Consider the following 288,358-nt stretch of genomic DNA (forward strand, 5'->3'; position numbering starts at 1 on the left):
TTCACAGAATTATTTATCGTTTGCTTTAACATCTATTCCCACAGATCACACTTTGTTGAAGCTTAGTTTTCAATCACATAACAAACTGCATTTATTTATTTGTCACATCATCTGCCAGCTGAAAAATTTCCCAACGCCGCTCATTTCCACCTTTTGTAGCAATCATTAGATAAACATAAACAGGGGACCTTTGTTGCATCTGCCTCTGGATGATGCAAATGCCCGCAAACGAACGAACTGAACATTTTCCAACAGACAGACCTCCAGGGAGGCGATTCCTCGAACTGGGATGCATCAGCGGGGATAATGGATGAGGAAAGTACCAAGACAGAGTGATCCAAAGTTTAATTAGCGCCATGCATCAACCTCACTAAAAGAGATACTCTGTTGTCTTCCTTCCAGCTCTCTGGGTTCACGATCTCGAGTGTCAACAGCAGAGAAGGGTGTCCGTAATTATCAACAATAGGGTGGACGTAGTGTAAACTGGTGTATTCTCTTTTCGAATGTGTCTGTTGGAGAATTAGAATTGATTTAAGGTGAGAATGAGGTCTCCGATTGCATTTCAGGTCGCGCAGATGTTTTAAGAATCGCTCAAGCACTGAAACCAAGAATAGCTCTCAGATGCAGACATCGTTTCAGCGACTGGCGTAGAGAGGCGTATAAACGAAAAGACACATAATCAAAATGTTGATGAATAACTTTGGTTATAACACATTTAATGCCACTAGAATAAAATTTCTTAAAGGTTGGAGTTTTACATTGTCTGTATTTAATTCAGACGCGTCCAGTTTTTCAATCTTTGGATTTGAATTTTATTTTTTTAAATATTTCTTTTATTAAATTTGTAACTTGTTTATAGAATTTCTTAATATTGAAAATTTATTCTTTTCATTGAGGATATTAATTCTAGTTTTTCTGAAAAACTTAATTTCTTGCGGTTTTGGGATCCAGAGGGGTCAATTCTGGAACCAAGTCTGGTTTGAATGCCTGCCAGAAACTGACCCCTTGATAAAGTCTTCAGACCGGCATTCTTTTTTCTCTATTTTATTCCATTTTGATTCCTATTTATTAATTCACAAGAATCTTTAGCCTAGGTTGATGTTTTTCTGTTCTGAATAATTATATTTTAGATGTAACTGCATTTGTACAATATAACTGCCCTAATTTTTCAAAAATATCTTTTTTTCTAAAAAAAATTATTTGCTTAATGAGTGAATTTCATAAATTTCATTTTATTTGTTTTTGGGTACTCCACAAATATAAATTCATTTTAAAGAAATAATTTTACGATTTTTAAAGATAAAAATCAGTTGCTACATACTGAAAACAATAATTAAACTTTAAAATTAGAAAAATTTTTCTAAACGAGACGTGATATGCTTTTATTACCTAATTATACAGTTCTTATATAATCGTATTATGTGCATAAGCGAAAATTTTGAACTAAAAATATTTTTTATTATCGTCTGATATGCTAATTTTTAGTGAGTATTAAATGCAGTATTATGAATCAAATTATGTTCGCTGAAGGTGTTTTCACTTGTGTTTTGTCAAACAAAACATGATCGAACTTTTTAGTGTCCATTGTATCGTTAAAGAAAGGTGAAATAACTCGTTCACAATCTTTTTGATCACCTCTTAAATTAATCCAGACAATTTATTTTCTATTAATTCATGAACAGTGAATGGTCACTTATAATCATTTGCTGAGTAAGTGTATATCAGTTCTTTTAGATATTTTTGTATAACTATTTTAAATTAATATTAATAAAATCCAGAAAATATCACACAGAAATTTGAAAAAAATATGGCATAGTAGATCAGAGTTAACTGTTACCGTATTTTAAAATCACTTGTGCTAAATTTTAAAAGAATTATTAACAATGAACAATTTTTAAATGGTATTAAAATATTACTTGTAAAATAATTTGCTCCAAAGTTACTACAAAAAAATGACAAAATTGCAATTAATTTCACAATTGAAAATTTTGAAAATTGACAGAATTTTTTCTCTTGTTTAAAATAATAAACATTCAAAGGTTGGTTAAAATCGGCTTTATTGCTTAATAGGAGATGTGGAACCTACATATATAGCCACTATGACTTTTATTGATATTAAAATGAAGCAACTTTACAAATTAATTATTCTTTAATGATATATTTATTGCACAAGTGTTTTACATTGTTAGAATCAAGAATCATTTCATACTTCCAGTTTAACGCATTAAAGTTAAAAGAATTGAACATAATTTTTTATAGTCAAATTTAAAAATTAAAAAAAATGAAATTAAAATCTAATCAACGCACTATAGTTGATAATTTGATATCAAATTAATGCCCCAAGTCAAACGAAAGACAAATAAACATGTTAATTTTTAATTCAAAAGCTATACAAATGACCTTACTAAAATGATCAAATATCTTGGTTCATTAGAGATTGTATCAAATTTTGTCTTTTCCCCCAGAATTGAAAAAATATCGAAAATTTAAGTTGATTGTTCTTGATTTTACTAATTAGTAAACAACATATTAAAAAATCGAATTAGTTCAATTAAAAGATTAATAAAAATTCTTTCCAAAATTTTGTTTTATATAGCCCAAGAGGCCAGGATCAGCCGAGATTTTCTTGATTTTCCACATTTTGTCTCCTAGAAAAATAATTTTGAACTGGAAATAATGGTCTATATTTCAACTAAATTTCATGGCATGTGTTTAAATTTTTTTTAATAAATACAGTGCATATAAAATATTAAAAATGAACCAACTCAAAGGTCAAGGATTAGCTAATATTTCCCTGATTTTCCACATTTTGCCTCTTAAAAAAATAATTCTGAACTAAAAATAATGATCCATATTTGAATTAAATTTCTTAGCATGCTTTTCTTTATATTTATGAGCAAATACAGCACATATAATAGTATTAAATGCAAACTAATATTTAAAAAATATTTTGAAAAAATAGCTTTTAAAAATTTATATATAGAACAGGTCTTTTTTTATACGTTAAAGTGCAATTCAATCAGCAAAAAAATATTAAAAATAATAAACGAGCAAGAAAGATTTTATTTATACTACTTTAAATCCTTACTTATTTATTCATTTACATTTTTATGATTAACTGTTTTATCGTCACAGATTCTTAATTTCACCCAAAAAGAAAATACTTTAATCTTCAAAAATTCAACTTCGAGATTGATTTTTCTTCACGTTTCAAACTTTCCGAGTCCAAAAAAATCATTTTGAGAATTACATCTGTCTATGTGTTAATGAATACATTACCTCTAAATGCTTTGAGCTAGACGAATGAAATTTGATTTGAGGTCTTTACACCAAATTTGGTAATTTCTGTCAGTTTTGGAATTAAATCCATTTTCAGAAATTGTTTTGCTGAGTGCAAGCGTAAACACGATAATTACAAACCATAGATAAATATTTCTTACAACGCTTAAGCATCGAAAATTTAGATTTGAATGAAGCGAAATCTGTTTATAAATTCACCGTCCGTGGGCTTATACGTTCGCATTTATGTAAACGCTATGACTCTACACAAGCCACGATTTAGAGCCCAACTTTTTTTTTTTAAATCTATGTCAATTTTTATCTTAATCAGTGGATAAAAAGCTTGCCATAATACGCATTCGATTTCCTTCATTATTTTAAGAAGCACTAAACTCTCATATGTAGATCTCTAAAAATAAAAATTTTAGGATTCTTGACTTTCATAACCTTACCCAAGGTGACCAATTTTTATGCCGAGGCAGAGGATTGGTTTAGTTATATTAACGTCCCGTTTTTAAGGCAACACTAAGGCTATTTTGGGGCGGACCTCGTAATTTTCAACCGCGGTCAGATGACGAGGTCGACACCTGAGCTGGCATCCCCCTCTCCACATTACGCCGCACCAGCGGGAGGACGTTTGGCCAGGACGTTTAACGTGCACCAGACCCGCTTACACGACGGTTCTTGACGGAATCGGGTCTCGAACCTGAAACCCTCCAGTTCCACACTTTTGAAAAGTATGCGAGAAGGTTTCGGGGAGATCACTCGTTAGTTTGAAGGGATTATAATGTATTTATCTTCAGTTATTTACATTTCATTGGAAACCTCCTTTTTAACCCGTTCACGGCCATGATCCATGCCTTTGATTCGGATAAGTATCTAATAAGATGCTTCGTTCTCAGCCACCTCCTATTTGTAATGAAGAGAATATCTAATGATAGGCGCGAGTCACATGCGATTCACATGGTGAATAAAGCATTACAATAAGAAGATGTATACAAAACATAGGCGTGTTTTATTTACTGTAAATTCTATATTGAATGAGAACTTTTGCCGTCACTCGAAAGTTGGTGACACGGCAGTCAACGTGTTAAATCAGAGTTCCAGTTTCAAATTCAGAAAATCTTATCTCTTTATTTTAACTTGAAAGTAGAATGAATTCAGTCATGGCAGATTTCCCACCAAACAGAATAGACAGTGATGCAAGGTTGTGAAGGTCCCACAAACATGGTGATTAAAAAAATGATATTTCTGGTTACCAAATAAATAAGTTTGTAAAAAATACAAATTCTGTTAATGATAAAATATCAGTATTTTATTAACAAAAAAATATTATTAATATGATACCTATGTTTTTTATTACACTTATTTAAACATTTAAATATTAATAAACATCTGACGATTGCTTCAATAATTGTGTGTAAACTTAGAAGCTGGGTAGTTTAGAATCATAATAAAGACAAATATATATATTTTTTAAAGTTGATAAATTAAAAAATATTAATCTAAACTAAATCATTAATATGCTAAAAATGTGCGGAAATATTAAACTAAATTGATAATTTTATTGAATGTGGAACCTCATAATGTGCCCTTCAGAGAGCAACAAAATATCTGAATCCATGATTGGAAATCCATTTATCAATTGAATTTCATAAATTACCCAATTACTTATTTCAGTATAAATATTAGAAAATAGATAAGTTGTGAATATTTATATTTACATATTATTGCCATAACTGAAAAGAAGATATTGTATTATATTGGATAAAAATAAGAATTCATAATTGATCTTCGGATATTATTTCGCCTTAACTTTGTCCTATTTTTTTCTAAGAATACCAGACGATTTTATACTTCAGTTACAATTCGTTTTCGGTAATGTTTAAAATATGTTCTTCTCATATTTCATTTAAAACATCAAAGATTCATGATATATAAACTAAATTATTTTAATAGGCCTTATTTTAAATATTACTTACCAAAATGGCACTAATGTTTATCCAGTCTTCTTTAACATATGACTATTTATTTCATTACATTAGAATAATGCAATAGAAATTTGATGACCTAAGCCATTTATAAATTAGGCATTCATTCAGTGACTAATTCTATTTTCATTCCTTAAACATGCAACGATTACTCGTTGTGCAACTACACTCGGCAATTTGCGATTAGCGAATAAATAAATGGAAATTTTTAAAAATATAAAACGATGCCAAACAGTTATTTAAAACTTAAGTTAGCTTGTTGTTGTCGCTGAAGTAACGAATTTTAAAATCGTCTGTTGTTATTAAAGCCTCTTTTACAATTGATTTATCCTCATGTGAGTGCATTTTATTGCACATAAAATATTGTTAAATTTAAATCTACCCCATTATTTATTTAACAATTTTGAAATTCCAGGGGTTCGAAATTTATAAAATACAGACGTAGTGTGACTCAAGCTAGATCACAGGTGAATTAGTTTTCCCTGAAATTACAAAAGAAATCGGAAACAAATAAGCTGCTGGCAAATAAAAAAATAACTTTAAAAAAAGAGACTCTAAAAACTTTCAAGAAAATTTAAGAATTTGAAATAATAATAGTTCTTGGGAAATTGTTGTCAGTTGTCGCATTTAATTACTAGTACAATCAAGCAATTAAAACTTTAAAAAAATCGTTTACAAAATTTACTATAACAAGTTTACAAAGATCAAAAATGGTGTTTGTTTGAACCAATAGATGGCAGTGCATAAACACACAGCTCCAAGAAGATGTTTTAAATTGAAAAGCTTATTTCTTTCGGCATTTCAATAGTAGCTTCTTGCATTGTGTTTTATAATTAAAATTACATTAATTCATCTCTTAAATTTAATTATTTAATTTTTTTTTAATTGGTAACAAGATTCTATGACACAAATTTCGCCAAATTCAATAATACTTCCTCAATTTATTTATTACAATCTTCTAAAAAGAACTAATATGTTAGATTGGATCTTAAAAAAAAAAGTTTAAAGATTCGCATGTGTGAAATTTGAGTATACGTATTACATTCAAATTTTTTGAAAAATTGAATAAACAATCATAGAGTTTTTCAAGAAATTACAAATACCTTTTTAACTGGGATTATGTAAATAGAAGAGATTAATTACTCAAAGATTTAAAAAATTCAGTTAATCCATATAACAAGTGTTTCTTAATTTACAACTTCGAATTATATTTATTTTTTAAACAATTTTTTTTCTAAATTATTTTTTGAAAAACTTGAACTCAGATAACCGATTTAATGGATTTCATTGAATTATCAAGGGTTGTTTTGATGTTTGTTGCATTTCTGATTCTTTATAGCTTGTGACATCGATTGAAATGGTGATATAGAACAAATGGAAAAAAACAACAACAATACTTTTGTCAAGGAGAGGGATAAATAAATATGGATAAAATATTTAATTTATTATATTATATTAGCATTATTGAATAAGGATGATGTTTTGTATAACATAATTATTCTTGACTTGTGGTCTCGAAGGTAAAGTTTTTAATTTTTTTTGTCAAAGAATCCTCATTGACTATAGCTTTTACTGATTAAGTAATTCTATTTTTAATATTATTATTTTCTTTTTAAAAAAATAATAACCCGTATATACACTTGCAATGCTTTCAGTAAGTTAAAGCCGCATAACATCTTGCATTTGTTACTTATAATTATTATTATTTAAATAAATGATTTTCATTTATTAATTTATTGTTTTTGCTTATAATAGTGCTAGCAGTCTAACAGTTGTACATAATTAAATCATCTTTTAATACAGACGTGAAACGGTTCTTAATATTTTCCTCGTGTCATTCAAGTAAGCCATGTCACTGACTCTCCGACCCGCCCGAAGGCACACGGGTAAAGAAAACTGAATGACCGGACCGATGCAATAGCAACACTGGCGGAAAATGTGGTTGAGTCCTGAGAGTCATCACCGGCCGCGGCTCAACCCTTCTCGAAGGAATGAGAGAAGCCAGATCCTCCACCTTTTCACCTTTTTGTGTACCCTCCAGGGTGGCGAGATCTAACCACCATACCGGAAGCATCTCATCCTCTTTCGAGGTGCACTCCCGGTGTTTCGTGTCGTCAAGTATTATGTAATCAAAACCAGAGAGTGTTCGTTTATTTTCCAATAAATTTGGTTTATTCTCCAATAAATTTCTTATCTCCCTCCCTCCGTAATTTATAGATTTTGAGTGAGACCTCAAATGTTTTGCATGGTATTAGTGAACAGTAATTTTGAAATATAGATCTTTGGCGTGAATCTAGCATTTTTCTGAATTTATTGTAGAATATATACTTTGGGCACTTTTTTTACCGGAAAGTTGACACCAAAATTTTACACCAAACTACTGTTGTAATCATGAAATCATATACAAAAATCTTTTTATTTAAATCACTGTGTTTATAAATTTTTTGCTTTTAAATACATTTAAAAATACAGGCCGACAAACCAAATCCTTAACATATTTAGTTCAAACAGCCAGCCAGTCAGAGTTCCAGCGAATGAATTTCGTTTAAAATTTGAGGAAATCTACAAATTTGGTCGCAAGTCCATGTGTTAAATTTCATCCACTTAGCTCAAAGCATTATTGTGTTATCATGTTCATAGATAGGCAAAGGAATATAATGCCAACAATGTGGAGGTCTGGAACTTGGAGATATCTGAAAATATTTTTTCGATTACAATATGTCGTATACGTGAAAATAAAAATGCATTGCGTTAAATCAACCTTTCAAAATTTCATGAGACTTCCTGGAAATTAGAATTCTTAGTATTTAAAAAATAAGAATACGAAATTAGTCTTTTTAAAAGTTTAACTTCCTTGCAAGAAAGACTTAAAGGAGCTTCCATGATCAGGAAGTATATTGTGATATTTGCTATAAATGTGTCTCTTAGGCGAAATTTTTTCTTTAAAAATGCAAAGACAATGTTTATTATTAATCTCATAATAAACATTAAATTCAAATGTTTTAATTTTTAAAAAATACATTGAAATATCATATTGTTTTGGAGAAAAAAAAAGTTTGCAGCTGAGCTAACAAATTTGATGAGTTAATGAAGTAAATGTGCTTCCAAATTTGGTAAAATCTATATTATTGAAGATGGGAATATGCATCTTGAGCGGGGTTTTTTTTTAACATTTTAATTACAATTTTAACTCATTAGATATTAATAGAGATTTTATCTTTTTCCAATTCCAAAATTTCATTACACAAAATTAGTTTTTACAATATTTTGAAATTTAATTGACTGTGTGGAAATGTACATAAGCACAATGAAGAAAAAAGTTGGAAAGTTATTAAAATAACACGGTTTTAGATGAAAAAATATTTATATTTTTAAAATATAAATAAAACCATATGAAAATATTTTATTGAAGGAATCATAACATGCAAGTTATACAGAAGAAAAATTAAATATAAATAAATACAACCAATAATCCCGGCGAATCAACTGATCCAAAGATTCAACTAGTCTATCTATATCTATACTTATAATAAAGCTCAATGTGTGTGTGTGTGTGTGTGTTGGCGCTCTACAGGCCAGGTCATTTTACATACAGCTATCAAATTTGGTACATGTATACCTTAGAGGTCGGGAATGTGCACCTGGAGTCCCTTTTTTTGAAATTTTAATTGGAATTTTAATTATTAATTAAAAACTAACTTTCCCGCCAAAAAAATCTTCCATTTTCCCTACCGCCAACTTTTCCGCCAAAAAAATCTTCCATTTTCCCCACCGCCAAATGAGTAAGGCTTCAGTTTTTTTTCTCCCAACAGTAATGAGGCTAGGGTTAACGTTTTTCGGCCGATTATTTCAAATGATTCTGTTTATTTTCTTAATGTTTTATGCATTTAAAATGAAACATTGTTAATTAATCCATGTTTCAGATTCATTCTGCAGTACTTTTGAATTAAAATAACACAGAATAAAGGAAATTAAAGATGTCTAATCTGCATAGCGTTACCCCAACTGGCGTAGAAAAATTCACGCATGCGCATTCTGATTGTTGTCATGGCAACCGTTATCAACGGATGATTTAAATTATTTTCAGGTTAGTTGCATGCTTTTGTAAGTAAATTGTATTTATGTTAGTTAAATATGCTTATAGTTTTAAGTATATCGTTTTTTAAGTAGTTTTTTTAACCTGTTTTCAATGATTCAAATTATTTTTAGGTTAGTTGCATGCTTTTGTAATTAAATTGTATTTAAGTTAGTTATATATTTTTTTGTATATGCTTATAGTTTTAAGTACATCGTTTTTTAAGTAGTTTTTTTAAACCTGTTTTCGACCGATTATTTTAAACGATTCATTTTATTTTTTTAGTGTTTGATGCATTTAAAATGAATCATTGTTAATTAATAGATCTGTTCATGATGAATCTGAGAAAATTTTGTTGACAAATTCTTGAGATATTACATAAATTAAGAAAGATATTCTTTAGTGCCCATAAAGTTTAAACGCTCAGTGACTCTATTATCAGTAATTATATTATTAAAAAAAATGCTTTGTTTCAGTAAAAAATATTATTATACTAATTGCAGATTAATCATTTACACTTTAATTTAAAGCATAAATTCTACGAGGGGTAACAGAAAATTAGAGAGATACATATCACTTTATGACTGAAGGCCTTTATAATATTATGAATGAGTTATATGACTATCAAAATTTGAAGTTTTAAAATATTTTGCTGAAGAATCAATTAAAGTTGGAATTGCGTAAAATATTTAATGGTACGACCGGAGTTTAACCCCCTGCTTGGCAAAATTTTTAAAAATCGCCAACAACGGCCTTGGAAATGTTCAAAAGCAAAGGAGCAGATGTTCAATCATAGTGCCTAATAAAGATTGCCAGCTTTGGCGCGTTATCATAACTTGGCGAAGAAGGGGGTAAACTCCGGTTAAAACTATTTAATTATTAAAATTTAAACGAACATTAAGATTGGTGAACCGGCTGGTCGCCAAAGGCGGCTAGTTTATTAATAAAGATGTCTAAATAGAAACAACCGAAAAAGGACATTTCATTTAAATCTGGAATACTTTTTCAATCTCAGACGATTTTTCTTGGGAGGAAAAAGAAGACAAAATAGGATTCTGTCAGTCAATATCACGTGAACACCAAAGTATAAAATAAAAGTTCGAAAGAAGAGTTCGGTCAATTTTTATTTAAAATTACCTGATAAACTCAGCGTTTGCTAAGATGGCATTTTTATTTAAAACAAGCTGGTATACTCAGCATTTACTGAGATGGCAATTTCGCGTTTTTTATTAATGAAAGATTAAGATTTTAATTAGTTTCTACAAAAAAACTTCATTAAAACTTTATTTATGCTTCGAAATTTCTGAGAAAAATTTGTAGAGTTTCATACATAAAAAGTGAAAAAAATCTTTTTAATATCAGCATCGTGTGAAACCCTAACGCATCTATAAACAAAAGTTTTTAAAGTGACGTATTTTCAATGCAATTTTTTACATAAAATGTTAAAATGCACAAAATCTTCCAATCGTCTGCATCTTTATTTTTAATTAACATAAGAAAATCTGTTTTACAAAAAAGTTTTAAAAACTCATAGTTTTCAAAAAAAAAAAAAAAAAAAAAATCTTAAAACATTTTTTTTAAAAAAAACTCATGAATTATTAATAATTTTATAAGAATGATGCAAACTTTGGCTAAATTTTTAGAGAAGAAAAATGGAATGTGGATTAGCAACATGAAATATAAAAGTACTTTCTACTTTCTCGTATAGAAAGGGAAAATAATGAAATTATCAAATGATTTAATCTGGAGATTTTGTCGTATCACATATTTTCAGACTTCCCGGCATCCAAAAAATAGATTTTTAAAATTCTGTCTATCAGCGAACAATGATTCAAAAATTCTTTGAACTGTAACTATAGTTTCATTTTCTGGTACTTTTGTATTAATTGCATGCCAAGAATTAATCGCAAAGGAAGAAAATCGTTAATGATCACACGTTAAATTCAGAAAAAAGAAAAAAATCGCTCAAGATCACACGATAAATTCAATAAAAAGAAAAAAATCGCTAAAGATTACACGATAGATTCAGTAAAAAGAAGAAAAAAATCGCTAAAGCTCACAAGATAAATTCAGTAAAAACTCTAGTTTCATGTTGAAATTTTTATCATATTTCGTTACTATTATATGATAAGCAACATTTTCGAGCCCTTACGAAAAGAACAAAATTGTAAGATGGACCATCATAAAATGAAAAATAAAGCCTGACCACAACCACTGTTTTATATGAACTATTTGCCGATAATTAAAGTCCTGGAAAAAATTCATTTAAGGGCAAATCCAAGACAATATTTTTAACTGTCACAAACAATCGAAATATGGGATTACGTCACTTAATCCTGAATGTTAAATCTTTTTATTTTCGAATATTGATACATTTTAAAATTTATCTGGCTCGTGATATTTTTATAAAAAATTAGCTAACTTTGATAATTAACTATCTAACTATAAATAGTATTAATTTAGTCTTGCTAACCATCTTTGATTAATTATATATTATCACAGCAAAAATATAATTTTAAATTATAGCTAAGCAATAAAGCAAAAGCATGTGTAATAATTGCAAAATGGCTAACTTATCGAAAGCGATCCAGTTTTTAACACTGGCGGCTCGGTAAATGTTTTATATTGAAATTTCTATATTAAATGGAGGGCAGAGAGAGGGCAGGTAATGATTGCTGGCATGACTCCTATTGGAAACAGGACTTTTCATAGGAAATAAATAATGGCGAAATCAGAACAGTGGTTATGGCTGTGGTACTCTTTCAAGGTTTATCTCCATAAATAATATAGAGTGAAATAGTGTTTTTGAAAATTCACTCAAAAATGGAATGGCAGATGATACTGATGATGCATTTGAACGTCATAAAACTTCATATATGAAAACTGGAGAGATCATCGAGTAGTTGGGGTGTTAGATTCTGTCGTGGTTTCCTTCCATTGAGTATAGAGTGAAATTTTTTAGACTTTTCTTGAAAATGGGAAAAAGATGGACAACTAATTGATCATCATTCTAAGAAATATGAGTTTCAAAAGGGTGTCCCAATATTAACGCGAAATTTGAATTTGCCACCATTCAGACAATAAAGAGTTGGCAGCCCTATTAAAAATGCCATTTGATAGCTGATAGTTTAGGGTTAGTAAAAATGAAGCGTTACACGATAGAACGTCGCGTTTTCTTTGTTGAACAATATTTCAAAAATAATGAAAGTTTGGCGGCCACAGTTCGAAAATTTGAGAATCGGTCCCTCTGATCGTGTGATTGGATTTCACCAGTGGATTTCTTTTTATGGGGTTATTTAAAGACAAAAGTTTATGCCAACAAGTTCCCAAGCATTCGTGCATCGAAGGAGGAAATTCAACGCTGTATAAACGAAATTCAGCCACATTTATGCAAAATGGTCATGGAAAATTTCAACAAAAGAGTGCGTATGTGCCAGTAAAGCCGTGGAGGCCGTTGGCCCTATGTGTTATTTCATACATAACCCTATCATGTGTATTTTGCGATTCAATAAAATTATAATAATTTAAGGAAAAAAACTGAGTTTTTTTATTTAATTCAAATTCTGCGTTAACATGTTGTTCTATCTTGTAACGCTCCATTTTTACTATGACTAAACTATCAGCTGCCAAATGTTTTTTAATAGGGTTGACAACTGCACGAATGGCGGCAAATTCAAATTTTGCGTTAATTTTGGGACACCCTTTATTAGAAATAAAACTAATGGGTTAGACTACAGGATTCGTTCTTTATTTTTTTTTCCTAATAATTTCAAATATATAAATGAATAATAATTTATCATTATGAAAAATTTAAATAATTTTGATTGTTTTGTTGCAATTGTCGAAACAACTTGTTTCTTATTTATACATATTTAAAACAGAAGCATACTTTTACTCATTCGAAAGCTCAGCAGCAGCTGACCACTTCAAGAGCTCTCATAACCACTCGATAAGTAACCTTAACTGAAAACGATCCAGAGTCCGACATCTTCATCGAACAATTACAAGAATATTTCTCACTCAGAACACCAGAAAACTAATGAATGCCATCAACGAGATTCCACAACCACACCCACCATTCAAACATGGAAGGTTAAAAAATATCGCGCAGTATCAACACGACCTGCGGACCTCTAGTGCATCCCCTCTATACTCTTCAATCGAAACGGGGGTGTTAACGTGTGGAATTCAAACGCCACAATACGCCACTTATCCATACATGACGAGCACGTTAAAAGCTGCACCCCCACTGAGCTTTAACATTAGAAGGACTGATTCCTTTGCTGTTTTTTTTCTTAATATACCCTGCTCTCTTGTCAATCAAGAGAGAATTCTGACGTTCTTTTTGATGAAGAGGAAATGGTGAGGAGGTTTGTTCAAATAGTTTGGTTTTTTAACACCTCTGCGTGCTCATGGAGAGGAATATCTTAGATGGATTATTGTTGAAAGTTTTTGTTTCGCTTTAATAGATTTTCCAGTGAAAAGAATTCAAGAACGCCAAGCAAAGAATATTTAAAGAATTATATAGCATTCATTTCACTTTTAAATGAATTAATTCGTTTAAAATTAAAATAAGTTAGTTATTTGTACGTCTCATTTTTTTGCAATACAAAATCTATTTTGGAATTTACCTAATACTTTTGAATTATCAGAAGCATGTGGGGAAAAAGTTTTTTTAGAGGGGAAATCCGACTCAGGTATTATTTCGTTGTCTGATCACAGTTCAAAATGACGAGGTGTATCCCAAAATAAATCGTGTGATGCTCGGAAAAGGGATGTTAATATAACTGATGCAAATCAGGACCCACCAGATGGAGGACATTGGATGTAATGTATACCAGATCCGCTTACACGCAGATTTTTTTGGTTCACTTAGTCATATCTATACCAGATCCACTTACACACAGAGTTTTTGATTCAGTTGGGTCTTATATCGATATCAGATCCGCTTACACACCGATTTTTTGGTTCAGTTAGGAATTTGTTTGATAGGGTTTTTACACGTAGATTTTTTGGCTCAATTAGGTCTTATATCTTTAAAAAAAGACTTTAAGTCTTGATACGTTATCAATGTTCACCTATTCCTCTCCATGCTTCATTTTCTAAATATATTGAAAATAATACATAGACACATCTTCATAGGTTGTGACCGATAGTAAATTTTGAGTTATAGCTTGAAAAACTATATCTTGGCGATCATGATGTAGTACATATTTATTAGATATTGCGCTTTATTAAAAGTTAAATTTCAGTAAATTAAAGAGAACGCCCTCTCATATATATGCTCGAAATTTCATACCAGACTAAAATAAAGATTTTTACTTTTGATTTTATTTAATGTGCAAAAATAAAAAAAAAAACTTCGATACAATCGATGGCAATAGAATATGCTTAAAATGATCATTAAGGTTCTTTTTTTTTAATTATTCATTGACAACCATTAACTATTCTTCTAGATATGACTTCCATTATCAGGTGTTTAAATTGAAAAAATTATTTCATAAGTGTTAAAATGATTCTAGGCATTGACATAAAAGCAATTTATCTTTGCCATTGATAAAAAGAAACATTCGATTGTAATTTATTAATTCGATTTTTTTTTCAATTTTGATAAAGGAAATTCATTTTTATTTTATGGCAAATTTTACAATGAAATTTAATCTTCTTTTTAATGGTGTTAAGAAAAAAAAGTGTAACAAGTTAATCGTCTGTGATAGAATAATCACTTCTTCAATGGGATATCTGTTACCCAATAATGAAGTGATATCTTTCAATATCACGCAATCAGTCACGCAATTATTTCAGTTTTAATATATTTTCTAGCATTCGATGACCGATGAACAATTTAAGCTTACATTTAAGTAGCAAAATAAGGCCTTCATTTATTTCCTTTCAGATGTTATATTCTCATGATGAATAAGGTGATTATTCTAATTTTGGTATATTTTCATGAATTTGATGATTAGTGAGTATTATCAGTCGGGAAGTCATTTGTCCATTTGATTTTTTTGTAGATGTCATATCCTAATTATTAATCATTATTTTTTTTAATCAAAATGCTTTATGAGCATAAATGTAAATTTACCTGCCAAAAAGAACTTTCATGATATTGAGCATCTGTTGCATTTCATATATTCAATTGTGTTGTGACTAGCCTGATTTTGCTTAGTCATTTTGATCGCTTTGATCAAAGGTTCATAATAAAGAGAAAATGTGGCATTAGTTGTTGGCAAAAGCGACCGTGAGCAGTAAGGTAATAAAACCTGGCGTAGAAGTCTGATTTGCTTTTAGACAGAGATATATAATAAATCGATACTTTGTTTAAAACACAAAAGGAACGAACGCACTGGGAAAAATTCCGAATCGATCAAGACAGCAAGTAGCGTGGAGATTAAGAAAAATGCTACTACCTGTTGGTGGATTTGAAAAAAATATTGTCATAAAAATAAGTTCTAATGAAAACGTAATCCTAAATAAATCAACAAGTAAAATGAAGTCCGAAAGTCAGTTCTTTATTTTAGCGTTAATCAAATGGAGTTTAGCATCTCTTGGAATAGTTTTTAAGGCCAAAAAAAGATGGATTTACTCATCTCTCGTTTACTTTCATTTTATACGTTTTCTACACATTTCAACAATAATAGCGTCCCAACCTAACAGCGAAGAAAAGACTCAATTCCATGCCAGAATGTATATTGAAAAACCTACTATTTTTGCACTGTGGTGGATTTTGTTTTATAAAAAGACCGAACTGATAAGCTTTGTCGAATCTTTGCTCAATAAATTGGATGTAAAACAACGGAAAAAAGTGACTTTATTCTCAATTGGGGGCTTATGTCTTTATCCTTTATGGATAATAATGATATACATTATATGGTACACATGTGTGACTGAGATATCGCAACGGCCTCCGTATAAGCGTTACTGGATACCTAGTGATATTCCGTTTGTTTCAGTGTTAGTTTTTATAATGGAAATCATAACCAAACATACATTTTGTGGTGTAGGTTTTATTATAGTCCTATTGTACTGCATTATTTCTGGTCTCATTTTACAACTGTTATGCGAATTTAGAAAAGAAATTTCGGCATCTGAATTCTCGACAGCATGGAAGAAATGCCGCATTGTATTAGATGCCATAAAAAGTCTTGAAGACAAAATGTCATTCCCAATATTTCTTGTTCTTTGCAATTCTGCATTGCTGACTTTTTTATGTGCTTTAGTATTTAAACTATTGGCAAGATATCCTGTCAGATATGTAATACTTCTTGCAGTAATGATACAAGCAGCAATTACATTCATTTTGATAGTGTTTTTGGCAGATTTGGTACAAACTCGATTCTCCAATATTTTGGATATTCTTTTCTGTCGTAAAGGAAGGCCATATTTGCCGGAAATACTGATTTTTATTATAATAAAATGGTTAGAGACAGCAAACTCACCGCTTGGAAAATCTGTACCATAAATCGCAATCTTATATTTACTTATGCAGCAACTCTTCTGACGTATTGCGTCATAATATTAGATCAAGTCAAACGTGGTTAAAACCAATGAAGCTTGCACATTTTTACTAGCATGTTATACGTTGTTTCAAATAATACTGTATGTGTTTAAAAAATAAAAACATATATCTACGAGGAGTGCTTGAATTTTTTTAGATTCCTAGAATACCTATTCTTGACCAGAAGTACATTTTATGGGAACTTGCAAATTACTATTAAAAGTAACTGGAGAAGTATTGTGCGTTGGTATATGTAAATTATATGGCATTTAATTGTTGCTGCCAGCAATACTAGGAACACAAGAAAATAATTGACTCAGCAGTATGAAATAAAGGAAAAATGCCAAGAATTCGTAAAGCATATAATATATAATAGATCGTGTATTATATAAACGCTCATAGTTAAAAGTGAAAAAAAAAAAAAAAAAAAGGAAACCAGTCAGTGAGAGTCATCACTCCGAAATTTTCTCACTTACTCCTGGTACGATTGTTAGCTCTATTCCTACACATAAAAATTATGGACCTTAAGCAAAGCCGTATATACCACGAGAGCTCATATTTTTATTGTCAGAGATTTTTATACTTCGTAGTATATCGAAGAACGAGCGAAAGTGGTCTCCCCAAAACTTTCTTGCATACTCTCTAATAAAGGTGTTATCCCCCAATCCCCTCAAAATATTGTAAATCATAGGTAAGTTAGAGAACGCCTTGCTTGGTATTGACATACAACAAATACGAAATATTAACCTTTGGCGTGAATTTAGCATTTTTACTGAAGCCCTCATGTTATCCTTGGCGAGTTTCTTGGCGATTATTCTCTGACGCGAGATTAATAGAATCCGAAATTCAAATTTGTGTTTCAGGCGCGTTTTACCGTACCAACGGAAATCAAAATTTGACATAGCATTACAATTGTACTCACAAAATCACATGCTAAATTTGATATAATATGTAAGCCATTGTATTTTGTCAGTTATAGCATTTACAGCTTCTGAAACTACAGACAGACAGACGATCCATCCCTTTTTGAATTTGGCTCAACATTTTATAGGTGTCTATACTATAAATATTACATGTGTGTACCGAATGTTTATCCATCTGTCTCTCTCAGTTTTGTAGTTGTTGTATTAATTTATATTCGAATAGTTGGACAGATTGAATACATTTTGCACAAAATTTGATAGAATATATAAATCTGACTGGAAGATCATATACCAAATTTTATCCCTCTAGTTTAATTCGAATTAGCTTTTGAGTTATCTTTGTCAGAGACAAACAGACTGACATAAGGCAAAAATGTGTTTCGAACTCTGGGAAGTTTAAAATTGGAGATTAATCCACTTAAGTAGTTAAAATCTATTGCCTGAGGGCTCTGTGAATTTAAGTCCCCTGGGCATCATTTTTGAGAATATTAAAAAGATAATTTAGTTTAATTCTTCATTTCATTTCTACAATTCCTGTACTCAAGCTAATTCGAATTAAAATCAGAATTTCCAATCAATGTTGTCCAATACTTTCCCCTGATTGATGATGATGATGCCGTGTCCGCGTTACCACGGAAAGGGGCCGCAGTAGCTTCTGAGGGTAAAGACCCCTGAGCACCCGAGGGCAGAAGTCTGACTTCTAGCTCATATGAAGATGAAACTGACACTTTCGCTTGCACAACCCCTTTTTACAAGGGGGCACATTCACATACCTCACAGATGAAGAACAACCATGCCCGAACCGGGATTCGAACCCTGAACGCCCAGATCACGGGGAAGATGGGCTAACCTATGCAAGGACGCCGGCATTTTCCCCTGATTGTCTGACCATAAGTTCGCAACGTTGGCGAACTTTATATTAGAATGTTTATATTGTTAAAAAAATTCTACAAATTTTTTTTACCATTTTTAAAGTACTTTTTAATTTATTCTTTTGTTAGTTACTTGATCCAATTCTCTTGAGAGTGATCCGTGACAGTAAATGTTTTGTTATTCCAGGTAATTACACTATTTGCTACTTAAAAACTGCTTTTATAGAAATTAAATTGAGATTAATAAAAAGCAACTGGAAAGGTCACCCAAAACTTTCTCCCATAGTTTACAATAAAGGCATTATCTCATTTTCTCCAGCAAAAAAATTGTAGACGTTCGGCAAGGCCGTGAAAACCGCAGGGCTCAGATTTTTATTTGCACACATGAGAGTTTTATGCTTCATAATTTACTAAATAAAACATATACTTGTGTATTAATATTCAATGGCATTAGCGAACAATAACTAAGAAATATCGATGTTTGGAATGAGTTTATCATTTCTTACCTAAACCAGCATGCGATCTTTGGCGATTTATCGCTACCAAACAAAAATCAAAACACAGATACAAAAAAAAAAAAAAAATATATATTGTTACAAATCTGTAATTTTGCTCCCACCACGGATAGTGTCATCGTAAGAAAAACCTTTGTAAGATCTGTCCTGTGCATGTTGAGTGGGTGCCGCGTCAATAACCTCGGAGCTTGGCGACAAATTTGGCGAACATTTGGCGGCTTGGCGATGAATTTGGCGAGGTTGGCGACTAAATGAATTACACTGGAAAGTTCGAGAAGCTTCACGATCCATCCAGTAGGAACTAAGATACACCTAGGTACGCCCTGATTGGTCTGAAGATTCTAGCCCCGCCTCCCGGAGCTATAAAAGACGGCGGGCACTCTGAAGTTGGGTGGATAGTGAAGAAGTCGTGTGGATCGTAAAAAGAGGCGGTGTGTGGTGAGAGTCGGAGTCGCCGACACGTAGAGCTCTTGGAGGATTAGCAAGCAAGAAAGCTGCTGAACTATAGCAATTAAATGTGCTGCGCTATTACGATTAATTGACGGTATTTATAGTAGAAGAAAAATTTTGTAACAATATTTTAAACGCATTTTTTGTCTACCGACTGTAATAAAGATTTGCCACTGAACTACAATTGTCAAAATATCACATACAAAATTTCATTTATTTAATTTAAATCACTGCGTATTTGGGTTATTGAAAATAAATGCATGCGAAAGTAAACATCGCCAAATGGTGGACCCTTCGACAGATTTGGTTTAAAATCTGACACTGATCTATACTTTAAATACTAAACTATGCACTAAATTTTATCTGTATAATTTTTTATATTTTGTAGTTATCTATATTTTATTGTTATATCTTCGTTTAAAATTAATTTTTAAAAATTTGTTGTAAAGACCACACATTAAATTTCACCCGTGTAAGTAACTCAAAGAATTTTTGAGTTTTCCTGTTCGCAGACAGATATAATTCGAAAAATGTATTTTTTAGACGAGGGGAAGTCTGAATCGAGGAAATTCAATAAAATCTCAAGGTTAAATCGTTTGATGATTATTCCTTTCTTCTTTGTATACGAGTAAGTAAAAAAATATATATATCTAGATTTGGATGTTTAAGAGAAAAATGTTGCTTAACTGCTCTACACAATATATGAAATATTGATTTCAGGAAATTATTGATGGCATTCTTATGGGCAATTAGCTTAACTTATTTATTCTTGGTAATTTCTTTTTGTTTTTAAATGAAATGTATTATGCATTAATCAGCTAAAAATCAGTGTTTTCATTGCCACCACATTTCATTCAATTCTCTCCATTGGCAAAGCGAAGGAATAAGAATCGGTGGCACAAAGTTAAAATGTCTTAAAAGGCTATTGCTTATTGAGTTATGCTGGTTAAAATTATAGCAAGAGGATAAAACTCATCTTGCTATAATTTTAACCAGCATTATTCAATAATTGACAGACTGATGCCTACAATAGCAAAGAATATCTCATTACTAATTTCCCACGTATCAAGACACAAATGTGGACCAGTTTCTTCTAAAGGTCTTCCAGGATGAAAGAAAATTAAGGGTTCTATCCTCTGGCTATACTTTTAATCATTATTATTCATTAAGTGGAAGATTGAAGTATACTTTAGCAACGAAATTCTCGTTGTTCGTTTCCCTTCCAATTTAAACACAAATGTGGACCATCTTCTCCTAAAAGTGCTTCAGGTAAGAAATATATTTTCATTTCTAAAACCATCTAAATCAGTTTTTAAGTCAAATGTCGCTGCAAGCTACGCATGTACTGTTTAAATTTATCATTTCTCCTCATTAAGAATGATTCTGTACCCATTATGACTACCGGAAACTGCACAGAAAGTAAGAAATGATTGCGAGGTTGCGTAAGAGTGAAAACAAAGTTCTGGTTAAAAAAAATAGATTTTTATCTTGTATTAGAAAGATCATCTATTGCTAAACATTTTAGAATTATGCTGTTCAGGATAAGACATTAAATCCATCTACATTCATAAAAAAATGTTGGATCTGAAAAGGATTTTAGATAATCACGCATGGTTTTCACAAAGCTTCTCAAGATTGTAATACAGATTGTTATAATCTGATTCCACAAATATGGATTAAAACAGTTCACCGAACTATAATATTTGAATTACTTAAAATCCTTCAAAACATTAAATGCAGGTTAACAAATTCTTAGATTTTAAATAATTCCAATTTAATAGTGGTTCCAAAAAGGGGGAAAAGATTAAAAATACGGGAAAATTAATTTTGGAAATCAAAATAAATAGTCCAATATCACAAGTTGTCTAAAGTGAAGTAGAAATCATATACGTTGATGGGTAGCACCATGTATGCATTTGTTTATTGATTAGATATATGATATCGGTTATAGTTCAACTTAATATCCATGGTTCTGCCAAGCTTTTAGAGATTAAAGCCGTGTTGTTTTAATTGCGTTACTTACTTCAATTGTCACTTTGTATGTTCTGTTCATTGTGTACATGAACTTCTCTATCGAAAACTAGTCATATGGCATCTTAATGCTATTAAAATCATAACTTTTCTTTTATCTCCTAAATTTCACAACATTGTAATTTCACGTTTTAATCGTCTTGCAAACTATGCAGATATTATACAATCCTTTTTCTTTAACTTTCAGCAACGGAAGAAGTTCATGTCAATAATTACTTGATGAAACAAGGTAAAAGGTTTACACTACAGAGCAACAATGGAATCTGTTGTTGCGAATGAGACTAAAAAAAAAAAAAAAATTTTTTTTAATTGCCAAGATACAGGAAAAATATGAATTACTATTCGATTGGTATCTTTAAAAAAGACAAATTATTAAATTTTCTGATAGAAAAAATGTATTTTTGTGCAATAATATTTCCTTAAGACATCACGGAAAAACAGAAAACTTCAGCTTAATTTTTAATTAATTAACATTTGAGAAATATCGATGCAAAGTGCATATTCCCAACCTTTGAGGTATATATGTGCCAAATTTAATAGCTGTAAGCAGAGCCGGCCTTCTTTATGGAGGGGCTCGAGTGCAAGAAACAATTTAGGATTCTAAATTTTTTGCAAAGTAAAAGAAAAAAATATACAAACACTAACACATATTATTATTGCATGTTTATTTAATCCTTGATTTTGTTTTTGCTATTAATTACTACAGGAAAATTACAATTTTTTGCAGTTTCTTTTTCGATACTTGTATGATCGATACTTAGATCTTAATCATGTTGGGGGACCCCTCAATTGCGGGACTTCCGACGCACCCTCCAAAGGGCCGGCCCTGGCTGTAAGTCAAATAATTTGGTTTGCAGAGTGCAGATACAAACAGACGAGCGCGTGCACACACACTCACAGAGATAGGTACACTTTCATCTTTATTATCAATAGAGATGGTTTGATGGGATTGCTGGTGTACTTTTGCATGGAAATGGTGGTAACTTTCCTTTTTTTTCTTTTTTTTTACCAAAAATATATTTACATAGATTAACGAAAAAAAAAAACAGACACACACACAAAAAAAAGACAAAAAATTCTTGAAAGTTAATTTTGGTAATCAACCTAGAAGTAGTGATTTTTGTCAACAGGTTACCCCAGATGACGTAGGAAACGCGTCTCACTTATTCCACATGAACTGTTGAGAAACACTTGCACACAATGATTGCACACAAATTAATTTTTTTTTCAAATTCATTCACTCCAATTTAGATAGAAAATGTAGATATGATAATAAACGGTAGAATGAAAAAAAAATTGTTATTGCTTAAAATAAAAAGATTTTAATTCCGAAGCCTTTTGATTGCTTTAAAATCAAAAAGGCTTCGGAACTGAAGTGTAGCAAAAACTAATGAAAAAGAATCTTGATTAAACTTTATGAATTATTCAAGTTCCATATACTGAAAAGCTGAAATCTCTCCGTTTCAAAAGTTGGAACTAAATCACTTAATTGTAAATCATCTAATATTTCAAAAATAGGATATATTTTTTTCTCACTAAAAGAATTTAGAAACATATGCAACTTTTATATTGCCATAGGCAAATAATGTTTCAAGAAACATATTGTTTTTAAACATTCATTGTTGCGTAAATCTTCCTGTTCCTGAAACTCTTCTAATGCAAGAAAGCCCTGAGATATCCTCCTTACGATGAAGAATACTAAAAATACTCTAATTAAGTTGAAGCCCTCAGCCCAGGTGCGGGAGAACGACGGCCTGAATAAGTTACGCCCGTGCCCATAAAGTTAAGGCCTGTTGGGCAACAGCAGCTGGGGAAAGGAGAAAAAATTCGGTCTTGGGATTAAAAAAGGGTAGGAAAAAAAGGAGGGGGGACTTTAATTTTATGACCCTTGTTGGAGTCTCTTGAAGAGCTAGCTACTTGGTTTTCTTTTTTTTTTTTTCCAGGGTCTCTGTCTGTGCAAAGAAAAAAATGAGGGCTTCAGGAGTTGCTACCAGGAGTTTCAGGGCTTTATTTTGTTCTCCAGTGATATGTCTATGAAGACAGTTTTATGTGGGACTCGTATTGCGAGGTATTTGATGAACAAGTTGGGTATTTTTTCCTCCACATTCTTTCCTTTCGAATTTCCGGTTAAATGAAGAGATGCTGCTATTTGGAGATGTATCCTGCGGCTGTCTGAATAGAAATAATGAATGACATTTTTGAAGGATTTGGATTTCTGCTGCCTGGTAAGAACAGATCAAGACTCGAGTCCTTCTTTGGTAAGGTTAATTCACCATCCTGTCAGAATTGAGGGAGACAAACTTGCATTTTGAAAGTGGGGTTTTGGAGGTACAGACGGGGTTTTGGATAGAGAAAGCGTTTTGAATTTCTTCTGGAGGGAATTTCAATACCTTATTTGTTGAATTTCACTTACCAGAAAATTGTTCATAATATTAAAACTAGATTAATTAGATTTAATTCGTCAAAAAGCTGACTTCTGAACTTTCTTTTCATGCCCCCCCCCTTTTTTTGCTATGCAGTAGATACACACATTGTTAATATAATTAATGTTAATGAATTTGGTGAGAGAAAAAAAAAACTACAATGGGATTGGTCTTCCCAAAATTTTCTCGCATGCGCTCTAATTATAGTCTGTATTTTCTGTAGGCGGTTCAAGGTCACATTTTCTACCTCGTTATTGCTTGTCTGGTACCAGCAACGTGGTAGAAAATGTGACCTTGAACCGCCTACAGAAAATACACAGACTATAAGATATTTCTTGGGCTTACAATAATTACGAAGTTTTAACCTTTGATTTGAATATAGCATTATTACTCAAGAGCATCTATCGCATAATCTTCGCCAAGAATTATGCGATAGATTGAGTAATAAATACTCAATCTATCAATAAATGCTCAATACTCAATCAATTGAGTAATAAATACTCAATCTATCGCATAATTCTTGGCGAAGATTATGCGATAGATGCTCTTGAGTAATAATGCTATATTCAAATCAAAGGTTAAAACTTCGTAATTATTGTAAGCCCAAGAAATATCTTATAGTCTGTGTATTTTCTGTAGGCGGTTCAAGGTCACATTTTCTACCTCGTTATTGCTTGTCTGGTACCAGCAACGTGGTAGAAAATGTGACCTTGTTTACGAAGTTTTAACCTTTGATTTGAATATAGCATTATTACTCAATCTATCGCATAATTCTTGGCGAATCATTTGGCGATTAACAGCTGACATGTAATCCGCAAATCGAATTTGTGTTTTAGAGGTGTTTTCCCCAAACGATTAAAGCAAAAAATGGACACAGAACTACCATTGAAGTCACAAAATCCCATAAAAAATTTGCTATATTTAAATCATTGTGCCTTTGAGTTATAACATTTATATACTTCTAAAAGTACAGACCGACAGACGGTCAATCCCTGATTGGGTTTGGCTCAAAATTTAAAAGGTATAGTAGCATAACTATAGACTTTAATTATGTGTATCGAATTTTTATCTGTCTATCTCTCCGTTTTGTAGTTATCGTGTTAAATTATATTCGAACTGCCGGACAGACGAACTTCCTCTGAGTGGATTTCACTCAGAATTTGATAGAAACCTCTAAATTTTGCATAAAGACCGCATACCAAATTTCATTAGTTTAGATCAAATGGTTTTTGAGTTATCTTTGTCACAGGCAGACAAATGGACATTTTCCAAAAATGTATTTTTCCAGCTCAGGGAGATCTAAAATGTAGACATTCGTCAAAATCTCGAGTCCGAATTTTTTGACGATTACTCTACTTCGTATACGGGAAAGTAAAAAATGTTTAACTAGATTTGATTCGTTAAAAAGTAGATTTCTATAGCTTCTTCTACTCATTTTTACGATACATAATATACATCATGATACATGAAATACATACGATACATGAGATACATCATGTACATGAAATACATACGATACATGAGATACATCATGATACATGAAATACATACGATACATGAGATACATCATGATACATGAAATACATACGATACATGAGATACATCATGATACATGAAATACATACGATACATGAGATACATCATGATACATGAAATACATACGATACATGAGATACATCATGATACATGAAATACATACGATACATGAGATACATCATGATACATGAAATACATACGATACATGAGATACATCATGATACATGAAATACATACGATACATGAGATACATCATGATACATGAAATACATACGATACATGAGATACATCATATAATATGGCTAATGTGAATAAATTTGATTATATATAAAAAAAATCATAAAAATAATATTAAAATGTATTATTTACAATTACATATTTTTCCTTCTTTTTTTTTAATAAATTTTTAGTAATCTTTGCAGTTCAAATATTTAAAAATTATTTTTAATGTTATTTTTTTATTATTATTATTTTAGGACTTTGACTTAAACTCACTCCAGCAAGCCTAATGTCACTTCATTGTGGAACCAAATTTAAGCTTGAATGACTTGAGATTGGGGCAGCCGATCTTGGAGCTTAGAATATTTTGATTTTTGATGAAACTCTAAGCACTGAAAGTAATTAGAAACTTGAGTTCAATTATAAATATAAAATGTAATAAAAATTGCTGTTTGCCTCTGTTATATTGCTATAATAAAAATTGTATACGTATATAATAAAGACATTACTTTTTTGGAATGTGTTTCTATCCAAGTGGAAAATCGAGACATTTTTTTATAAATATTTTAATCATTTTAATCTTAACTTAAATTATTATCACAGAAGGAAATTAGATGACGCTATTTTTCCAATTATTATTGAAATATTTTGAAAAAAATTTTGTATGAAATAATTACGCCTCTCTACCATTATTGAAAATTGTAAACAAATCCTAATGAATTTTAATTTTTTTTTTTCATTATTTAATCCTTTTTGTGAGAAATTTGAAAACAAAACCCATTAATACATAAAGTACATTTTTTATTATATCTAATAGACTCAAAGATTGTGATTGCTAATTCGTTTAATTGTCATGTTATAATTCAGCATCAGATTTCAGGAGCCTAACATTTCTGGTTCCCTATGCAATTACTTATTTTGTGGAGGCCAAAACTGATAGTACCTAATACATATAGCAGCTACTTCTTTACATATTTCTTTTTCTTTTTTTCCATTAAGTCATTTGATAATCAAGATGGTGTACAATTTATGAATCTTATTATTTGATTCACAGTCAGTAGGCAAATAATAAGGATGCTTGTTGTAATAAACAAAATAATAAACGAATACACCAGTTTTCATTGCACCACTATTGCCATGTTAATGCCTCGTCTATATATAAAATGTAAAGTGTTTTAATATATGCATATAACATTATAAAAATTTTCTACATATTTTTTCTTTCTTGATTAATTTGATTCATCATCCGAATGGCATATAACTTCTGAATCTTATTGATTTGATTCACAGTCAGTGGAAAAATAATGAGGAGGTCTGTTGTATAGAAGCAATACACCATCCTTATTTCGTACATATTGTTGTATTACCTTCCTGATATTGTAGTATTTTGCCTGATTATATCACTGTAAAGTGTTTAGCACCTATATGAAACATTGAATAGTAAATATATATAAAAGTGTATTAATTTTCTGCATATTTTTTCCTTCTCTTTTAATTTAGTTCATCATCCTAATGGTATATAACTACTGAATCTTATTGATTTGATTCACAGTCAGTGGAAAAATAATGAGGATGTCTGTTCTATAGAAGCAATACACCATCCTTATTTCGTACATACTGTATTACTATCCTGATATTGTAGTACTTTGCCCGATTATAGCACTGTAAAGTGTTTAGTAACTATATAAAACATTGAATAGTAAATATATATAAGAGTATATTAATTTTCTGCATATTTTTTCCTTCTCTTTTAATTTAGTTCATCATCCTAATGGCATATAACTACTCAATCTTATTGATTTGATTCATAGTCAGTGTAAAAATAATGAGGATGTCTGTTGTATAGAAGCAATACACCATCCTTATTTCGTACATACTGTATTACCATCCTGATATTGTAGTACTTTGCCTGATTATAACACTGTAAAGTGTTTAGTAACTATATATAACATTGAATAGTAAATATATATAAAAGTGTATTAATTTTCTGCATATTTTTTCCTTCTGTATTAATTTAGTTCATCATCCGAATGGCATATAACTACTGAATCTTATTGATTTGATTCACAGTCAGTGGAAAAATAATGAGGATGTCTGTTCTATAGAAGCAGTACACCATCCTTATTTCGTACATACTGTATTACTATCCTGATATTGTAGTACTTTGCCTGATTGTAACTGTAAAGTGTTTAGTAACTATATATAACATTGAATAGTAAATATATATAAGAGTATATTAATTTTCTGCATATTTTTTCCTTCTCTTTTAATTTAGTTCATCATCCTAATGGCATATAACTACTCAATCTTATTGATTTGATTCATAGTCAGTGTAAAAATAATGAGGATGTCTGTTGTATAGAAGCAATACACCATCCTTATTTCGTACATACTGTATTACTATCCTGATATTGTAGTACTTTGCCTGATTGTAACTGTAAAGTGTTTAGTAACTATATATAACATTGAATAGTAAATATATATAAGAGTATATTAATTTTCTGCATATTTTTTCCTTCTCTTTTAATTTAGTTCATCATCCTAATGGCATATAACTACTCAATCTTATTGATTTGATTCATAGTCAGTGTAAAAATAATGAGGATGTCTGTTCTATAGAAGCAATACACCATCCTTATTTCGTACATACTGTATTACTATCCTGATATTGTAGTACTTTGCCTGATTGTAACTGTAAAGTGTTTAGTAACTATATATAACATTGAATAGTAAATATATATAAGAGTATATTAATTTTCTGCATATTTTTTCCTTCTCTTTTAATTTAGTTCATCATCCTAATGGCATATAACTACTCAATCTTATTGATTTGATTCATAGTCAGTGTAAAAATAATGAGGATGTCTGTTGTATAGAAGCAATACACCATCCTTATTTCGTACATACTGTATTACTATCCTGATATTGTAGTACTTTGCCTGATTGTAACTGTAAAGTGTTTAGTAACTATATATAACATTGAATAGTAAATATATATAAGAGTATATTAATTTTCTGCATATTTTTTCCTTCTCTTTTAATTTAGTTCATCATCCTAATGGCATATAACTACTCAATCTTATTGATTTGATTCATAGTCAGTGTAAAAATAATGAGGATGTCTGTTCTATAGAAGCAATACACCATCCTTATTTCGTACATACTGTATTACTATCCTGATATTGTAGTACTTTGCCTGATTGTAACTGTAAAGTGTTTAGTAACTATATATAACATTGAATAGTAAATATATATAAGAGTATATTAATTTTCTGCATATTTTTTCCTTCTCTTTTAATTTAGTTCATCATCCTAATGGCATATAACTACTCAATCTTATTGATTTGATTCATAGTCAGTGTAAAAATAATGAGGATGTCTGTTGTATAGAAGCAATACACCATCCTTATTTCGTACATACTGTATTACCATCCTGATATTGTAGTACTTTGCCTGATTATAACACTGTAAAGTGTTTAGTAACTATATATAACATTGAATAGTAAATATATATAAAAGTGTATTAATTTTCTGCATATTTTTTCCTTCTGTATTAATTTAGTTCATCATCCGAATGGCATATAACTACTGAATCTTATTGATTTGATTCACAGTCAGTGGAAAAATAATGAGGATGTCTGTTCTATAGAAGCAGTACACCATCCTTATTTCGTACATACTGTATTACTATCCTGATATTGTAGTACTTTGCCTGATTGTAACTGTAAAGTGTTTAGTAACTATATATAACATTGAATAGTAAATATATATAAGAGTATATTAATTTTCTGCATATTTTTTTTTGTCTCCATCAATTTACTTCATCATCCGAATGGTATATAACTTCTAAATCTTGTTGGTTTGATTCGCAGTCAGTGGATAAAAAAAAATGAGGATATCTATAATAACAAAGAAACAACAGAATAAACCAGGACACCAGCTGATATTGCCAAACCTAATGCAATGCTGATTCTTCGTCTGCCTATAACACTGCAAAGTGTGTCTCCGTCGACAAAAATACAGCGGAAGTTTCCCGTTAACGGTCCATAGAAAGTGGTACTTTTTTGAGCTTCCCACGAAGTTGGAGCAATTGCGTTTGACGAATGGGCTGCGTTCCATGCTGTCGGAAAGATTGTTAGTGATAATCAGAGAGTTCTTGTGTACCTCTCCCTCCCAGTGTAACTGTAACCACAGTCCATTTAGTGTCTTCTCCGCATTCTCAGAGTTTTTGAATCCCTTCCAAACACTTCCTCTTACTCTTCTTATTTTTAATGTCTTTCGTTCGCTCGCTCGCTTTTGACTCAGTCACGGTTTCGAGCAGTAGCAGCTTCTGTTGTCTCGGAACTAATTCAGTTTGCTCATCGTACTGGTGGCCTTGTCAATAGCGAACAATATGTAGATCAGGGCTTTTTTTAAGTAGTTCTACTCCTGACTCTTGCAGAATTTTTGCAACCTCATATCCTTTGAAACAAATTCTGCCATGGTTGGAAAACTGAAGCATCAATGAAAATTAAGCTAATATTCAATAGGAAGGTATGATTAAACCTTCAGCTGCATATTCTATGGTTTCCAGATGAGAGTTGCTGTTTTTAGCTAGTTTTCGGTGGTTAACCTCTTACTTTTACAATGTCGTACTACATTGGTATATGTAACATTTCTTTAGAAAAACATTTAAAGAAGTGTTATAAAAAGTAAATATACTAATTTGCTATATATATTAAATGCTCCCTTAGCAAATATATTAATTTGTTAAGAGGGAATTTGTAGCTTTAAAAAATATATGTATTTCCAATTCGGACTCATAAAAAAGGGGATATTTAACTGATTACAGAAGCGAAAAAAAAGGTTGAGAAATCGAAATCTCTGGAATTAATTTTGCAAAAAAGCAACTAACAAAAATTTCTATGAAAAAAAATCAATTTTCTTTGTCTGTTTTCTAATTATTTATTGTTTAAAGTAAAAAATAAACAAATTATTTTTCCCTTTCAAATTTTTGTACACATGGAACAAATTTTATTTATTCTAATCGAAGAAATTGTATACAAAAATATTTACAATCATCAGGCATCTATTAAGAATTATTTTATTTAATTTTTGAGAGAGAGCATAATTTCAAGAGGCAAATTTATGGTTACAAATTTGAAGATTATTGCATCAGAATATATATATATATATATATATATATTCGATTAGACTTTAAAGTTAGACAAAAAAAATTAGACGATTAGACTTCGGTTATTAAACAAATATTTTAAGAAACAAATATATATATATATATATATATATATATATATATATATATATATATATATATATATATATATATATATATATATATTATTTTCTTATATTTAAAACTAACTTATGGGCGTGGTCTCTCAAAACTCTCTGGCATACTCTCTAATAAGCTTGTCATGTCAGACAATGTCTTACATGGCACTGGATTACAATAGTAACGAAAGATTGCTTTGGCGTGAATTTAACATTTTTACTGGCATCTGACGTGTCATCCTTGGCGAATTATTTGGCGATTATTCTCTGACTTGTGTTAATAGTATCCAAAAATCAAATTTGTTTTTTAGACAAGTTTTTCTCAACCGATTAAAATAAAGATATGTTTCAAAACTGCACTTGCAGCCACAAATTCCAGTACCAAATTTGGGACATTTAAGTCACTGTGTTTCTGAAGTATCGAGTTTACATGTTTTTAAAAGTACATACCAACAGACGGTCAATCTTTTATTGGATTTGGCTCCAAATTTGACAGGCGTCCAGATTATAGATATTAATTCTGTGCACCGAATTTTATCTATCTAGCTTCCTTTGTTTTGTAGTTAACGTGTTAAATTATAATCGAACAGCCATACAGACAGACTTCATCTGAGCTGATTTTTATAGAAATCTACGAATTTGGTATTAAGACCTGTATACCAAATTTTATCTGTCTAGCTCAAATAGTTTTGTATTGACTTTGCCACAGACATATTGACGGAAATTTTCCATAAATGTGTTTTTCGAATTCAGGATAGTCTAAACCGTGGAGATTCGTCAAAATCTTGAGTTCGATTTATTTGACGATTACTATACTTTCTCTATACTACGTATACCAGAAAGTAATGACTTATTTGATCTAAATATTACACCAGATATAAAAGTTGCTTGAAAAACTCCCCTTCATTTATGAATGAAATTCCGATGCTTTTCGTTGTCTAGAACTTGCCAATTCTCTTTAAAGAATTCGGACCTCTCTATAAGTGTTGCATCTTAAAAAAAATGCATTGAATGATTGAAAAAATGCAAGACTTGATGACTGAAAACAGTTATATGATATATTTAATAAGATATTTTTAGTCAATATCACTTTTTAAACATTAGTTTTTCTGATAAATGTAGAAGGATTTGAAACTTAAGGATTCCACGGTATTTTCGCTGCATTTTTTTGCACGGCTTCATTTGTAACAGCAGTCTTCAATTTAATTCATTGATGCATAATGTTTAATTGCTAAATTAAAAAAAAAACATGAAAAAAGTAAATACGTAAAGCTAGTTGTATTAGTTATAGGTAGCTAAGCTAGTCATAGATATGCTATAGGTAATGTTAGTAACCATTATTTAGCTTTATGTTTACTGGCATCTGTAATTATTCCAAAAAACGATATCTTTTGTTAAATATTTAAAATATTATTATATACTATAAATCGAGTAAGTTTTTAGCGATTTCTGTGACTTTGCAGCGATTTGTTTTGTGGCTACTTTGTAGTCAGCATATTTGTGCATTCATCCCCCCCTCCTTCGGGGACAGCACCTCACATATGGGATTAAGAAACTTCCGGCATGATTTTCAACGCACTTTTAGGTACAGTAATGATGTCTGTCTACCTTTACTGATTACAGAGCGTTCCTCCTACGGGAGGGGTTGTACCGTGATCGGGAATAGTCTTTAGAACTCGCCCACATTTAAGTCAATGTTTTTGAGATATTCCGGTCGTTCAGATTTCTCCGTGTACTTTAAAGCGGGCAGTGATTGTGATTATTTATGCCTTCAGTTTAAGAATAAATGTATAGAGTTATGTGATTTTCGGTCACTTTAAACTTTTTTCAAAAAATATGTCTATGCCTAGTATATATATATATATATATATATATATATATATATATATATATATATATATATACAAAAAAATATGTCTATGCCTAGTATATATACTGAAGCTGTGCATTAGCTGTATCATGCTTGAAATCCTTCAAAGTGCTGGGTACTTAATACTATCAAATTTCATGCATTTCTTTCTTGGGTAGAAAGTGATCACTAAGAAAGACTTTTTTAAAGTTAAATTAGATTTTTAATTCAAAATGAATCAGAAGACTGATATTTTTCTTTAATAACAATAAACCATAATGTTGCACAATATGCATTTTTTCACTACTTTAAAAGAAAATTAATTTTTCACTTCTTTTTATCGCATTTCAGAACAACTTTTTCTTTGATTTGTATAAATTTTACAGAATTAATTTTAAACGCAATTTTGTATTAATACTTTCCAACGTTTTAAATATTATATCATACCATACCTCACGTGTTGCGACATAATTATGGATATACGTGTGCTGCTATGATATTAAATTAATTTCTCTGTGTGTGGACGTAATTGATTCTGTAATTAAAATTATATTTTTGAAAATTGAACAGACTGGTGAATCACGCCTAAAATATCATCTCGTTTCAATGTTTCGTAAAAAAAAACAACCTCGAATCTCTTTAAACTTTTCTTTCCCGTCTAAACGAAGACTGTTATTTAAAGATAATTATAAAGTTTTATAATTACCATTAATATAAATAAGCATGTAAATGTATTTATTTATTTCCAAATGTAGAGTCATTATCCCTTTTAAATTTTAAAATAAAGAACTACCTAATTCTGATTCAAAAATAAAATCCTATGTTTAAAGATTGTTTATGTTGGATTTGCTTGCATCTAATGTATTAAAATTTAATTTATAAACCGTAAACACTTTTGCCTTGATTATGGAAACTAAGCATTCTCTTCATTTTTAGAGATATGACTCTTCATTAAATTTCCACAAGTGCTTTGGTTGGGAAAAAAATGAATGAAATTATAAAAATGTAAAATCAATCTCTGAATAGTAATTGATGAAATAGAACACTTGAAGTCTGGCATTCCCTTCAAAATTTAATTTAAATCATCGCTTCCATGACGGTAATTATATCTAAATTAAATTAAAATTAAAAACCTACTCGTTCAACTATTTCATTTTTAAAAAAATCGAATATTATTATAAATATCTTGACACAAATTCGAATGCATGCAACACTAGAACCACGAAAAAAGCTGCAGAAGCGAAAATTCTCTCCTATTTTAATTTATCTTCTAAAAGCGATGTTAAAACTTGGAGATCCCGACTTTAAATCTGCTCCGCACTTCATCGCATATTATGCACCTCTTAAAGCTTACGTCGTTTAATTATTTGTTTACCGAAGTTGAAGTAAGTATTTTTTATTATTATTTCTATCACCTGCTCCCTTTTAAATGGCAAAAGGACGCTCTGCGAAAAAAAACCTCACCTCTCATACTTTTAATTAGGTGTCTAGAGGAGTATTTAACTCTCTTATAGGCATTCTGGCCACGGTTATTAAGACTTTTAATGAAAGCTCTGTTTATACAAGCTCAATTAGTGACAGACTTTGTATAAAACTTCGCCATCACCATGGAAACGGATTTCGTCCTCGCGAGGGTTACTGAAAAGTACGATTGGCGTCGGTTCGTAAAATATCGCCAACTCTTAAAATAGAAAATACGCTTTAAGCACTTAAATGAAGATCTGTCTGTATTATATTTTGATGAAGATGAAACAGATTTTGAAGAAATGACGTTTGGAGCTGAATTGTCATTCATTTTCAAGATGATAGATGATAATTACGGCATATTTTCATTGGTGAATGATAAAATAATTGATAAGAGAAAACTTAATTCAAATTATTGCAATAACCGATATTTTTTTAATATATTAATATTGAAAAATTTCACTTAAGAGATAATAATGATTTTTTACGTTTTAGACTTCATTGAGCCCGAAAACACATTTTTGGTACTCGTAACATCATTTAAACATAAATAAACAATAATAAAATAGATAAAACATCTTTTATATACTCGATAACATAATCATATAAGAAGTTATACAAATGAAATTTGGCAAGCAGTCTTTACATCAAAATTCTATTTTCAGTCAAATTTGATACAAAATTCTTAGAGAGAAGTTTTGTCCGTCTGTCTTTTAGCATCTGAATACGATAAGTAAAACTGTAATGTGTTGGTCAGATGGAATTGGTCACATGATTTTATTATTAAAATCGTAGATTTCTTACAGATTTTAACTAATTCCGATAATAGGTTGACTAATGGTTCGATATTCCTGCACGAGCATATGTAAACGAAATAATTGAAAAAAGAGGAAACTATACGCCGAGATTTCAATATCAAAATTGTTGGTTTATATTTATTTTTGGTAAGAATCCAACAAGACTATCTGTCTATTTCTATTCTATTGTACATATAAGCCCAATAAATCCAAAACACAACAAATTAAATTAATGAAATTTAGTCTCTAGTCTTAAACCGATATTTCAGGTGTTCGAGAAAAAATATAAAATAAAAAAAAATGTTGAAAAAGAACTAAAAAAATCTAACAAAATAGTTGTCACAACTGAAATATTGGAAGTTACGTTTTATTAATACCGAATGTCATATCGCAAATCAAGCAAGGTTTGTTGATTGATTCATTTTTATAATGCAGGAATCGATTTATTTATGTTTTTGTAACACAAAGTAAGCAAGCCACAGAACAGGCACCTCATAATTATTTTTAAAAATCAAATGAACATCTTACTCTATTCTACCCTCAATTATTTTCAAAGGAATGTGACAATAATTGAAATTGAAACTTATTTCACTTTCTAAATGTAAAATAATTGTTTTTCTTCTAGAAAAGTTGTTAAATGTGGCGTTACAATATTAGCATTAGGTTAAGTTTATTATTATTATTTTTTTTTTCTCGTTTTAACAGTGGCACAGGAGAAATTAATTTTTTTTATAAAACAAAATTGATCAGCTCTTAAAAAACTCATTAAAATGTGACAGAATTTCAGAGTCCAACTTTTAAATCGTTTAGAATCGCTTTTCCTTGTTTTAACTTCACATCGCATTTATAAATTAATAATCGTAATTATGATAGCCATGAGATGAAGTGATATCCTGCCCTTTTTGGATATATTACAAAATTATGTATGCGCAAACTAGGAAATATGAAACAAATCATCGTTTCTAATAAGAGTACTGTAATTAAGAAATCAGGATGCCAAAGCCTTCGGTTAAATGTAGTATACGTGATATGAAAGCACGCTGTACATTTGCAAGCATTTGAGGAGTTATAGATGCAAATAATAACGGTGATGAAATGTTGAACTCCAACAAATTATTACAAGACATCTAATGCATGCAATGTTTCATATAACCTCAAAGGAAAACTAGCGGGAGTGGTCTCTCCCAAACTTTCTCGCATAATCTCAAATAAAGACGTTATCCAAGAGAATGCCATACATGGTATTGACGTGCAATAGTTACGAAATATCAACCTGTGGCGTGAAATTGACGTTTTTATTGAATATTTCGTGCCATCTTTAAGGAGTTTTTTGGGGGGATTAATCCTTAGCATGCGGTTAATGGTATCCAAAAATCGAAATTTTGTTTTAGACTTGTTTTTTCAACCGATTAAAATAAAAATCTGACATAACACTACATTTGTAGTCACAAAATGTCATACCAAATGTGATAAATTTAAGTAATGAGTGCTGAATTTTATCTGTCTATCTAGCTCTCTTCGTTTTGTAGTTATTGTGCTAAATTATATTCGAGTAGCCGGATAGAAGAATTTCTTCTGAACAGATTTTGCTTAACATTTTATAGAAATCTGCACATTGGTGTATTGAACTTATATCAAATTTTATCTATCTAACTCAAAACGTTTTTGAGTTATCTTTGTCACAGACAAACTACCGGACGGACATTTTCCAAGATGTTTTTCGAATTTGGGGAGGTCTGATTCGTCGAAATCTCGATTTTGAATTTGTTGAGGATTACAATAATTTCTCTACGCTGCGCATATGAAAAAGTAAAAAAATTCCCAAGGGACTTTAATCTGAAAATGGCATGATACGACCAATATTTACACATTCAATCATTACAGTCACATCTAGCGCCATCTACTGATTCTGGGAATTGATATTCTGAAATAAAAAATTTTAAGCAGTGTTAGCAATATATAGTATCAAAACAAATTCTATTGTACCTATACTTTAATTAACGAACTTTTGTAATACTTCCTTCTTAAATAACCTGTATAATAATAATAATAATTTTCGATTTTTTTTTTTTTGCATTTTTTTTGTAAAATGTTCAAATTTTGTCAGACTTCCTGTTTAATCATAAATTATAATTGAAATAATTTCGAATTTTTTTTATGTATATTCAAGTAAATGAGTAAGAAACTTTTTATTCTAATAGGATCAAGCTCTAGATATCAGATCACCCTGTGTAGTTGTTCGGAATTAGTGAATATCAATATCTAACGGGTCAAACTATGCAAAAACCGTGGTAATAGATAACAATGCTTATATTGTAGGACATGCAAAAAATTCAAAACTCGCCCTTTATTGAACAGGCAACTATCATAAGAAATAGATATAGGGAATTATCATTATCAGTGTAAAAATAATATCCGAACCACGAAATATCCTGCATATTAGCGTCAAAAGTAATGGAATTTTTTTACTATACTTATCTCCATATTTATTTTAAAAAATAATAAAATCATTGAAAAGAATACTATCACTTACACACACACACATGTAACAGACTCATCAGAATGTAAAATTCTTTCTTGAAATATAAAGGGAATAGTCGCATTTGTTATGGGGGGCTAAGGACTTTGTAAGCGTTATCAAATCGTATCGTTATCATTATAACTTTTCAAAATAGCACCTTAGTAGAGGAATCTTAATCTTAGGGAAATGACTTCAAGTACCAGTAGGTCATAAAAAAAAATAGCCACATGTTTTGTTTTTTTATCATAATGTGAGAACATGATGTTGTTTTGGTCAGGGGTTTTTAAAGCTCTAAATCGCGTAGGCAATGAATGTTGAAGCTCGAAATAGCGTAGGCAATGAATAAAACATAAATGGGCATTTTCATCATCATCTTTTAATCGCATATATTTTTTTACTTGCTTTCACCAGTATTGCATTATTATTACGTATGCTTCTTTGAAAGCAGATGCGTTTATAAAAGGTTGACCTGCCTTTACCAGTATTGCTTTATTATTATGTATGCTTCTTTGACAGCAGATGCGTTTTTAAAAGGTTCACGTAGAACTATGAAATCATAGCTGTTATTTCATCTTAAAATCGGTCGAACTCCAAAACTTTGTTTGCCAGCTAGAAAAATTTAAAAGGAAAGTTAAAAAAATTATATATATATATATATATATATATATATATATATATATATATATATATAGCGAGAGAGAGAGACAGAGAGGGATATATATATAGCGAGAGAGAGAGACAGAGAGGGATATATATATAGCGAGAGAGAGAGAGAGAGAGCGACTGATACAGAAGTCTCGTGATTGTTTCAAACCGGTTTAAACTGGTTAATGACTTAAAAAATAATAATATTCTCCCATGATAACTTGAAATTTGCGATCGTAGATATAATCTTAATTTTTTTATCTTGATTATAAGCAAAAATTGGTGAGTAAATGGTCTTGATTAAACAGATCTTACAGAATTTGTTATTGTTTCAATTGAATCTTCTTTAATATAATCATCTTTACTCTTTTACGTATTATCACCATCAAAGAGGGAGAAGTTTTTAATGTTTTAAAAGCTTGAGAATTCCTGTCTAAAGACGAAACTTAACAATCTGACATACTGTTTGCATAAATGAAAATCCTTATTTATATCTACGTTGTTTTTTTTTTGTTTTTTTTAATCTATCAAGCATGAGCTTAAAACAAAATCTAACACGTCTTTAGTAAGAACATTACAAATCATTTGTAGAAATATAGATTGACGAAATGCCAGGGATTCATGCTGCTATGGTGTTTCGACGTACAATTACACAGGCAAATAAGCATTGGCACTGCCAATCCCACCAGGATTGAAAAATGGGCTCTACCCATATTATCTGGGGTCTCATATTGTTTTGTTATACAGCCAGCAGAGTCATTCGTTTAACTAAGAACTATAGAGGGCACAAAATTTGCCATCACAAAACATGTCTCCAGATACTATTTAAAGTTATTTTTAACTTCGGTTGCCAATCAAATAAACCATTAATACTTCAACTGACACGATCTCAGGAAAGACTGCCACAAGTCGGTCTTTGTTAAGGTTCCTCCCGGGCGGAACTGGGGAAGCTGTAAGACTAATCATTTCCCGAAAGACAAAGTTCCCTCAGTTCTCGCATCACACCACGTGTGATGGAAAAGGGTGTCCTGGCATTCGAAAAGAGAGAGGGGAACGCCGTTTTGGGGGTGCTGACAGCGGCATGTCATGCGTTATGCGATCAGGTTTCGAGATTTCTACTTGCAGGTGTCCATGCATAACACAGTGTTCCAGCCAGGCAGCTGTAAAAGCGGCTTGCTGTTGTTGTTGAAAGGGAATGCACCAATTCTGTTTTAATTTATTGAAGTTTCCTTCTGGCCGAATGATTGGTCATCATATGTCCGTTACTCATGTTTTTAAACGTGATAACTAAAAAACGCATTTACTTATAGAAATGAAATTTGGTGCGCAGGTTTAGGCCTAAATTGAGGATATCTGCAAGATTCTGCTCTAAATCTGTCAGAGAATTTAGGTTTTTATTCGCACTTCGCATGCATATAAACGTGATTATTCAAAAAAAGCCAAGAAATTCGGCAAGTGACCTTGTTATTAAAATTGCTGCTATGTATCAAATTTTAATTTCAATTGGTCGGAAGGAATTCATCCAAAATGCATATTTATTTTTATTCCATACAAAGTAGCACTAAACTGTCTTGTGAGGGGCTCTGAAGACTCTAAATTTAGGCACTCATAGTCTTGTCCAAGGTCCATAATTTTAATGTTGGAGGGGGACAGGTCACACCTTTATTTGGAAGTATGAGCAAAAGTTACGGTGAGATCATTCATTCTGACCTGATTTTAGTATAGTGGGAATACATTTTTTAATACTTTTTAACGTTCATTTTATCGTTTTAACGTTATATTTTAATCGTTAAGAGTTACTTAATTATAGTAGCTGTGGGTAGTTCAATCAATACTGACACATTTAAGGAAAGTTTCTGAAAAATAGTGTGCCCGATGCGTAAAAATTAAGATAAAACTTTGAAATAAATAAAAAATGTTAAACCTGTTTAAAAGTTAATTCTTTTGAAAGATTTAAGCACGTTTCCACATCCAGGAAATGCATTGGGCAGTCCGTTATAAATGTATCCACAATGTTAAATAATAATAATAAAAAACACACAGAGAGATGATGGTTATTATTTATAAGACAATGTCTCATCAAATATTTTTAAACTTTTTAAAAAATATATTTGAATTCATAATTTATTCGCATTAAATTGTAAATAACTAATATGAATTATTCTTGTAAAAGAAAAAGTTGACCTGCACTGTTTGACAATCTGTTTGACAACCATATTGATTTTATTAAATTAATCATGTCGATTAACTTTGATGACTGTTTTAATTACGTTCACATCATAAACATTTTAACTAATTACCTACGTTTGCAAAGTGACGAACTTAATTGATGAATAAAATTTTTGTGATCGGTGCGGTTGTTAAATCTAGAACGCACTGTCACACAATGTTGTTGTTCACTCTGTTGCTTGCACAATGTAACAATGCATCTTCATAATGTATAATCACCTGACAAGTAATGTCAGTACCAGAATCATCTATTATGTCCGGAGGTTAAGAACTTCGAATTCAAAAACTCCGAGACCATTCGTCAAATTGGCAGTCAAGGTTTTATTTTATATCTTAAATGCTGGATTTAAGAGCAGGCCATGATTGACGACGTTTCTAGGTGGCCATGAGCTATCCTATCAAACAAAAACAACAACAAAAAAAAAAAAAAAATGGTGAAATCGGTGCAATGTCTGTGACTGATCGGATTCTGTCGAAGTGTTTCTCGATTGGAAATATACAATAAAATAGTATTTTTTCTTCTGTGTAGGAAATGGAAGCTGGTAAGACATATCTAGGAGTCGCGAGTTTTCATATGAAATAAAACTTTCCGAAATTGTCATAGTAGTTTTAGAATTCAATCGTGGCTTCTCCACAAAGAAAATCTACCACGAAATAGCTTTTTATATTCTTTTTGGAAATGAAGAGTGCGGTAGAGTACACGACGCATTTTGATGTATTTAATAATCATATATGACAAAAATTGGAGAAAGTGGACCAGTAGCTGGAATTGAGAGAATGATTCATTAATTTTCCGACAACTTTAAATATATAAATGTCAAATCTAAAAAAAAGAATTATTTAATATTAATGTAATGAATGGAAGTTTTTTGCATTTCTAAATGTTACATTTTGCTATAAATAGAGCTATAAAAACTTCGCTATACTATTATTTTAAAATCTGTTCCGGTCGAGATAAAACTTTTAATTGACTTTAATCGACCCATAATTATTGTCAACAAATAAGACGTTCATCACATTGACAATATAAATTTTTATGAATTTTGAATTAAACAAAAATTTCACTTTTAAGTCCACTAATAAAAGAGTGTTTTTTAAAAACATCTTTAAGCCATTGATTTTCTACTTTTTCAACTAGCTTTAATCGACCCACAATTATTGTCAACAAATAGGACGTTTATCACATTGACAATATAAATTTTTATTAATCTTGAATTAAACAAAAATTTCACTTTTAAGTTCACTAATTAAAGAGTGTTTTTAAAAGCATCTTTAAGTTCTCGATTTTCTACTTTTTCATCATTAATAAACTTTGAGTTAAACATTGCAATTCGGAATCTTGCCGTTAATTTTTTTAGAAATTCACTACCCGATGGTACCGAACACATTAAATCTAAACTAAATTAAAATCAAGCTACCAAAGGATAACCCACAAAAATAAAAACATTGCCATGCCATCAGAAATTCACATTTATTCAGAATTCCATGCCTCTAGCACATAAGGGAATGAGTGAAAAATCTATCACAAAATTACATTTCACCAAATATGAAACAAGTCATAAAAGAGAATAAAAAAAAGAGATCAAATTCGGATGTTTACATATTCTTTTATTTCAATATACAACGTGTGTGGTATTACATTTATTAACATCATAAATTAATACAGCACAAGACCCTGTTTAATTCCGGTGAATCATTAAAAACAAATATTTACAAAGCGCTTGTATGATAACATATTTTTTTCTGACATTTATTACATTGAACAGAAACTGAAAAAAAAAAAAATAATAATATGCGGTGCATTCTATCGCAAATGGTATAAGACAAGCCAACCGAAACTCTAGTGCCAATTTCTGCTACAAAATTCTTCATGTGTCCTATACGAAGCAATGTGAACTATTTTCTAAGAAATTCACCAGAAAATCGAGTTCAACATTTGGATGTTAAAGATACCGATTTTATAATTTTACAAGTAGCTAAAAACATAAAAATTAGTTACCATTTAAAAATTACGTTATAAAAAATATTAAAATTTATAGAGAATAATTAAATATTGGGGAAAAACTGTTTTTAAATTTCAAAATCGACTAGCTAAAATTTATTTACTCCCAATTTCTTCTCTTTCAATTTTTTCTCCAATTAAATACCTTATCTTTAAAAGCATACCTATTGTAATTTTTTTTAAATTAAGATTTTTTTAGAAAAGGTTTAAAAAAATATTAAATGAAAAGCTGGATATCAAATATTAATGCCATATTATGGACTAATTTTCATTAAAGTAATGATACACTTTTAAAAGAAATGAATATTTCGTTCATATTATCGTTGCAAAAATTTACTAACATTTTATGCCCTTAATACAAAATAATTACAAAAATTTTAAAGCTTCCGTTTAAAAAATGTTTTTAAATAATAAATATATGATTTATAATTTATTAGTTTTATTGACCCGATATTAAAAAATGAAATAAGATTTGTATTCAATTTACACAGTTTTTAGATCATTTCTTTCATTTTAACAAATGATATCTAAATTTTATAGCAATCATAATTTTTGATTAAGTATATTTTAAAATGCGAACAACAACTTTTTAAACATTTGGCACATTTCCCAGTCAACTTTCATACTTTTTGAGAGAAAAATTTTTGAAGATAAAACATTCGTGGGTTTTTCTTCTTTTCTTAGTCTTATATTCTTGGCATGATGTTAGATGAGATTATGATTTCCTCCAAATTGGCACAGATCTGAAAAGAAAAAGAAATAATGTTGAATAAATACACACGTATACAGAAACAATAGATGCATGCACAAAATACACACACTTTACAGATGAAGAAAAAAGTAAAAAAAGTCTTTTCAATTCTGTGAGCAGTAAAATTCTTTGATGTTGTAGTTGAAATATGTAGATATATTGAAAAATACTGGAACTACATCTGCAGAATAGTACCTACTAAATCACACAACAATGGTATTAGTGGCGACTTGGCGACTGATATTGACTACCTTTATAAAGAAGAGAGACAAGTAGTATCGCCAAGTTAACAGATTTTCTTTTCGCCAATATCGCCATGTCCAGATTTTCTTTTTTACGATTCAATAAGAGAGTTAATCTGTGATTATATAGCAGTTTCAAGAAGCTTCAAATTACAGAATAGATCTATAAAGTGCCAGCAAATGGCAACACGGGGCAGTGTTATCTGAGTTAACATCTTTTTTTTTTTTTTCGTTATCTTATTTTTTTTTCTTTGCCATCAATTAGATCATATGGAATGCAAATTACATTATCATCTTAAGTAATCTATTTTAAATAATGTAATTCCTCTAACCCAATAAATGAATTCCTTGTAAATTTTGAAACAGCGCCTGTCACAATGCATAACAAGACTGTAGTTAAAATACAACCATAACTTCCATTTGATTACCTTGTACAGAGAGTGTACAGAAACTGTTTGATTTATTCAAATATGCATTAAAACATATTATTTCTGAATGCACTACGAAACAAATAAGCAATGGAATATGACAATCAATAGCTGATTGTTCTTAACATTGCACATTGTATTCTAACACTACTGTAATCATGAAAAAAAAAATCTAATACACTTCCATACTGAATTTTAAAAAAATCCATAATAATAAGCTTCTAGCTGATATACCCGGCTTTTCCCAGGGTCTATATTATCGAAAATGTAATTTTTTTAATACACATAATCTTTTATCTTTTTTATCAAAATGAGAATATTGACTTAAAATTCCATGATATCTGATTCAATGAAATAAGAACAAATAATAAGAGATCACAATCAATTATCAGATATCAATTATCAACAATCAGATTATCAATTATCAGATAAAAAATAATAAAAATATTTTTTTAACAGAAAGAGATTCGACAGCAAAAGCATCGCACTTAATATTGAACATTAAGAAACTTCATAAAATTCAACATTCTCGCAAGAATGTTACTTGAAAATAAATTTTTATTTCTTCGCCTTTTGCCATGGGAAATTACCTCGGGTGTAAAAAAATGGAAGTTTTTTCTTTTCTTTTCTTTTTTTAAAAAGTTAATTCAGAAGTATATCAGAATAAATATGAAACATCGATTACTTAACGATGTTTAGTTTCCATTACATAAAGCAATAAAAAATATTTTTTTTTCTCTTTGAAACAATAAGCGAAATACTTTTTAAGCCTTGTCTCATAGGTATGGGGACCTCCCCCCCCCAAAAAAAATGGGCAGTCAATAAAATTCTATAGGCGAGAAAAATAGCTGGACACACTGCGCATGCGCGAATGATTTTCAAGCGAATTCAGATGCTGTGCCTCTTTGGCGTGCTAAAAGAATCAGCAACTTTTCTCCATCGGCGTATTGAAATCGTTCGGTTAATTATCACGTTTTAGAATTTCAGAATCAAGCAATTTTTTAAATGTACCAATTTTTAAAAACTATTACTCTTTTCTGTTAATCACGGATGTGCAAAGATATATGTAGAAATTTAGAAAAATAGAGAGCACAATGAACAAAACGATATAAGGCTTTTGTGTCTAAATGTCTATCAAAATTTGAAGTTTATTTTCCTCAACAAGCGATTAATGCCAAGTTACACAAAACAGTTAATTGAAATTTTGATAAACCATTAATCCCTGATAAAACAACTAGCCGCCAGACTTTGTTTTGTCAGGATATAATTATGAATTTTAAAAATTAAACTAATAATTTTTATTAAAAATGAAGTTATATTAGTTGGTTACAAAATACTCGTTTGTTAGATATCAAGATAAACAATTCTCTACCGAGCTCATCTCAATCGAATACCAATTATTAATTATCAAGATTACAAAGAAAAAGACAATTACTAAAACCTTAAGTAGCACTGGGGATTTCTGACTTCTCGTTAAGACATGGTTGTCAGAGGGCGAAACCTATTTTATTCCTTCTAAAAATGCTTTCTGGGGGAAGAGGAGAATGCAGAAAACGGAGTAAGAGGAGGGAAGCGCTTCTTCGGTATCATGTGGCCCTCCCCCTATTTCTCATTTTCACACAGGCCTGTCACCACAGGTGGCCCTGCAGTACATGGGGAAGGAACATCCTGGCAATGGCGAGAATTGCTTTAGTAGCCCGCTCTGTATTTGCAATTAGAAGTGAAAGAAGACATCGGGGAACGTCAAAATGGTGGAACAGTGTTTTGAAGAATTGTTTTTATTTATTTATTTTCCTGAAGAAAACGATGTGATCTTAACTTATTTCATAAGATCTAGTTAAAAAGCGATTTCACTTTTATGACAGTATTTTAAAATTCTACAAGTATTGGCAAAACAACGTCTCCCAGAAACTTTCTCATATACACTCCAATTAAGTCCAATTCACCACCACCCGTAAAATTACTGACCATCGTTAAAGCCGCAAATGCCTTGTATGACATTAACGAATGAAATATAGATTTTTGGCGCGAATCGAACATTTTCACAGAATCTATCGAGAGAATATGTACTTTGAAAGTCTTTTTGGCAATCGAAAGAAACCAAAATTTGACATAGAATTGTAGTTATAGTCACAAGATAACACACTGGATTTCATTGATTTAATCACTCCGTTTATGAGTTACTGCGTTAACATGCATTCAAAGTCATGCATCTGACCTCCGACCCGCCACGAAGGCACACGGAAAATTTACTGAATGACCGGACCGCTGCAACAGCAACACTTGCGGGAACTGTGGTTGAGTCTTAAGGGCCATCACCGGCCACGGTACAACCCTCCTCGAAGGAAGTACGTTCCATTATCGATGGGAGGAGCCAGATCCCCCACCTATTTGTGTACCCTCCAGAGTGGCGAGATCCAACAACCATGTCGGAAACATCTCATCCTCATTTCGAGGTGCCCCACCCCGGGGGTTAACATGCATACAAAAGTAGAGACCAACAGATGAGCAGCTCCTTGATAAATTTGATAAGAGTCTGTATTTTAGATGCTAAACCTTTGCATGAAATGTTATGCACCAAACTTTTTACGTTTTAGAGTCATCAAATTCCCTTGTAATCGAACAGTCATACAGACAGACTTCCTTGAACGGATTTCTTTCAAAATTTGTTAGGAATCTAAAACTCTGGTCGTAAATCCATATAACAAATTTCATACGTTTGGCTCAAAGTGTTTTTAAGTTATTGTAAGTTAAGTCTGTTCATAAACAGACGGACAAAACGCTAGCTGTAGAGAGATTTGAAATGTGAAGATTCCTCACAATCTCGAGTTCGAATTTTTTGATGACAGCAATACTTCTTCCATACTTCGTATACGAGAAACTAAAAATTTCGGATAAATAAATCGTCTGATAAATTCAGAATTCATTTCTAAATTAAAGTGCTTGAATCCGCAAAGTCATGGCATCTTGTACTGAAAGTAGGAGTGTTTTCATAGCAAAAATTTATAGCACACATATGCGAAATTACAAACATAGGCAAGTAATCTATCATTTAAATATATCATTTTTTAAATGCAGTAATTGTGGTTTCCTTTTTAAGAATTCTTTGCCTATCCCATTGATTATCCATCCCAATTGCTGTCTCTTTAATTAAAATCTGGATATTATTTGTTCATCTGTACAGCAACATTTTCCAAATAACTTGTTCTATATAAGACAGCTGGCGCAGCTTATTATGATTGATTATTTCGGGTCCAAAAAAAAGTGTTCACTACATCAGAATGATCAATATATCCAAACGCTTTAAATGAATATGATTCTATAAGTATACACAGACAGCAGAAACAAAAAAACCCACACAAAATCATTCGCATTTTTCATTTGTTTTAATTAGAAGCAGAAAAATTAATTCAATGTACAGGGCTGAAAAAATATTTATACATATTCAATTTTTAATACTTTTTTATAAAGTTATCAAGACTATTGTATTATCAAGCATTCATAGGATAAACTTTTAATGTAAATAACATTCATCAAATGATTCTGAATGAAATGAAATGAAGAGAAATTCATTCACTTCTAATCTAGAAACAAAAACATGATAATTTGGATGATAGAAGAATGAAAAGGATGAAAATTACTGCGATATAATTGATTTTTCTTTAAATTTGCAATTGCTATATATTTAAAACATTTTTCCTGGGGAGCAAAGTACAGCTCGCCATGCCATTTGCTCTATAGACATGTAGACCAGTAAATGCCCAATAATCAATCATCATCTATTAATGAAAACGTCATCACCATAATTTCTATCCTCTTTATAAACATAAAAAATGTAGAGAGAGAGCTAATCTTTTTCTTTACAAAAAAAAAAAAAAAATATCTGTAGACATTTTTTATTATCAAAATAAAGGAAAAATATCAGGAAAATTACTATTTACAAGCCGCCGTTGATGTTACGCCTGTGATGCTAACAGCATTAATTTAATAATGTAAACCAACTATGATGAATTATATCTTATCATGCCAAATGAAAGTATTATTTTGAATTATTTTTTCTTATTAAGCAAAAAGCATTCTGGTTTATTAGTTATGTACAAGAATTAACGAAATTGATTCTTGAAGTTGGGAAATATATCAAGGCTTTTATTTTGTACTATCTCCAGAAAGTGGTGAATGGAAAGGGGTGAGGGACAAGGGATCATTGATGAAGTGTGTAGGGTAATGACCTTTTAAATAAAATAAAAACTAGTGAAATCGCTGCGTTAGGTTTCGACAACCCTGACGCTGCTTTTTTATTTATGGAAATATACAATGAAAAGAGTTTTTGGAGTTCCCTCAAAACTGAAACGTACAAGACGAGTGACCATTATGACACATCCAGGGTCACGAGATTTTATAATCGAAAAAGCAGGCCAAATGGTTGAAGAACTGGTTCTTTTGTTTTCTCAACTATTTTAAGTATATAGATTTTGAAAAACACATTACATTAAATTTATGTTGTAATATCACTTTCTTTAGTAAAAAACAAACAAACACCCAAAGATCCTAATTTTCTAATTCAGTCTATTCATTCTCTAGCAACTAATTGCTTTACCCATGATAAAAACAATTATTAATAATATAAAACAAGGGAAGTCGCAATACCTACACGAGATTGCATTATTTATGTTTAACAAAATTGCACGAACTTCCAAAATGTAGTAATGGTTACAACCTTTCCAATACGCATAGAAAATACATAAACATAAGCAACTACTTCATTCAATCAGCAACTTCCATTTTTCCAATATTATCTGTTTCGATATCCTACAATATAATAAATACTTATTTTTATTCATTTTAAATGATAAAAGAATACACCGCATATATAAATCGATTCATTGATTTTATTCCATGATGTCAGCTATATTTAGAGTAGACTGCACTTCCACATTTAAATTAAATACCTCATTGATTCTATTAAAAAAATCCCTTAAAAGTATTCGAAATGCGGAACAGGAAAGTAAAAATAAAAATAATAATAAAAAAAAAAGTGAAGTAGCTCTAAAAAAGAAGGAGCCGATAGTGTGAAGCTCGAACGCAGTCAACAGCTGACACCTCGTATAGTTTCCAAGCTATCTGCAAGAAAACCGGAGGCGATTTTATTTTTAAATTCTCGCCTCTCGGTGACAAAGAAGAGGTTTTAACCATGGATTTCGGAGCAGACGATATCGGGCCGTCGAAGGTCTGTTCGCGAACACCTGACGCGAACAGTTGTTCCAGAAAATAATCCTCTGAGCTTCATTGTTTGTTGATAGGGATGCAACATTTTCTGCCGTTTTTTAACGTAATCCAGTGCAGGCGTTAAACATTTTTTTGTTGTTGTTCATGTTTTTAGATGAATAATCCATTATATAAAACGAATAATCCAATGTCAAAGTATGAACAAAAAAAAAAAAATTCTGAAAGGAGTTATTGAAATTAATTTGGCGTAGTTTAAATTAATTTGAGGTGGATTTTCGGAAAGACAGTATATGTAAAGCATGTTCAGAATATGCATTAAAATTAGATGAATATAAAATGCAAGCAATAACATTATTTTAAGCTTATAAAAAGCAACAAAATTCATTTAAGATAAAGAGTATAACAATTTCAAATAAACAAAAGTCGATTACCAAATTGAATCCTGATTCCTAAAATATTAATAAGACGGAATCAATCGTATGCCTAATTTGTTTTTAAATCTTGAAAGTAAAAATGTTTTTGAATATTAAAAATTTTAAAAAAATCTTGGGGATGGTTTGACAAGTTTATTTAAAGGTAAGAAAATAAACGTGCCCTAGTAGGAAATCTCATAATTTCACACAGTCCAAACAAAGATAATTAAAACTATGTTGATGTTGTACAATTATACTATGATGTTGAAATACTATTGCTTTAAAATTTTATATGAAATAATCAAAATATTTCGTTGTCAATTAATTTTAAATTTCCTTAAAATGCATACGTGTTTCTCTTTTTTTTACCATCACATAATTAACTTATGTTTCAACACGATATCAGATAGGGGTTTTTTCCACTACTCTCTCGTATATAAAGTACAGAGAAAGTATTGAAATCGTAAAAAATTGCGAATTCGAGATTTTGTTGAATTTCTACGTTTTACATCTCTCTAAGTTAGAAAAGTACATTTTCAGTATTATGTCTGTCTGTAAACACATAATTCAAACACCTTTGAACTATTTCTTGTTTCTACTTTAAATGAAAATAATTTCCCACGCTGAATGTTTTTTTAATCGGACGTATATTTATTTAAAGAAAGTTTTGAAGCTAATCGACATTCTTTTCTTCTGATTTTTAAATAATAATAATATTTTTTTGCTTAATAATTTATTCGAAAAAAATATCTTACTTATTCATTCTAAATATTTTTATACATTTTTTTTATTATTTTTTGAACACAAGCAAATGTCCTAGATTAGTTAAAATAGGCACGAGTTTGCATTATCCGTTTTGGCTAAGCGAAATTTCCCGATAATTCTCTTCGAACTAAGACTTAAATTGCATTCGGTCAACCTATTTCAGTGAAAAAATGCCCCTCTTATCCTATAGACTGCCTCATGGTGGCGAGGGGGTGTCACTGGATGGAATGGGTGAAGTACATCGGGAGTTTAAATCTTGTTAGGGCTACCCATGGCGTGAAATCATTCCATTATGTCCAGATAAGGTCTACAGGAACTGGAGCTAAGTCAAACTTCTACCTTTGGTGCTCCAATCTTAGGACACACAGGGTGTCCATTTTCCCCATATATGAATAACTTCACTAACTTCCAAACTTCTACCTTTGGTGCTCCAATCTAGGACACACAGGGTGTCCATTTTCCCCATATATGAATAACTTCACTAACTTCCTAACTTCTACCTTTGGTGCTTCAATCTTAGGACACACAGGGTGTCCATTTTCCCCATATATGAATAACTTCACTAACTTCCAAACTTCTACCTTTGGTGCTCCAATCTTAGGACACAGAGGCTCTCCATTTTCCCCATATATGAATAACTTCATAGATTTGATATAGCTCTGTTGTTCTTGAAGATGTGCAACAACAGTGGGAAAAAAATGCATTCCAGTTACACAATTCTTTTGAATATTGTTATCGGATATGGCTATCATGGATGTTGATAAGAAAGTTGTGCAGTAAAATCTCTACACATACTGATGAAGAGATAAAATTATCAATGGGACAAATACAAAATAACAAAAACTTTAGGTGATAATGTTAGTAATAATAGTTAAGAATTAAAATATCGTAGATTAACGGAATAAATAAGAATCCTACTTGCCTCAGAATAATTCCAGTTCAAAAGTTTTTATTAAAAAAAAAAGGAAATTTTAATTTTACAATATAAGCTTTTTTTTCAATTAAGACTTTCTTTCCAAAACAAAGAATATGATTTATATTTCAAGATTTTCCGATTGATTTAAACAATAATTAATATAATAGTTCTGTTGGCAATTCTTATTTAAGTCACGAGTCAGAAAGCTATTAAAAAGGATTTTTTCACTTGAATTAACTAGTTAGTGAGCCAGTTCCCATAATGGCCCATTTTACTCGATTTACAATCTAAAACTGACACAATCTCAATTTTGATGTTTTTTGATCAATTTTATTTGTTCTATTTATCGTTCAAGTACATAGCATAAGTAAATTTTTGGTTTATTATCCAGAAGTAAATTTTTTCTTTCTTCAGAACATTTAGTGATTAATAATGCCTTATGATAAAGCTAATTAATTCTCAGCATCTTACACGATTAATAATGTTTTTGCTGAAAATAAATGAAAATTTTACTTCTATTTTTATCGGCAGCCTCTGCTGGGGGCAAATTTTTCGAATCCATCTAATTCGATGCAGTCGCGCAAGAGCAAATATCTAGTATGATATGATAATAAGATGACTCTAATTAGCATATCATTGAAGAAGATGCAGTTCTTTGTGTATCGCCGCACATATACAAGACGGTAATGTTGGATTTGCAGATTGGGATGTTGTTGTCGTTGTGTGTATACAAGCTTATGTGCATCTTCGATAAGTATGTTTTTCTTTTCTTTTCTTTCTCTTTCATTCTGGTTAAGAGATGTTAAACGAGTTTTAATATATATTCTAGTCATCCTGTAATCGTCATTGTGAGGATCTCTTTCTGGTAGATAAATGCAATTTATTAATTTAGGCCAAATTTTTCTTAAGAGTTGAAAAAAAAAAAGATCATTAATTTACGATATAGATATACATTTTTTAAATCAAAATTTATAAATTCATTATATGAAATTGATATGATTTATATTAACACTTAAAAATAAATGCGAAGAATATCAATATACATCATTTGTTAATCACGAGTTTGCATGTCTGTTCAGTTTTTCTTTGCCCATTAAATTGAATTTAAGATAAATAATATTTAATATATATTTATGAAAACTCCAATCAATAAATTAAACTCCCTGTCCCATTCATTAATCGATACAGAAATTATTCCATAAGTCAATGCCATACTATAACTCATATTGACAATGGTTCTTATTATTGAAACAAAATGCAAGTCCAGAGCACAAATCAATTCGCTTTATATGCCATATATTCTTTATTTATCTAAAAATATTAGTAAATAATATAGAATATATATATTAACGCAACTTTCAATCAATAAATTTAGCTTCCTACTCCATTTCTTAATCATCCCAGAAATATCCCACAAGTGTTAGTCACTGTAATATTATAAATCATTCTGACAATGGAACTAACTCTTGTACAAGAATATATAAAGCTGGTTGGAGTACAGGAATTTTCAATTAATAGTTTGATGATGGACATAAATTAGCCCTAAGGGGTCCACGTCCCCCTATCTCCAGACGACACTCCTGCTCCTCATTACAAGACACGGGATGCTGCTTAACCCTTTGAACCCGGCGGGCTGGGAGAGAGAGGAAATGGTCCCGTGCCAGAGACTCGCTTTATTTTTAGCCTGCATCGGGACAGATTTATGGGGCGAAATGAACGGCCCCATAAATTGCGTTTGTTGAGAGGAAAAGAAACACAGCGGGAAGAAAAAAGAAGATCAGATAGGGAATATTAACAGGAGGGTGAAAAATGAGGTTTGGGGTGCTTCTTGCGATCCACCAGCCTTCTCTTGGAACAGCAGCCACACTGTTGCTTAACTTCGCTTTTTCCCTCAAATTTATAGTCGAACGCAGGTTAGATCCATTCTGGGTAGAATAAGTCTGAAAATATCCCCTTTTGAAATATTTATTAAAAAATATAAAAGTAAATCTAAAAAAGCAAAGAAAGATTTGCGGAAGAATATAGATTATAAAAGAATCTCAAATTTATAATCGAACTCAGATTAGATCCATTCTGGGTAGCATAAGTATGAAAATATTCTCATTTTGTAATATTCATTTAAAATATGTAAAAGTAATCTAATTTAACTTAAATTTCGTTGTGTATATTATAAAAAGGATTCTAAAGAAAGATTTACAGAAGAATATAGATTATAAAAAAATTCGATCTCAAATTTATAGTCGAACGTAGGTTAGATCCATTCTGGGTAGAATAAGTATGAATATATTCTCCTTTTACAATATTCATTAAAAATAGATAAGTAACCTAATTCTAACTTAAATTTCATTGCTTATATTATAAAAAGAATTCTAAAGAAAAAAAAGTTTTACAGAAGAATATAGATTCTAAAAGAATTCAATCTCGAATTTAAAGTTGAGCGCAAGTTAGATCCATTCTGGATAAAATAAGTCTAAAAATATCCCCGTTTGGAATATTCCTTAAAAAATATAAGTAATCTAATTTAACTTAAATTTCATTGCTTGCATTAAAAAAAGAATTCTAAAGAGAGGAAGAAAAAATTCCAGAAAAATGTAGATTATAAAAGAATTTAGTCTCAAAATTATAGTCGAAAATAGGTTAGATCCATTAGGGATAAAGTAAGTCTGAAAATATCTTTCTTTTTAAATATTCATTAAAAAATATAAGGTATCTAATTTAACTTAAATTCTAATTAACTTAATTTCATTTCTTATATTATAAAAAAATTCTAAAGAAGCAAATGAAGAATTACAGAAGAACATTGATTGCAAAAGAACTCAATCTCAAATTTATAATCGAAAGCATGTTCGATCCATTCTCGGTAGGATAAGTCTAAAAATATCCCTTTTACAATATTCATTAAAAAATATAAAAGTAAATCGATAAAAAGCAAAGAAAGAATTTCAGAAGAATATAGCTTATAAAAGAATTCAATCAGATTTATAATCGAACACAGATTAGATCCCTTCTGGGTAGAATAAGTATGAAAATATTCTTCTTTTGCAATATTCATTTAAATATATAAAAGTAGTCTAATCCTAACTTAAATTTCATTGCTTATACTATAAAAAGAAATCTAAAGAAACAAAGGAAGTATTTCAGAAGAACATAGAATACAAAAGAATTCAATCTAAGAAAAAACAAATCAATCTAAAATATTCGAAATGTTCTTCATACATTCATTTTGGTCAAGATCAATGTATTCTATTTATATTGAAAAATTGTTTCCTCATTTACAAAGAAAGAAAGAAAAAATTAATTCTGATTAGTGTATTTCCTAACTGCTTCCCATTTTTTAAATAACATTACAATTTATAAGTAAGTAATATCGCCATATTTAAAAGCAAATAACAACAAAAGAAAAAGGAAGGGGCGATTCATTCTGGAGGAAATATTTCTGAACGCGAAATGCTTTTCATTCTTTTTATTATTATTATTATTACTATTATTATTTATTCCAGTAAATCTGGAAGTATTCTGAATATTCTCAAAAACGAAAAAGAAAAAGATTCATTCAGGAAAAAATATTTTCGATAAGTTTGCTCTTTTTATTTATTTTTTCCAATTTATCTGAAAGTAATCTCATTGCACTTAAAAGTAATTTTCTAAATCACAAAAGAATTAAATACATTCTGAGAAAAATATTGTCGAAATTTTAACATTTCTTATATTTATTCTAACGAATTTGAATCTAAGTGAAATATGATCATACTGAAAAGTATTTCTCTGAATTTTGAGAGAATTTATTTTAAAAATATCCATATTTTTATTTTTAAAAAAAGTGCATATTTTTGATGAGAATTTAAAAATTCTTGTGTTTTTTGATGTAAAAAGTTCAAAATTTTCCTCTATAATAATACCTGACTAAAATTTTTTATCAGATTTAATTTTAAAATGCGAAAAGTTCTAAATACTAATACAATTCGTTTTAAACACATTTGTTATATTTTTAAGTTAATATCTATATTGCTTTGCTTTTGCTTTATTTAAAAAAAATATATATATAAATTTAAATAGCTGCCCCCTTTGCCTCTTCTTTTCAAAAATTTATTTCATGTCTAATCTTAAAACAAAATTTTAATAATATGTAAACAAAAACATCTGGAAATTCTAAAATCAGAATACTTTTTAAATTCTCACTGAACATATTTTTTAGTCATTTATTAAGAATTTAATTAAATTTCATTTTCATTAAATTTAATTACTGTTTTATATATTAAGGTAACATGGTTTTAAATATTTAAGAATAATTTAAGCAAAGTACAAGAAGCATTTTACTAAAAATACTCCAAAAGAAATAACGATATGGTTGACTTATCATTTTTCATCAAATCCAAACATTTCTAATTAACAAGGCAATACTCGACATGTAAAGATCCAAACCTCACATAGTTTCATATCCATTTATTGTGATAAATAGATTTCAGCTCTTTTTTTTTTTTTTTCCCTAAATAGTTAAAAATTTCATTTCAAAAAAGTTCATTTCATTAATAGTGTTTACAAATCTTGAGCAATATGTTTTGTTTTCATCCCACTACTAGGAAATGCTATTTGAATGTCTTTTCATTTCTGACAGATCAATGACTTCTCAATTATCTAACGAATATAGTAACTGGAAAGAACTTGCTTTCCGTCAATATTGCGCAAGAATTCAGAAATATCTATTCATCACAAAAAAAAAATACATTTATAGAATATTAAACAATAAAAATAACACTGAAATAATTACCGATGAAAGCCTCAATTGTTTTCTATCCACTTTCACCAACTTTCAAACAAAATTATTCGCTAATCAAGGTGAAAATCTATAAAAAACATTAAAATAATTATCCATGAAAGCCTCAACTATTTTCTATCCACTTTCACCAACTTTCAAACAAAATTATTCGCCAACCAAGGTGAAAATCTATAAAAAACGCTGAAATAATTACTCATGAAAGCCTTAACTATTTTCTATCCACTTTCAAACAAAATTATTCGCCAACCAAGGTGAAAATCAATAAAAAACATTGAAATAATTACCCATGAAAGCCTCAACTATTTTCTATCCACTTTTATCAACTTCCAAACAAAATTATTCGCCAACCTAGGGGAATATTTATTAAAAAAAAACATTGAAATAATATACCATGATAACTTCCAACTATTTTTGATTTACTTCTACCATTTTTCAAACCGAAATACTCTCCTATTCGAGCAGCTTTCTAGATGCAAATCTACAAAATGCCTCAACTTTTTCAAACACGGGACTTTCTTCATGCTTCAGGAAATCTTGGCTCTGCTTCAACTTCAAGGTTTTCACATTTTTTTAAGAAAATTAAACTGAAATGTTTATATTTATGTATATACACTGCAGTAAGTAATACACTTGCTTCTCGCATAGTTTTCAAGTAAAAAATGTATCCCGAAAAACATTCACAGATGTGGTTTCCCAACAAATTAAACAACAGAATATGAGCAAGTATTTGAGCTTTCAAAAATCATTCTGGTTTATTGCTAGAAAATAATCAAGTCTGGGAATAATATTTGCATAAAGAAATAAATTGTTTAAAATTAACTAGATGATATAATAACTATTATAGATCAGGACTTAAATACTTTCATATCTAATATTTTTCATGTAAAAAATACTTTTGTTTAAAATACGCACAAAAAAAATTCTTCTTATCGTCTGAAATGCTTTTTAACAAGAGATTCAATTGCACCAGACGATTTTTAAAATCCACGGACAGCTAATATTCGCTATAAATTATTTGCATTTGCAACATGGGTACTTCAAATATAGTTCACTAATGTTGAAGAAATGTTTTAATGGACGCTTTCAGACAATTAAATAAACAGGTATTTTTCATTAATAAAATGCATAAAAATAAATCAAATCAGTGGTTGTTCCTGATGCAAATTATTAATATTCTGTATTCACACCTTTTCTTTTAGAGTTATACCAGAATTCGTCTTGTCAATTTGGGCAATAGTTTTTCGTGTATGTTCTTGTATTCCAGAATAAAAAAATATTTCATTTGCGAATAAAACTTTATTTTCCAGGTTTCGCAAATTCTATAATATAAAATATATAAAAAAAATCAAATCAATAGTAATCCTGATAAAAAAAATTACTAATCATCACATTTTTCTTTTAGAATTATTCCGAAATTTGGCTTGTGTTTTGGCAATAGTTCTTTCTATATATTCTTGTACTTTGGAATTGAAAAAATATTTCATTTCATCGTAAAACCTTCATTTTCTGTTTCATATAAATTTGATAGCTATACCAAATTTCTCACTTACACAAAGTTCTGTAGTTCCTCAGTTAGAATATTATTTATTTATAAATTAGTGCGAAAAAAATGGCAAAATGTTGGATAATTTCGTATTAAAAGAATATTTCATTTCATTTAAACTAGGAAAAGTTGTGAATATTGTTTCCCTCTGATTTAAATAGTAAGAATGAAAAGTTTAGTTGAATTCAAACTAGTTATTTAGGGTTAGATATAGAGTTTATATAATTACAATGACTTTTATTTATATTGTTATCAAAACACCTTTTCAAGCATTTAAAAGAAAATTTTTCTTCAAAATCCTTCATTCACTTTTAAAGAATTATTATAGAGCATTTTACAGAAAATAATATGGGTCTTATTTACGTTTACAGCAATGCCATTCAGAATATGTTGGCTTGATTAAAATTCAAGATCTACTATTTATAATGGCAGTATTAAATTTTTCACATATGAATGAATGATACGCAAAATTTTCATACCTTAAACCAAATCTGTTCGGAATTCCAAGAAATTTATGTTTTAAAACAATAAATATCAGTTTCGGAATTAAAAAGATAAAAAATTTTCATGTATGTACATTTACAATCAATACGGTTAATCGGTCATTATTAATAATAACCGATCAATCATATAAATCATAACATATATTATGCAATATCCAGTAGAAGATAATATTGCCATTTGAAGTAAGAAACTGTCGTTTGGCAAATAAATAAATAATTTTTTTTTGAAATTCTGAACATTTTTAATTATTACGGATATTTATACAGTTATTCTTTATTTAATTTTAATGCAGTTTTTAAAAAAATCACAATTCTTAAAATAAAAAAAATATATACAATTTTAAAAATCTATCTATTTTTTTCTTAGTAATATTAAACTAAAATGAAAATAAATCTTGTTATTCGGAAAAAATATGCACCTGCAAAGAACAAAAAAGCGAGTAGAGGGACGAGACTGTTTATAATTTCATTGTGAAGTAGATGGAAAAAATAGACGAGTTTTTGGAGCAGTTATTTAATTATTTACAAAATTCCACATTTCACAAGACGAACACGAAACGAAACGAAAAATACACTACATTTACTTAGAATACAATCTAATAATGACCCCAAGAAGGATCATGGGAAATATACCTTGACGTTAATAAGGGAACGCCATCTGTTATATCAAAAGAGTTATGTAACCGCTACAACGGTAAATATAACAAGTGATGACATCAGAATTTGCTATTTGTCTATGAACAGTAACAAAGTAAATAATTAACTAATGAAGTTAATAATTAATGTACTGGAGTTTTCTACTATATATGTAGAAAACTCCAAACAAATCTTCTTTTAAATCTAGTATAAAAGCCTTTAAAGCAAATGGTTACATGGCTAAACGGAATGATAATGGAAGGTAAATTCATTTTTTCTTCCCAAGTACGATACTGTTTTACTTACATTCATTTAGCATAGACTTTAAAGCTTTTTAAACAAATAGACTTGATGTATATGTAGCATTTCATTTTCGCCATGATCTCACTCTTTCTCTGCCCGATATCTTATATAAAATTTTCCTCACTTAATTACAGACAGGCCTGTCTTATAATCATACTGTATACGGTTTATCAAACCATATTATGGGAAATCAACATAAAGATATGTTTTTATTGCACGACCATCAACTACATCAACGATCTCCCCAGCCTTCATCATGAAAACACAAATTCCCATTCCCTTCATGTTGTCACTTTTTCAAACTAATGCCTGATCACTCCAGTTTCTTCAGCCATAAATTCCCGCGCGCAAATAAATCACGATGAAGAATCGATAGATTCCACATAAGCTGTGGATCATCGACGTTCGAGGCCACTGGAATCAGTCCATAAAAGACTGACTCCCATCGCAGCGCAGGTTCATTCGTATTGCTGTCGGAGCTCCAGTCAGGTGATGGGCCATGATTTAGTGACGGCAATTTTACACCAAGTAAGCAATTTCTTCCGTAGTGCTGGGGCAATACCTTTTTTTTTAAAGACGCAGTGGGGTGTCGGGAACGTTTGATGCATTACCCGGGGACCACCCACTGAAGCCCACAGTGAGGAAAAGCAGTTTTATTTGGATTATTTTTTCTCCCTCCGACAGTCTAACATGTGCTAAGTCATTCCGATGCCGTTTCATCTTGTCATAGACCATGCCTCATGTTGATATGACGGCACATATACAAGACAGAGAAGGCGCGGTGGATACCAGATGGGTTGCACTCGCTGTGAATTGAATTCGGCAATTGTTTCTGTCTCCCCTTTGCAAAGATGGCTAAAGCCTCGAGTTCCTTTCTCTTTTTGGGGAATGGGTGCTTCTATGGTGATTTCTGGGTTCGAAAGTTAAGCCTGATCTTATCTGGACATAACAGGAATGGGGTTCCTGTAATGGGAATACAAATGGGCTTTGAGAAGTTTGTTAGTTATTCTCTGTCGTTTTAAGCGCTGGTAATGCTGTTTGATGATGCTTCTGACACAGAACTCCCATAAAGACGTTGTTTAAAGGATTTATTTGGATTTCAATGCAGTATATTTCAGGTGACAAAGGTGAACTTTACATTGAAAACTTCCTGAGTCTCGTGAGATGAAATTAGCATATATTTAGGCTTAGTAAGAATGAAACTGCTTCTGGTTTTCATAAACCAGAAGCAGCATAAAAACATAAAAAATATTTCTGGCAGTAACAGATTATCATTGCCAAGACATGCCCAAGTTGCGTTCACCCTTTCAAAAGTGTTGGCATCTTCTATGTGCGCCATTTGTAATCGTCAAAATTAACTATTTTTAAACAGGAACCAAGTCCAAACTCAAGCATTATTTAAATGGAACTTATATCGTAAATTAGAAGATAGTAAAAGATCTGACTTATTTTTCAATGCCAGAAACTGAAAATAATTTTCAAAAATCTTAATTAATACATTTTATCAAGATTCAAAAGGGCAACTGTATTAAATTATTTTTTTCATTTCTTCTTAATTAATACTTAATTTGAGTGCAGTATTTCTAGGCGTGAATGAAAATTTAGAAACGTTAAAACTAAATTAATAAGGAATCTTAAATAGGAAAATTACGCAAGAAATTCAACAGATTTCTTCATATGAAGAAATGAAGTCTGTCTGACAAATATTAGCACAAAGTGAATAAAAAAAAAGCACACAACGAAGTAAATATCGTAAAGAATATGGATTATGATAAACAATCAAATATCGACAAATTTAAGAAATTTTAGACCTGATACTATTTATGTAAAAACCAGTCTGTTAGCTCTTCCCTTTTTCTCATATTCTTTACCAAAGGTGTTATTCTCCTCCCCCTCCCCCCTCGCATAAAATCATAGAACTCAAGCAAGCCCATGAAAGTCACGAGGGTTCCGATTTTTATTTTTGTAGGTTTCGTGTATTTCGTAAAATTCCTATTGTTTCATAATATAATAAAGAAAACGGGTACTAGTATATTAATTGCATCGCAATGGAAAACAATAAATACGTAATATTGATCTTTGACGAGAATTTACCGGGAAATCTTCGGCTATTTTTTTTCTTGTAGCGAATAATCGTAGACATGAGATTGATATAGAAATATCAGAAAATCGAATACCTTTGAATGCTTCCTCTCCCCACCCCTCACTAATTGAAACCAAAATCTGACACTGAACTGTAACTGAATCTCAAGATCGCATATCAATTTTTATTTATTTTATGTTACCTTTTACATGATGAAAAAATACAAACTGAACAGACAGTTAAGCTTTCAACAGATTTAGTTCAAAATTTGATTCGGATTGATTGATCAAAACTGATTGTATCAAATTTTATCAACCTAATGTTTTGCGTTTTATTAATTAACTTATAGAGTTCGCTTGTCCTCGGACAGCCAGATAGATAAACTTTCTGAGTGTCGATTTCGTCCAAAACTTGATAGAAATCTATAAATATGGTTGTAAGTCCATGTACCAAATTTCATCCCTCTAGCTCAAAACATCTTTAAATCATCGTGTTCATAGACAGACAGACATAACTCCAAAAATATGTTTTCGATTCAGGGAAGTCTAAAACATGTAGATTCATCAAAACCACAAGTTACATTTTTTTTTTTAACGAATACAATATTTTTTATAAGAGAAAGTAATAAATTACTGCAAAATTTGAGATGTTTTAAGCTTAATATCAATTTTTTAACGAACAGTCAATAAATCTATGTATTTTTAAATGATAATGATATAAGTGATTGAGTAAGGAGATGCATTTGGGTTTTTAAAGGGTTGTTTCATCTTCACAATTTTAACTAAAGCTTCATTTTTTTAAAAAAAATTCAGCTAAAATATTCAAAATATCATTTAAATATTCAAACTACTGAAACGCACACTTTTAAATAGTTACAGAAGTTATAGACTGGAAGTGCTTAAAAATAGTTGTAATAGTAAAAATAATTTTTTTTAAATGCTTCAAGAAAGGACGAAAAGTAGGTTTATAATTCTATACTCAAACATGGGGGAGGGACTTAATAATAGTATAACAAGCAAATAAAAATATATATTTTAAAAAATAGCTATCTACGTTAAATCTATAAGGAGAAACACACTAAAATTTTCGTTATGGAAAAGAGGTTTAGTGGCTAAAAACAGAGAAAAAAAAGTGACGAATACCAAGAAAGTAGCCACTTAAGAAGGCTTAAAGGAAGTATGATTGATTATTTTGACAAGTTTTAATTTTTTATGGAAAATAATTTTTTTCCAGCGGAATCCAATCATATGATTTCCTTAAAATTGTAAATAAAAATAGAATGTCAATTACATAACCATGTAAATTTATATCCATGTGCTCGATGGCATAAAAGAGATAACAAAATTAATAAAAGTGAGCATATTCACAAAGCGCCGTTTTCAAGTAATAGCTAGTATCAAAAATGTAATTAAAATCAAGAAGCATTGTTGGTACAAGGGATAAACAATTAATGTTTAATTATCTTTATCAGAACGGATAATCTTTTTGACAAAGCAATGATCTCTTTTTGATTAATAACTAAGCCATGTATATGACGTCCATTTGGACCGGAATATTAATATTCAGTGTTCCTTACTGAAATAGGTACAATATTTTTAGCAAAAATCTATTCGCTTTCATGTTTGGATTTCAAAACTGAAGTGAAAAATACAAAAGTACACAAAATTAAATCAAACACAGAAAAGTCTTTTCCAATATAATAATAACTAAACAATATTTAAAACGTTAACTTGGACCGAAATATTAATATTCAGTTTTCTTTAGCGTGAAAAAGGTACAATATTTTTCAGAAAAAATCTATCCAGTTTTATGTTTGGATTTTAAAGCTGAAATGAAAAACGCTACAGTAAACGCAAAATATAAATCAAACGCAGACAAGTTAAAATAGAAATACCCATGAAATAATTATTCATAAAATATAATTGATAATTCTTTTGTTACAAATGCCAATGCAAAATTTGTTTCAAAATGAATTGAGAAAAAAAAATTAGAAACCAACATCAAGTTTTTCTTAATGAGAAATTATTTCACATTCTAACATTTTGTTTTATGAAGTTTATTTTGTTTCCATAAGAATAACGGGAAATAGACATTTATTTGATAATTCTGAATAATCAGATGTGAAATTTCCAGATTGGAAATCTATATAAATTCAGTTTAGACATCAATTCATTACATTAATGTCCCACTTAGAAGCTATTTGAAGACAAATATAGTTACGGATATCGTAATTTTAAGAAAAGTTAAAAATTATAAAGCAGCATTTGAGACACACACTAGATTGTAGAACAACTTAGCGTGAAGAAATTTGATTTTTAATAGCCTTAAAATTAGCCAAACACAACGAATCTTTGGTGAAATAGGTTTCCGAATATAAAATTATAATTCTTTTTATAATCTTTGGTTAAAATTTCCTTTCTTCTTGCATTATTAATATAAAGCAAAGTTTACTAAGCTGAGCAAACTGCTTAATGTCTAATAACATTCTGATCGTAAAAAATTTAATAGCATTTTCTTCCAAAAAATTTTTAATGCTATTTACACGCAAAAACAGTAGATTATCTATACAAGAAAAAGAGTTCTATGCACATTGTTGATTAGTTTCTTAAAGTTGAATTAAATTCGCTATTTAATGCTTTATTTTATTATTTTTCCTAGGCTTAGGGTTATTACTTAATTTTCTTGTGGAAAATTGACTATGATTCCCCTCTCCCCTTTATTCCTTTTGCATGTTCCAAAAAAGATGAATGGCAAAATAATTTAAGAAATTAAACTTCAAAATTTTCGATTTTTTTTTACCTTGAAAAAAATATATGTTAGAGTCCCAGCATTTGTGAACATTTTGGTACCAAAATTTTAACAATAGTATCAAAACTTACAGTTACCGAGAAAAAAGAAAAAAAGCAATAATTTCTTTTTGGAGAGTTTCTTCATTTATTTTACAATTCAGAAATGGCAACATTAAGTATAAAATGATGCTTATATCCGAGATACATTTAACTACAAAAGATTCGAATCGTTATTAACTCCAAAATATCAGAATATTTATAGAACATAGATGTATTCCCTACACAAAATCTCTACCATGTAAAATATTTAATGATGTCAATAGCATTTTATTTGTTAATGAGTATTTTGCTTTTTCTTGGTCACATGAGTTTTTACATTACTTGTTCTCCTGCATTAATTATAATGCTTTTAAAGTTTCGTTACTTTATTTCGTTACTTTTTTTCCAATCTTTTTACACAACTACACATGCAATCGTCTTCCATGTAAATAATTTCAACACCCAAGAATTTATTTCAGAATTCAAAATAAAGATTGAAATTCATCAGCATATATGATCTATAACTTGATTAGATTTGATCATTAATTGAGATTTAAAAATTAAGACTTACTAGCGTTATGCATTTTCACTGAAAGTAATTTAATTTAAATAACGTTCATAAACTATCTTTATATATACTATTAGAATAAAAATTTAGAGTAAAATTAGAATTAAAAAAATTAGAATAAAATATTTTACTATTAGACATAAAAAAGGACTAAAAGATTCTCAATATTTTATGTGTAACCCTGAAATGTGAAGTATGTGATTTTTTTTTTCTCGTCATCTATATAAAAAGAGTTGATGCATTCCGTAATCGTAAAATCAACATCGAATGTTTTCATGTGGATATAAAAATTTCAATTTCTTTTACTCTTTTAAGAAATTAGATGTTCCATTTCATAATATTAAGCACTTCTATTACTCAATTTATAATGAGTATATTATGTAAAATATCTTAATTTAGCGAAAAAGTAACAAAGTTATAGTAAAAAAAAGGAAACAACAGATTTTATTCTTATGACTAAAACTACAAATTTTTTAAATCTATATATTTAACTGGTTCATTTTAAACAGAAATAATTCATTTTTCTCTATTCATCTAATTTAATCCAAAAAATGATTTATTATGAAAATAAAATAAATTTATTATTATTTTCTCAGAATTTTAAAGATATTTTAAAGTATAAATGAGCATTTCATCAAAATTTCCTTAGGATTGATTTTATAATTCTTTTTTTTTTCATTTACATCTCAATTTGAAGTCCGATACAAAATAATTACCATATTAGTTTGTATCGGACATCTTTCAAAATAAAATTGAAATTTTTATATTCGCATAAAAATATCGATATTGATTTTGCGATGTCGGAATGCGTCAATCTTTTTTACATAGATGTTGAAAAAAGTTCACATATTTGTTTGATTTTTATATTTTTCACACCCAGCATTACCTCCTTCATGTTGCACTCTAAGATTAAAAGGAAACGTTTTGTATTTTGAACTAAAAGGTCCAGAAAAAGTAAAGTTCAAGGAAACATTTTAGCTGATAGTTGCCAAGTTCCTTGAGGTTTATCTTCAATTTAAAATTAATTGAATTCTTTTAAGAACAGCTATTTTTAATGTTAGACAATTCATAAATAATGAAATAAATAAATAAATAAAAACTATGCATTCGTGTATACATGCATAAGTTGTCACTTGCATTTTGTCACAAATTTTTGACCGCAAATTTGTAAATAAACCGTCGCAATAAGAGTTGTCTGTTATTCTATTGCTCTTTTTGAATGTCCACTCGCACATTATATACTTTTTATTTTCATGTGAAGCAGTAACGAAATATTGTCGGCAAAAGTGTCAAAAGGACTAGATCGATGACATGATAATACTATAACAGACGAATTAAACCACGGCACTGATCCAAAATTTTGAGCATTATATCCCCAATACTGACGGAAATTCCAATAAATTATTCTTGAAAAAAGACAAGAAATTCAAAGAATCATCTATGAAAGAAACAACGGCCAGAAAAAAAGTTGGAAAATATTTGAAGGAGAAAAGATCTAAAATTAAAATAAATACATATTTGTATAATTTCGATTGAATTAATTGATTTTTTTTTAAAAAAATCGATTAATTTTTGGTAAATTGGAAAGAATTCTTCAAATTTTTAAAAATGCGTTGGAAAATTTTGTTTGCCTTAAGAATTCAAAGATTTTTCAAGAATCATAAAAAGTAATTCACAAAAAAAATCTTCAGGTGTCTTCTAAATACTCAATGCGGCTTTATTTAGTTTGTTTTAATCTTGGAACATAAAAAATATTCTCTTTCTTTCTAATGCTACAAAAAACCAGCACATTAATATAAAATTTAAAACTAAAGATAGGTATTAAACAACATGAAATTAAAGTACAGATAATAGTAAGGTAGATATTAAATAGCATGAAATTAAAATATAGATAATATTAACTAATTTTTTTTATTTCATTCTTTTCACTAAATATTCAACATCTAATTATATATAATATGGATTTCATCAACAAAAACAAAAGTTTTGAATTTTATAAGCATGCAGCAAACTATAAATATTTAGAGCATTCAAAACAAAATATTTCGGTTTACTAAAAATTTCTAACTTAACTGTTGAGGAAAATATTTTTCTTTTGCCATTTTCTATTCCTCTAAAATTAAACACTTCCATTTCGTAAACTAAAATGAAAAACAACATTTGCTTCGCCCTTTCCTTGCAGACGATATTTTTTTAGATTTAAAAAAAAATCGATGCAACTTTGCAATATGAAAATCGTAAAATATTAAAAAGTGTTCACCATGTTTACAATAAAACAGTATAATTATAGAATTATGATGTTTATAAATAACAAAAGAATTATTGCGAAAAACTTTGAATTAAATTATAGATCTACACAGAATTCCTCTTTGTGTTGACTGTGACCGCCTCTCGATCGCTGAACGTCTCTTTTAGTTTACTGAAGAAAATTCAACATTTTCAGGTAAGAATTTTAAGATCAGAAATATGAAAATTAAAGTCTCGCTTCTCTTCCTCTAATTTTCTGTTCCGCAAAATTCAATTATGAATAAAAAATAAAGATATAAAAAATATATTCTATGAACAATGGACGAACTTTTATTTTCAAATCTGATAATCATATAAGAACATTCGTTTCTTTTTCTATTTCCGTATGATTAGTCTCTTTTTATTATACTTGCACATATAATTACTAAATGTTTGTAAAAAAAGAAAAAGGATTATCAATTTCATTGGTAATCCTTTTCTTTTAAGAAACTGCATCTAAGTCAATGAACTTTCGGTAAGATAAAATCACTTCATTCTTTCAGACTTTGCAAGCTTGTAGCTTCGAAAAATAATAATTTTATAATAGTTCTTACTCTTGCTATGTTCTTCTCTTATATTACAGATTCAAATTTCAGATAGAGATGCAAAACTATTGACAACACATATGTAATTGAAATTCTAATAGATTAACAAAGACAAGTAAAATAATAATATAAACTCGGAATTATAACTATCTAAATGACTACATTTAATTAGTTTCTTTGTTAACAGTTATCACTCTATATATGCAGTGGTAAAAATCTTTCTTTCCCTTATATAAACGGAATCGTTATCAGAAACTATAACAAACGGAGACAATGGCAACAAAGTCACATGAAAAACATAACTGCTTATGACATTGAAGTATGCATTATTAACATTTAATGCAGATATGGCTTTTATTATAATCTACCCTTTGTTGTATATATTGCAAAACAATTTTTGTTTTTAAAAAAAATTCAGATGCAGCTGCAATAACGCGACAGAGAAAAATAATTCTCGTACGAAATGTTTCCTTTGAATAATATCCTCGAGTTAAAGTAAATAAATAAAATAAAAATTGAAAATTCGAATATAAAGTTTTTTGAAGTCAACAAATTATACTGTGTTGTTATTAAATTCCAATAGTGTTAAGGATATATACTGGTATGCATATTTATTCTCACATATAAAAAACATAATTATTAATTTTGAAAAATATTAACGAAACGTAATATAACAGAAATGTGTAGCGGTTACATAATTCTACTACCTTCTTTTTTGATTAAACAGATGGCGTTGCTTTATTAACATCCAGGTATATTTCATATGATCCTTCTGGGTTGTCATTTTTAGATTGTATTCTAAATTAGTGTAATGTATTTTTCGAGTTCGTGTTTGTTTTGTCTTGTGAAACTTAAAAAATAATTAAATAACTAATCCTGAAACTCGCCTTTTATTTTCATCTATCTCATAATGAAGCTATATAGAGAGCTATATATGAAGCTATAGAGTCTCGTTCCTCTACAAATGTAGATTAAGATGAATCATGATAATAAAGAAAAGTGATTCCAATGAAAACAGTTAATTATACAACATTCTAAATTTAAAAACTAATAAATTAACCTAAAATCTAATTTAAGTACTAATTTATCGATTAGAAATTATATTAGGGGAGGAAATATGAAATGAGAATGATTTCAATAACCGAAAGTAAATACAAAACCATAAAGTTAAAAAGTAATTTTTAAGAAACTGACTTATTAAGAAAATATTTTCTAAGGTAAAAATGAAATTTATGCGGAAGATACATTGCATTTAGAGTGTGAATATTAATAACTCGAATAATATTTTTACTTTTTGGCAGTGGAAATTACACAATGAGTGGCGGATTTAAATTTTAATTGGCTCTATGACGCCACCATATTAATGTATAAAAAATGCTCATGTTGAATGTTTTTTTTATCATGTTGAATGTCTTATTTATCATGTTTCAATGAAAAGCAAATGATAAAATTTACATTAGATCTTAAGAATTTTTTTTTCGGTATCTTACTAGAAAGAACGAAATGCATGTCATTGGTAAAACTGATGCGTATTTCAATTTGCATTATTAATTATATCCTTTCAATTTTGTAAACAAAATTATCCGTTTTATTAGGATAAATAAAATAAATACTTCATCGTTAAGAAATCCTGCGCTGAAAAGAAAGAAAGAGAGAGAGAGAGAGAAACAGAAAATAAAATTTTTAAAATACTAAAAAAAAAAAAAAAAAAACAGTCTGGGTTTTTTTTGGCTTTCATTAAAAAAATTTAATTGTCTTTATTCTTTTTTTCTGCGATTTCTGTAATTTTAGATATTCTTAAAAAAACTTCAGAATAAGAAATGAAGCTATTGATTTAATTAAGTATATTCTTAAAATATTTATATCATTAAAGAAAGCAGTGACTGACATTTTAATTCAAAAATTCTTTAAAATTTAAATGGAATCTTTCAAAAATACGATGAGAAACTAGATTTTTATAATTTTTTTATCATAAAAAAATCTAAATAAGAAATGACCATAAAAACACTAGTTTTTTAATGTAACTATTTTTAATAAATTTATCCCGATTAGACTGTATAAAAGTGCAATGAGAAACTGGAATTCCATAAAAAAAAATTCTTACAAATTTACTTTGATAAAAATTTCAGATCAAGAAATGAGAGAGTAGCTTTTTCATAAAAAGAAACATTGACAATTATAATTTAAGTAAGTTTTGAAGTTTTAAGATGAAAAATATATATTTCGCAATAGAACAATGAAATGACTTAAATTATGGGAAATATTTTGGCATTCGTGTCATTCGTTAAGCGTAAGTGGGTAATATTAATCAATTTATATTATTTAAAATAATTTTCAGCAGATAATCATAGATATACAAAATTAATTTTAAATATTTAAGTCAGAAAATTCAAATAATGAATCTTTGATCCCTTTTCCTTTGATCTTCGTCATTAAAAGTTTAAAGTTCATGAAGATAATAGCAGATAAATATTGTGATTCGTTTTATAAATGTCTTTCATCAATTTTTTTTTCAAATAAGTTTTAAAAGCTTTAGCACTCTTTTAAAATTCTATAATAATGCACTAGAAATCGCACACTATTGTTTTAAGTACAAAGACATTCAAAGAAACCTATCGCGTCTCAAAATATTTTTCGTCCTTTAAAAATAGTAACTGCTGAAGAATAATAAACAAAAAAAAAGAGAGACTTGAATTTGTAAAATAGAACAAAGAGCTTCTTTTTAAAAACAGAAATTTTAAAAATTTTTACAGAAAAATAAAAAAGTTAAAGAATAAAGAAACACTCGTCTAAAGCGAAAAACTTTCAAAAAATCCTCGAAATGAAAGCAATGACGCAGAACAGAATTTTGGTAACATAGAAGAAGCAGACAAAACAAGTCGTCTGAAAAACAGACAATAACGAAGCAGATGATAAAAAAATACATACACATACGCACACACATATATATATATATGTTGTTGTTGTTTTTTTATTCTAAAAAATAAAGATTTCGAGATAAAAGGATGATACGTACTTTACACGAAAAATAAAATTTCTATTCAGACCAGTCGATATTTTTCGGACAGAAAAATATTAAAATAAACAAGATGGCATCATGTTTCAAATCTTGAGCTGTCGCGTGCATTGACCTTTACATGTTTTCCTAAAGTTTGCGCAAATACCTTCAATGTTTATTACTGCTTCGCTTAATGTTTTAAAATAGAGAGGCAATGTAATCTTTCAAAAACATTTATTTACACATTTTGAACATTATTCAGGTTTTGAAATAATGTAATGCTCGACTAAAAATATTTCAGTGGAAACTTGTATAAATATTCATTGCCTGCATTGCTGCAATTTATTTATCAGTTAATCAATATTTTATCACGTCTCTACAAAATTTGAAGCTTATTGGGATATAGAAAATAATGAAAAGAAAAAGAAATCAACTTTTTTTTATATATCAGAAAAGCAAATTGCACTGAAGTGGTGTACGAGAATTCCAACAAAAAATTAATTTAAAATACAATATAGCATAAGGAATAAAGAAGCTTTTAATTTCAGTTTTGCTATCGAATGTGTCACACGACTATCTTCAGAATAAACAAAAGATATATAATCGGCAAATTGCTTAAAAAACTAAATATGTTTTACCTAACATTACGCCTTAAATTTTGCGCTCTCTCCCCTTTTAAAAAGGTTATACTCCATGAGGGGGCCTCATCAGACATTCAAACGTGTTTATACACAGCAAATTTGTTTCAATCGGAAAGTGCTATCATTCAGTTTGAAATGGAAACAAACACGTACACGCACCTTTTCTTTCGGTACTGCAGAATGCGATTCTTTGTACTCGTATTTCTTAAAAAATATGTTTGGTTTCAGAAAAAAGTTTTTGTATTAATTAATATTTTATCACTTTCGCTTCAATTTCAAGTTCAAATTTTACTGGAGCTGGCAGAACATTATACAGATACATAGAAAAGTTAATAGAATATCATTAAGATTCTAAGATAGTATGGGATACATAACTATCAAAATTTAAAACTTAAAAATATTTTGTTGAAGAAGCTTTTGAGACACCAACTTACATTAAGCGAACATTAATCAGGCGAGCCATTTGATCGCTAAAAACGCTAGTAATAAATATTGTTTTATAAAAAATATTAATTAAGAATTAAAAGTTATATTTTACTAAATCACCTCAGCAAATATTTCACATATTCTTTCAATAAATTACACGAAATAGAATGTGCCATAATTCCCATGACATTGAAATTTGAACTGATAATTAGCCAAACAAAATATTACTATTTTTTTTCATAAACTATAATCGGTTTAAAGGACTTAATAAATGCAATCTCTTGTTAGAATACCCCAAAAATCCCGTAACTTAGTACATAAAGCAGATTAGGTTAGATTAAAATTGGATAATGATTTTAAAACTTTAATTTGTTATTTGCAAAGATGATCAATGAAATCTTTATGAGTGCAAGCGTTATAAATCAAGCATTAGTTGATCTATCACTAAAAGTTTTTCTATTTAATAATAAAAAGATAATAATTCACATATTCCTTTTATAAAAATTGTATAATTAGTATTAATAAAACAATCACGTACATTCAAATTACTTCTTTTCAAATATAGATTATAGTTTATAAGTGAGTTAATTTAATTAGATTAACATCCTATTTGGAAGTAACATAGGCAGATGAACCACCTTTTTTTTCTTTCAAATCTTGATCATATGATTTACAGGCGGAAAATATTAAGAAATTTTTGTAAAACGGGGAAAAAAAATAAATAAAACGGCTTTTTATAATTCAATCATATAGTCGACTAGCTAAAGACGCAGTTATTTTTCCATAAAATTTGCGAAAACTTTTGAAAATGAATAAAAGAATACAGAAAATACAGAAAAGAATGTAATTTTTTTCATTAAAACAGAAATTTTTAAGTCAAGAATGACGTGAATATAACAATTTTAACCACAATTTACAAAAGTATTCAAAATAAAGGAAAAAAGTGAAAAACAGTAGCAAAATAAACATAAAATCATTGTATTTTGTAAAGTTAATAATTTTGCCATAGTAGTGGCAATTGAAAATGTTAAAACAGCAAATAGCAGTTGAAAATGCTAAAAATGATTGTAATACGGTAAAAAAAGGGATAAATTAAAATTTTAGCTATTTGATTCGGAGTAAAACTAGTTATGATATAATATTCATATATAAATTATTTTTTGTTCAATGAAATATTTGTTTATTAATTTCAATGAAATTAAATTATTCACTTATCATTAATAAATAGCAATTTTCTTTTTTTTAAAGTACTACACTTTACCGCATAATTTGCCATTAGAATTATGTTTAATAGAATTAATGTTAAAAAATTCTGGTAAAATTAACATTTTTTTATAAAACAGAATATCGTTCATGACGAATATAAAAGCAAAAAGATCATAAATATTTAAAATGAAAATGTAACAGATTAATAAACCATGTACTTTACTTTTTATTTTTTGTATATTGATAAAGATCATATCTTTCTTCATTGCGAAAAATAAACAAACATTTTTATCTGGGCGCAATTACCTAATACGTTATTTCCAATGTATCAGAAAAAAAAATATTCATGAGGCCGGTGCGGTTGAATTTTTGTTTCCGTTTCTTAAAAGCAATGTTCGTAAAAAGTTTTAATATTCTAATATCTAATTTGTTTTAACTCTACTGCTGGTTACAATACATAAAATGTTCCATAGAAAACGATTTTTAACATTCACCATTTTTTTTCGACTTCACGATGTTTTTCTTCGTCTTCCGATTTTAAAAAAAAATAAATAAAAATAAAAATAAAAAATAAACATTTTTGGAACTTGCGTATTACGGATGAAGTTAACATAAAATTAAATACATAAAAACATATTTAAAATTCTTGAATTTTTTTAAATCTCTAACATTTTAACAACAAAAAAAATAATAATAATATTTCGACTTCTTTTTCAATTTCCATATTTATATGTAAAAATATTTGTCCATTAAGATGATGATGATGCAAATGAAATTTTGAAAAAAAAAATTATACAGAATTAAAGATTTACAGAAAAATTATACAGAAAAAGTTCAGATACGGCGATAGACAATTTTATAATGACCTTTATTGAGTAGAATCTTTTTTCACCCCCACCCTCATTATATTATATTTTGAAATAATTTATTTTAACTTGAATAAACAGTTTCATTTAAAGTTAACAATATCTTACATAGAGAAAATACTTGATTCCGAAGATACTCACTTATATAAACTGGAATTTAAACAGAAAATTAATCGGGTTTTCTTCTTCTTCTTCTTCTTCTTTTTCCCCCTCTATTCAGAATATAAATCGTTTTTTTTTTTTCACTATTTGTGAAAGATAAATTAAATATTTTTTTTTTAATATGTAAGTTTTAATACATACTCTAAACCTGGAAGGTTACGGTCACAATTAATAAAAAAGCTTTCAGTTCATGTTCATCAATACGTAATTTTGATGTAACGATACTTTGTAAAATCAAAGAACATTTTTTTGCAAACCGAGTAGTAACATTACCAGTACAGGTATCATTTAAAACTAATTCAAGACTCATTTAATTCAAAAATGTAATTTTTACACACATATTTTTTTCCAGAGTGGTGCCAACAATTTAGTACAAGTGCAATATGTCAGAATTTCTAGTCACAAAATTTCATAAAGGGCTTGATATATTTTCCTCTAATATTTGTATTCTTTTCTATCAGCTACATAATTATTTTTCATATTTGATTTTTGAAAATATAACTTCAGAAGTACACATATTCGCAAATTATATAAATTCGCAGAACACATACATAAATTATACACATATTCGCAATAAAATACCGATTAATATCTTCATAATTAAAAAGTTCAAGGCAATATAGATAAAATAAAATTTTCATGAGAATAAAAAATTATGCATGCATTTCACGAATTCTATTATTTTGCAAAAATCTCCATAATAGCTACACTAAATAAAAATATGCAAAATTGCTTTAATTTTCATAATAATAATGAAATGGAAAAAACTGAAGATTTTTTTCAATAAAATAAAAAGATTTTATAAACACTAATGGCAATAAATTGGGAATCTGTAAAGAATAATTTTTCACAATGAATAATTTCATTAATGAACGTTCGTTTTTTCTTTCAAACTAGGTTTTATAAAGTAGAAATATCCGGAATAAATATCTACATCAAGTACAATTGAATAAAAATTGAAGCCGAAAAGAAAATTTACACTCGAATTATTTCATTAATAAGAGAAAATAAAATATAAATATGTTCTATTAATTAATAAGAGAGAATAAAATATAAACGTGTTCTACTGATTAATAAGAGAGAATAAAATATAAATATGTTCTACTAATTAATAAGAGAGAATAAAATATAAATATGTTCTACTAATTCATAAGAGAGAATAAAATATAAACATGTTCTACTGATTAATAAGAAAGAATAAAATATAAATATATTCTTCTAATTAGTAAGACAGTAAAATATAAATATGTTCTTTCACTTACTTTAATTTATGTTCTTCCTCTTACTTCAGTCATTTTATGCTTATTGCCATTTATAAAAATAATTTTATTGAAGATATAGATTTAAGAGACAAGGCAAATTATAATGCACAGAATGTAAAAACCAGTAACTTCAAAAAATTATGATTACGAATGTTAAGTTATAAAAATGAATATATTTTATTATACCACTTAATGTATTACATTTAATAAACATACCGCAATAATTAGAAGAAAAGGGGAAAAAATTATCGCGGAATTTTTTAGTTTAGAAAGCATAAATTAAAATATAAATACAACTCAAGTTTGGAGAGTAAAGAAAACGTTACAAAATATTTAATAAACTTAATGATATTTTATTATTATTTTGTCAGATTTCATTAAATTATCTTATATATGATTTAATTTTCCATTTGACAAATTTTTATTTAAAATAAATAATTATCTATTCGATGAAAATAAACGGAAAGTTACATGACTAAAAAAATTAAGAAAACTTCAGTTAATAGTTCGAAACAATTAACGAATTAATTGTTAAAAGAATATAATTTCATTTTGAAACATACTTGTTTGAATAAATACAAATGCATTGCCATGACAACTATCTCTAAAATGATCACGTGAGTAAAATGCTGACCATCGTTTTTTCCTAACACCCTTAATATATATTGTACATGTTAAAGTTTCTGAACGAAGAATTTAACGTTTTTTACTGATTAGTATATGCAAGAATCTACATTAAAATACTTTTTTTTTTAACTAGGCAGTGAATATTACACCTTTTTTACAGACTTAAGTAGATAATAGTTGACTCAAAGATATTCCCGATACATTATTTAATATTAATACAATTTAAAGCCACGATGTCTATCTGTGTAAGTATGTATGCATATACATATGTTCTACATTTTCTCCTAAGTAATTCGAAATTTAACTACATTTTCCACATTTATTATTTAAAACAAGAAAAAAAAATACTGTCAGACTTTTAAAGTATAAAAGTCAATTAAATAATTAAAAACTAACTAAAATTTTGCTGTTTTTTAAAAAGTAATTTCGGAGTAAATTATTCAAAAGAACGATTTTCATATCATTCTAAAATTCAGAACTTTTATCCTTTCAATGATAAAATTCCATTTCCGTGCAATTATTCTTTAAATTTTTATTAACTTTTAAAAATGTAATTAATAATTCAAAAGATGCCGACGATTTTGAATTCAAGTCATTCGTAAATAATCTATTGCTATACAACGGCGGGACTTTGAATTATTCTCCTTCCAATTTTTAATACTTTTCTTAAATGATTTTTTGTAAAATTTTTTTAATTGATTTTTGAAAGACAATTTGTACAATTTTTTGTATTGTAGAAGAACAAAAATGCATTGAAAGAATATTGTTCCTAGAACATTCTAGTAGAATCTTGGAAGAACGCTAAAAGAAAAATTTTAATGCAAACGATTAAACCAGAAGAAACCACTGATTTGATTCATACTATGGAGAATATGTCTAATCAGCACTTTTTAAAAATCGTTTGGTTCGATTGACATTCTCATTTTAATTTAAAAACATTTCAGACGATTAAAAAATTGAATGTATTATAATACTCTTTACAAAAATAGTTTTTACATTAAAAGTATTAGATTTGAAAGTATTTTAATTTATAGAAACCTCGGATATATTAGATAGGATATATAATAATAAGTATATTCCTTATTCAAATAGGATATAAATAATATTAAAATTTCCTAATAAATATTCCTATTCAGATATTCTGCACATGGAATTAAATACTTCAGTTTTATAAATATAGAAATCTTGACCTGGCTACAAACATTTGCTTCAAAAATTCTGCTACATATAATTTGCACAATAATATCCCAATACCACAAAATAAAAATAAAAATACTCGTAAGTACGGAGTTTAATGTTTCGCCTAGATAATTTACACAATAATATCCCAATACCACAAAATAAAAAAAAATACTCGTAAGTACGGAGTTTAATGTTTCGCCTAGATAAATATAGCAATTCTGGCATTTCTAGATAACGTTTTCCTCAAAAAATACTCTCCCTCCCCTACCGCCACCTAACCTTCCCTTCAAAGTAACCCCACAAACAACTCGGTACCTGTGACTGAAACGATCTTAAGGACTACCGTACGCGTAATGTCGAGCATATACCTGTCAACGTGGTACGGATCCACAGTAGCTAGAATCGGCGGTAGCGACAGCTTTACTGGTGCCCCGAGTTGCCCCTAATAGACGCGGCAGGCGTAAGACCCGTTTCTACGGCGCGAGTTACGAGTCAACTCAAGCTTGTGTATTTTGGACGGCACGACATCGGAAAAAAGGAGGCGTCACAACTCACAGCTAGGGGTACTTTGTTGTGAGCTTAAAGCCATTATTTTTAAATACTCACATAATCTTTTAGGGGGTTTCTATTTGTGGGGCTAAAGATAGAGGGGGTGAGAATCTACTTCTTACACTACCCTCCCCCCCCTTCTTTTTCCAGGGTCGGTTCTAATTATTTCTTTAAGAAATGACCTAAGTGTACTTGGCTGGCAAAATTTCCGGTTAGAATTTCAGTGTGAATAAGATTTATATAGTGGGTTGTTTGTGGTGAAGTTTTTTTAAATATTTGATATAGGAAATGTTGGGAAAGTAGAAGTTATTTAAGATACGTTATTTTGAGGATTTGTTAAGAAAACATCGGTTTTTGAGCTGGAGTAAGTAAATCTTGAAAAGTAAGGCTTCACTATTTATTAGATTGAAGGAAAAAAAATTTTGAAAAAGAGGAATAAAGGAGTGAAACAGATTTAGTTGCTTTGTCCCTGTGTTTGGCTTATTTTGGGACTTTTTAATTGTAAACAAGCCATATAACATAAGATTTTTTACTTAGTTCAAATGGTATTTTTTAAAAAATATTTGAAATATTTCGCCGGATTTATCAATATTTACCAAATTTATTACAGCAGATATATACTAAAATTGGTATTATTTTGAATTTTGCAATTATTTTTGAAAAATATATTATTAACATTGAATTTAAATTAAAGGGAAGAAATTTTTGAAAAAAAGGAATAAAAGAATGAACAGATCTAGTTGCTTCGTCATTGTGTTTGGCTTGTTCTTGGACTTTTAATTGTAAATAAGTCATATGACATAAGATTTCTCACTTAGTTCCGATGGTATTTATAGAAAAGATATTGAGAAGTATTCCACAAGATTTATCAATATTCAACAAACTTATTACAATAAACAAATATATAATAAAATTAGTATTATTTTGAATTTTGCAATTATTTTTGAAAATTATCATTTTATTAAGATTAAATTTAGATTGATTTGCGATTTTAAATATTTAATAATAAATTGAAAAGATAAGAATTCCACTTGCAGCAATATTTCAATCAGCGATAATAAATCAAATGAAACATTCCAATTCAAAAATCAAGGAAAAAAGTACTTTGGTACGATATTCATTAATATAATATTTAACAATGCAAGCTTTTTAACAGCGACGTTCCAGATTTTATTTCAGTAAAGTTTTAATGAGTTGAAACTATAAATTATTTTAACAAAAGATGGAATTTTCTGATCCAAATAAATTGTGGAACTTCAAAGATCAGCAAAGATAATAGTAGAGAATTAATTGATAAATAAAGGAGTCGGCCGAAGCCGCCCATTAACTTGCAGTCTTTTCACGATTGAAAGCAGTAATTATTTTATATAAACGATGGCATTTTATGTTAGGTTTTCGAAGTTTTCTAAAAATAATAATCATTAATATCACCAAAAGAAGAAAGACGATTTTAAAGCTTCAATGAGCTATAATAATACATTTTAAAATGCTTCCAAATAGATTTGTTTTCAATCCTTTATTAGTTTTAACTTTTATTAGTCCTTTATTAGTACGTTAGTATCTTCTTAAATACTTAATAGTTTTCAAAAGGCCAGGAGAATTAAACATCAGAGGCGTGGTTATAGAACATTATGTCTAAAATTTTCTATAAATATCCCTTAAAGATTAATCAAACTTTTAATGCACATTAATGAATCAATATTTTTAAAAATTAAAAGATTAACGATCAGTATTAATAAAGATTCAAATGAATCAATGAAAATAACTGAATATAATAATTTTCGTTATATAACATTATTTCGTTATATAAAATATAATAAATTTCGTTACAAAACGATTAATATTTATATTCATATTTAGGTAACTTATTTTAATATGTGTACATTTTGTATTATATATCTGTAATATCTTTCATAATCATCCTGATATATATTTGTAAATTTAATTAAAAGTATTTCTATTAAAAGTGTTAAGCATTTTCTAAAATTCGAAACTACACTATGAATAAAAAATAAAAAAAATGGATTAGCAATATTGGAATGAATATAAAATGTAATAGAATTATTCTGAAAATATTTTTGAAATAAGATTCATAGGATTTGCTTATATAAAACTATGACTTTCTAGAAATGGTATTACAGTAGACTCCCGATTATCCGCGGGCGGGTTATCCGCGCCTGCCGCACAAAGTTTTTTTTTTGACTGATTTCTTCAAAAAGGTGCAGTTTTACAGTTATGCTTTTGTAATTACATAATACATTACAATATTAAAACAGTACATATGTATTAATTTTTCTGTGTATCCTTGACGCCTCTCGCAAGTACAAGTATTCTTTTCTGTTTTCATTAACAAAATGCATTTTAGGTTAATTTTGAGTGATATACTAAAATATTAAGCGTTAGTTAAACATTTCCTGCTGTTTATTTTACGTTTTATTGTACAGAAAACGATTTTTCAAAGTTGGAATGACTGTTTTCTTTTTTGCTATACTCGTTTTTAGCTTTTTTCAGATTATCCGCGATTTTTGTTATCCGCGTCGGCCGCGCCACCCAATTCCGCGGATAATCGGGAGTGTACTGTATTTAATTCTAGCAGAAACTCTACAGTCCTCATACTATTCATATAAATAATGTTTATCATTACCTTTGGTTTTTAATAATAAATATTATTACTTTATAACTTAAGAATGTTCAACATTACAAACAAACAAACTAAAAAACCTGCAATATTTTTCATTTATGATTAGTAACATTTCAAAAGAAAAAAGAAACAATATTCGAATTCAAAAATTGAATTAACTTTGGTTTTTTAATAATAAAAATTATTACTTAATAGTATAAAAATGTTCACCATTACAAACAAACAAGGAAAAAAATGCAATATTTTTCATTTATTATTAGTAACGTTTGAAAAGAAAATGGAAACAGCATTCGAATTCAGAAATTAATAATTTTTCAATCGCTTTCCGGTAAAAGATTCGAAATATACCAAGCACGATATGCTGACTCAAGCATTTCAGCACGTAAATAATTTAAATTATGAGACAGATAAGTATATCCACAATAATGCGTAACGTAAAAAGAAAAAAAAAATGAGTTGCTAAAACTTAAAGTAGGCACATCCCTTAAAATATCAAGCTAGATTATCCATAGTAAAAGAAAAGCAAAACACTATTTCCACATTAGAAGGTCAAAGATTAGAGCGACAATCATAAATTTCCAGTCTTTTGCAGATGCAAATGAATTAATTTCATTCTCCTATGTCGTATAAGTTATCTTCTCTTGTTTTTAGTTGTGATTTATTGGGGAGTGGTCGGAATTCATCAAGACAGAAATAGTAATTTCCATTTTTGAATGTTTCAATTCATAGACGAAACAGACATTACAATTTTTTTTCTTTTTGCATCTGTCAGCTAACTTCATTTATATCAACATCCCGATTCCATGGTTGGAACATTGCTAACGAAAAACCAGCTGCTATAGAATTTTGACAGGTTCCGCGAATTTTGCACCAAATTACAGAGGTTTGGTTGTAGTGTGAATATTTTATGGTTTTCACAGATGTCCGAATTTATTTTTTAATTCAGTTTCAAAGGGAAATATTAGCAAAAAAAAATTAATGAATGAATAAAAATTTTTAAATGTTATTCAGAGGAAAATGTCTAGAATTATATTCCACAGCTCACAATTAATTATTTACAAATGATAAAAAAATTCGAAACAGAACGTTTTTTTTAACTCTGGATCATATAGGCCATGAAATAAATATAAAAATCAACTATCTATATTTAAAATTTTTATCAGAATCCAAAAACAACAATATTAATCAATGAATAAAAAATGGATATCGTAAGGATACAATAAGTTAGAAATTATACAGATTTTTTTTTTTGCTTACAATCCATAGTTAAATTGTAGGTGCAAATAAAAGTAGCAAACATTAGGAAAATGGTTAAATATAAATTGAAGCAATCTCATAAAGCTGATATTTTCTTTTGATGTAAATGATTGATCTGAAAATGAGCAAGAATATTGTAATTTAACAGCTGAAATAATTTAAAAAATTTCATGATATACTATTGACCAAGAAACTTAAAATATAATCGAGTTAATATAATTCGTTCAATAAGTGTGTATTGTTATATCTCATTTTGCATATAATTAACCAAAAAACACTGAATTCTTATAATTTAGTTGAGCGACAAAGCATGGGATTAGTGTTTGGGGATCATGGAACGCTTTATTTTCCACATAAAGTTTTCAATGTAAGCTCTGACAGATTTATGCAATTTGTTGCCCTAGGTAATGCATATTTTAGGGCCCCTCTTATAATATGACGGAAAATTTAGTGTCACATTTCAGCACAGTTTTCACATAGTAATGATTAATTTTCGACTGATTTTTATTTTGTTTTATTAATTTTGAATAAATATTTGTTTTTATTTATCTATTATGACACCAGAATGATCATAGCTCAATTTGTGTGGAATTCTTATTAAAGCAGATATTCGGTTTTATAAATATTTGAATAACATAATGAATGTAATGATATAGGAACCTGGCAAATTACACTTGATTATATTATCCTAATATTGTATCATTCATATAGTTTTCTTGTTTATTGCAAACTTTTTTCATTTGGTAAATAGGAAAATAAAGTTTTTTTTATTAGTTTATATTATGTCAAATATAAACGTAAAGAAAGAATTTTAATTAATTCCTTTCAAATAATTTTAAGCACAAAAATTATTACAAAGTGCGTAGAATAATTTTATTTTTATAAAAAAAAGCATTTTTAAGCACCTTTAGAAAGAAAATAAGAATCAGCTTTAATTTAGTTTTTTTTTCATTATAAAACTACGAGTTTAATAAAATGAATTAACCTGGGGTATAAACTAAGTAACAATTTTATACAAATATGAGCATAAAATACTTACTACCAGGAATTATTGAATAGTTTTCATTAACATTAAGTTATTCTAAAAGTTTTTTATGTTAAGTTTCGCTTAAAATATCTTATTAAAAGACTTCCATTGCATATTTTAAATTATTTAATTATATTGTAATTAGTAGTATAATATAAAAAGACTATACTTCTCATTCATTAAAATTCCAGTCCCAAAAACAAAATAAATAGATCAAGAATATAAAAATCATATTAAAGTTATTAAATATGCAAAGAAAAAAAATTGTTACTTTTCATAGATTTTTTTCCAAACTCTTTCAATTCGTTCAAATTTTTCCTTTACAATTTTTCTCAACTCATTAAATTTTGTTAGTAGTGAAAAGTTTCTTGAAAAACGCAAATGTATTTATTTCCTTTATACTAAATTTAAGCAATTTATTTTTCTAAAAGAAATTTATTTTTTCATAAAGAGATCAAGAAATCAGAGTCTTTCTTTGTGCCATTAGCAGCTGGTTCTTTTGCGAAGTGATATTTTAAATAAACTGTTATTGCTAACATTCTCAACTCTTTAGTATGTTCAGCAAAAGAGAGAATTTCGTAATTTTTAGTAAAAAAGAGCATACTTTCTTGATCTACCAATCGAACCCGAAATTTGTGGCAGAGCTATAATTTCAGATAGAAGATAACTTATCAAATTTCATTTATCTAAGTTGTTGCTTTTTTATTTTGTTATAGTATTTTATACAAATATACAGATGGTCAACTTGCTGACGGATATGATTCAAAATATATCTATTTCTATCTATACTTTATCTAAAATTGACCCAAATATTACAGATGTACTACTTAGCATTTTGAAGTTCTTGCGCTTACTTATACTCGAACAAATAGACAAAAAAAAACCCTCATAGAAATAGATTTTGGTCAAAATCTGCAAATTTAGTGTCAAAATTTTAGTTTCAAAACCTTTTTTAGTTATTGTCTTCACAGTCCAATAATTCCAAAAATGTGTTATGCGGAAGTGTGAATTATGTAGATTGGGCAAAATCAGGAATTCGAAATTCTTAGCGTCGAAATTCTTAGCGATTACAGTCTTTCACTTTTAATAATTCGCATATAAAAAAAGTAAAAAAGGAATTTTATTGGCATTATTATTTTGGTATCTTTTAGCAAGTATAACAAACGGCTTACAAGTAACTTTGAAGCATCATAACCATTTTGCTTTATTTTTATTTTTGGAAGCCTTGAACCATTAAGTGCATTCACTTTTAAAAATCCACAATGAATGAATACAAAATTTTCTGGTACATTGTTAAAGCGTTCTAAGCTTTAGCACAAAAATTACTAGGAAGATTTATTCCTTTTTTTACTTTATTTCAGATAGCTCATTAACGGCAAATCACTAGATGAAGTTGAAATATAAGTAACAATTTCTCTACAAACAAGTAATCACGAGCAACGATGATTTGAAATTACTGTTAAAACTTAACGCACGTGGTTAAAAAATTATCTCTAACGAGAAAGATTTTTCCACCTATTTAAACCAGCAGAAGAAGATAAAGTAAGTCAATAAATGAAAAGGATATTTTCTCCTTTATATAAAAAGGGTGAAAAAAGATTCAAGAAAATGAAAAGGATATATTTCCAACATACTATCAATTTTTCTTTAAATTGCGATAAAACCTTTTCCACACACCTCCGGATTTATCGAGATCCGTTAGGAACTGAAAGATGTGACATTGGCGAAGAAAATACAATCATATAATCGGACAGACTTAGTTTGAAGTTTTTTTAATTAGAAAGAAAAAAAAATGAGCACCTGGATAAAAGGAAGCTCTTTTGATTCTCATAGATAAGAACCATAAAAAATAAGTAGTTATTGAAGACTTTTAATGACGCTACGCACTTAGTATTACGAAAAACTGAAAAATTCCGGATATGAGAACCATCGTAAAATGGAAAAAAAAAAAAAAAAAAAGATTAGATATTATCTGCGTTATACTTTTCAGTAAAACATTAGTAACACTTGGCTTATTAAACAAATTTAATTTTTCATAAACCAATGTGAAATATATACAACAAAATAAACACTTTGGACCATATTTCATACTAACCACTTTGTCGACAATCAGTTCTCCTGGATTAACTCTTATCAATACTAAAAGGCCTCAAACGGCCGTTCAACGAAACTACAGAGGATACCCAAGTCACCCGACAACCATAAATAAATTTCCTTTTTTTCGTTAAATATAATTCATTGAATACCCGTGCCGAATTCTTTATACATTAAAGACGCTAGCCAAAATGAATTTGCGGAACAGAAAGATTTTTTTGAGAACTCTGAAGGATGCTCTAGCATAAATTTAGCCTTTTGGCTAGCCTGGGTCCTTTTCTGTGCATGAATTCTTTAAGATTATACATTGTCATTACAATTTTTGAAAGGATAGGGAATTTTTTCGTACTTTTAAATGAGAAATTCGGCCGTTTCAGTATTTTGAGGTAACTTAACGTGAATACTCTTAGTAATGAGAAGCTTAATGGTTGTTAAAAATTTAAATTAAATATTTTGTGGGACTTGTTGTTAATTGTTTTCCGAGCAAAATATATTTAAACTTCAAATTTTAATAGAAATATAACTGACACTACTATAAAAGCCTTACCCGATCAAATCATTATACGATGCATTTCCCTAAATTTCTGTCTATATCTTTATATATCCAATTATATTACAATAAAAAAAACCAGTGTTTAAAAATGTTTTAATTGCGTCCATGCAATTAAAAGAATCTTCACCTTTACTTGATACAGAAGATAAGCCTCAATTGTACGTATAACAAAATTTTAAGGATTTCATAAAAAAAACTGAAAACTGATTATACTGAAATCAATTCGACATACGAGAAAAAAGAGGGAATCTTTATATTTTAAACATCAATAATGGTTACACTTTCAGGATGAAATATTAATAGCAACAATCGAAACGATTGATATTTCACTTGAAAAATGAAATGCATTGTTTCAAATTAAGTTTAGAATATTTTTAGAAATAATTTATAAAATAAAAAACAAATTTACGATAAAAATGGTATCACTGAAATTTTTTTTTCTTTTTTTAATTTTAAGATAATGTAAAATTATTTTTTATGCTGCAGTGTTTTAGGAGATTCCACGGGGAAATGCCAAGATTTCACTTAATTTTTAATTAATTAAAATTATAACAATTTTCAAAAAAAAATCATTCCGAAATGCACATTTCCGCCTATCTATCTGTAGCACACATATGCCAAGTTTAGTACTTGTAGATGATACAGTTTATCTTGTAGAGCGTCAACACACCACATGCACATATTCACCCTTTTTATTATACTCACTAACACACTGTTAGTGACACTCATACTGTTTGAAAATTAACAAAATCTCACACTGTTTGAAAATTAACAAAATCTCCACAGTTCCTTTCAAAATTTGAAATTTCTTGATATTTATCAAAAACAGGCCTTTGGAGTGATAATTTCTGCAGACAACATTGCCACAGCCATATTTTCAATCAATAATTGACCGCAAGCTAATGTATCCAGAATGGCAATGTGCATATAAAATTAAGAAAATTCAAATATAGATTTTAATTTAGCAATGTTAGTCAAAACCTTTTATTGCGAAAAAAAAATCAATTACTTATTTTAAAAGTTTGTTGAATTATTTCAATCTTACTAATATATTCATGAATCAATCATCAGTCTTGTTTAATTTTGTTCACAAATGCTGAAGTGTAAGAGAGGTTTTAAAGAAAATTTAAAGAGAATTAATTAAATTTCTAATTTCGATTTAAAAAAATCCCTAATAGCAAACAAAATTAATAATTATTCCTGGTACAAATTGTTTAGAATATTTTTTTTTAATTTTCCTTTAGAATTCTAATTAATAGTTAACCTAATTCCAATAGCTCTTCGTAATTATTCGTTCAAATTGTTAATCGCCTGCTTTGAAGTTTTCTTTTAGATTTTGATAATCAATAGATAACCTGCTTTCAACAGCTCTTCGTAATTATTCGCTTAAATTATTAATCGTCTGATTTAAGTTTTCTTTTAGAGTATTGGTAATCAATAGCTATCCTGTTTTCAACAGTCCTTTATAATTACTTGTGTTTTTCAACAATAATAACATATTTCATATGCCTACAAAGTTTGCTTGGTTTCGTATGAGCGATTTTTTTCATGCTTGATTTTAAACGTTATTTAATCACGGCTCTAAAACAAATAAAGACACAGTCAGAAGATATGCATTAAAACAAAAGAGAATTTAAAAACAAACATAGTAGAGTAGTTCGAAGTCCAAATATTCTAAAACAAAAAGATATCTATATATCTATTTATTTCAAAATCGTCTGCTTCATTTTTTTTTAAATTGAAAACAACTGAAGGAAAAATGATTCATAACTGAAACTAGCATCGCTGAAAGGTAAAATTTTGTATTTTAAGATAGTACAAAAATATTTTTTCTGGAATAATTTTCTTCGATGTTACTAAAAATTAAGAAGTGAAATTCTGACTAATTTCTAATTAAGAAAACATTTAATTAACTTTGTAACTTTGAGATTTTGACAGTAGTTTTTCTATTCTCGTAAATTCAAAGTGTGCAAGAGTTTGGCGAAGTTGTTAAAAAGGAGATTTGCAACATATTTGCAGAGTCATAATGGCTTTCGTTTATATTAAGATATATTAATCAGAAGTTCAAGCTATCCAAACAACAGGAAAATAAAATATCAAAAATTTCACAGCAATAAAATATACGGTATAGAAAATGAAACAATAACATAAAATATACCAATATAAAACTATAAGAAACGGAATTATCAGAAAAGAAAAAAAAATGTCCTAAAGGGTAAACATTCTTCCATAAAAAATAGTTTTGCCTACTATTAAATTCATTTCATCAAGAAACCGAAGAATTTATATAAAAATAAAGATATACGAGTCTTTGAAAAAATCAATAACCATCTTCAGACTTGTTCCGATATACACATTGTTTATTTTTTCTCTCTCAAGAATTTCTTTAGAGTATTTCTCCCCCTTTTCAGAATTTCAGGCTGCGAATCCTCAAAGAGATAAACCAGCAATTATCCTGAAAATTTCTTACTCGAGAACTTAATCACTAAAAATGCTTGTCTAATATTTCACATGTATAAACAATGGCTGAAATTCCTTATAAAAACATATATTCACATTCTATCATTATAATGAAATACAATAAAATAAACATTTTACTTTTTATAATGGATCTTTATTTCAGAATTGTATAGTTTCTATTAATAACTAAATAATTCATAAAATCATTAAACACATTGTTAAGCTATTATATCTTCTTTAACTGCGTGTTTTCTTTTAAATTTCCTTTGTAATTTTAAGATGTTTATGAAGTTTCATATCATCCTGTTTCTTTCAAAACCTGTTTATCTTCTTTCACACAAATATTTAGAATTTGAAGGAAATTAATAACTTCATCAGAATTTAGTCGTGTAAGTAAAGATAACTTCGACAGCTTTGTTGAATTTAGATGTTCCATTTACCTCACCATTTATTCATTTATTTTGTTTCCGCTAATATTTGTCTAGCTATTTTGAATCGTTCGTTATTTCACAAATATGCATTAACTTTGGTGCCATAAATTTATTTCACATTTTTGTCCAATTTTAATTATAATAGTGCAGAGAGGGTAGATATCACAGTATTAACAATAACATAATATTAAGTGAGAATGTGTTAAATGTATTCATTAGTCACAAATATGTATTATTTTTTGTGTTTTAAAATACTTCTTAGCTAAAAATTCTACTGTTTACTAGAAAAATTATTCTTTCTGTACCATAATAATAGATGCAAGTAACGTTGATTATTTGCGAATGAAGCCGTAAATTGTGTTGCAGCACAAAAATGCTAAGGATTCATCCAAAATAAATGTTCCTTGACTTCTATCATTTTCTTTGGCGCATCTTTCGATTTTTAGGTTAAACGAATTATAACGATATATAAATATTTTTGTAGTTTAATTCTCTAATCTAAAACGATTATTTTTCAGTTCACTAACAACTCATTATAAAAGTAAAATGAAGTGGTTTCCTCAAAAGACGTACTTCCAAAAATAATTATGAAGGTGAATCTTATGTTAATATTGATTCTTTGGAAAAGCGAAATTGTAGACACAAATGTTTTTTTAAAAAATTGAAAAAACATCTTAGAAAAAGAGGCACCTTAAGCAGTCATACCATTGATTTTCCTAAATCTACATCACTCCGAATTTTGAAAAAAGAGAAATCTAAAAAAAGAGTTTCAGACTCCATCAAATCATCGCTTACGGAAAGTATAAGAAAAGCAAAACTTCGCAATCAAGGAATCCAAGTTCCAATGCAGTAACAAGAATTATTGAAAAGTCAAGAAATTAACTCATTACTTAAAATAAAAATTATCAGAAATATTTTTAATTAATCTAGTTTTTGATATCAAATGCTGCGTTCTGTACTTATTTTCTTTCGTTACAATTATTATTGGACAGTAAGAGTGTCTGTCGATGAAATTACATAGTCCAGAGATGGTACATAAGGTACAGAAGTTAAACTCATGGTTCCCATTTTCTACGAGATCCTATCTTCCCACCCCCTTAAAAAACTGCTACAGCAAGCAAAACTACTATTATTGCAAATAAATATATTATTTAAAGGACATAAAAGATCGCATATCTCAAACAGCATAAAGTCTCCTCAAATCTAATTCCGGCACTGCATGCCAGAGTTAAAACTTGATGATTACATGTAATTGCATTCCAGAGCAAGACTTCATTGACATTTTAAGTTACAAATATTTATGGTTTATTTATTTTTGCGAATTATATTTTTAATTTGAGTAAAGTTTTTAATTAAATAATGTTTCGTCGTGAATTGATATAACAACAATTTACTATAAGTCGAAGGTTTCTACTGCATGTTCTGCTCCTGCTGCATGCTGTACGTTCAATTCTTGCATATGTTTGAATAAGAGTTCCGAAGAATCACGGAAAAAGTTATTGTTTCAGATACATTTTAAAACCGTCAATATCATTCCTTATTTCTTGCACAAACATGACAAAGACTTGGAAAAAAAAAGTATTTCATAAAAAAATGAATTTTACCAAACATAATAATCGAGAAGTAAAATAAATATGATTAATAAAATAAATAAATTTATATTAAATGTGTTTGAAATATTAAAAACATTGTATAGTTACTACATAAAAGAAAATTAATCGATCTCACAAATGCTATTAAAAATATTGAAATCCGCATTTGTAAGGGAATATGTCATATCCATTTATCTCTTTAATAAAAATTAGTATATTCTTTAATAAAAATAGTATTAAACAATATGCTTAATTTACTTCTTATAAAGCATCTTTATTTTAGAACTATATAGCTCGTAATTTTTCTAAAGTTAAGTTCCACATTAAACAAAATTCACAATTTTATTGATAAGTTACAGATCATATTTATTTTCAAGAAAATTAAAGAAACTTGTAAGAAATAAAATATATTACGATTTCTTCTAAAAGTAAAAAAAAAAAAAAAAAAAAAAAAAAAGTAGAATTTATCTTTTTCTAAATCCACACGTCTTAATTTTCCTTCCACCAGTCTGAATCTTCACAGAAATATCTATTTGAACAGCAAGATGGAGGATTAAATATTATTATAAATGAGATTTGACAATTTAAAGTGCTCAGCAAAAACTCCAACTTTATTATTCATTTTTATATTAGATTATATGGACTATCAGCAATGATTCAGCCTATAATTCTTTATAAATGAAATAAATAAAAAATACAAATCAGTTTATGTGAGTAGTGTGCGTATTACATACCGTTAATTGTCAAAGGGTTAAAAAAAATTTTCAGCAGCAATTTTTTCTAAAATATCATCTCACCAATTTCATTTTTGCGATCTCAAAACTCAAAAACTACATTTTTTTTTAATTACAATAATCTCGATTCCGAACAACAATTTTTTCTCTAATTTTAATATTTTTTAAAAATTTAATTTCATACAAAAGTTTATAACGACGTTTTTATTGTTACAATGAAATTCAAAAATAATTTCATTTTTCACCAAACAATTCAATCACATGCTTTTGCAAATGTAAAAAAAAACCACTTGTGTGTGTGTGAGTGTATTTGGACTAATTTCTAGAAGGATCTCCGTCCCGCTTCTATTACGTAATAAATATATTTTTAATTTGTATGCGTTGTAATTTGACAGGTCCCATTAAATTCATATATTATCAAACAAGTTGGTAGCTAAAGGCAGGTAGTAAAATAATAATTTTTAAGAGTAAATTTAATTTTTGCAATTTAAGATTTTCAGTCTTCATTGATGGAAATTTCGGGGAACTTAAACCAGTTAACTCTTTTAACTTCTTCAAAAAACACGTATCTAAATTATCATAAACATAAATATATTATATAAATATAATAAATAATTAATTATAAATATAATAACTAACTGTTTTAAACAATTATTATATAAATTTAATAACTGTCATTGAATAAACTTGTCATAAAGCAAAATGTTGTACTTTTCCCATGACGAGTATACTCGTTAAAAACAATTAACTGGTTAATATGAACTATTACAGTATGGCGAAGTGTCAAAAGTTAAAAAGAGCTACAGGATATTGAAAGAAAAACGATAAATCTTTTAAGTGGATATCATTCTTAGAACCATTTTTTTTAAATTTCATAACCAAATGCGGTTCGTTTTTTTCTTCTTCTTCTTCTTTTTCTTCTTTTTTTAGCTGGTTTTCCCAAGTTTATAATCGTAGTTAAATTTGGCATATAAATTTTATGAAATGGTTCCAAAGAAACCATATCTAAGTCAAAATAAAAAGACAGATGAAACGATATTTTCCATTTCCAGATAGGCTATGAAGCTATTTAACAAATCAAAATACTCTTTGAATTTTTTTTTATATTCAGTTTTTAAATCCATATAGATACGGACGAATTTCAGAACATGTTTTAACAAAGCGGCTTACGAAAAGAATTCTTTTGTGATAAAAGTAAGATACATCTAAAGAAAGATTTGTTATTTCTTAGTTAAAAAGATTTGTCATTTCTATATCTAATTTTGTTAGTTTTTTTCATGATTGTAGGCGAAATTTTAACAAGATGGCGTGTGAAAATAACTATTCCATTCTCAAAGATAATCAGCATTAATACTGTTTTTTAAATGACTTAATTATTAATATTCCCCATATTATTCTAAACATTACTAGAGATCTCCACAACAGGATCTTCAACATGGACTTAACAACTTCCGACTTTTTTTTTTCCACGCGGCCTATTTCTGTAACTTCCACTCACGAACTAGAAGAAGAAAGTGAAAGGGAAATAAAAATGAGGAAATTTTTCTCTGAAGCCGTAAATTAGTCCACGCTCAGATTTACAGTTGCCGTAAATTCCGTCCCTGGGTCCCAACAGTGTCGGATTGTAGCTATAATAAACGGCAGTTTGGGGATGGGATATCCTCCCCTTCCCTCCGATTAACTGCGAGTGGCGCAGAAAAAAGAAGGTCTTGGCGACAAATTTTTCGTGGACTGTTTTTGTGTTGGCATAAATCAAGCTTCCGCTGTAATCTGTATTAGGACGCTGGGGTTTTAAGTAAGATGTTTCCACGGCGAGCTCTTATTTTATTTCTGTGTGCGGTGTTTCCTTACTTTTTTTATAAAAGTGCAGTGATATTTATTTCGCACTCTACGTGGGCTTAAATGTCGCCAACGATGTCTTTCCTCATTAAAACCATCGACAAGGAACATTAAACTCTGTGGCTATCTGTCAGAAAAGCCATGAAACCCCGCCAAGTTGCTCAGTTGGATGCGAACAAGCTTTTCTTCAGTGATAGAAGATACCACAAATTTAATAATTGGTTTCAAGCTATAACATCAAAGATTTTACAGAATAGATAATAATTTATAGATTAAAATCTACATGCAGGGCTATTATTTAAAAAAAGAAAATTAAAAGAAGGCTTTTGACAATTTTCCATAGAATTTTTATGACAGTAATCTGCAAGAATTATAAAAGTTATTTTCAGAAGTAATGCATTGAAACTTTTATCTTACAAAGTAATCACAATTGTGGATGATGACAATGAAGTAGTAAAGAAAGACAGAGCATAATGATGAAATATGAATGATTTTTGTAGACGGATATTGGATTGTTATTAATAACTTATTCGAAAATGCTATTTCACGTAACTCAGTTCTATTTAATAATCCTCATAACTCATCTTAAACAAACAATAAAGCAAAGAAAGTGAAATCAGAACACTAAGAACAAAAGAAGGCTTAAAGGAAAAACCAATTAACAGTATTTCATTTAATTCTATGCATTCTTTTCTGTAGAGTTAAAGCTTGTCTATGTAAAACACAAACTTATTTTAATAAAATTTGCACTCAAGCCCGGTTTCCCTCCCCCCGATTTATAAGTTCAACAATGAATTACTATTTACATTTTGTTTACCCAGTTTCTGTGTAGCAATCTATAAAGTGTAATTAATGAAAATCATCAAAAGGACTTTTAAACATACTAAAACATCTCTATTACATCAAAATCATTTTTCTTGTGTAAAAAAAACTAGAAATGTGTTAATTTTACAATAAGAAAATAAAAATACATATTAAATTACAAATTCATATTTTGTTGATTTTTTTTTTTTTTTTTTTTTTTTTTTTTTTTGCCCTGACAAATCAATATTCTAGATTTTGACCATATTTGAATTCTATATTTTACTTACAGTTTTTGCATTTTATTATGCATATATTCTGCTTAAATTATTATTATTGCATCTCATAAGAGTAGAAGAGCTTTGATAATCGCTAACAAATAGCCAGTTCATCGTTTATATGAAGTGACGTCATCTTCAGATGGCACGATTAATTTATCGTTTGGCTTCGAATTTTTGATGAATTAATCTCGCGTCACAAAGAATCACGAGAAAATTGTTGAGTACTTACGAACTCTTCAGTTTTTAATTATCGCATTCTTGTGATACACAATTTGTGTTTACTCTTTAACAACTTTCATATACTTTATAACCGCAGTCTTATGAATTCTTCCAGAATATTCCAGTAATAGCGAACTTGTGACTTATTCGTTGCTTTCAATTACCGCATCACAAACAACGACACTAGACTAACATCTTTTATATAATTTGAATTCATTAAATAAAAACTCGAATAAGAATTCTGTCATAACATATATAGAGCAAATGATTTTTTTATGCGCTACTTAATAAAAATTCATTGCAAAATAGTTTACAACAAGAAGATTGTTCGTGACGATAAAATTTCTTACCCCAGTAATTAATTTAAGGATATCTCGAACTTTAATGTTTAATCATATTAACATCAGCACAATTAAAAACAAGCATTCAGAATTTTTTGTTTAGCACTGGCTTTCATCAAATTCATTTAGAACCAACGAATAACTATCAATTTTGAATTAATTACATTTTTCACACTTGAATAAAGTAATTACATCGTATATCATACATATATATTGAATTAATTCCATTACTATTGCTAACAAGAAAATACAGTTGAAGAACTGTTAAATGGATTTTTTACACACAGATTCTAATCGGAAATTAAATTATGCATACTAACTGATTAAATCAATTGTTTATTATAATTATAACTACAGCAGCATAAATGCGCTCAACCATCGGAGCTGCCCTTGCAAGTTCTATATGACTTAAAAAATCGAAAAAGAAAACATCTTAAACTTAGTGCACGAACAACAAAATTTAGTACTAATTGATTTAATTAAAAACATATTTTTAATTAAAACTAGAGTTTTAAAAATAGAAATGTTTTTGATCAGTTTATATTTTTTAATACTGAAATATGTTTCAAACTCACTACCAGGTGGCGCCATACGTATAGAATTGATATGTACTGAATATTTAATTTGATAAATGCTTAACTGAATGACTAATTTAATAGTGCATAATATAATGTAAAATATTAATAGCGTACTGAGCATATATGAATCAAAAAAGTATATAGAAATGGCTGCAAAAGTGATAGTAAATTTCCAGTTGCGAATATGAAGCAAATCAAGAATCATTCCAACTAACTAACATAAAACAAATCAAGAACCATTCCAACTAACTAACATGAAACAAATCAAGAATTATTCCAATTAATTAACTAAAACAAATAAAAAATCATTCCATCTAACCAACATGAAACAAATCAAAGAAATAAAAATATTTTATAAAAGTATCATTGAAAATTGGAAGTAGTTCCATTGTATCCATAATTACTTTTTATTCTTTTCTTGGAACAAGTAATGGAAATCATATCCGTTTCTAAGATTTCAAAGTAGATGAATTTCAAGGGCATTTCTTGAAATATTTCAAATAGTTAACAAGATCTCTATTGATCTAGAAATTTCAGTTCCTTATTTTGTAAACTGCATTCGTCATCTTCTGATAAATTCCCTTTCTCTTCTGCATGCCAGTCAAAGAACATTTCAGCAATGATTAAGCCAGCCTTTTATTGTAATAACAAAAGGACAGACAGTTAAGTTATTCTTAGAAGAAGGAAACTAGCACTTAACTTATAAGAATGACTTTGGTTTTGAAAGATATTGAAATAAAGAGAATATTTATTGAAGATTCAAACCAGTACTTCATAAGCCTTATGTCACTATCTCATATGCAGTTTTTTTTTTTTTTTTTGATTTTTTTGAGGAAAATATTGTATCTATAAAAATTTTCGAGTAAGCCTTTTGATAGTCCATCAGTCGAATAGTTTCAAAGTTTGACACAAATCTGCGACTATGATTGATTCCATCAGCCTATTGATTTCAAAATTTGATACAAATCTGCGATTTTGACTGATTCCATTGACCAATTGATTTCAAAATTTGATACAAATCTCCGATTTTGACTGATTTCATTGACCAACTGATTTCAAAATTTGATAATAGTCTACGATTTTGACTGATTCCATCCGCCGATTGGTTTCAAAATTTGATTTAAATATGTGACTTTAGCTCATTCCATCGACATTCAAAATTTGATACAAGTTTGTGACTTTGACTGATTCCATCGACCTATTAATTTCAAAATTTGATACAAGTTTGTGATTGACTGATTCCATCAGCCTATTGACTTCAATATTTGATACAAATCTGCGATTCTAACCGATTCCATCCCCTGATTGGCTTCAAAATTTAATACAAAAAACAGATTTTAGCTGATTTTATTGACCGATTGATTTCAGAGTTTCATGTAAATCGGAGATTCAGAGACAATATATCAAATATTGTCTCTGAATCTCCGATCCGAGTGCTACATATTAAAGAGAAAACTATCAAGTAAGCAGTTTTTGTCCTTTCCTACTATTCGATTGAATTCAAACTTTGACAACTAATTTGGTTTCGAATAAATAAATAAAATATAAATTTTACATATTCCATTTCATCAATATAGCTTTCTATATGTTTTAATTGTTTTGTTCACATACATTTGGATAAACAAACAAACTGTCAAAAAAAAAAAAGATAATGAAATAATACAGATTTAATCCACAATTAGATCATTTTAGTGTTCATATGCAATTTTGCTCTAAAATTTGTCTATTTTTCTAAAGGTATTATCTTATTCACAAGCACATGGACTAGCAGACATAATTCCATAGATGGATTTTCAAAATCTGACCGAAATTCATTCTTGGTATAATAACCACTGACCGAATTTCACTCTCCTAGCTTGTTGCCAACACAAGCAATTTTATTTAAAGAGTAATAATTTTTTTATAAGCGATTTTCAGATTTTCTGCGACATATTATCTTTGTAATTGCGTATCATGTAATTGTATCATGCAATTTTTCTTTTTCTCTGCCACAACTTGATAAAGAAATCTATCATGTAAGAAGCATCGAAAAAACCCCCAAAGCATCATTTAACAATAGAAAGGAGACTTAAATGGTAAAAATCCATTTTATACGGATACAAATTTTTCTTCCTAAACTGCATCTTTATGATAACTTGATTTTTTTTAAAAATCTCTTGACCCATGACAACAATAAAAATATAGTTTTTAAATACCTCCTTACAGCTGAAACATTCGATTAAATAATAACAATACTTAAAAGTTAAAAACCTTCCAGGCAATCTGATTAAACATTCTGCTATTCAACAATCAACAATAAAAAAAAAGTTTTAAAATACCTCCTTACAGCTGAAACATTGGTTAAATAATAACAGTGCTTTTCACTATGTACCAAAAGTTTAAAACCTTTCAGGCAATCTGATTAAGTATTTCACTATCATATGGCAATAATCCAAAAAACTCCATCTACAATTCTTTGAAACACAGAACTTGATCACTCAGATAATTTTTTTATTGCAATACTGCATCTTTGTGACAACAAGAATAACACATGAACTATCAGATGACAACAAAACGGAAAAATAATTTTCAAACGCATCTTCCCAATAGAAGCTGTTTATTGTACCATATGCCGAGTCAATTACTTTTCAGACAATCTGATTAACATTCTACTATCATATGGCAGCAGTCCAAAAAACCAATGTACAATTCTTTGAAACACGGGATTAGATCTCTCAGACACTCAGATAACTTTTTTTTTTACTGTGACATTACATCTTCAGTTCAACAAGATTAACAAATGAACTATCATATAACAACAAATGAAAAAATGATTTTGACATGGATCCTTCCAACAAAAACACCGACTTAAACAGAAGCAGTTCTTTTTCACATATGATGAGTGTTAACTACTTTTCAATCTGATTAAAGAATCTACTATCATATAACAATAATACATCAAGCAGGAATTGTCTCCGCAAAACTTTCTCGCATATTCTCTAATAAACTTGTCAAGCCAGAGAAAGCCTTGCATGGCACTTGCGTACAATAGTTACGAAATTAACTTTTGACAAGAATTGAGCATTTTTACTAAATGTATCCTGTCATCTTTTGCGAGTTTTTTGTTTATTAATCCCTGGTATGCGTATAATAGAATCCGAAAATCTACTTGGTACTTTAGAGACGTTTTTCTCAATCGATTGATTGACACAAAATTTCACTTATAGTCACAAAACTCGAAAAATAATTTGATGTATTTAAGTCACTATGTTTCTGAATTTTCGCATGAATGTACATATCGATAAAACGGTCGATCCTTAGTTAGATTTGGCTCAAAATTTGCGACAGATGTATAAACTGTAGATGTTAAACCTGTGTACCGAATCTTATCTATCTAGCTCTCTTCGTTTTTTAGTTATTGTTATTAACTTTTATTCGAATAGCCAAACTTCTTCCCAACAAATTTTACTCAAAATGTGATAGAAATCTGCAAATCTGGTGTAAAGACTGTATAATTCAAATGCCTAGCTTAAAGCTTTATTGAGTTAATCGTTGTCACAGACAGACAGATGGACATTTCCCAAAAATGTGTTTTTCGAAGTCAGGGAGGTCTAAAACATGGATATTCGTCTAAGTCTCGAGTTCGAACTTTGTGATGATTACTATACTTTCTCTATACTACGTATGCGATAAATTAAAAAGCCCTCAACTCTTTAAAAAAAATTAAGGATAATATTATAAGTTTTTCTGTTGTATTTTATAACTATGATAAAATAATTAAGAAGTCAATATAATAACATTAAGAAATCTGGTAACAACGCTAAAAAAATGATATCGACATTTATCTTTATAAGAGAAACATCGATCTAAACTGTAACAGTTCCTTTTACCTTAAACCGAGAGTCAAATGCCTTTTATTTACTGGTTCACGGATTTAACTCTAAAGTGTGAAAAGAAAAATGAAGAAATCTCTTTCAAAATGAAGGGGGAAAAAAGAGCTGTTGGCAAGTACGAGTTTCAGGTGTCTGATGGATGGTTTAGCGAAGACAATGAACCAGTTGTGCAGAGCAGACGCCCCAAGTAAAAGCGTGGTTCCCAGGCATTTAACACTTTTCCTCAGTCTTAAGACAGAAAGAGCAGTCGCAGTTATTATTTCCGACAAAGGGAAAGTCGAGATCTCTTGAGCAAAAAATTTCATTGTTCTGAAAAGAATTGTTGGAAAAAAAAATTGGAAGTTGACTGGTCTTATTATTTAGGCGGTATGTTACTCTTCTCCAAAGAATAGACTACCAGAAGAATGTCGGTGGACGGAAAGCAAACATCTCAGAAGATGTCAATTAAGAATAGTTTGAAAACAGAACGAAGGAGAGAATAATATATCAGAGGAAGAAGTAAATAACTCTTCAACTCTTAAGTGGTATTAAACAGTTAAAAAGTAAGAAAAGTTGAATTGGATGAATAATCTTACCTTTGACTGGTATAATGGTGACAGAAAATGATGAGAAATTACCTTTTTTATATATATTTAAATATAAATATACGCTTTCAAGAACGCTGCGAAATATTGCGAAGTAATTTGAATCATTAACTATCAGGTCACTGTAACATAATTTTTCTAACTATTCAAAAGACATCCAGTTATAATAAATAATGGTTTTTCTCACTCATTTGATTGCCATAAAATATTTATTAAAAAAAACTACGTCTCAAATTATGACATTAAAAAAACTGCACTTAATTTAAAACGAAAAAAAAAGAAAAAAAAAGCTGATTATATAAACAAGACAAACGATAGGACCATAATGCATTATTCACCGAATGTTAAAATTCCTTTCACATTCAGTTCTTCGGATTGATTCAAATTCTTACAGACGCATGCGCACATGCACTCACAAGGGAAAAAAAGTATGCAGAGTGATTGATCATTAAGATATCCAACTAGGTTAAAAACATGAATTTGGATAAAAATTCACATTTTTTTTTTATTTTACAATTTTAAGAAATAGGTCACGTTTTTGTTTCCAGTAATATATTTATTTTGTCTCTATATCAATTAGAAGCCGAGTTCTAGCTAACTACTGACACGTAAATGATACTTATTTACAAGCATTTAAAAATTTTAAATTCTGAAGAACGAGTTTTTTTCGTAATGCTATTGTACGAGTATCGTCATATCTCAAAAAACAATCAAGATATCTGAATGACATTTATAATCAGTGCTCGTTATGTTATGCAGAATATAATGAAATATGGATTCGATGTTGAATGCTCTAGACGTGGATTTATGATTGTTTAAAATAAATATTGTTGAAAAAAAGCTCCAAAATTTCATAGATAATTTCATATATTACACACAAAGACTTTATTTTTAAATATAATTCTTAGATAATAGTTAGTTACACTCCAACATATGTATTACATGTAAAAACAAATGAAAAACTGTACCAATTTTTTTTCGTTAAACAATTCTTGTTTATGTAAATAAATGCTAAACTTCACATCAAAATATTCTTTTTCTTCGAAAGCTACATATCTATTTATATAATTTCACCTTAATTCGTCATTTTATCCTTATATTAGTAAAAAGCAGACACTATATAAACATTTGGTATATATTTATTTTTTTGAAAACTCCGCTCCGAAATTTGTCGGATAATTTAAATCTTTTCCTGATTATAAAATATTATTACAAAAGAATAATCGATTATAATGTAACATTTTTTATGAAATAATAGGGTTCTTAATTTTAAAAGAAATCCAACAGCTAGCATAACTAATGCAAAAATATTGATTTTACATTCGATTGCTATCAAAACAGCGTCAACATAGAAAGAAATTCAATATGCTCTTGGATTCCATGAATTCAAATCGGCCATTCTTGTTCAAAGACAATTTTTGAATTATATAAAGAGCAGTGCTTGTAACACTGGTTGAAGATATTGATACACTCAACTATATCTGGCGAGAATCGGAGTACTGCTTTTTAACTATCTTTGTACTCTCTATAATGCAGATGGTTGATTACATAAAATTATTACGAAAGAACGAATTGAATATAATATTATAAAATGTTTACCATGGAACATTTAATTCTTAGCAATTGCAAATATAATTTCAATTCTCTTAACCAATTAAACACGAGGAAAATTAACTCATAAACAATTCTTTATTCCTTAAACACAGAAAAATATGCTCGATTTTCAAGAAAGATATCTAAAAATTCAATTCCATTTTTTTCTCTACTTAGTTTTCTCAATGCTTAATGCGTAAAAGTTTTTGAATAACGACAGTATTTAAAATCAGTTTATTTATTTTTTTCATTTTTTTTAATTTTCATTTTCCTTAATGAATACGCTTTATATTCAATGAAACTATTTTGTTTGAGTGTTTCCAATACTTAAAATATCACATGATATTATATTATCTGAAAACAGAAACAAAATCATCGAAGAAATGAATGTAATTTTTTACATAAAACTGTTAAATAACTAAACTTAGAATTTTAAAAAAATTGTAAGATATTACAACATTGTATTTTAATTACTCACCTTAAGAAAATTACTTATTTAATTAAAAAGCAAAACAACTCTTTAATTTATTTTGATGCTTTTACAATGAAATTTATATACCAACAATGAAAATGAGAATGACAATGAAAGTGAATAAAAATCGAAACAATGAAAATGAGTAATAACCATTTGTGCAGTATAAAAATAAAACAAGATCTAAAGAAGATTATTACTGCTTGAAATTTTATGAAATATTATTTGTAATCCAACTAAATTGTAAACTTCATATTTGAAATAAAAAAGCAAATGCTTTCATCTGTATCTTGATGAATAAAAAAAAAAGAAAGAAAGAAAGAAAGTTGTAAAAGCATTTGAGCATATGCATATATAGATAAATATATATAAACAGAATTTCAGATAGCGTTTAAATTTTTCAAATGCAAATATCGAAAAAGATAGTGGAGTTGAACATAAATACAGCGTTTCCAAAAGCAACATGAACATCAACAGAAAAAACTTTATGTAAATAAATTGAAAGGAAGTCATCACAAAACGGTGGTTGACAAGACACAACTTATCAACATACACGTATTACAAAACTATTCCCTGGTTCTCATATATAAGCAAGGAATATTTGGGTAGAAATAAAATTGAAAGAAAAAAAAAACCAACGATTTTTGAAGTTGAATTTAAGCATTACGAATCAAATTCACAAACAGAAATTCTCATGTTTTGTATCAAAAGTAGTTTGCTGGGTTTATGAGCATAAACAATAAACTAAAAAGGAGACAAAGCACTCACTTTTGGGCTAAAAACAATAGTTGTTATTGAAGGGAAACGTATCACAAAACAAAACAAAAAAAAATAGCAGCGTCACAAAATATTCCTAAAATAAACAAATGCTACCGAAGTTCAACCACGAAAGTTAAATTGCTCAATAATGTATTATATTAAACAAAATATTTCTAAATAATAAAGCATTTAATTAGAAAAGAATGGTTACAATAAAGAGAACGGACAAAAATTCTTTGCTTGTTTATTCTATTATTATTATTTTTTTTTTTCGCGCTTGTTTTCTCGCAGATATTCAGTACAGAAGCTTCGAATAAAAAAAAAATAGTTTTAAATCGGCAATTAAGTGGACGTATTATGTAATTTAGAATGGAAAAATTCTTTAAAAATTCCTCTAGGTGTTCAAAACTGGATGTGTTATCTAAGGAGGAAATTAAGCAAATCCGTCGATCAAGATACTGATGTAAAGAATCTTCCAAAATTAACGCAAGATATGATTTTTCCCCCATTCGTGCAGTTAAGTGTTGGCAACATTATTATAACACCCATTTGACAGCTGATAGTTTAGGGTTTGTAAAAATGGAGAGTTACATGATAGAGCATCGCGTTTTCATTGTTGAACAATATTTCAAAAATAATGGAAGTCTGGCAGCCACCCTTTATAAACACAAATAGAACGTAAATTTGAATAATTGAATTTAATAGTAGATCTATAGATATTATTTAATTATAGATTTTGCTCATTGAATATATTAATATTTTTAAAAATATATATGTACATTCTGCTTCAATATATATACAGTATAAGATTTTATAGGAATTTTTTTACGTGTCGATTTAGACAAGGGGAATTTAGATATATTTTAGAAGAATTCATTCAAGTTAACAATTTTTTATCCTTTCACTCGGAGCGTGGGAACCGCTGACCAGGAAATAAGAGGAAATCTATATACTTATAATAAAGCTCAATGTCTGTGTGTGTGTTGGCGCTCTGCAGGCATACAGTTATCAAATTTGGTACATGTATACCTTAAAGGTCGGGAATGTGCACCGGGGGTCCCTTTTTTTGAAATTTTAATTAGAATTTTAATTATTAATTAAAAACTAACTTTCCCGCCAAAACAATCTTCCATTTTCCCCACCTCCAACTTTTCCGCCAAAAAAATCTTCCATTTTCCCCACCGCCAAATGAGTAAGGCTTCATTTTTTTTTTTCTCCCAACAGGGTTAACATTTTTCGGCGGATTATTTCAAACGATTCTGTTTATTTTCTTAACGTTTTATGAATTTAAAATTAAACATTGTTAATTAATCCATGTTTCAGTTTCATTCTGAAGTACTTTTGAATTAAAATAACACAGAATAAAGGAAATTAAAAATGTCTAATCTGCATAGCATTACCCCAACTGGCGAAGAAAATTCACGCATGCGCATTGTGTTCTGATTGTTGACATGACAACCATTATCAACGGATGATTTAAATTATTTTTAGGTTAGTTGCATGCTTTTTTAAGTAAATTGTATTTACGTTAGTTATATATTTTTTGTATATGCTTATAGTTTTAAGTACATCGTTTTTTAAGTAGTTTTTTTTAACCTATTTTCAATGATTTAAATTATTTTTAGGTTAATTGGATGCTCTTGTAATTAAATTGTATTTATGTTAGTTATATACTTTTTTGTATATGCTTATAGTTTTAAGTACATCATTTTTTAAGTAGTTTTTTAAACCTGTTTTCGACCGATTATTTTAAACGATTCATTTTATTTTTTTAGTGTTTGATGCATTTAAAATGAAACATTGTTAATGAATCGATCTGTTCATGATGAATCTGAGAAATTTTTGTTGACAAATTCTTGAGATATTACATAAATTAAGAAAGATATTCTTTAGTGCCCATAAAGTCTAAACGCTCAGTGACTCTATTATCAGTAATCATATTATTAAAAAAATGCTTTGTTTCAGTAAAAAATATTATTATATTAATTGCAGATTAATCATTTACACTTTAATTTAAAGCATAAATTCTACGAGGGGTAACAGAAAATTAGAGAGATACATATCACGTTATGACTGAAGGCCTTTATAATATTATGAGTGAATTATATGACTATCAAAATTTGAAGTTTTAAAATATTTTGCTGAAGAATCTATTAAAGTTGGAATTGCGTAAAATATTTAATGGTACGACCGGAGTTTAACCCCCTGCTTGGCACAATTTTTAAAAATCGCCAACAACGTCCTTGCGAAATGTTCAAAAGCAAAGGAGCAGATGTTCAATTATAGTGCATAATAAAGATTGCCAGCTTTGGCGCGTTATCGCAACTTGGTGAAGAAGGGCGTTAAACTCCGGTTCAACCTATTTAATTATTAAAATTTAAACGAACATTAAGATTGGCGAACCGGCTGGTAGCCAAAGGCGGCTAGTTTTAGAATAAAGTTAATATGGGTTGAATGAAGATAAATCTTTGGAAATTAATGAGGGTTTAATTTAGATTTTAAAATATCATTACACATGCATGCACACACACACACACACATTGCCAAGAATACTGTATGAAAATTATTTGTGCAGTTAATTCCTCCATAGGAATATAATCCTTGCAAATATTATTATTTTTTTACAACACAAAAAAATTATTATTTTTTTTTAGTTTCTTAATAATGAAAATAACTACAGAGATTCTTCAGAGTTTCTACAAAACTTTTTATAAGAGGTCTTCCAAATTTAGCTACTCATCAACAGCGAAATAATCAAAATGGGTACCTCTAAATCTTTTCAAGTTATAATTACGTTTCGTTTGAAAAAAACAAACAACAACCCATAATTCCGTCTGTGTTCAGTGTTTGGTCTTCCCAATGGAGCAATAACACAGCTTATATAAAAGAAATTTTATCAAATATGTTTATTAGTTTAAATGAAATGTTTTGAGTAACCAAAAATGGAGTCGCATAAAGCGAACTAAAAGTTTGACAACTTCTTTTAGGCAATTTATCAGTATCTGTACGAAAAATACGTTCAAAATATATCCTGATTCTTTCATTGTTTTTCTATATGCTATTTTGAATATCTAAAATATTTTGGTTAAGAATGGATAAAAAAAAAAAACTTTTTTCCTCTCCAAATTAAAAGTCAAGAAAGAAAGTAAAAAATTAAAAAGAATGGATTGGAAAATATTTTTCCCTTCGTATTAAAAGTAGAGAAAGAGGAGAAAAATTAAAAAGAAGGGATAGCAAAATTTCCCCCCCTCCAAATTAAAAGTCCAGTAAGAGGGGAAAAAATTAAACTGAATGGAAAGGAAATTTTTTTTCCTTCAAATTAAAAGTCGAGAAAGAGGAGAAAAAATTAAAAAGAAGGGATAGGAAAATTTTTTCCCTCCAAATTAAAAGTCGTATAAGAGGAGAAAAAATTAAACTGAATGGAAAGGAAAATTTTTTCCCTTCAAATTAAAAGACGAGAAAGAGGGAAAACATTTTTTTTAAAAAAATGGATCAGAAAAAATTTTTCCCCTCCAAATTAAAAGTCGAGTAAGAGGGGAAAAAATTAAACTGAATGGAAAGGAAATTTTTTTTCTTCAAATTAAAAGTCGAGAAAGAGGAGAAAAAATTAAAAAGAAGGGATAGGAAAATTTTTTCCCTCCAAATTAAAAGTCGTATAAGAGGAGAAAAAATTAAACTGAATGGAAAGGAAAATTTTTTCCCTTCAAATTAAAAGACGAGAAAGAGGGAAAACATTTTTTTTTTAAAAAATGGATCAGAAAAAATTTTTCCCCTCCAAATTAAAAGTTGAGTAAGAGGGAAAAAATTAAAAGGAATGGATCGGGGGAAAAAAAATTCACTCCAAATTAAAAATCGAGAAATAGGGGGGAAATAAAAGCTCTGCTTCAAAGTTGGAGCAAAGATTCCAATTTCTTACGTTGAAGAACCAGTACAAGAGTTTGCTATCGGTCCATTTATTATATGCTTCGTTTCTTTACAAGTGAACATATTTGAACAGAACGGAATTGTCATATTCGAAGCTCTATATTTTTGATTTGATTTTTATATTATAATGAAATACCGTAATATATATGTAATTTAGATGTTATTGTACTCAATTTTTTGTTTTTTAATTGAAAAATTATTATTGATTATTTTATAACGAAGCCTTTTTTCAATTTGAATATAAATATACTGTTTCACAATTTTTTGTGCATATTATCCAGTCAAAAATTTAAATAAAAAATGGCAGTTAATGAGTTAATATAATGTTAAACGTGCAGATACATATTGCTATATCAGAATAGTTATAAAACAAGAATAACATTGAGATGAAATAACATCTGCAGATTTTTCGAAGTAATGCTACAAAAGAATAGTATACTTCCACAATAATTTCTTTTAAAAAATAATCTAATTAGAACGGAAAAAAAATCTAATTTTATATCTTTTTTACATTCGAAACATTTATATAATTCATTATATTTTGTGATTCTATTTCAGGACTTTTCTGCAATAAAGAAATAAGAATATGGAACTAAAAATATTCTACATTGGTTATTTTAAATTTATTTGCATGATGCTGGCTATCTAAATCATTGTTTTTTTTATCACTTTAAAAACAGATAACTGTTTATTTTATGAAAACAGGTTGAAAATAACAACTTGTTTTACCTATAATGTATGGAACATATGAAAAAAACTCAAGAACAAACGAAAACAAGAACTGCTATTCCATCGTTAAGAAAAATAAATAAAAGGCAAAATTCAATGACTTTTCGAAAATAAAGGAAAACGTGTAATCGATGCGTTAGAGAACTTATAAAAGGTATTTAAATCAAAGTCGTATATTTAAATATAATTATTCAACTGACGTCATAGACACGTGACAAACGAAGCGAGCGACGCATACCGTCTGATTTTTAATTGTACACATCACGAACTGGACTTCCTTTATTTTCTCTCCCCCCCCCCTCTTGCGAAATGGACAATAGATTATAAAATTATGACATAAGAACCATATTATAATTGTAAGATAGAATGACATATAAATTTAATTGCACTTGAAACAAATAACTAATTTAATTTGACAACCAGGCTTCTTCACACAGAATTTCTGAATATTAAATTATTAATAAAGAATCTATATTTAAAAAAGATTACCAATTTATTTGACAAGATTGAAAAATATGAATTTAACGGATTCAGTGTATCACATATTGCTACTAATGCAAATTAAAACTTATATATATCACGAAATAAAAGCAAAAATGCAGAGTAAATTTTTTTTTTAATTTTAATTTCAAAACTGATAAAATTTCGAGATGCAATGATATAGAACAATATAATTATTTTGAATTTCAAAATAAGAGTAAAAGCTTTGTTACAGACTGTGCATCAAACTGAATCTTAAAAAAGGAATTTTAAATCAGAGGAAAAAAAAAAAATACCGAAATAAAATAGGTATCATTCAAAAGAAATGCTTTTTTAATTTTAAAAAATAGTGTAAAAATCATTAAAGTGAGCTAATATTATCAGAAGATGTATTTGCTAAATTTTAATTAATTTCTGAAAAGTTGACAGTGCTCTTTCTTTTGACCTTGAAAGGCTAATGAACCAAATTTCATCAAAGTCAACTGTCATCAAAATCATTCATTATTATGCATATATTATCATCCCCAAACACAAATAAGGGTAGTTCCTATCAAAATTAGAATCACCTTAAAAATGAAAAAAATGCTTCAAAAATAATCTAAGAACAGGTAGTACTTTAAATTTTAAATAACCAACGTATATAAAACACAAACGTACCTAACACAGAAATCGCTTTTATTACTTAATAGTGAAGGGTCACAGTCTAATGTAAATACAAATCGCTAGATGAATGTTCCAGACTGCATCATTTAAAGCTCTTATAACTGATATTTATTTTTTCAACGCTTTCTCATTTAATAGAACTGCAAAATATAATTAGAAATGTTCTGGAGAGTCTCGCCGCGTCACCAAAAACTCCATTCAGGTAGTAGAAAGAATACTTAAAAGAAATTTGAAGTGGAGGTTAACTGAGTACTTGAACACAAAGGTTCTTCATCTCCATATCAAACGATGTTGGAAAAGAATAGCATAACAATTGCAGTTACCCTGTTAAGCAAAAATTACAGTAGTTGAATCGAGTGTAAAAATAGGTTTAAGTGTCGTTAGATAGATAATCGCAATGATTTATCAAAGAAAACTAATGACCATATCTTCCAAAACTTTAATCTCAAGAATATTATGTTAAAATTCAAAGAATTGCCTTTTTAATGATATCGATTTCATTTCTGTACAATTTTTTCTATCTTTTTAAATTTAATTAAATACCTTTAATTAAATTTAAAATGAAGAATACGTAACATTGTTTTTAATGTTATAGTGAAATTCAAACTCATCCATCAGAACATTCAATGGCGTGCTTTTGCTAATGGTAAAATTAAAATTAAAAACAAAATCCTTATTTGGATACTAACTCCAAAATAGGATTTTCACTTTCGATCTCAGTTCGTCATGTACACATTTACATTTGGATCCCTAATACTTTACAGCAGAATTGATTCAATTAAATTCATATTTTTCAATTATTAAATCCCTAGATGAATTTTTTTTAAAAAATGCTTTTTATATTAAAAGTTTAAAAAAATCAATAACCTAGGTGAACACACTACTCGTCAAAGGCGACTAGTGTGAATTTCGAATATCATAGACAATTGGGAAAATGCATATAAATTTTATTTACTAAATGCAAATATATTACTAATATAATTACATTTAGTAAATAAAAAATTTACAATTATTTTAAATTTTGAAGTTAGAAATTGTATTTGTAAAGCATTCAAAATAATTTATTCGTAATTAAAATGTAATAACTTAATAGTATCATGCAAATATATTACTAATATTCTTTATATGTTTTTCATCATTTCTATATGTATTTATGCCTATTTTGCTTTTCCCTTGCATATTAGTCTTGTTCTAATAGGCCTATATCCAAAATGAATACAGCCCTATTCGTACAAATTATTGTATGATTACCCTTGTATCCCTATTAGCCTTGTGCTAATAGGACGCACAAAACAGTGTGCTATATTTTTACGATGTTCTTCGACATTCTTAATACCGACCAATATCATGCAGATACCGTAACAATGATGTTGGATATTTCGTGCTCACAGGGAATACATACTTATGGATATTTTTTCGACAATGTCTCGTGTCAAGCTTTATATCCTTTATCTGAAGCTTTACATGTAGCTTTTTGGATAAGATAGGCAGGCGAGAGAAATAAAGTATTCGATGCCACTCCTAGCAATTTCGCGTTGATTTCCATTTTCTTCTATGTGCTTCTTAGGGCGGTAACTTCTTACGACCCTGCCCTTTATTGGCCAGACAGGAGAATCGAGTACATGGCGGACATTCGCGTCAAGTTGTAACTTTTTGTTGGCGATAAATCGCCAAATGTGACATAAACTTTTATAACTTTCTAATAGCTATAAAACCGAAAAACTAATGCCTCAAAAACGATAAATCGTCAATTTTCTGTCCGTGCATTTTGAAGCTTCAAAAATCCCAAACCAAAACTTGATAACATAAAACATTTTTATCATGTTCCCACATGATAAAAAAAGTTAGGAAAGTTAAATCGAATAAATTTAACTTTTATACATGATTAATTAATAAATATTTGAATGTATGTTTCTTTTTTTATTCAGATGCATATTTGATATCATAAAAACTTATGCAGGATCAGAAATATTTTTTGTTGCTAAAAAAACATCCAGAAAGATTAAATTTTAATCCTCCTATGAATCACGATCAAAGGAATCCAAGAGTTACTATTCTTTGCCACAAGATCTTCAAAATTCGACTTCATTTTCATCATTGTAACCAATCAATCCAACACGAGTAGACAAACCCATAACCCTGAATTAGACTTCCTGTTAGCGCAATTAATTTACAAATTCATCCTACTGCCCTTATATCCATTATTTATGGCAACGAATACTTCCAGTAAAACCCTACGCAACAACATCATACCATCCCTGACCTATTTCTGGACAATCATTTTTTTTTTCTCACAAACTTTCAAACTCACATTGTCATCATCACCCCATAAAACCGTTATGAAATCAAATGACACTGCAGAAATTCAAGCCATCGAGCTGGCCTGAGATAATTCCAGCTGGAAACATCATCCATTTCTGTCCACCGAGACGAAACAAACAAATGCGTAATTCTAACCCTTTTTCCATGTCAAACCTCGGGGCAAAAGTAGCAACTATGTACTATTTCCGCAACTTCATTCATTAAAATATCCTCCGCTGGTTAATTAACTTACTAGCAACATGGGATATACGATCGCCATGTTGAGTGACACGGTCTCCCTTGCATCGGTTTGCGACCATTCAGTCAGCACAGACATCTTATCGACTAAAAGAGAGAAAAAAAAAATGTAAAGAACTAAAAAGAAACGAAGCGAGTTTCAATGTTTATGATTTACGGCGTGATTTCTTTGAAATAAAAAGTTTCCTGGAACGATAGTAAAGACGGGTGTAGCTTTTTCGATAGGGACATTTGGAAGAAACCTTGAGTTTTCAAGCCAGATACGGTCATACTCGAAGTTGGTTTGTTTTGGTAAAAGATGGATATTTTGAATCATTCCACATTGGAATTTACGAATTTTCTTCTTGACATTCTAAACAAAAGTGATAACCAATGTTTGCATACTTATGGAAAAGCTAGTCATCATTCCTTATTTTTTGGTTTACCACTTTCCCCCCCCCTCCCCCCCAAAAAACAGCAAAGATATGCAGTGTAAAATAAGTTATTATAGTACAAATCTATTATAATTACAATCCATAACAATAGGCGAAATTATCGTTTTTACTTTCTCGTATAATTAGTATAAACTAAGTATAGTAATTGATTCGAACTCGAGATTTTGACGAATCTTCCCATTTTAGATCACCCCGAGTTCGAAAAACAAATTTTTCGAAAATGTCCGTCTGTCTGTCTGTGACGAAAATAACTAAAAAACGCCTTGAGCTAGGCGTTAAAATTAGGTATACAGTCTTTATATCAAATTTGCAGATTTCTATCACATTTTGAGTAAAATCCTTTCAGAAGAAGTTTGTCTGTCCGGCTGTTCGAATATACGTTAACACGATAATTACAAAACGAAGTGAGGTAGATAGATTATATTCCGTACATAATTTTAACATCCATCAAAACCTGTCAAAACTTGAGCCAAAACATACTATGGGTTGACTGCCTGTCGGCCTGTATTTTCAAAAAACATATAAACACGATCATTCAAAAACGCACTGACTTAAATATATCAAATTTGGTATTGGATTTTTTTGACTACAACTGCATTTTTGAGTCAAATCTTTATTTCAATCTATTGAGAAAAACATCTCTAAAGCACTAATGCGATATTCGGATACTATTAACTACATGCCATAGATTAATCGCCAAAAAATTAGCCAAACATGACACGATACGTAAATAAGTAAAAATGCCAAATTCAGGCCAAAAATTATTTCGTAATATTGTACGCCTAAGTCATGCAAGGCGTTCCCTGGCATGACAAGATTATTGGGGTATGTGAGAAACTTTTAGGGAAATCACTCCTACTGTTTTTTTTTTTTCCCTTCTAAACCACGGCAAAGATATGCAGGATAATATTTTCAGTTATTATAATAGAAGTCTATTATAACGACAAGCCACAAATGCAGACAAAATTATCAAGCACATATAGAGTTTTTAGAACATGTGAATTATAACCGAATAAACAATGATAAAAATAAAATGGATGTGCTCACTTCTTTTTCCTTTTTATTGAATGCATGTCATATATTTATGATGTATTTTGCCTACAAATTATCGATTGGATAATCTAACTATGCCCATTATGAATGATGTATTTTGCCTACAAATTATCGATTGGATAATCTAACTATGCCCATTATGAATGATGCATTTTGCCTACAAATTATCGATTGGATAATCTAACTATGCCCATTATGAATGATGCATTTTGCCTACAAATTATCGATTGGATAATCTAACTATGCCCATTATGAATGATGCATTTTGCCTCCAAATTATCGATTGGATAATCTAACTATGCCCATTATGAATGATGCATTTTGCCTACAAATTATCGATTGAATAATCTAACTATGCCCATTATGAATGATGCATTTTGCCTACAAATTATCGATTGGATAATCTAACTATGCCCATTATGAATGATGTATTTTGCCTACAAATTATCGATTGGATAATCTAACTATGCCCATTATGAATGATGTATTTTGCCTACAAATTATCGATTGGATAATCTAACTATGCCCATTATGAATGATGTATTTTGCCTCCAAATTATCGATTGGATAATCTATGCCCATTATGAATGCAGCAATTTCTGGATTTGTTTGGAGAATGTTTGAAGAACTGGGAAACATTTGAATTTGGAAAACAATAAAGAACTATAAAAGATATCCATCGTCCACTTTTTGCAAATAAGTTAGTTCACTGATGGACCATTGCAAAGCAAAAACTTTTGTTATAACTGTAGTCTCTACAAAAACATTGAAAAAAATAGCTTACGTCTTTCAAAAAAATAAAAACCTCGTTAAAATAATATTTACATTCGCAATATGCACGTAATTCATGCATTAACTTTTAGCTCTTTATACACTTACCTCACTTCAAAAATGAAATCAGGCGCTGCATTCGAAACAAATTAAAATTATTGAGGCATTTTATCGGAAAAAAAAAATACTGAAGACTTCGAAGTATCAAATGTTGTCAAGGTTTAAGATTTTTCAATTTCGGATGGCAAAATAGGCCCAAATATGTTTCACCTCTCATTTTTTATTGTAATATTAGATCATCCATTTAAAAAAAAATTAGAAAACAAATTGGTTTAGTTTAATCAAAACTACTTTATTAGAACCATTCTTTTTAATAATTTTTAGTACACATAGAATATATTATTTAACTTGTTCTAAAAAAAAAAAAAAGATCCTACAACCAAACGGTAATTCTTTACAATTTCGTCCTTTAAGAACTTTCTCGTATTCTCCCTATAAAAAGCATTATCCACCAGCACCCCATAATAAAAATTGCTATTTTTATATTATTTTTAACCATTTGAAATGTTTCCCCGGTATTTTTTTTTCTTTTTACATACTTTCTATTAAAGGAGCTTATTTAAAATTGTGCTCCCCCAGGGACGCTCCTCAGATTTCAGGATGAGAAGTTTCCGGCATAGTGTTTGGTGGGTACAGAAATGGTAAGGGGTCTATTACCCCTCCCCCCTATCGATGACGGAACGCACTTCCTAAGGGAAGTGTTGTACCGTGACCGGTGATGGCCCTTTTAGGACTTAAACTCGGTTCCAACCAATGCAATCGCGGCAGTCCAATCATTCAGATTTATTCGTGTGCTTCAGGGTTGGTTGGAATAGTCACAATCGGAGTAGTTTTAATATTGTTGACTTTTGACCTGGTTATAAACATCACGAATGCTATAGTCCCACAGACGAGCGTTTTATATTTCATAGTAGGATAGGGAGTCTGAAGTCTGGTCGACTGACATAGAACAAAATTTGTCACAAAACTTATAAACTTTGAAGATCAAGTATCACTGCATTTCATCTACCCATTGCGTTTATATGTATGTGGATATACAGATCGAACAGATGATCAATCGATGTATTCAATTTGATTCAAAATCTGATATATATTTGCAGTTTAGACGCTAAAACAGTGTATCAAATTTTATCTACATAGTTTTCTGTATTTTATAATTACCGCCGTCACTTGCTCTCGGACAGACATGCTTCCAATGAATAGATTTTATTCAAAATTTGACAGAAATATATGAATTTGTAGTAATGACCGCAGCAAAATGACATCAGCATAGCCCAAAGCATTTTTGAGTTCCCAATCAGACAAACACGTCATATTTTTCAAATATGTTAATTAAATTAAGAAATCTGAAACGTGAAAATTCATCAGAATCTCGACTTTTCCCTCTCTCTGGTGATTACAACGCTTTCTTTTCCTAGAGTCTATATACTAGAAGGCAAAAATAAAGGCAAATTATATGCAGAATTTATATATTCCATATATTCTGATACCTTTGTTTAGTAGTTGCCTCCAAATTAAATTTCAAAAAAGCGAATAAAATTCCAACTTCAAGCATAAACATAAAAATCAAGTAAAAATTCATTTCTAACCATATATGCTGCTGAATAATATTACAAAAAAAAAAGAAAGAAAGAAAAAGAAATAAAGAAAAGAACATTGATGTAAAACAGTTATTTGATATATTTTAATGAATTTCAAACCAAAACAAGCTTTTTATTTGACTGAGCTTAGTAATATTGAAGAACTAGATAACCGTACTGTCAAAATAAATGCGACTATATTTTTTTTCCTTCAAAATTAATTGGAGTCTTTATCTTTAAGAAATCTGAAGAAAATTTTTTCAGCCGCTCTTCACAATTTCGAATGTGCCAGGGAATATTTAAGAAATATGGATGCTGATCATACAATGAGTAAAAATTGAAACAGAAAATCTTCTTGATCAAGACATTTCTTTTCAAAAGTTCTAATTAAACACAGTTAACACTAATATAGATACTAACATTGATAAGTTTAATGCTGGATACACCATCATAATTTTCGAAAACCGGAAGTGTTTTTTTCTGTTTTGTTGTATATTATAGAAAAGGTATTCGAAGTTTTGAAATTCCAGACCCATCATAGTAAACCCTGGTATGAACTCACCATCGAGTAATTTACATGTTTTAAATGAATAAATTTAAAACTCAAATCCTTAAAATTCAAAAATCACTGAATCACCTGTTTGCTGTGATCCACCGAAAACGGTGCATAAAATCGCTCAGAGAAATTTCCAATACAAATTACACGCTTATGGTTATGGTGTCAATATAATAGTTCATCACTGAATCAGATATTTCCATGTCCCCTAATTCAAAAGAGATGATAAAGATATGATCTGACCGATCCTTTTTGGAATCTGTCACATCGATCAGATTCATGACTTAACAAGTAGATATCCAAACACGAATACGAATAGGTCAACCCCTAGCATCTGGAACAAAAACATTAAAAGAAAAATCTTCAATATTTAAATATAACTCATTCATCTTTGAAATATAATACAGTGAAATCACCATAACCCATTCATCTTTTAAATATAACACAGTGAAATCACCATAACTCATTCATCTTTTAAATATAACACAGTGAAATCACCATAACTCATTCATCTTTTAAATATAACACAGTGAAATCATCATAACTCATTCATCTTTTAAATATAACACAGTGAAATCACTATAACTCATTCATCTTTTAAATATAACACAATGAAATCATCATAACTCATTCAACTTTTAAACATACAGTGAAATCACCATAACTCATTCATCTTTTAAATATAACAGTAAAATCACCATAAAATCGACAAGCCAGCCACCAATTCCCAATGCAAATATTATATGTTTAGTCGTAGGAATAGCTTATGTGAGTGGATAGTTGCTTAACTAAATCCTAAATTAAGCCACAGATATTAAATAAGCTAATAGCTGTTCACTAAGAATACATTTGAGACACGGATAAAAACCTATGATAATTCAAATTTGTATTCAAAACTAAATGACTCTCAACGTCAAAATCCAAAAAAATTTAAAGAAGCATCTCAATACTTTAACATCACTCGATCATCTTTTAAATTTGATACGTTGTAGCCACCATAAATCGACAAGAGAGCCACCAGTTCCTAATACAAACACTACATGTGCGGTGGTGGGAATGGCTGATGTGACTTGGGAACTGCTCAATCAAATATTCCCATGTCACCACTTCATGCCTAATCCGTACCACCAGTTTTGGCATAAAAAAGAGATCTACTTCACTTAATCTTTTCCGACATGCCATGCTATTTCCCTTCCCGACTGAGTACACTGGTGGGTCTAATAATCTTCCATCCTCCCCCCTACCCCCCAATCCGAGAAGAGGAGAGGAGGGTCAAGTGGTAAAGAAAGGTAAAATTTAAGACCCCCCCCCCCCTTTCCAGCTCATATGTTTGCTTTTTTCCAGCGGATAATCATTTCCAAAACGCTTCTTTTCAAATCTGCACAAAAGGGAAATTTCACGGTCAAAGCCAAACCCTAAACAGTTCGGTTGATCGCACAGGAAGGTTAAAAATGGCAATTCCATTTTTCCATAAGCCAGGAAAGAAACGCAGATTTGCAAAAGAGCATATATATGTGTAAACATATTTTAGCAGTTGCGTGGCTAAAAAGAAGAAAATTTTGAAATTTTTAACTTCGATTTATTTCATTCCGGAAACATAACTTATACAAATAAAATGCGGCAAGAGTACGTCAGCCTACATTGCGACACAAGAGCAGAAGAGACTAAAATTTTTCCCTTCAGTGGTTTTACTGAGATTTTGATGGAGATTTCTTTGACACCTTGCCGATTTAGGAAAGGGAATATTAGGTATCTTTAAAATTATATGGGGATTTTTATCTCTTCGCACAGAGCGTGGGAACCAGCTGAATTCATCAGTTTCCTAGAGCACGTGTTAAAAGTAATTAAATAAAAAGTGGAAATGGATCAGGAAATAAGAGATCATTTTAGAATGAAGTTAATATTTGCTAAATTAAGATAAAAATTAGGAAATTAATTAGGATTTAAATTAGATTACGAGATATCATTAAATATGTATGTAATACTTTTCGAATCCTGTCGGCTAAATAATATGTAATATATTTTGATTTAAGTAGAATGCAGGTTCGAAGCAGCGAAGAGACTTGGTATTTTAAATTTCGTTTTAATATCCATTTCGGGAAAGCATAATTATTAACTAGAAGACGCAGCGTGGCACAATGCAAAAGTAAAGAAGAGCAAAAAAAGGGACGAAACAAATGATCACTAGTCTTATATAAGATAGGATTTCTGGCCAAGCGCCAATTCAATACACGTGGTGACCTTTGACACCTTTTCAAGGGTACCCGAAGTATCACTTTCATTTGAAACGTAGTTCTAATGGTGCATTATTTTTTACAGAGGAATTAATTAAACCGAAAGTGGAATTGGATCACGAAATAAGAGAATATTTTACTATGGTCTAAATTAAGAGTTTAAAATATCATTACATGTTTGTGCGTATATATATATATATATATATATATATATATATATATACACAATTGTCTTTTTTTTTGTAAAATTAATTCTTAGATTGAGGGGGAAAAATGGAATTAACTCATCTGTTGCCAAAGTATACATCTGGGGAGAGGAACTATTCGTCGTTATCGTTCCATTATTTCGCAAGTATGTATTGCATCACATCACGGTTAAACGAATGATATGAAGAAGATTCAAAGATAAAAGACTGCGTTCTTATATAAGTACAATCCAGTCGCTGTCATATTAAAATTAATTTACTATCATCATGCATAATCTTTAAAAATCAAATACGAAATCAATTCGTAGATTACAGTTTTCACTGAAATTAAGCTAGATATCACTAAATACGAAAAGTGGGTGTGATCTTTCTTGCATATTCCCTAATAATGCATTCTATGCCATGGCCATAGAATGCATTACATTGCAATGGTATACAATAATTACGAAATATTAACTTCTGGCGTGAATTTAGCATTTTTACTAAATCTATCGCGTCATCCTTGGCGAGTTTTTTTTCTTTTTTGGCGATTAATAATCCCTGGCATGAAGTCAATAGTATCCAAAAAGCGAATTTGTGCTTTAAATACGTTTCTCTCAATCGATTGAAACAAAGATTTGACACAAAACTGCACTTGTAGTCACAAAATCCCACAATAAATTTTATATATGTAAGTCATTGCGTTTTTGAATTATCGAGTTTACATGTTTCTGAAAGTACAGACCGATAGACAGGCAACCTGTTGTTGGATTTTGTTCAAAATTTGATAGGTGTTTACATTGTAGATGCTAAATATGTATACCAAATTTTATCTGTCGAGATCTCTTCCTTTTATAATTATCGAGTTATATTCAAACAACTGGACTTCTCTGAACAGCCTTTACTCCAAATTTGATAGAAATATGAAATTTAGAGAAAAGACCGTATACCAAATTTCAACTGTCTAGCTCACAGTGTTTTTGAGTTATATTAATCACAGACAGATGGACATTTTCCAAAAATGTGCTTTTCAACTTCAGAGAGGTGTAAAATGTGGAGATTCGTCAAGAACTCGAATTGGAATTTTTTGACGATTTCTATACTTTCTGTATTCCATATATAAGAGAAAGGGGAAAAATGAATCTGCTGACAGATACTACTTGCTATCGAGTACAAAACAGATAAAACTGATTCAAAGAAAAAGACTATAACATATTTTTCATTTCGAAAATTGTGAATGAGTTCATCCAAATGATCAATATCTCATTTTCAAATGGTGCAAATAGGCGAAAGAATATTAGAATTTGTAATAAACATACAAATATCAGAATAATTCATGATATAAGATAAAAACATTTCAAATGGAGAAAATTACCATTTCTTTCATTTGAACATTTTCACCATATAAACATGAATTAAATAAGTTTAGTTAAGATTCTTTAATGTCCCATCTTGAAGCAACATTGGCATAGATCTCTTAACTTTTGGAACGTGGTCAGATCAGAAGTCTCCACTCTTTTAAACAATACAAAAACAGGGTCCACAATGAGATTTCGCAAATATTAGGTGAATATACATAGCGTGTCTTAAGATGAAATCGAGTTACGATAAGAAACTTCAACTTTCTTGTGCCGAAGTCTAGATATATTGCCTGATATAAGGCTGCTACGGCAGACATGAAATAAATTAGCATAAGGGTGTTAATGAGTACCGTTAGCATTTGTAATCTTCTTACACCATTCGCAATGAAAGGATTGAGAGCCAGAATATCTTATTTTTTTTCTCATTGTTGTCATAGAATATCATCTCATGTAGGAATAAGTGGTGATGAGCAAGCTGATAAGAGTGCCAAATCCGCAACATTTTCTGTTTTAGAAACACCCATACCTGCATGCGATTTGAAGAAACAGGCAAAACGATGTCTTTACACCAACTGGAAAAATTAGTGGGGTTCGAAAACTCTAAAAAAGCTTCATACTTGTATGCCTATTATAGAAAATTGTCCTTCTTTAAATAATCAAAAACATGATACAATTTTAACTCGTCTGAGAATTGGTCACACTAGATTCACACATAGACATCTATTATTAAATGATCAATTTCCCATGTGTCCACATTGTAACTTTGGAGCAGCAGTTTATCATATCCTTATTGAACGTCCATATTTTAATGTTCAGCGCTAGTTTTATTTCAAAACAACAGCAGTTGTTTGTTGGCATTGTTGCTTGGCAGGCATGAGAACCTTTTTGTTTTTTTTTAAATCTATAGAATATTATTCTTTAATTTCAACACACTGTTATGGTTCCGTTATGACCTTCTGTAATTTATCATTTTATCAACGGTTATTTTTGTATCATTTTTAAAAATTATTTTTATTAAACTATGAACTATAAATAAACTTGTTTGGCGCAGTATGATCTTCATATTGGTTCCTGTGCCATAAGGCTTCAAACCAAACCAAATCCCCATTGTTGTTACCAAGCCACGCATAACACACGCGAAATCAAAATTAATGAAAACGCATTTGATCAATTACCAATATCGATACAAATATTTTTAAAAAAAATCCGAGATAAGAAATATCATAACAGAAGTACATTGTTTTCACTCCAATGATAAACAAGTAACTACAGTTACATGTATATTAATAGAAGAATTATGATCTTCTGTTCTCTATGATTCATCAATTAAGGCTGTAAAACGATAATTTCACACACCTATAATTTTTACCAATATTCTGTATATGAATTGAAGAATCTTTCTCTTCTGTTTTCTATGATTCATCAATTAAGGCTCTAAACCAATAACGATAATTTCTCTCATCTACAATTTTCACCAATATTCTGTATATGAATTGAAGAATCTTGCTCTTCTGTTCTCTATGATTCATCAATTAAGGCTCTAAAACGATAATTTCACACACCTATAATTTTTACCAATATTCTGTATATGAATTGAAGAATCTTGCTCTTCTGTTCTCTATGATTCATCAATTAAGGCTCTAAAACGATAATTTCACACACCTATAATTTTTACCAATATTCTGTATATGAATTGAAGAATCTTTCTCTTCTGTTTTCTATGATTCATCAATTAAGGCTCTAAACCAATAACGATAATTTCTCTCATCTACAATTTTCACCAATATTCTGTATATGAATTGAAGAATCTTGCTCTTCTGTTCTCTATGATTCATCAATTAAGGCTCTAAAACGATAATTTCACACACCTATAATTTTTACCAATATTCTGTATATGAATTGAAGAATCTTGCTCTTCTGTTCTCTATGATTCATCAATTAAGGCTCTAAAACGATAATTTCACACACCTATAATTTTTACCAATATTCTGTATATGAATTGAAGAATCTTTCTCTTCTGTTTTCTATGATTCATCAATTAAGGCTCTAAACCAATAACGATAATTTCTCTCATCTACAATTTTCACCAATATTCTGTATATGAATTGAAGAATCTTGCTCTTCTGTTCTCTATGATTCATCAATTAAGGCTCTAAAACGATAATTTCTCACACCTATAATTTTCACCAATATTCTATTCAGAAGTTTTCACTCCCCTCCCCAAAAAAATTATCGCCATGGTATAAAATTTTTATTTGTGAATGTTTTAGCAAAAATCTTACAAAATAAATATTGTGAAGAAAATATCATTTCGTATCCATATCAAAAACATAGTGATCATAAAATGAAAAATAGATTAATTCGATTCACTGCCATCAAAACAATGAAAAATAAAATAATAATCAATTGAAAACTCTTATTATTAATTAATTTCATTTACTCTTTCTCTTTTGGATAATAGATGACGATATCTGATTAGGTACACATCCCGTAGTGCTGCGATTGTGATTAAAAGGAGATGAGATGCTGTTCTGTTAAGGTGTGCGCGCGTTAATGGATTGTCTTCGTGGTATGTGTGAAATGTGATCATTAAAGAAGTGCTCCCGAAAACAGGGGTCCTCTTGCTTTCACTGCACGTATCATAATAATCTTCATTCCACCACAATTTTAAATTTACAAAAGTGTTAAAATATGCACGAAGGCAATTAAAATTCTGATTACTCTCATCCAAACTATTTAAAAATATAATTTTATCTTCTTTGGGTTCTTCTATCACACAAAGAGTACCTGTGACACTGAAAAGAATGCATTTTCCTAAGACATAAAAAATATTCAATTTGTGTGGCCTTTACTTTATTTAAATAATTAAAAAAAGGAAGAAATAAAAAGAACAAAAGTTCACCAGAAACATTTGGGATTATTTCTTTGGCTTACGTTAGTTACATCCTCAAGGCAGGCAGATAAAAACGTGATTCCTAACCATAGCGCAAGCTTCTCGGACGTAAAAAAAGGAGTAACTACAAAGTCTCAAAACAGTACGTACGAATACGTGAAAAATATTGCAAATAAATAAATAAATAAAATAAAAACTAACTACTGAAGTCAAAATAAGTAAAGATATACTTTGTTAACATAAAAATAAACTCTAACCAACGAATATTAGAAAAAGAACTTAAAACCAAACGTGTACAGAAAGTTATTTCAATTATTATTAGCCTAATTGAAATGGAGTAATATTCAGTTAAAATTTAAAAACAATCAATTAAATTAAAATTGAAGCAAGCACAAAACTGATAAAAAAAATTATCCCAAAACCTTTTTTTTTAAATTAAAAACCACTTTTTGATATACCTTTCACGCCCGCTGATCTTTTAATTCTGTAATAAATGATGAAAAATGCGCTGACCAAAAGCTAAATAAATTAACAACTCATAAATAAATCGAAAAAAAAAAATGAACGGGAAAAAATCCAAAAATAAAATACTTCTCACAGGCTTTCTCAAACTCTTGAGCACCGCGGGAGGCGAAAAAAATCACTCCAACTCACCCAACGAAATTATCTAATATAATAACCCTCCTATCCGAAATCACTTATGCATCCTCTTCTCACCTGCATGCCACGCACACCAGTTCGACTTACGGTCCTCCAAACGAAAAAGAATGCAACCCTACAGGCATAACTCGCGCTGAATTCATTTACCCTCCCCCCCCACACCGATTCCCTAACCAAAATAAAAACGTGATATATCAGGTCTTGTCCCTTTTCGCAGCCCTTGGGGGCTGAAACGGACCCCCTATTACAATAGGGCGCAAAAAATTAAGCCATTCAGAGCATTGCACGTGCGTTCTGAGTAGACTGCACGACGACTCTACTTCTCTGGTCTATCCCCGACCGCAAAACTCTTCCTACATTCTCACTACCTCCACCCCAACCCCCCACAGCACGATCTTTTATCCCTCCCCTACACTCCACAGTACAGCCACCCTCCCTCCCCCTAGAGTAAAACCCCTTACCAGTGAAAGAGAGAGAACTGTATTTTGAGCAATGTTTTCTTTACTGATCTGTAAAGATAACAAAACTGTAAAACAGCCCAGTGGTTGGTTTGGTTGAGATCCTTCAGGGCTTTGACTAAAACCCGATTTTTTCCCCCTCTTCTCCGCTTTATTATTATGATTTCTCTCTCTTTATTCCACAGCATTAAAACGCTCCTACTATCGCAGTAATACAGACTGGATTCTCGAAGTCTTGAATTTTTTTTTGTGTGTCCACCTCACTCTCCCCCTCTATACCTTCTTTTTCCTTTAGCATTATTATTGTTGAATATTTTTCCCTCCATTTTTTTTTTCTCCTTTCCTTTCTTTCTTTTATCCTCAGTTCTCCCATTCAAAAAGGGCCGTCTATTTTGAGAGCAGATGGGCTGATAGTAATTGGTCACAGACTGAATGTTCTGGTAAATATATGTTTACCGAATAATAACCACTGCAATGGATAAGATGTGATTAAAAGGAAGAATGTTTGTTGTCGCTCTGTTGGAATATCTTTTGAAAGATGAAGTAAAGAAGGAAGAATGGAGGCTTTTTCTTGTTCTTTTGAACCTTTAACAACAGATTTTAAAAGACGAATCAGTTTGAAGCTATTTAAATAATGCTATGAAACCATTTTAAATATATACTTTAAAAAAAACGGAAGTGAAAAAGATGCTACCCTACATACCCCATATATTTGTTTTTCTTACTACCTTTTTTTAATGTAATGAGTCTTGTATGATAGTCAGTTTGTTTCACTAATGTATTCCAAAGCTTTTTTTTCACTAAAAATCTTTCACTCTCCGAAAACACTCTCATTCTTTGCAACACAAAATGCATGTGCACTCTATGGATATGAAACCTACATACCAGAAAAAAAATCCCATCCCCCTCTCCCACCCGAATTTCTCATATATTTCAAAATGGAAAGAGGCATTTTATGATTAACTTCGTTACATAAATGGAATCGAATAAATATTTTGGAGTTTTCCCCGTGATTCAATGGGTTCAAATTTTGATACATCAATAATTTTGATGTGAAATCGATTCCATTTAATTTGCTTCCATTAATAAGTAATCCCACTCACATACAAATGGAAAAAAATTAATAAACAATCCACTCATCGATTAATTCAGACTAAAATTAGGGAAATATCAACAGAAGTATCTTGAAGAAAAGAAGAAATATATCAAGATCACATACCAAATTCAATCCGACAAACTTGTTGAGTTTTTTAATTATTATATTCACAGATATACGGACGTGATCACAGAAAAAAAAAAGTTTTATAGAACTCATAATGTCTTAGAAGAGAAAATTAATATGAAAATTAAAATCTCAAGGCCGATTTTTTTAGTAATTAGAAAACTTTCTTTTTCATATATTGCGTATTTAAAGGAATAGTAATCATTAGTTAAATGGAAATTTGAAAGAGATGAATTTAAAACAATTCTAAGTAAGTACAATTACATAAATAAATTCAAAGTAAGTATAATTGCATTAAAATAAAACACCCAACATTTCTGGCAAAAAAAAAAAAAAAAAATTCTAACTGTAGTTTTAAAAAGGAAAATACAATAAATATACAATTAAAGTATTAATTAATGATAAAAAATAATTAAGACATTAATTTGTTTCAAAATTTCAATAAAGAATCTTAATGGAGATAAATTTATATGTATTTCTTAACAAATAATTTGGTACATTAGAACAAAAATATACATTTTGAAATCCTATTTACATTTAGGTCTTTTATATTAATAATTTACACAGGAATTAAAAAAATTACAACATTTCTTTCTTTCTAAATATTGAAAAATGTAACAGAATGCAATCAACTTTTCGCTGTATTTTGTATTGCTACAGTTATTTAATGTGCAGCCGATTTCTGAAAACAAAGAAAGTTGATGTTTATGGAATTTCCATAATTGGATCAACTAAGTTCTCACACTTTTTTTTAAACGTTTGCCTTTTTCTAAGAATATTTTTTTTAAAAAATGTAATGGGAAATTAATTTTATCAAATCAAATAGCATTCAAACAATATGTAAACTTTTGAAAAAAACACAAATAAACTAACGATTTTCGAAAAATTATCCAATTTGCAACAATTGATTTCTTATTCACTTAAAGCTTTTAGCTGACTTTTATTTATGAATAAACGAAAGCCATATATTTAATTGTTTTCAACTTGCTATGAACCAGTTCATATGGAAAAAAAAATATCATGATAAAAACAAAACACACACACACACACACATTTGATTATTTCAGCTCATGTAGTGAGAGAAATTTCATGATCACGTGACACGTGATAATAATACGTGAATAGATTCTATTGTCAGCTTTCAACTCATTTTCGTTTTCTCACAACTTATATAAACAATGCACATAATAAATAAAATCTTTTTTTCTTTGATTTTTGAATAATGGAAAGAAATAACTAATTACATATTTGTAGAAACAATTAAAATTGGTTTAAACTTTATTGCAACAATTTATTTTTGAAAATTATACAAACCATTATTTTGAAAAGGCTATCAAAACTTAAAAAAAGGAAATAAATGGCAAAAAGCAAACTGAATGTGAAAACTTTTATCATAAAGCAGCGGAATGAAAATAGTAATTTTAAAACATATTTAAAATGAAACTTTTAAGTATCAATAAAAAAAGTCAATAATTTCTGTTTCCTCTGCCCCCCCCCAAAAAAAAACACACTAATGATTTTTTTTCTCACTTAAATAACCTTCTAAAGATTTTTATAAAGAATATCGTTTGATAAAAAGAAATATTTCTCACGTCAAAAAGATAAACAATGCATTATAACCTACAAAAAATTTAATACAACTACAGTGAATTCAATTCACCTTAGGTAGTAAAACCTCGGACGACATCTTTATAACAGCCTGCTGTTTTAAAGAAAGTTGAATCGTTAATAACATTTTGAAATCCAGAAACCAAGCTTCCTTTAAGAAATCAAAAGTGATCAAAATAGTAATGCAACTAAAAGCTTTGAAATGCTCCAGATGATTGCATTAAATAAATGCATTAATTTTATGGAACTCTAACGTATCACAAAGTGAAAACAATGCGTCATTGAATAATCGAAGGATTTTAAAATTCCATTTCAGATTGCTTTTGAGAATTATTTCTATTTTCGGTAAAGGAAAAGTCATAGTTATTCATAGATTTGTATCATAAGCAATTAATCATAAAGAATTCAATTAATTCCAAAGTAAAAACATAAGAGAAATAAAGTATATGCAGTTTTACATGAAACAGTAATTCGTCAATCAAAATGGGAGAATGAATGCAAACAAATTAATTTTTGACATTTGAAAATATTGTAATGAAGCAATAATTAAATTATAAAATTAATTACATGAAAGCACTATTTATACGTTATTCGAGGCACTAACGTAAATCAACGCATAAATAAAATGATGCATACATGAAAATTTTAATAATATACTTAAAGTCATTAATAGAAATTCATTTAAAAATAATAGATTGAAAAAATTTAAAATAATAAAAAAAGAAAACAATAATTAAATTCCTTAAGTGAACATTAAAAAATTATACTTTTTATGCATATCTTATGTACTAAATCTTATTTTATACGATTTAAGTGATTACAGATGAGCGAAGAGGTGGATTTAGACATTTTGCTGGTCCTTCATAGTGAATATTATGAGAATCCTCCTTTTGATCAATTCATTTTCATATTCCAATTTATTTAATTTAATTAATAGGTTAATTATTAATTTTAGATTAATTTTTTTAAATTTCAGTAACTGTCTAAATGTATGCTTTTATTTATTTTTTTAATTATGACTGAATTTATCTATATTTGCACGCAGTATTATTTAACCTCATGTACTAAATACTAAATACTGAACGAAGTGAAAGGGTTGAAAATGACTTAATTATATTTAACAAATTGCTGGTATTATTCTTATATTTTATAATTTAATAGAATTTGCATTATCTTTTGCGTTTGTATTTTTTTAATTAATTGTTTATCAACTAGGCTTAATCCATCTGCCTGCAGTTCTACATCAGTTAAAGGGATAGGCAGCTGAAAATTCGCCAAGGTATAAATCTTTGGTTTAAAAAAACAACTTTTATCATCGCCTTGATTGCGTATAAGTATTAAGTACAGAATTATGAATCGAATGAAGTTCATTAAATGCTTTTCACAAGTGTATCACAAAATGTTTGAGTTTTCTTCTAAATAAATTTCACTACATCTGCAAAATGGTATCTTCACAGGTAAAAGAACTTTTCCATATTTTTATCTAGTAGAAATTAAAACTAGATATTTTGTTCGATATTAGTTCATCAATTAAGAATAATTTCAATGCCATAGTTCGCACATTCCTCTAAAGCGTCCAATGCTCTCGTCCGATTCCAGTTTGCTTCAACATATAGAAAACAGCTTAAAAAACACACAACAACGATATATCATTTAAATGTAAGTAACAATTTAAAAATGTAGAAGATGCTTACTACAAATCAGAAAGAAAAAAAAAAATAATGATATTCTTCCCCCCCCCCCTCCCAGATCTCTTTCCATATACAGAGTTGAAAACAAAGCTACCATGTTTTCAAAACATATCCACTGGAATGCCTAGGAGGAATTTCAGTATTATTTTATTGACTCGAAAATCATCAACTAACTTTCCACTATGAATGTAAAAAAAAATGATTCCTATTTTAAGAAGTCGTCTGCTATTCTATAAAAAAAAGCAGTTGTCACAAAAAAAAATAATTATAATCTTAAAAATTTACAAATTTTAAATCCTTTCAAGTTTGAAGATTTTATTTATAATTTTGAATCGAGTATTTAAACGACAATTACAAAAAATTAATTAGCTGTTTATATTGATATGTTACACAAAAGCTTACATATGTCCGGCGAAGTGTAATGGAATACATCATTTTCTAAGTTTTTACACCATAAAAACAAATGATTATTAGTATCTCCATAGATGTAAAGTATCTGACTACGTTCGGGAGGAATTTTTTGAAAAAACGTTCGAAAATTGTTATATTTTCCAATATTTCATAAAACAGATTTAAAAAAAAACATCTATGAAAGCAAAATATAACAGTTAAGAGCCAAAAGTTTTTTTAAAAATTGGAAAAAAGGGCATTTTTTGGCTAAAATGAGGTATAAAGCAAATTCTAGTTTAGAGGTTTATCAAATGATTTGCTTAAAATTTTGCAGATAGCTTAAGGAATATATTATCTAGTTCCTGAATTAAAAAACTGAGTTGTACAAGTATCTATTCTTTAAATATTGCAATTTGACTGATAAATAACAGGACATTTTCAAATTGTTTCTCATCGTGAAGCACTAAAATAATCATAAAATATATCTAAATGAACATATTACTTATTCTCTAGTTCAAGAACTGCAGAACATATTGAGAAATTATAATACCAAATTTGAACAAGAAATATGCATTAGATTTGAATTTATAAAGTTTATCGTAAGAAAATTCTATCATACAGGGTGTCTATAAATGATGGACCCGATTTTAAAAAATCATATTTTCAAAAGTTCTCGACGGAATAAAATAATTAATGCGTAAAAATAAAGAGAAAAGCACGAAGTTTTTTTTGTTACTAACAGATGACAGCACATTTACGATCGCTGAGAGTAAGAAGCCCAAAATGGCGACATTGAGTGAGAAGAGTTTTTGTGTGTTGGAGTACGCAAGGGTTTTTTCGACTACTACTGTTCAACCTGCTTTTAGAATTCAATACGGTAAAGAATCACCAACTAACAAAAGCATTTTGCGATGATACAAGCAGTTTAAAGAAACAGGTTGCTTGTGCAAAAAGAAAAGCAGCGGCCGGCCAAGCCTTACGAACGACGCAGTGGAGAAGGTGAGGGAGAGTTTTGTTCGCAGCCCGCGGAAGTCGACGAGAGTTGCCGGCCGAGAATTAGGAATGCCACATCAATCGGTATGGAAAGTTTTGCGTACAAAATTACAGTTTAAACCGTATCGTTTACAGTTGTTGCAACAAATAACAGAGAATGATAAAGTGTGTCGGTTAGACTTTTGTGAACGCATGCTAATGGAATTACAAAATCCAAATTTTGCCAAAAAATTGGTATTTTCAGATGAATTGACATTCCATTTATCAGGACATGTTAATCGTCACAATGTGAGAGTGTGGGGAAGTGAAAATCCTCATCAATTTCAACAGTTTATAAGAGATTCACCCAAAGTAAACGTTTTCTGTGCAATGTCATGTGAAAAAATTTATGGGCCTTTTTTCTTCGATGAAAAAACTGTCACAGGTGACAATTATCTCGACATGCTGGAAATTTGGTTATTTCCGCAACTGCTTGAGGACAGTCCCGATTTTATCTTCCAACAAGATGGAGCACCTCCTCATTGATCTTTGACGGTTCGTAGTTACTTAAACAATGTGCTTCCACAAAGATGGATAGGCCGTGAGGGTGACGATGATTTAACGTTATTAACATGGCCACCAAGATCTCCTGACCTAACCCCATGCGATTTCTTTCTATGGGGTTACGTGAAAGCGTGTTTTCGTACAGCCAACACTCCCAGAATTGAAACAACGCATTTCTGCAACATTACAAAACATTACCAGAAACATGTTACAAAATGTGTGGAATGAACTAGATTATCGATTGGACGTATGCCGTGTGACAAAAGGGTCCCATACCGAACATTTATAAGGTTAAAAAAACTATCTGTTGGTAACAAAAAAAAACTTCGTGCTTTTCTCGTTATTTTTAAGTATTAATTATTTTATTCCGTCGAGAACTTTTGAAAATATGATTTTTTAAAATCGGGTCCATCATTTATAGACACCCTGTATTCTATATTTGAGAAAATAGCATCGTGAAGCACTAAAACAATCATAAAATATTCCTAAATGAATATATTACTTATTCTCTAGTTCAGGAACTGCAAAACATATTGATAAATTATAATACCAAATTTGAACAAGAAATTTGCATTAGATTTCAATTTATAAAGTTTGTCGTAAGAAAATTCTATCATATTCTATATTTAAGAAAATAGCCTCGTGAAGCACTAAAACAATCATAAAATATTTCTAAATAAACATATTACTTATTTTATAGTTCAGGAACTGCAGAACATATTGAGAAATTACAATACCAAATATGAACAAGAAATATGCATTAGATTTTAATTCATAAAGTGTATCGTAAGAAAATTCTATCATATTCTATATTTAAGAAAATAGCCTCGTGAAGCACTAAAACAATCATAAAATATTTCTAAATGAACATATTACTTATTTTCTAGTTCAGGAACTGCAGAATATATTGAGAAATTATAATACCAAATTTGAACAAGAAATATGCATTAGATTTGAATTTATAAAGTTTATCGTAAGAAAATTCTATCATATTCTATATTTGAGAAAATAGATCTAAAAAAAATGTAAAACAGCAATTCAGCGTATGTAAATACAAATATAAAAATCGGCGTAACTTCTCCAAAAAATAGACTTATAAACAGAATTCTAAAGGTTTTTATAAAGAAACCTGTTCAAACATTAAAAATATTTTTTTAAAAAATCATAGTTTCGGCGGGATAAAAAAAAGAGGGGGGGGGAGATTTTGCAACATATTCACCTATCTTAAGCCTTCTGTAATTTTGTAATACTTATGTTCAGTTTTGAAATAACACATGAGGTTTTTTTTGGGGGGGGGAGGGGGGGCATACAAGTTTACTTTAATAACATTCACCCTCTCTTTCAAAGCAATACGACAGTTATTTTTGGAGTGCGAATCTCAGAATTTTTAGTAGTGATAAGACAATGAGCGCCCTCTCTAAATTGCGCCGGTGATACCGAGAGTCAATACACAATCACAAGATGCCTGACTCCCGATGCTAAATTTAATAAGCAGGTCCACATATAAGGTTACTTTAAGTGTAATTGGCTTTGAACCTGAATCCTCCGTTCCCAAAGCCGTTCTTGGTGCATTCAAGTACGAAACCATTTGATGTAAAATTTGAGATTCACTAAATTGTTAGGTACAATCCAAAGTTATAGTTAAAAAGAAGTTTTCGATACATCACTGGAGTGGAAAGAACTAATATATGAAAAAAAAAACCCATTTAGATGTACATTTTTTTCGTACTAAATCATAAGGTAATACAATTTAAAACTATAAACTTAAATTTCGCATAAAACGAAAGAATTGAGCAGTCAACAAATTGTCGGACAACCAAACATTAATCTGTTTTCTAATCTTTAAACATTTGAGTTTCAATTTTTTTGTGTCTAAAACACAATGACAAATTAAAGGGAGATCATTTCGCTATATAAAAACACAGGACTACATGTTAGCAGTTTTCATTCAAAAAAGTTGTTATTCATGGAAAAGATAACAAATTACATTTACTGAAAAAAATTATTCTTCAAATATCTACAAATCAAAACAACAATTTCATAACAATTCATAAAATTCGATTCCCCCCCCCCCATTTTTTTTCTTATTTTCTTTCTCATAATTCATGTAGTGTTGGGGAAACAGAAACATTTTTTAGGTGAAAATTAAACAACGAAAATCTCCCCTCCCCCTTCCCATGAATGCTACTGGAGATTTCGTTAGAGGATAAAAAAGTTTTCAAAAGATTTGTTTTGTGAATTTATTTTCATCTTAGCGCAAAACTAGATCACAATTATTCAAAGTTTTGGCAAATAAATGCAATTTATTAAGGCGACAAATTTTGAGTAAATGAATTATTTGTTTAATATTTGTACTATTAAAGAATATGTTTAAAGTTTATATTTCTTTTTGATTCCTCGTGATCTTTATTTTCAGATATAAAACCAATACGACTGAAATTTAAATTTAAATAAATGAAAAGAAAAGAGATTCTGTAAATAATCTATTATATTAAGACATAAGAAAATTTAAAACTCTTTTGATAATCAGTTACAACTAACCAATAAACTAATAATTAGTTTAAAGAGGGGTTTATTAATCAAAATAACTACATCCAAAATTAGTTGAAATTAAATGTTGAATAACGAAAATAGCTATAAACAAATATCTTTATAATTTTTAAAAAGTCTGTAAATAATCTATTATATAAAACGTAAAACAATTTAAAACTCTTTTGATCATTTCAATACTGATTAATAACTAACTAATAAATAATTCGAAGAGGTGTTTTTTAATCAAAGTAGCCCATTTAAAAATTAATCGATATTAAATTTTTAACACAGAAAATGGCTATCAACAAATGACTTTATAAATTTAATATTACCTTGAAAACTGTATCGTTGTTTCAAAGACTATACGCATACTAAATTTTAATTTATACGTATATAGTTTTGTTGATTTTAAAATTTCTTGTGGCGATATAAAATAATTTTATACACCTATATAGCAGTTATTTTTTATTTTAAATTATCTCATGGGTTTATTTTTAATTTAAAAATATTAATTAAATTTCAACTTTATCATTTTTTAATAATGGTTTACCTCTCTGAATGCTTCAGAAAGTGGCTCTAAAAATTAAACATAATATTTAAATCTGATTCATATTTTAAATTTTAATAAATTGGTTTTATTATGCTCAATCAATTTATGTTCCATTTCAAATAAAAATAATGTTCAGTTGTATTTTCTTTTGTAATAGACATCGGAAAAGGTTTCGCTTTTAATTTTTGATCCATTTTATAACAATACAAAATATTTTACAATTAATAATAAAGTGAACGAATCATCAAATGAAATCAAATTAATATGACATCAAAGAAAAATATTATAATTAATGCGATTTAATGACATTAAATTATATAAATTTTAAATTTAAAAAATATTTTACATGTTAATAAATTTGTTTTATTATGCACAATCAATTTATGTTCCATTTCAAATAAAAATGTATTTTCTTTTATAATTTTAAGATGTCAAAAAATATTTCACTTTTAATTTTTGAAGAATTTTATAATAATACATAATATTTTACAGTTAAGTGAATGATTAATCAAGTGAAATCATGTTAATATGAGGTCAAAGAAAAATGTTATAGTTAATATAATTCTATGGCATTAAATTACGTAAATTTTTCTAAGCTTTCAATACAAAAAAAAAAAAAAAAAAAAAAAACATATCTTGAGAATTTCGGGTGTTTTTCGTATGGAAAGTATGTTATATTGACGAAATGGTGAAATAAACAGAATAAATCATAATTCTTTAGAAAAGCTTTAATTTATTTTCTTCTCAATAAATAATTATAGGATCAGAATTAAAATTCAATAAACTTTATAAAATAAAATACATTCTTAAACGCCAATTAAAAATCCTAGCTGTTTCCAAAACAAAATTCAATAGGATATAGAACATAAATCTAATATACAAAAATTTTTTATACAAAAAACATAAACCTATTTACATCGCTTAGAACACAGAATTCCGTTGCATTATTTTAAAAGAAAATCTTTTAAAATTAGCTGTAACAATGTAGTTGCTATGGTTACTCTAACAAATTAAAGCCAGGTGTTTTTATAAATCTTGCGAGTAGAAAATTAAGGAGAAATAAATTGATCAACCTGTACCTTAGCTCTATAAAACTAGATGCATTTCTTTACAAATTTCAAATATTTAAGTAAAAATACACTCATATGTATAAGGAAAATTTGCACCTAATAAAAAAATCGTGGAGCGAAGTTAAGGTTTGTTGCACACAGTCAAATTCTTTGGATTTTTTTTCTTTTGGAATTTTTCATAACCTATTTTATACAAGAAAAATTGCACCGTCAGTACAAATCGCACGCAATAAGAAAAAATAATATAATATGAAGTTAACAAATAGCAAATTAGACCTAAACCTATTTGTTTAGAGAAATTCGATAAAATGCTTCAAATAATTATTGGTGGTGAAAATTTTCTTATTTTTTTGTCAAATGTACCAGTGTCAAGTACAATAACTCTTCAAAATATCACAAATTAATAAACAAAATGCATAAAGCCATTCTTCTAAAAACCCTTGTGCCAAATTAAATTGATTCTGAAACGGGAAATAATTAAACGGAAGCTGCTATATCTCTCAATACAATGTTTTGCTTTTCAATAAATTTTATACAAATAAATATTATCGTCAAAAACTGGCACACAAAGACAATTCACACTTCTTTAGACAAATTAAATTAATAAATGATTATAAAGCTATAAAGTAGAGAGATAAATTGAGATTTAAAATGAAGCATCATTCAATAAAATATCATAGAATATTTTACTTTTATTATTATTATTATTATTATTTTAGAATATTTTATTATTTTATTCGTAAGTTTAATTTATTTATTTAGTAGAATATTATTATTATTTTAGAATAATATCTTATTTTTTTTTCTAAAGAATTTCTGCAAAATTATTCAAATATGCCAAATAAAATAAAAAACACAAAGAAAAAAATCTGGTGGTTAATTTAAAAGACTAAAATTATATACACAATAATTATATACACTAAAATCGAACAAAATAATACAACGAAAAATGCCCGAAAAATTTAACACTCGCATTAAAAAGAAAAAGAAGGGATGAAAAAGAAAGAAAGAAAAAGAGGGGAAAAAATTAAGGCACAATAACTGCAGACAAAAGTTTTTTTTTTCGAAATTTTTTTAAATTCAACATTACTTAACTAATTAATAGAAAATGCTTATTTATTTCTGAACAAAATTTAAGCAAATTAATCAAACTGCGCCTCATAAGATATTTTTTTTTATTTCTAAAATATTTCAAATTGATGATCAAACTCAAAGAAAACAAAATATGCAAATAAACTGAAAAAAGTTATCTTTAAAAAAAATTCTGTGGAAAATACTCGAACTCACTTAATTATGACAGAAAAAGAAAGAAAGGAAAATGATGAAACAATCGTGTTTCAAAACAAATATATCTCCACAAAAAAAGTAAGTTTTAAAAAGTAATGCGTTTCCCCTTTTTTTTCTTTTCCCCACCTGTGGAAAATTTCAATTTGAAGAGCAATTAAAAAAATCTGATGATGAATTTCCAAGGCTACAGTCATTTATATTTAAAAAAGTAATTCAAAGAAAAATACACAATCCAATTTAAACTTGCCAAACAAAACCGTATTGAAAAAAAATATATATCCTCTCAAAATGTAAGAGGAGAGTTTAAATTGCGCCACAAAATGTAATTTTTTTTTCCTCTGGAAAATTTCAATTTGATGAGCAAATGGGAAAAAATATCTGGTGACAAATTTAAATAATCAAATTTATATACGATTTTTTTTAAAAAAATCAATGGAAAATCCTAGAACTCACTGAAATTTTGTTCTAGGGGAGGGGGGAGGAATTCGTATATATATATATATATAATCAAAAAGTATGAGGCAAGTCTAAACTATAAAGGAAAATGTTTTTACTCTCAGTTTGTCACTCTGGAAAATTTCAATTTGATGACCAAATTTAAAAAAAAAATCTGGTGATGAATTTAAAAACTAAATCTATACACGATTAATAAAAAAGGATCGGTGGAAAATGCTGGAATTTATTCGAATTTGTGGGGGGGGGGAAAACTCGTACGATGAAACAACAACTGCATTCGAAAGCAAATATACCTTATCAAAAAGTAAGGCATGTTTAAACTGTACCGCAAAAAAGTGTTTTCTCTCTCTCACTCTAGAAAATTTCAATTTGATGATCTGTAAAAAAATCTAGTGATGAATTTAAACGAATAAATTTATACACGAAAAAAAAAGAATCAATGGAAAATGATGGATTTTTTTTCTCTCTCTCTTTATCTGTCATTCAAGAAAATTTCAATTTAATAAACAAATTCCAAAAAAAAAATGATGGTGAGTTTAAAAGACCAAATTTATAGATGGTTAAAAAAAATGGAAAATGCTGGGAAAAAAAAAACTCAACAAACTGTGTTCAGAAATATATATATCTTATCAAAAAGTAAGAGGAAGTTTAAATTGTACCGCAAAAAAGTGTTTTCTATCTCCGTCTCTCATTCTAAAAATTTCACTTTGATGAGCAAACTCAAAATAAAAATATATATATATATGGTGATGAATTTAAAAGTCTAAAATAATTTGTCAATAAAAAAATAATTCAGCAAAAAAACGACCGAACTCGAACTCACTTAACCCTTGCCGAGGAAAAACAAATAAAAAAAAATAAAATAAACACCGACGAAACAACACCCGCATCCGAAGACAAATATACCCCACCACATAACGCAGCACTCGAGAACACCATTTCGCTTTTCCTAGTCAAAGACGCCGGTGTTCAGTATCCCAATTCCAAAACAGCAAAAAAATGGAATAATTTGTAAAGCAAGCATGACAAATGCGTGAGCGAAAACAGTCTGGAGAACTGTGCGCTATGCATTCCAGGGGTGATGCCAACATACCTCCACCGTCGCCGGAACACTTCCAATTCGTTGAGCTATCGTCGCAATCATTAATCCCAAAGTCTAAACGACGGGGCATTAGAGTCGTTAGAAATGTAGCATCTATCATCAAGGAATGCGGCGATTTTTCTTTTTGACAGCCACCTTTGAATCATAAAGTGAATGCAACATTGTTTCGAAGATATATGGCCGTCGGCAGGAGAGGTAAATAATGAGTTGCACTACTTATTTAGAGAAGGCAGAAATAAAATAACTGAGACGAGATGTTCCAAGCTGACACCTGGTTTAATAACAAATCGGGACTAAGACATTTAGACCAGAGGTTTTTAAAGCATGGATTACAACATCACAAAAAAATTTCTTCATTCAAGAAATCATACTCAAGAATCATACTCTAAAAATCAAGAATCTCATTAAATCCTTATAAACATCTATAAGTAAGAATTGTCGTATAAGCAGATTAGGTAAGAAACATTTTTTTGAAATCCTCCAAATTTGCTATATTATCACTTGGTTTTTCATGCATATATACTATATTGAAAGTCATGTGAAAATGTTCCTACAGAATGTTTTTTTTAATTAGGTTAATTTTCAATTTTTTAATTTTAGGTTGTCAATAATAAAAGCCTCTTAGATTAAATAAAAAACCTTCCAAGCTGACACCTGGTTTAATAACAAATCGGGACTAAGACATTTAGACCAAAAGTTTTTAAAGTATATATTACAACATTGTCGCAAAAAAATATTCTTTTTTCAAGAAATCATACCTCACATTAAATTCTTACAACATCTGTAAGTAAATTGTCGTATAAGCAGAATTGAATCACTTCCTTGAAATCCTCCAAATCTGGTATACCATCACTTGTATTATATATTTTTCATGCATGAAAAATTTCTTTTTTCAAGAAATCATATCTCACATTAAATTCTTACAACATCTATAAGTAAAAATTGTCGTATAAGCAGAATTGAATCATTTCCTTGAAATCCTCCAAATCTGGTAAGCCATCACTTGTAATATATATTTTTCATATATGCATATATCATATTTAAAGTATGGAAAATTGACTCTGCCAGATTTTTTTTAAAATTCCAGATGGTTGTCAAGATTAAAAGCCTCTGAGATCAAATAAAAATACCTCATTTTGTCTGAGCAAACGATTCAACCAATTAAATGCAGAAAGATTACAGGACATTTTTTATAGGTGCAATAATCCCAAATTAAATATTTAAGTAGAAAATATTTTGAAGATATAAACTATAATTAAATCGTTAAGGATGATCAATCTATTATTTCCACTTAGTTCATTTACAAACGCTACATGAGAGACATATTCTTGTTCAAATTCAATGAGCAGCTGTTTTTGTTTAATCAACTAGCTACCCCTCTCAAAAAAAAAACGATACCACAGAAATATAATATACAATTAATATTAAATAGTTACTTATAAAAGATCTAATCAGTGGGGAAAAGCAAACGATTTATGCGGATTTAAATCCTGATTAAAAACATCTGCGAAAAGCAAACAGTAAGATAAACATCCAACCATTGCAACCATCCAAAGTTATCAAAATGGTTGCTTATTGGATAATATTATTTTCAATCCACATTAATTTCCATGAAATGGAGAGTTAATGAAGTTCTTTAAAAAGTATGTTACAAATAAAATGCTTAACATTTCAAGAATTGCATGGGTGATTTAAATTTTTCTAAAGAAACTAATAACTAATTGGTTAAGATATTTTCATGCAGCACATCGTTCGGTCATTTAGACCTTCAATAAGAAAATAATTATTCTTTTATCCGATCATTGCAAATAATTATTCAATGCATAAAATTTTCAGGTCAATCTTCATAAGGAAAACCTTTTAGAAACATGTAAATTTAGAATTTTTCAGAAAAAAGACTTACAATATGACCATTAGAGCAAACCATTATACAAAAAATCTAGAAAAAATTATAAAATACACGAGGCATAATTGATTTATCAAATATTATAAGTAAAAAAAAAAAATCTAAATCAACATCTTTAGCAAGAGGTCACTTCACCGAGAATTTTGATTGTAATTAGTTTTAAATAAATTTCTTTTACATAACTTTCTTTTTCTTGAAGGAATCATATTGATTCCTTCAAGAAAATATTTTAGAGGGCCAAATAGTGGCATAAATTAAAGCCGAGTTAGTTTAATAGACTAATATCTATTCAGTTCATTGTATATATAAACCATTCTAATAGAATCAAATCACATAATATATGTTCAGTTCTTTGTATATATAAACCATTCTAATAGAATCAAGTCACATTATATCTGTTCTGTTATTGCATATATAAACCAATCTAATAGAATCAAGTCACAGAATATCAAAGCACTTTCGGAAATTGTGCAATTCATTTCTCCTCTAATTTTCTTTGTACTACAAATTCACTTTCTTATTCGTCCTTTAAACTACGAAAACAATAAATTTCTTCTTTGGCTTTCAATAATGGAAGAAAATCATGCAGCTAAATTTCGGTACAACAAACAGTTTGAATTTCAGTGCAACAAGGTAATTAATTGCTGAAAATTAGGCAAAGAAACCTTTTTAAAAAAAATTACCGAAATTCAGGAAAGCGTAATAAATGATTATCCTTAAAAAGATAATTTTTTGAGTGTTAAGAAGATCTAAAAATCGTTTTTGTGGTGTGATAACTTCTGGACTCTTTGCTGGAAACACTAAAATTTTGATTGTTTTTTTAATTGGTTAAAATTTAAAGTCAAATTAAAAAAAAAAAACACTTAGAGGTACTCATTTCCACTTATCAATGCCTATTTTCGCCAAATTTGATAGCTCCAGATCCATTAACCTGTCTTGTAGAGCGCCAACACACACACATTTATCTTCATTATTAGTAGAGATAGAGAAATTTAAATGTGAAATATTTTTATGTATTCTTCTGTCTTACGGAAATCTGGCAACAGACGTGACAAGCAAAATTATAATAGCTGTCACGCCGTTTTCAGGTAATGCTAGATATTTCCTAGCTTACTGAGCCCGTTCCAAATAAGCGTTGTAAATAGGCCTTATTTTTCTTTTCTTTTGCAACCTTAGCTCAACCACAAGACAGACGCCTTCCTTCGCTCGCTCCCAACCCCTTTCTTTTCTTCCATACCATGTGGTGCACTTCCGGTTCGCCGGTTAATCTCAATCACGCCAGAACGTAAGCTACCAGAAAAGACAGACACCAAGTAACAGAACGTAGACCTTTTTAGGATTTCTGAAATGGCAACAATGAATCCAAGGGGGGGGGGAATAGATTCAGATCGATGAAGAATTTTAAAAATATTAAATTACTATTAATTACTTTCAACTTAAAAATGCTGAAATTTAGAAATAAGTATATTGAACGAAATAAAAAAAAATAACCGTCATTTTCAAAAAAAAAAAAAAAAAAAAAAAAAGGAGGGAAAGGATTTTTTTTTTTTTTTTTTTTTTTTTTGAAATTCCAAAAAGGCGATTTTAAAAAATTTGGAATCATTTTATTTATTTATATCACATCAAAATGAATTAAACGCATTTACTAAATAACAGAGCACAAATTTTATTTAGGATTTTAAAAATGAGGACTTAGAACTGATAAAGTAGATAAAATTGGTTGAAGATTTTAAGAATAATCTGTTAAGTATAATTAATTAAATAATTAATTGCAATTGCTGTCATTTTACAAATGAATAAATAAACTGAATTTACAAAGAGAATTTTTGTAATTTAGGAAGGATGATTTTAAAAAGTTTGAAATTATTTTATTTGTTTCTGTCACATTAAAATCAATTAAGCGTATTCACTAAGTAACAGAATACAGATTTTATTTAGGATTTTAAAATGTGAAAATATAAAAAGCTCAACATCAAAATTAACATGGGAATAAATTGAAAATAATAAAATATGCCTGATTTAAAGAGATATATTAATTTGAGTTATTAGAAAAGATAGAGCCTAAATATCACAAGCTGGATCTTTTTAGGGGCTACGATCTGACAATATAATGCGCTGACAGAGTCTATTTTGGAATTTTAAATAAAAATATCCAATCATTCATTTTTAATACGCTCTATTTAAAATAGCAGTTTCAAGTAATTAAAAAAATTATGTAAAATTAAATATAGTTGATTTATTAATAAGCGATGTCACGAAGAATTTAAAATAAACAAAAAAATTTTTAATTTCGTTAAAAATTGGCTACAATTTTTTACAGTTAAAATATTCAGAAAAAGATTTTATAAATAATGACTTCAAAATAAGAAATGTGAGATTTTAAGATATATTTAAATATTAAAAACGACAGGCACAGAAAATTAAAATGAAGATTCACAAATTCTACAGTAAACGATCTATCAAGAACTTTAAATCAAAAACTCTTACATAATGCAAGTATTCTTGTAAATAAATAAATGCAAGTAATCTTGCAAGAATTATCATTTGCATAATTGGTTAATTTTTCAAGTAATCTGAATTATGACACAATATAAACTAAAACAAAAACAGTTATCAAATAACAAAGGTTTGTGTTTTTCAATTTTCTACGATAAATGAAGACTTGTGTATTTTTTCTTCTACTACACAATAAAAATAAAATCAGTAAAATGATCTTATGTCACGTAATTTTTAGGGAAAAATAATTAAATAATTCTAATATATACTTCTACTTACAATGAATGGCAACATATTAAATTTAACAATTATTAATCTGGAAACAAATTTTATTATTTTCCTACTAATAAATAATTTTATGTTTGTATATATGCGGAAATCATAACAGAATTTTTCAGCCAAATTATGATTCATCAAGTTTAAAGTTTTAGGAAACAGATTTTCCAATGTAAATATATTAAATCAAAAAATTAATTATTTATTAAATAAAATATTATTATTAATATATCAATTATTATTAATTATTAATTTATTAATGATTTTATTATCATTTATTGATTTATAAATCATTAATATTTAGTGTTATTTAATGATTTATTCATTATTATTATTTATTTATTTATTATTAAATTATTATATTGAGTACTATGATTCAAGAAATAAGTAAAAATAAAACATCAAAGTAACAGCAACATTACACGCGCAATCAATGGAAATCAGAATTATAATTAAAAAGAAAATTGAATCATTTTTTACTAAAATATTTTTAATGAAAGAATTTTAGAACTTGATAAGGCGAAAACATATCAAATCGCCCAAAAGCTTCCGTGAATTTTAATATAAAAGGTTATAAATTTTACATTTTTCTCGGTAAGTAAAATTAACAAAGTAAATAAGGTAAGTAAACTAAGTACCACATGGGAAATACAGGGAATAAAATATCAAGTAATGGATATATGCAGCTTAAAATGAACAATAAAAAATACTTTATGTGAATGTAAAACCAGTAGAGCAAGACTCTAAGTTATTTATTTAGAGAGATGGACAAAATTTAAATCTAAGCGAATTAAGAACCAAAAAAATGTTGCTTACTTTAAACATATCTAGTGTCGATTTTCAACTTTTTTTTTAGAAGATCGCAAATATTTTGATTAAAAAATCGTTTTCCTATTTGTAAATAAATAAGTTGGTAAAAAATTCCAATTCTGTTAATGATAAATGGGCAATATTAACACTTTACAAGTATAATTGGACAAATTCCGATATGTTTGATTATTTATGTTTATTTTTATATGTTATGTTCGATATCCTTAATTATTAGAATATCTAAAAACCCGAACATCTATTTTGTATACACATAGATGCCTCTTTGTCTGGAGTCAAAATAATAAATAAAAACATATATATATGTAACGATATTTTAAAATCTAATTTAAATCTTAATTAATTTAGTCTTAATTCAACCCATATTATCTTCATTCGAAAAAGTTTTCTTATTTCCTGATCCAATTCGCACTTTTTATTTAATTAATTAATTTAACACGCGCTCTAGAAAACTGATGATTTCAGCATTTTCCAACCCTCCGAGTGAAGGAACAAAAATCCTTAATGCTTAGCACATTCTTTTAAAGATACCTAGATTTCCATTTCCCAAGATACACGTATCAAAGAAATCGCTATCAAAATCTCACAGTAAAACCAATAAAGGGGGAAATTTCGATCTCTTTTGCACTTGTAGCGCGATGTAAACGGACGCCAGTTTTATCATGGCTTTTTGTACATAATATGCCTCCCGGATGAAATAAATCGAAGTTTAAAATCTTCTTCTTCGCAAAAGTTTCGAACACGAAACTGCTGATATATGCTTGCATGTATATATTCATTAAATTGATAATTTTGAAAAATAATAATCTAAAATTAATCATTAACATGGTAAAAATGTGAAACCAAATTCACCATCTTATTAAAAGAAGGGCCTCATAATACGCACTGTCTAGAGTCGCAAAATATTTAAATCAACCACTGAACATGTCATTAATAAACCAAACAAACATATAAAAATATTTTTATTCGAAACAAAATTATGTCAATACAAAATAATTTCGCAAATGGTAGAATATATCTTGAAAAAAATCAGTTTTATCCAAAGTTCCACAAAAGAAAGATTATTTGAATTATTTTTATTCGATAGATGTATCATATATTGTCTACACTAGTATAAAGGATTTTCTATTCTTTAGTATAATTTTGTTGATTCAGTGTTATTGTCTTTTATCTCAAAATATCCTATTTTAAACTTCTTTTTATAGCTAAAGAATTCTATAAAAAAAAAACATGGAGGAATAAAGAAAATTGTCTTTTAGGCCTAATTACAACAAAAAACCTTAGCTTAACTTTCCATTTCACAATTACACCAGAATCTCTTCACGGCATAATTTATATGCAATTTCTTCTTTTCATAAATTTTATTTCACCTTTTTATACTATATTTTTAAATATGTAATTTTGCAAACATGTAACAACAAAGAAAATAAAAAACGACAAAGGTTAACTAAATAGATTAAAACTATTTATCACTGATATACTTGAAATACAAAGTATTTCATAACCAATTTGTCGATTTAGGTAGTAAAATTGAATTACATGCGGATATCCTTTTATTATGAAACCAAAGCAATACAAAAAAATCTTCATTTAAAAAAGCAGGTAGTGCCAGGTACTTTATAATACATAAACTAAACAAAATTTTCTAATCCATTCTCATTTCTTTTGCGGTTAGAAATAATTTTACTACTAAATCCGGCTGATTGCAAAATCCTTGGATATTTATGATGGAATGAAAAAAGAAAGGTAATAAAAAAAATTATGTTCGTTAAACAAGGGGTTTGGAAACGCCTACGGGTGCGTTTTGTAAAAATAATTTCAACCACGGCACTTAAAGATTAAAATGTGTTTTATATACAGCTGCTATTTTCAGAATAAAGAGAACATAAATCCACTTATCAATATCTTTAAATAAAAGGAGTGAAGATGATCATCTTGATAAAATTTCCTGAACAGTATTTTTTAAAATTCTTTTTTACTTGTCATCAATTAATGCCTCATTTACAGACTTTATTCTTGAGTTTTAAGATTCGCGATAAGATTCAATGGAAATATATAAAGAAAGTTTTAAAAAAATTAAGAAAATAATTTAAAGAAAAATGAATAAAAAACCTTGATTCAAGAAAAGAAAAAAAATGAAAATTGCAATCTCTACAAAAAGGATAATAACATATAATATTTTTTGCCTCATAACATATTGCAGATATAGAAATTCAAGTTACTGTACTTCTTCAGCAAGGTACATCATTATTAGCAAGTCACAAGAATTTTCTGTGTTTATTTTGGTTTAGTATGCTTATAAAATGTAACTTTGTAACAATACAAAGACTATTTTTAGGACGAAAATAGTTCATTTTGAGCCACTGTTAGCAGACGAGGACGACATCTGAACTGGAAGCTGCTTCTCAATTTCCATAATACAGATTTTCTATGAAGAAAGAAAAAACGTTTTACCTACTTTTTAGGATTCGTGTCAAATCGAACGAACAATAGGAGGACACATCGCACAAACGTTATACCCACCAAGTAAGTTCGCTTCAAGTCTTATCTTCACTATTACAAGCTATGACTGGGAGATGTTAATTCAAACTTTATTATTTATTGAGTTAAAAATATGAAAAAAAAACTAGCATATTCTTTGACATAAATTAAATATCCGTCTCATTTAAGGAATTACTTACCACAAAAATATTTTATTACTCACTAACTGCCTATGAGCACCTATATTGAATACCTATATATAATATATATACCTATCACCAGCCTTTCAAGTAGTTTGAGCAAAATCGTTCCACCAATAAAACCATGATACTTTTTCTGACGGAAAAGAAAATTATTCTAAAAAAATATGTATTTATTGCAACCATTTCAGGAATGGAATCAGATTCAACGTTTTATTATCATTTTCACTAAATTATCTTTTTTTTTTCAAATTTAAATTTAAAATAATTTAATATAATATAATAATAGTTTTAATATAATAATATATTAGTAGTTTTAATAATATTATAAAAAATTTAGTCCATATACGATGATAACGATTGAATTCTTCAAAAACGAATCGAATTCAAGTAAGGGAAGATGAAGAATATTTTATCTGGGAATGCATTGATTGCGTAAAGGCAAGTTATTGTTAATTTCTGGTTCAGGAAGAAAAGAAAATTGTTTCAGTTTCGAAGAACAAAAGATTGCAAATCAGACAATGAACGAATAAACCTTTAGATCAATATTTCAGTTTTAAAGATGGTATTCTATTAAATCTAATTTTTATTCTATTCAAGGCAATACAAATTTTTTTATTTAACTTAATTCGTTCATAACTTCACTTAATGATAAGTTAAAAATTGTATTCATTCGTACTTTTATTAAAAGGCTTTAAAATGTTTTAAAACTTGTTATTTAATAAATGAAGTATTTTCCAAAACTTTCTTCAAACCTCAGAATTTAAGTTGGTTTATAAGAAAAAAATAGCGTATAATATTTCTATTTTATTTGTTTTGCATAGCAATTTAAGTTATAATTCGTTTTTTTTATCATTTTTTTAAAAGTAGCACATATTCATTTTTAAAAAAATCAACAATAATGTGTTGAATAATCTACAATCGATTGCAAACTAAATTCCTTTTTCGTCAAAAAAAAAAAAAAAAATCCGCGATTCCAATATCATTTGAAAGGAATTTTCTTTCTTCTATGCCTCCATTTTCATATTCAAAACATGTTAAAGAATGTAGAATTAATTATTAAAATCCGGTCAGAGTTGTTTCCTTAAAACGTTCTCGTACATTCTCTAATAAGTTTAGTGTTAGTTTAGTTATATTAACGTCCAGTTGTAAAGCAACACGAGGGCTATTTTGGGACGGACCTCGTCATTTTGAACCACGGTCAGATGACGAGGACGACACCTGAGCTGGCACCCTCCTTTCCACACCACACCTCACCAGCGGGAGGACTTTCGGCATGACGGATTTAACGTCCAACAGACCCCCTTACACGACGGTTGTTTGGTGAAATCGGGTCTCGAACCTGAAACCCTACGGTTCACAAGCCGAAACCTTACCACCAGGCCATTCTCTAATAAATCAATGCACTAGTGATTATTAAAAGTATGCCATTGGCGAACGACAGTTAGGAAAGAACCTATTAACGTTCGATCTTTGGAATTTTTGGACCATTAATTGCTGGGATACTGTTAATGCACAGACATCAGAAAACCGATTTTGTATTTTGGGCGCCTTTAATCCGGCCGACTGATGTCAAAATTTTGAGTAAAATTACAACACTAGTCAATTACAATGGGCGTATAACTACAGTGGTATGAAATCACAAACCAAATTTTATATATTTAAATCATTGCATTTTGAATTAATTACCTTGTTCATAGGCACGAAAAAGGACAGGTCAACAAACGGTCAACTCCTTGACAGATGTGGCACCAAATTTATAGGTAGGTATTGAGTGATAGGTATTTACACTTTAGATATTAAATCTGACTGAAGTCAAAATTTGACATAGAATTTACAATTGTAGTCACGAAATTACAAACCAAATTTCATATATTTAAATCAATGTGTTTCGAGTTACTATGATTACATGTCTGTAAATATACAGGCCGACAAGCGGTCAAATCCTTGATAGATTTCACTCCAAATTTGATTGATAGGTATCTACACTTTAGATATTAAATCCGATTGAAGTCCAAATTTGACACAGAATAACAATCGTAGTCACGAAATCACAAGCAGAAATTCATATATCTAAATCATTGCGTTTTAAGTTATCATGTTTATATGTTAGTAAAAATACAAGCCGAGAAATGTTCAGCTCCTTGACAGATTTGGCTCCAAATTTGATTGATAAGTATCTACACTTTAGATATTAAATCCGATTAAAATCAAAATTTGACATAGAATTACAATTGTAGTCACGAAATCGAAAATCAATTTTCATATATTTAAATCACTGAGTTTTGAGATACTATGTTTACATGATTGTAAAAAAAAACAAAAAAAAAAAAAAACAGACTAATAAAAGGTCAACTCTTTAACAGATTTGGCTCCAAATTTGATTGATAGGTATCTACACTTTAGATATTAAATCCGATTGAAGTCAAAATTTGACACAGAATAACAATCGTAGTCACGAAATCACAAGCAGAAATTCATATATCTAAATCATTGCGTTTTAAGTTATCATGTTTATATGTTAGTAAAAATACAAGCCGAGAAATGTTCAGCTCCTTGACAGATTTGGCTCCAAATTTGATTGATAAGTATCTACACTTTAGATATTAAATCCGATTGAAGTCAAAAATCAAAATTTGACATAGAATTACAATTGTAGTCACGAAATCAAAAATCAATTTTCATATATTTAAATCACTGAGTTTTGAGTTACTATGTTTACATGTTTGTAAAAACAAAACAGGCTAATAAAAGGTCAACTCTTTAACAGATTTGGCTTCAAATTTGATTGACAGGTGTCTACATTTTTGATATTAAATCTGTGTGACATATTTTATCCAAACATTATATAATTTTCTGATGAAAAAGAAAATAATAAAAACAAACTCAAGTGGAGAATATACTTGAGTATTTACACTTTTTAAAATCGATTTTACATCTGTTTCTTTTACATTTCATTGTTAATTAACTTACATATTTAATATGGTTGAACTGAAAACCACTGTATTGTTTTTCATTAAAAAAATTATAAAAAATTAACTTTCTCCTTTTTTGACTCTTTAATATTTACAGACATTTAATAAAATCTATTTACTTTCTGATGCAAACTTAAAACCATTGACTTCTTTCTAATAAAGAAATTTTTTTTAAAATCTAAAATATCCTTTTGTTTAACCAAAAATAATTTAGCTCATTAAAGTCAAATTCTTATTTAAAATTTTTTTAACTAAAAGCAAAAAGTCCTTTTACCCTCATTTTACAACCGATTCTTTGCCGTTTTATTCACTTTTAACTTGCCATTTAAACTGCCTGAATTCAAAACCACCATATTTCAAAAAAACAAAAAAAATAACAACAACAAAAAGCAAATAAAAAAATTATAAAATTGTCCTTTTTCAGCCAATTGAGAAGGAATCTCCAAAGATTCGATTTTACATTTGATACTTTTAAATTTTAACTCACTATTAAATCAGATTAGATTCAAAATCATCATATTCTTCTTAATGAAACAAAAAATAATAAAATCATTAAAATAGCTGATTTGCAACCAATTGATAATGTATTTAAAAAGAAATAAAAGCATTTTTTCTTTCGATTTTACATTTGACTCTTTCATATTTTCAGATATTTAATAAAATCTATCTACCTTACGATGAATGCTCAAAACCACTGTCTTCTTTCTAATAGCAAAAAACAATTTTAAAAATCTAAAATATCCTTTCATTTAGCCAATTAAGTCAATTTCATACTTTAATAATTTTTTTAACAAAAAACAGTCTAACCCCCCCCCCCGTTCTATTTTACAAACGATTCTTTAACATTTTATTCACATTTCCACTTACCATTCAACCTAGCTTAATTCAAAGTCAGGGTATTCTTTGTCATGGAAAAAAAAAGAATAACAACCACAAAAAGTAAATAATAAAAAAACCCACTTAACTGTCCTTTTTTTAACCTATTGAGAATGTATTTGAAAGGGAAAAAAGGCATTTTTTCTTTTCAATTTACATTTGATTCTTTCACATTTTGAGATATTTCATAAAATTTATCTGCTTTCTAATGAAAATTCAAAACCATTGTCTTCTTTCTAATAAAGAAAAAAAATTTTTAATCTAAAATATCCTTTTGTTTAACATATTAAAATAAAATTCATATTTAAAAAAATTTAAAAATTAAAAGCAAAAAAATCTTTTTCACCCTAATTGTACAATATATTCTCTAATGTTTTATTCACATTTAACTTACTATTCAATCTAGACTTAATTCAAAACCACTGCATTCTTTCTAATGAAAAAACAAATAACAACAACAAAAAGCAAATAAAAAAATAATAATAAAAATTTCCTTTTTTTTTAACCAATTGAAAATGAATTTGAAAGGGGGAAAAAACATTTTTTACTTTCGATTTCACATTTGACTCTTTCATATTTACAGACATTTAATAAAATCTATGTACTTTCTGGTGAAATCTTAAAATCACTGTCTTCTTTATAATAAAAAAAAAAAAGATCTAAAATATCCTTTTTTTCTAGACAATTAAAGTCAGATTCTTATTTTTTAAATAAAATGTTTAAAAACTAAAAGCAAAAAATATTTGTCTCCCTAATTTTACAACTGATTCTTTAACGTTTTATTCATATTTAAATTACCATTTAATATGGCTGAATACAAAACCACTCCATTCTTCTTTATAAAAACAAAACAATAAAATCCTTAAAATAGCCGATTTTTAACCAATTGAAAATGAATTTGACAGAAAATAAATTCCTTTCAATTTCACATTTGATTCTTCCATATTTTGAGATATTTAATAAAATCTATTTGCATTCTAATGAAGATTCAAAACCATTGTCTTCTTTCTAATGAAAAAATAATAATTTTTAAAAATCTAAAATAACCTTCTGGTTTAGCCAATTAAGTCACATTTTTACTTTTTTTTTTCAATTTTTTAACTAAAAGCAAAAAGTCTTTTCCCCAATTTTACAATCCGTTTTTTAACGTTTTATTCATATTTAAGTTACCATTTAATTTGGCTGAATTCAAAACCATCTGATGAAAAAAAATTCTGATGGAAAAAAAAAAAAAAGGAAAGAAAAAATAGCAACAAAAACCAAATAATAAATTTTCCCTTTTTAACCAATTGAGAATGAATTTGAAATGGAAAACAAAAATATTTTTTCTTTCGATTTTCCATTTGACTCTCTCATATTTACAGACATTGACATTCAATAAAATCTATCGACTTTCTGATGAAAATTCAAAACCACTGTCTTCTTTCTAATAAAAAAAATAATTTTAAAAAAAATCTAAAATATCCATTTGTTTAGCCAATTAAGTCAATATCATACTTCAAGAAATTTTTTTAACTAAAAACAGTCTTTTTCCTCTCTAATTTTACAATCGATTCTTTAACATTTTCTTCTTAACTTACCATTCAACTTGGCTTAATTCAAAACCACTGTATTCTTTTCGATGAAAAAAAACCCGAATAATAACCACAAAAAGTAAATAATAATTAAAAAAATATTTAATTGGTCAATTTTTTAACAAATTGAAAATAAATTTGACAGAAAAAAAAAGCATTTTTCCTGTCAGTTTTGCATTTGATTCTTCCATATTTTGAGATATTTAATAAAATCTATCTACTTTCTAATGAAGATTCAAAACCATTGACCTTTTTCTAATAAAAAAAAGCAAAAAAAATCTTTTTATTTAACCATTTAAAATCACATTTTTACTTTTTTTTTTTTCAATTTTTTTAACTAAAAACAAAAAGTCTTTTCCCCAATTTTACAACCGATTCTTTACAGTTTTATTCACATTTAACTTACCATTTAATTTGGCTGAATTCAAAACCACTGTATTCTTTCTGATGAAAGAAACCACATAACAACAACAAAAAGCAAATAAAAAACCAAAATGGTCCTTTTTTAGCCAATTGAGGCTGGCTTCTAAAAACGCCTTCTTGTTGCACTTGTTTACCAGACGAGGCTTTGGTCTCAGGGGGGTGATGCGTAAAGGCCCAAAACGCTCTTAACAAGGTTCAGTCATTAAAAAGAGCTGTGGAGCCAGGCATTGGGCTTCTTTCTAAATTAAGCTGCTCTGTCCCAATCTATTCTTATCTATAAGATGGGTTCTTCTCCTTCCTCTAGCAGTCTAAAGCGAAGATGAAAATAAAGTCACCGTGCCGTATCCATAAATATGATTACATATGTGTAAATTAAGTTGTGAGATGTGCTAATGCGAGGAAACGGCTGTTTGGAAGTTCTCGATGGCGTAGTTCTGGTGCGGGAGGTTTCTCGCACCAAAAACTCGCATTAAGGTGCTGTTTTATCTGAAATTATCGGTGCAAATGAACTTTCCAGTATTAGATAACCGTTGGAAAAACTGAATCGCAGAGTATTTGTAAAGATGATTAGGAAAATACATAAATGTTGTGACGTCGAGCTAAAAGGAAATGGCTATTTTTGAGATTTCCCGTGATGGATTTTTGTTTTGGAAATGGTGTAAGTGAGGTAACTTTGATGTCGCCGGCACAAGATACTGCTCGCTAAAAGCGATTTGAAATATAGTATTTGTATTTAATATTCTAGTAAGTAATTGCATTCATTCTGTTTACAGAAAACGAAAGATAAGTTCCATTAAAATTAAATCCATTGGTTTAGGATATTGAATTTGTTGAAAATAATATTTAGTGTTCGGATAAATAAATAACTTGAGTTAATACAATGAACAAATTCAGATTTAAATTAGATAATTAAATTTAAATTAAAAAGTTGATCCCTTACAAAAATTAATTTTTTTAAGTTAATTTCAGAATTTATATTTATGGGAAAAAATATAATATACGTATTCTAAAATTAATAATAATTTATAATTTTCCTGCCATAATTATTTGTATTAAAATACTTTATGGTATACCTATCATAAATTATTTGTATTAAAATAATTAAAAGCTTCTTTTAATATTTGTTTCAAAGCAATACTTGTTGTGATTATTATTATCATTATTGATTTCTAAATTAAGGGGAAAACTTACATTCCACATCATCATCTCACAATTAATTACATTAATTAAACAGAAATTAATTATTCTTAAGATTATACAAATTCCCTAGGTAAAAGAATTTTTATTATCAAGTGTTGAATTTATATCTTAATTACTTTGGAATTAAACAGTAGAAATGCTGTTTACGAAATTAAATATTTTACAATTATTCTCCTAATTAGAATCCTTTTTTATTATAAATGCAATATTACAGAGCTCAAATTATAATAAATTAATTATTGGGTTCTGCTATAATCCATAAGTGCTTATTTCTTAAAATTCAAGAATGCATGCAGAAATAAAACTCGCTGGCAAAATGTTTTATATCGTTTGTAAGAGACTTACAAGATAGCGTATTTTGATTTCTTTTTAATTTTATTGATTTTTGAATATTATCAGATGACTAAAATCAGTTGCCAAGTTGTCAACAATAAATCTTTCTGATACAATTTTCTCTTTCTGTTTGATGCAGAAATTAAGACAGCCGAAGTTATTTGTGAGAAGATACAAATCTTTGAAGAAAAATCGTGTGTTCTTGATGAAAGCAAAGCTAAAAGTTTTAAAAATATATTTGAGAATTTAAAATAAATTTTAAATATGCTCATGAATTATTATTCAATCCGATTAAGATTTGAAATTTCAAAATTAGATAATTTAATTTGATACGTGCACTAACATATTAATATTAGAATTTATTTTCGTTTCTTGGAAGACTTTTGTTCGTCTCAGTTTTGAAGGACATTTTTGCGATTCTATTTTCGAATATTCAAAGAGTTAAAAATATTAAACTAAAAATTCATTTTTTTAATAATACACGCGTCCAGCTTTCTTTTGAAAATTTATTCAAAATTTGAGTTTCTGTATATATACAAAAAAAATTATTTGAGGTGTGTGCATATTACAGATTTGATTGTAGATTTTTAAAAAAACGAGTAAATTTGGAAGTTGCGAAGAAAAATTTCAAAACATTATATCATCTTCATGAGACGTAACTATTATTTTCAATAGCGTGAATTTTCTTCTAATCTTCATTATTATACTGCAATAAATGAATTTGAAATGAGTATTACTGAATCTTGCAAATAGTATTCATGATATACTCATATTTCATGATATCTACATCTTTCTAATTCTGAAGATTGTGATAAAAAATATGAAATTAATAATACGAACATTAAAAAAATGTTTAAAATAATGATAAGAAAATAATATATATATATATATATATATATATATATATATATATATATATATATAAAAATACAGATATATTATTTTTTCAAGTTTTTCTATGTTTTTTTACTTGCAATGAGCAAATGTGTATCTTCTCTCTTCTTCTTAATCTAACATAGACTATCAGCTTCATTTAATTTTTAATTTCATAGAAAATATTTTAGTGTTTGTTTACGATCAGTGATAAATAAATATTTCCTCATCGATGTTCAATTTTTCAATCGCGATTATGCATAGCAGGATTTCAGAAACAAGGAAATCCATATACATACTATTTATACAGGGTGTTGTCGAATTCGACCGACAAATTGAGAGGGGTGATAGAAGACATCAGGAGGATCAAGAATCACCATACAAAATGGGGTCTCAAATGACATTTAACTAGTGAAAATCGAAAAAATATAGAAAGTCGGAGAACTGTTGGAAATTGTAAAAAATTAATAAAAAAAATAACAAATGGTATTTAAATTATGAATTTTTTTTCAGTGAAAGTACATTAAAAAAAATTTTTTTTTCATGCTAGTAATATTCGGATTTGATGATCTAGGGGATCGTAAATTACTGAAAACGAAAAAGTAGTTTAGAACCCATATTTGCAAAAATATTAAAACTTGAAGAAAAATAAAAGCTTTAAAACGTAAGGAATTTTATATTCTATAATTTGATATAAGCGTGTAGTGTGAGAACTGGGAAGTTTTAAAGATGTTCAAGAAAAACTAAAATGGGAACCAGAAAACATCGCTGCAACATCAGTACCGATGTTCGCAGAAAGCGTTTACAAATTCGAAAAACAAATTCAGAGCAAGGATAGTAGGCATTCAGTAGATGAAAAATTATTAGCAAAAAACAGTGTCACAGGAAACGTTTATTCAGTGAAAATCGCAAGAACAGACGTCGATAAGACAATGAGTCTGGTGAAGAGTATGGCCCTATGAATGCGAGGATTAGGAACAAGGTAATCGAGAAGAAGCCTTCTCTTATGTAAATTTTTCATGCTTTCAAGAAAAATAAAAGCAGCGAGCAAGTATTCTTTAATGAGTATTGTAGAATTGATGGTCGTTATACTTCATTTGCAAACAACAAGTCGGATTTCACGAATGTAACTAAAATGTGTTGGTGCTCCACCATGCATTAACTAAATTGTCGGTGTTCCCTACAGGAACACATTCGAAGGAACGTGCTGGAAGAAAACAAGGTACTTTTTGCCGCTGAGGCGTTTGGACAGAAGATATGGTCCAAATAGATGACACTGCCCAGATATTTGTCACACTTGTGCTGTACGTTCGATAAAATAATGTTGTGGGGATTTTCGAATGACCAAATATTCGCATTATGCGAATTGAAGACACCTTATCTTGTAAAGCAGGCTTCATCTAAGAATAAAACTAGCAGAAAAGTGTGCATCTTCCTGTGTGGCATCAAGCATCCAACATGCAAACTCCACCCGATTTGTGATTTTCATTGAAAAACTTTACCTGCGACCCTATGTTATCTGGTAATTTTTCATTCTACTTAATGCCTACTATCCTTCGAATTTGACAACACTCTCTGCGAAGATCGGTACTGATGTTGCAGCGATGTTTTCTGGTTCCCATTTTAGTTTTTCTTGAATATCTTTAAAACTTCCCAGTTCTCACACTACACGCTTATATCAAATTATAGAATATAAAATTCCTTACGTTTTAAAGCTTTTATTTTTCTTCAAGTTTTAATATTTTTGTAAATATGGGTTCTAAACTACTTTTTCGTATTCAATAATTTACGACCCCCTAAAACATCAAATTCAAGTGTTACCAGCATGAAAAAAAAAAACTTTTAAGAATGTGTTTTCACTTTTAAAAAATCATAATTTAAATACCATTTGTTATTTTTTTATTAATTTTTAGCAGTTTCCAACAGTTTTCCGACTCTATATATTTTTGCGATTATCACCAATTAAACATCGTTTGGGACCTCATGTTATATGGTGATTCTTTATCCTCTTGATGCCTACTATCACCCTCTGAATTTGTCCATCGAATTCTGCAACACCCTGTATATTTCTATCTATCTTTTGACGTAATGCTTAAGCTTACGATATTTATCTTTTTCTAAAAAAAGAGGCAAAAACGATCGAATAACAATTTATTAGGAGCAAGTATTACAATAACCACAGAAAAATATGAAATATAATAACCTTAATTGGGGGGGGGGATTTCTATATTTACCATTAAAACATTATTTAATACATAGTTATAAAAAAGTAATATTAACCCTTTGCAGTCCACTGCCCAATACTATCGGACATGACGTTGTTGTACAGATCCAGTGGTCATATTTCATACGGTTTTTTTTTTTTTTTTTTTTTTAAGTTTTCTTTTAAATTCAACTCCAGCTTGCAACTATATTTAAAATCCTTGGTGAATTTTCAAACTGATTTACCAGTACTCTAATAAAATCAACGAACCGCAAAGGGATGATAAAGAATGGAATTAATTTTTTTATAGTTTATTTACTTACGGCAAAATATAACTCGCTTTAAAAAAAAATTCATATTAAAGTAGAAAAAATAGCATACGAAATTGTATCACCGGCCCAGTTAAGGTCATTTCTCAAATTGAATTCGCTTTAGCATGCTATGTATGAATTCAAATCACACTATGTGTTCACTATATGTATGAATTCACGCTGTATATGGCATTACCTTCTTTTGTTATCTCACATAGAATTTAAAGTCGCATAACTTTAAATTTTGTTTTTTTAACCAAAAACTCTATCCCCTTAGTTTTGGTTCGGTCCATTTTTTACTATTTTCATATTTTAAATCTACTATAAATAAATTTTCTGATTGCAACGATTTTAGAAAAATAAAAACAGATTACAAACTAGACTGCTGTTATTAAAAAACGGAAGTAAAAGAAACTGAATGAATATTACCCGAGTTAAGATCAGTTTGTAATATAGATTAGAAAACATATCGTATTAAACTTTATTTGGTGTATTTTTATCGCAGTATTCAATATTTTTATTTTCTATCAAAAAATACTGAAAACATTATTTCAAAACCTCTCTATCGATGTAAATTATGTATTTCTTTAGTTTTTAAGCTCTCTTACAAGGTACACCGGAATCTGAAACAAGCTGACATGAATGTAAGCTTTAAAATCCTGCAGTAAATTAAAATAGTTCGAGAGATTTTTTTTTAATTCTAAAACACAAAACGCATTAGGTATCTGAGAAAGAGACGACATTAAGTCGGCATAAAAACAACACAAACAGGAACTGAGACTATCTAGGTAATCTGATACTGTTTTACCATTCTTTCAGTTATATCCAAAGAAATTTTGATATCGGATTACCATTTATCTCAATAACAGAGAAATTAGGACATATACAATACATATTCTAAATATAATACAAGTTGAGAAACAAAACTCCTTAGAAGTTTTTTCAAAGTTCTTCTCAAATATTCAAAATGTTTAGCATGGAAAAAATTGTTTGTACTTAAAAGGAGACAATCAGGTCATTTTACTCAGAATCGGGTCAAATCTGAAGCAAGAAGACAAAATCTGTGACCTCTGATCAATTAAGATAAGCCAATAGTATTTATTGCCTCAATGTTTCTCCGCTGGTTTCAGCGTTGCTTGATGAAGAAGCCGATGCAGTTCGTATCCATCATCGGCGTTTCTCAAAAAAGAAGACCGGATCACTAACCCATCAAAACCAGATGGTCCTCGCTGCCTTCCAGGACTTCAAACACACAACAAAAACCCTCCTAAATTCGCGCGTTTATACGATGCCCGATTTAGAATGCGGCCCTGTGCCTCTCCGCTATATGGAACAGCCGCTTTATTACGCAAAACACAGAGAAGGAAAATGGCACCTTTCCCTGCTACTGTTGAAACTTCACCAAACAGTTGCGTTCTTTCCCCTTTGCACACAGCTGGCGGTTGGCGTAATCGTCCAGGTAGGCAAACAATCCACGGAAACATGTTACAGAATATGAAGATGAACTACGAAAATAATGTTGCACCACTTTAGGAGGGAAATGGTAAACATGGAAACTTTATTTGGTACTAGATTCAAAATGTTTTCTGACTTCTGAATGTCATTCGAACATAATTTATTATAAAGAAGTTGAAGAATCTAATATTAGGACGGAAATAGTAAACATGGAAGTCTATTTGGTTATAGATTCAAAATATTTTCTGTTTTGTGAATATCATTCGTACAGAATTTATTATAAAGATTTTGAAGAATCTAATATTAGGAGGGAAATGGTAAATTATGGAAGTCAATTTGGTACTAGATTCAAAATATTTTCTGTCATGTGAATGCCCTTCGCACAGAATTTAATATAAAGATTTTGAAGAATCTAACATCAGTAGGGAAATGGTAAACATGGAAGTATGTTTGGTACTAGATTCAAAATGTTTCCTGTCATGTGAATATCGTTCGCACAAAATTTATTATAAATATTTCGAAGAATTTAATATTAGGAAGAAAATGGTGAACGTGGAGCTCTATTTGGTACTAGATTCAAAACATTTTCTGTCATGTGAACATCGTTAGCACAGAATTTATTATAAAGATTTTGAAGAATCTAATATTTATTTAATAGTTTTGAAATTCTGTAGAAAAGAAATAATATTTGAAGCTTTTAAGAACGAGTAATTTGATTATAAGACATTTTAAGATATTTTTTGTTTTGGTTTTGTTTTATGGCACAAAGAGCTGATTTGGTCATTCTGTGCCAAATATTTGTTACACATGGTTTTCGTATTAAAAATTAAAGCATTCTTTAAAAAAAGAGGATACAATTAAATCTGATGCAAAATTTGAATATCTTTTTAAAAGGCAAAAATATTTGAATGAGGGTTATCGTTTAAAATAGCATTTAAATTAAAAACAGATGCGCCGAAATGAAATTGTCTTTGTGTACTAAAATTTTGAAAGCATATAGGTGGTATAATACTCAGCGAAGTTTTTTTCGAAGATATTACCAAGTAACATAGCAGAGATTCCCAAATTGAGGGGCGCGAATCAATTTTTGGCAGATCGCAATACGATTTAGATTGTGTATGTATCTTTCCATAATTAACAAAGATGCAGTATGGATTTAAAATATTCATCAAATCGCATGTAATACATATTTTTTGGTAAAATTATATTTAATAATAAATGTTTTTTTTAGAAAAGTTCCTATTTATTTGTAGAACTGTACTCATTAATAAACGCTTTTTTTATAAATAAAAGTTCCTTTTTGGCCATAAAATCTCTTTCAGAAAAAACATGTGCTAATCGTCTCTGGAAAGACTTAACGCGTTGAGGATGAAGTGGCTGGATATAGATTTGAGTCCTAATTTATAGGTCACAATATCTAAAAGTTCGGGAACTCCTTGAATAGAGCATTTGACAAAACGATCCTTTTTGATGAAGGTCTGTTTCCCTAGCGATATAGTTGTTGGGCTTTACAACTTTACAAATATGGATATTGTTATACAGAAGGGAATAACAAAGTACGAGATCAATATCTCCTTTATTTTATAAAAAATTTCAGGGTTGAAAAAAAGAGACTACCATCAAAAAATGCCTATAAGTACTATTTTATCAGTTGAATTTCAAGAACCCCCCCCCCCATTAAAAAAATCTATCCTAAAAACGCTTTACCATTTCAAATGATATCACAATGGTTCTATTTTGAAAATAAAGTGGTGAAAATTAAATTTGAAAAAGAAAAAAGGCCTTATTTTGAGGAGATTGGCTCTCGGTAAATATTACAAAGTAGGAATCGTAAGTAAAATTGTCTCCGAAAAAGTACAGCTTTTATATACTGCTAATGACGTCAATAAAGCCAAAGAATGAATACACTTAAGGTTCCATGTTAAGGTGCATTTTTTTGTTTTTAAATACTTCAATGATTTTTTTAAAAAAATCGTTAGGGAAAATTATTTAACTATTGCAAAATCAAGTCATATTGTTAAAAAAACTGATAGCTAAAAACGAATAAATAACTTTTTAAAAATTTATTCAAATTTGCTAACAAATCACTTTAAACTTTTTATTACCTATTTTTATAAATAACTATAAACATATAATTATTTGTTTATAGTTATTTATAAAAATAATAAACTATAATTATTTATAACAAACTATATTTATAAATAATTTATAAATTCATTAGCTACATCATTTATTTAGGTCGTAATTTTTTTTACCACAAAATAAATAAAAGGTGTGAATATTTTAAGAATTCAGTATATCTAAGATAAAGTCTGAAACAAATTTTTTGAAATTATAGCTAAGATCTCAATTTGGATCTTGTTCGTAAATATTGGGAATGCGACGATGCTCTTCTAATGTTAAATTTTTCAACAGCTATAAAGAAATAAATAAATAAAAGTTCGGTTCAAAACATTTCTTAGTTTAAAGTATAATCTTATTTGAACTCCTTTTTTAGTTAGCATTAATTAATGCTTTATTTCTTTATACATTTTCAACTTCTAGTATCAATATTCGCGGAAATCGAAAGTGAATCAGGAATAAAAAGAGTTATTAGAAGCACTGTTCTAAGCCATTAAATGTACACTAAAAATTATCAAATTGTAGATATATTTCAAAGGAAAATGCACGGAAATATAAACTACTCTTTGAAAAATAGCACTTTAGAATAAGAAATATTAATTGCTTAAACAATCCGATGAAATTTCCTGATGTACAATTTTCGAAATGTACTTTATATGTGTTACAGGAAGAAAAATGGTTTTTAATGCCTCATTATTTTCTAATTCGAGATAAACAATATAGGTGATTTTATTCATTTAAAATGAGATTGTTTGCGTACATAAAAACAATTTTTTTGTGGGTGATTTTTTTTAAAAAGATAAATCCCATTTCCGTGAGCTTAAAGCATTCGAGATTTCTGGGCGGATGACTCATTGACTCAAGGCTACAAGTAACGTGATTCACTTGGCGTCTCTAGCTACTTTTTCGTAGTAAAATGAGTAGGAGTACCTAGAATATAATTTGGAATTAAACTATCCTAATTGAATGGTGTTGTCATCCATAATGAATACAGCTTATTATTTAACTAGCAGAGGAAAGAATACTCAGAAACACACAGTATTATAGAAACACTCAGAACATTTTTTTTTTTTTAATGAAGGATTTAACTGAATCATAGAGATTCAGTTAAAATTCGAGATAAGCAAATTTTAAATTTAGATACGCATTTATAGGGGGATTTCTTTTCATTTTGCTGTTCTAGAAAATTCACATAATAAGGAGCTGTTTTTTAATAAGTTGGACAATTTAGTTTCACATTTGAACATATTTTTGATATATTAATGATTCATTTTTGGTTAATATTGTTTATTTCCTTAACTTTGTGAAAATGTATTTGTTTTTAGTTATGTTTATGTTTAGCTAGTCTATTATGTTTCAGATAGGCAGACATTCATGTTTATCATGTTTATATAAAATGTTATGAGTCATATATATATATTTGTGTGGTTGTGCGAGAGAGAGTGTGTGTGTGTCTGTATGTAAGCTTTTATAAGTATAATAGTATTGAGACAGACATTTGGTGCTTATAAATACTCTAATAACTACTATTAATATATATATATACATACAAGTGACCGAAATGAAACACATAAGAACGTGACCAATTATACATGAGATAGTGTTAATTTTATCTTAATACTTCATAGTTTTCAGAATTTGCACTTTTTACAAACTTACTGATGTGGCAATTACTATAATAAAATTTTTGATCTATTAATGATCTATCAATATTGCGATCTTAGGTAGCTGCTTAGTTTAAGGAGTTGAAAATGATGACTTTCTATATCCGTTAAAATTTAAAATATGACAGGAATCAATAAAGAGAGAAAGTAGCATTCATGTTATAATCAATGTTTAGATCTATCTAACCTACTTTTTAAAAATAAATTTGGTTTAATCTGTTCAAATTAATCTAATATCAAGAAATTTTTGAAAATTAAGAAAATACGTATTTGCCGGACGAATTAGAAAATAAATAAGTAAATCATGTACTTAAAAAATGAGGGAAAAAAACTATAAAAAATCAGGTTTTCAAATTTCAATTTTCATTTAAAAAAATACTTGAAATGAAAAATATATTATCAGCAAAGCAATAAGTTAATTACGCTTTCTAAATTCTGTACTTTTCATAAATTTTTTTAAAAAAATATTTGGAAATTGTAAAAGAAATAAATAGGCATGATTTCCTTATGAATTAGTATGGAATGTCAAAATTTTTCAAAAAATTACAACATCCAAAAAGAAAAAGAATGTTCTATATTTTTTTTTTCGAATTAATAATAAAAATTCGTGTAGGGAATAATTAAAAAAAATATATCAGTTATCAAAAACAAAATAAAAAATATCATAACAAAACCAAACGATTAAAATATGTCAACAGCTCTAAAAAATTTTTTGTATTCATAAAAGTTTCTTTTCTCAAAAAGAATTTAATTAAAAAAAAGTTACCATTGAAAAAAATATTTTCCGAAATTTTCTTCTTAAAAATATTACATATCTTAACGGTTTTTCAGGAGGACAATAAGGTAGTAAAATTTAAACATGAATCAAATTTAAATATCGATGCCCGAATGTTTTACAGCTGCAATTAATTTATTTCTCTATTTACCTAATTAATGGAGCTGCAAAAGATCATTAGAAATGTTCGAAAGAGTTCTTTCATTCAATCAAAGAAAATTAGATGCAAAAGTAATCAAGATGATATAAACAGACATCAAACAGAAAGTTTATTCGAGCAAGAGAACAGACTTCATTATCTCCAAGTAGATTATTGCTATGACTTTGCCATATTTTTTCCATTGCAATGTGTAAAAATATTTTTAATTCTATGGTAAAATTGAAATAATTTCTTCAGTCTTTCAAATCAATCGTGTGCTTTTGCCTCAATGAAAATAAAGATTAAAAAATTACTTTCTTAGGACACAATTCTGAAAGAGGATTTTCATATCCGTTTTTTGAATTCGTAATACTAGATATGTCTTTGTTAAGGCATGAACCCCGTCATTTCATATAATATGATCTGTTATTTCTTGAAATAATTAGATATTTTATGAAATAACTGACAAATCATAATCAGTTATTTCATGAAATAACTAAATCATTTCACTTCAATCGCAAAATTTAACTAAAATTTGCCCCAGCAGTAATTTATAGAAGACTGTTTTTTAATAAATTCGTATTTTTTCATCTTATTATAAAAAGGTGAAATTTTAATAAATACATTCAGCATTCAGAGTGAACAAGCAGGTTGCCAAAGACAGCTAGAATTATAGCTCGCTTTTTTATAAAACTATCGAATTTTAATAGAGGAATGAAAAAGGCTGAAAGACTTTCCTATTAGGAGTTGTGGGCCAGAGTGGTCTAACCCACAATTTTCGATAAGTTTAACGACATAATATTATAATATATAAAATAATATAGTAATATTATAAATAAAATAAGACACAATCATTTTCTTAAGGTATTACAAAAAAATTACAATCTAAAATTTCCAAAATTAATTATTCTTTATAAATAGCATGCAGTGCAACAGAATGGTGTAACAAATAACACATACATGCAATTGTTTTTTGACAATGAAATCCATAACATGATCCCGATTGAATAATTGTTCAATAATGCTTGCTAAGCGTTCAATAATTAATTTATATTGTTTTCAAATTATGGATTTAAGGCTTTTGATACAGTTTCTAAATGTGAATCTTAAATCCATAACATGGCGATTCAGATATGGAATACTTATCCAATTAATGGACTATTTTGAAATTCTAGGTTAAGATTATTTAGAGATAGTTTCTAACAACGGACCTTAAATCCATAACAGGATGATCCTCGATGAAAAAATAACTGCGCTCATATGACTTTTCATTCATATGGTTTTCAAATTCTGACTTAAGGACATTTATAGTTTCTAACAATGAATTTGAAATCCATAACCTGTTCATTCCATTTAGAAAACTATGACTAATTGTCGCTTCATTCAAATTGGTTTCAAATTTTCAAGCGTCCAATGAATTCTTTGTTTATACTGTTTAAAATTCCAACTTTAGGACATTTAGATATAGTTTCTAACAATGACCTTTCATTTATATTGTTTTCAAATTCTGACTTAAGGACATTATAGTTTCTAACAATGAATTTGAAATCCATAACCTGTTAATTCCATTTAGAAAAGTGTGACTACCGGCGTCTTGGCATAGGGGCAGCGTATCTTCCCAGTAATCAGGGCGTCCGTGGTTCGAGTCCTGGTTCTTGCATGGATATTCTTCCTCTGTGTTCTTTCTGTGAGGTGTGTGAATGTGCCCCCTTGTAAAAACGGGTTCTGCTAGCGAATGTGACGCATGAAGTAGCCAAGTCGTACTCTTGGTTCTAGCTGGCGCTATTGAAAAAACATGAGACACTCACTCGGCCTAAATTGCTGACACATAACTAACTGTCAGTGGGTTTGTAATAGTGCCGTAAGTCCCAACACAACAGAAAACTTTGACTAATTGCCGCTTCGTTCGAATTGATTTCAAATTTTCAAGCGCAAAATAAATTTATTGTTTTTACCATTTGAAATTCCAACTTTAGGACGTTTAGATATAGTTTCTAACAATGAACTTGAAATGCGTAACTTGGTAATTGCATTTAAAAAATTATGACCAACTGATGCTTCATTCGAACTAGTTGCAAGTTTTCAAGCGTCCAATGAATTTTTAGTACATATTGTTTTGAAATTACAAGCTTAGGACATTTAGATGTAGTTTCTAACAATGAACTTGAAATCATAACTCCATTTGGAAAACTATGACCAACTGACGTTTCATTCGAACTGGTTTCAAATTTTCAAGCGTTCCAGCTTCGTTTATACTGTTTTGTTGTTGTTGTTGTTATTGGCGCAAGTATCATATTTGGCTATACTGCGCCAAACATACGGTAAAATCAGAACAGACATTTAAAACAACACATTTTAAAAACAAGTGAAAGTAATAAAAACCACGTAAAATATTGTTTTGAAATAAAAGTTTAGAACATTTAGATAGAATTTCTAACAATGAACTTGAAATCCGTAATGTGGTAGTTCTATTTGGAGAATTACAACCAACTGATGTTTTAACCAAACGTTTTCAACTTTTGAGAGAAAAAAAATTCAAGCTAAAATAGGACAAAAAATAAAAACAATGCAAAATTTTTTAAAAGCCTTAATCTAGCAAATAGTCAAGTAATAATTCAGTAAATTCAGACTGAGAAACAAAAAGCACTATGCTGGCAAAGGTTATTCATTGGACTGATTCATTCATTGGACTCGATCAGATGGTTAATACTGAAAGTTTACAGCTGATGTAAATGTTACACGTCAGATATTGATTTCAGGTCCATTAAATATTACTAAGAAAACATAAAATCGGCACAATTTCTGATTGCCATGACTTTTTCCTTCACTAAAAGCAAGTCAAAAGTGTGTCTCACCCACTTGTCCCCGAAGCAGCCCGCCAACGCAGGGCTGGGCCCCAACTAACGCGACTATGGGGTGTATTCAGATAGCCACTGCTGCTCTGTATTAAGAAAAAAAGAAGATGGCAAAGTAAAAAAACACGGGCAAAAACAGAGGCGCTCAGTTAGAGAGGCGTGGGTGATTTTTTTTCTTTCGCTTTTAACGGAACAAGACACGCATGACTCACCATGCACCCTATGAACGAGTGAAGGGGAGGGGGAGGGAAAAAAAGTTGTAGAGTTGGAAATTCAAAACAAAAGAACGAGGTGTTGCGGAAATCCATAATAAAGATAAATAATATATTATGAGCAGTATTAGGGCGAGATTTGGCAAAGATGAAGACTTAAGTGAGATGTAGTGGTCAAAGAACTTGCTGATATATATATATTTTTATTGCTCATCTTTTTTTCTCTCTTCTATTTTTTTCCCCTTCTGTTTCTGTTCTGAAGTCGTATGGCTTGATTACAAGTCTATTTTTCATTTTCAGATCAAGGATCAAAAAGAATAAAGCTCAACTTCCACAGCTTTATAAATTTAACTAAAAAATATTTAAATATTAATTGAAAGTCAATTTTTAAATCTCACTTTTCGAGGAAGAAAAAAATGTTCATTTTGAAGAGAATTATAATACCCTCCTGATTCAGAGCATCAATCAAATATTTAAAAAGGAATTAAGAAAAGTGCTTTGATAATTACACGAATATAAATGACAATGACAATCACTAAAGCAATTAATTTTGTCTAAGCACACACACACACAAAAAAATGGTTTTATTGTTAGGTAATCATAGGCAAATGCATAGGAACGCAACGTTATGTCACTGTTCATCCGATATTATTATTCCATGTCAATTATTCAAAACATTTATTTATTTTAATTATTATTTATTATTATTATTATTATTAAAAATTTATTTATTTTTATCGAAATTTATTATGATATAATATATATTTCACAAAATAGTCGTAAAGTCGTGTGGTTTGATAACAAGTTTACTTTTCATTTGCAGATTAAGATTCAAGAAGTATAGAGAGATGATATATTTCAATTCATATGAAGCTCAACTTTGCAAGCTTTACTAAAAAAATATCTAAACATCCATCGAAAATCAATTTTTAAATCTCACTATTCGAAAAAGAGAAAAAAATGCCATCGTTCCACTCTCCTAATTCAGAGATATCAATCAAATATTAAAAAGGAATTAAGAAAAGCGTTTTAATAATTACGCGAACATAAATGACAATGATAATCGCGAAAGCAATTAATTTTGTCTAAGAACAAAAGACCTGTTTTATCATTAGGAATACGCCTAAGAACCCAACGTTACGGCACTTGTTCATCAGATATTAGTATACCATCTCAATCATTCAAAAAATATACTTATTTTAATTATTATTTATTACTAAAAGTTTAGTTTTATCGAAATTTATTATTACATAATATTTTATCTATTTTACATAATAATGTGCGATTTATAATAAATAAAATATATAATGATAAACTAAAATAATTACAGCATCTACAATATTATGTATGATAATTAATAAACATATGTAATTTATTTATATGAAAAAGTGAGAGTAAATGTATAATAGGAACTAGCAATTTTATTAACCATAGACGTCAGATATCCTTGAAAACTTGAATATATTTGCATATTGAGTTTTCAAGAATATGAGTTTAGAAAACATTGACATAAAGAAAAAAAATCTTTGAAAATATTGTGACGATAGTCTTCACAATGTTGTGAGACATTCAAAATATCGAAAAATATCGGGGCAATATTTCATGCTGACAATATTTTTATGCTTTATAGGGTGACAATATTATACACCATACTTTTTGTATATAAATATTTTTCAGATTAGTAAACAAAAAATCTCAGGTAAAAATTTCTCAGTCTATACTTATAATAAAGCTCAATGTGTGTGTGTGTGTGTGTGTGTGTGTGTGTGTGTGTGTGTGTGTGTGTGTGTTGGAGCTCTACAGGCCAGACCGTTTGACCTACAGCTACCAAATTTGGTACATGTATACCTTGGAGGTTGGGAATGTGCACCTGGGGTTCCTTTTTTCGAATTTTTAATTAGAATTTTAATTATTAATTAAAAACTAACTTTCCCGCCAAAAAAATCTTCCATTTTCCCCACCGCCAACTTTTCCGCCAAAAAAATCTTCCATTTTCTCCACCGCCAAATGAGAAAGGCTTCAATTTTTTTTCTCCCAACAGTAATGAGGCTAGGGTTAAAATTTTTCGGCGGATTATTTCAATCGATTCTGTTTATTTTCTTAATGTTTGATGCATTTAAAATTAAACATTGTTAATGAATCGATCTTTCAGATTCATTCTGAAATACTTTTGAATTAAAATAAAACAGAATAAAGGAAATTAAAAATTTCTAATCCGCATAGCGTTACCCCAACTGGCGTAGAAAAAATCACGTATTTGCGTTACGTAACCGGCGAAGAAAATTCACGCATGCGCATTCTGTTCTGATTGTTGCCATGACAACCGTTATCAATGGATGATTTAAATTATTTTTGAGTTAGTCGCATGCTTTTGTAAGTAAATTGTATTTATGTTAGTTATATATTTTTTGTATATGCTTATAGTTTTAAGTACATCGTTTTTTAAGTAGTTTTTTTAAAACCTGTTTTCAACCGTTTATTTTAAACGATTCGTTTTATTTTCTTAGTGTTTGATGCATTTAAATTTAAACATTGTTAATGAATCGATCTGCTCATAATGAATCTAAGAAAATTTTGCTGACAAACTCTTGAGATATTACATAAATTAAAAAAGATATTCTTTAGTGCCCATAAAGTTTAAACGCTGAGTGACTCTATTTTCAGTAATCAGATTATAAAAAAAAATGCTTTGTTTCAGTAAAAAATATTATTATATTAATTGAAGATTAATTCTTTTCACTTTAATTTAAAGCATAAATTCTACGGGTGCTAACAGAAAATGAGAGATACATATTACGTTATGACTGAAGGCCTTTATAATATTATGAATGAATTATATGACAATCAAAATTTGAAGTTTTAAAATATTTTGATGAAGAATCTATTAAAGTAGAAATTGTATAAAATATTTAATTATTAAAATGTTAACGAACATTAAGATTGGCGAACCGGCTGGTCGCCATAGGTGGCTAGTAATTAATAATTTTTATTATTTATTTTAAATTAATGCTCCATTTATTCTTATTTTTTTATTTATTTTTTACGGATGCGGAAAATTTTTCATGTAACAATAAATCACACATGTGAGAAATTTAAACAACCTTTCTAGACTGTTCACTTATCAGAGCCTCTTTGCCAAATATATTATTCAAAAAGGAAATGATTGGCGAAAACAATAAATCTACTCCTGTTACATGGAGTAACCTAGAGTTTAAAAAATATCTGCTAAAAGTATTAAAAAGTTTCCATAAATTTATCAAAACAAAAAAAAAATCAATGGCATCAGGAATAAAAATAAAAATAAAAAAGACTTTAGCACGTCAGACATATAAATTTTAAAAGACTTTAAGAAAAACAAAAGCAAAACAATTACCAACTTACCAACGTGGATTCGTCCAAGAACGAACCAATCATAATTCAAAAAGTTCCAAAGGAAGAAAATGAAAGAATACAGCTAAAGATACTTTAATAGAGTTAGATAGATATATTCTATATAGAATTCTTCGAACTGATTCTAAAGTATCTGTAAAAATGAATAGTTGAAAAAGATATTTAATTAAAAGATTAAAAGATTTAAATTAAATTGACAATTAATTATTTTTAGTTGTAAGCCTCATAAATTACAGTTAACTGATAAATTATTTTTTTATTTCTTTCAATACCATTCAGGTACAAGATTTTTTTTTTATAATGAAAATGAAGCCGCAGAAATCAATTTCCATCTAAAAAATATTCACGATAAAAATAACTTAGAGGTGTTTTTTTTTCATAATTAAATTTATGACAAATAATAGATATTGTTCATTCATATGTAACTCATTAAAAACATTTCCGCACATGACTTTTTAAACTGGGAAAGCGATGTCATATAAGATTAAGCTGAAAAAATGTTCGAAAAACTTTTTTAAATCGAGAAGTTTTATTGAAATTCAGTGTTAAGTTATTAAAAATTACAATTTTCATTATTATAAATTAATGCTTTCCTTTTATCAATAATTTTTTCATCTGTAGAAGCCAGAAAATAATGTTGATATAAAAATAATGCCAATTCATTTGTTTGATTCGAAGTTAAATCGAAAGCGATAAAAGAACATTGTCCCAATCTGGCGGTTAAATGATTTTCCTTTCTTTTCCACTAATTATCAAATCTCTCAGTGAGGAAATTTTTTTTTTTTTCAGTTTTCTGTTTCGCATGAAATTAATTGTAAATAAACCACGCGAAATACTTGCAGCGTTAAGCAATTTCACCCCAACAACTCTTTTATTTTTTCATCTCGAGCTGTCATTACTTCCAAACATTCGAGCGTTCATCTTAATCGCGCCTGATTAATCGGAAACTCTTTTAAGGTCCCATTCGCAAACTTATCAACAAAGCGCTTTTACATAAAATCCAAACCTCACGTGTTAACAAAATGAGTAAAAAGCGAACAAGTAGGGTGGAAAAAAAAGTCTGACAGAAGAAGTGCTGAAGTAAGCAGACAAGGCGTATCAGACGGACCGACATACAAATGAGGCACAACCATTCCGACAAGCGTATCGCTTTACACAGTCGTTTTTGATAAATGTATGTCTTATTCGACGATCATCATCCGTCTATTGAGCAGAGGGAGGTGCGAGGTCAAAGAGTACATGTTAAAGACTCATACGCGGAGATATTAGAATCGCATCTGCTGACATCCCAAAGCGATCACGCCATTACCGCACCTTTATTTCATGGTTCATTTTTTTTCCCCTTCATAATTCATTAATGCTTTGATTTAAAGGCAGCTGGTAAAACAATTTATCAGATTTTATTTGAATAATAGAATATCAACCAGTTTTGAAATAATCAAACTTCCCAAATAAATTTGGAATGATGTTGGTTTTTAGACTGTTAGGTCCGGTTTGAAAAAAATTTTGAAGGACTGTTCCGTGTTTTGCCTATAAGTTAATTGTTTCATATTAACAAAATTTTTAAAGGTAATCTAAATGTAATGTTACAAGATTATTTTCTCCGGGTAATTACCCTTCCCAATTATCCAATGTCGATCAGTTTTAAAGTAATCAAACTTCCCAAATATGTTTGGAACGAACTTGGTTTTAAACTTTTAGGTTCGGTTTGAAAAAAAAAAATGTGTCACGGAATGTTCCGTGTTTTACCTATTGTTGTTTATATTGACAAAATTTTTAAAAGTAATCTGTTAAAAGATTATTTTTTCCGGAATTCTCCATCCGAATTATTCAAAGAAGGCAGCTAATTGTTAATCAGTTTATCGTTTAGTTGTTTACCATATTTAGTTGTTTTCCAGATAACAGACTCTACATTACTTGGCAAAATCAGCAAAAATCATAATCATGAAATAAATTTATATTTTTCAAAAAAAAAAAAAACATTACAGTGCCATTGAAAATATCAATAAAGAAAATGATATTTAGTTTAAAAATATGTGACATTTAGTTTATAAACAAAAGGATATTTAGAAGAAGTGGAAGGGATAGAGAATATAGATAATTGGGAACCGAGCGCCAATTATCTTCAACAAGCCGTTCATTTAGAATACAGATAAATGCTTACAATCCAAAGAGTAGGTGGTGTGACAGTTTATTGAATTTTGCTCGACTAATAGGATGTCAATCAGTTTTAAAGTAATCAGATTTCCCAAATAAGTTTGAAACAAAGTTGGTTTTAGACTATTAGGTCTGAAAAAAATGCTGCCAAATGTTCTGTGTTTTGCCTATAAGTTAATTGTTTCATATTAACAAAATTCTTAAAGGTAATCTAAATGTAATGTTACAAGATTATTTTCTCCGGAATTACCCTTCCCAATTATCCACAGAAAGTTTATTAGCCTGCATTTTTATGTATATCTTAGGTTGTTTAAGACAAAAATCGATAAATGAAATGATATTTAAAAATGGTAATAAAGATAACTGTGAACAGAGCCCCATTTAACTTCACCAAGTCTTTCGTTTAAAATCTTAATCTTAAATAATTAATCTTTCATTTCAAAAAGCAGGTAATGTAACAATTTATTGGATTTTGTTTAAATAACAGAACCTTTATTAATTTTAAAGTCATCAAACTTCCCAAATAAGTCTAGAATAATTATAGTTTTAGTTTATTTGTCTCGATTTGAAAAAAAAAATCTCGAAATGCTTAAAAATAAATGTTTCATATTAACAAAAATATTAAAGGTAATTTAAATTAAATTTATAACATTATTTTCTAAGGCATTTCTTTTCCCAATTACTGCCAGAATGTTGTATAAAACAAAATTTTTATGTATTTCTTATGTTTCTCAAGGAAAAAAAAAAACGATAAAAGAAATGATGTTTAGAGTAAGAAGGGTAGGCAAAATAAAGAAAACTATACACCGAATGCTATTTAGCAACAAACACTACTGACTGCGCATTTGAAATAACAAATTAATGCTTTCAATTCAATGAATTTCAATGCTAGCAGGTTGAATTTCCACCCCATTTCCAAAGGCGGAATTTTTAGTTGTTAAGAAATTTATCATTTAGTTGTTTTATAGATTTAGTTGACTTGTCAAATAATAGATCATATATTACTTTGCAAAATCAGCAGAAATCATAACCATGAAATAAATTTAAAGTTTTCAAAAAAAAAACCCGTCATCGTATCATTGAGAATATGCGATGAAAGATGAATATGTCACCAGTTTTAGAACAGGAAATGAAATGGTTAACTACAATAAATATTTCATTCTAAAAAAGCTCAGAAATATACTTTTAAGCTATATAAAGACAATTCAAAATTTCTTATATGTTAATGGCCAATACATAATAAATAATATACTAACATTTTCTAATGTTTCATTAGAAAAATAATTTGTTATATGAACTAAACAAAGATATATAAGAATTAATGAAATAAGGCAACGATTGCTAAAATAAGGTTTCAAACTTTAAAAAAAAAATATGTACAAACAAATAATCAAAAATATTTTTAGATTATTTTTCACGCTTCAGATTTCACTTTTTTTCACTCACACTGTATTTAATTATGTTTCCTGACTAATTCGGAACCCCAGACATTATGACAGTAAAAATAGTTTTGAAAAAGTAAATAACAATCGAGTTCAAAAGGTGGAAAAAAAGTTTCTAACCCCAGTTGGGGACATAAAAGTACTGATAATAAATATATTTTTCAATAATGGTAATCAAGATAAATTTGGAAAGACATCTTGATTGTATAACGTCAAAGAAATTTTTATATTAAACTTATTGCTTATCGTTAATTTAACCTTTATTGGCTCATTTTATCAATTTTATGTCTACTAAATTTTAAAATTAGGGAATCAATGAAGCCAAAAATGCTTGCTTATAAGCTGATGTAATCATTTTTTAACACGTTTATCATCATTTAAAATAATTAAATTCACTCGTTAATTGACAATACAATGATATTACCAACATGCGTATATAAAATTTTATAAGGACATTATATTTTTTATTAAACCTAAGTATTGTCATTGATATTTTTGTTAAATTTCGTTGGAGTAATAATATAAAATGATTTTTTCCCAAAAGTGCATATAAATTTGGAGCGCAATACGAAAAAAAAATGGGGAAATGAAAAAGGAATTACAGCGTAGTTGCGGCACTTGATAAATACATTTAATTCTTACATTCAAATCAATATTCAATGATTTCAAAGAAACTTCCGAGGTAAAAAAAAATATATTTGCAACAATGGCTGATCGAAATTCATGTTGAAATTTAGAAAGCTCCTCGAGTCAAGTTTGTATCGAAGTTACACCTACACCTTTGTCCACAGAGACTTTTTCAGTAACTTTTTCAAGCGTTTCCAATTTAGTGGCTTCAAGATGCTTCAAGTGTTTGAGCAATCGCTGAAGGTTCGACTTTTAAGTCGAGATTACTTCGCACATTTTGGACTTTGAAAAAAAAAAGCCTTGAAAAAATAAACTCTTTTTCTTCTCTTTAGAACTCATTAAAGAGAACAAGTTTATGTCCAGCAATGAAATATAATTATTTATAATCAATAAATAGCTTTAGTTGATACTCTACGGTATAGTATGGATTAATTAACAGTCATAATTAGTTTATAAAACGGTTGATAGTACGAAAAAACTAATTAATAAATAAGAATTCTAACATTAACATCAAAAGTATTCATTCAAATGCATGTTATCATCACATAAAGCTCTAAGTATTAAAATCAAGTATATTTATTAATTCTGAACATCAACCAAATATATTTTAATACAAGTGATATACTTCAACAGAATTAAGTTTAAACATCAATAATACATATATTCTACATCAAAAAGCGCTATAATTGATACAAAAGTCGTTTCATTTCAAAGTTTTGATAAGACGCAGAAAAAAGTCACAGTTAAGTGGACCCGCGTTCCTTGGTTTTCTCTGCATTGTCAAATGGAATTATTAAAGACTAAAATATATTTGCTTTTTTTAAGAGATGTAGAAGTATTTATTTGTTATATATTTTAGATGTAGACTATAAAAAAATTGTAGATCAATGATTTTCGGCCAGAGGAGAAGACTTTAAAAAAAGTTCAAAAATTTAATTACTAAAACCAAAGGGGGAAAATCCTATTAATCCGATTATTACGATAAAAAAGTGTCATAAAAACAGGCAAATATGTTAAATAACATACAAGTAAATTTTATATTAATTATTTAAAAATAAAAAGTCTGAAATTTAGTATAATATATATTAATATCTGAGTTAAAAATTTAAATAATCCTGAATTTTTGGGTGTTAAAATGCCACCACCCCGTATTCTTAGTCAGCACCATTATCGAATGCGAAACCTTAACTTCTGTTTTGTGTCTGAGACAGGTTTCTCTTAAATTGACTGATGCTTAATGCTGCTTAATTATGCTTAATTATGACTTATGCTTAAATTGACTGATTTATCGGTTTTGTGAATAAATCAAACCTTAAAAAAATGACAAAGGTCAATGAGCTGACGTCTGCAATTTTTATTATTTTATATTTATGCTGATTCATTATATTCTTTCTATGCTGTTAACAGGATAACAGTTCGTCTGGACGAGCACCTCTTCTAGAAATCTAATGAATCTTGCTGTAATTCAATATTTTTTGTCGTAAATTGTGAAGAGTTTGTTTACTACAAGTAATCCGACTGTTACGAGAAGTCAGGTCCAAACTAATCATTATGGGAAATCAGACGAGATTACTATGATAGATAAGAAAGAATTATTAATTACATTTTTGTTATTACCCCAGTATTTACGCTGCGTTCTTTTCTCCCTCTCAAAAATATACTCATCAATTAAAGGTCAAACTTCGACCATTTTCTCTCGAGAGCTGGGTTCCTTTTTTTGCTAAACTTTGCATCTGAAGTTTTTTATTTTTTAATTCGTTAAAATCAAAACACTGGCGACAAAGAGAATTCTATTATACTCTCTTTTCTCTGTGTTTACGATTCCATATTCTATTACAAAAATGACATGTGTTTGCAGACCCAATTTATCCTTTTAAGTTTATTTCATGACTTAATAAGCACTCTGTATTGTTAGAATAAAAGGGTTAAAAAATTATAAAAAAAAAAAGTTACATTGGCATCAATTATTCGATTGCCAATAAAAAATAAGTTAAATTAAAATAATTTTTTCTCATTTTTCATTTTCCCATTTTTTAACAAAATATTTGTATATGTGTATAAATATATCATATAAGTTGTTGAGCAATACAAACACGTAATCAGAAGGCATGAAAAAAAATTTAAACTTCCTGCATTATCTATGTTAATAAAAATAAAATATAAGCATAATACAATAACCAAATTAATTTCAAAAATGTGATTATATATATATATATATATATATGTGTGTGTGTGTGTGTGTGTGTGTAATGATATTTTAAACTTTAATTTCACTTTCATTAATTTACAAAGTTTTATCTTAATTTTGCCCATAGTAAGTTCACTCTCTTATTTCTTGATCCAATTCCACTTTCTATACTTAATTAATTCAAGAGAAGATTTATAAAATTGCTGAATCAGCTAAACGCCGACACTTTCATACGCTCCGCGTGAATTGGTAGAAAACTGTCCAGTAAGTCCATTCTTTTTAAAAGATCCCTCTGTTTCTTTTACATATGATTGACATGCGTCAGAAATCCCTATCAGAATCTTAATAATATATTAGCACTGCAAAATAATATTTTCCCTATCCATATTTCATGTTATGTAAGACGAGGGATAATTTATTTCTCTCTTCTTCCCCACTTTTTCTTTTTTGGTGCGTTGTGGCGGACGTGTCTTGACCGCGTCTCTGCTTGTAATTATGCTTTCCAGGAATGGATATTAAATTTAATTAAAAATGTAAAAGGTCTTTTCACTGTCTTCGAACTGCATTCAGCTTCACATAAAATAATGCTTTTATATATATATATATATATATATATATATATATATATATATATATATATATATATATATGCAAGAGTGGACTAAAAATAAGAGAAAACTAATATCAACTCACATCATGATTCATAACAATAATTTCTTACCAAAAGAAAGGGGGAGGGACATTATTTATACATATGAATAATATTTCCTCATTCATTTAATTATCATGTAATTAAATGTCATGCAATTATCAGTAATTAAAACATAAATATTTACAAAATTAAATAATTATTACTACATTACGTAAAAATAAATTACTATTATTAATAATCATAACATTAGGAAAATCATTGTCTTAACTATCAACATATAAAAAAACGATTAATGAATGTATTAATATTTACAGAAACAGATTAAAAAATTCAATTAAAATAAAAATTTTGAAAGGAAAGTTCATTCACAACTGTAAACTATATACAAATATGGAAGAAGTGTTTTTCTTTTATTAACATCTGTAAATAATTTATTTAATTAGATATTTATTTCATTTTTCACCATCTTGTTTAAAATAATTCTATTTATACAGCTTATATTTTTTTAAAAATGAAATTTTTATCGCAAGTGCAAGAGAGTCTTGACATCATCAAAAGACCAAAACATCCAGAAAGAATTTTCACATTGTTTACGGGGATTGAAATAAAATACATTTGAGTTTTAATTCTAAATGTTTCATAATTTGAAAAAAACTTAATGTAAGCAGCTAAAACACTTCTTTAAAAAGTTCTAAATTTATAATGCTTTTTTTCTAAAATAGTTCTTTTTCTGAAAAATAAATTATTATTTTAAGTAAACTACAATTCATTTCGGAAATTCGAAAGTAAAATTTCAAACAAAGCTTTTCAATTAACATAAAATATTCAAAAATTAATTTGAGGTAAAAAATAATTATATACTCTCGAAAACTTTGCAATTTATCCTAAAGAATTTCAACTGCTCAAAATGGACATAAGTTAAGTGCTTTTTCTATTGTAATAAAAATAATAGAATATCAGCTGTTATTAAAGGCATAATTTTCTTCAAAACAGTATTGTAATATTACCAGTTGAAACAAATTTCTTTCCAGAGTTCAAAAACTTGTTGCTCTAACATTTCGGATGTAGAAATATATATATATATATATATATATATATATATATATATATATATATATATATATATATATATATATATATATATAAACTTTTGTTAAACTTTCCTTTCTAGACGAAAAAAAAATCAAAGTTCCGAAAATTAAAATTTTTATTACTTAATCCCATTTAAAACTTAAATGGAAAGTCGTGATTTCACAAATTCATTAAAAATATTAGCTGTCATCAAAGGCATAATTTTCTTCAAAACATTATAGTAATATAACCAGATGAAACAAATTTCTTTCCAGAGTTTAAAAACTTGTTGCTCTAACATTTCAGATATAAAAAAAAATTAATAACTTTTTTTTTAACTTTCTTTTCTAGATCACAAAATATAACAATCAAACTTCCGAAAATTAAGATTCCCATTACTTAATCCCATTCAAAGCGTCAATAGAAAGCCGTGATTTCAAAAATTCACTAAAAATATCACCCCACACAACTTTTTTCCCGCTTTTTTTTTCTCCCTCCTTAGGCAGTTATAACAACAGAACAGGCGAGAAGTACGATGAAAACTTTGTTTATGTTTCATAAACTAGGAGCAGCTGAAAAAGAAGAGATTTTTATCTGTAACAAAAACTTCTGAAACTATTAAGTTTTTTGGAGTAAAAAAGTTCCACTTCTGTTGGAAGTGAAGTAAGAAGAAACGGCGGAGGCAAGTTTTACCGGCTTTATACGGTTCTCTCATGCGGGCTCACACAGCACTGGTGCCCGCCGATAAGAGACGAATTTCCACGGTATTCTTTTCAACAGCCTTGAGCTTCCAATTCTTTTTCAAAATAAAAGCACAAAAATCGGGCTTCACCTTGCAGGATTAGGAGAGGTAAGAAAGAAGAAAACAGATTAAAGAAAGCAAAAATAAGCCGAGTTTAATCACTTATATTAGTAAGCGATCTTTCTCAACTGTTGGATTTTATAAATCATTTTAGAATTAGCGACTTTCAAAGCTTTCTTAAGACTGGATCTTGCTTATATATCTAAAAAGTAGAAAGACGCCATTGTTTCTGATTCGTCAAGTCTATTTTAGTTATATTTAAGTATCAATTTTATTTTGTTAAAAAAATGAGTTGTTGCCCTTCATTCATTTTACCAAATATAAGAAAGAAAACGACATTATATTTATGAAATATATTTTTTTAAAAAAACCACTTGTTACTTTATTTCTATACATCATTTTATATGGTTTATAAGGGAACTGGTTTTTTTTAAATTGCCGCATTAAAAAGAATTTATTTCATCAAAATTATTAATGTTATACAGTTATAAATTTTACATCTAAAAATTACAGTTCAAATGGATTTTTTTTCTGACAGAGAAATTTTTAATATATACCATTTTTTTAAAGAATTGTCATATAGGTTCACTAACCTGCGAGTACTTTTGCGAAGAACATTACTTACTATACTGATTTTCTTCAAAGAAATTTTGATATTAATTTCAGAGCGTGAAGAGCAGTAGATCTTTTAATAATTTTGCATCAGAAAAAAAATCTATAAATAATTCATTTTAAAAATTTCAAGAAATCTTTTCCATGAAGTATAAATAATTATTCCAGATTTGAATGATTAGAAGTTCAATACGTTGAGAAAGTATAGGGAGTAAATTTTATGTGAGCGACTTTGGGAATTTTGGAATTTAATAAAACTTCAAAGAAGCCCGGCAAAATATAATTTTCCTTACAAACATAATGCTAAGATATCTTAATTTTCAAGGAAAAGTTTCTTTGTAATTCTATTTGAACGTATAAATTTTGAATGGCAGGATAGTAACTTTTAATTTTTGTTTTTGGTTGAACGTGAAATACAGCAAAATTTCAATTAATCGAATTAAACATGATGTCAGATATAAGCAAATCTTGACTTTTAATTGTGGAATTGAATTTTTAATAGCTACAAAAAATGAAAATGTTGTAAAATTTACAAAAAAGAAACTACAAATTATTTGAGTTAAAATTACTTAAGTACAAAAAGATATGTACGCACCCTATATTTGGATAATTAAGTTTTATATAATTGCAATTCTACAACAGTTTAATCTTCAAATTAAAACAAATTTATGATGCAATACAAATCTTAGAATTTCACCAATTAAATATAAATGTTTTTATTTCCATTTTTTCAATAATAAATTTTTAAAGAATATATTTTGTTTTCGTCTCCTATTTTCAATTCCCCACATTTTGTATTTTATTGTCGATTATTTCAAACACCCGAGTCTATCGATTTGCTAAGAGTGAAATATCGGGCTACTTTCTATGATATCTTATGCATTTTACATCGAATTTTAATGTATAATAATTATATATCGTAAAATATATGAACATTAAATAAGTATCATTTATAATTACAGTTACAGTTTGTTTGCATCATTATGTATAATATACTAAACGCAATACATATCGTTGTTATGAAATATTACAGAAAAAAGCAATTAAATATATTTAAACATATATTTTCATTTACAATAAAAAATGACGATATACCAACACAATAAATAATTAACGAATTATTCAAGTGAAAAATTTTAAATATTTAAAATTATACATGCTGGAAAACTTCAAAATTAATTTTTAATTTATTTCAGTCTGAGAAAAATGTGAAACTTCTGCAAAAAGCTATTTTGTAGATATTTTTATACAAGTCATAAAATTCGTTGAAGCAACCAGACAACAACATTCCCAGAGAATCTCTATTTCATAAAAAACATATTATCATTTTAAGAATTTTTACTGTACTGGATAACGAACATCAATAAAAAGTGCCCTCATAGTTTTTTTCTTCCAAGACAGTCATAGCACTTGATATTTCTTCATTAAGTGCAAAAACTAGCCTATTAGAACACACAATCAAAAAATATACTAGCTAATACTTTTTAGAAATAACATGTCTGAAAAATATGTTACTTTTAAAGCATGCTTTAAGCTTAATAGCGCTCAAATAAAAAAAACTTTTAATTTGTGGGTTACGCCTACATAGTTAATAACACTCGTTAATTAAGCTACTAATCATGTAATTAACTTAGATTAAAGTTGTTAGTGAATTTTCAGGGTAAAAAATGCCTTTTTAAAGCTGTGTTAAAAAAAAACTATATTTTACGAATTAAAGCTAAAATTAAAAATATATTATTAACAAAATTTTATCGATGCCATAAAGGCAAAGTTTTAAAATTCAATTTTGTGCATAAATAGGAATTTATAAAATTGAAGTAATGAAAAAATGACACTCGTTTTTTTTTTTTTACGTTAAGCTGATATTATATTACACAAGATATTCTTTGGTTTTATATTTATATTGCATTTTATAAAGCATCTATAATAGTTTTTCATCGTTTAATTTTTTATCGATATTTTTTCCTCTCAAAACATTTTTTAAATGCTTTTATACCCGTTTATAAACAGAATTAACATCAAAAATGTTTAAGGATTTCAAATAATAAACTTTAGAATTTGTGGATGGTTTAAAAAAACTGCATCAAACTGAAATGAACTTCTTTAAAATAAAAAATGTAATTTTCCTTTTTTAAAAGCATTTTTACACATAATTATTTCAAAACTACACAATAATTGCCAGCATTTTTTGAACAAACACATTGATTGATTGCATTAAATAAATAAAAAAAAAACCCTTCCGTAAAATTCTTTGTAGAATTCCAAGAAAAAAATTCACAAACTCTACAAATTCTCATTCTACATTTACAATATATATATGTACATCCTTTTATTAAGAAAAAAAATTACCTCAATTAAAATTTAAAAAAAAGAAAAAAACCATCGATACATTTCTAATTCCAATGAAATGAGAATTATGGATGTGTGAAAAATATCTGATTTTTCTTTCTCGAATTTAAAATCTTACCCCGTTATAGAACTTTTTTTTTTTTTGCTAATAAGCATAATTTTATTAGGAATAAGAGTATTTTAAAGTTTCAAAAGTAAAAAAAAAAAAAAAAAAATCATCAATACATTTTATTCAAGAATCAAGCTTATTTCAGGGGTTAATACAAGTTTCAGGAAACAACATACACTTATTTGATGAAAAGTGAACATTCTACAACAATCTTATTATTTCTCTATCAACCATTGAATTTACAATAGAACTTAATGACTTTTGAAAGAAAGATTTTTTCTCAATTAAATAGTGAAATAAATTACTATTCTTACACATAAAGACTAAGGGAAAACAATTTGTATTTAATTAACTACAGACAAACTAAAAAAGGCAAGAAAATTACATAATTAGAAGTTGACACATTTAAGCATTTATCATATTAACACAAAAATGAATTTTTTGGGAAAAAGACATAAAAGAAATACATGTAATTTATTTTACTTTGAAAGCAAAAAAGAAATGCAGCAATTCTCCCGTTTTTTTAAAAATTCTATAATAGTAAATGGATCAAAATTAATAATTGCAGTTTTTTAAAATATAATTATTATCTCTGTTCCTTAGTGTCACGCTACAATTAAGAGAATTAAAACTCAACTAAAGAATGATACTATAGTTTCACGTTAAGAATGTTTACAAATACCATATACAGGGTGATTATAATTAAACTTCCCCTATAAACAGCGTTCTACAATGCAATCGGAAGAACGGATTGCAACGAAATTTGGTATATAGTCTAAACACGAGATGCGCTCGCGGAATTTCGAAAAAAAAAAGTTTTTTTAGTTTTAAAATGTCCATCAGAAGGCGCGTTTTCTGGAAAATCATTAAATTTGACAAAATAAACGACCAAAACGGAAAACAGAAACAATATTAACATTTATTGACTAGTTTCTGGTCACCTTGTCATTGTACCATAATGAATAAAGGTAAGGGAAAAAAATAACAGTATATTGTTTGAGAAAAAACAGGTTCAGGTTCCAGAAACAAGAACAGATTAGGACGAAATTACACAAGAGGAGCAGTTGTTAATCGTGTCCAAGACGATGTAGGGAAAGGTGGTCCATGTGACCACACGCATTTACCAGCAAATTTGCCGACAAAAGATGTCTTGACGACAAAAAGTATACCAGTGCGACAGATTTACGGCCTCTTCCAGGTTGAACTCCTACTGCCAAAGTCGCTTCCAATCTCTTAATCATGGCCCGGATATCTTATTAGACGTTGGTCCAGGTCGTAGACTCTTTACACGACGAAATTCACGAACTGTAGCAGAAGCATTCCCCTTGTTTTCGTAAAACAGCTTCACCAATAACGCACTTTCAACTTAAGATACCGTCATTATTACAGCCGAAATATCGACAAAAAACATGACATCTGCCAACGTTTCATACCGTAATCCGTTTTGCATAAAGCTTCCTCTACTTCGCAAGCATGCAAATCTCAACATTTTCCTTTCCCCTAGAACTGACAGCTTTTCCCGGTTTTGCATTTTATTACTCATAATTCTTGCTCTGGATTGTTAATATTGTTTCTGTACTCCGTTTTGGTCGTTTATTGTTTTAAATTTAATGTTTTCCGGAAAAAGCGCTCTCTGGTAAATATTTTGGAACTTTTTTTTTTTGAGAAATTCCGTGAGCGCATTTCGTCTATAGTATATATATCAAATTTCGTTGCAATCCGTTTACCCGTTTGCGCTGTAGGATGTTGTTTATAGGGAAAGTTTAATTATAACCACCCTGTATATAAATTTTTTTCCAAACAGTGCAAGCAGATTCAAAAGACATTAATTTAATACATTAACTTAAGTTTTTTTTTTTTTAAAAACTATAAAGAATATTTTTTGATTCTGTGCAAATCAGATAAATCAATAATTGATATTATTTTTTATGGAACAATTCATTAAAAATTTTTTTCACATGAAAATTACAATATAGTTCGTATATCATGATTATATAACACATACTTTAATATTAAATCCGCATTTTGTCACTTAAAATCAATATTATACATTTTATTTCCCTAATAGAAAGGAAAATTGAACTTCTTGCAATTATAAAATATATTTCTCGTTTGTTTTTGTTTTTTGTTGTAGTTGTTTTTCTTCTTATCTAATATAAACTTCATATTTCCATTCTAAAAGAAAAATCAGGAACTTCCATTGCGAAAAATTCGTTTTTTTCTTGTTTTTGTAAATAACAAAATTCAAACTGGTGATGTTACTTGTGAATCGAAGATGAATTCAATATATCTCTTTTTAATGGCTATTCATTAATCAATAGTGAAAACACTCATTTAACCGGAAAAAAAAGACACCAAAAAGCAAAACTTTATTTATGTTTTATTTTAAAACACTGCAATCGATAAGCTTCTCAATAGGTTATATTTTAGATGTATCGTATACTTTGTCATTATGGATACGTAAGAAAATGTTAATAAATGTTGTAGCTTAAACTTCACGAATTAGAAGCTTCTTTTTTGTTCCGCATAATTCATGAATCAAGGTCCAAAACAAACGATTCTCGTGTCCAATCTCTAACGGCAACTTCTATTCAGAAGTTTGTTTTGTAAAAATAAATTCTTGATTCCTTTGAATTAACAAGGGTTTACAATTGAAATTATAATAAAAAATGGTATATTATGGTTGAAAACATAGCATGATTATCAGGCAAAATAAAGAATAAAAAAAAAATGGAACAATCAGACACATTTGGAACAAACAAAAGTTGAACTTCATAAAATAGTAAATTGTACCAAATAGAATAAATATGGTTAATTGAACAATAAACTGAATTAAGTGTATACAAAAAGTGTTTGAAATATAAAAATAGCGCTTAATAAATGCCGAGAAGTAAAATAAGTACAATTAATTGAACAATAAACTGATAAAATATATAGAAAAAGTGTTTGAAATATAAAAATAGTGCATATTTATTACATACAACAAATTTAATCGATTTCGAGAATTATGCAATAAGAAAATATTTACCAAAGTTTTAATTAAGCTTTTATATAATTACTTTTATAATTCAAAATGCTACTGTGTTAAAATAATGTTTTTACACTACTTTAAAATTTAAGAAAAAAGTCTTAACAGTGATTTACAACGATTACAATGATTTTATTTCAAAAATGTTTTCTCCAATTTTACTAAATTTCAGAGAATATTTTAAACTTATTTTACAACAACACTTTCCATTATTTTAATAACCGTATTTAGGCATATGTGCGCTACAATGGCATTAAATCTATTTTCTTCTGTACTATATTACTTCTGTATAATTAAAAGACAATTTCAAAAATAAAAAAAAATTAAATTAATGAAACCCAAAACATTATCATGCCACGATGTTTCTCAGTAAAGATTCGAATCTTCATTAATTTTTTTAATCTCATCAGACAAATGCCAATATACACTATGGAGTTCAAATTATTGCTATTCCCTCGCACATGAGCTACTACATTATTGTTATGTCTTAATAGAAGATAGAAATAAATTTGAAATGAATTTCGGCAGAATAGATTTGAATGCTTTGTTCTTTTAATGTTATCCAATTACAAGCAAATAACGGCGTAAAATCATTAAAACACAAAAGATAAAGATAAAGATAAAAACACAAGATAAAAGATAAAGATAAAAACACAAGATAAAAGATAAAGATAAAACACAAAAGATAAAGATATTTCACAAGGCGGATCGGACAAATGCGCAGGGACTATAGAAAAATGGACAAAGAAAAGCTAAATTCGGATCGCACAGCTTATAACCCCTTTAATACGGGAAATTTAAAAAGAAGTATATATAAGTAAGGCTCAGCTTCACCACTTACACACAAGCAACAAATTAAAATTCCCTACGGATCTATTCGATTCAGTGGATCGACATCGGCACTGAGTAAACAGATTCCCTGTTTCGGTGATTTTCCCCCACTGTTCAAACATTTGAACAGAGAGTCAACACGTTCACGTGATAACTCCAACACACCATAATATCTACGTTATTGAAAAACCCACGGTGATCACATGAGGCTGCATGATAGTATAATTCGGGGGAACATTTAAGCTTCAATAAATGAAAGTATATTGTTACTGCATTGTTTTAAATCAAAAAATAAGAAACGTGGATTTTAGACATTAGTTAATTTACGGTTGCCAATACCAAAATGTTATTAAAAAACTTAACATAAATTAATAAAAAAGTGTTTTAACAATAAAAAGGTAAAGATAAAAGACATTTTGTTATTATTGTCTTTTAAAACATAACAGCAAATATTACTAACTAATACTAATTAATTTTTTTGTTTATTAACATGCTAGCTGAACCAGGAAATGCTTTACTATTGCTGGATTTGAGTATATTTATAGATTACACGAACAAAATTGAAATTAATGATTCTTTGATTTCAATTATTGTATTTAATTAAAATTAGAAAGCTAGATATTTTGTGTTTTGGATTACACAAATTGTTATCACCATTGTATTCATTTTTTATAAACAAAAAAATATCTTGGGCTTTCTACATGGGAAACATCATTGTCCACAAGTAAAACATAGATTCTCCATATTCAATCAATATACTTTTATAATGTGTGATCTTTGATTAATTTCTTAAGGCCGAAAAATCATTACAATTAATATTAAACAATAAACTTACAAACTGAACATCATGGAAAATCAGATTTACTTTATAAAAGTTGGAATTTCAATGCAATAGAGGTTACCACTACACATGCGTGAAAGTATTTCTCATCTTGTGAACTTTAATATGAATGTATTTATAGCACTTCTATAGGCCCAATAGTTTTTTTTATTTACTACATAAATAACGTAATAAGAATATTGTTTTTAAATACATAGATTAATATTAATACGAAGGAAAGTAAAAAGAATCGTCGGCAGCGCGAATCTTTGCTTACAATAATAATTTTCTGTGTTCTTCTCTAGAATCTTATACATCTGTGCTTGTATTCTTGTTCATGATCAGGGCCACCGCGTGGGTATTAGGCGCCCTTGTTCAAATGGAAATTTGGCGCCCCTTTATGGGGTTCTGTCGCACTGCTGCAAATTATATGTGCTGCATCATATGATTTTCTCTCAATATACTATTTGAAAGTCGAAAGCCCATTTATGTCCTTTGCTACTAAATAAAGATTCAGATAACGAAACTAATTTAACTAAAATTTTAGAAACATTTTTTTTTTTTTTTTTTTTTTTTTGCGAAAAATTTATTTTTGAGAATTTAATGTTAAATTGTTTCTTCTTTCTGCTGATTCAAAATATTTAAGCAAATTAAACCAATATTCATACAAATTACTAAAAAGCGTTTGTTATAAGCAATTGAAATATTGAAAACATCTCAGGTACATTATAAACTTTTAATGAAAAAAAGCTATAATTATTAATAATTTTTTTAGAATTTTTTTTTCGATTATTTGGAAATTCTAATTGTATATCAGAGATAGATAAATCAAATTCTGCCCAATTAAGGGTAAGATTTATCTGGGTTTTATAGAGATAAATAAAAAGTTGCTTCTTGAATTATTTTGTTAATTTCAAAGACAAAAGTTTTTCTTAATGAATTGTTTCTTTTTATGAATTTTTACTGCTATGAAAATAATACTAATAATATATTTAGATTGTTCACTTATCTCTAAATAATAATCTTATTTTTTAGAGCAATTATAAACAAAAAACGATTTGAAAACAATTAATAACAGTACTTTGCATCCGAAGCAATTCACAGAATGTACACACTTTATGAGCAGCGACTACGCATATGATTAAAAATAAAGGTATTCCCTGTTAATTCAAGAGCACACAACGCACGGTGGCGCCGCCACCATCATAAAAAAAAAGCAAACTAAACAACGACGTTGAGCCGCAACAGCTTCACAGCACATAAAGAATAAATATATGCCGATACAAAACATTCCCAATTTCTGTTGTTACATGTTACAAATTCTTAGATTTTTAACACGTTCCGTGTGGTAGCGCGAACTCCACACGGAACGTGTTTTTTATTGTTTGTATCGGCAATCAAATTTTGTTTTGCACAAAAGAAAACAACCCGCAGAAAGGAAAACAAAAGAGAAATTAAATTAAAATATAAAATAAAATCTCATTTTATTGCTTAGAAAATATAAAACATGCAAAATTGCAAGCGTATAATTAACAACTTTATTTTAAGTAACATTAAATTAAAAAACTGTAAGTACTATAAATTTTGGCGCCCCCCTGGCCCAGGCGCCTTTGTGCGGTGAACAGTTTTGCCACCCCCACGCGGCGGCCCTGTTCATGATACCTCTATTGTCATTTAAAATTCGTGGGCGTCTTCGATGAAAACAAAAGTAATGGTTGACTACTGTATTGATATCATCATTAGCTTCTAATTTTATTTCTACAGACTGAGGATTTCTAAAGTCCCAATTCATTCACTTGATGTGCAAAAAACAACGCGTAAATCGGTTCAGTAATTCTTTAGGCCATAAGGAACATTTACACGAACATTGTCTTTTATATAGATAGATAACTGTATATGTTTTAATAATTTAAATTTTGAAAAAGCTTCAAAATCACTTTTCTGTTGATTTATGTTGTTTTTAGTCATTTTATGATTTATATACGGAATTCACTTATCCTTTGTTTGTACCGTGTTCCGGAAATTAACTGTACTAATTTGTTAACTCTTTTTTTAGTGAGATATCAAATAAGATTATGGAATCATAAAATAAATAATCTCAATGAAAAATATTATCATTCTAACAGCATAATAGAAAAATATATTTTCCAAAAAGATGTTATATATTCAGTAATAATAATATGTGACACAAATGAAGCATTAATATATATAATAAAGATATTGAAATAAATAAATTTCAAAATTACAAAGTTCAATTTCTCAAAGAGCATGAGAAATTAGTCTTACAAAAGAAATTTTATTTCAAATTTTGTTAAAAAAAAGGGGGGGGGGTAGGGGGAGAGAGAGAGAGAAAATGGATTTCTCCTATATGTCAGGATGAAATTTATATTTCTTTTAAAGTAATTTATAAGTGTAAATTAGAAATCCATCAATTTTTATAAAATATAATTCTCCAAAATTATTAGGCAACAAATACGTGTACGCCATAAATTAAAAATATAAATATTGTATATTCATAAAAATATTACAAACATTGGTTTTACTAGTAAGAAAAATTTTTTAAATGCAAAAAAAGTAGAGCAATTTTCCAAAAAAATAAATGCAATTTCTTTTTTAGTATTCTATAAAGTATCCATTAATTTCGTCATATATTCTAAAGCACTTCAAGATAGTATCAATAATTAAAAATTAAAATTTGAATATAATTCCTTAGATATAAAAGATTGTATTCCTTGATACAAAAGATTGTAACTTATTTTCAATTAGGTGTGTACGCATTTGTAAGAAATTGAATCAATTCAATGGTTCTTTTGGTAAATTCTAATGGTAAGAAAGTGAATCTATGGCTCTAATGGTAAGAATGTGAATCAATGGTTCTAATGATAAGAATATGAATCAATTCAATGGTTCTTTTGGTAAGTTCTAATGGTAAGAATGTGAATCAATGATTCTAAAAGTAAGAATGTGAATCAATGGTTCTCATTTTTGTGCGTGCGTGCGCGTATGTGTGTGTGCTTGTACGTGAGCGCATGCGCAATTAATTTCAAAGAAGAAGAATGTCAGAATTTGAATCAATCTGAGGAAAGGAATGCGAGAGGTATTTTCACATTTCATGAATGCATTATGGTCCCATCTCTCGTCTTGTTACTGAGTTACCTAAATATAGTTACAATAGAAATACCCAGTTACTTTTACCTCAAATTGGAAATAATTTACATAAAAAATTTCAGGGGCTTTCGCTTCAGCGATTACTTTGCGACAATATATATTAAATTAGAAAAAAAATCAAACGAATTATTTTAAAAGAGCAAATCTGATAGAATTTCTTACAAATTTTAATTTGTGAAATCTCAATTTATTTCAAGGATTACTTCACTGTCAAGCAATGAGGCTACAAAAAATTCTCAAGCTACTGAGAATGTCTAAAATCTCTGCAAAATTCATCAGCCATGGAAAAAAAAATCGTAAATTCATAATTTAATTAATTAAATTAATGTGTCAATACGAGAATATCATCCTTAAGTATCTAAATAACATCAACTTCACATAAAAATATACAAAATGGTGGAATTTTAATATTAATTATTTAAAGTTCTTAAATTCACAAGAAAAAGCGATATGATATTTATAAATCATCATTGATAAAAAGCATTTATACAATTAAAGCAAGCGGAAAATTGGGTTCCAAAACACTAAAAGATTAACAACAATTGAGGGTTTAATTTTTTTAATTATTTTCATTCATTAATTTTAAATTCTTTTCGCCAAAAGAGTGCAATAAAACATGAAATTAAATTTTAATTTATCATACTGGATCCGAGCCTTTAGATTCTTTTTTTCCCTGTATTCTACTTAATTATTCTTATAAGATTAATCATTGAATAAGTAATACCTCCCCATCTCACTTTCAAAAGAACAATTGTCTTCTAAATAAAAAAAAGAAAAGAAAGATTTAAAAAAATTCTAAACACGCTCAATCGAATTTACATCTACTCCATTAAATTTGAGTTTGCAAAATAAAACGGATTACAAATTGCGACACATGTTTTGCGACACGATCTTTGAGTAATAGGATTATAAAAAAATCACGAAAAAAACTCGTGAAACAAAAAGAAAAGAAGGTTTTTCAAACAATGCTCGAAAAAAATGATGACCCGTCCCTTTTCACTTCAGTTACCCATTGTTTTTTTATCTCCCCATTTTCAAAAAATTTCTTTCTTTTTTTTTTTTTTTTTTTTAATTACTTACTGGGTTAGATTTTTTTCCCCCTTCAACAGACAGATTTCTGAGCTTAAAAATAGTAATGTAAGAGGGAAAAAAAGCACATCTGCCACTTTTTTTTCTTTTTTTTTACCTAATTATTCGCCCTTTTTTATATATATAAAACTCGTTTTCAAAGAAATGAATTGGTGAAGAAATTAATTATTTAAATCACGCAAGAATGGCATCATTATACAAAAAGGATTAATACGGAAATTCGTTTCGTAAGAAAAGGCTTAACTGTTCTTTCTTAGCCTTCATCTCATAAATTGTCTTCTTTATTGCTCAAGTCCATTTTTTTTATATTTATTCGATCTAAGCTTTCTATTAAAGAATTCGGGAACTTAATTTATCAAGAATTGCAAAATAAAGAACAAAAGAATTTATAAGCTTCATCAATGTTTTAAAATAATATGTTTCTTCAGTGTGTTTGACAGATTTTTATTTTATTTATTTCGTGGCCCAAATACACTTTTAAAAATTATTGATAAGAATACAGATAAGAAAATATTAAATTTATAAAAAGATTTAATAGCGCATATTTTGTTTTAGAACTTTTTTTTACCTCAATAATAAATATTTCTTTCATGCTATTGTTGTTCTTTGAACAATTAATATTGCGTAATACAAGAAATTAAATACAATTATATAAAATTTAAAATAAAAAGATTAGTGCTTAAAAAGAAGTTAAAAATGAAGATATTCTTTTACATTGTTTTAATAATCTAAATATTTCTTAGTATGAAATTAGTGCTTAAAAAGAAGTTAAAAATGAAGATATTTTTTTACATTGTTTTAATAATCTAAATATTTCTTAGTATGAAATTAGTGCTTAAAAAGAAATTAAAAATGAAGATATTTTTTTACATCAATGTACAGAAGGTTAGTTATATTGTTTTAATAATCTAAATACTTCTTAGTATGAAATTTGCTAAATTCATAGAATTATTAGTGTTAAACTCATTAGAACATAATAAGTTTATCCTTTTTGTTCAATAGCTTAAACGTGTAAGCCTAATTAAACTAAGACCAGTCTTTATGTTTGGAAAAAAAATTACTACAAATTCGAAAAAAAAAAAAAAATCACATTTTTGAAATATAAAATATATTTAAAGACATTGCTTTGGTGTTTTAAGGTTTAAAACATATCGAGAAAAATTATTTTTGTTCAAAATTTTACATAAATAAACTTTCCCAGATAAATCTGTAGTTAAACAGAACTACAGTTTGATTTTTCAGACGTCAAAGAAGGTAATGAAATAATAATAAAAGCAAATAATCTTGCATAAAATGTTTTAACAATTATAAAAATTCCACTCTTATTTCTAATAAAAATATTTGCATGTAAGAACTATATACAAAACTCATTTAATTTGCATTATTTAGTTAGATATTTCGAAAAATGTAGAAGACATCAATTTTAAATGAATATTAAATAAATAGAAATAGCAAATTTTGTGAAATAAATATCTTTGATATAGAATGTGTTTATTTCAAATATTGCACAAACATTTTTATGCCAACAAAAAGGCTAGGTGGTATGTTCCGATCGATCTTTAAAAAATGCAAAATGGACCGTTTAATGTTACAGTGCTGACAGAGACACTTAAACAGGCTGTTTAAAATACAAGCAATACACAAATTTCATTCAATTCAATCTCAAAAGCTTGGATCCAATAGACCTCTAAAATGATAATATAACAGCATATTTGTATCCAAATAATATAGTAACTTTTGGGATTTGTTGATTCCTGGAAAATAACGAGATCTGGCTTAAGACACTGTGACTTTAATCGGTATACAGAGCTATTAAAATAAATAATCAAAGAATGCTTGTAAAAATTGTTAAATAAATAATAAAAAAATGTAAATACTTTTTTATTTTATCCGAATTTAATTAATTTAATGAATGAAATTAAATGTTCTACTTAAGAATATTTAAATTAGATCCCACAGAATACATGTAAATTATGTAATATTATTTTTGTTCTAGAATAATATAGTATCTTTAGTGATTCGTTAATTCCTAGAAAATAACAAAATGGATTAAACCACTGTAAATTTAATCGGTATACAGAGTTATCAAAATAAACAAGTAAAGAATGATTGTAAAAATAGTTAAATAAAAAAAATTAAATACTTTTTTAATTCTGTCTGAATTTAATATATCTGAATTTATTGTATTTGAATTTGAATTTAATTAATGAACCAAATTAAATATTCTGCTAAAGAATAATTAAATTAGATTCCACAAATACATGCAAATTACAATTATAGTTAAAAAAGCAAATAATAATAATGTGAATATTATTATGAACATTATATATATATATATATATATATATATATATATATATATATATATATATATATATTGTGCAACATAATAACGTGAGCATTGTAATTATAAAAAAGCATGTAATAACAAAAAAAAAAAGAGAGAGAGATGAAGATTGGCGAGAAAATAGTGTTACTGAAAGAAAATGTTGAAAATTACGAGATTTAATTGAAATTTACTGTATAAGAATCAACAATGTGAATATTAACCTTGCTACTAAAAATGCTCAAAAACGACTTAACTTCTAGATGTACAAAATACTACCGATTTGTAACCCTTTCAAAACCGTTAGAAAAATATTATTTGTTTGGATATCTTAAAATGGCAGACACAATATTTACTTTATGACACCTTTTTTAAAACTCCAAACATATGTCTTCCATACACGTGATGGGGGAGGGGGAGAAGGAGCAGAAATACAGTCACATGGCTTTATTATGGCTGGCAACTTTACAGTGTGATTACCACTTGGTCGCAACAACTGCAAGTTACAAACTTCGAAATGACAGCTGTAAGATGCACGAAGAGTAAACTTAAACGTTCAAAGCTCTAAATAAGCAGAGAGGCAAATTTGAAACACCTGTTCGGGCTGGGGTCTTTTGTTTAAACGAAGAAATAAGCTGGTTCTTTGTGTTTAGGAAAAAAGAAGAATCTGAATTAGGGATAGCTAAAAAGAAACATTGGAATCCGAATTTAGAATTGAAGGTTCACAGAGTTAGCAGTTATTTTAACAAATGTCGAGGAATATCTCTTGTAAATTCTTGTATCGCCTGTAAGTTGTTCATTTCCATTGCCTGTACATTGGAATTGAAGGCTGCACTAAGTATTCTGAAGTATTAGCATTTCAGAACCAAGGACGTTTATTCCACAAAAGAATAATAAAAGCGAATTTCAAAAAATTAGTTTTTGAAAGAACATTAGAATCCGAATTTAGAATTGAAGGTTCACAGAGTTAGCAGTTATTTTAACAATAAAATATCGTTGGATGTCTTTTGTAATTTCTCGTAAGGTGCAATGGAAATGGAAACTGTACCAGCGGTTCAGAAATATTAATATTCTAGTATCGACGTTTATTCCAAAACAAGAATAATAAAAGCGCATTTCAAAAAATATTTTTTTTTGAAAGAAGATTAGAATCCGAATTTAGAACTGAAGGTTCATAGAATTAGAAGTTATTTTAACAATGAAATGTTGTAGAATATATCTTGTATATTCTCGTAAGGGGCAATGGAAATGGAAACTGCACCAGCGGTTCAGAAATATCAATATCTTAGTATCGACGTTTATTCCAAAAAAGAATAATAAAAGCGAATTTTCAAATTTTTTTTTTAAAGAACATTAGAATCCGAACTTAGAACTGAAGGTTCACAGAGTTAGAAGTTATTTTAACAATGAAATTGTGTAGAATATCTCTTGTAAATTCTCGTAAAGGGCAATGGAAATGGAAAATGCACCAGCGGTTAAGAAATATCAATATTCTAGTATCAACGTTTATTCCAAAAAAGAATAATTAAAGCGAATTTCAAAAATTAGTTTCTTGAAAGAACTTTAGAAACCGAATTTAGAAATGATGGTTCACAGAGTTAGAAGTATTTTAATATTAAAATATTTTAGAATGTCTCTTGTAAATTCTCATAAGGGGCAATGAAAATGGAAACTGAACCAGCAGTTCTGAAATATCAACATTCATATCAAGGACAATTATTCTAAAAAGAATGATAAATACCAATTTCAAAAATTAGTTTTGAAGAATTTAATCTGCCATTTTAAAAGAAATTGAAAAAAATAACGGTTTCTGAAAAATTCTGCTTAAATCCACTTTTTCCATAACGCTGCAATAAAAACTGAAATTTGAAATGAACTGCATGTTTTATGTTCTGATAAAATGTCTTAGAAAGTAGAGAAGTACGCTTTCAAGCGATTACTATAAGAAATATCAAATCAAGGAATTCAGCCATTTTAGTTATAAATCAAGCGTAGAGCATGAAGAAAGAAAAATATTGTTTCATTGTATTCATATGAATAGTTCTGAATATTATCCAACTGTAATTAAAAGTATTTTCTATAATATAAAAATATATTGAAAACAGCATTTCAATTGAGACAGATATAACCGGTATACAATAATAAACATCCACATTTCAGTCGAAAGTTGTTTAATTTCCCCAAAGCTCTGTTTGTAGTCAGAACAAAATCATACATTATGTCTTTGACCTGTGATACGGTCAAACATTTAGATTGATATGATACGGTCAGTACATTTGGATTCCATCGACTTCGTTTATTATTGATTGTAGAGTTCGTCAATAAATCTTTTTTTTTTTCTTTTTTTTTTTTGAAAATACTAAAAGCTACAAATAACACAGCATTCAAAAACAACTTTTGTATTTAAAATGCCATGCATTTTTAACTTTCTCATAATATTACCATTTGTTAATGTAAAAAAAAGACACTGTAAATATAATTTAATAAATCTAGAAATTTTGAAATTTCTAATTAATGATATTAAATACTTTTTGTTAACCTATTTGCTTTTACCGAATTTCAAAGGTGAACATTTTATTTCTGTGTCAAAAAGATGCGTCTTTTCTTATTTTGTTTTCGGTACTAAATATTTTTTCAATTTCTATTTTTTAATATCTCAGCATTCACATATTTTTATTCGAAATCAATTTTTAACTGACTAAACCCAAGTTACGAATCACTGCTTTAGTAGAAGATTACGAAAACACAATATAACCAAATATATTCAAAAAGATAAATGTCTATTAATGATTAATTTAAAAATTAAATTGTAAAACATAAACATGTTCAAATAAATGTGTTCGATGGGCTAATTGTATAATTGTACGTCAACAAAACTTCGTCACACATGGCTGCTTACAATTGAGTTATTTAACAAAATGTATTCTTTAATATATATATATATATATATATATATATATATATATATATATATATATATATATATATATATATATATAACTATTTTTTTTTACATAAAGGGCAAACAAATATAAACCATTTCTTAATAGACGACTATTAATTAATTATCCATACAATTATACAAAAGTAGTCATTTTTTATATCTATAATTTTTTTAAATAATTTTTAATAGTATTTCTTAAAAATAAAACACACAGATATAACAATTATACATTTAAAATTATAATTATATGTTTGTTTAAGTTTAATAATGGCACACTAAATAAATCAACAATAAAATGCTTACTAAAATATATATTGTAAGTAATGTTTAATTAATTATTCTTTATCATTACTTCTAAATATACCTATTTAAGTCTTTATATTTAAAAATGTGTAATTATATAAATATATTAACTATTCACATCAAGCAATAAGAAAAAGGGACAGATAAAACAAAAATAATTTCACATTTTTTTTCCTTCCTATTTTTAGCATTTAAAAATAAAATATAAAAATTTAAAATGGAATATGTGGGCTAGATGCAAACAAAACAAGAATTTTTTGGTTTGGATGACCAAAAAATAAAGACCAGACTTTTCCAGCTTAACAATTAATAACTAAAGTTTGAATTGATTACTTTTTGGTTATGTTTAAATTCAAAATACAATGTCTTATGTAACTTACAAAAATTATATCCTATTCAGTTAAAATGAGACACAACAGGAAGTGTATGTAAAAGAGATAACAATAATCAATAGCTAAAAGGATCAAATAGAATGGATCATATTCTTCATTGTATTTAAAACGAGACACAACAAAAATGAGCGAATACGCAGAACATCAAAAAATATTTATAATAAATATAAAACTATCAATGAAGTAAATCATTTATACATAAATAAATATTTTTTAAACAAATTTATCAAATTATTAATCGCTTTTAATAAAACATGAAAACTTAATATTAGCATTTTTATCTCTATATTTTCGTGCATTAAGCAAAATACAACTGAAGGAAAAACACACACATTTTTTTTATGAATAGTTGACAAGTTATGTGTGAAATGTAACGAAACATAAGAAAAATAGATGACAATTGAAAAAAATTTCCTTGAAATTCATATACAATACAGTAATTATGAAATCTTTCAAAAGAATAGAAAAACTAAAACTAACGACTTCATTTTTAGTTCATATCAGTAACCTTCAGTTTTAAAAAAGAAATGAATTTTTGGCCACGACTTTTCCGACTTTTTCGCAATAAAAATATTCAAGATTTTTAAAAAAATCGCTTCACAAAATCAGATCTAGTTCTTTTCATAAAATTTTCAAGATTCGAATTCTTTGAAATCAACAGGAAGCAAACTAATTTTTCGCAAAAATAAATATTTTAATACAAAATATTAAAATAAAAATACAATACTTAATCGACCATAATTCTAACGAAGGAATGTTAATACAAATTGTCGATCTTTTTTTCTATTGTTACTACTTTTGTATTCGACTAAAATCGATTACTAAAAAGGAAATTTACAATGATAAAACTCAGGATAGAAATGTAAATAATTTTTTAATACAAACAAAAACGGGAAATTTCTTGAATCAGGTTAATTCAAAATCAAGAAAAAAGGAAATTATCAATGTAATAATTTTAATATTAATTTTTTTAGCGTAATCAAGTACTATCATCTGAGAGACATAAACGATTTTTTGAACGGATTCTTGTTGCATTAATTTTGGAATTTTTGTTTACTTTTTCTTTAAAGATACAACAAGGAAAATGTATTACCTTCCTCCTCAAAAAAATTATACATTGTGCAACCGAGGAATCATTCTTTTCCAACTTACATCTAAAATAACATTTGAACATTTTTTGTCTTGCACACTTAACATAAAAGTAATATACTAATAAACTGAATGTATAACACTTAAGTTACTTCAATATATATTTGAATAAATTTCTTTTGGTACCAGTTTTAAATGAAAATATTTTGAAAATGATAGACTTTTTTGAAACAACCGAAAGACTTTTTTCTTTTATTTACTTATTATGACTACAATACTCGATCACTTGATCATCTGTAAAAATGATAACATCTCATTTTCTCTCATGCAATCAATTTCAATTCTATAATATATTATTTTCAATTTAATATCATAGTTTTTTAAAATAAGTTATTTAGATCATAATAATTCTCAACAATGTAAATAAAAGTGAAAATTGTGTTCACAAATTCAAACCAATTCCCGAATATTCGAAAGGAAATACTACTTTAAGGTAAATGCTGTTATTTTTATTGAATGAAATACTATTATACACATTTTAAATCATTTATTTGCCTTTAAATTGCTGCTCGAAATATTTATTTCAAATTGGCATCTTTCTTTGTAAAATTATTAATATCTAATGGTAAAGATCATATTTCTATCTTAATACAAATTTTAAAATGGTATAAGTTAAGTGATATCTTCATTTTAATTCTAAAATAAAGATGCAGGCTATAAGAGAATTCTGCATTTAAAAATATTTTATATTAAAGTATTATTTTACCTTTAAAATAATGGTCATGAAATATTTCATCCTGGAAAAGGTAAAATATAGTTAATAATATTCAAATAAAAATATATATTGATGACTTTATTAAATTTATTATTTAATAAAGCTTTAATATTAATTAATATATCAAGTTACGTCGAAAGAACTGTTTTCGTACGCTTCTAATATAATTATACTTACGAAGAAGTAATTTGTTGAATTCTAATACTTCATTTATTATCTCACATCAATCAGAACAGAGTCAGTAGATAACTGTATATTCTCTTGCCATAAATGTCACATTTATTAATTATAAAATTTATTTCATTTACTACAAATATTTCAATTAAAAAAAAAGGATCTAAAATTGCATTCTTTGATTAAGCATGTTGTCTGAATCCGCACAGTAGCTGAATTCCGAAAATAGGTTCATTTGAATATACGTATACATTTACCAACGAAATTCCACACATGCACCACCCTCAAAAATAAACACTGACGGAGAAAATTCACCGTTTTATTTTTTTTCTCACGGGAATAAGGCTCCACCCCAGAAAACTGATATGAAGATTTCATGCTAAGGGAGGGTCTGGCGTTTATCCAGGGGTGTGGCTGACCCTAAAGACCGCATCTCCTGTCATTTTTGAAGCCTTCTGTTTGTTTTAGGTGGAATCTGCTGTATGAGGGAAATATCATTTACAGGGACTTGTGGTCAAACGTTAGATACCGATGGAGATAAGCAATATTCCTAAATGCGTGCTTCCTTTTGAACAAACAAATTGGAAAATAAACAAGTACACTAGGACACAATAAGGATCAAGTTTCTGGAACAAACAAGCTACCGACTCTTAAGAAAGAAATGCAAGGCATGAATATACAAAAAATACCTGCGATTTAATAGAACTAGTTTGTTCAGATCCAAAATCATTAGATATCGAAAGCAATAAAAACATTTTTAATTTTAATGCTTTTTTAAAAAAACAAAAGTTTGTAAAGATAAGTAATTCATTTCGAACGTAATAAAGATCAAATTACTGGAACAAACAAGATACTGACTCGTAAGAAAAGAATGTAAAATATACAAAACATAAACTTGATTTAAGAAGACTGATTCAAACAAAAAAGGTGTTCGTTTGATACTTTCGTTCAAGATTGTTCGCATCGCAAAAAATATCGTTCGTTCGTTAGGTATTGACAACAATAAAACATATTCTTAATTTTAATACTTTCTCGAAGCAAAAGTTAAAAAAAAAAGAAAAAAAATCATCTCGAACAGAATGAGGAGCGTGTTTCTGAAACAAACAAACTCATAAGAAAAAAAAAGAATGTACATAATCGTCGAATGTGCATAAATAAATCGTCGATTTTATGAGCAAATGGCAAAAATGTTCTTTTGATCAGAAGTTAGTTACATCGGGAATTTTTTTATGAAGAATAGTTAAAACAAGATGTTACAACGGAAATTGCATCATATAACGCTAAAGGTAAAATATTTCATTTACATATCATAAAAGTAACAAAAAAATTTCTTGATACTGCATATAACGAAAGTGAAGAAAAATCAAAATTTAAGTTGTAATAATACAATTTACAATACAAGTTCTATGGTTTTAATTTGAACTCCGTTGTTTTGAGGTTTGTTAAATTGTTCTTTTACTATGGTGTTTAATAGTCAGCTTATTGTTAAGCAACATAGGTCTGTTAACAATAATCTATTAATTCCGACTTCAATTGAAATGCAAAAATGAATTTCACATTCACAAAAGCATAGACATTAAATACATATGTAGTTTTTTGTTTTTTTCAGTATAAGTAAACAACATTTGCTTAGGAAGTTGTCTGTAATCATTCATATTTCATTACAATTTTACAAATGGACACGTTCCATTTCATTACCATAAATAAATATTACATTATTCTTAATTCCTAACTTACGGTGGAAGAAATTTCGCTCCCACAAAAAGTCGAGGATTTTCTTGAAATCCGGATCACAAAAAGTCGAGGATTTTCTTTGAAAATTGAGCAAAAAATTTTCAAAAGTTCATATCTACTCAAAATTTATGAATGTAGTGAATGAAGTGAAAAAGTATGAAAAATTAGTGAAATGCTGGTTTTATTTTAAAGCTTTATATAAACTTAAACAGTCATTCGTGTACTTTCCCTGAAGCAAATATTTGTGTAATTCGCTCCAAAGTTTGATGTTCCAATCTACCGCTTATATATGAATAAAATTAGGTTAAGAATGAATTTCTTTTCTTTACTTTTTTTTAGATAAATTTTATTCGGAAACATAATAAATTCAAATAATTATAACCTATTCTGAACTTAATTTTCTATCATTATCTGACTTTTATTTCTTTCTCTGAAAATAATACGATTTGAAAAATAAAATATCTGTAAAAGAATATTTCAATTATATTTTATTATTGACATAAATGCACCGCAGATACACCTAAAATAGAGAAAATGCAAAAAATAAATTACTTTCGTTAAAGTATAGTACTCAAAAGTTTTAAATTGATAATTGGATTTTAAACGAAATCATTTTCGTTTAATTTTAATTAATTCCCTATTATCGGCACACTAACCTAAAAATTTAAAATAAAGCATTGCATTTACAATAAAGCATCTTATCTCTTAGCATTATAATGACAAATTTTATGCAGTGAGTTAAATAAAATAACAGGCGAAAATTTTGAAAATCTCTTATTACAAAAAGTTAACAGGAAAAAAAAAATGTTTCTCTAATTTTTGAAAATCAATACAATATTAAAATTTAACCTTCCTACATTTTAATTTCGTCTAATTAATAATTTCTTAAATTTTTATTGTTTGCTAAGTTGTAAAAAAAAAATGTCTGATTCAAAATTGTTATTTTAATTTTAATGACTGGTGTGTGTTTTTTTTTTACATGCAAGGTTATTGTTGTCAAAGTTTTGAGATATAATTCATGTTGTGTTATCGCCATTTCCAGAAGGAATGCATAATTTAATATATCTTGTTAGAAATAATGGTTTAAACATAAGAGTCTTAAAAAAGTAATTATTCTAAATAAATCAAAACTTATTATCATGATAATTATATTGAATTTCTCTCCATTAAATCATTTCGAATTCATTATAATTGTCTTACAATAAGCTATTATTACAACCGACTGTAACATAATAATGTTATAGAGCTAGCATACTATTCGTTAATTGCAACATGCGTTATGGAAATATCGTACAAGCACTCTACAAGGAGACCGTTGGACCGAAATTCGGCAAGTCGTCATTTCTCTGACAGTAAGAGGTCATTAAAAAAGGTTTTTTCAGCCTAAAATTTTAATTAAAAAATAATCAATATTTTAACGTTTTTCTTAAATAACTTCGGTGAGTATTACTACACAAAGAACATTTTTACTGTTCTGTTTTTAATAAATTTTCAAATATATATTTTAACTGCATTTTACAAAAATGGATTTTATTCTACTACATGACTGGATTTATAAATGTTGTCACTTTGTATATGTTTATGCAATATGTTTATGCTTGTGTGTGTACACATTATCGTTGCTTTAGCTTTTTTTTCCCCCTACGTTTGCATATTATCACTACTTTAACTTTTTTTTGTGTGATTGTGCACATTATCGTTGCTTTAGCTTTTTTTTTTTTTTTTTTTTCTACGCTAGCATATTATCGCTGCTTTAACTTTTTTTTCTGTGGGTGTTCACATTATCGCTGTTTTAACTTTTTTTCTTCTGTGTGAGCCCATTATGACTACTATGTAAGCAAGGATAAATTTAAAAATTAAAATAGCGATAAATGAATTAAGCCCAAAACATTATCATACTAGAATCAGATTACAAGTTGTGGTGGGTTTCCGACCGCTGCTTAGGACAACTGGGCTGATGGATTTTAATTTTTGATTAAATATTAATTTGAAAAATATAATATTAAAACTAAATAAAAATATGTTAAGATGTAAAAATAACAAATTATAAGAATTATAAAAATTTACTTCTATGTTATAGAAGTTTAAATATATGTTTGAGTAAAACTAATTACTTATTTACAATTAATTAATTGGGATAGTAATTATTCGTTTAATTATATTTCATTCGAAAGGTCATGAAAGCATATTAATTTTTACTGTCACATTTATTTGAAGTTTATTATTTCCTTCTAACAGTTACATACCTTTATTTCTCAATAAAAGAAATCATTAACTCGTACTCTGTTAATGATTAATACGATACTTATATTCATATTAACTAATAAATATGGTTAATTTTACAAACTAAAGATGTTAATTAAATTAAAATCATGAAATGTGAAACGACATTGATCAGTTATTGAAAAATGATCCTCATGATGCGGCCGCAAAATACTCAACTCCAGCAACAATTCTCAATTCTTACTTTTATTCTTCATATAATTGCTGTTGTATTTTTTACATAAAATTTCAAATAAGTTCTTTAATTAACAAATTTCAATGGGTATAAAAATTAAACTGCCGGATCTACTACGATAAATAACAGAATAAGCGGAAAAAATTTCCATAGAAATAATATTAAAAAAAAAATCAAGTAGTGCCAGTTTCGAATGTGCACGGTTCATTTGATTTTGTTTCGCAATCTGGGTGAAGCAACTGGTAGATAACGATATAGTTGGAACAGGGTGATTAATGTATAACTAAACAAGAATATGAAATGCGATCCGCAAGGTCATCCTTTAGATGTAAAAATTCCGATGAGCAGACGACTTCGAGAAATGAAATTCGTTTTTGGAAATAAAATAAATGATTCAAATCATTTCTTTTTTTAAATTAAGGGTTAAGAAAGATCGTCTGAAAAGACAAGATTAGTTTCAAATATCGTACTTTCGAAATGGATATATCACACAAAATAATTTTAGGATTTTCAAAAGGGAAATGAAATGGATTAAACACATGCCTTACAAATAAATTAAACGTTCAATAAAAAATTTTAAATTTTTTTCTTCCTTTATATTAGCTGCAAACGATATAGATAGAAATGAAATTCATTTTTGGAAATAAAATAAATGAAATACTCAAATAATTTTTTTTAAATTTAGCGTTAGGAAAGAATGTCTAAAAAAATCATATCAAATATCATGCTTTCAAAATGGATATACCATGGAAAATATTTTTAGGGTTTCAAGAGTGAAATATAATGGACTGAACGCATGCCTTACAAATTAAACGTTCAATAAAAATTAAATTGTTTTTTTTTCATTCATATTAGCTGTAAATTATATATAATGTTAACAACAAATATAACTATGAAAAATTTTGTTAAATTTTTCAATACAAAAAGCCAGTAAAATCGGGATTTTTGTAAAATTATTTCAAAACCCCGTTTTAAGTTACGTGAGAACGGCATTGGAGTGAAACAATATTTTAAGCGTCGATAATTTTAAATTCGTGCTCGTGATGCAGGTCAATTTCGGCAAACCATTTAGATTATAGAATTTTATGATATGCGCATCTATGTTTGTTTTGTAATTGTAATATATCGTGAATTTAATCTATTCGATTAGTAACAAAATATATAATATATGTTTACCTATGCAATCGAAATTCTAACTGTATTTCCAGCGTTTAAAATTGAATTTCTAATTGACAATTTTTTACTTTTTAACATAATTTTACTTTCTGTATTTAATTATAAAAATATCCATTTTTACCAATTTTAGTACAAATGCTTACTCAATTAAATCTAAACTGGGTAGAAACTGAAACTAAAATACCTATTTATATTTTAATAAACAGCTACACTAAAATAAGAATTGATAATAGATACATATCTGATATATATATATATAATATCTGTAAAATATTTTTATACATAGTTATAATTCATGGAAAGAAAACTAATTTAAAAATAAAAATTGAATTCACTCAGTAAAATTGAAGGACCATGTTAAAAATGAAAAATTTACTAACTGCAAGTATATGAATAGCGGTCGCCTTTTGGAATCCTATTTTATTTTATTTATTACTATTATTAAGCTTAAATTAGTTAAAATTACTTTCCATTAATAACAAGAGAGTAGATCAGTTTGATATACTCATTAAAAATCGTAATACTTTGGGAAAAAACTTTATTTTCTACAAAAAAAAAAAAAAAAAAGAATAATGCTATTTTCCTATTTAAAATATTTTGATGGAATTTGAAGTTACCATGCCTAATGCCATTTTTTTTAATAAAATAATCACAGATTTATTTATTTTTCAGAAAACATAGTGCAGTGTTGGTTCATAGATTTATTTCTTAAAATTATTTTGATTATTTTAAAACTGAGATAAAAATTGTCCACATTCTTAACATATTTTTGCAATATTTTTTTGATTTAAAATGTGTATGTGTCAGTTAGTCTTATCAAAAAAAACCCTCTTAAATTTAAAAAAAAAAAATACTCTTAAAGCATATTCAACAGCAAAAAAGACTAAAAATCTGCATTTAAAAATATAAAAAAAAGCATTTTTTTTAAATAACTACTTTTATTTTAAAAAGCAAATAATATATCTTTTTTGTTGCTTTAGAATATTTATTTCAATATTTTCTTGATAGATTTAAAAGCGTATCGAATTTATTCATTGAAATACACCAAGAAACACTTCCTGTCTTTTTATCTTAATTTGTAAATCATTTAAAAATTAAATCCCTACTCAGTTTTTATTTCAAATAAAAAAATGTGTTTTAAACAAATATTAGTTTTGTTCTAAATATTACCTTAAAAATCAAACTTTTTTAATTTTATTTTACTGAATGCAGCTAACCTTTCTCGAATTTTTTAAGCGCAGCTTATCTTTTATAAAAATTAGTATTAAAAGCAAGCATTAATATTTACTTAAACAGAAGTACTAATATTGTTTTCTCAAATTCTCTTACAGAATATACAAAATCATAGTTTTCATACAAACTTCATTATAATCGTCTGTAAATTGATAATAAGAATGAAAACCCTACTAGTGAAGAAAGTAAATAATTTTAATTACATAATAATTAATACACGATTATTGTTTTATATCTTCTCAACAATATATATTAATCTGTCAATATCGTTAGAGAAACTGAAGTAATGTTTGTTTATTTATTTTTCTTTGACTAGTAATAAATTTTTCTGCCCTATAAGATGGATAATCGCGCTAGAAGATAAAAATGAATTTATATTAAAAACGGTTTTTAAATTATTTTTTAAAAATAATGCGTAATAAAAATTATAGCATCGAAGTAATACTCAATAAAAAAAATTTAATCAACCAACTTTTCAAATTTCACTTTGTGATACTGAATTCAATTGGGATCTTTCGTAAAAGTACTTCAGCTGAAAAAGCAAAATAGCACGACTTCAAAGAAAAGCAATCAGATAGTTAGAAAAAAATTAGAAATTCCGCACCAAAAAGAATATAACATTATACCATAGCTAAAGCAAATTACTAGCTATTTTTACAATTTCTTCCAACATATCTGTAAAATTTTGTTTTATTTCAATTTCGAAAAATAATGTAATAGCTGCTAAGTACAACATTTTATAGATTTTAATTTTAATTTTACTGACAATTAATAATTATGTCATTGTTTTATTGTGTTCATTTTCTATTAAAATATATCCTCCATTGCATTAAAAACCAAAAGTCAAAGATGTTTTTTTATTCAAAACTGAAATAATCAACTTAACATTGCTTGGGTATAGGAATTTTTAAGTGCTCAAGCAACGCCCACCCTTTACATGTTCGACTTTTATCTTTTAACATCACTAAAAAAATATCTACAAGTTTAACTTTCATCTCTAAATAAGTCCACATCACTAATCTATATCTAACTTTTATGTCATAAAACAAATATTTAACTGTTCCCAAGCATCTCATTATTATTCTTTTCTGGACTTACAGAAGGAGTAACGAGTTCGGTTAAGCAGAACTCGCGTCATTTTGCAGGAAAATCTCAATGACGAGACCCGCCCTTTTCTTCCTCACTGAAAGGTTAATAAATTTATTCTAAATAAAACTGCTAAGTAGAAAAGTTTGTAGTGGTTTTCATTTCCTGTGATTCGCATAGAATAAGTTTCAAGATACGAAAATTTTCATAGTTTCAATTTATTTTAGATATTTTAATATATATAAACAGGAATTGTGGGAGCAATCATAATGACTGCAAGCTAGTGTTTCTTAAAATAATTTTAAAGGTACTTTATTTCATTTGTTATTATATAATGAGCCATTTTATACACTGATTTTCAATTTTGAGGTTACAACAAAACATCCACAATCGAAACTGAATAACGAACTTTTTTAGTTTGAAATGTTCGATAACAGAAAAGGTTTAAGAAACTCTGTTTAGTTTTTAAAAATAATGATTTGATTTTCCAACTAAAATTACAAATTGAAAAGTAAAATAATTTAGAACACATTTAAAACTTTTTTTTAAGATTTAAGATGTTTCCAAATTACAAAACATCCTCAACAAATTTTCTCACAATTCTACATACATTAAATGATACCTTTATTTACACTTATTACTTTTTTACATTTATTTACATTTGTTATTTTTATTTGTAAAAAAATGAATGCCGATTCAAAGACTAGTTCACATTTGTAAACACGGTCTGCAAAATTTGATGAAATCAAAAAACCTTTGGAAACAAAACGTCGATCAGATAGATGAGTTTCAGCATATATGATCAGGGGGATTTAATGTATTTTAAGAAAAGGAATTAAGTTCTTTTGGGGAAAAAACAAAAAATTTATACTTTACTTTTCTACAGAAAAAATTCTTTAAATAAACTACATATTTATTTATCCTGATAACTTTGCAAAAAAACGTTTCTTGGAAATAACATGTGCAATATCAAAATCGTAAACATATGATGCATCATGAAGATGTACTTTTCCTCTATTTTACCCGCACGATCATTGTAGGCCACTAGTATACAAAGTAAATCTTTTCACTGCTAAAATATTCACTATGGACCAAAACTGAAAATAATATTTCAAAGAGGAAATTCCAATTGGAAAAATTCGATTATAAAACCTTCATGTTTAATATATATACCATGCTAAAAGAATTATATATAAAATTCTGAAAAACTGTCCTTTAAATTTAATAATAAATAATAAAAGTAATATATTTAAATATTAAATTCAGAAAACATGGCACACAGAGATGTTTATTCCATTTAGCACTATTTCATTCAATACACTATTAAATAAATCAGTTCTATTTATAATTCAGTTCCGATCGCGTTGTTATATATAAGAAACAGCCAAACTAAAATCCAATCAGATTTTATGCAATAAAAAGAAACACAATTGTCGCCATATATGATTCAAAAACATGTTTATAATTTAAAGGTATTTTTAATTTCTACGTAATGTATAACAATATATAATTTCATAAGTATTTTAAAAGTTTTATTTTATATTTTAAGTGAGAAGCAAATAACGATTTCTTTTACATGATTCTTGTTTATAAAGTAAAATGTTTCCTGTTTCTGCTTTCTATCACTAACATTTCAAGGTCAAAAACCATTCTTCAGCATGAAAGTTATTGTTCTGGAACGAACTTACACAAACAATTCTAAATCATTCTGTAAATATCGAATTCAAAATTAAGGTTGGAGAAATTTTACAGTTTAAAGTCAATGAAAATCAATGAAATCAAAAGTTTTTCTAACTTGCATGACTGAAATTCCTCCTCTCTCAGTCATTAGAGATATCACAATATCTTAATAACTATCACATTTTGTCTTTCGAAGAGCAGCTGCAGATGTAATTGATCAATTTTCCAAGAAAACTGACAGAAATTATCAGACAGATATCGTTGTTGCAACTCTTATCTCGATCGTGTCAGCAACTCCTCCGCATTCAACGTGGGGAGACACATGGATATTCGATAACTTCTGAACCGACCACTTCTTCGGTAAAAAGAGAATTCAGATGTTACTGACACGCAAGTCATTAACAGAGACTCGCGATTCATTCCGATAAAGATCCTTTAAGAGGATTTGGAGTTCTTTATCACCTCCAAACATCTGCCATCGTCGCACTAATGGATTATTTACAACCTTTTTTTAATGGTGATTTGATCACTAAATCGGCATTTAACACCTGATCCGAAATAATTCAGGTAGAATGTGACATCAAAATAATTTAATTCTTCTATTTTACTGTTAACCATTAGTTTATTGCTTGGATTTCATTGTTTTTTTAAATTCTTATAGTCACAGATATTTTTGAACAATAGAAGTAGTCAAGAGTATTTATATATATAGACTTTTGATTAGTTAGAAAATGACGAGCTAATTCTGATAAACATTTCAAGTAACTCAAATAAACAAAATATAAGTTAATCATCTATATTTTATATTTTGATTTTAAAAAAACTCATTCTGATCTCTCTCAAAATCGTTTTCTTTCAAATTAAAATCTTTAAAAGTGTTTTTAAAAAATGTAAGCATCATATTATACTAAATACTTATGAATAAATAAGTGACGTAAAGAAACTGGATAATATTGAAATTGTTTATTAACATTTATTTTTCGCATGAATTGACTATTATTTACAAACGATACACACTTTTTCAAAATCAAACAAATGTGTTTATTATCACAGAGAAGGGAATGATTTAATTTCCTTAAGTTTTGTGAACACATTCTGAAGAAAAGCATTTAAAATAAATTAAGAGATCATTCAAGAGTATTATATAAAAACGGAAATAAACTGAACAATTACTGGACATTATTACACTTGACGATATAAGTCTATACAAATTATATGCTAAATAAATGCTAATTAATTAAGAATAATAAATATCATGTGAATTAATAAAGGAAATAAAACTTGTACCGTTAATATGAATATTATTTAAAATTATTTGTTTATTGTTACATTGGAGATAGTCATTTTAAAATAAGAAATGCAAAAAGTTAAAATAAACTTGACTCAATAAAATATTTTTAAAAAAATTAATAACATTAAATATCATATTAGAATTAAAGATACAAAATAAAATCGAGAAAATAATTAAATATCAGGGAATCTTTTTTTTTTTTTTTTTCACAAAAATGGTTTGTTAGTTTTATTGACTTCATATTTATATATAAAAAAAAACAGTTTTAAATCATTCATGATTTCAATTTATTTATAAATTTTTATTGCACATGATTAATAATGAGACCAATGAAGTTAAACATTTTTGAATCGATTCAACAATTGCATCGAATCAAAATAAATCAACTTCTTTTGATATAAAATAATTGAGTGAAATCTTACCATCATAAGATGCCACTTCAAATGAGTTCCTCAAATGATATGTACAGAAGTCCACACGTTAAAATCTTGAATAGTCGTAGCCATATACAGTAGATGCTGTCCTGTGGTTATAACTAGATGAAGTTCCAACACCGAAGTTCATCTGGCAGCTCGGATTGACCATTCCAGTTGAAGATGATGATGGTGCAATTCGCTGATTTTCGAACATGTCTCTCACAAAATTACCATTTGAGTCTGTGTACAATGAGCAGTCTGACGCAGTGTTAGGTAATGGATAATTCCAACTCGCGGTTAGGGAGTTGGACGTGGCAGTTGCACTTCTATTCATGTAAGATGTTTGTTGAGGGGAACCTGGCATGCTCAAAGCAATGTGTCCAGTGGGCATGTTGTACTGGCCTGTTTCGTCTAGTCCTGTATTTACGAGACCACTGCTGCTGCTATTGCTTGAGCTAGCTCGAACACCTGACCGTGATACCACACTACTTCTACCACTTGTTTCACGATCATATCCACAATTCGGGGATACAGAACAGTTATAATTAAGAGTGGACGATGTTGGGGATGCTGAGCAAGGTGGCAGTGTAAGTGCTGAGCAATTAAATCCACCGCTTCTTGACCCATAAGACAAAGTATTCAAACCATTGGTGCTAGAACAAGACCTTAGACTGGAATTAATGCCAGAGCGGGATGACAAACTGTTGATGATTGCATCGGACATGTGGTTACCAGGAGAATGGGCTCTGGGATCTCTGACAAGCAAGTCCACAGAAAAGCTCGATAATGAAGTTCCATCCACCACCGACGCATCCACATAAGAAGATGTTGTTACTGGACTCACATTGTTGTTGGGAATAACTGGACTTGATTTCATTCTCTCGTATTTGCAATCACCAGCCATTACAAGCCTTTGCATGCAGGATGGGTTAAATAATGGATTATTATGGCGATGGTCAACAATATCCTCATCCATTGGCTCTACTTTTGGAGTCACAGTACATGGTAGGTGAAGGTGATGGTTACTTCGATGATGGGGAGACACTGAGTGACGATCACCACGACTCGATCCGGCAGATGATGCTTCTATGTTGTTGTTAGGGACGACAGAGTTTGTTTTCATTGCGAGATTACTGCCGGTCTGTTCCGCCTGAACGCTCTCTTTGCCCTGTTCCTCTCGCTTGGGAGGCTGTTGTTTTTTTAAGGAATTGTCTTCCTTTTCTCGGAGGGCGTCTTTCTTTTTGAACCGTCGTCTCCTCCGAAGGTAACTACCATTATCGAACATATTGGCACTGTCCGGATCTAGTGTCCAGTAGCTGCCTTTGCCTGGTTTCTTGTCGTCTCTCGGTACTTTTACGAAACAATCGTTCAGGCTTAGGTTGTGCCGGATGGAGTTCTGCCACCCTTGTTTGTTCTCACGATAAAAGGGAAACCGATCGATGATAAACTGATAGATGCCATTTAAAGTTATCTTTTTCTCGGGAGAATTCTGTATTGCCATGGTAATTAAAGCGATGTAAGAGTAAGGCGGCTTTACCATGTCTTTTGACGGCTGGGCAGTAGCTGTCTGATGCATACCTCCAGCTGCAGCGGCATAAGGTGAAGCGTATGGAGAGGGTCTCACCACAGCAGTTGCACCGTACCGTTCGACTGTCTGTTGCTGGTGTTGCCCCGCCGTGTATGCCGCCGGCATCACACCATTACCCGCTGAGTTCATACTCATACCCGGGTACCCGTCGTACCGGTAATAACCATGGTGCTCACCGTACAAAGGGTGCATTGCTTCTGGGAGAAAAAAAAATCCAAACTCACGCACACCACAGAGCGGGAAATAAACAAACCACACCGGGGTTGTAGTTGTTGTTTTTGTTCACTCACTTTTTCTTTTTTTCCTTCTCTTTCCTTTCCGTTCGAAGCGATTTTCACACCGAGCGAGAGATGAGTTAAGGCCGGAGCAAAAAAGATTTCACTTCGGCGCAGCAGAAAAGCGAGCTGGCAAGCAACCAAAAATCGAAAGCCGCTGCACGCCGCATGTGTGCCCGTTCATGCGTTGCCTTGCCACACGACTGACGACTTCTCGGGGTAGAGAGAAAGAGAGATGAGCGCCCGGACTTCCCTTTCAGATGAAAAGAGCAAAAAGTGGGAAAGCAGGCCCGCAAGAAGATGGGGTAGGCTGGCTCCGCTGACGAGAGATGAAGCAATCGAGATCGCGAAAACCGAAAAGGGGGATGGTGGAAAGGGTGTGTGTGAGCGAGCGCCTCAACCCCCTCAAGCTCTTCACACAAAATTGAAAAATCCTGACCGACTTTTTAAGTCTGGGGCTGCGGTTAAAGCTCTCATCTACTCGGTGGCTTAGAATTTTACGCGGCATACCGTTCTCCGTGTTCCATCTCAGTTATTTGCCGACCCCACCCCCTCAGTCATGGTCGACCAATGAGAGGGCAGCCGGGCGGAGAAGTCGTTTGGCGTTTCTAGCAGCAAGCGCTCTTCAAGCGCGATCTCCCCCCCCCCCTTTCCTTTCTGTACCTTCCCCATAGCTTCTACGGTTGCGGCAAACCACGAAATTTAATTGACGGTAGGAGAAGTGTCCTGGGGATGAGGGGGGGAGCTGACACCTTCTCCTCTATGTTTGCTCCAGTCCCTGCCCCTCCCTACTCCGTGCTGTATGAGGCAGATAAGGAGTTAGATCTAAGACCGACATTCGAGCTAGTAATTCAATCTGGTAGATTATGGGAAAACTCTTCGCTCTTCAACTCTCCCTCCCTCCTTTTCTATGGTTCCTTTTTTTTTTCCGAATTCTGTTTTTCCGTCGATAGTTTTGTATTGTTTGTTCCGTTTGACTCCCTTTTGTTTGCTTATTTTCAGGTGTGCCTAAGAGAGCAGTAGTTACGGATTTTTGTGTAATCGCAGTGTAGAAATGCTTGTTCCTCTCTCTCTCTCTCTCTTTCGACTTTCTGCTTCTTTCACTTATTTATCAGATGCTTTATTTTCTTTAGAAGGGTGGAGAGTGGGGGTAGTTCTGCCCCCTCCCCCTTGAAAAATGCTGGGTATTTGATGACAAACTCAGTAAACAGCATTGTGTAAATTTAAAATTTTACATTCTTGATATTAAATATCGTATTATAACTGTTTTGTTGTTCGAAGAATGAATGCATTCATTTTGATGGTCGTAAAAACAGTTGCTTTTAATTATCCACTTAAAAGCTTCATAAACTTTGTATGCTTACTTTTTCATTTGATTTTTAGTTTCGTTTTGCTAAATTAATATATCATCTGAAAACTATATGGGAAGGATTTCATTTTTTGAAGGAATATGTACTTCTGAACCTTATGCAAATTATGAGGGTTCCACTTGAGATAACGTTTTCCCTCTTTACCATACCTCTTCATCGTGAGAACGTTTGACTTATGACGGATTAAACATATACGTCAGATTTTTGATCTAATCAGCTCCCGACTCCACTGCTGACTACTATACATTGGATATTTATTACTACTTCATGGCACTATACGATGCTTTAAAAATATACTGAAAGCGCGCAGTCGATAAAAAAATTAACAGTATGCATTTTATTAACTGTTTTAGTTCATGTAGGTATTTATTATTTGCTGATATTTTCTATTTCTTTTTCCAACCACACAACTGGATGCACTGATACCTATGTTTTTGTTTAGTTTACATTTTAATGATAAGGATATGTCTCTCCCCCCCTTTTTTTCCTTAGTAAATATGCTATGTTTTGTATTTAAAAAAAAAACTTTTCTTATTTAAAATAATTAATTTAAATTAACGTACAATTTTGACCCACAAGGGCTATTTTAGAGTGAAAAATACTGTGCAACAGAAATTGTTTTGAATTTCATAAGCACTATCTGCAAAATCAAATGAATATAAGGCGTGTAATCAATTGCAGTTCTGTCAGTAAGTGAAGGTTGGTATAAGAACCACATAGATTGTTCGACTTCCTGAACCATTGACGTCAATGATTTAACAAAACTACATATGGTATTAATGACGTCAGTGTTGCCGGATATGACAAAGACCACCTTCGAAAATTGATTAGTTACCGTAATTATCTTAGATAACAGTAACAATATGTGTCTGAAAATGAACATTTTCTTTTTCCTTCTAAATATTTAGAAATATTATATGCGATTTTAAAAAATCGCCTCACAATGTCTGGTACCCGGAGCTTAATTATTCCGCAATTTTAAAATAATGTCACTTTAGGTGATATAAATTTTAATCCTATAATACTTTATTTACTAATTCTAATTTTAATTCTTTTACTTCTTTAGGTCTATGAAATCATGATAGGCAGATTTGGATAGAGGTAGACAATTCCGTATTTGTCATGCTAGCGCTTGCTGACGGAGATATAATCGAATATTGGAATAAACATAAGATGAATGATGAAGATGAAAGTAACCATCAAAAGAAACAAACGACGGATTGCAAATTTCTAAAACATTTGCCGAGGAGGGCTTATATTTGTCAGCACATAATAGTAAAAAGCTTCATTGTATACGCAGCGATTTTTTAAAACTTGTAAATACAGAGAAACATTTGAAGTTACTCTATAATATTAGACATACGTAACTTTTAGACAATTAATATGTATAGTAGATAGGCTGTAGATCTATTATCTATTATTATTTTAATCTATATAGCTGTTTAGATCTATTATTTTAATCTATATAGTTAAACCTTATTTGCTATTTTAGATCGTAAAAAATCATCTTTTTGAATTTACCTCATCTCAGTTGTGGATTAGGAGTAAATAAAAATTCCATTTGTGGATGCTGTATTTAATGTTGCGGTATAGTAGAAGATAGAACTGCTTTAGAATCCTCTCTTATATGGAAGCAATGGGACCTCACGGAAGGTATGAATTTTTTTCCCCGATTAGTTGAATATTGATTTTTAAATTTACCTTTTTACGTTTTATGATATTATTTATAGCAATTACAAAGGTGAATTTTATGGTCATGTTTTTCGATGTAGAGATCTCAATAAGAAATCGTATTTAAGTCCAGTGGAAGTGGTCTCTCTAAAATTCTCCCGCATATTCTCTTATCCCCCGCCCCGCATATAAAATTTTCGCCTTGGGTAAGGTCGCAAATGCCTCCATGGCATTGGCGAACAATAGCTATGAGATATAGAATTTTGGCGTGAATCTAGCATTTTTACTCTATAATATTAGACATACGTAACTTTTAGACAATTAATATGTATGGTAATTTTAATACGCTGCTACATTTTGTTTTGCTAAAACACAGAGTGGCAGCATATGTTTTAATTATTTTCTCGTATACGAAATATTATAATCGTCAAAATGAAGAAAAAAAATGAGTCAAGATTTGACGAATCTTCATGTTTCTGCCTTCCCTGAGATTGAAAAATACATTTTTGAAATTACATCTATTTGCCTGTCTGTGAACAGGTTAATATAAAAACACAAATAGCTAGACGACTGAAATTCATTATATTATATCTATAGATTTCTATCAAATCTTGGCTGGCTGTTCGAGTACAAGCGGACTTGATAATCATAAAACTTAAAGAGATAGATAAATAAAATTTGATATACAAGTATTAAATCAGATATCACGATTCTTATCAAGCTTAAAACTCAATCAAGACAAAAGATTGTCCATCTGTCGGTATGTAAACACAAAAGTTCAATAAGGCTAAGACTTAAATAAACAAAATTTGGTATTTGATCTTCTGACAAATTTTGATTTCAATTGGTCTAGAAAAAGGATTCCAAATGCATTTCCAATTTTAAAGTTTTATGTATTAACTGCATGTTGGCGATTAATCTCAAGCATCTCACGATAGATTGAGTAAAAATGCTAGATTCACGCCAAAATTCTATTTCTCATAGCTTTTGTTCGCCAATGCCATGGAGGCATTTGCGACCTTACCCAAGGCGAAAATTTTATATGCGGGGAGGGGGGATAAGAGAATATGCGGGAGAATTTTAGAGAGACCACTTCCACTGGACTTAAATACGATTTCTTATTGAGATCTCTACATCGAAAAACATGACCATAAAATTCACCTTTGTAATTGCTATAAATAATATCATAAAACGTAAAAAGGTAAATTTAAAAATCAATATTCAACTAATCGGGGGAAAAAATTCACACCTTCCGTGAGGTCCCATTGCTTCCATATAAGAGAGGATTCTGAGGCAGTTCTATCTTCTACTATACCGCAACATTAAATACAGCATCCGCAAATGGAATTTTTATTTACTCCTAATCCACAACTGAGATGAGGTAAATTCAAAAGGATGATTTTTTACGATCTAAAATAGCAAATAAGGTTTAACTATATAGATTAAAATAATAGATCTAAGCGGCTATATAGATTAAAATAATAATAGATAATAGATCTACAGTCTATCTAGCTACTAATCAGTTTTAGCGGTCGAATTATTTAATACTGCTAATTCTCAGACGCAGAAATCTTCCGCGCTTTGCTCATGAGTCATAAGGCGTTTATTTCGGAATGAAAAAAAGAGGAATGAGATGAAATGCGCTCATCTTACTGTGCATCACTCCTTTGCTGAGTTAAATCATGCGAAAATCTAATCTCAGGATCTTAGGTTCTGATAATTCATTTTTATTATCCAGTTGTACCCTCAGCTTTAAATCAAAAGCATAATATGCACAAGCAACTTCAATTACAATCCGACTTGAATAGTTGAGATTTTTTTTCTACAAAATCAAGTACATATGCAGATCAAATAATGATTATAAGAATGTTTTCTTCATTGATCAATATCTTTAAACTTTAGTTAAAATTTCTCTTGAAATTTCTTTTCTTTTTTTTTTTTTTTTTTAGTTTTTCTTCGGAAAAGTATATTTTTTGAGAATAACTGTAAAGTTGGGTATATTTTTTATCCTGCCGACGTAGGCGTCACTACATCCCCGACAGGAAGGATTCTGCCCTCCCTAACCGATTCTAGTACCCTTGTAAGCAATCACTAAAACAACACTTTCAAAGTTTAATTCAAAAAAGCCCACCTGTTCAAGAGACGCAGTATAATAGTTAAGATCACTTTTTAAATAGAATTATTAGTCATTTTAGGATATTATTTTGTATATAATTTTATATAATATTTATAGAAGTTAGAATATTTTTAAAAGTAGTCGTTATTTAAAAAAAGAATTGAATAAAATTCAATGACATCTACAACTATTTAGTTACAATAATTTTTCTTGAACAACCATAGTAATATAGATTTTTCTTTTTCTAGAATTTTTATCACTAAACATGTAACAACATTTAGCCTCCCCCCCCCGTATGGACCTGTTAAGTTATTAAGTAAATCTAGATTCCATTTAAAATTTTTAAGACTTTATATTTATTAATTCGTCGTAAACTGGAAGGAATAACCTTTTAACAATTCGAATTTTTTTCTTGCTCAACGCACAACAGGGGAATTTTATGAAACGTTTTCAAATAACGAGAAATATACCTGTGTTAACAATCCAATCTGCAAATTACTCAAGACACATCAGTATAAGGAAAATTACATTCAGAAATCTGATAATCAAATTCGATCCAAGTTCGAAATTCTGCTACCACATCAGTAAAATCCATTCCTAAGCTCGGGATTTCGTAGCCAAGCCTGTAAAATTTAATTCGCTATTCCTCATGAAATGGCGAAATTCGTTTTCTAGTCGGCAAACCTTTGATCCTACCTTCCAGATTTTGCCACCAAGCCATCACCTCTACAAAATCCAATCCTAATCTTAAAACTCTGCTACCATATCAGTAAAATTCAATCCTAAGCTCGAGATTTTCTAGCCATACCACCAAGGTTCTAAAATTTAATTATAGTCGAAGGATGCTGCCATTTGGCCCACATGTATGCAAAATCCACTCTAGAGTTCGAGACTCTGTTAGCAAATCATACTGTATAAACAAAATGGGTATATTCTAAGTGGAGCGTGTAAAAGGTCATTCATAATTTTTTGAAGAAACTCAAAAGAGAAAAAAAGCACAAAAAATATATATAAATATTTTTAAATTATTTTCAATTTGAATTAAAATAAAAAATTGTTTAAATTGATTTATTTTCAGTTTAAACATTGAAAATTTCATTTAAACATTTTTGATAGATCATAGTAACAATTTTGCAACTGAGAAATGCAAAAATTATTTATATTTGCGCAATCAGCATTTTAAAAACAATTAAGTTTTGAGATATTATTTTTATTCTGAAGCAACAGCATAAAATTCTCTGCTATAAAAAATAAAAATATATATATTTTTTAATTTTTTTGTAAACCTTCAACAATCCTAGTTGAATAATAATCTATGCTTAATTTCCTCTGTAAATGATGTAAGTAAACACATTCGTCAAATGATTGCAGAAAAATAACTGTTAAAAAGCAGATACAGGGCTGATAAAATACGTTTACAAAATAAATAAATAAATAATAAAGAAAAATAATAATAATAAATCATATCTAAACTATAACAACAACAAGAACAAAAATATGTTGGCATGATTACTGAAAAACTGTAGTTTTTATAAAATTCTTACCTTTAATGTTTTAGTATTTCTTCGGATCTTCTTTCAATTCATAATGTTATTCAATGTTCTAAAGGTTCGTATCATTGACTTATTAGAGATTTACATAGTTGTGATACTTCTAGTCAAAACGAATATTCTAACAAGTGACCATATTTAATAATCTCCGACTGTTTTTGATGGGATAAGGTTTCAAATGTGGAAAAATTCCTAAAATATTATCATAATCTTCTGTTAAAATTTTCAGTACTAATTTCATTTGACTAATATACATTTTCCATCTTTAGCTGTAGTCATATGCAATATTCTAACAGATGACCATAGTTAACAATTCCTAATTCTTTTTCACTGGATGTAGTTTCAAACGTGGGAAATTCCTAAAATATGAACATAATCTTCTATTAAAACTTCAACACTAGTTGACTGATAGGCATTTCCCATCTTGGGGTAGGTACGATACGTTCTGACATGTAGACTGTCCAATATACGGTCTGCCTATCTCCGCCAGTTGTTCAACAGATGTGAGACATCCGCAACGTTGGGAAAACGTTGAATTTGGGATTACCCTAGACATTATCTTTAAATTCACAGATATACATAATCTATCGATCGGCTGCTTTGACATTAGTCCAACCAACTATGACATTAATTGTAGTTCTTAAATAAAAGACAGAAACGAGACTTATCATTCAGTAAATAGACTCCTGCTGTGACCAACTTAAGTCGGCTTTCCTATTTAGGCGATAATTGGTTGATTAGCACATGAGCAAGACAAATTGGGTTTCCTGGGATGCACCGCGTGATGCCATGGACCACACGAGATAAACTCACTTCAAATATTCAACATGAAAAGCCGCATAGAGTGAATCGTTTTCAACTATTTATTATTCGCTTTTTTTCATACAAATTATTTTCTGTTTAGCAAATCTGTGCTTCCATTGATATTGTATAACGTGGATGATATTTCACAGTGATGCCGTTTAGAAAAATGATTGTAGTTGCATACTGTTCATTTCAAAAACTTTTAGACGATTCGGATTTTTTTAAAACAAGTTTTTATTAGTATAGCAAGAAGTAGATCCTTTTTTTTTTTCTTCAATGCGGACGATCGAACAAAATCGTTAAAGCACAAGACATTCATAAATATGCTGAAATAATTTATATTTATGTGTGTGTGTGTGTGTGTGTGTGTGTGTGTGTAGACCCTTAACAAGTCGGAGAGTTTAAGAATTACCAAAATTGGCACATTTATACAAGGAAATAAAAATGTGCAACTCCGAGTAATTTTTAAAATTTTAATTAGAAAATTAATTAATGTAAAATTAGTCGACATTTTTAAATTTTAGTACAGTAGACTCCCGATTATCCGCGCCTGCAGCACTAGGTTTTTTTTTTCTTTCTTTCTTTTTTTTTTTTCTTCCAAGCAAAGAGAAAATGCTTCCAAAGCAAGAAGCAAACACAAATGACTGATTTCTTCAAAAAGGTGTAGTTTTACATTTATGTTTTTGTAATTACATAATACATTACAGTATTAAAACAGTACATATGTATTAATATTTCTATGCATCCTTGACGCCTCTCGTAAGTACAAAGCACTTTTCTGTTTTCATTAACAAAATGCATTTTAGGTTAGTTTTGAGTGATATACTAAAATATTAAGGGTTAGTTAAACATTTCCTGCTGTTTATTTTACGTTTTATTGTACATAAAACGATTTTTCAAAGTTGGAATGATTGCTTTCTCTTTTGCTGTACCCATTTTTAGCTTTTTTCGGATTATCCGCGATTTTTGTTATCCGCGGCGGCAGCGCCACCCAATTCCGCGGATAATCGGGAGTGTACTGTATAATAAATTTAAGTTATCTTAAAATTATCATCATTTCAAATATATACGTATATCATTCATACTATATACATATAAAAAATGGTATCAATGAAATGATATATATATATATTTATTTCAATTATACCATTTTTTGCCGTATAACATTTTACATTTTTAATTAATTTGAAAAAAAAATATTTTAAGCCTGTTTTTGCAAAAATACATTTTATTGTCGAAATGAGAACACAAATAATCAATATTATTGCTACTAATATTTCATCTAGGGTTTTTTTTTTTTTCCTTTGTTGATCAGAAAGTGATGATTCGCCTTACTTTTCCATGTTGAGTAGGCCAAGGTAAACTTTAAATAAAATGTTGCGAATTTTGTTGTACTTAAAATTAAGATTTAATTTAAGAATCAGACAATGTTGAAAATTTTTTCAATTGCGCCTTTTTTTAAGGCTTTACTGCTACTTTTTTTGTGACATAATTGGATGCCAAAAGATATAAATACAAAATTAGGGAATGATAATGAATGGAAAGTTCCAAAACTTTTAAATTATTATGTATTATACATCCATAAAAATTTGAAATTTAAATAGATTTTGCTGAGGAAGGCCATCAAGACATAGTCATTTGAAATATTTAATTGAAATTTTTAGGAAGCTGTAATGTTCGCTAGCCAACTGATCACTTAAAACTTCTATTTTGTAATATATTTAGCTGTTGACAAATGTTTACAAGTTTCTATTTTACAATTAATATCCACTTTGGCCTTATTTTTTATAGAATTATTTTCAATGCTCATGCTTTTACGATTTTAATTTTGGCATTCACATTTTTGATAGAAAAACACTATTTTCTTTTTAGTGCAACAACTAAGGTGTGTTATAAACACTTTCTACTTATTTTTTATTTTTATTTTGTATGTGCTAATTGTCAGTATCTTTCATAATCCGGCATAAAAAATATAATGGAATCTTAAAATTATTAATTTTTGACTTCGCTATTAACTGGAATTCATAAGAAATCAAAATTAATTAATTTTCTAATAATTATATTCTGAAAATAATTAATTATTTTATACAAGAAGAGAAAAGCAACCGTACAAAATTTTAGAATTCGAATATGTCAAGAAAAAGAGAAAAAAAAAATTGTTAACAAAATTGCAACAAATATGGAACAACATAGTAAATGAAAGCCTGAGAGCAAGTATGCACTTATTTCTTAATATCTATGTCCCCTGTCAAAATCTGCCGAACTTAAAAGGTTTTCTTTTTCTAATTTTAATACATAAAAAATTTAATCGACTTAAAATAGTTACAGTATTTCAGATACTTGATTTGATAATAAACAAACGTATAACGAACGTATCCAGATACTTGTCATTTGATACTTAATATTTTTATTTTAGGTGTAAATATATATATACAAGCACTGAATACTTTTATGGAATATCGTTTTGAACGTAAGAAATTAAATTTAATGAGAACAATTAGCATCTTAGAATGTAATTTATATTTTGAATAAATGTTTCACGGTGTGAAAATCATGATAGTTTAGATGTTTCTCTATAAGTAACATCATCCAACATTCCCAAAGGAGCATCATAAGTGGATGAGAAGTCTCCGGATAGGTAAGAGGGTTCTCGCTTCGCTTTGAGATATATGATTACTTAGAGTGGTGTTATGTCCATTCTTACGACGGAGAATATTTCTCGCAGTGGTCATGATTCTTAGGATTCCATGACGTTCTGATGATAATGAGAGAAGGCAAGAGGAGGGGGAATATGTATTGGCGATAAATTGAATGCCGCAGAAACGATTTTGTGTACAGTCTTTCATTTATAAATAGCTAATAGAAATATTAAATAAATGTTATAAATGATCTCTATTTATTCTAATTAATATAAGGATCATTTATAACAAATTCTATTATTTCTGTTAAAATTATATTACAATTTTTAATAATCATAACATTATAATTACGATAGCATATAAATATAAAATATTTCGAATAATATAGGCATGTGAAAGGAATTCAAATAATTTGCTGGCTGTAATAAACACGAATTAACTATTTTTAAATAGTATGCATTAAGAACAGAAAATTAGTTTTAGTTGCGTATCTGGTATATTCCAAATATAGCATCTGCACGAGGTAGTAGCTTTTCTTTAAGTTCTCTCAACTTCACGTTCCTCTTACAGTAAACAAACTAAAATGATCTTAAAATATTACAATGAAAACACAATAAATAACATCCATGGTTTTCTGAAAATATTCAGAAAGAACATATTTCAGAGAACTTTATAATTCGATCCTATTTCTCACAATTTTTTTTATTTGTTAATAAAATGAGAAAAATGAATTATCATTACTATCTTCTCTTATACGAAGAATTAAAAAAAAAAAACATTATTATCACAAAAAAGTCAACTTTCAGATTTTGACGAATTTTTACGTTTCGGACATCCTTTAGTCCTAAAAACATATCAATGGCATTACGTTTATCTGTCAGCACGATATCTCAAAAACGCTTTGAGCTAGACGGATGAAATTTGGTATGAGATTTCCGTACCCTATTTGTAGATTTCTGTTAAATCTTGAATGATATACATTCACAGGAAGTTCGTTTGACTGTTTGAGTGCTAGTGAACTGAATGGCTATTAAAAGCAAAGAGCTAGATAAATAAAATTTCCAACACCTTTTAACAGATGCATAATTTAAATTAAATTAAATTATGTATCTAAACCTACCATTTTGAACCAAGTTCGTCAAAGGTTTGGCCATTTTTTTTTTTTGGCTTTAAATTCGCATTGCATGCAAATACGATATCACAAAATGGCAACAAAGATAAATGAAATTTGATATATGACCTCTGTTACTAAAATGGCAATTCTTTGTCAAGTTTTCATTTCAGTGGGAAAAAAAAATTCGGAAAATGCATAGTATATTTTCCTTAATGTGTTAAGAAGCAAAAAGCGCTCATACGCGAGAGTCTAAAGACAAAAAAAATAAGAACTCGAAGCATTTACGGCCTTATCCAAGGGTCTCAATTTTGATGCAGAATGAAGGGGAGTAACGCCTTTATTAATGAGTAAACTGTTTTTATTTTTCCTACAGCACAAATTATTTACTCTACAGCACAAATCTTGCTGGTTTAGTGCTGAAATGCAACAGGAAAAAAAAGTTATTATGAGCATCTTGATAGTAGACAAAGCATTCTTAAACTGTGGTTTGTATTGTTCCCAGTTTATTAATTTTAACAAAAAGTCTATCGTTTAAAATAAAATTTGTTATAATTTAGTGATATTATTAATACCAAATTTGGATTTGTTCATATCTTACACAGTTTTGATACATAGAGGGTGGCAAATTAAAATTCAAACATTCGGAGACGTTGTGTCATAACCATTTATCAGAAAGTTATGAAATGTGAAGTGAAGGAATAGGAAAGACATTAAGCGAAAAATAATAATAATTATTAATGAGATAATAATTATAGGCATTGCCACCAAAGGGATAATCACTGTCTCACAAGATTTAAGAAAGTTCGTTATAAAATTGATCCTTCAAAAGAAAACAGTATATTGGCATACAATTCAATATATTGATGATGATGATGTCGTGTCTGCGTTACCACGGAAAGGGCGTGCAGTAGCTTCTGAGGGTGAAAACCCCTGAGCACCCGAAAGCAGAAGTCTGACTTCTAGCTCATATGAAGATGAAACTCACACATACGCTTGCACAACCCCTTTTCACAGGAGGGCACTTTCACACACCTCACAGATAGAACACAGATGAAGAACAACCATGACCGAACCGGGACTGAAACTCAGGACGCCCAGGTCCCGGGGAAGACGTGCTACCCCAATGCCAAGACGCCGGCAATTCAGTATATTGGCATCCATATTAAACTTCTCATTCATATTAAATTTCAAATATCATTTCAGCATTCAAGAGAAGAGAATTGCTTGAAATGTTGGTAGAACGAGATAAAATGCTGTTTGTGAGTTCTAATAATGTTCTTGATTTTTCAAAATTGATAAACTTTTTAAAAATTCACAGAACCGAATATGAAAGCGATTCGTGTCCGCGAAATCTCGTTGGTCAGATGTTACAGAAAAGTGGCTCAAGGCAGATTCAGCTGAAAAATAATAAAATGAGAATTGTTCAATTAAAGCAATAAGTATCTTACAAGTACGGAAACTATGGTATACTACAGTCGGATAGTCACAGTTACTCCACGCCATGTTAATGCAGAAATGGCATTTCAAAAATGATGGGTCAGAATTGGCATGGAATGGAATAACAGTTCAAGCATCCTATCTACTCTCATTTGGAATGGTTGCTCAGCTAAAACGAGTTGATTTGGTTTGAGGTTTTAGGGCTCAAGAACCAATATAAATGTCATATTGCACCAAACAAGTTTATTTATAGTTCAAAATTTAACAAAAATAATTTCTATTGAAATGATGCAAAAATAACCATTGGTAAAATGATGATACATTTGAAAAAGTCATAACAAAGTTCTGATAGTGAGTTCAAATTAAGGAATAAAATCCTAAAGATTTTAAAAAGACAAAAAGGTTTCTCATGTCCCTATTAAGTAACAATGACAAATTCATTGCTGTTATTTTGAAGTAAAACAAGCACTAAGCATTAAAATATGGGTATTCAATAAGGATATGATAAATTATTAATCCACAGTCACAATATGGATACATGGGCAATTGATTATTTAATAACAGATGTCTATGTGTGAATCTTGTGTTACCGATTCTGAGACGAGTTAAAACTGCATCATGTTTTCAATTATTTATAGAAAGCCAATTTTCTAAGACAGGCTTACAAGTTTAAAGTTTGTTTAGAGTTTCCAAATCCCATTGAGTTTGTCAGTTGATGTAAAGACAGTGTTTTGCTTGTTTCTTCAAATCGCATGCAGGAATGGGTGTTTCTGAAAAAGAAAAAGTTGTGGATTTGGCACTCTTATCAGCTTGCTCATTCCCACATATTCCCACATGGGATGGTATTCAGCAGAATAAAACTGTAAACCCTCGAGGGAGTGGTTTAGACCGCTGGAAGGCAAGGCAGCTGCGATATACTCTGAGATATTCACTGAAGAAGTTGGAGTGAAATTGGCGTGAAGTGCTCGTGAATGATGAGCCTGAATAGAATGGGAGGAGATACTACAAATCCAATGGAAGGATAGTGAATAACAAACTTGGATGGCATAGTAATCCCATTATAAATCCCATTATCATGAACTTCTTGTTCTTGCGTACAGCCGACCACCCCACCACCACTGAACGTAGCAGTATCGACAGGATTTGTTATCATGAACTGGAGGGATTCTGAATGACCGGCTTAATAACGATGCAGTAGTCTTCGCAGTAACTGAACATTCCTAAAACCTTTCAGTATTAATCCCTTAAAAAATCGGGAAAAAGTTCGAATGCACTAGCGGATTTCCGATTAGGCAGATTAAACTATATCTAGGCAACTGGGTTGAGGGTAAGAGAGAACATTAAGGCCGATTAAAAAAGGCTATTAACCAGATTGTCAAATAAATTTGTAAAAAAACAAAATTATGAAAATTATAAAATATTAGAAAAATTTTATTATTTTACGATAAATAATCTGTTGATCCTATTCATTTATATATCATGCTCATTTTCTTATTACAGAATTCATAAATATTAACCGTCTGATTGTATAATATCTTGTACTAATGATGATGGCGCTTAATTATGAATCTTGATCAATAAATAATAACATATATATTTTCAGACACTTAGCGAAATATTAACCTTCCGTCGGGCGCAATGCAAATCCTAACACGATCGGGCGCAATTCATCTAAGAGATTAATGTACTCAATTAATGCAATTTTTGAATGTATGTTAAAAAAAAATATTAAACAGAACTTTTCACTTACATTTGAGTATATTTAGGCTTTTAGATAACATTTTAATTTTTCTTTGCTCTTTTTATTGATAAATTTGAACAAATCATGAAATTGTTCCAAAACACTTTTTTCGTGACTTCATCTCACAAATTAGTTGCGCCCAATGGAAGGTTAATAAAATTTATTTAAAATAGATCATTAGCATTTTGAAACGCACTGAAATGTGAAATTACATTTACCATTCAATAAAAAAAGAAGTGACATAATACGCATTGCCTACTACTTCAAAATGCCTAAATTCGATACTGCTTAAACGATGCAATAAATTTTAATAAATTATAATATTTCGACCACAATTGAATATATTGAATTGAATAACAATCTTCACTTGTCCATAAGCGGTAGGCACTATTTTTCACAAGCCATCCATAGAATATTCGAAGACCAATCCGCACTGTGAATAAACATGTTCAGCAGAATACTATTCCAAGTACAAGATACGAGATAATCAATTTTTGACAACAATCAATCAATTTTAATCAATTTTAAAAACATGAATAATAATAAAAAAATAAAAAAAAGCAGGAATAGTCACCCAAAAAGTTTCTCGTATATCCTCTAATATATTTATTATGCCAGAGAACGCCTTTGATGGTATTGGCTTATAATAATTACGAAATATTAACTTTTGGCTTGAATTTGGCATTCTTACTGAATCTATCGTGGTATACTCGGCGAATTATTCGGCGATTAATCCTAGCAACGTTAATAGTATCCGAAAATCTAATTTATGTTTTAGTCAAATTCTCCCTACCAACTGAAACAAAAATGTTACTTAGAGTTACACTTGTAGCTACAAAATCGCATGTCAAATTCCATATATTTAAGTCATTGTGTTTTTATCGCGTTTACTTGTTTCTGAAAGAACAGACCGACAGACAGTCAACCTGTAGTTGGATTTGACTCAAAATTTGACAGATCTCTACTCTATATATATTAAATATGTGTGTCGAATTTTATCTATCTAGTTCTCTTCGTTTTGTAATTATTGTGTTAACTTATATTCGACCAGCCAAATAGACGGACTTCACCTGAACAGATTTTAGTCAAAATTTGTTAGAAATCTGAAAATTTGATTTGAAGACTGTATACCAAATTTCAACCCTCTAGCTCAAAGCTTTTTTTTAATTATCTTAGTCACAGACAGATGATCGTTTTCCAAAAACGTGTTTTTTGAATTCAGGGAACTCTAAAATGTGGACACTCGTCAAAATCTCAAGTTCAAATTTTTTGACGATTTCTAGACTTACTCTATACTTTGCATACGATAAAGTAAAAAGGAATATCGTTGGAGTATTATAAATTACAGCGTTTGGTTGATCTAATGCTGTTATAACTAGACTGCAGCAGGTGCTCTCATAAAACTGGAAATCCTGCCCTGAAGTTGAGTTCTGAAATCCAAGAGTTCAACATTTTTTTTATTACTTCTGGCAGTGACTACCTTCCTTCCCGTTTCAGAACAAATCCTGTTTTTTCTTGGTCATGCTTTTATTTGTATTTAATGAGCCTTTATGAAATATCCACAACACCTACAAATAAAAAAAAATAAAAAAACTACTGTCTTGTAAAACTAAGATCATTCTGTATGAGAAGGTATAGAAATGAAAAGTGTTTTACTAAGACTCCTCAAATATGACGGATGAGATACGAGGTTGCTATATCTTCAAGCATGTTAAGTTTACAATGAAAAATTTTAATATTTGCAACTTTTTTTAACTGTTTCCCAGATTCCTTTAGTAAGGCAAATTTCATATTTTATATCTTATTGTTACGAATCTGTGATGCTGCTTCCCAGCATAGTTGGTTCCATCATCAGAAAGACTGTTTTATAGTCATCTGTATTGGACGGAGTCCGGGTGTCGCGTCGGAGGTCCCTGAGCTTGGCGACAAACTTGGCGACCATTTGGAGACTTGGCGAAAGCAAATTTGGCACCCAAATAGATTATACCCGAAACATTGAGAATTTTCCCGAACCGTCCATTAGGAACCGAGATACGCCTCGAAAGTTCCTGATTGGTTGAGAGGCTTCTAGCCCGCCTCCTGAGACCTATAAAAGGAGGTAGTCTGCAACTGCCGTGGAAGTAGTCGGAATCGACGGTAAAGAACGAGTCTTCCAGAGATTAGCAGAGCAGCGACGGAGTCAAGTTAGTGCTGAACTAAGCTGTGCGCTACTGTCTGCAGTAGAGTCTTGTTGTATGCTTCACGTCTGTGTGCACGTCTCGGCTGAATATTATTGTCTTCTCTATGCTATATATAGTTGTCGTCTTTGTGCTGTCCTGTCCTGTCTTCGTGTAAATAAACGTCGTTGTTTGTTTTTTTCTACTGCCGCCTGCTGATTGAGCGTTCTCCACACCATCTAACTTCCACTATCCAAACGAACCCGGAAATTTCGTAACATTATATATGAACAGCAACAACTTTAGAGAGTTTTAAATAGGCGAACTTTACTAAAATGGGTGATCATCTTATAGCTGATATTCGTCGAATTACAAATTTCTGCGCTAATTTCATTCCTTTCTTTTTTTGAAATAACTGCAAAATTTTGTCGCAAGATTCTTAGCTTGCATTGCTTCATCATTTTCTGTTTACTTTATTTTTATAATGAAAAGAGAAGCGAAATTCTTTTGTTCCATTTTATATGCAAACATTGTATTATTTGAATATTCTAAGATGCGACAAATGATAGAACTAGTGAAGTGGTTAAGATGATCGAGTGTAGGTTTGACCCGCGTGGGTTCAAATCCCATCTTCATCAAAGCTAACTTACTTTAAATAATTCGTAAAAAAAAAAAAAAAAAAAAAAAAAAAAAAAAAAACTTCTTTCAATAAGCTCATTTTCTTATATTTTACTTTTATTGAATTTGCATCTATTTCCAGCTTTTTACTCGTCTTAAATTTTTTCATGCCTATAAGTCAAATTATTAACATAAAGATTTATTATATATTTAAAAGTAAGATAAAACTTTCGGATTTATTAAGGAAGTTTGTTTGCTATGCGTCTTCTACAGTTGGAGTACAAACCATTGTGTATTACCCACTACCATTAACAGACTGCTCGAAGGTAACTTTCTATGGACAAGGAATCTCAGTATTTTTTTTTAAAACATTGCGTCATTGAGTGATAGAGTCATTAAAAGCTTTTTATAGGATTTTAAATTGTCAAGAAGCTGCGAGCAGTAATTACGACATATTATAAAAAACTGGCATAACTAAAAGTTATACCAAAATTTTTTTGCATACTCTCTAATAAAGGCGCTATCCTAGAGAATGCCTGGCATTTTATTGATATACAATAATTATTACATATTAACCTGTGGTGCGAATTTAGCATTTTTACTGAATCTATCGTGTCATCCTATGGGAGTTTTTTCGCGATTAATCCCTAGGATGCTGTTAATAGTATCCAAATAACTAATTTGTATTTTAGACGCATGTTTCCCAAATGATTGAAACAAAAATTTGGATACAAAACTACAATTGTAGTGACAAAATGCCATACAAAATTTGAAATATTTAAGTCGTTGCATTTTCGAGTTATCATTTTTACATGTTTCTGAAAGCGCACACCGACGGACGGTCATCCTCCGGTCGTACTTGGCTTATACTTTGGTAAGTGTCTTCACTACAGACGTTAAATCTGTATATCGAATTTTATCAATCTAGTTCTCTTCGTTTTGTAGCTGTCGTGTTAAATTATATTCGAACAGCCGAACAGACTGATTTCCTTCCGAACAAATTTTGCTCAAAATTTGATAAAAACTTAAAAATTTGGAATAAAAACCATATGCCAAATTCCATCCATCTAGCTCAAAGCGTTTTCAGTTATCTTGGTCACAGACAGACAGACGGACATTTTATAAAAATATGTTTTTCAAACTCTGAGAAATCTAGAATGTGGAGATTCGTCAAAATCTGGATTTCGAATTTTTTGACAGTTACTATATTTGCTATATATTATGTACACGAAAAAGTAAAAAAGGATTGTCACTCTCTATTTTTTTAAAAACAAGACTTAGCCCATTTTCTGTATGCAGATAAGTTCATTTACCGACCTCATAATTCATGAGTAATAAACATAAAATACTTTAACAACAACAATAATAAAAAAAGCTGTAAATACGTTTCCATTACGATTGCAAAGGAAAAGGCTTACATCCTGCTCTAATTCTCTTGAATCATCATATTCTGGGTGATTCATTCATTGGAGAATTGGTGCTTGGCACTCTCAAGATTAAGATCTTTATCTAGAGTCAGGAAACGATTTTAGAACACTTTTGGCGTACATCGGTGAAGCTAACAGCGGCAGAAAGTCTAGGACCAGACAGCATAATACATGCACTATGTTGCTACGGCGCCGAGAAGAATCATCATTCGTCTAAAAGAAAGACCCACATTCAAATTCTGTGTGGTTAGTTTAAAAAAATTCATTTCACTTAGCCAATATGATTCATTTATTTACCTTATATTTTGAAAATTTCTAGAAAAATCTGTTTTTTTACTATGTGCATTAGTTGGGTTCCTTCTATGCTGAAGTTATTTTCAAATATCTGAAATATACCATAGTTGTTTTCGAAAATTATGTTTTTCCCTACTTTGTCTATATCGCTACAATATCATTCATTGAATGAATGATGAAATGTTTTCAAAATGTACAGTTCGAATTTTTAGTAATGTATAGTAGATAATGTACAATAGAAATATGTAATAAATAAAAATATACAGTATATATAAATGTACAGTAGATAATATTTTATCTACTTATATTGTATCTAATTGATTATTTATTAAAATTCCGTTATTTAACTCTCCTATCTGATTGTAAACAATGTCTATTTAAAAATAAAGGGAGTAGGCATGATTTTTGAATTTTTCGTTCTAAAGTATTTTCGGCTTGAAGAACAGTGTATTAAAAACACAGTAAACCCAAGCAATTTTTTTTGGTGTCCCCTGAAACTGAAAACAGACTGTAAAGATTTCACCAAACGTCAATTCTGATAATTCTTGTTCGTCTCCAGGCACCATAACCCAGTTTTGAAAGCGATGAGGCTCCGTCCTCACCCCATAGTTGCAGCAACCTTTCAGGATCGTCACTCTGCACTCACTCTTTCGTCTTCCTCGCCATCCCTTTACCCCTTTTGCATTGACGGACTGACGGACGGAACGTCGCGACACATTCCGTTCGGAGTTTAGATAGATAGTGACGAAAGGTCGCAACAAAAAAGACCATCGAAAAGACAGAAGGGAAGAGAAAGCTTGAATCTTCGTGGTATAAAAAGTTAAAAAAATAAAAATAAAAAGATTTCTTTTTCTTTTTTCTTTTTTTTTTTTTCTGAGATACGATTCACCAGTTCTTGGTGTTGACAGAAGTAGGTGCTAAAAGCCACCTCCTCAACTACCGCGTTAAAATTTTTGTGTGTCAGTAAACATAGTTAACGTTTCTACAGAAAAGAAATGCTTGTTTACTAATGGATAAAGGGAGAAAAAATGGTTGGTTTCGCGGTAGAGAGGCCTTTGTACATTAGTAAATAAACCACCCTGGAATATTTCAGAAGTATATTTAAAGATTATTTTTACTTTAACCCTTTAAAGGACCATTTTTTTCTAGTCATATTATGTTAAAATATTTTTAGGCTTGAAATTTGAATAAGAAAAGGGATTCTTTTAGCTTATTAGATAAATTTAATTTGATAAATTAATTAATTTGATTAATTAATAATTAAGTAAAAAATCAAGACACATCATTTTGTCTGAGATAAAGAACTGAAGCATCTAAGTTTTTGACTTGCTAAAAAAATTTGTCAGAACTTTTGCCAACCTACATAATTTCATACAAAGATTGATAAATTTGGCGGGAAGCATACTTCCCACGGCCCTAGCAAGGGTTAAGTTGAGGTGAAATAGAATACAAATTTATAAAAAAAATTAAAGAAATTTAAATACGAGGAAGACCAGTGGATAGTCTTCAATTAATCTTAATTTTAAACGTTACTATACAGATTATATCAAAAGTCAATTATTTCTTATATGTCTCGATCATTACTACAATGTGTATGAAATGCACTAAATCTTTGTTCAGAAGTAAATAATTATTTACTTGTTTTGAGAATTTCCTTATATATTATATAACCGATATTTTGAGTTTTCTTTTCCAATTTTTATCTAAATTGTCGAAAAATGGTAAGAAAATTCTACAATCCTATTTAAAATACAACTAAATCATCTACTGTTAGTATGTTATAGATGCCAAAATAAAATATTGATAACCCACTTGAAATCATAATGCATAGTTGAAGATTTATATAAGCGCAAGAAGGGATTCACTGAATAAGATAGGTACAGGTCGGCATCCTGGCTTAGGGGTAGCACGTCTCCGTGATATGAGCGTCCTGGGCTCGAGTCCCAGCTCAAGCATGGTTGCTTCTCCCACTGCTCTCTATCAGTGAGATGAGTGAAAGAGCCCCATTATGAAAAAGGCGGTTGTGCCACAACCATCAATAGATTGTTGTGGTTGCTCAAGCGAATATGTGAGGGTTATCTTCATGCGAGCTACAAGTCAGACTTCTGCCCTCGGGTGCTCAGATGTTTCTACGACTTTGATTTCAACTCAGTTAGATACTTTTTTGCTCATTTCCCCCCCCTCATGTATGTGAGTGTCGTGTCACTTCTAACCGTGCTATTTTATTTTAACTCAAAATTGCTTATTGATAATTTATATGGCAAGTTAAAATGGCAAAAAAAGCTTTCAGAAGTGGTGCGAAAAATATTTTATATATCATTAAATATGATTACGATTGTCTACTGTCTATTACAAAACTTGATCAAAAAAATTCAATAACAAAAAAAGGTTTAATATAAAAAAATTTATTATTATTTTGTAAAAAGCGAATTACCAAATTTTAAAAGCAGAAATTTCTCATTTATTCAGCATGATTTAATGTTTTGGCCCCTTACAGTAAATAAAAATGGCTCTAAACCATTTTATTGTGAAGTAGTTTTTTTTCCAGCAATATTACTAGTTATCCGCAGATTTTACTGCCTCCCAAGTCCGCGAATAACCGTTCACCTAATTATTAAATGTACACATCTCCTCATTTCATCTTTCTTTTCACCCCAATTTTGACTAAATAAACGCATCCTGACGCATAAGCAAAAAGCGCAGAGGGCTTTCGAAGCCTTGAATGAACAGTAAATGTTTTGTTTCAAAAGAACTAGTGGAAATGATTTCTATAGTAATACAGGTGATTATTAGACATCAGATATTTTTTTACAGTATCAAAACATATTTTTTTACCATAAATCAATTAACAAGTTAATAAATTAGACATTTAAATAAAAAGTATTTTTGAGACAAATTTAATTGATGAAACTCTAAGGAGAAACGGAAGCAGAAAGCCATTTTTTATTGATTATCCACAATTGGTTAAATTTAACAAATAATTTAAATAAAATAGATTTAAGAATTTTTGTTGTTGTTGTTGATTAGGGTTGCAAAATAAATAAATAAACAATAATTGTTGAAATTTGCCAAAATTTATTGAAATTGAGATACTTAAATTTGACTAACTTAAAGCGTTTTTGAGTTCTCGTGCTCGCAAGCAGGCATAATCCCCCCCCCCAAAAAAAATGTGTTTTTAAGCCTGAGGAAAGGCTAAAACATGAAGATTCGTCCAAATTTCGATTGCGCCTTTTTTGAAGATTACAATACTTTTCCTTTACATACTTCATAAACAGGAAATTAAAAAGTAGCTTTACTTAAAATGCAAATTGCAGAGCTTGTTAAACTTGCTCTGTACTTAAACAGAATTTGTTTAGTACTTAAATTGTAGTCCTGGAAAATTCGTTATATTTTCCGTCCGCTATTTGCAAAACTAGATTAATAATCACGACTCTATCACTAAACTGAACGATGAACTTTAAAACGTTGCATGGTTAGCACCAAAAGAAACAAAATATCATCATAATATCGAAAATGATCATTTTAATTATGAACAACCAGTATAATATTCAAAATTTCCAGCCAACGTGTATTCTTTATCAATTCATTATAAAATAACACAAAGTATTTTTGAAACACTATCATTCAGGTTTGAAACACTAACAGAGTTGTCATATATTTAAATAAATAATTATAATTATATTTTTTGGAGAGTTGTAGCATGCCGTTTTCTTCTTAAACTCTGTCTACGAAAGTTTAACATTTATGACATCTGAATATAAAATACATTAATATTCCCCCTTTTTCCTGAGAATTTCTTTCTCCCTTTTTCCGATGAAATGGGTGGACTGCTGAGTTCTCGGCTTGGTTCCAAATGCGTTTTCCTCAAAGTTACACAAAGGTATGTGACTTGAAACACATTATATTTCATGTAAAATGTAAATGTAATAGTGCTGAATCAGGCGTCGTCCTTGTCATCGATCCGCGGTTCAGAATTATCCTTTGTGTTGCCCCAACATGTAATGTTAATATATTAATTGAACAAAATTAAGCCTTTTTTTTTACACACTTACAGTTCTCCTAAACTCAAATCGACATGAAATATGATACTGAAAGTAACAATGTGCAAAACGATCGGATAATCAAGTCTCACTTTATAGCAGATTGGATCTGAAAGAATTACATGGAAACCAAGAGGGACAGACCCACAATTAATAAATTAGGGTTCTGTGACTGTTGCAAAATATTCTTCATTAAAACGTTCAGTGCCTTATAAAACTTAGTACAGACCCTTAGGTACTGCAGATTGCGTGTGCGTGTGCTTGTGTGTGTGCGTATGAAAGAGAAAGAGATTCCTTTTCCCTCTTCTAAATCGATATATAGTTATTTTAATATAAAATCTTTATAAGAAATTTTTAAGTACCAAATATTAGGAAAAATTGAAACTACAAAATATGTCATTATATGTAAAATCATCTGAAAGAATACAAGCTTTAATTTCTCAAACATAAAAAATTAAGTAAGTAACGTTAAACAAAATAGTTAAAAAAATCTCAAAACTTTTAAAAGTATTTTAAATATTTAAACGGTTGAATTTTAGAAGATTATTGATTTGTGAGGCATTCGAGAAACTTAAAAAAGATCATCTAATCTCCAAATCACTTTTGAAACATACTCAAAAATGTATCAAGAAAATAATATTCTAAAATTTTAAGAGATACCTAATTTTAATCAGAATATGTTCGAATGCATTGCCTTTTTTAAATGAATGAAGGAACAAAATCGAATTACCTTAAATATACGGCAGAAAAATATCGGGGTCCAAAAGTTTCTGATGCCAAAGCAATTGCTTAATTTGTTTGTTTTATAAATCAGTCATTGGAACATGGGGAACCATTCAGACGGAGATACGACCCTCATCAGTTGTAGACTCATTGCTATAGTTCTCGCAAGACTGCTGCCACGATGCTATTGATCGTTCAGTTTACTCCGGATGCTACAGCAGAACGGAAGTAATGATTTTGTAAGTTAACCAGGCAATACTACCATTTGTATACAATTCAGGAGAGCGATACTCTGCGCACTTATTCATAATATATTTAAATATTATTTATATGCAGTCTATATTTAGACGAAAATAGGCTGGAAAGACGAGTGGCAGTGGAAAATAGGTATTAATTATTATTAAAAATTTGCATGAGAAATCAATAAGGTGAACCAATTTAGATAAGAAAATAACTTATATTAAAATTTTATGATGTATATTTGGCAAAAGCATATTAAATTACTGATTATGTAAAACTATATGCTTCGGAAGGAAGAGGGGGGAGGTAATTTTAATAGAATATATGAACAAGACCTCGAATAGCCTGCAACGAAGTAATCATGTAACTGATCCAAACAAGATCTTTTTGTATCGATTGACTGCACGGTAGCAAACGAGCTCAATTGCGGTTTAAATGTTCCTGGAACTGATTCTGCAAGAGTGGAATATTCAAAAAAAGAAGGGCGTTCGATGTCTCGCAGAAAGAGACGGAAGGCGTGGGGGGAAGGTCGTGGGAGGAATAAGAATCAGAGAGTGGCATTGTTTCGAATCAAGTGGAATTCGTTTTTGCGAGCATCGATGCGATTTACATACCAGTTTCATTGACATCTGAATCTTGATTAAGGATCGGTTGCACCTAATTTCTTCTAGTATAGCTAGCTCTCCGTCTTTGATAAAAAAAAAGTTTCGAATATTTAAAAAATTTCGCAATTAAAAAAACAAGAAAAAAAATCTAAATTGATTGAAAAACTGAATTATTTATTTTTGAAGGAGTTGATTAATATTAAAACGTTTATGTTTATCTTCTTTATAGTTTTCTAGTAAATTATTTTCTGGCTCTTCAAATGCAGCCTTGTTAAAAAAAACAGTCGAATATCTAGAATAAAACATTACAGCATGATAATGCTTTAGCCCTGATTCGTCTATACTATTTCCTTCTCACTTTACTGCATCAGCTGTAGCATACTGTGCGTAACGAACTTTACACCACGCAATTTGCAGAAAAACAGTATTCTATTTAAGAAATAAAGCATTTTTTAGGAGTTATTGTCTAAATAAAGCAATTTTCTTTTTTTTATGATAACGATAAATCGGTAAAAGCCCATGAATGAAAAATTTCATTTGTGTATTGAATTTCAAAACAATAAAATTGATTTGAAATTCATTACAACATTGTTGTTTCTTATGGCACTTGACACGGACAAGCCAGCTGTTATTAAGCCGGAGGGGGAGCGCCTCTTGTTTTTATAGTAGCGCCAACTAGGGCCAAGACTTTGCTACTCACGCATCACTCATTCGCTTGCACAACTCCTTTTTACAGGAGGGTGCATTCACACATCTCACAGATAGAACAATGAAAGTACAACCATGCCCAAACTGTTACTCGAACACGGGACGCCTAGATCACGGGGAAGACGCGCTACCCCTATCCCAGGACGCCGGTGTTACAACTTTAAAAAACATTGTTACAAATTGCATTTCAAGTTAATTTTGAATAATTTATTAAAAATTACAGAAAAATAATTAACGGAAATAAAATTGATGCAATAGAAAACCCAATTTAAAAAAAATTTTAAGTGAGGTAAAAAGGGTTTTTATTCTATAATATGCTCCAGACTCATAAAAACAACACGTTAAAATCTCGATTAATTTGTAATGAACAAAAATCTAACTAAAATTTTGAAAAATCCTTTCTCAGAGAGTTCCTATTATCTAAGATATAACAAATTGCCAATTTTGGCACATCTGCAATCAACTGTTTCCTTCTGAGCGTTGCATCCTATAAAAAAACGTCCTCGATTATATCATGCAATTTACAGAAAGTATGCTAGTATTAAACATTCCCATGTTGAAAAAAGAATTTTCTGCCAGTCTTTGTGGATGTTAAAAGTTTCACTGTGTTAAATTTGGTGCTTAAGCGAATTCAATTTGACATAATGCTTGAGAATTTACCTGCTATATTATACACACAATATAATGCCATCCTGTGCCTCGGTGCCTATAATAGTAAGTTATCTAATCAGTTGGATGAGCACAAGATGAAAGGAAGAAAGAAAAAAAAAAAGAAAGGGTAAAAAATGCTAAAAGAAAGAATGAGACGACAAACCATCCAGGGATCTCCATTGAGAATCCCATCGGTGGCAAATCCTACACGACTGTATTCAATTTTTTGGTGAAGTAATAACTAATGGAGGGGACAAGAATATCTAAACAAATGGTGACTATGGGTTGAAATTACAGGGAAATGAGATTACTAACGGAAAAGGAAAAAAAAATGATAAATTACATTGTGAACATCTGTATGAAATATATAAGCAGATTGTCAAGTAGGTATTTTAGTGTGGAACTCAATGACACACACAAGAAGTAGATCTCAACCAATTTATTAACTCAACTCTGGACTCAGAACACAGTGATTGACAGATCTTCTGCTTTTATACTAGCAGGGAAAGTTCCAGAATACTTTTCTGGAGACAGTAAGAAAAATCCAGAACACTTGTCTGGTAAACTAAGGAAAGGTCCGGAATCTTCTGGAACATGAAATAAAGGAAAATATAAAATCAAGGAATTAAGCGCTTATACAGACTGCAAGTCGCATAGTCTCCAGCGGGATTCGAACTTACGATCTCTTGATTAAGAGACCAGTGTTATGACCATTCGGCCATGGAGAGTCGACTGCCTCTTTTCAATGCGGCAATATAAACAAAAATTGTAGAGTTACAAATCTGTAGCATCCGTCTGGGTCCTGTGTTTTGATTTCCTTCGTGAGACTTGCACTTTTGAGCACTTTTGGATGAATAATTTAATTGGTTTTGACAACTGGCATTTTGGTATATTATACACAGCAAACACCTCACGGACATAACATGATCGCAATATTCTCGATATATGTAGAATTGCAAACTAGGTCCAGCGCTTTTCCCTCTTTTTCAGACAAGGAATGTTATTTGGAGCTAGGATGGGATCACCATTGTTCTTCCTTTTAATTCTAAGATTATCGTCAATAAACTTTTTCCAAATATTACCAAACAATTCAAAATACGACCTTTTATTTTGTCATCACTGTTGGATTAACTGTCGCGCAGTTACAGTTACGTCTAAATTAAGATATCTTTTTATCAATCATGCAAAAGGGAAAAAGTAAGTAAATGAAAATCTTTAAAAATTTTAAAACATAATCTTATTTAACAAGCAATATAGTCATTAAGTCCTGCGGGATTTTAAAATCCAAAAGGATTTTTGATTATGAATTACCTAATTAAAAAAAAACATGAAAAAATTATTAAAAAGAAACTAATGTTAGTCATTTTAGCTAAACTTTATCATTCCTGAAAAAATATGATGAAATAAAAAGAAACCAACAGGATCTCGCATTTTTGCAATCATCTGGTTCTTCTCTTTGACCCAGGAATTTCTGTGCATTAACAATTCATTTTCTTTATCTACAGAATCTATGATTTACTACAGCAATGATGTGTACAATTTCTATGTGTCTGAGTAAAGAAGTCTCTGAAATGAAAAGTTGTAAATATAGTTTTCTTGTGTGTAATCAACTTAAAGCAAAATTGTGTTCATACTTATAAAATAAATTGTTCTAATGCAATGTTCAAATAAAATCGTTCAAAAATCTTCAGTAAATTTTGCATATTTCTAACGTTTTTCAACATTTTTGAGTAGTAATGTCTTTTTTTTATAAGATGGTCAATCGGCGTTGATTCATTGCATTGCTTAACAAATATTAGGTCAACCTTTGATATGTACTGAAATTTTCGCGTTGTTTGGAAGAAAGTATTGATGTGCAGAAAATAGTTGACTATTAATAATGCAATGTTCGCATTTAATTTCACGTTAAAGCACTAGGAGTCGCTCACTCCCCACCAAATCTTTCTCACACACTCTCTAACAAAGATGCTAGTTCCTTTCCGTTATAAAATTGTAAGACTACGAACGCCTTGCATAGTATTGGCTAGGGATTGCAATACCGGTATACCGGGATACCGAATACCGGTATTTTGAGCCATTTGTACAATTTTGTAATACCGGTATTCACAAGTTTAAATACCGGTTTTTCGGTATTTACTGGAAATTTTTAAAATTGTCTCCACTATATGTTCAGGGATCGCCAACATAGCAAAATAGTATACGTTTTTGGTTTTCATGTCTCCCTAACGGTCGAAATTAATTAGCTAATTAATGGCTTAATTAATTGCTTAAATATAAATTAGCGAAACATGGATTATCCTTGAAAGAAGATATTGTATCCATAACGACTGATGGAGCAACAATTATGAAAAAAGTTGGAAAGTTAATTGGTGCAAATTAGCAGTTCTGCTATGCACATGGAATTCAGTTAGGAGTAATAGATGTAATATACCAAAATGATAAAGAATAGAAGAATCCAAATACTGTGGATATAGAAACTTCGGATTCCAACTTTGAAAAGAGTAAGAGTGAGAGCTCTATTGACAATGAAGATAATGACAATGTAATTGTTGAAGAAGATATTGCTAATGAGGATGAAATATTAACCTATCAAGAATTGCTTCCTATAATAAATGTAAAATTCGAAAAATTGTTAAGATATTTAAACGTTCCCCTATAAAAAGGATATATTACTAAAATATATACTAACTGAAAATAAAACAAAATATATGTTAATATTAGATTCTAAAACACGTTGGAACAGTTTTCTCCCAATGATAGAACGATTTTTGAAACTGAGAAATCCAATCCACTAGCAATAATCGACTTAAACCTGTGAATTAATTTTTGAGATAGTGAATTCGACTTAATGTCCAGAACTATATCAGCTCTACTTCCAATAAAACTGACTATTGAGGCATTATGTGGGAGATATTCTAATTTATTAACAGCTAATGCAACAATAAATTTCATGTTGCAGTCACTGAAAGAACAACACACATCACTATCTGAAGAATTATATATTACATTGAAAAAACGCACAGAAGAAAGGCATACCGAAATAGAAAATGTCTTGTGTTTTCTTTCTTTTTCTAAAATTTCTAATACCGGTATTAAAACCGGTATCCCGGTATTAAGATTTAAAAAATACCGAATACCGGTATTGAAATTTTGGTCCGGTATTGCAATCTCTAGTATTGGCGTACAATAATTATGAAAGATCGATCTTTGGCTTGAATCTGCATCTAGCAATCGATTTTCGGAAATGTTGTGATGATTAATTACTGGCTTGGATTAATACACAAGTTTAGAAAATCGAATATGTATTTCGTATTTTGGCAGCCTTTTTTTCCGACTCATTGGAACGTAAATTTGACAAAAAACACTACAATTATAGTCACAAGATCATATATGAAATTTCATTTATTTAAGATCTTGCGTTTTTGAGTTACCGCGTTTTTATGCAAGAGAAAGTAAAAACCGATAGACACCCCCTCCCCCTTTGACAGATTCAGCTCAAAATTTGCTACTTACGTTTTGTAGTTGTCGTGGCCACCTGTACTCGACTAGCCTGAAAGACTCATTCCTTCCGAATGAATTTCTTTTAAAATTTCATAGATTTCTGCAAATTTGATCTAAATTCCATATACCAAAATTCAGACATCTAACTCTTAAAGTCTTTTGAGTTATTATATTCACAAACAGACATAATTCCAAAAATACGCTTTTTTATATTCTGGTAGGTATGAATTGTTGAGTTTCACCAGTTTTGTTTGTTTTTGGTCAATTGAAATACTATCTCTTTATATACTTCGTATATGAGAAAGAGCAAAGCATGCAAAAGTGAAAAAGCTTATTAAAAAAACCATAACAAGCAGTGCAGTATGAATATTCTGAATTTGCTATTGCAGAATCATTTCAGATAACCCGGGATTTGGTTAGCCAGGATTTTTCTATATTTCGAACTAAGCATTGCTAAAAAAATAAACGATGCAGTTCAAACTTCAGTATGATTCAATTATATTTTTAGTCTAATTATTGTATAAAATATGTTGCTTTCTCTCTATTATGGTATTTATATTTTCGACTAAAGTTCCTTTTAACATTCTGATACTCGAGGCTTTGATATATAGATAAATGAGAGCTCAAACAAAAATTTAAAATGCTGAGAAATTTGCAAAAGCATTTAAAATTTTCGTCAAATAGTTTACAGAAGAAAATCTCACCTCCACGCGCGCACATAATTATGCAGGTTTGAAGAGAGTGTCTGCATTCTGGCTTAGGTGTGTTCCTTTGGCGCATAAATTTGCAAATTTATCAGAGCCAATAAATCTTTCGCTTATTAAGGTCAATGAGAACTTCGTGAATTCCAGCGCCGACCGGATGTAAATGCTTCAGGGTTGTCGTGAGTCATATTTTGTCGAAAAATTTCATTCCTGCTTTTTAATTAGTTGTTATTTTGCTGGATTCTGCTGGAATCAAAACAAAGCTCATCCTGGCATTGCTGTACAGATGAAATGTTAAAGCGTTCTTTGTGTCTGTGATTCCGAATTTTGTTCCGATGATGAAGAAATTAGATTATTATTTTTCTTCCTAGAGGGAGCTTGTTTGTTTAATTTCTATTCTTCAGAAATTAGGTTTAGGTGCTCTTGAAATTTTCTTTAAGGTTCATATTATATTATTATTCAACAGCTTTGACAGTGCAGTTCTCGAGTTGGTGGTTTGACCTTCTATCTTAGACGGGCGAGTATATTTGCTGGGAGAGATAAAAATAGGAAATAGAATATAGATTGCGGAAGATAATAGGTTGTAATAAATACGACCAAGTTAAATTTGGTCTTATTTATTATAATCCCCCCACCCCCACCCACGCTCTTCCGGTATTTCTTTACGAAACGATGCTAAATAATTTAATATTAATGAAGAAGCAGAGTACTACCGGACCTGGCAAAATTTGATTCATGTCCATCATCTAACTTAACAAATTAGACTTGTCTCATATCAGGCAATTCTTACAACACATCAGTCAAATTGTGAGAGCTATGTTTTACTATTCTACCAAGCTACAATATAATTTTTTGTAATTTAATGGTAAAACTGTTTTAAGGAAAACGATTTGTCGTATTAAATGGCAATAATCATACATAATTAAAGGTGAATAAGTTGCGAAACAGGCAAAAATTTTGATCCCTTTAATAGAAGGGTTTGAAAGTGAGAGTTATTTAAATTTTGTTATATAATCAAACTTCACTTAATGAACGCCTCTGATAACAAGTGGTTTGCATAACAAACAAATCAAAAGTAAAAAAGCGACTCGCTTAAAGAGCGATGTTTCGCAGAGCTGTGTATTTTAGAGACCCCATGCTAGATTGGTTTCTATCACATTGTATTGAGGGCTTGTTTACTGAAAACCTTTATATCTATTTGGGAGAAGTCTTGGTTGGATAGTGTTGTAGAACCTGGCAACAAGAAGCCTTAATTGACGAAATTGTATCTCTGATCAAAGTTATGAGGTTTGTGTTGGATAGCAAGCGCGTAAATGAGTTGGTGCGGAAAAGTAACAAGAATTACCGAAGACAATATGGAATTTCATTCTGCGTCACAGCAAAAAGTTACAGGAAGAAACATCAGAATTAATAAAGTAATAACCTTCCAATAAAATTTAAAAAAAATTTGAAAGTATGAGAAATTATTGCCTCATCGTACTTTTACAAGCGTTATCTTAATAAAGCAGTAAATATGCGCGCAACAAATTCATTTAACGCTAATACTGTGTCACATTTTCCCCACACTTTTATGCGTAACCAGAAACAAATGTCTGTAAACAATTTTCTTATAAAAAAAGTATGCATTATAAATAATAAATTAAAATATTTTGTGTAGCTTGGTCTTAAAGTCTTCCCCAAAAATTTTTTTTAAATTTTAAACTTTGATATGCATATGTCATAGTATTTTACAAACCAAATACGGTTTTATCCCTAATTTTCTGTTTATATCTTTATACATATAGTTATATCACGCGAAAGAGCAGTATTGTCTAAAAATGAATTCACTTAAAAAAAATTCATAATTGCTTAGTTCTGAAAATAAATCGTAATAGTAAATTCAGAAAAATCTCAAATTTCATTGAAGCTTGTCTTATACTGAAACTTACTTAGCATGAAAAAGCAAACCGACTTTTCATATTTTTATCATTAACAATGAGTTAAAAAAAAAAAGCCAGAATGAAGTACTATTGCAACAGTGAACACGATTTAAATTTCACTTCAACAATGAAATATCCCGTTATAAAATATACATAAAATATTTTAAAAAAAAAACAAAAAAAATTTCCATAAAAAAATTAGCATTCTTACAAAATATTTTTAAATTTTAAAATAATGCAAAAATTATATTTGTGCTGTATTATTTTCGGAATTATTGCGGAAAACATCAACTTTCGATCAATTTTAATTAATTAAAATTATTTTTGTGCTAATATTTTCCTTAATCATTGCGAGAAACGATGAAAATTAGATACATTTTACTTCATTATAATTAAAATTTTGAAAATATCGCACCAATGTGCACATTTCTATCCACCAAATTATATATGAGCTAAATCAAGCATTTTTATCTGTATAACGCCAACACACATGCACACACTGTCATTTCTAATGTTAGTAGAGACAGAGATTATATTTTCACTTCCATTCTCCTTTTTTCAAATAATTTTCTGATATTCATTTTTTTAATTTATCTGCGTCGAATTTTTATCTGTTTCACATCAGCTTTTGAATGACAAATTAACATCTGCTCAAATTTTTCAACTCTTCCGTTGAACCTTAAGCAAAACAACACCCATCTGAAAGCCACCACTCTCACTTTCCACCTGCTCTCTTTCGAAAAACACTGAAACAAAGGCCAATTCCTCCTGTTATTTATTCCTCAGCTATAATTTCAATTCTCCCCCCTCGAAATGCGGTCCTAACTGGTTGGAAGAGCTGTCATCGATTAGCGCAGGCCCCTCCCTCTGACAAAAGGCAGAAATCAATGGAATATTACATATCGCGTGGGAGCATCAGTGGATGACCCTGGCATGCCTGATTTATTGCCACCTGGTGAAGAGTAAGTGTAAATATTTCCAGACAGCTCACACTGCGCGGCCGCGGGGGGTGAGGTAATACACGCAGCCTTCATGTCCGCCTTCTACCTGCGCTTGACATGCAACTATTTCATGCGGGGCAGGTCCGATTTTTTGGGGAGATTTTATTTATCGACTTTTCTTCTCACATACAAATTAGGATCAGGTTTTTATTTAGTGTTGTTGTTAGACATGGGAAAACGGAGCTGCTGAGATGATGTGAAAGCACTTGAGTATCACCAGAATGTTTCAGTCAGGCGACAAGCGTAATAGTGCATGTCAAGGATGTCATCCGTAAGCGGCTCATCAAACATGACTAACTACACGAAGCAAAATTTTTAATGATAATTTTTGCTATTGTTAATTGTATTGTAATCCTGAACAAATCCAGTCTCGGGGGTGTGGGGGGGGAGGGAAATGCTGCGTATCAAAGATGCATGGAAAATTTTTGGGGGCTTAAAAAATTTAAATTTGAAATAAAGTTTACAAATTTTTAATTTTTGAAAAAAAGTTGTTGTTTTATCAGTTTTTTTTTTCTTCTATTAATATAAAATCGCTGGTCTGTATGGAGGAAATTGATATCCACCCTGTTCAGGTTTGAAGGCAAAACTCAGTGCAGATAGTGAATTGAAGGATATTGTATTGAGTAAGGATGTAGTGTTTAATATGTGAATTTATGGATTAGTGTTTATTACTGTATTAGGGATGTAATGTTTAGTAAATGAATTTAAGGATATAGTGTGTAGTAGTGAATTTATGGATTAGTGTTTATTACTGTATTAGGGATGTAATGTTTAGTAAATGAATTTAAGGATATAGTGTGCAGTAGTGAATTTATGGATTAGTGTTTATTACTGTATTAGGGATGTAATGTTTAGTAAATGAATTTAAGGATATAGTGTGTAGTAGTGAATTTATGGATTAGTGTTTATTACTGTATTAGGGATGTAATGTTTAGTAAATGAATTTAAGGATATAGTGTGTAGTAGTGAATTTATGGATTAGTGTTTATTACTGTATTAGGGATGTAATGTTTAGTAAATGAATTTAAGGATATAGTGTGTAGTAGTGAATTTATGGATTAGTGTTTATTACTGTATTAGGGATGTAATGTTTAGTAAATGAATTTAAGGATATAGTGTGTAGTAGTGAATTTATGGATTAGTGTTTATTACTGTATTAGGGATGTAATGTTTAGTAAATGAATTTAAGGATATAGTGTGTAGTAGTGAATTTATGGATTAGTGTTTATTACTGTATTAGGGATGTAATGTTTAGTAAATGAATTTAAGGATATAGTGTGTAGTAGTGAATTTATGGATTAGTGTTTATTACTGTATTAGGGATGTAATGTTTAGTAAATGAATTTAAGGATATAGTGCGTAGTAGTGAATTTATGGATTAGTGTTTATTACTGTATTAGGGATGTAATGTTTAGTAAATGAATTTAAGGATATAGTGCGTAGTAGTGAATTTATGGATTAGTGTTTATTACTGTATTAGAGATGTAATGTTTAGTAAATGAATTTAAGGATATAGTGCGTAGTAGTGAATTTATGGATTAGTGTTTATTACTGTATTAGGGATGTAATGTTTAGTAAATGAATTTAAGGATATAGTGTGTAGTAGTGAATTTATGGATTAGTGTTTATTACTGTATTAGGGATGTAATGTTTAGTAAATGAATTTAAGGATATAGTGCGTAGTAGTGAATTTATGGATTAGTGTTTATTACTGTATTAGGGATGTAATGTTTAGTAAATGAATTTAAGGATATAGTGCGTAGTAGTGAATTTATGGATTAGTGTTTATTACTGTATTAGGGATGTAATGTTTAGTAAATGAATTTAAGGATATAGTGTGTAGTAGTGAATTTATGGATTAGTGTTTATTACTGTATTAGGGATGTAATGTTTAGTAAATGAATTTATAAATATAGTGTTTAATAAGTGAATATATGAATGTAGCCTTTATTAACGTATTTAAAGATGTAATGTTTAATAAGAGAATTTAAGTATATAGTAAGTGAATTTATGGATGTAATGTTTATTAATGTATTTAGTAACAGAGTGCTCAGTTAGGGAATTTAGGGATATAGCATTTAGTACGTGAATTTAGGGATATAGTATACGAATTTAGGAATTTAGTATGTGAATTTAGGAATAAAGTGTTTATTAATGTATTTAGGGATGCAATAATAAGTGAATTTAGGGATATAGTGCTTAATAAGTGAATTTAAGGATATGGTGTTTAGTAAGTGAATATATGGATGCAGTGTTTATTAATGCACTTAAGGATGTAGTATTTAATAAGTGAATTTAGAGATATAGTATTGATTAATGTATTTAGAGATGTAACGTTTAGAAAGTGAATTTTGGAGTGTCAGAATTGTACAAATATTTCTCAGCAAGATTTGAAAACAGGCGGGAACTGGCTTAGGAAATAGTTTTCATTCTTGGAAACTATTTTTACCTATCAATAAAAATAAGTATTTTCACAGAACCAGAATTCCCGATATTCCTTATGGGTCGATTTAAAAATTAATTACTGTAGATAAGATGGGGAATGTTGTAGGACAGAAGAAATACCAAGCATTAAAATGAAGACAATTTTGCTGGCATTCTTGTTCCTTTTCATACCGTGTTCCTAAAATAAACCATTTATATAAAAATTGAATATTTTTATGATTAATATAGTTTAAACTTTGTTTAGTTGACCCATGCTAACAAATTGTTTTGACACTGTCATCCAACATCGACTACACATAATCTTATTTGGGGTTTTGACGTCACGCCCTTTCTCCTTCTGCAAAAAACACAGTGGTTTCCAAAATGGGTATGTCTCATGTGAATATGAATTGATTCCATTAGTTTATTGAAAAATTTTGTGTTATTTGTGCTCAATTGTAAAGAAAATAGCATCTGATGTATACTATATCTTATTAGAAAATTTATAAATTTTTCGAATTTCAAGAAACAATTAAACATTTTTTAAAACTGTTAAACCAGAGTATTCAAAGTTTCGACATTCATTTTGTTTTTGTTTCTTTAATCTTTATAATCGAAGAGAATGTAGGAAGCCGATCTTCCATTAAAATTTATTTTAATTCAAATTTTATTCCACTAATTATTTAGTGATACATCTTTTTGTTTTGGGTCACAGGGAAATTCTTCTAGAAAATATGGGGTGGCGCATCTATTGCTTATATATTTTCCAGCTAAATGCGTAATCACATATCGAGTTTATAAATATATATTTATATATATCATTAAGCCAATATTTATATACATTACCATGCAAGCTGAATTAGTTTAGCTGTAAGAACATTCGATGTTTTAAAATTTTCATATTCACAAACTATCCAAAGGCGAATCTTTTTGATGAAATATCTTTATTTAAAAGCAGTTACCAGAAAAAAGAATTGCCCTTAAGTAACAGGCATTTATTTGATTCTCAATTTGAATCATATTATAATTCCGCTAATTAAAGAAATTTTAATGACATTTTAGGCATTTAGTTTTTAATATATTTTTTTATTTTTACATAAATAAAAATCAGTTAACTGATTTAAAAATAAAAATATCCTTATTTTTGTCCCTATTTATGCGGTTTTTATCGGAAATGAAGGAGGTAATTTTCGGATTCAGCACACAATTCGGTATATTAAACATAAAATGTTTTGCTAACATATTTTATCATTAACTCACTTTGTCATTGCTTTATTAGTTACTAATTTCTCTAATCATAAATTTGCAGAAAATACAGAACACTTTCTTTAATGTAATAACACAAGACAAATACAATTATTTCTTGAATAAATTGTTGATTTGGTGCTCACTATGGCAGGCACCCGTAGCACAATATAATATTTTCGCCCATCGTCGTTATCAATGATTTAGTTATTTGGCGTTATTTTTTCGCTCCTTCTTGATATTTTATTTCGAAAAATGATATAAATGTCTTACTACTTAGCTTCAGTAGCATTCCATTAAGACTGGCGCCTTCTTGGGTTCTCCCCTTCCCCCTCCCTCGCCTTTACGTCACTGATGGTATTGAATTTCGGACTGTAAAAGAGTCATAAGTTATCAAAATAAAAAATGGACGTGAGGTACATAAATCTATAAAAGGCCCATTCTCGAATTCTAAAATCTCCAGCGCTTTTGCGCATGCGTGAAGAAAAATTAATTTCGTCAAGAAAGGGGTGAACAGAAAGTTGAACGGAGGGAATATTTACATTTAGCACCAGGGTGAACTCAAATTATTCGAGGAATAAGATGTTAATAATCGCTCATCTTTCCTTAGCGAAGTGCAATTGTCTAAAAGTGCTAGTCTCAGAATTTTGAAACAAACTGTATACATAAACAAATATTTGTTGGTAAGTCTTCTGTATAGAATTACAACAAATGAAATCTTCATATGCATTCTCCAGGCCAAGATGAAAATCAGTCTTAACATTTCGGAGTCCAAAAAGTATTTAAATTAAGCAAATATTTGCAGGTTTTCAATTATATCACCCGGAAATATTATTTCACAAAATTAATTTTTGCACTATTTAAAAATTTTTTAAAAATACCGTTTTGATTATATAAATTTTATTTCCACGTGTGCGTACAATTCTTTTCAAATTTTGATATTTTTTAATTTAATTTGATATAAAATCACTAACACTACTTTTATTGTAATAGTCAAATTTAAAGTAATTTCATTATTTCATCAAGCCATTGAAGCCTGCTTCTACCAATGATAAAAATATGGTAAAGAAATTGGTTTCTTTGGATAAGCTCCAAAGTAAAATTTCACTTCCGGTTTTATTTTGTAGTTTATACACTTTTTAATTTGCAGCCGCAGAATATAATTTGTAGTAGATTAATTCCATTTAATAAATTTTTTGGTTTTTTTTCTAATAACAAGACAAAAAAATTTTAAAACTAGCACGAGTAGTCTTCTCAAAACCTTCTCGCCTACTCTGCAATAATGTTGTCTGCCTGAGAACGCCTTACATGGCATTGGCGTACAACAGTTGCAAAATATTAACTCTCGGCTTGAATTTAGCATTTTTACTGAATCCAACGCGCCATTCTTGGCGAGTTACTTGGCGATTAATCCCTGACTTGCGTAATACAATCCAAAAGTAGAATTTGTGTTTTAGGCACTTTTTTCTCAACCAATTGACACAGAAACCTGACACAAAACTGCTTTTGTAGTCTCAAAATCCCATACCAAATTTGATATATTTATGTCATTCGTTTTTGAATTATCGCGGTTACATGCTTCTGAAAGTACAGACCGACAGATTGCCAACCCTTAGTTGGATTTCGCTTAAAATTTTACAGGTGTCTGCAAAATTAGATTTTGAATTTGTGTACCGAATCTTATCAATCTAGCTCTCTTCGTTTTGCAGTTATCGTGTTGATTTATATTTGAACAGCCGGACGGACTGACTTTCGTTGAATAGATTTTACTCAAAATTTGAAAGAAATCTGCAAATTTCTTGTAAAGATCGTAAACCAAATTTCAAACGTCTAGCTCCAAGCTTTCTAAGTTATTTCCAGTTACAGACGGACATTTTTTCAAAATTGTGTTTTTTGAACAGCGTGGTTTAAAAGGTAGAGTTTCGACATAATCTCGAGTCAAAATCTCTCTATACTTCGTTTACGAGAAAGTAAAAATGCATTCCATATTCATAGCTTAATGGTCAGTAAATGGTCAGTTGGGTTTGTTAAAAGCCAAATACAAACTGGTGGTCAAAGACGTTTGTATTAATAAATTTATAGATCGAAAAGCTGTGTATTGTTTTGTCTGATGCTTCAATAAGAATATAAAAATATTTTTTTTTAAACACCGGCTTGTTGATTTATTCGTATGTATACGTTGTATTAAATTTTGTTTTTCTTTTAAAATGTATTAAGACATTTATAAATAACTATTTAACTGTAATAAATGTTAACTCAAAATTTTGGCGAATTTTTTTTATTGTATTAATTTCTTTAATGAACGCAAAGGTACATCGACAACCTTCATTTCATCAGCGCCTAACTGATAACAAAACCATAAGTTAAAAAATCTAAATAAATATCGTAAATGAGAAAACATTTGCATCAAAAACTCGAGTGTCGTTCCGTTGCTTTTCCTTCAATATTTGGCGAGTGCAGTGACTGCAAGAATGTGAATCGTTATTCCATATTCCCCTCCGAGCCACACCCTGCCATCGTTGCCATGGCAACACTCGCGCGGAAAGACTTGATTGATTAGTCGCAGCCAATGAGGGGGCACAGAGTCTTGACAATAGTCTCAGAATAAGTCGTCCAGATTTAAAATAATATCCTCCGCCGAAGTCAGATTAAAACTTGCGGATGAATGGACCTTCGGCCATGAATTGACAGCAACTGATTTCGAAATGCTTAATCAGAATTATACTTACTGCTATTTTTCTTTTATATACTTATTTGTCTCTTTTAACCTTTTAATTTGAATTAGCTTATTTAATGTTTTGTTAATGGAGGAAACTCTACTCTAAAATGCTGGTTTTTACTAAATAAATTTATTGAGTTCGAAAAACGTTTTCGAATGCAAGGAAATTGATTTTATGATTTAATAATTTTATTGCTCGTTTATTATAAAATTATTATATTGCAAAAAAGTGATTTATTTTTTATTTTTTATTTTTTTTTGTATTAAATATGAAGACAATTGTATTAAATATAAAGATAATTTTAGATCTCCCTAATTTCAGAAAATTCACTTTTGAAAAATGTCTGTCTGTCTATGACAGAGATAACTTAAAAACGCTTTGAGCTAGACTGATGAAATTTGGCATATAGTCTTCGGATAGAATTTGTAGATTTCTGTCAAATTTTCAGCAAAATCCGTTCAGTGGAAGTCTGTCTGTCTTACTGCCCGAATAAAAGTTTACACGATAGCTACAAAACGAAGAGAGTTCGATTGATTACATTTGTTACATAGATTTAACATCTATAATGTAGATATCTATCAATTTTTGAGTCAAATCCGACTACGGATTGATTGTCTATTGGTCTATACTTTCAGAAAAATGTAAATGCGATAGCTCAAATACGCAATGGGTTAAATCTATCAAATTTGGCAAGGAATTTTGTACCTAAAAGAGTAAGTCTCAGTAAAATGTTTGTTTCAGTTGGTCGGGAGGATTTGACTAAAACACAAATTAGATTTTCAGATACTATTAACTGCGTGCTAGAGAGTAATCGTCAAAAAAAAAACTCGCCAAGGTTGACACAATAGATTGATTTAGAATGCTAAATTCATGCCAAAAGCTAGTGTTTCATAATTATTGTGCGCCAATGTGATGCAAGGCGTTCTCTGGCATAACACCTTTTTAGAGAGTATATGAGAGAGCTTTGGGAAGACTACTCCGGCTAGTTTCTCAAACATCTTAAGAGAAAATTAACTACCAAATCAAGGAAACTGTGGTAGTTACAGAATATTGCTGCATTTCCTGTAAAGGAAAGATGGGAATAGGAGAGTGACTGAGTTTTTAAAAAATTGAAAAGATCGTATGTAATCTTTAAAAATACACCACTCTATAGCTGAAATTCATTTCGTGTCAAATAAAATTACAAAAATTTTCAAAATTATTCTTTTCTTCTCTCTCTCTCTCTCTGCTTAAATATAACTGAATAATAATTATTTCTGCTTACTGAATTTTTTTTTTCACTTTTTTTGTGAACCGAGAGGAAACACTGAGAAAAATTTCAACCTTGAGAATTCAATGAATAAAATTATGATATCGCATCAAATAAAATTATAAAAAATATTTTAAGTAATCTTTCATTTTGTCTTTGCTTAAATATAAGTAAATAAGAATTATTTCTGCTTATTGATTTTTTTTTCACTTTTTTAGAGAACCGAGAGAAAATATTGAAAAAAATTCAAGCTTGAAAATTCTATGAATAAAATTATAATATCGTATCGAATAAAATTATAAAATTTTTAAAAAGTATTTTTTTTTTCATTTTGTCTTTGCTTAAATATAACTGAATAAGAATTATTTTTCATGATTGATTTCATTTTCCTTTTTTTGTCAACCCAGAGAAATTATTGAGAAAATTTTCAACCTTGAGAATTCTATGAATATTTCAATTTTAGATCTCCATAGTATTCAAAAGACCCATTTTTGGTAATTTGATTCTGAACATAATAATTCAAAAATACAAGAAGCTCAATGAATTATCACGTATTGACTGCCCTGAAGCACACAAATAAGTCTAAGTGATCGGACTACCGTGATAGCATTGGCGGGAACTGAGGATATCACCGGCCACGGTACAACCCTTCCCGTGAGAAGCACGTCCCTTCATCTGTAAGAAATAGTCGACTCCACACCATTTCTGTACCCACCCGGGTGTTGAGAACAAACCCTCAAACCGGAAGCGTTTCATCTTCAAATCTGAGCTGCTACCAGGTGGGAGAACGCTAAATGGATAAAAATCTACATGCGGTCACTACGTCAAAATCGTTTCTCTGTATCAAATTTGGCGCCAAACTGTCAACGGAAAGACTTATATAAACGCAATAAATCAAAAAAATGTAATAAGCTAGAAGGGTATCAGACTAAGGCCATGCACTCTCCGGATCACGTGATCTCATTCAATAATTAAGCATCTAATAATTCTACTTATACTTCCTTTCTATATTTGCAAGTTAACATTTTTAACAAAAATTTAATCCAACCCAATAAAAAAAATTATATATCCGATATATCTTGAAACAAATACAAATCCAATATCTCATGAAACATTTTTTTTTCACAAAAATGTATTTCATAATAATTTGAAACCAAAAATATATTCTCTTCTTAAATTAAAACAAAATTGTTCCTTAATAGCATACGTATTTGTATCGTGCAATTTACAGAAGAAAAAGCCAACCTTAAAAAAATTATCTTGTTAACGATAATGAAAATATAAAATAGTATAATTAAGTATTTTTGTGAAATATAGAATAGAAAAGCTGAAAAATTAGACGCTAACTTAAAGAAAACTTTAAAAAAATACTTAACATTTAAAAAGATTCAGACTGTCAAAACTCTGAATCAGTTTATCATTTAAAACAATTGAAAACTTTGTATAATTGTTAAGTTATTTCTATGTTATTTATATTATTTTTCAAACATTTTTGATGTAACTTAGAATTTAAGGGTCATCTGCAAAATTTTTGATATGATAAAAAAAAACTTTGATATAATAACAGAACCTCCAAAATTTAGATGCAGGACATGATATTTGATTTCAATTTATTATGCAAATTGAAGAATGGCTAAAGTGTTCATCATAAAGTTTAAAACGAAGCATACTTTTAACCTTTTGTGTTATAAATTAATTGTACTGATATAAATGATTTACAGCTCTTAAGCTATAAATTCATTATAGCACAGGAAGTTAATAGAATGCATAGGTATTCAAAACTTTAAACTCCATTTCAGTTTTATAGTTTTTGTTATAGGTAAATCCTTTATACATCATAAAAGGATAAGTAGCAAAAAAAAAAAAAAAATCACATTTAAAACAAAAAAATAATGAACAAAACAGGGCGGTGCAGATTGTTAATCGTACATTTTTTTCAGAAATCGAAAATAACCCGGAAGTAATCAGGTACGCCTTTGGATTTATCTTATTTTTTTCAATACACGATCTATGTGTAAGTGCAAACAAAAAAAACAAAAAAAACCATCACAAACAGCTATCGAAAACAAGAATGTTTGTTACTAATGGATTATGCTCATAAACAACAATAATAAAAGGTTTGAATGGCTTTTCATTTAGCCTACAGCAAAGGCACAAACAAAACATTCATTTCTCTTTAGTCGTAATCAATTTGCGAATTCGTTTTTAATATTTTTCTTAAAGGAGCGATTGCAAAATAACTAACTCCAATGTGATGAAAGGAACATTTAAGCCTAATTCGATTCAATTATTCTAAATGGATTACTAAAAAAGTATGTCAAAGCAGGTATTAAGGTGAAACTACGCTTTATCTTTTATTCAACATACAGGTTTGTTTTGAAAAGTAAAATTGTGCTGGAAAAAAATTATCTGTAATATTCAATATGATTTAATACTGAGGAAAATTGAAATTGAAACTGAATCATTGAATCACTGAAATTAAAACCATTTAGTTGCAACCATTTAGTTCAGGATTCTTAATGCCTTTGTTAGTTAATATTGTTCCAAAATAAGATAGCTTAGAATATTTCATCGCAATTTCATTACTTTTTTTGTTTCTTAGTTTTCAATACTCCCAATATTTATAACAGCAAAATGCCTAAAGACATTTCAATACAATCTTCAAAATGAAAATCTTATTTGTAATTAACATAAGTTAATCATAAATTAATGCCACTATTATTTATTAATTTATTTAAATTTTTGACCATTGGGAATAAAACTTTTCAAATAAAATGAAACAGTAAAAAAATTTTCGCATAAAAAGCCAAGTATGGAAAATAAGAGCAAAATGCCCAAAGTCAATACAATCTTCTAAATAAAGATTTTATTTGCAGTTAACGTAAGTTAATCATAAATTAATGCCACTTTTATTTATTAATTTATTTATTTACTAAAATTCAAATTTTTGAGCGTTGGGGCAAATTTTTTCAAATAAAATGATATAGTAAATTGCGGGGGGGGGGGTTCGCATAAAAAAGCCACGTGTAAAAAATAATTAAAAATACCATATTTCATGTTACGCATGACGAATAAGTATTTAGAAAGGAACAAGTTTAATTAGTTTCTATATCTTTTCATCTTCCTTAAAATTCAATTTTTTTTTATTAACTCCTCAAAAGAGGAGAAAAAGTGTGGTAATCTCTGAAAAAAAAATCTGCATTCTTAATACATTTTAATAGTTTATCAGAGTCGGGGGGAAAATATATTTTTCTTATTATATCTCAGAATATCTACCGGTCTGTCAAATATAATTTTAATATGATTCAAGAACAGGACAGGCTATATGGACACAACTTAACAAGTGGCACTCATATTTAAATCACAGATTTGAATGAAATTTTGGACCAAACCTTTCGACGAAATCTTTGTAAAAAATAATTTGCAAAGATTTTTCTACATGTGCATTGTCATTCATGCTGAATGAAAAGTGCACATTTTTGATTGACACAGTTATTATTATTATTATTACTTGCATTCATTATGGCACTCAAATTAGCACTATTGAAAAGAAATAATTTTTGCATTTTAAAAATGGCTTAACTTTTTTTTCTTTGTATAATATTGTCTTGAAAATTCAAATTATGAAACAAGAACTTATAGGAAGGAGTGTGCTCTCCTCGCACTTATTATCTTCGTCATTTAAAGAATAGAATGGAGTGCGCATTTTAGAATAGTACTATTCCCATGGGTCAGTCTGATAAAAAAATTTGATATATATCCACCTTTTTCCTGTAAAAAAAAATATATATATATATATATCAAATTTCACAGTTATAATTTTTTTGATTTTGTTATTGTGTTGGCACAGGCAAAAACAGATACTATGGTTCCAGAAATGTGCTTTCGGATTCAGAAAACTTTAAAGTTTGAAAATTCTGCAAACTCACAAAGTCAAATTTCTTCCTTTAACAGCTCCATTACTTAATCTTTTTTACGCATCTTCTAAATAAATAAAAGGTAATAAAAGGAAGAATTTATGTTCAGACCCACGTATGTGTGTGAGTGTGAGAAAGTCAGACAATTACACCTAAAGCTATCAAATTCATCATATATATATATATATATATATATATGTGTGTGTGTGTGTGTGTGTGTGTGTGTGTGTGTGTGTGTGTGTGTGTGTGTGTGTGTGTGTGTGTAAGAATATAATTTTTTAATCAGATGGCGGTTTTGAAGGCATTGAAGAGACTTTCGATTTTTTGACGTCGGTTTATTTCATCCGAGGGAGGCACGCCTTATGTATAAGCAGGAGCGACGAGCACACACACAACACAGAACGACGCAGTGCGAAATGAGGGAAAGCTCATAAACATTTTATCCCTGGTCTTATATAATATGAGATATTGATAGGGAAAATATTTTTTCACAGTACTAATACAAAGATATTTAGATAGGGATTTTCTGTACACGGGCGAATCAAGCAAAGGAAACGCAAGGATCTTTTAAAAAAGAATTTTTTAACTCAGCGATATTTTGTCCCTTTACTCGAAGTGTGGAACGTGAGGCTTTCAGCCGATTCAGTAATTTTACGAAGCTTCTTTTCAATTAATTAGATAGAAAAATTGAATGCCATTAGGAAATAAGAGAATATTCTAGAATGAAGTTAATATGGACTGAATTGAGCTAAAAATTAAGAAATTAATGAAGTTTAAATTAAATTTTGAAATAATATCATTATACACACACACACACACACACAAATATATATATATATATATATCAATTAGTTTTTAAAATTTTAATTTTAATTAAATAAAAATTAAGCGATTTGGTGATGCTTTTCCACCATAATAATGCCGTTTTTTCTCTTTTTTTCTTTAAATATGTAAACAATTGTCTTCGACTATTAGGTTTTCGTCCATCATATGAAAAGCATTAATCTAGCAATACAAACCAATTTTGATGAATTGCATTTTGTTACACCAAAGAAAAATACTATTTTAAATTATCTATGCACATTAAATATAGAGCATTCTGATTGATAAGTCGCACACGCAAAGCGGCGAATTAGTTAGCGACTAAAACAAGCATTACTAGCCTAGTTGTTGAAGCTTGGGTTTGGATCAAAGTTTAATTTTGCGATTTTTCTCGGAAATGGATAAATAGGCGGATAGATGATCATTAATGACTTTTCTAAAGGCCATGATCTTTTCAATGAAATATATATATAAAAAAATTGTAGATTTGATATTGAAAATTTCGGAGAAGAGAAGAGAATATTGGCAGTCTGTAAATTTGTTTTAATACTCTACACCAGCGTTTCTCAACCTTTCAGAATTCGTGCCCCCCCCCCGCTTACAATAAAAAGTATACAGCGATAATGTATATTGAGAATTTTGTATTCTGTTTTTAAATTATTTTTTACTAACTGTCGAATGAGCGTCTCTTGTTTTTTTCAGTAGCGCCAACTAGGGCCAAGAGTATGTATGACTTAGCTACTAACACGTCTCAACCCTTTTTACGCTGCGGGCATCATTCATGCATTTCAGCCACAGACCGCAATTTAGACTTGAATCAGAGAACGATCATCACTGAATCAGTACTCTCAGTGGCATTACTCTCGACATGGTGGACTTTGTGAGCACGACAGATTTATACGTGCGCCAGCCACCACACACACGGAGAGTCTTCTGCCGGCGGGGTTCGCACTCACAACCCGAGGGATGCGAATCCAACGCCTTACCAACCTGGCTATCCCGGCCCTGGGGTTTTAAAAAGATTTTATCATAATTTAGAATTAAAGATGTAAATATTAAATCCTAACTAAGCAAAACATAAAATGTAATGCAATTTCCCAAAGAATGAAAGCATAAATAAAATTTAAACTGTTTTTATAAAGAAAACTAACCAGATATTAAGAATTTTGAAAAAAAAAATTATGTTCAATAAATTTACTTTTGATCGCAGTCACCTGACTTAAAATTATTTTAAACTGATCGTATATTTGACTGTTTTAACTTCTTCAAAAGAAATAATAGCGATATTTCCACATAAATTGTTCCAACCTTTTATAGATAATTTTTTGTAAAAGAAAAACTCACCTTTTTTAAGTGAAGTAGTGAAAGTAACGAGAAGTGCAAAAATACATTTTTTTTCTTTTAGAGAGACGAGCTTCAGAGCGCGAAAGTGAAGCATGGGTTTCGAGTTCAGAGGTTGACATGTCACATTCACGATAATTTATCGTTTAACCCCCAGATGACCTCATCTAAATGTGGGCGCCTCCTCACCAAGTGAGAAAAAGGTATTTTTCTTCATAAAAACATGACCTTTTATGATTTAATTTTCTCTGACTTGTTATCAGTGAAATAAAATTGAGCAATATTTAATTTTAATATCCAGATTCACTGAAAGTAAATTTGCTTTTATTTAATGTTGTATGTCATGGATAATTGGAATAGTTTCTTTTCAACTTGTGCTATAACCATGGTGAACAATTTGTATTTTCTATTCATGTTATACTGTAATATGACAAGAAAAAAAAAAAGAAGAACTGGAGAAAAATTAAGATGAAATTAAGGGACGCAAATTTCAAGTTATCATGTGAGAACATTATTATTTTTTAAGTCATTATTTGTCTTAATTAATTTAAATCATTAACCAATTCGAAACAATCACGAGACTTCTTTATCTGTCTCTATCCCCCTCTCTCTATATATAAGTACTAGCCGCCTTTGGCGACCAGCTGGTTCGCCAATCTTAATGTTCGTTTAAATTTTAATAATTAAATATTTTACGCAATTCCTACTTTAATAGATTCTTCATCAAAATATTTTAAAACTTCAAATTTTGATAGTCATATAATTCACTCATAATATTATAAAAGCCTTCAGTCATAACGTAATATGTATCTCTCTCATTTTCTGTTACCTCCCGTAGAATTTATGCTTTAAAATAAAGTGGAAAGAATTAATATAATAATATTTTTTACTGAAACAAAGAATTTTTTTTTATAATATGATTACTGATAATAGAGTCACTGAGAGTTTAAACTTTATGGGAACTAAAGAATATCTTTCTTAATTTATGTAATATCTCAAGAATTTCTCAACAAAATTTTCTCAGATTCATCATGAACAGATCGATTCATTAACAATGTTTAATTTTAAATGCATCAAACACTAAGAAAATAAACAGAATCATTTAAAATAATTGGTCGAAAACAGGTTTAAAAAAACTACTTAAAAAACGATGTACTTAAAACTATAAGCATATACAAAAAATATATAACTAACATAAATACAATTTAATTGCAAAAGCATGCACCTAACCTAAAAATAATTTAAATCAAGAATCATCCGTTGATAATATTTTCAACAATCAGAACACAATGCGCATGCGTGAATTTTCAACGCCAGTTACGGTAACGCAAATGCGTGAATTTTTGGGGTAACGCTATGCAGATTAGACATTTTTAATTCCCTTTATTCTGTGTTATTTTAATTCAAAAGTACTTCGGAATGAATCTGAAAGATGGATTAATTAACAATGTTTAATTTTAAATGCATAAAACATTAAGAAAATAAACAGAATCGTTTGAAATAATCGGCCGAAAAATGTTAACCCTAGCCTCATTACTGTTGGGAAAAGAAAACTGAAGCCTTACTCATTTGGCGGTGAGGAAAAATGGAAGATTTCTTTTGGTGGGAAAGTTAGTTTTTAATTAATAATTAAAATTCTAATTAAAAATTCAAAAAAAGGGAAAAATTCCCGAACTTTAAGGTATACATGTACCAAATTTGGTAGCTGTAGGTCAAATGACCTGGCCTGTAGAGCGCCAACACACACACACACACACACACATTGAGCTTTATTTATAAGTATATGAGATGCATCCTATCTTTTAAGTTAGATCAAACTGCACACAGTGTGCAAATTTGATTCAAATCGGTTGAGTAGTTTAGGAGTCCATCGCGGACAAACAACGTGACACTTAATTTATATATATTAAGATAAATATAATGATAATTTTTTTACCTTTCATTTTTAATTTTTCTAGCTGGCAAACAAAGTTTTGGAGCTCGACCGATTTTGAGATGAAATAACAGCTATGATGTCATACTTCTACGTCAACCTTTTAAAAATGCATCTGCTGTCAAAGAAGCATATGTAATAATTAAGCAATACTAGTAAAAGCAGATCAACCTTTTAAAAACGCATCTGCTTTCAAAGAAGCATACATAATAGTAATGCAATACTGGTAAAAGCAGGTAAAAAAATATACGCGATTAAAAGATGATGATGAAAATTGCCATTTATTTGGTAAAGCCGACAAATTTAAATATAATGAAATAAATCTGAGACAAATGACTACACGTACTTAATTAGATTTAAAAGTTTATATACTAGAAATAAAAGTGGAAAGGAACATTCTATCTCGGATTTGATATAAAAAGAAAGTATTTTTTATCGTAATTTTAACGCTGGCAAAAGGACGCAATTTGAATAGCTTGAAAATTATTTTAAATTTCATAATAAAGTAAATATTATAACATATGGAGTATCAAATCAAATTTTTAAAAAACTATTAATATTAGTGAAAAATTTTTAATGGAAATAAAATTGGTTTCATTAAAAAAATTATTTTTTTCAGTTCAATGATCGCGTAAAAATCATTTTTATGATATAATATTTTTGTAAGATATGAAAAAAAAAATCTGTAAAACACCAAAAACTTGCTTCATTTAAAACATTTTTAATTAATTTATATTTAAATTAAATTTTGCACTTATAAAAAATTGCCACTGACTTGAAGTGTACGTGCGCCAAATGTTATCAAAATTGTACGAAAATCGTAGATTTGTAACGCTGAAATAAAAACGAAATAAAACTTTGAAATAAATTTTAAAAAAAAGCATTCATATTTATATACAGATAGACAGATTCAATTTGGGCTATTTACGCTTCATTTGCATAAAATTTTGCTCACTAGAAGAAAAATCTACAGAAATCTCTTCGCAGTTGCTCCTCCCGAAAATGTTTAACTCATTTCTATTTTTGCTATAAGAACAATGTCTCATGAAAAACATCTTCAACCCAAAATAAAAGGTAAAAACTTCTTCATGTATAGTATGTTCAAAACATCGTCCACGAAAAACAACACGAGTTTCGTTATGCTTTTTATAAAGAGAAATAAAGAAAAATATATTATAATCGCCAAATATTCGGTCTTGAGATCTTGACGAATCTCTTCTTTTGATTAAAATTAATCGAATTAAATGATTGTGAACACGATCTCTCAGCTAAACCACAGCAATAAAATTAGGTACATACTCTCAGAAACTAAATTTGGTCTTTATCAAATCTTGCGGATTTGAAGACGGAGACTCAACGGTTTTTAATCTACGAGCATTACAATGGTAGAAAAAGGGTACCGTACCGAATTTTCGCTATTGTCGCCAAATAGCAAAAAGTTCACCAAACTTTCCATGAGACCAATTACTGATTACCATATTTGGCGAATAACTGCAAAAAAAAAAAAAAAAAAAAAAAAAAATCAAGTTTAGTAACGGGATTATTTAATTACGGTAAACTAATTTATGGCAAAACTTAAAGATACGATACCGAATTTTCACTAAAGTTGCTAAACGTTCTATGGGACCAATTACTGGCTTACCATATTTAGAAAGTAATTTCGAAAAAAAAAAAAGTTTAGCCATGGTATAATATATTATCTATTTTAAGGTACCGTACTGAATTTTCGCTATTGTCGCCAAATAGCAAAAATTTCACCAAACTTTCCATGAGACCAATTATTGATTTACCACATTTGGAAAATAACTGGAAAAAAATCGTTTAGTAACGAGATTATTCAATATTTACTTTCACTGTAGTAAGGAAATTCAAGTCGTGTGATTTTAGTTTGTCCGATATTTGGAAAAGGAAGAGGGGAGACAGTTTAAAATTCAAATAAAAGGCAAAATGAAATCAGTGTTTATTGTAAAACTTACATTTTTAGCGGTTTACATGTATAATTCTATTGCTAAGAAGTAACACGGAGTCAATTCATGCTTAGATAACACATATTGATTGCCGTGCCAATTTATTTTTGAATCTCACTGCTCATCTTGCTGGAAAAAAAAGAGTCCTGACGTCACAGAGTAGAAAAATGTTCCAATAGACGTTCTATAACATGCATGTGTTATGTTGCAATATTTTCATATAGTTTAACTTTATTGCATTACGTGACAAGCATGCAAAGCTGAGAACAAAATAATTCCGTTTTCTCCCTATTTTGCATTGGGGAGTTTTATAGTAAAAAATAAACTAAAAAGATAAGAAATTAGCTTTATAATCTTATACGTGCAATTTCACATCTATCTAATTATTAAAAAATTCAACTAAATAAATCGAACATAATTCAAATTGTCAATTTATATTGAAATATTTTTAATACTGAAAAGACTAACATTTAGTATATGCATTCTTTCTATATTTCATTTCATCATTCTTCATTTATCATTTTGTGATAGCATTCAAGTAATTACTTTTCTAACTTTTTAGATAAAATGAAGAAAATCAAAATTATAACTATATTTCTTTTAACAATACTTACACGTTTATTTAAATATTTTCCAATACATCAGCAAAAACTGAAGAAACTATAAAACACGATAGTGTGGATTTTTAAACTTTTTTTAGTTCTTATTTCTAAACCTCAACCTGTGAGAACACCAGTGTTTTCAAAGCTTAGACAAATATTTTGTATTAATTTAAAGTGCTCGTCACTCTAACCTGGTTCACAATAATTTGAATTAGTTTGTGTGTGTTACGACGTTATAAAGACACTACAAATTTATAGAAAAACTTTCCAATCATTTAAAAATTAGTCAGCGACAAATCCAACAGAAATGACTAAAGGTAAAGTATTCATATAACAGATACAGCAAATATGAAGATTGATGATAAATGTAAACGTTTGTATTAACTTAACTGCTTTCTTGGTAATGATTTGACGACACATTCATCATTCTGAAGTAATCTCTTAAAACTGTAGGCTATTTGACTGTTTATATTATTAAACGATTTTGGCAATCATAGACCAACCATATATTTTTTTAATGTAACTTCAAGACAAAACACTATGAACAAATAGATAGTAATCAGAAAAGAAAATCTCATCATTAATTCTATCTAATGCGCGACATCATGTAAAAAAGAAAATTTTCTTTCATCACAATATAATAAATACAATTATGTCCAAAAAGGAATATTTTTTTTTACAGTCAGCGGAGCATTACGGGCAGCATTATCCAACAAAATGCACTGACTGAAAAACATTAAATGTAAACTGGTGCATCAAGAATCCTTGTTTGAAGATTCTTCAGCTGACGAATCTGAGTTCTTGGTTTCCCGTAGTAAGTTATATAAAAAAGAAGAAATAAAAAAAGAGGAGAAAGACAGAAGAAGGAGGAAAAAATTAAAAAAAGAAAAGAAAAAGAACTATATGCCGTCTCATCTTTAGCTCTACTGTCACTTTGCAGAACGAACGAAAGTAATAGGCACTATTCCTAATGATGCAGTTGAGGACAACTACTATGATTGATGCTTCTCCACTTTCCGCCCCGTGCCCTACCCCCTCTAAACTTTTTTTTCATCTACTCTTTCTTACACTTTTTTTAATACATAGGAGTTTTTTATAGCACTTTCTTCTTCACTTCTTCTCCCTACACCCTTTTCGCCTTTTATCGGTCGGCGTCAAAATCTGGGATTTAAAAAGTCGGTCGGTGCCATTGAGGAGGAGGATGGAGACCTTGAAAAAGGGTGTTTTAAGCAGGGAAGGAAAAAAGAGAAAAAAGAAAAGAAGAAAATCTCACAGGATGCCTTGTTATTTGGCATCTTTTAAATGAGGTTTCGGTCGAAATATTCTCTTCTTGTTCCTTAGCTGTTAAGTAGGTTATGGACCTTCTTGGAGAGTCAAGGCAGTTAGTTATCTACTACAAAACTCGTTGGGTACAACCGCAAGGTCTTAACAATTTCACTTAGGTTCATTAAGTTCATCTCCATTATACTATCCGTACTTTCCATTCTTTTCTATTCTGGTCTTTTTCGTTTTCTTTTGCCTGTTCGTCTTTAACCTCAAGAGTAATGAAGGAATGAATGTCCCTGCTTTTGTTGAATATAAATATCACCATTTGATTTGACGGCAGTACGTGGATAATTTCTGGGAGAATTCACTTAAGTATGCATCATAAAATCTTTACAAAAAAGTTGAAAGGAATTTACCAGAAAATCCATGACCTATTTGTCCGCAATTTGAAGTTCATTTCTGGTCTTATATTAATTTCAAACGATTGTGATAGCCAAGAACTTGAAACGAAGAGTTTTTGTCTATAATCCTTAATCTTAAATTTTCTATATTAGTTTGATTCAATTATCGATCAATGACTTTTGATGTATTATCTTGAATAAATTGTCAATCAATACTTTTTATGCATCATTTTAAATTAAATTGAGATCAATATTTTCATGTATTATCTTGAATAAATTATCGATCAATGTTTTTTTATGTATTATCGGGAATAAATTAGCAACCAGTGAATTTTTTGGTATTATCTTGAATGAATTGTTGATCAATGTTTTGTATGCATCATTTTAAATAAATTATCGATCAATATTTTTCATGTATTACCTTGAATAAATTGTCGACCAATGCTTTTTTTATGTATTATCGTGAAAAAAAAATTATCTATCAGACTTTTTTTGTGTGTCATTTTAAATGAATTGCCGATCAGCGCTTTTTATGCATTATTTTGAATAAATTGTCGATCAATAGCATTCTTCATGTATTATCTTGAATGAATTGTCGATCAATGTTTTTTTATATATTATTTTGAATAAATTGTCTATCAAAAACATTCTTCATGTATTATCTTGAACATTTAAAAAAATAATGCAAATATTGAACGAAGCACGTAAGATTATAGATTCCATTATTATAGACTTCAGAGACAGTTTGAACTAGACAGGTGACTTATTGAACTAGACAGTTGAAGGTCTAGAATCCAAGATTTCATTAACAATTCCAACACAGGGCGCTAATCCTCAATAGTAGGATATTATTTCCTATTCCAAGATTATAAATGTTTTTTAATAGCGCATATTGTGCTTATCTAATCTTTTTCATTATCTAAAAAAATTCTTGAATAGTAATTTATTAATGTATAATCTAAGGACATTCTGTGCTTAATTTTTTATCGCCAAGATAAGAAATGTAAAGCATTGTTTATACATTTCTCATTTATATGCAATTTACAATTATAAGTCAATGGCAATAAAATCTTTGTGAAATGAAAGTGCCTTTTAATTTTACTTCCCTTATTAATCATCATTCTTGGAGGCATGTTTTTAACATTTGCCAGAAGCAAGTAGGCCAAATAAAATATAGCAACTAATTAACATCAGTATTTGCCTATTTAAATGAAACTGAGCAAGAACGTTATACATATCTTTATCAGACAATTGCGTCTGCCAAATTCTAATTTCGCAATTCAAACAAAAATTAGAGCCCCTCTAAAACTATAATTTTAATCAAATTGAAGAAAACATTGGCCGCTATAACTTCATACTTTAAAATCCTCCGTATAACCTAAAATTAAAGTAGAACAAATTTATTAATATGTATGCATCTCATGTTAACTCTTCTCACAAGCTATAGGTTTGTCCACATGAAAAGTGGACAAGTTGAATGACCTTTATAGAAAATCAAAAGAAATCGCGATGGAAGGCCGTTGTAACACATCTCCCATCGTTTAGGTAGCAGGTAGTAGAAGACCCTTGCTGTAGAAAGATGGTGATTGATTCTTGAGGAAGTCCTGCACAACTTCCTTCATTTCACCGTCCGAATGGAAACGTGTCCACTGAAATGCTCTCTTATGTAGACGAAAGATGTCGAAGTCGCAGGGTGGCAAATACGGACTGTACGGCGGGTGTTCCAATACCTTTGCAACGGAATTTTTTTTAAGGTTGTCTGGGTTTCACGGGAGACAAGTGAGCTGGAGCAATGCAGTGTGTTGAAATGATAGTGTTCCTTTGGGACCGGAAATCAATCAAGAGTGGTCCACGGCTATATATGAATCAGAAAACATATGAATCGGAAAGCCGCGCGTTTTTTCGATCTGGAAGCATTTACGTATAGCCCGACTTTACTTTCGATCAATTTCTTCTACCAATAACAGTTTTCACTGTTGAATGCCGTGAATACCGCCAACCGCCCTTTATATCCTTGTTCGGTAGCACTGCCATAGCTGCAGTCATTCTGATACAAACACAAGTGCCCATTTTTTATTTAGGCAACCTTTATATATTTGAGGTATTATAAATTGTATATAGGCTTAATTTTAACAGAAATAATAGAATCATAAATCTTTTAAGCTCGGAACTTCTTCAGACATTCGTTGAACTAACCTATATCCCTCATTTCTAAGATGAAACTGTATGCCCATAAATACTTTTTTTGTAGAATCTGTGTCATGTTAAAAATTTTAGAAAGCCTAAAAATCACTCGCGTATTGAATAATTACTATATATGTAATACAGAGGAAATATAGTAATCGTCAAAAAATTCGAAATGGAAATTTTAAGGAATTTCCATGTTTTAAACCTTACTCAGTTCGAAAAGCATATTTTTAGAAAATATCCGATTTTCTGTCTATCTGTGACAAAGATAACTTATAAACGGTTAGAGCAAGACGAGTGAAATTTCGTGTGCTGTCTTTTCTCCAAATTTGTAAATTTCTATCAAATTTTGAGCAAAATCCGTTCTGAGGAAGTCTATCTGTCCGGCAGTTAAAATTTAACACGAAAACTATAAAGCAAAGAGAGAGGGACAGAATTCGGTACACAGATTTAGCATCTATAGTGTAAATATCTAGCAAGTTTTAACCCAAATCCAACAAAGCGTTAATCGTCTGTAGGTCCGTATTTTCAGAAACAATTGTATGAACTCAATAATTCATTGATTTGCGTTGTTGTTTCTAATGGGACTTGTCATAGACATGTCCCATTAACTAACTTTAGAAGTCAGTGATTTTAAACCAAAGGTGCGTCTCCTGTTTTTGCAGTAGCACCATATAGGGCCAAGAGTACGAATTAGCAATATACACATCACAACCCTTTTTGCAGTGCGGACTTCATTCATGCATTTCATTCATTCATCCACAAATCGTAATTTAGACCTGAATAAGAGAACGATCACCCCTGATACCCCGAACGGTATTGAGGACACTCGACATGGAGGACTTTGCGATCACGACCGAATTATACGCGCGCCAGCTACGACACGCACGGAGAGACTTCGGCCGGCGGGATTCGAACTCGCAACCCAAGGGACTTGAACCCAACGCCCAACCAACCAGGTTATCTCGGCTCAATCATTGATTTAAATATATCGAATTTGGTGTGGGATTTTTTTACAACAAGTGTAGTTGTACATCAAACTTTTGCTTCAATTGATTCTGAAACACGTGTGTAAAGCACAAACTCAATTTTAGGATATTATTAACCATATGCCAGGGATTAATCTCTAAAAACACTCACCAAAAATGATACGATAGATTCAGTGAAAAGGTTAAATTCACGTTAAAGGTGAATGTTTCGTAATGACTGTACACCCATGTCATGCAAAGCATTCTCTGGCATAACAACTTTATCACAGAGTATCCGAGAAAGTTTTGCGGGGACCACTCCCTATGGTTTCAAGTAATAAGCCTAAATTCAGTCATTCACAGGCATTATAATTCTAAGCATAAATTACATGGAATCCATAGATTCATACTTAAATAGATAGATTCATACTTTATATGATACAATAACAGTCTTTCAAAACAAAACAAGTAATATATAAAACAAAAATTTTTAAGTCAATTCCTACTTAGGTCAACGATTTTTTTTTTTTTTTTTAGCTATTTTTTATTGAATAATTACAAAATTGGTGACAAACTTGGTGACCATTTGGCGACGGATTTGGCGACCAAATAGAAATTGCTGGACAAATTTAATTCATTAATTAATATTTGAAAAAAAAACTATATTAACATCAAGTGCCATCCACTACAAGTTTAAAAAAATGTATTGGAACTTGAGTGGATGAATAAAAAGTATTTTATTAACGATTGAAAATTTGAACAGGATATATATCGAGAGAGAGAGTGTGTGTAAGCTAATAGTAAGAATTGAAAAAAATGATTTCTGATTACGTAGCAAAAATAAATAAATAAATAAAATTAATAAATTATACAGTTAAGGAATGAAGAAACTTTTTGTATTTCGCAAACAGCATTTCACTCATCCCTCAGAGAAAGACTATATCATATTTTAATGTTGAGATGGCGACAAAGAACATCAGCCATTATTTTTTATTTTATTTTATTTATTTTTTCAAAAATGCTGCATATTATCATGCCATACACTGTTTTTTGATTTTGGAGCACTGTGAGAGATTCCTAATTCAAAAACTCGCTGCCTTCTGTGTTCAAGTAATTGGTATTAAAATATACGCGTTGAGGAAGAAATCGAAAGTATCTAGACCTGCCGAATATCAAAAAAGACTTAACCCTACTTTAATATTTTACAAAAAAATATACGTGCCCTGAAAACCTACATATAATTCAGGAAAATTATTTAAATTTTTTTAAATTATTTTTTATAAATATAATTTATAATTATTTCATTATTTTTTATTCAAATTTTTAAAAAATTCATTTTGATTTCTAATTATTTTTTATGAAATTAAAAAAAATTAAAATGTGTCAAATGACTTCAAAATGATGAAATAATATTCCAGTGACACAAATCACATTATAACAATTCTGCAATAAAAATGAAAGTTTTATTTTTTTTAACCAATATATTTTTTATAAGATAAAAATAAAAATAAAAATATTTTGAAAGTTTTTTAATGCCATATATATAATATTTTTAATTTTAGAAATATTTATACAATAGCCATCTTGGAATTTTTTTTAAGTTTCCAGTTTAATCCTAGAAAACAAGACTTTTTAATTTTTTTACAAAAAAAAAAAAAAAAAAAAAAAAAGAGTGGTTTTGAATAACGGCATATAATTTAGAAAAATTATTAAAAAAACTTTTTTAATTATTTTTTCGTCAAATTAAAAAAAAAAAATATGCTAAATAGCTACATTATGAATTAAACAATATCTCAATGATACAAATCACATTATAACAATTCTGAAATTACATTAAAAATCACTTTTCACAAATATATTTTTTACAATGTAAATAAAAAATATTTTAATAGTATTTTCAATGGTAGAACTATTCTTATACCAACCATCTTGATATTTTTTCAATCTTCCTGTTTAAATCTTAGTCGATCACCACTATTGCCATAAATTGATCTTTCTACAAATATTTATCAAAGAGCAATTAAAAAAAGATTTCCAGTCGCTCATTGTTACCATTTAGAGCAGCCATGTGACGCTTAAAAATGGAAATAAAAATTTATTCACAAATGGTTTCAAGATGCATTGTAGGGTTAAATCTAATTCTAGTATCGCTATTGCCATATATATGTTTTTTTTCATAGATGTTTATCAAAAAACATTTAAAAAAGGATTTCCAGACATTCATTGTTACTCTTTGGACAAAGCTTATAAATAATGGAAATAAAAACTTAAGCTTATAAATAATGGAAATGAAAACGTGTAGCCAATTGGCTATATGATGTACTGTAGGATTAATAATGGTGGAAACTATAGATAAATAATAAATATTGTCAAAGGGATTTTCATGCAATGACAAAACAACTCTAGTGAAAGTTATAAGTATTTTTTTAAACAAAATGTATTTACTATTTATTTGTTTATATATATATAATGATATGTTTAAATCTAATTAAAATTCTAATTAATTTCGAAAGTTTTATCTTAATTTAGCCCATATTAACTCCATTCTAAAATGTTTTCTTATTTCCTGATCCAATTCCACCTTTTTTTATTTAATTAATTCAACACGAGCTCTGTAAAATTGCTTTAGTCCGCACTTTCACACGTTCCAAGTGAAGGGATGAAAATATGTCAAACTAAGCGAATTCTTTTAAAAGATACATATATTCCCCTTACCTAAAACGACACGTGTAAAAGAAATCCCTATCAGAATTGGTATATAAAGACCTGAGAAAACTATTTCGTTCTCTTCACGCACTTGGTTCTTGTGTCGTGCTGTAGATTAACGTACTTCGTCGATGGTAATTATGCTTTCCGGGTTGGAATAAAGCGAAATTTAAAAATTCAAAGTGTGTTCTCTCTTTTCGGCCACGAAACTGCTCAAAAATATATGTTTTACAATTTATATATATATTTCTTTCTTATTAATCTATCTCGCCATTGCTTATCTACCTTGTTAAAAGCAACTTTAGAAAGATCGACAAGATTTGTTGTGGCCGTCTGCTATCTCCCTAAAAATTCATAACTTCTTATGTACAGCCAACCATATCGCCACCACAGAACAAAGCAATATCGACAAGATTTGTTGTGACCGTCTGCTATCTTCCTAAAAATTCATAACTTCTTATGTACAGCCAACCATATCGCCACCACTGAACAAAGCAATATCGACAAGATTTGTTGTGGCCGTCTGCTATCTTCCTAAAAATTCATAACTGTTGGCAAAACTGAAGGAAAAAAGAACATTTTTTTCCTTTGAGGGGGTGGGATCTGATCAGTTTCCTTTCAATGAAGGAGATGGTATCCATTACAGGAAGTCCTCATTTTGTTGGTGGAAGGGGAATCCAAATCTGTGCAGTAAATCAGGGAAGTGGTCAATTTTTGCTGTCAAACTCAGTGCCCCAACGTGGTCAAAGGTCATCCACTAACTGTCTGGAAGCGGAAAAAAATTACTGTAAACAGCTGTGTGGGGGAGATTTCTGGTCAGGAGGGTCATTTCCAACCATAAAAACATGATGAAAAATCCAACAATCTTCTGTTAACTGACCTTCAGAGATGCTAGTTCATATTGCGGTGGTAAATAATCAAGAAACTCTTAGTGAGTTAGTTTGGGTCTCTTACAAAAAAATGTGTGTTCCTTTTTCGTTCGAATCTCTGTAATCTAGAGTTACTGGTATTTTTCTCCATAATTTCACAAATTTAAAATGGTTTTCAAGACATTCCAGACAATGACTGTAGAATTATTTGTGGAAGCTAGCCTTTTACTAATATTTTTATTCAGGAATTCAGAAAATGTTTTCAGGTGAATTATTGCTAAAAAAACAACTCTACCCCCCCAAAAAATATCTGACTAATGCATTATTGGTAAGTTTTATTCGCGTTAATTGAATTCACATTATAAGCAGCTGACCAGGACCACCGGCTGAGGAAGGTCCCATGCCGGTTCATTAAAAGAAGTCAGTCGTGTGAAAGTCAAATGAATAAATTTATGAAAAGTATAAATTATAAATAACTATAATATAAGGGGATGATTTTATTTACACTTTATCAGGAATTAATGGTTAGTTTCCTATCTGTTTATTACATTCGCTTATTTATAATATTTATAAACATAGAGTGTTAGCTTAAACTAAATTGTGCGCAAAATCTGGATGCCGTGTAATTGTAAGTCATGATAAATGAATAAAAACAAGAATTTTCACAAAGGTTAATCGAAAATTAATCTAAATTAAATAAACAAATTGTAGTTAAAAATACGCTGAAATATGAATTTAATTTGACTATTAGTTTTTAATCACAATGGCCTTCATTATATGCATTGTCTAGGACCCAAGATGTATAGCTGTGCCATTGTTAATGTGGAAACGTGTGAACCGATCGTGTGACAGTCCACTGTATATTATTTAATTAATTAGCTGCCATTAATTAAAAATTAGATATCTCAATTATATTAGTGATAACTTCACTTTACGGTCCTCAAGCCGATGTACGGTTGTCTTCAACGTTCAATATCATATTTCACAGGGTTAAAACTTACGAGACAGCATCACCATTCTGGAAAAGAAGAACACTCTCTAATGAGACAGTTAAGAAAAGAGCAAAAAAAGAACGGGCACAATTTTCGGAAAATTCGAGATGCCGCTAGAGACACAATCGGAATGACTCTCCACCCCCGACCGTGTCTTGTCGCAATTTGTGATGTGCCTTCGCAGATGTTCGGGAGGGCCCTTTTGCGGGTTAAACCCCCCTTGCATGTGGCACCGGTGCCTTTTTATCGGCGTGATGAATCGACGTCAGTCCTGAAACACGCCGAGCAAATTGGAAGTCGGAGAGAATAAACCAAACCCCCTGTAGGATTGCAAGGATACTTGCCGCCTCTATGCCACTCTAGACTCGGAAATAGACTCTTCATCATTTAAGCGCGATTGCTGACGTTCCGAACCGCGTTTTAACCGAACGGAGAATCCTATTCTGCATTCATCATCTCCACTGTGTTAGGTGACATAAATTAATTGGTGGACAATATTTCGTTGTCAAGAGATATAAATGATCCAGGTTAGTGGAATTCATGTTAGAACCACACTATAGGGATTCTTTTCCCCTTCTTTCAAGTAACTCACTACCTTAAATCTTTACAGTTTGCTCTTTAAATGTTATGAATTGTATATTATTCACGCATCGAATTTATCGCATTTTCTGAACATTCATATAATATAATTATCATATAATCTAAAAATAAGACACTCCTAAAAATGGGGGAAAAAATGAATAAGTTTCGAAAATAACAATCCTATTCTGCATTCATTATCTCCACTGTGTTAGGTGACATAAATTAATTGGTGGACAATATTTCGTTGTCAAGAGATATAAATGAACCAGATTAGTGGAATTCATGCTGGAACTAAACTACAACGATGTTTCTTCCCCTCTTTCGACCTCAATTAATAACAGTTAACTCTTTAATTGTTATCAGTTGCATATTATTCCATGTATCGAATTATCATACTTCCTGAAAAACCATATTCTATAATTATATAATTATCATATAATTTTAAAATAAAGCATTCCTAAAAATGTGGTTACAAAAAGAATAAGTTTAGAAAATAATAGTCCTATTTTGCATTCATCATCTTCATTATGTTAGGTGACATAAATTAATTGGCGGACAGTATTTCGTTGTCAAAAAATATAAATAAACCAAGTTAGTGGAATTCATGTTGGAACCCCATTATGAGGATTCCCGCCACCCCCCCCCCTTTCGACCTCAATTCATAACAGTTAACTCTTTAATTGTTATGAATAGGATATTATTCATGATAATATCCTATTAGAATTTAATTTTTCTAAAATCTCATATTATTTAATATATAATTATCCTCTAATCTAAAAATAAGGTCCTCCGATGTATAATCCAAAAAATGTGGATACAACGAGAATAAGTTTCGAAAATAACAATCCTATTTTGCATTCATTACTTTTATTTTGTTAAGTGGCATAAATTAATTAGTGGACAATACTTCCATGCCGAAATATATAAATGGAACAAGCTAATAAAACTCATAAAGAGGTGCATTTTTAAGATTCTCATATATCCCGCCCCCTCCTAGCCCATAATTATAATAATTAAGTGTAGTCCAGCATCGACTAATCAATGTAAAAATATGCCTTCTAGAAAGGAAATAATTTAAATTTAAAAATATAAATAATCTTATAATCTAAAAATAAGTCATTCGAAAAGTTTGAACACGGAAATAATGTATAATCTGTAAACATCACAAATGTCCCATCTTTACTGTGTTAAGCAATATAAATCAATTGGGGGACAATATTTCGTCGTCAAAAGATATAATTGAATCAGGCTATGGGAAATTTATGAAGGAACCGCATAGTTAAGATTCCTTTCTCCCCTTCTAGTTATCCATTAACTGTTATACTGAAGAGTTTTCGACATCAAATTAACATATTTTTTTACCTAGCAATCTAAAAAAAAAGTCATTCGAAAAAGTTTGGATGTGAAAATAGTGTATAATTCACAACTGATCAATAGTACTTTAGAAATGTCTTTTAAAGACGCTTCAATCGCCTTTTAAAAATGAAAATCTCTTTCAGAGAGTTTGCAAAGAATCTGGTTACATATTTTATCGAGAGGGCGATAGATTATTTAAAATATTTAATTGTTTGTAGGCCCTTATAATAATGTAAAATACTGAGGAATCAGTATTAGATTTTTAAAAAGAATTTATCGCAAAAATAAAATAAAATAATACCAATAAGATACAAAAAAAACAACAATTCATTGATTTTCACAAGTAGCTTCTATTGCATTTTTTAAAAATCTCCCCTTATAACACTATTCCGAAATAAATCAAGACACTATTCTTATACCTTTATTACGAAATATTGCCATATTTGTTAATAAATGACACTTATTGTAGTTAGGACAGTTAGGTTATCTATACATGGTATAAAATGAAGTCTTCTAAAAGCGTCTGTATGTTTGAAAGAGAAAAATTCGTGAAATACTTAAATGATATCGAAGATATTTGTACTGTTTTATGGGGCATTTATTGGGAAAGGTTTCAGTATATTGAAGTCATATCAAAATAAATAAAAGGAATTTTATAATTGTGATTTTAATTATTTTCCCACTTCGCGCATGTGTAAAACAGCAGTATGTGTGCTTTGCACTTATCCGCGCCTGTGCAAAAACCTCAAACTGCGCATACGTAAATAGCAAGAGCTGTGATATGCATGTGCGAAACATTTCTTTATTGTTGTTATATACATATATGTTAAGTTATTTACGAATGTATCTTTATGAAAATTGTCTAAAAACTACTTTTGATTTAAAATCAAAGTTTGAAATAATGTCATACTTATGAACACGCAATTGAGAAAGAAAGATTTCTTAAAAAAAATTTCATTTTACGAAAGAAAAAAAAAATTCTTTTAAGCACATTTTTCTCGGAATATATATGACTGTTAAAAACTTCACACGCATTCACAATCGTTGCGATCGTTCATTAAGATGAATGAAAAAGTTTTTAAAAGAGCTTCCGGCGTTTCAAAGAACTGTAGCGTATCACTAAGTAACCATGCACAAAGAAAACACTTCTTTTTAAAATTAAACATGGGGCAGGGTGACTCTTCTGTTTGTTAAAGTCAGAACAAAACATTAGTAAGACCGTTTTACGATGAAAAAGAATTAAAGATACAGCAACAATAACACCGCGAAAAAGCGTTCCCCAAACTCTAAACCTGAGATTGGTGGGACATTCATTGAAATAAGCTCATCACCGAGAATCGGAAACATAAGCATTACCGCTTCTAAGATTTAAATACAAAGAAGGTGATACACATTGATGATATCATGACGCAAGAAACGTAAATGAGAGCTATTGATCTTGTTATTTCTCAGAGGATGATTAGAACATTGATAGTGACACCAATCGGTATTAGATCAAAGATCCATCGAAAAGAAACAACAGGTCTTTTAATGAATGACAAGAAGCTAACGAATGAATCTTTTCCCTTTCAAAATCCGATGTGCATTTCATTGTAAGCCCGCCCCAACCTCTGGTGGCAAACTTGGTGCTATTCCATGACAGGATCTTGTACTCAGCAGGCGTCATCGAAGATCTTGTTCCAAAGAGGGCGTTCCATGGGCTGCATTCCATCAAAGGAGACATGGGACACAATGTTCCGACTGTGTCTCAGTGAAGACCTTAACAGTCTTCGCTTGCAGGAATGCGCACTTGAGGATTTTTCTTTCTTTAATATTATTATATTAACCATTTTCCTTTGCTTTTTTGACCACTCCCTGGCCTGACCTGACAGCGACTTCATCCCGGGGTTCTGACTTCTCGCACCACGTGCATCCATGGGTGGTCCCCCCCTTCTTGTTCCGTGACCTCGGCTTGACCTTTGCCTCTCCCACACCAGTCTTGACTTCTCTTGGTTATACCCCTCCCCCCTCTAAAACGAGGCGATGGGAGGGCTTTGTTAAAACTGGAGATTTCGTCACCTCTATGCCGTGAAAATGACCGTTCTGTTCAACTTCTCGTAAAGCATATTCTCCTTTTGATGCCTTCAACGGATATTTACTCTGAATGTACAAATGGGTCGATTTCGAATGAATGGGCTGGGAGTGTGTGGGGTTGGAGAAGGGTGGGGGACATTTAAGGCGAAGATTTCGACCCCTCATCTCCTCTCTTGAGACTCAACAGAGCGTAAAATATAATTTTTTTTATTCGTTTCTGTCTTGGTGAGTCGTTCTGTGAATCTGTATGAAAAGGATTGTGTTTTTTGAGCACTTTAGATATAATTCTTTGTTTTGTGTTGGTGTTAATATAAGAGAAGTTATAAAAATTTTACTTGGAAGAAAACTGAATGCAGAATAAAATAGTTTTTGTTGGTAGCATAATTGCTTATGAATTTAAGATTGAAATGCACTGTTTAAAAATGAAACTTTATGAAAGAAAAATAACATTTAACTTTTAATATAAACATTATTATTTTTTTTTTTAATTTTCCTGCTCATAAATGTATTTTGAATTTTTTAAAAATCCAATAAATCACAAATCCCGAAAATGAAAAAAACAACAACATTACAGCAATTTAATTTGTATACTAGTGAAAAAAAAAACTGTTTAACAATATTTGATCAATTGTTTAAATTTAAGATGATATAAATTATTCATTTTCTCATGTATATTCCTCATGCCTCTCACCTAAAGCTCATAAAGACAGAGATTGCATTAAAAAAATCGGCAGAATTTACGATTGCAATTGAACATTAATTAACTGAATCCCAGGTAACCGGATCATCAAATATCCGATTCGATTGGAAAGAACCGAAAGTGAAGAAATATGAGAAATAAAAAAACCCTTTCCGAATGAAAAAGAATTAATACAACTAAACGACTTTGATTGATATGATTAACAGTTGAACTTCAGTTATCCAAATTTCGTTTATCCAAAACTTTTAAAACGACCAAGAAATCAGCAAAATCTTTTTCCGAGTCCAAGAACATAAAAATAGCGAACCAAATATGACATATAACACAATTTAATATAATATGTAAGTATAAAATAAATATAAAAATGTATTGTTTCTTTAATAATTTAATTAATACAATCTAAGCATTTTTTGTCCTTGCTTTTAAAGTAACAATTTTCTTATCAATAATCAGATCGAACTTAGTCCCAACTGAATTGAATAATTAGAATTCTGCTATATTTCATTCAGAACCTATTTTCTTTCATTTTCATCTTCTTCTTCTTCTTTTTTTTTCTCGACCCCCCCCCCCCTTTATAAAATGTAGTACAGTACACTCCCGATTATCCGCGGAATTGGGTGGCGTGGCCGCCGCGGATAACAAAAATCGCGGATAATCCGAAAAAAGCTAAAAACGGTTATAGCAAAAAAGAAAACAGTCATTCCAGCTTTGAAAAATCGTTTTATGTACAATGAAACGTAAAATAAACAGCAGGAAATGTTTAACTAACGCTTAATATTTTAGTATATCACTCAAAACTAACCTAAAATGCATTTTGTTAATGAAAACAGAAAAATGCTTTGTATTTATGAGAGGCGTCAAGGATACACAGAAAAATTAATACATATGTACTGTTTTAATACTGTAATGTATTATGTAATGACAAAAGCATAACTGTAAAACTACACCTTTTTGCAAAAAATCAGTCAAAAAAAAAAAAAAAACACTTCGTGCGGCAGGCGCGGATAATCGGGAGTCTACTGTATCAATAAAAACTTTCTTTTTCCAGGATACAAAACAAAAAGAAAAATGCTGGGTGCAATTTATTTTGGATGTTTTGATCATTATTGCGACATATACTAGTTTAAAATTTCCTTATTTTCTGAATTCCATTTTTTCTTCATTTATATGAACTTGATGAGCAAGTATATAATAAAATTATCTTATCTGATATTTGCGTTCATGTAAATGTAATATAAATAAAATTTCTCATCAGAAAAGAGATCACATTTCCTTAACTTAATTTCAACACACTCTTGAAACTTGTTGCCGAATATTAATGATAAATGAATAAAATCAACTGTAAAAACAAATTCAGAAACAATGAAACAATTAATTATTAAAACGACTGTCAGCGGGGACAAAAAGCTGGTTGACATATAGAAGAACATAAAATAGATTTTGATATTACCTTTACAATTTTTTTATTTGGGTTATTCAATCACAATGGTCGTATTTGAAAGATGATATTTAATAATAACAAAAATAGGAAAGAATTGTTCAGAAAATAATATTTTTTTAAAAAAGCGCTTTTTTAAAGATATTAGTAATTTGCAAACAATAATAACAACAAGAAAAAAAAATTTCGGCGTCATTTAATTCACGTTTGAGACATCTCTTTTCCTCAGAATTGATCAGGGGCAGTTTCACAATTTGAAACTCTTCTATTAATCCGAGATGTCTCGACACTTTCGTAAAGGGATAAATGATATTAAGGATTTAATCCATATTGAAAGGAAGGTTGAAAATAAATAGTGTTTTATTTTTACCATCTTACGAATAATATTTCACGCAGTACGATGACCTGAAACTAAAATATTAATTGATTTAATTGATAAACCAACAAACAATGAATGAAAAACGAAAACGCAAGAGCATTTCCTTTTGTTGATCTGAACAACAAATATTTATTTCCTTAATTTTAGAATTCTTATAATCGAAATCAAGATATTTATTTGTCATGGATTTTTATTTTCAGGTGTTTCACCCCCCCCCTTTTGTAATTTCCTTTATTTATCTCTCTTCCTTTAAAATTAAAATTAAAAAAAAATCGGACTCAAAGTAAACATCTGATTTTAATTCCTAAAACAAAAGTAATTGATCAACTATTCAAAGCAAAGATTCTCTAACTTCTTAAATTTTATATTGCATAAATACGGATCCAAAATATATGCTCCGCTTAAAAATAATTTTCCGATTTGAAAACAATCAATAATTCTAGAATAGAGTGTTTATAATCGAGAAAAAAAATTAAAAATTTATATTTGTATATACATTAATGAAATTTTTTAATGGAATAAAATATAAATATAATAATATTATAGTAAATAGTGGTAATAATATATATTATAATAACAAACATCAAGTTTATTGTTAATTAGGATTTATTAAAACTTCTTTTAAGTAAAAGTGTTCCTACTAAAAAACGTGAAATGTACCATTAGTAGTATATGGAATACAGCTTGAGAAATCCTGGCTTAAAACTCTTTCAACTGTGATAAAAACAAATAAAAACGAATTGTGATATTGTTCAGCATTCTAATCAATTTCAAGCTCCTTTTTTTTTGGAAATTCATTTGTATTTGTGGATTTGGCTCCGATTAGAAAATCGAAACGAAAAATATGAAAGTAACTCTTTGACAATAGCATTCAATTGAAATGCTAAACGATTAATGAAAAGTAACTCACATGATAACAGAAAACATATAGAATGAGAGTGTATTTATTTAGCTATTAAAACACTACTTAAATTCAAAATTAATTCAAATAAGATCATTAAATTATGAAAATTCTCTTTCAATTTGAATTCTAAAATATTGATTTGTTGCTTCTTATACTTGTGAATTCGTTTGCAAAATAATCTCACTTTAATACCAAGTTGAACTTTTGAAATTTCCACCATATCATATCAAAACTAAATTTTTATCTGTTGTGTAGGCATAAATAAACAAATCTTGAAATACATTCCTAAAACATATCCACAAAATCTGCAAGTTCCGAAACCAGGAAAGAAAACGCGACAAGAAAAACAAATAGCAATAAAATAAAACAAATTGTATTTACAAAGCAAGCTAAAGGAAATCAACGGATTTTTTTTTAATGTATTCTGTCAATACAAACGGGTTACTGACTGGCTAGGAAAAGTGAGTTAAAATAATAAAAAAGATAAAGAAAGAAAAAAAAATCGCGCACACACCAGATAAAATTCGCCTACGCCATTTCACATTTCACGCCTATGACGGGGCTACTACTATGCGCAGCTGTACCTAGAACCCTTCCCCTCCCCCCTACATCTTATCCCAGAGCTACCCCCTCCTTCCTTTTCCGAAGGGGTGCGGTTGCTATAGTAACACGTGGCTTCGATCCGCCCGCCAAGCAGTCTGGCAAGTACAGGAAGTGTGGGAAGAGATCTTTTGCAGCCGCGGAAGCCATTTTGAATCTTTCTGCTTTTGCCGCCCCCCCTTCTGCCCCCGCGGTGGTATTCGCCGGGGGGTGAGCTTTGCACTTGCTGCTGCACATATTGGGGTTCAGAGTTGTGGGTGGGGTCGGAGAGTGCCCCCCTCCCTTTTTTCAATTCGTCCAAGGAAATGTGTTTGCTGTTCCTGCTGTTACCAGACTAGAACTGCATGCAGACTATACATTTTTTTTTACTTATTATTTTTTACTTTCTTTTTTATATTTTTTTCTGCATGCCAAGCATTTTTCGTTCATCTGTCATATGTTAAAATGATTTTTCGAAAGCCGCTGTCAGTCATTGGGATGTAATGTGGTTCTCTCCAAGGACGGCATATTCTGAGAATAGTTAATTATTCAATAGAACTCTTCTAATATTGCACATCAAGGTCATTTCAATGTTTTCAGACAGCAAATAGTTCGGTATAATTCATTATTACTGAGAAATGAGCTGTTTACAGAATATTCTAAACTAAATATTTTTGAATGTCATGGCTATTCTTTGTAAATAATACATACTTTTATTTTCAGTAAAAGTGGCATATTCTGTGGAATGAATCCTCTGGCATACTGGTCTTGTGTATCGACATTTTTATTCACGTCATTAAAAAGAAAATTGGCCGTCGATGAATTATTTAAAATGAAACGAGAAAAGTTTTAAAGGACAAAAATCCAATTCACATGCAATTAGAATCAAAATTAAACCTCACTATAAGCAAAACACGTGTGGTTTTTTTTCGTCATAAATTAAAATTTGAGCGTTTCATTTCAAGCTTGCTGAAATAATGAAACAAAAGCCAAGAAAGATTGTTTTTCAATATTTATTTTTTTCATTTTTATCTCTTTTATAATAAAATTATTTAAAATTTCGGAATGTATCTTGAAAAGAAAACTATCAGAAAATAATGCTTTAAAAAATTTTAAATCATTGTGTATTTAAGCTTTTTTTTTGTTTGATTAAAGCAGTGCTGCTGTCAGGGCTACGTGATTGTTTAAGTGTCAGTTTAAATTTATGCCTAAAAAACGCCTTCATTATTTTTTGTTAAATTAAGATGATTCCACAGTAATTTGTCGAGGTAATTAAATACAACGGAAACAAAGTTTTTAAATAATAAAACATCAACCATTTTAATAAATTCATTATTTTGGAAAGAAATCTCAAAGATGAATTACATTTCCATATGGCTGAAGAAATCTGTGCAGTTTTTAAAATTTTTTTCTCTTATCTTTTGTTATCATTGAAGAAATTGCATACTATTGTACCTGATATAATTTGCAGTGCAACACAAAACTTTTACAGTTCTTGCATTAATCACCGGATATTTCAGTAACTGAACGATGGATAAATGAGTCCTTAGTCTATACAATATTTGAAAGCTGTTCTTCCATAAGATTAAAATACTTTTTTTCGTTGTTTACATATGTGAAACATTTTAACAATTTGAACTTTTCATAACATTTTGGGTTCATTTATTTTATTTAATTTACTTATTTATTAGACCCCTGAAAAAAAAGAATGAAAAAGTATCTAATGGGTTGGAAATCAAAGTTAAAGAATGAAGAACTCTTGAAATGCGAACAATCTTTCGCATCTTACCCCTTAGTGAGGTAGAATCATTTAAAAGTGATAATCTCGGGACTCTAAAAAGAACAGCATGGAGCAGTCAAAGGATAGACAATCTATCGGTCATATGCATGCAAATAAAAGGATTTGTAAACGCAAGGACTTAATGAAATTTTGTATGTTATCTTGTGTTTACAACTATCGTTCCGTGTCAAATTTTGGTTTAAATCGTTCGAAAGGAAAAAAAAAAAAACTTTCAAAATGCATATTTTCATGATGGATGCAGAAAAATAATTCATATAATGCATAATATAATATTTCATATAATTCATATAATAATGCAACATATCTACATTTCATAATAAATGTTCGATAATGCTATGCAAGCCTTTTACGAACTTCACCCAATTATTTATGAAGGTGGAGGATAAGACCTTAGTTGGAGAATATACGAGAAAGTTTTGGGAAGACTTTTCCTCACATAAACACTATCAGATAGACAATAAAGTAATTGATTGTGGTGATTCAAAATGTGATAGATCCACATTTTTTGTGATAAAATTAAGTTCCAAATCTCATCTCTCTCATTTTATTCGATTTTGAATTATTATAATACATGTACAGTCAAATTTTCTTCTGACCGATTTCGTTCTTCCTTTGATGGAGATTTCCAATGTAGGCTAAAAAAATAACAAATGTCAACTTTCATTCGTCTAACTTATTTCTGTTTTGAGAAATCGGTTTTACTGACCGATAAATAGATACATAACTCCAAGAATAAAGGAAAATTTATTTGGCGCATAGTTTAAAACGAGGCGATTTATCAAAATCTTGTATATACGATACGATATATTTACTAATTATTTGACTAATACAGTACTTTCTTTTTGCATATCTTGTACACGAGAAAAAAAAAATTGAGAGAAATTGTGAGACTAAATAAGAAAAAAACAATTTAAGAATATTGTAGTTTCCTCACATTGTACTTTGAAAAACTATTTTATACTTGCTCTTTGTATATACGAAAAAATAAAAATTGAGGGAAATTGAGAGAAAATTGGAAACTAAACAACATCAACAAAAACAACAAAAAAAAATTTAAGCATGCATTTTACACGCAGAAAAACTATTTGATACTTTCTCTTTACATATCTTGTATAACAAAAAATGTAAATTGGATAAATTGGAGACTAAACAACAACAACAACAAAAAAAAAGTTTAAAAATGCAGTTTACTCAAGTTGCATTAAAAAAAAATTATCTTATATTTTCTCTTTGTATAACTTGTATAAGAAAAATATAAAAATTGGAAGAAATTGGGGGAAAATTGGAGATTTAACAACAAAAAAAAATTTAAGAAAACAATTTACTCACATTCCATTCAGAGAAACTATTTTATACCTTCTCTTTGTATATCTTGTATACAAAAAATAAAAATTGGGGGAAATTGATAGAAAATTGGAAACTAAACAACATCAACAACAACAACAACAAAAAATTAAGCATGCATTTTACTCGCAGAAAAACTATTTGATACTCTCTCTCTACATATCTTGTATAACAAAAAATGTAAATTGGAAGAAATTGGGCAAAAATCGGATACTAAACAACAACGACAAAAAAAAAGTTTAAAAATGCAGTTTACTCACGTTGCATTCAAAAAATATATATATATATATATATCTTATATTTTTTCTTTGTATAACATGTATAAGAAAAATATAAAAATTGGAAGAAATTGGGGGCAAATTGGAGATTTAACAATAAAAAAAAATTTAAGAAAGCAATTTACTCACATTCCATTCAGAGAAACTATTTTATACTTTCTCTTTGTATATCTTGTATACAAAAAATAAAAATTGGAGATTCTACAACAAAAAAAAATTTAAGAATGCAGTTTACTCACATTGCATTCTGTAAAACTATCTTATACTTTTTATTTATAAATGAAAAATTAAAAATTGGAAGAAATTGGGAGACTAAATGACGAAAAACAATTTAAGAATGCAGTTTACTCACATTGCATTCAAAGAAACTATTTTTGATCGTTTTTTTCCAGCTTGAAATTGTTCCTAAGATCATTAGACCGGCAATTTGCATCTTAATTGATTGCCATGCTGTGAGTCGAATTATAAGAACAAATAAATTGAAATTCTTTAACAACATAATACCGCGGGTTTCTCAGAATTTCCATAAAAAAGGGATAAATTCTAGAAACACTTAAACATGTGAAGGTTGCGCAAAACAGCTGTTTTGATGTCACAGGGTGTTGGCATGCATTGTTGAAAAGCGCATTTACATAAAAATAGCTTTCTTTCGTCGTCTTTTAACATCATTTTCAAGTCAGGATATCTTATCAGAGGATTGCTTGTTGCCAGTTAATTATAGTTATTAGATACTTACAAAATCCATCATTCCATATCGAACTCATTTGGGATGGTGTTTACCGTTATTTCAAATATTAATTTAGTAATTGATTTAAAGATTTTTTTTTATACGAATTCTTCTTTCAATGATGATCTTGAACAATAATTTCATTAAGTACTTACCGATTTCATAATTTCAAGTCATTTGGTATGATGTTTGCAGCTTATATTAACATTATTGCAGTAGTATGGTTAATGTTTTTTTTTTTTTGTTTTTTTTGCATAATTTTTTTTTAATAATGATGCTGTAGATTCTTTACTCATAATTGAAACTTTTTAAAGAAGTATTGTATAGCAATTTCACTAGAAATGATTTAATAATAATGACATAGAATGATTTCTTATTTAAAATAAGGCAATAATTCTTTTTTTGATAATAATACTATCATTCTCCATAATTGAAAATTTTCAATGAGTACTGTCGAACAATTTCAATGTAGAAATAATTTAATAATGATGTTAATGATTAAAATAATTCAATAATTCTTTTTTTGACAATGATGTTGTAGATACATTCCCAAAATTAAAACTTTTCAATGAGGTATTATGGAGCAATTTCATTAAAGAAATAATTTAATAATGATGTTAAGGAATGATTTTCATTTTTAAAATAATTCAATAACTTTTTTGATAAAGATTTTGCAGAGTCATTCTCCACAATTGAAACTTTTCAATGAGGTATACAGTGAAAGAATTTTATTATAGAAATAATTTTATAATGATGTCATAGAATGATTCCATATTTTAAATAATTCAATAATTTTTTATAATGATATTGCAGAGTCATTCTCCATATTTGAAACATTTCAATGAAGTACGGTAGAACAATTTCATTATAGAAATAATTTAATAATGATATTAATGATTAAAATAATTCAAAAATTCTTTTTTTGACAATGATGTTGTAGATACATTCCCAAAATTAAAACTTTTCAATGAGGTATTATGGAGCAATTTCATTAAAGAAATAATTTAATAATGATGTTAAGGAATGATTTTCATTTTTAAAATAATTCAATAACTTTTTTGATAAAGATTTTGCAGAGTCATTCTCCACAATTGAAACTTTTCAATGAGGTATACAGTGAAAGAATTTTATTATAGAAATAATTTTATAATGATGTCATAGAATGATTCCATATTTTAAATAATTCAATAATTTTTTTATAATGATATTGCAGAGTCATTCTCCATATTTGAAACATTTCAATGAAGTAGGGTAGAACAATTTCATTATAGAAATAATTTAATAATGATATTAATGATTAAAATAATTCAATAATTCTTTTTCTGACAATGATGTTGTAGATACATTCCCAAAATTAAAACTTTTCAATGAGGTATTATGGAGCAATTTCATTAAAGAAATAATTTAATAATGATGTTAAGGAATGATTTTCATTTTTAAAATAATTCAATAACTTTTTTGATAAAGATTTTGCAGAGTCATTCTCCACAATTGAAACTTTTCAATGAGGTATACAGTGAAAGAATTTTATTATAGAAATAATTTTATAATGATGTCATAGAATGATTCCATATTTTAAATAATTCAATAATTTTTTTATAATGATATTGCAGAGTCATTCTCCATATTTGAAACATTTCAATGAAGTAGGGTAGAACAATTTCATTATAGAAATAATTTAATAATGATATTAATGATTAAAATAATTCAATAATTTTTTTTGACAATGATGTTGTAGATACATTCCCAAAATTAAAACTTTTCAATGAGGTATTATGGAGCAATTTCATTAAAGAAATAATTTAATAATGATGTTAAGGAATGATTTTCATTTTTAAAATAATTCAATAACTTTTTTGATAAAGATTTTGCAGAGTCATTCTCCACAATTGAAACTTTTCAATGAGGTATACAGTGAAAGAATTTTATTATAGAAATAATTTTATAATGATGTCATAGAATGATTCCATATTTTAAATAATTCAATAATTTTTTTATAATGATATTGCAGAGTCATTCTCCATATTTGAAACATTTCAATGAAGTACGGTAGAACAATTTCATTATAGAAATAATTTAATAATGATATTAATGATTAAAATAATTCAATAATTCTTTTTTTGACAATGATGTTGTAGATACATTCCCAAAATTAAAACTTTTCAATGAGGTATTATGGAGCAATTTCATTAAAGAAATAATTTAATAATGATGTTAAGGAATGATTTTCATTTTTAAAATAATTCAATAACTTTTTTGATAAAGATTTTGCAGAGTCATTCTCCACAATTGAAACTTTTCAATGAGGTATACAGTGAAAGAATTTTATTATAGAAATAATTTTATAATGATGTCATAGAATGATTCCATATTTTAAATAATTCAATAATTTTTTATAATGATATTGCAGAGTCATTCTCCATATTTGAAACATTTCAATGAAGTACGGTAGAACAATTTCATTATAAAAATAATTTAATAATGATATTAATGATTAAAATAATTCAATAATTCTTTTTCTGACAATGATGTTGTAGATACATTCCCAAAATTAAAACTTTTCAATGAGGTATTATGGAGCAATTTCATTAAAGAAATAATTTAATAATGATGTTAAGGAATGATTTTCATTTTTAAAATAATTCAATAACTTTTTTGATAAAGATTTTGCAGAGTCATTCTCCACAATTGAAACTTTTCAATGAGGTATACAGTGAAAGAATTTTATTATAGAAATAATTTTATAATGATGTCATAGAATGATTCCATATTTTAAATAATTCAATAATTTTTTTATAATGATATTGCAGAGTCATTCTCCATATTTGAAACATTTCAATGAAGTACGGTAGAACAATTTCATTATAGAAATAATTTAATAATGATATTAATGATTAAAATAATTCAATAATTCTTTTTTTGACAATGATGTTGTAGATACATTCCCAAAATTAAAACTTTTCAATGAGGTATTATGGAGCAATTTCATTAAAGAAATAATTTAATAATGATGTTAAGGAATGATTTTCATTTTTAAAATAATTCAATAACTTTTTTGATAAAGATTTTGCAGAGTCATTCTCCACAATTGAAACTTTTCAATGAGGTATACAGTGAAAGAATTTTATTATAGAAATAATTTTATAATGATGTCATAGAATGATTCCATATTTTAAATAATTCAATAATTTTTTTATAATGATATTGCAGAGTCATTCTCCATATTTGAAACATTTCAATGAAGTACGGTAGAACAATTTCATTATAGAAATAATTTAATAATGATAATAATGATTAAAATAATTCAATAATTCTTTTTCTGACAATGATGTTGTAGATACATTCCCAAAATTAAAACTTTTCAATGAGGTATTATGGAGCAATTTCATTAAAGAAATAATTTAATAATGATGTTAAGGAATGATTTTCATTTTTAAAATAATTCAATAACTTTTTTGATAAAGATTTTGCAGAGTCATTCTCCACAATTGAAACTTTTCAATGAGGTATACAGTGAAAGAATTTTATTATAGAAATAATTTTATAATGATGTCATAGAATGATTCCATATTTTAAATAATTCAATAATTTTTTTATAATGATATTGCAGAGTCATTCTCCATATTTGAAACATTTCAATGAAGTAGGGTAGAACAATTTCATTATAGAAATAATTTAATAATGATATTAATGATTAAAATAATTCAATAATTTTTTTTTGACAATGATGTTGTAGATACATTCCAAAAATTAAAACTTTTCAATGAGGTATTATGGAGCAATTTCATTAAAGAAATAATTTAATAATGATGTTAAGGAATGATTTTCATTTTTAAAATAATTCAATAACTTTTTTGATAAAGATTTTGCAGAGTCATTCTCCACAATTGAAACTTTTCAATGAGGTATACAGTGAAAGAATTTTATTATAGAAATAATTTTATAATGATGTCATAGAATGATTCCATATTTTAAATAATTCAATAATTTTTTTATAATGATATTGCAGAGTCATTCTCCATATTTGAAACATTTCAATGAAGTACGGTAGAACAATTTCATTATAGAAATAATTTAATAATGATATTAATGATTAAAATAATTCAATAATTCTTTTTTTGACAATGATGTTGTAGATACATTCCCAAAATTAAAACTTTTCAATGAGGTATTATGGAGCAATTTCATTAAAGAAATAATTTAATAATGATGTTAAGGAATGATTTTCATTTTTAAAATAATTCAATAACTTTTTTGATAAAGATTTTGTAGAGTCATTCTCCACAATTGAAACTTTTCAATGAGGTATACAGTGAAAGAATTTTATTATAGAAATAATTTTATAATGATGTCATAGAATGTTTCCATATTTTAAATAATTCAATAATTTTTTTATAATGATATTGCAGAGTCATTCTCCATATTTGAAACATTTCAATGAAGTACGGTAGAACAATTTCATTATAGAAATAATTTAATAATGATATTAATGATTAAAATAATTCAATAATTTTTTTTCTGACAATGATGTTGTAGATACATTCCCAAAATTAAAACTTTTCAATGAGGTATTATGGAGCAATTTCATTAAAGAAATAATTTAATAATGATGTTAAGGAATGATTTTCATTTTTAAAATAATTCAATAACTTTTTTGATAAAGATTTTGCAGAGTCATTCTCCACAATTGAAACTTTTCAATGAGGTATACAGTGAAAGAATTTTATTATAGAAATAATTTTATAATGATGTCATAGAATGATTCCATATTTTAAATAATTCAATAATTTTTTTATAATGATATTGCAGAGTCATTCTCCATATTTGAAACATTTCAATGAAGTACGGTAGAACAATTTCATTATAGAAATAATTTAATAATGATATTAATGATTAAAATAATTCAATAATTTTTTTTGACAATGATGTTGTAGATACATTCCCAAAATTAAAACTTTTCAATGAGGTATTATGGAGCAATTTCATTAAAGAAATAATTTAATAATGATGTTAAGGAATGATTTTCATTTTCAAAATAATTCAATAACTTTTTTGATAAAGATTTTGCAGAGTCATTCTCCACAATTGAAACTTTTCAATGAGGTATACAGTGAAAGAATTTTATTATAGAAATAATTTTATAATGATGTCATAGAATGATTCCATATTTTAAATAATTCAATAATTTTTTTATAATGATATTGCAGAGTCATTCTCCATATTTGAAACATTTCAATGAAGTACGGTAGAACAATTTCATTATAGAAATAATTTAATAATGATATTAATGATTAAAATAATTCAATAATTTTTTTTGATAAAGATGTAGATACATTCCCAGAATTGAAACTTTTCGATGAAGCATTGTAGAGCAATTTCAATAAAGAAATAACTTAACAATGATGTTATGGAATGATTTTCATATTTAAAATAATTCAGTTATGATGTAAAGTAATTTTAAAATTGAATTCAATAATGATGAAGAGTAAATTCATAATTCAATAATAATGTTGCAGAATAAATATTTTATATCAAGTTATAAAGTAACCACACAGGAAATGATTTTATAAAATATTGCCCAACTAATATTTTAAAATTTTCACTTGGGGACCAGTACCAATAGTTTAATTAAAGCAATAAAAGAAATAGTTCAGACAAGCAATAAAATCAAACGCAAAATTAATGCATTCATTTGTCGCAGCATTTATTGGTATAAGAAAAAGAAAAAAAGAAAAACAACGCAGCATGGATACAAAAAATGTAGAAATGCATATGTTATCCTCTTTGGATAAATATTTTAATTTTACAAATTGGTATGGTTCTTCTCAACAATTAATATATAGTACAAAAATGTATGAAAATGGTACATTTAATTGAAAATAAATCTTAAAAAAAAACGTGAGAAATATAAAACGGGAGATATGGAGTTTTCTTATGGAATAAATAAATACCTAAATTTTGAATCTATAGCCCGAAACATAAGAACATGATATTATTTTAGGATTGATTCCCCTGGCTTGATTGCATCGAATTCCCCCTGAAAAACACATTTTGGGTTAACGTCCCGTTTTTAAAGCAACACTAGGGCTATTTTGGGACGTACCTCGTCATTTTGAACCAAGGTCAGATGACGAGAACGACACCTGAGCTGTCCCCCCTCTCCAAGCTTCCACACCACACCAGCGGGTGGGCGTTAGCCCAGACGAATTTAGCATGCACCAAGCCCACTTAAACTACGGTTTCTCTGTGGTATCGGGTCCCAACCCTCCGATTCCGAAGCCTTACCACCAGGCCACGACGGCCCTAAACACTTCTTATGAATTATGTTTGTCGGTCTGTAACACGGCAACTAGAAAATGGTATAAGATAGACGGATAAAATTTGGTGTACTGACAAAAGACCATTTTTGTGGATTTTGATCAAATTTTGAACAGTATAAATCTATTCCGAAACTGTTTGTCTTGCTGTCCGAATACAAGCGAATTGCATAACTAAATAAAATTTGAGTCACAGGTTTAGCAGCTAAAATACAGATTCTTTTCAAATTTTGAACCAAATTTGAAAAAGGGTTGACAGCCTCGGTTTATATTTTAGCATAACTCATAAATGGAGTG

At 29.0% G+C, this 288,358-nt stretch overlaps 1 protein-coding gene across 1 annotated transcript; it reads right to left on the reverse strand.

Moving 5' to 3' along the window:
• Window positions 1–42,935: 42,935 nt before the first annotated feature.
• On the reverse strand, window positions 42,936–209,481 carry LOC129963925 (forkhead box protein C2-B-like). Its single transcript, XM_056078519.1, has 2 exons — window positions 207,089–209,481; window positions 42,936–43,333 (listed from the first exon to the last, which is right to left on the reverse strand). The coding sequence occupies exon 1, from the start codon at window positions 208,860–208,862 to the stop codon at window positions 207,147–207,149; it is 1,716 nt and encodes a 571-aa protein (XP_055934494.1). The 5' UTR covers window positions 208,863–209,481; the 3' UTR covers window positions 42,936–43,333; window positions 207,089–207,146.
• Window positions 209,482–288,358: the final 78,877 nt, after the last annotated feature.

The sequence above is a fragment of the Argiope bruennichi genome, chromosome 3 (assembly GCF_947563725.1).
Source record: "Argiope bruennichi chromosome 3, qqArgBrue1.1, whole genome shotgun sequence".
Taxonomy (NCBI): Eukaryota; Metazoa; Arthropoda; class Arachnida; order Araneae; family Araneidae; genus Argiope; species Argiope bruennichi.

Coding starts and splice junctions, on each gene's coding strand:
- LOC129963925 (XM_056078519.1), bottom strand. CDS start 208,862: ATGCACCCTTTGTACGGTGAGCACCATGGTTATTACCGGTACGACGGG.